The 284,070-nt window shown below is 49.0% G+C and overlaps 4 protein-coding genes and 3 long non-coding RNA genes across 24 annotated transcripts; 2 read left to right on the top strand and 5 right to left on the bottom strand.

Moving 5' to 3' along the window:
• Window positions 1-1,603: 1,603 nt before the first annotated feature.
• On the bottom strand, window positions 1,604-5,623 carry LOC140700812 (uncharacterized). 4 transcript variants are annotated; one of them, XR_012079524.1, is made up of 4 exons: window positions 4,761-5,623; window positions 4,145-4,363; window positions 2,235-2,378; window positions 1,604-1,768 (listed from the first exon to the last, which is right to left on the bottom strand). It is a non-coding gene; the product is annotated as an uncharacterized lncRNA (long non-coding RNA). The 4 variants fall into 4 exon arrangements; XR_012079523.1 differs by having other exon boundaries at window positions 4,752-5,623; XR_012079525.1 differs by lacking the exon at window positions 4,145-4,363.
• A 258-nt stretch (window positions 5,624-5,881) lies between these two features.
• On the top strand, window positions 5,882-72,604 carry CLSTN1 (calsyntenin 1). 4 transcript variants are annotated; one of them, XM_072975442.1, is made up of 19 exons: window positions 5,882-6,216; window positions 38,541-38,663; window positions 49,807-49,836; window positions 50,998-51,193; window positions 52,584-52,792; window positions 54,306-54,455; window positions 54,557-54,742; window positions 57,417-57,665; window positions 57,989-58,110; window positions 61,491-61,653; window positions 64,450-64,506; window positions 65,906-66,063; window positions 67,183-67,331; window positions 67,639-67,865; window positions 68,558-68,728; window positions 68,978-69,123; window positions 70,031-70,166; window positions 70,528-70,712; window positions 71,037-72,604. In XM_072975442.1, exons 1-19 carry the CDS (start codon window positions 6,126-6,128, stop codon window positions 71,232-71,234), a joined length of 2,946 nt encoding a protein of 981 aa, XP_072831543.1. In that variant the 5' UTR covers window positions 5,882-6,125; the 3' UTR covers window positions 71,235-72,604. The 4 variants fall into 4 exon arrangements, with proteins under 4 accessions (XP_072831543.1, XP_072831545.1, XP_072831544.1 ...); XM_072975444.1 differs by lacking the exon at window positions 64,450-64,506 and having other exon boundaries at window positions 5,883-6,216; XM_072975443.1 differs by lacking the exon at window positions 49,807-49,836 and having other exon boundaries at window positions 5,883-6,216.
• Window positions 72,605-72,685: 81 nt separating this feature from the next.
• PIK3CD (phosphatidylinositol-4,5-bisphosphate 3-kinase catalytic subunit delta) lies at window positions 72,686-119,607 on the bottom strand. 9 transcript variants are annotated; one of them, XM_072975440.1, is made up of 24 exons: window positions 119,539-119,607; window positions 98,081-98,199; window positions 85,734-85,904; window positions 83,580-83,808; window positions 83,275-83,504; window positions 82,710-82,889; window positions 82,236-82,385; window positions 81,704-81,793; window positions 80,433-80,654; window positions 79,703-79,799; window positions 79,478-79,608; window positions 78,972-79,022; window positions 78,730-78,894; window positions 78,518-78,639; window positions 78,211-78,354; window positions 77,988-78,087; window positions 77,686-77,864; window positions 77,484-77,596; window positions 77,228-77,306; window positions 76,517-76,684; window positions 75,843-75,966; window positions 75,499-75,644; window positions 75,141-75,273; window positions 72,686-74,434 (listed from the first exon to the last, which is right to left on the bottom strand). In XM_072975440.1, the coding sequence occupies exons 3-24, from the start codon at window positions 85,872-85,874 to the stop codon at window positions 74,297-74,299; spliced, it is 3,132 nt and encodes a 1,043-aa protein (XP_072831541.1). In that variant the 5' UTR covers window positions 85,875-85,904; window positions 98,081-98,199; window positions 119,539-119,607; the 3' UTR covers window positions 72,686-74,296. The 9 variants fall into 9 exon arrangements, with proteins under 9 accessions (XP_072831541.1, XP_072831540.1, XP_072831539.1 ...); XM_072975439.1 differs by having other exon boundaries at window positions 77,484-77,599; XM_072975438.1 differs by having other exon boundaries at window positions 78,730-78,897.
• LOC116282884 (uncharacterized) lies at window positions 100,088-103,419 on the top strand. 3 transcript variants are annotated; one of them, XR_012079521.1, is made up of 5 exons: window positions 100,088-100,160; window positions 100,302-100,520; window positions 102,343-102,444; window positions 102,562-102,672; window positions 102,968-103,419. It is a non-coding gene; the product is annotated as an uncharacterized lncRNA (long non-coding RNA). The 3 variants fall into 3 exon arrangements; XR_012079522.1 differs by lacking the exons at window positions 100,088-100,160; window positions 100,302-100,520 and adding an exon at window positions 100,532-100,887; XR_012079520.1 differs by lacking the exons at window positions 100,088-100,160; window positions 100,302-100,520 and adding an exon at window positions 101,448-101,980.
• Window positions 119,608-142,849: 23,242 nt separating the features above from the next.
• TMEM201 (transmembrane protein 201) lies at window positions 142,850-168,674 on the bottom strand. Its single transcript, XM_072975447.1, has 11 exons — window positions 168,405-168,674; window positions 161,777-161,897; window positions 161,004-161,198; window positions 159,632-159,808; window positions 158,130-158,482; window positions 157,267-157,470; window positions 151,549-151,781; window positions 147,924-147,995; window positions 146,975-147,274; window positions 146,018-146,155; window positions 142,850-144,881 (listed from the first exon to the last, which is right to left on the bottom strand). The coding sequence occupies exons 1-11, from the start codon at window positions 168,515-168,517 to the stop codon at window positions 144,784-144,786; spliced, it is 2,004 nt and encodes a 667-aa protein (XP_072831548.1). The 5' UTR covers window positions 168,518-168,674; the 3' UTR covers window positions 142,850-144,783.
• Window positions 168,675-171,910: 3,236 nt separating this feature from the next.
• On the bottom strand, window positions 171,911-200,110 carry SLC25A33 (solute carrier family 25 member 33). Its single transcript, XM_072975448.1, has 7 exons — window positions 199,811-200,110; window positions 188,762-188,941; window positions 180,746-180,823; window positions 178,677-178,777; window positions 176,988-177,054; window positions 173,493-173,773; window positions 171,911-172,328 (listed from the first exon to the last, which is right to left on the bottom strand). Exons 1-7 carry the CDS (start codon window positions 199,864-199,866, stop codon window positions 172,126-172,128), a joined length of 966 nt encoding a protein of 321 aa, XP_072831549.1. The 5' UTR covers window positions 199,867-200,110; the 3' UTR covers window positions 171,911-172,125.
• A 73,352-nt stretch (window positions 200,111-273,462) lies between these two features.
• On the bottom strand, window positions 273,463-278,865 carry LOC140700991 (uncharacterized). 2 transcript variants are annotated; one of them, XR_012079763.1, is made up of 3 exons: window positions 278,830-278,865; window positions 276,764-276,835; window positions 273,463-273,950 (listed from the first exon to the last, which is right to left on the bottom strand). It is a non-coding gene; the product is annotated as an uncharacterized lncRNA (long non-coding RNA). The 2 variants fall into 2 exon arrangements; XR_012079762.1 differs by lacking the exon at window positions 278,830-278,865 and having other exon boundaries at window positions 276,764-278,015.
• Window positions 278,866-284,070: the final 5,205 nt, after the last annotated feature.

Raw genomic sequence — 284,070 nt, forward strand, 5'->3', positions numbered from 1 at the left:
TCTCCCTGGAGACCTGGTCTAGTCCTTTCCATCAGCACGTGTGTGCAGACAGCGCACATCACATTTGGCTGGTGTGCCCTCAGAGGGACCACATTTGCCCATATGTTCTCTTTGTGTGTGTGTGTGTGTGTGTAGGGTGTGTGGGGTGTATCACTGGTGCTGCTGAATCAGACAGCCACCCCCTCCCCTTCACGACACGCAGAAACGAGTGGCTCGTGTGCCTCCCCCGGGTGCCCATCCAAAGAGAGGAGAGGAGAATGCAGTGTGTTATCTCTGGGAGGGAGGATAAGCAGGAAACCCCAATCCTGGTCCCTTTTGGGGGTGGACAATCCAGCTGCCTGGCTTCTGTGTGAAGGTGAAGTTTTCCTTCTCTGTAAAATTTCACCAGCCAGAAATAGCTGATGCTTCATGTGTAGCAATTCTCAGTTCCTTTCCAAATGAGAGCCATGGAAAGCTTTAGAGAGAGCCTGAATCCTACGGCCACAACCTGATTGTTTGGAGACCACGGGAATGCACCTTCCTAAGTCAGGGTTTCTGCTACTGCCGATGAGGCTTAAAGCTCCAAGCCATGGACAGAAATGAACAGCTGATGTTGTGTGTTGGTTCCTCTATTTGTCATATTCACCCAGCGAGGCGGGCACTGGCTTATCTCCATTTTACAGATGAAGATACAGAGATTGGAGAGGTGAAGCCCTCACCCAAGGCCACAAATGGAGAAGGTCACATAACTGGCCAAAAATACAAAAAGGCTCACTGCTGCGCTCTTTGTAAAAGCAGAAGACTGGAAACAGCCCATCATTAGGGGACTGACGACATAAATCCCAGTACGTTCTCTACTCACAACACTTCTGACCCCAAATGTGTGGCTTTTCCACACCAAGCAAGTCTCTAATTCTCTGTGGACATCAACTGGTGTCCTACAAATTAAATTAATTCTGATAGTAACTCCCTAGAGTTAGTGCAGACCCCACGGACTAGGGCTCAACCCCACACTGCCACCACTTCACGTGCAGATTGCAAGGAGGGGGCCCCCAGGTTGCCCACACTTCTGTCTGACTTGGCTGTGACCCCTTTTTAGTTTCAATAATTTGTCATAATGGCTCACAGAACTCAGGAAAACACCTTACCTTTCCCAGTTTATTACAATGGATATTATTAAGGACCCCATGAACAGCTAGATGAAGAGGTACCCTAGGTCAAGGAAGACCATACCCTAGGTTGAGGTCTGGAACGGTCCCAAGTGCATGAGCTTCTTTCTGTTCCTGAGCAGTTGGGGGTGCACCACCCTCTTGGCAAGGGGATCTCTTCACTGGTCCAGAAGCTCGCTGGATCCTACAGTTCAGGGATTTTTATGGAGGCTTCATTATGAAGGCATGATTGATTATTAACTCAATTTCCAGACCCTCTCTCTTCCCTGAGGTTGGAGGTGAAGTGGGGCTGAAATTTCCAAGTTTCTAACCATGGCTTGGTCTTTCTGGTGACTGACTGTCATCCTGAAATTATCTTAGAGCCCACCAAGAGTCACTTCATTAGATCAAAAGATGCTTCTATCACCCAGGAAATTTCAAAAGATTTAGGAGCTCTGTGTTAGGAACCGAGGACAAAGACCAAATATGAATTTCTTAATACACCACACAAGGGAGTACCATGCACCCATGAAAAAGAACGAAGACAATGTTTGTATACTGAGATGGAAACATCTCCAGGATATTTTATTAAGTGGAAACATCAGGATACAGAAAAGCTGGTGTGATATGCTTCTTTTTATCTAAGAAAGGGAAAAGAAATATATTTGAATATTTACTTGTATTTTTAAAAACCCCACAATGGAAAGATAAACCAAAACAAGACAAAATGATAATCTTTAAGGGCGGGAGGGGATAGGAAAGAACAGAAAGAATGGAGCCTCTTGCCTTCTAGATTTGACTTTGGGCCCATGCAAATATTTCATATAACCATACAACAAGATGAAATTAGAATTTTACAGAAGCGAAGGATGTGGGTAGATACGGGTTTAACCTGGGTCTGTCCTTCTAGAGTCCCTGCTGTAAGCAGACACTGTCTCACTCCTCATTAATTAACACTTTTAACAGCAATGGAGTGACCTAGCCTGGCCACCAGAAGGCAGAGATGGGGCCAGACTTCCCTGCTGCTTTCAGGGCTCCAGGGGATAGCCCTGGAGTGGGTTTGCTCCCAAGCACATCATTAGGAGAGCAGCCACAATGATGGCTTACCCGCCTCCAGCTCAGTTCCACGAACACAGGTCAAGCAGTATATGCTGTGTGAACACTGATCACGCATCCACCGGAGAAGGGCTTGGCTTCTGGCAAAGAGGTTCCTACACGAGTCCTTGTTTCACTCCCACAGCAGCTCTGCACCTGGGAATGAACAACCTGGTGAGGTACCCAGCTTCCATGCTTCATACAGCTGGAGGGTCTGGCGCGGTGGAACAGGTTAGTTCCAAGCTGTGGGATCCCATGCAGAGCTTCCTTCCTTCCTTTCTTTCTTTCTTCATCTGGGGCATAATTTCACGCAGCAGGTAAGGCACTACTTGGGCTCAGACGTAAAACTGAATCCCAGGTATCCTCCCTTCTAGCCATGAGCTCTTGAGCAAATTTTACTTTATCTGGAATAATAAAAGTACCTTCTGGAAAGAGTTGCTGCAGGCATCACTGATATGTCACTTATAGGTACAGAGGCTGTTTTTATTAGCAAACCTCATTTTGAAAGATGCAGCACCATGGAAATTCTGTGTCCTCTCTCCTTTGGTTTAGGCGGGCTGACTATACATTCAAAGGTTCCAGTCTTCCTTGGCTGGCTGACAAAGCCACCTCCTCATCCTCCCAGTTGCCCACTGAGGGTGGGCCTGGCTGGTGCCTCATTTCTCCCTGCTCCAGGGCTCCCGGAGCTGCAGCTCCGTCAATATAGCAGGCTAGGTTCAGGCAAGGCCTCTCTCTGTTACCCACAGCCTAAGTCTAGATCAATCCTCATCTCAGGGCCATTTAAAGGATTAGCCAATCCATCACGTGGAGACCTTTGAAAAGTCCCAATATGGCTGAGGCTATTGTCAAACCAACCGGAAACCGAGTTCACTGCATTCCCTGGCTTCCAAGATACTCAAGCTGAGCCCTGCTGCTGGACTAACTCTCTTGGGGGCGAAATCTCAGCGTGTGCAGCTTGCACTGAGCTCGGGGGCTGCCTGCCTGCCCACCTGCCGCTAGACCTGTTTAGATCTCTCTTTCTATTTCTCTAAGGGACAGCCAGGGTGAGAAGATAAAGCGATCAGGATTCCAGACTCCAAAGAGCTTTTGTTTGTGTTTCTTATGGAACTGAATACATTACATTTTCCCTCTTGGCATCAGTTTATTGACTCAAAACATAGTTCTGAGATTATACCTTTCTGATTTTATGTTTTGTAAATCTCCAAGGTTGCTGGAAACCTACAGGGTGTATTTTTTACCCTCTTGAGATATGATCTCCACAATAAAAAAATCTAACACAGCAATTCATTTAGTGTATCATGGAGTGTTTATTGAGTACCTACTGTGTGTTCAGCAGTATACCAGGAGCTCAGAAGCCTCCTGGGGAAGAGAAAAAACCACCATATGTTTAGACCTACTGTATATCAGTCTCTGTGAGGCACTTTAATTGCATCAGCCATTGAATTCACAACTCTAGGAAATAGGTATCATTAACCCATTCCACATGTGAGGAAAGATTTGGAAGGTTCTTTAACTCATCTAAGGTCATTTGGAGTAGCAGGAGCCAGAATTCCCATCCAGTGCTGTCTGACTGTACTACACGGGTCCTTCCCACTACAATAGTGTGGAGGAGAAAAGGACACACATGGATTAGTTAACCAACAGCACAAAGCAGCAGATTACCAAGCCTGGATTGTCAGGTTAAGAGCATGTGGGTTTGGGGGGGAGGGCCTGATAGTCAGGAGGACTTCCTGGAGGCGGCAGCCCAGAAGTGCACTGGTAGGACCAGAGGCTCAGGGCAGTGATAGGGGATGGTGTGCCATGTGATGCTGGCCCTGGGAAGGAATGAACTTGATCTCAGAGAGTGGTGAGACATGGGGCCTAAAGTCAGCTGGGTGGGACCCAAGGATGGAGTATGGGAAGCCCAGCAGAGCTGTCTGGACCTGATGAGGTGGCAGCAGGGAGCCACTGGGAGCCAGGTAGGGCCTGAAGCAACAGCAACGCCTGGAGAGGATGACTGCAGTGCTGGCTAGAAGGAGTGGGGGGCGTGGCCTGGAGATGGCAGGAGCCAGGCAGGTGTCTCGGAGTTTAGCCCTCTTGGACCCAGATGGATGTGCAGGGGGATCAGAGGTGGAGTCTTCAGGCTTTGGTGGAGGATGCCTCTGAGAGACAAAGGACGGGAAGGAGCATATTCCATCACAGATGGCTTTGAAACTCCCCCCAAGGTCACATCATGCCTCTGTGCACTGCTGTTCAAGGTCTTCCTGTGGCCTCTAGGATTAAGTCTGAATCCCTCAGCTTGCCACTGAAGGCACCTCACAATGGCCTCAACCTACCTTTCGGGCTCTTCACCCATTATTCTCTTAAATGAGTCCTCTGCTTTCCTAAATGAGTCCTCCTCTCTCCACAAACTGAGTGACTCACTTTCCTCCCAGCCTCTGAGACTGCCCACCTCCTTCACCCCACTCGAAGCTGGTCTCCACAAAGCCCACCAGCCAGCCAGACCCTCTCAGCCAACATAGCCCCGGCAATCATTGTGCAGTGAATCACCTCTGATACCTCTCCTAGCAGTCTTGAATAATTAACATGTTGCTGTTGTTTAACTTTTGCTGTGGGTATCTCCCTAATGCTAGCATCCCGTTCTTGAGGGCTGATCTTTTTACAGCAGTTGTCTCAACTGGGGAAGTCATTTCGCCTTAATCTTCTTCTCTGCAAAATGGAGCCAATAAAATGTCTGCTCATAGGGCACTGTGCCTGGCACTCAGGAGACCATCCATGACAATTCTGGTCCTTTCCTCTAGTGTGAGGCAGCCCCAGGGCTCCCAGAGAGCCCCAGGACAGGAGGAAAGAGGAGGACCCAAAGGCCCTGAAGGGACCCTTCTTTATCCATCCCGATTTCTGCATTTCTAAAGGACCGTTAGCATTACACTGAGCTCTAGAAAGGGCACGTGCACAATCTGCTTTTAAAAAGCCACAGACGGATTTCTTCAGCAAATGGAGAAATCCTGAGTTACAAATTCAGGACGGTTTTCTTGGAACAAGCAAGCCCCCTCCCAGGGCTGGTCCCACTGCAGCACGTGCTGCACAGCCCTTGACTGTTTACAAAGCGCGTTTCGCTGACCTCGTCTCCTTGAACACCTTTCACACCCCGCAAACTCCTTCTCATCACCTCCACTTGGCAGAAGAGGACACCGAGGTTCTGGGAGGCGACGTGACTTGCTGCAACTGGCACAGGGTGTTGGCGCTCAGCGGCCCTGGGCTGCACCCTGCAGCGGGGTCTGCACTCCTTGGGGGTGGGGTGGGAAGGGGAGAAGGGGACGGCGCGGGATCCAAGGTACCCATCGCCCCGTTCTGGAGCCTGGGAGCTCGCGTCGGAAATGAGGAGGTGATGCTCTCGGCTGCGGCAGCGGACAGGGGGTGCAGTCCCCGGGGCCTCTCCCACCCTCTCGGAGCCCCCACCCCGGCCCCTGCCCTCCCCCAGCGCGTACCCGCGGGCGCGCGTTCCCGGCTCCGCCTGCGGGTTCTGAGGCGCGCGCGCGCCCCCCATCCCCACGCCCCGCGCGCTCCCTCGACCGCGCGCGCGCGCCGCGCCGCCGTCCCTTCCCGCCCCTCCCGCTGCTCCCCTCCCCGCCCCTCCCGCCGCCACCCCGCCCCCGGCCGGGTACCCTCGCCGGACCCGAGAGAGAGCGCCGCCGCCATCTTAGTTGCTGCCGCTGCCTCCAGCGAAGCACTGCCTCCGCCGAGGGGAGGGCGCCCGCGGCCCAAGCGCGCGGCCCAGCGTCACGGCGGCGGCTCCTCCTCGGACCCCGGTGCTCGCCGCGGCGCCAGACAGCCGGCCCCGGGCCGCCAGAGCCTCGCTCGGCGCCCCGCGCGCGTCCCTGCCGCTCCCGCCTCGGGCCGGCCGCGGCGCCGGGAGCCGGAGCGATGCCGCGCCGCCCTGCGCCCTCGCTGGCCCCGGCCGCCTGGCTGCTGTTGGTCGGGCTGCTGTGCGGCGGCGGGGTCTGGGCCGCGCGAGGTAAGCGGCGGGACCGGGTCGGGGCGTGGGGAGTCGGGTTGGGGCGCGGGGACCGAGCGCCGGGAGCCGGGTCGGGACGCGGGGTTCGGGCCGGGCGCGCGACTCCGGGTCGGGGCGCAGGAGGCCGTGGACGCGCGCTGCAGGCGCCGGAGGGGAAGCCAGGCTCCGTCCCGGGCGCGGCACCAGGTCTCTGGTCGCCCCCATTGCACCCGCTCCCGGTGGTGGCTGCGCGGGTCTGGGGGGCTGTGCAGACGGGCGGAAAGATCGGTCCGCCTTCCTTAGCAGCGCCCGCGGGCTAGGGATGCAGCCCCCGGGTGAGATGCCGTGTACGTGTGTTGTGTGCTTAGATGTGCATAAGGCTGGGGGTGCACGCACAATTTTTGGTGTGTGCTTACATAAGAGCCCACTCCTCCGCATGCCTTCCCCAGATCTCGATTATCTGCTGCTGCACCGCGGACGCGGCATCTTCGCCCTTTTCCGCCTCCTTCCAGGGTCTTTTTGAACGTCTGTTTTAAAACGAGGCGAGGCTGAAACTTCTTGCTCCCCTCCCACCTTTTCACCCAAGGGTGAAATTGTGATGAGGTTTACGACCACGGTCTCACCCTGTGTTGGAAATCTTCCTCTGCTTTACCCTCGACGCCTTGGTGCAGTTTTTCTGACGGTAATTTAGATCGTGCCAAAACGAGAAACCCGTCTTTGGTTCCTTAGAGCCTAAATTCTTTTATGGTTACTTGGCAAAAATTTGTTAGTGAATCAGTTGTTTCGTTGTTGTTGTTTCAACCTTCAATCACTTAACCTTGTAAACGTTACACGCTTTCTGATATTGACTGATCTTGCCAACGAAAAGCTTACGCATTGCAGATATATGCTTCCGAGTGGATCTTGGAATCGTAAACATTTTCCTCGGCCTTAGAGCAAAGTAAACTAAGTGTAGTCTATAGAATCCTTGGACCTATTCTGATTTTTTTTTAATCAGAAAAAAATTTTTTTTGGTGGAGAGGGCTGATGGAAGGCCAGACGAAATGGTCATTATTTCAGTTTGGCAAGCTTTTAAAAAATTGTCATTTTCTCCTTCTGGGCATGACATATCAAGAGAAGTATGGTGTTCACAAGTTAAAGGGCAGGAGAGGCAAATGCTTCTTTTGTTCTGTGTTCGTTTCTTCACATCGAAGATGATAGACTTTGAATACTTCTTTCATTTATTTCATTTCTAACATTCTTTTGACTCTGTCAAATTCGGATCTTAGTCACTAAATATCTGATTGCTGTCAGTTTGATTTTTAAAAGTTAATCAAGCTGTTTGGCATGTTCTTTCTGGATGTGGGCTGGAGTAAGTAATATATCCAAGAAAAAAGGTCAAAGTTTGCTTCTCTTGGGGAAAACCCACACAGTTTAAAAATATGTGCTTGGATTGGGCATTTTGGCAACAGTTCCAGTATATTTAGTTTAGTTAGTGATAATATTTCTTGTTAAATATCCGTATTTTCTTAGGTTTGTCCATTCACCTCCATTTGCTTTTCATCACTGAATTAACAAATGGGCTAGTTAATTAGCCTATTAGCATTATTGGGGTACTTAAACAGCAGAGAGTTCAGCCATCAAGCATCTTCGTTATGGTGGACTAACAGAAATCTTAATGAAAGTCATGCCGAGGACTTAAGTCATTTGTAATTTGCTAACTTTCTCTAAGCTTTTCTTGGTGCATTTGAATTCTTGGTCTTCAAAATAAAAACACATTTTAAACATCAGTTATTCTGTTGCATTTTTTTTCCAGCTTGCAAGTTAGAAAATGTCTTGTGAATGTTACATGAAATGTTAATAAAACGATTTCACTTTGAGGTGTTACATGTAAATTTTGTATGTAAATAGGCATTTTGTGGAGATACTTTCTGTGGGCTCATTTAAAAGATGATCTTTTCAACTAATATCTGAATTTTTAATCCTGTAAGACAGTGTGACATTGTGAACTGCTGTTCATACTCTAGCTACCTCTAATAATAATGGGGTAAAGATAACGTGTAAACTGCTGGAGAGAATCTAAGGTTTTGTAATATAAATTCCACTTAAATTTTAATTAGTTATTTTATGGAGAACCCTGGATTTCACTTTAATTGTAGCCATAGTTTTAAAAAACAAACAACTATTAGGAGAAATCTCCTTGGCATGCCCTAGGCTGCTTTGCGTCTCTCCAGTCTGTCAATGATCAGAAAATAGAAAATTTAATAGGGAAAGTAGAAAGCTTATATGAATATTAAATAAAAATAAATGCACTCCTACAATGCATTCCAATGCCAAATAAATGATATTCACTGTTATTTTCCTGTTTGCACACAGACTTCTCAGTAAGGTCTCTCTGAACCCCAGAGCCCTCCCTCCGCTGCTTCACTTTTTCTTTTCTCCATAGCACTTACCCCATTCCAACACACTCTGCTATTTACTGATTTTGTTTATTGCCTGTCTCCCCTCACTAGAATATACCCCGAAATGGAAGGGTATTTGATCTGTTTTGTTCACATATGTATCCGATCACCTGTACACAGTAGGCACTCAGTATTGTATGAATGAATGTATTAACTATATTCCAGTTTAGGCAGCATAGAGTTTTTACATCCTAATTTTGACCTGACAGATAAATGTTATATACTGAAAAAGCATTACAGACATAAAGTATAAAGCAACTTAAATTCTACAACACGGATATAAGAGCTCACTAGTGTATAATTTTTCAAGGATTCATTCTGTTGATTGCAGTGTTGAGGATATGAGATCATGAACGTCTGTATCAGCCTTTGAAGGCTGTAGCTCTGTGGCTAACGCTTTGAGTTCATTTTTCAAAAATACTGTAATTCTCAGCTTTTTTTTTTTGAAAATGCTTTTATTTGTTACCTTGTTTTTCAGAAGCAACATTGAGGAAAATGTCATTTTACTATAGACTTCAATATGATACTTAACATTTTTATTGCTGAAAGTAAATATTATTTATTTCACATAAGAGACCTATAACTGCTACGGAAATAATAAAATATTAATAATTCTGAATATGTTCCAATTTAAGAGCTGTAACTCAATTAACTGGAATCCTCAGTTAACTGGAATCCAGGTTTTGGCTGCAGACTATTTTTAGAGAAAAAAGCATTAAAACCAAGCAGTTCCCCAGAAATTCTTTTTCAAAAGGAAGATTTAGGCATTCATATCGTACGCTATTTGATTTTGGAGCCAAAAAAAGCAATTCAGTTTTAGGTATGATGAATATGACAAATAAATGAAATTTTTATGAAATAATGGTAACATTTTTGTATTGAAATTAGAAAATGCTGTCAGTCCATGACACTAGTTTTAGGACTTGGTTAAGCTTACTAAACCAATTCTTAATGTTTAAAATCAGGAAACTGGGGGGTGTTAGATTTTTAAGACATGGCAAAAAAAAGGCTTGAATTATTTTTTATTATTGCTTTCGAAGGCAGGAAAACAATATTTTGGTAGAATTTTCATTTATAAGAGTTGAAACAAAGTGGATTTGGTTATCCTGAAGATCATCCAGAGTCATATTTCTCATGCATTCTGAGTAATTAAGGTTTTAGATTATTATGCTTTAAAAAATACATGTTGCTTTTTCTGTGGTCATGATTTGGTAAGAGCAGAGGTCCTTAAGAAATACATCTTTTATAAGTGAAATTCAAGATAGTGGTTTGTGATAAAATACAGATTTTAGTAGAGCTTCAGGAGTATAGATTCAAGGTTGGTGGAAATAATTTATACAGTGTCATGTTCTTCCACTGTTAAAAAAAAGAAAGCCTCAGAAATGACATTTTGACACCAGTAGAGGCTATGCAAAGGCCAGAGTTAGGAACCTTCAAACTATGACAGTCCCCCAGCCCCGCATGTGACGCTGATGCAAGGTACCCAGGAGCACCTAGGGATTGGGGCACAGCATTCCGTGTTCCTGATTTGATAGGTCCTTTCTCCCTTATGTTTTAGATACGTTTTTGTTCATTTTCGCATTTAGCTGTAGGATGATATTATTTGATTAAAAATTTCCACAAGATCTGCTGCTAAGGTTTTTTAGTTTTAAAATTCTAGGCAAAAGATTCAGTTACTTCAAAGTAATTCAATTTATAACATCTTAAAAACCTATAAAAACACATCTGAAAGTTAACTTCCTTCCATTCCAGAACCCCAGTAAGGAGGTATGTCTTAGCCGACTAGGGGAGAATTGTGTTTTTCTACTTCACCTTTGGTTAGGCATGAATATGTTTTGGACCACTCTGATTCTCTTGTGACAAGAACTTCTATAAAGTCTGCTACTTTTCAAGTCTACCTTGATCAGTATTTTTTTGAACTTACTGTTTTAGGGCCAAAGAAGACTTTCTTTTCCTACATCCACTCTTTTTTAATGTTTAAAACAGGTTTATTGAAATATAACTCACCATAAAATTCACCCTTTTAAAGTATGCAATCCAGCGATTTTAGTATATTCACAAAGTTGTGCAACCACTATCAATGTCTAATTTTAGCGCATTTCATCACCTCCCCCCCCCAAATCCCATATCCTTAGCAATCACTCCTGATTCTCCCCTTTTCCCTATCCCCTGGTGACCACTAATATACTTTATCTCTATGGACTTAACCTATTCTGGACATTTTATATATATAGTATATGGCCTTTGTGACTAGCTTCTTTCACTTAGCATGATGTTTTTTCAGAGTTCACCCATGTTGTTGTGGGTGTCAGTGCTTTTATTCCTTCTTATGGCTGAATAATATTTGCTATAGAATGAATGTTTGTGACCCTCCAAAATTTGTAAGTTGAAACCTAATCCCCAGTGTGATAGGATTTTTAGGTGGGGGCTTTTGGGAAGTGATTAGGTGATTGAGGGTGGGGCCCTCATGAATGGGATTAGTGCCCTTATAAAATACTCCAGAGAGTGCCCTTGCCACTTCAGCCACCAGCAGACACAGTGAGAAGATAGGTGGCTGTCTGTGAACCAGGAAGCAGGCACTCACCAGACACTGAATCTGCTGGCACTTTGCCCTTGGATTTCCCAGCCTCCAGGACTGTGAGAAATAAATTTCTATTGTTGGTAAGCCACCCAGTCTGTGGTATTTTGTTATAGAGCCCAGACAGACTGAGACAATATTCCATACTGTGTGGCTAGACCACATTTTGTTTATCCGTTCATCGGTTGATGGGCATTTGGGTTGGTTCTCCACTTCGTGGCTGCTATGAATAATGCTGCTGTGAACGTTAATGTGCAAGTTTTTGTGTGGACATACATTTTCAGTTCTGGGTATGTGACTGGAGTGCAATTGCTGGGTCTTAACAAATCTGTGTTCAACATTTTGAGGAATGGGCCGAACTGTTTTCCAGTCTGCATTCACTTTTGACTTCCATAATCACTCCAGGAACATTTTTCTAATCAGATACGTATCTCACAATTGTTTTAAGAATTTTCTTATGACAGTTTTAAATTGCTGATTTTTTTCCTACCCTAGGGACAAATTGACATTTCATCCAGCCAACTCCTTCCTTCCCCACTCTCCCTTATCATTTCTACCCAGGATCTTAGACTTTGAGTTGAAAGGAACTTCGAAAGTTCTGTCTTCTGCACTTCCTAAGAAATAGGCGTTTCCTCACACGTCCCTGACATTTGATCATTCAGCTGGGCATTTGTTAGCTCGCAAAAAGCAAAACGTTTCTTCAAAAACATTGTTTTCTTCAAAACATTGTTTGGGATTTCAGTCAGCTTTCCTTAGGACTAAATGTTATCCATTCTTCAAATCTTTGCAGGCATCCAGCCCTGCGGCTCTTTGTTTTTTGCTGCCTCTCACTTTAAGAAAGGCTGAGAGCATCTGTGACCCAGTGTCTATCCCTGAGGCCCTGATTTCTGCCCGTGATCTGAGGAGTCAGCTAGTACAATGCTGCAGACCCAGTGATTGGGGACATCCCCCCATCACAGAGTAAATATTTAGTGCTTAATCTTATGAAAGAGACTGTAAGAAACACTAGGATTCTTAAACTGACATTTCTTCATTCATTACATTTTTGCTATGCTAATTGGCTAAAAAGGACTTTGTTAAAGCAAATTATTTTGTCTGATCCTTTGATTTATTCTTTAATTAACTATTCATTGTTTACCCTGTCTTCAATCATAGTATAAAATGCTTAGAAATACGTCTTTAGATTGAAAGTGAATTTTAATATGGTAAAAATGGATGTGATCTTTATTTAAGTATAATGAAGACATATTTATTCCGAGCTCTTCCTAAACCTTAAAAATATTTTCTTGATACAATACTTTCATTTTAAAGACCACCAAGGGAAAAAAATTTGAATGTCATAAATTCCTTTTATGAGGTTGTCTATTAAAGTGGTTTTTAAAGAGCAAATTTTATTCCATCTGAAATGCAGAACCCAGTCACACTGAATTTTGCATATTTCAGACATAGTTAATGATGAATATTGATAGGACCAGCTGCATAATCAAAGTGTGGGGCTCCTTTGTTCAAAAATTATTAGGAATTTCAAGATGGCAGCGGAGCATTAAACCAAGCGTGGAGCCCCGCACACCCAAGAAACTGGTCCTGAGTATTGACAGACTTCACGTGGCTGGAGTGTAAACAGAATGTGGGCCTGACCCTGAGATTTTAGCCAGAGCCCTGGGTCCTCTGGGTACCCTCCCCATGAACCAGCGGCACAGCCCTCCTCAGCACACCACCCACTGGTCCCGCCCCCTCCCTGGAAGATTTTTGTTCTTTAGTGGCCTCAGGGTGGAGGCTACAGCTCTTCTATGCCCCCCCCCCGCCCCAGCACCTGGTGAAGGACAAACTGTACAGGGTTCACAGTAGGCAGTGAGAGCAAGTGGTAGAGTCTAATTGAGGAATAGGGTCACTTGATTTGAGGGAGTAAAGCCTTTGCGCCAAGGAGATTATGTTTACCTTTAAAAAACCTTGACTAATTCATGCATTTCCTGTTACTCATGGAACTAGTAACAAGGATAACAGAAGTAATTAAAATTCTTGGATGATCCCTAATCTGTTTTTTGCTGTGCATTTCAAACATGTATCAGAGTAGCTAGTAAGCAGCAAGATGCACCCACTGGCTTGAATTTAATTTTCTCCCCAGGCCACATTCACTCTGGGCCACAATTTTTAAGACCAGTGGGAGGACTGAAAGGTAGGCAGCAGCCATTCACGTATTTGTGTTTCTCCTGGTATTTCTACTAATGCTGTGTGAGTGGTAGTGTCCTTGATAATCCTGCAGCCTGAATTATAAAGCCCTAAATTGGCAGTGTTTCTGGTCTTGCTTCTGAGTTGTTTGTAAATATCCATTAATAACTGCCCATGATTGCTGTATAAAGCATTTCATTTGGCAAGAGTTTTAAAAAGCGCATGCCCGAGTGTACAAAGCGTTCTCCTGCTTAATTAAGAGAAGCAGCTAATAGGTATCTCACATTCAAAGCCTAGAATAGAAAATGAATTAAATGCTTTTTAAATGTGAAATCTGACATTTCAAAACATTTTCTAACTGGAGGAAGATGTACCATCGTGATCGTTTAATAACATAGCCTCTCTTTCCCCGTAACGGCGACTTCAATTAGTAATAACTGTAGCGTTAGTATTTGATGAAGTGTTTTAGAAAGGCCATAAATGCCAGTAATTAGTACATATTTTCTTACTCAGTTGATGATGTTTATTAACCCCACTTTCCTCTAGAATTATTCTTTCTGAATATTGAAAGGTTTGATACGTTTACCAGTACTTTAAAAAAGTAATGCGTACGGCAAGTATGTCTTCTTTGCACTTTTTTTCCTTTTCTATTAACATAGTGTATGCTTACATGGTTTTCAGTTCTGATGGACAGAGGGAAGCCGGGGCAATGAGAACGCAAACATGGCCACTTAGGGCAGGCTTTGGTTGTGTAGACCTGAAGGGAGAGGGCTAAAAAGGTTTCTCAAAATTTCTGTTTTATCTTAAAACTCAGCTCAGGAGTGCAGGAGAGCAGATAGGAATTTGGAGCAAAAGCCTTGCCTTGGAACAGAGCAGTCCTGACTGTACCTTCTTATCTTTTGGAAACCCAAGTAGAGACAAGTAAACTGAGGCGAGCTGGTGCCACAGGCAGTGATGGACCCTGGACACCAGAGAAACCCCCAACTGTGGCTAACAAAAGTTAGTCCATGTCTGGTTCCAATCAGATTGAGCTCTTTTCTCCTGAGACACTCAGGCACATTTTATTTCTCCGTGCCGATTCCCTGGGTCAGGGAACTCACTGCAGCCGAGGCTCCTTGACTCCCTCAGCTCCGCGCCGCCTGCCAGTGCCTGTCCTTCAGCTGCCTTAACCCAGCTTCGTCGTGATGTATTGTCTCCTGGGACCCATTTCTGATTCCCAGAGGACCTGAGAAGGCCATTCGTATCGCTCTGTTAGGAATTGAGATCGGGACTCAAGTTTTATTTTTCCCCTGGAAACATGGTTACAAACTGCTTATACTCCAGAAGTGATCATCACTAACCTGTTTGACCCATAATGAATGAAAATCAGGCCAATTTTGCAGTAAAACACGGCACACACACCATTATAATACTAATAATTATCTAAACCAGCGATGAGGTACTAGGTGAAGTTTTGTGGTAAGCAAGTCTCAAAGTTGCTTGAAAGATTTTGTGAGGAGCGTCAGCCATGATCAGCCATTCCTTGAGGAGCCTGAAGCAAGAGAAAGGCCGAGAAGGAGGAGCCTGATGATCTGAGTGACCTAACCTGTGACAGGAACTGGGGGTAGTTTGTTGTGATCTTGAAAAGGAAAAAAGGCAGCAGAAGAGAGGAGACAAATCCCCTGGTGCCCAGTTGCTCCAAGAGTCTGCAGTGGAGGAAGAGGCCGAGGTGCGGGAGAGGCATTGGGGGTGGGGGCGTTGAGGGAAGGTGGATGTGTGTGGCAGGCCCTCTGCAGGCTACGTGTTGACCACGCCAAGAACTGCTTGTCTGTGCAGGTCATCCCTTCAAGAGACTACTTACTGATGTGCCTCATTTAAAGGAATGACTCATGGTCCGATGGACTGAATGTTTTTCATCAAAGAAAATTTTACCTAAGAATTCCTGTTTAAAACCTTGCTTTGACTTTTCCAAGTCCCTGAATCTATATGAATTCAGTTTACTCCTTTGTAGAATTATTTTGCTAAATCAGATGTAAAAAAATATATTTTACATAACCCCTCAAAATTTTTTTTTGAGAGGAGTAGATTATTTATTTGTTTATTTATTTTTTAGAGGTGGTACTGGGGTTGAACCCAAGACCTTGTGCATGCTGAGCATGCGCTGTACCATTTGAGCTATACCCTCCCCTGCACCTCTCAAATTCTTGATTGGATTTGTGAGTGTCATTTCCTGGAAGTCATCCTTTCTTTTTTTATTTTTTAATTGAAGTATAGTCAATTTACAATTGTTAATTTCATGTGTACAGCATAATGTTTTGTCATACATATACATACATATGTTTGTGAATTCTAATGGTAATGGTAAAGGATCAGCGTGAAGGCTTCCTCTTCACACTGATTATATAGGATAAGTTGGTCTCTAAGGCAGTGTTTTTCAAAGGATGTTATGTGGATGGATGTTATTTGGTAAAAAAGGGTCTGTTAGTCACCTAAGTTTGGGAAATGCTGTTAAACAGTTTTCGCGACTGTAGGACTACTCGGAACCTTTAGTGTAGTCATGTGTGTTGAAGAATTGCCAAGGTATCATCAACTAACTTGACCATGGACTTGTCTGGGAGCATGTTGTGGCACCACTGTTCCACAGAACGTACTTTATATTGCTGCTCCAGATTCCCCATCCACACCCCCACTGTAGAAAATGGAAAATATGGTTTACTACAAAAAAGAAAAAGTTAAAATGACCTAAAATACTGCATTTATGAGATCATGAGTCTTAACACTTGTGTATTTCTAGATTTTTTTTTTCCCATGTAAAAATTTATCTACATAGGCAAAATTTTAAGGAAAATGAGTTCATTTCATACTGGGTGTTTCATAACTTTCTCAGTGTCATTCATTGAACATTTGTCCCAGGTGTGGTGGGTGTAATAGTCTACTAGAGAGATGTAACAGGATCTATTTTACTAGTCCTTAGGGATTTCCAGACTCTGGCTCAGAACCCCTGTGCTCTCCAAAATTATTGAGGACATCAAAGAACTTGCACTTAATGTGGGTTTTATCTATCAATATTTGCTCTATTGGTAATTAAACTGAGAACCTGTTAAAATATTTATTAATTTATTTAAAATAGCAATAATAACCCATTTGATGGTAGTGACATCTTTTTTAATGAAAAATAACTACATATTCCAGAACAAAAGCCGGTTTAGTTGGAAGACTGGCATTGCTTTACTTTTTTGCTAATCTCTTTCATGTGGGCTTAAGAGAAGGCACTGGGATTCTGCATCTAACCAGTTGCAATCTGTTATTTGGTTGAAGAAGATGAAGAAAATTTGGCCTCACACAGGCACATAGCTGGAAAAGGGAAGCCTTGAGACCCCCTGAAAGGATCTTGGGGACCTTCCGAGAGTCTTCAGACCACATTCTGATAACTGCTGCTTTAGGGCAGTGGTTGATACTGATGTCAAAATACAGTGGGGGATATGTCACCAGTCATTTGCTTCTAAATAACAGTTGAAGTAGCAAAGCAAAGCTTGCAAGTGATTTTTCTTAAAAAAAAAAAACAACAAAACAGAAATTAGGGTTAATGTACTTACTCCTATAATCATGTCTCTTGCTTACATTGTCACTTGCTTTCTTGAGTGTATTTTTAGAAATTTTTTTCATTCTTGAGTATACAGATGGGGGGACCCTCACTACAGACCTGGATTTCCCTGCTGTGTCTGTCCAGCACATTCTGCTGCAGTAAGGGGCCCTCGTAGGTGGGCAGTCAGTACCTCCATGTGTGGAATCAGCATCTTGTGTGCTTGTGGGCTGTTGCTTTGGTTTTCTTTTTAATTTCACGACAGGACACAGTCTTAATAAGAGGAAAGACAGAAATAGGTGAAAAGTATAAGCAGGTGTTAAGTAGATGTACGAGTAGATGTTAAACTCAGATTTATTTAGGCTTTTTCTTTTTTTAAAAATTGATGTATTGTTATTCTTTTTAATTTAGGGTGAGGTAATTAGATTTTTATTTATTTATTTGAATGGAGGTATTGGGGATTGAACCCAGGACCTTGTGCATGCTAAGCACACACTCTACCACTGAGCTCTGCCCCCCCCCCCCCCGGGCCTTTTCTTTGGTGGTGTACACTTATGCATATTGTTAGTAATTTCTGTAGAATGAGATCTGGGGAAAATTGTCTTTTTTTTTAAAAGTTCAATACTTAAAAAGGTTACTATCTTTGTTTTTCCTGACAAGATGGCCCTTTTGAGACTTCTACATGGCTGATTTCACTGTAAAAATGTTTTTTATAACTACCATGATGAAAGAAGTCTGTTTGTTTTATTTTCCTGAAAAAAAATCTTCAGGGATTTTCTCAGAACCTGGAGTACAGTTGTGCATGGATGTGTACGTTTGTCTTGGTGGAGAGTGTTTGTTTTGGTGTTTCCCTTGATTACCAGTGAGCTTGTTCTCAGCTATGTTACATTTCATAAGTCTGGTTTCCCCTTGAGGGGTCATCTAATCCTTTCTCCCCTTTTATAATAAACTCCTTTACTTTTAAAATCTGGCACTTTGTCTTCCCGCTTAAATAATCTCTTGTTACTTGTATATCATTGCATTAGAATGTTAAGTACCTTTAAACCACTCAATTTTAAAAAAGTCTCCTAGTGTATCTAAAAAAAACCATGTGAATTAATGTGGCTAGAATTCTAGAAAGGAAGGGATTTTAGAAATCATTTTGTTCAGTCAGCCCATTTTCCTGTAGAGGAAACAAGTGGAGTTGTGTTGTCAAGATGATGTTTTCACAGCTCAGAATGTGGAAAGTAGGAAACAGTGGAGAACAGTCAAGAGTATCTTTAACCCCGTTTCTTTCTGTGATAAATAGTGTTCAGAAAGCATACGTTTGGGTCGCTTTGTTATGAACCTTTCATGTGCGTGTTGAGTCAGGAAAGATGATGAAGTTGGAGTAGAATTTTAAAAATTCTGAAGAAAGGCTCCATTATATTAACAAAGTTACATCCCTTTAAATTTTGTAGCACTTTTTTATTGGTGTCTCGGAAATTTGCACACTGTGCTCAAATCAGTTTTGGAGTTGACAAGAGCTTTAGAAATGATCTGGTGCAGCTTTCGGTGGTCTCTTCTCTATCATGGGTCCTGACATCAGGTGACCAGTCCCTCCTGAAAGTCCTTTAATCAGGAACTCCTTCCATTTCGGAGGGCAGCCTTCATTGTCAGAAAGTCCTCTATCTTAGTCCTGCCTCTGATCCCCACAGAGCAAATGCTGGCGCTCTGGGAGCGTGGTGGGTGGTGAAGAACGTGGACTCTGCAGCCAGATGACCAGGATGTGAACCCGGCTCTGCTTTTCACTTGCTGTGTGTGCCCCAGCAGGCGCCTTAATCTCTCTGTGCTTCAGTTTCTTCATTTGTAAAAAGGAGGTAATAGTACCTGTCTCACCAGGTTGCTAGGATTAAACAGATTTTGAAAGTGTTTAGAACAGTAGAATATATACATCATGTGTTTGCTCTTTTATTAACTCAATTCCATATAACCCCCTCTTTTAAATTGAGGTGAAATTCACACAGTAAAATGAACATAGCATTTTAAAAATTTAATAAACTTTATTTTTTAGAACAGTTTTAGGTTCATAGCAAAGGTGAATGGAGAGTACAGGCCCCACGTGTGCACAAGCTCCCCCACTGTTGCTGTCCTGCACCACGGTGGTACGTTTATTACAACTGAGGAACCTACACTGACATGCCATTGTCACTCAGAGTCCACAGTGTAAGGTTCACTCTTAGTGTTGTGCATTGTCTGGTTCTTGACAAATGTGTGATGCCATGTATCCAGCACTGTAGTATCATACAAAATTGTTTCACAGCGCTAAAAACTTTCTGTCCCCTTCTGTCCCTCCCTCCCCTTGAACTCCTCGTGACCACTGATCCTTTTACTGTCTCTGTAGTTTTGCTTTTTCCAGGATGTCATGCAGTTGGAATCGTACAGTATGAAGCTTGTTCAGTTTGGCTTCTTGTGCTTAGTGATGTGTTTATGTTTTCTCCATGTCTTTTCATGGCTTGATAGCTCATTTCTTTTTAGCACTTCTAGTACTTTTTAGCACAAATATTCCATTATTTGGAGGCACCACAGTTTATTTATCCATTCATCCCCTGAAGGACATCTTGGTTACTTCCAGGTTTGGGACAATTACGGATAAACATCCACGTGCAGGTTTTTGTGTGGATGTAAGTTTTCTGTTTATTTGGGTAAGTACCAGGGGGCAGTTTTGCCGGGTCACACAGTAGGCGTATGTTTAACGCTGAAAGGAGCTGCCGAAGTGTTGTCCAGAGTGGCTGCAGCATTTTGCATTCCTTCCAGCAGCGAGTGACAGTTCCTATTGCTCCACATCCTCACCAGCATTTGGTGTTACCCGTGTGTTGGAATCTGGCCGTTCTAATGCGTGTGTAATGGTACCGTTGTTTCCGTCCGCGATTCCCTAGTGGTACGTGATGTCAAACATCTTCTCATTGCCGTCCTTCACCTGTATATCTTCATTGATGAGCTGCATGTTCACACCTTTTGCCCATTGAAAATACTGTATTGGTTGTTTTCTTGTTGTTGAGTTCTTTGTGTGTTTTGGATCAGAGTCCTTTATCAGATGTGTCTTCTGCAGATGTTTTGATTAGTGTTAGTGGTATATCTTTCTCTCTCTACTTTTCGTCTATATGTGTCTTTATATTAAAAGTGGGTTTCTTACAGAAAACGTAGTTGGGTGTTGTTTTTTTTGATCTGCTCTGACCGTCTCTGTCTTTTAGTTGGTATATTTAGACCTTTGATATTTAAAGCAATTATTGATACAGTTGGTTTAGTATCTGTCAGATTTGTTACTATTTTCTGTTCGGTGCCCTTGTGTTTTGTTGTTCTTTATGTCTTCCGTACTTTTTTTTCCCTTTTTGTGGTTTTAATGAGTATTTTATATGATTCCATTTTCTCTCTTTTCTTAGCTTCTCAATTATACTTTTTCTTACTTTTGTCTTAGAGTTTCCACTGTACATTTCCAATTAATCCAAGTCCACTTTCAGATAACACTGTTACTACTTCACGGGTAATGCACGTACCTTATGAAAACAAATGATCCCTGAGTCTTCCCTCCTGTCCCTTGTGTCATTGCTGTCATTGATTCACCTATATACAGACGCGTCCAAGAGCATATATGTGCAAGAGCAGACTTACTGGTTAGACCAATTAAAAGTAAGAAAAAATAAAAATAAGAGAAATATTCTATCTTCACTTACTTATGCTCCAGTGGTCTTGCTTTCTTTATGTAGACCTGAGTTTCTGACATAATTTTCCTTCTTTTAACATTTCTTACTGGCAACAAATTCCCTCAATTTTTGTTTGAGAAAGTCTTTCATTCTTCACTTTCAAAGGCTAATTTTGCAGGATACAGAATTTTTGGTGGTTTTTTTTTTTTTCCTTCTTAACACTTTAAACATTTCATTTTGTTCTCTTCTTGCTTGCATGGATTCTGAGAAGTCAGATGTAATTCTTATATTTGCTTCTTTGTAGGTAAGATATTTTACCCTTTCTGGCTTCTTTCAAGATTTTTTCTAATCTCTGATAGTTGGCAGTTTGAATATGACATGCCTAGGTGTAGTTTTGTTGTTTTTTGCATTTATCCTGGTTGGTGTTCTCTGAGCTTCTCAGATCTGTGGTTTGGTGTCTCACATTAATCTGAGGGAAATTCTTTCGTTACTGCTTCAGATGTTGCTCTGTTCCTTCCTTCTCCTTTGGATATTCCCATTTATGCATATGTTACACCTCCTAGAGTTGAACAAGTTCCCAAAGTTCTTGGGTATTCTGTTTCTGGGTCTTTTTGTTTTTTGTTTCTCAGTCTTTTTTTTTTTTTTTTGCTTTGCTTTTCAGTTTTGTCATATCCTCAAATTCAAAAAGTGTTTCCTCAGCCTTGTCCAGTCTCCTAATGAGCCCATCGAAGGCATTCTTCATTTCTGTAGCGTTCTTAATCTCTAGCATTTCTTTATTTTTTCTTAGAATTTTCATCTGTTTACATTAACCATCTGTCCTTGTATGTTGTTTATTTTTTTCCATTAAAGCACTTACCATATTAATCACAGGGTTTCCCATCCTTCCTTCCTGCCTCCCAGATAAGTCCAACTTTCCTGTCATATGTAACTCTGGTTCTGATGCTTGTTCAGTGTCTTAAAAATGTGTTTTTGGTTTTTAGTATGCCTTGTAATCTTTTGTTGAAAGGTGGACGTGGTGTCCTGGGCGGAAGGGTGCCTTTGGTGATGCAGCGGTAGGTGTGGGAGTGGCAGTGTTCTGTGGTCCTGGGATGAGGTCCTGGTCTTTCAGTGAACCTGTGCTCTTGGGCTGTGGACCTCACCAGTGCTTCTTGGGCCCCTCCCATCCTTCAGTGGGACAGGATGGCTGCAGTGGGCTGGAGTTGGTACTTTCCCCTCCCCCAGGTAGATCAGGCTCTGGTAAAACCCCAGTGGGTTAGACTCTGGTTAAAGAGTTAACCTGTTAAGAACAGAATGCTCTGGAGTATTTTCAAATGGTTCCTTCCCCTCTCCCCCTGCTGGAAACACAAGGTGGGGGGGTTTCTCCAGTATTTACGTGAGGACCTGCTAAGGTTCCTGGAGGTAAAATGCACAGAAGTGTGGGAGACCCCGATGACTGGGGCCCCCTGGGGTTTTCAGCCTCAGAGCTGGCCACACGGACCCTCCAGCAATTCGTCAGTGACTCTGGCACTGGCTCCCGGAGGCTTCTGCCCGTGGGTTTCTGCTCTCGTATGTTGTGGTTATCTGTATCACCCTGTCTGTCTCTACCATTTGGGAGGCACCAGTTTGCCCTGTGACCTCACTTCTCTGATGGATCCAAGAAGAGTGGTTGCTATTTCAGTTTGTTCAGCTTTTCACTTGTTAGCATGGAGTGGTTTCTAAGCTCCTTACATGCAAGACGGGAAACCAGAAGTTCTCAACATAGTGTTTTAAGGTGTATAGTTAACTCAGTGGCATTTAGTTATTCACAGTGTTGTACAACCACCACCTCTGGTAGTTCCACAACAGATCATCACCCCAAAAGAAAGCCTCACACCCATTAATCAGTCCCTTGCTACTCCCTCCCCCCCATCCCTGGTAACCACTAATCTGCTTCCTGTCTCTATGGATTTCATTATTCTGAAAATTTCATGTAAGTGGAGTCATACAATATGAGACCTTTTACATATGACTTCTTTCACTTAACATAGTGTTTTTGAGGTTTGTTCCCATTGTAGTGTATATTAGTACTTCCTTTTTATGGCTGAATAATATTCCATCTTATACATAGACCGCATTTTGTTTATCCATTCATCTGCTGATGGACATTTTGGGTGGTTTCCACCTGTTAGCTGTTGTGAATAGTGCTGGCATGAAAATTCATGTATGGGTGTTTTTTTGAGTACCTATTTGCGGTCTTCTGGGTATATACCTAGGAGTGAGACATATGATAATTCTGTGTTTAATTGATTGAGGAACCGCCAGACAGTGGCTGAACCATTTTGCACCCCCAACTCTCCCCTCCCCACCAACTTTCTACATTTCAAAATAAAGCATCCTTTGTTTCTTCAGCTGTTCTTCATGGACATATTTCCAAAATCTCTGCCAGCCTGCCTGGTCTCTTTCTCCGGGTGCTCCGTGGTGTAGATACCGCCTTTCAGACGGGGCAGAGGTTAATAGAGTTCCATTCACAGGAGCGGAGTTGGAGTGGTGTGTGGCCAGTACCCCTTGTCTAAACTTCTCAGACAGACCCCCACGTAGGTGTTGAACCCTAACCCGAGACTGTGAACCACTGTGGGGCTTCACGTCCACCTTCATTATGTTTCTTCTTGCTGCATGGGACCGGCCACTCCATGCTGTCAAGTAGTTTTGAATCCTGACTGCACGTGTCCACCTGTCCATTCAGCTTCATGTCATTATCCAATTCAATGTAAAGACTGAAGAGTGCCAGCCAAGAACGAGCCTTTGACAGGTTACCAGAGATTGGTCCAGGGTTCCCTGGGTTTATTTATCCAATGACCTTTGGGGATGGTCATTGTAAGTCCCCCGACCTTGATTTCCATCCAGTTTCCATCCTGCCGTCTTGTTCTCAGTCCCCAGGAAATGAGGAGAAGCCTTGTCCAATCCGTTTCCGCAGTTCAGTGCACTATTTCTAGGGTTTCAGGCGGGTCGTGGTGAGTAAAGTTTTCACCAGGGCGCTTGGCGCTCCATAAACCGCAGCTCATGTTACTTTTCCAGCTTTCCTCTGACTTTCCTAATAACCCTCTCAAAAGAGGAAACATTTAATACCTTGTGCTTGTGAATAATGTCACCAGCTCTTGGCGATTTTCTTTCCTTCTCTAGAGGCACAAAAACTTACCAAGAATTTTGTCCGTGATCGATGTCAAACTCATTGAAATACAGTTTAAAATGTCCATCATCTTCTTATTTTTGAACCAGGTTATTATATCCTTCACAGATCCCTTAACGATCAACCATGGTGTAGGTTAGCAGTTCCGTCTAAGTTTTCTCAATGTCCTGGGATTTAAAACACCCAGAATAACTTAGGGGAAGTGTATCTTCTTCACGTCTTCCCCAGTCCGGGACATTAATTATCTCATTATTGTATTGGTTCTGCTCTTCCTAATCCAGACCTGCTTCTTGAGAGACTCAGTGGCAAAGTAAGATGGAGATGTTTCATTTTGTGTTTGTCACAAAAGCCTTTACACTTATTTTACAGATGATGTGAGAACGCTATGTAAAAGCAGTTGTCTTGCTCTTGTTAGTATTGTAGGAATGTAAGCAACAAAGGAGCAAAAAGTAGGGGAGCGAGGACAGAATCTTGATTTTTTTCTTCCCCCTGATTAGCTACCAGGGACTTTACTAGACAGCTCTAGTCAACTTATGACAGTACTTCGGGTACCAGCTGCTTGGAACGTTGCATTGATATGAATGTCAGAAGGTCTTGAATACTGTGTGGCCTTTTCAAACTGTATGTGATAAAGTTTTCCATTGTACATGAAGGTCAGGAGACTAAAAAAACACACAGAACTTGGAAATTAGCACTGGACTATTATGTTACGATTCAGGACAGCGCCCTGTCCTATTTTAACTCAAGACAAACGTGATAATGATAAAGAGGAAAGAAAAGGGCAAACCTGGCCTGTATTTTCTGATAACGTTGCAGAACAGGGAACTGAAGGAAACCATGGCATGAGCTTCTTTGTACTGCTAGGTTTCTGATGGACTTGCATTATAGGAGTTAAGGGATAAATGGATGCATACAGATCAACAGCTTGAAGTGTTCTACGAGTGGTTTGGCAGGTTTGTACCTGTCATGCTGTGTATTTAATTCTGTAGGAAACTTTGTATGTCGTCAGAATAACTTCCATGCACGTAAGATACGAACTGAGGTGTGTTAAAGGGCTCTGTTCCAAAATTGTTTTCCTCCACCAGCTGGCAGGGTGCCTGCATTTCTTACCTTAGCTTCTACTTTTGTATTCAGTCATTGAAGTTCTTTTGCAAAATGCAGGTGTCCTCACCCTTCATCTGCACCCAACTCAAATGAGTGTCTCAGACCAGCTGGCCAGTCCCAGCAGGAGTGTGAGGAAATGGAAAGCTGGAGCAGGTACATTTTGCTTTGGTGTAAATGAGGAGGTCAGGAGGATCTGGAAACACACACTGATGGGTTGGGGACAGAGGCAGGTATATACCTTGGAAACCCTGGCCTGCCAAAGGAGGCTCCAGGAGCCTGGTGGCAGCTTGTATAGAAAGGCAGTAGGGTGACATGAAGATAAAGTTCACAACGTTGTGTTGCCTTTCCTGAGAAAAATGCTGTGCATCACATTTTAGAGAATGCAGTCACGCGTGAGATGGCTGCTTAAGGAGGGCTCTTGTGTAAAACAAAAGTGGTGGCCGGAGCTGGAGCCAGTTACAAGTGTCCTGGAAGAGCAAAGCCAAAGACAGGTCGCTACCAAAATAGCTCTCTGGGGTGAGGGTGGCAGTGGTTGGAGTTCGGGGGATGTGTGCAGAGGGCAAGAAAGCATTTAAGAGAACAGAAGTGAAAATTGTCCAGTTTCTCTTAAAGAGAGCTCTCCAAATGCCTCTGTTCATGAGCCGTGTGGGATACGTTTGTTCGTTGTTGGGCAGTGTGTCAGAGTCTCCCGGAGGACGTTCCGTTCCAGACCTGCCCAGCCCCAGGTCAGTCTGACTGACTCAGACTCCAGGGTGCGGCCCAGGAGGTGCAGCTGAGGGGCGAGGTCTAGAAGATTCTGCCCTGCACCCTGGTTACAGAGCCCTGCTGTGGTACGCACACTTGGGCATGTTCTTTGCCCTCTGTGGTTTGGGCTCTCCTCCTTTTAGGATATTAATTTTAGTAAGTGAAGTTTCTCCAGTTTCCCACCACTCCTGGCCACAGATCGACATCTGAATGAGGAAGACACTTTCTCCAGCTGCACACCTTCCTCCCTTCCCCGTCACAGAACTGCGTTCTGGATTATCTCACTGTTCATGCAGGAGCAGCCACCAGGGAACAGAGCTTGTGAAAAACTCTTAGGACCCCCTGAACCTAACCCGAGTGCCCACCCACATTGGTCAGAAGATCCCAAGTGCCCTGGGGATGTCAGCCTCCAGACCAGCCTCTGGGTCACCTGTTGGGCGTTGTGGGGTTCTGGCCAGGTGCCTCCTCTGTTCCTGGGGATGCTGTAGCTAAGGGCCCAGCTCTCGGCACAGGGGACCAGGATGGTGGCAGCGTATTCGTTACCAGGACCCGAGAGGAATTCTGTGACCCTGGAGCACTTCCACCTGGACCCCTCCCAGCGCAAATCCTAAGGGAGACCCCTTATTTCCCAGAAGTTTAAGGACCGTGTCCTCTGCACCTCTCCCATCACCTGGAACTTCTGGAAGAGTCGGGGATGGGGGGGGAGTTTTTTTGCCATTAGAAATTGTGTTGTCACCAGAAACGAGGCTCCCATGCTAGAGTGGCTGCCACGTCTCATGTGTGACATTCAGCAGTGGCTCTCAGTTACTGCGTGAGTTTCATAATGCTGACGACGGAACACAGGCATGTTGGTTATGTTAGACCTGCTGGTTATGTTTTAGGTTGGGACCTGGCCTGTTAGTTTGGTGGGGGTGAATCTCAGTACTGAGTAAAACAGAATTTGATTTGAAAATTTCACTTCTTATTAGTGACATGTCTTCATTTGCTCACCAGAAAAAATTGTGACTATGATATTGTTACCTTGGAGAATTAAATACAACTTACCGCGAAAATCTGAGTGCTAGAAAAATGAGATAATGGGCAGCTGAAGGGCAGGTAGCGTCTTTAAATGTTTAAAAAAGTTTGTTGGAGCCTTCTTTAAAATACCCACTTTTTTCTTTTTTTTTTTAACATTTTTTATTGATTTATAATCATTTTACAATGTTGTGTCAAATTCCAGTGTTCAGCACAATTTTTCAGTCATTCATGGACATATACACACTCACTGTCACATTTTTTTCTCTGTGAATTATCATAACATTTTGTGTATATTTCCCTGTGCTATACAGTGTAATCTTGTTTATCTATTCTACAACTTTGAAATCCCAGTCTATCCCTTCCCACCCTCCGCCCCCCAAAATACCCACTTTTTTCTGACGATAGTGAATGAAATATGCTAACCACCTTGGTGGTTTGGGATCAGTTATACTGTGCTGCAGGTGGTGCGTGTAGGTCTTCACCGACCCCTCTGTGGAGCAAACCTGGAACTTCTTTAAAGAAGGAACTCCTTATACTGTTATCTGTCCTTCCATCTACCCACCCAGTTTCCTTTTCATCTTTCTCTTAACAGTGATCTAAGAATGTTTAATTATGTAATTAACCTCCTGAATAGTGTAATAAAGATGCCCATCTATAAAACTAATTAGGGGGGCAAGATGGAAGTAACCCTCTTGAAAGTTGTTTTTTAAAATTGTTATTCTCAGTAAAAGCATAATTCTGTCTTTATTACTTGAGCTTCTCACCATCACTCAAAGCATACTCCATTATCTCAGCTTCAAATTAAGTTCCTTGTTACTTTCAGCCTCTCTGTGTCCCTAGTCTTTAAATTCTTTAAAAATGCAGCAACAATGTCTTTCCTAATTTGTATTTCTTCCCTGGTTCTTTCCTGGGGTGATGTGGGGAAGTCTCCATGAACTGTTCAGCTATTGCTGCCGAAGAGCATGAAGTTCAAGTAGAATTTGAGAACGACAAGCATAAAAGAAATGTAGCTTTATGGTTTGATTCCAGCTTACACTGAGGCTGCAGAGGCAGACGCCAGGTTTCTGAGGGTCAGCTAGTGGAGATTCCGCTGGGTAGTGAGTCTTACTGGACTGGAGTGGCAGCAGGAGGATGGAGCCCTTAAAACCTGCCATGTGTTGTGTGTGTTCTCATTTCCTCCTTGGGGTGAGGGGTTCTTGGCTTTCATTAGGTTCTCAAAAGAACCCATGATCTCAGGGGGGAGAGTATAGCGCAAGTGGTTGAGTCCGTGCTTAGCATGCATGAGGTCCAGAGTTCAGTTCCCAGTACCTCCTCTAAAAATAAGTGGATCCAATTACCCCCCCAAACAGAAACAAAACAAAGAAACAAAAAAGAGCCCGTGATCTGAAAAGGTCATGACCGTTGTTTTAGGAGGTCCTGCCTCTTCACTAACAGACCTTCAATTATTTGTCTCTCAGGTGTAGGGGTGCTATGTTTCACCCAGATTTAATATCAGAAACATTAATTTTATTTGACTCCTAAATTTTAAGAACATGTTTAAGAACATCACACCCTGATTTCTCAAAAATAGCACTGTGACTGTTGTTGTCTCATGTAGCTAAATCTTTGGGAAAATCAGTCCCACTGGTAAGAAAATTGAGCCTACACGGTGCCCAGCACGTAGCTAGTGCTATATTCAAGCCAGTAGAATTTTCAGATCAAAATGGAAGTGAATTGAAATATATTGACAAAAACATTTATAAAAATGACAGTCTCAATGAACTGTTAAAAGTCCTCAATAAGACATTAGCAAATCAAATCAATAATGTACAAAAAGAATTACACACCATGACCAAATGGGATTTATTCTATGTACACAAGGCTGTTTCAATATTTAAAAACCAGTAGTCCACCATATCAACAAGTTAAAGATAAAATCACTTGATCATGTCAGTTAATGCAGAAATAGCATTTGATGAAGTCTAACACCTATTCACGATAAAAACTCCAGCAAGTTAAGAATAGGAGGGGAACTCTCAAAACCTGATAAAGAACATTTATAAAAACCCTACTTAATAGACATACTTAATGGTGAAAAAAGATTGGGAAGTTGTGGAAACCATTAAAGAATTATTGTTTAAGAGCGATTAGTGGTTTTAAGTTTTTTCTTTCATAGTAATAGAATTCACGATGAAACATCACAGAGAGATTATTGAGTTAAAGTATTTGATGTACCAAAACTATTAGGTAAATATGAATCCTGGCTGGGTATTTGATGGTATTAAATCATTATTGTGAATTTTTAGGTGATAATGCCATTATGGTTAGTTTCAAAAAGAGTCATCTTTTAGGATGCATGTTGAAATATTGAGCAGTGAAGTTATATGATGTCTGAGAGTTGTTTCAAAATATTTGAAATTAGCAGGAGAAGTAGGAGCGTGTATATCAAACAAGATTGGCCTTGTGTTGATAACTGTGGTGGTTGAATCATGGATACATGGGGTTCATTATTCTGTTTTGTCTACTTTTGTATCATGCATAATAGAAAAAAACAAAATTACATGATATAAAATTTGTTTGGTCATACCCATTAGGTGGCTTCTATAAAAAACAAGAAAGTAACAAGTGTTGGTGAGGGTGTGAAGAAATTGGAACCCTTTGCACTGTTGGTGGGAATGTAAAGTGGTGCAGCCACTATGGAAAACAATATGGCATTCCTCAAAAAATTAAAAATAGGATTACTGTATGATCCAACCAAAAGAATTGAAAGAAGGGTCCTGAGAAAATATTTGTATACCCATGTTTGTGACAGCATTTTCACAATAGCCAAAAGATGGCAGCCACCCATGTCCATTGATGGATGAATGGATAAACAAAGTGTGGTCTATACATACAGTGGAATATTATTCAGCCCTAAAAAGGAAGGAAATTCTGATACATGCTGTAACATCAGTCACCCTTGAGGACGTTATGCTAATTGAAACAAACCAGTCATAACAGGACAAATATCTGCTTATCCAAGGTACCTAGAGTAGTCAAATTCAAAAGAGACAGGAAGTAGGCTGGTAGTTACTGGGAGCTGGAGTGAGGGGGAGTGGAGAATCACTGTTTCATGGGGACAGACAGAGCTCCAGTTTTGCAGGATGAAAAGAATTCTGGAGATGAATGTACTTAATCCTATTGAATGAAATACTTAAAAATGGTTAAGGTGGTAAAATTTATATTGTGTGTTTTACAACAATTTAAAAAAACTTGTTTGGAATTCGGAAGAATAATTAAAAGGGGGCCCCTTTAAGCTTGGAAAAGTTAGAATTATAAAAAGTGTGATCTTGCTCCCTAAGAATTCCTTTGCAGAATGTGCTTAAAATTAATATTTTAATCATAACATAAGCTCTGTGAGGGCAGTAAGCATTCCAATCACCGTTGTTTCCTCAGCACTTAGAAGACTACCTGGGGCTCAGTAAAAATGGATTGATGAATGGATGAATGATGGATGATGGATGGATGATAGATGATGGATGATGGATGGATGGATGGATGGATGATGGATAGAAAGAAGGAAAAGGAAAGAAGCCCCTTTCCCTGGATTCTCCCCAGCCCTGACGTCCCTCCTGAACTCTCAGTCCAGGATAGGAGCAGCTGTCCCATCAGCTGTGTGCTGTGGAGGCCCAGATACTAAACCAGAGTCTTGGGTCCACCGGCTACCATTTCTCGTCTTGTCCCTGCAGCCAAGGTCTTTGACGGACTTCCTGGATTCCGTCCTTGCCCCTTCCTGTCCCTTCTGCCCTGAGGCAGGAGGTCTCTCCCTGTTCCCCTCTGCATGGCCTCTGCCCTCCACACTTTGAACTTGGGAGAAGGGCATCAAGTCTTCTCCCCTTCTGCTCTTACTCTCTGGTCTCACCTCAGGACACGTCCTGTCCCTGCCACGCGGAGCCAGGGTAGCTCTTCGGTCTCGCGAGCTTGACTGATGATGAGCCCACCACGCGGCGCAGGGCCGCCCTCACCCAGACATTCCCCACAGGCCCACCTTCTCCCCACTTACCGGACAGCCCCGCTTCACCCGGAGGGCTGCACGTTCGCTGTAGGTGAAGTGTGTGTCCAGTGAAAAGTGAACAAACACGAGAAACGTTTCACTGAACCATTAGTTGTTTAAATGTTAAATTTACTTGCAATTGTGATGAGGCCTTTCAACCTGCTTACTTACAGAATTTGTCTAGAGAGCAATTGCTCGTTTGCTTACTTTAAGGATTTATTTTACACTGAAATGTGATTTTAAAGGTGAACTTCTTGTTGATGTAATACACACATTGTAAAGCTGGCTGTTTTTGAAGTCTACAAATGCTTTTACTGTGGAAAACCTTGGTTTTCCTTAAGGAGGTGGATCCAAGTCAGTGGCTCTCGGGAGCCGGGCAGGGTGTCGGCCCGGCCGAGTCTTGGCCGTGTCTGGAGACATTTTTGGTTGTCACAGCAGGGGAGGTGCTCCTGGCATCTAGTGGATGGAGGCCAGGGACGCTGTCAAACATCCTACAGTGACGGGACGGGCCCCTCAGCTAGACATTACCTGGCTCAGAATGTCAGTAGCGCCGAGGTTGAGAAACCCAGATCTAAACAACGGCTAATACATAGAGTTGTTTTTTTTTTTTTAACATTGTAACATTAAATTTATTTGGGATTGTGATGAAGAGGCCTTTAAACCTGCTTACAGGATTTGTCTAGAGATTCTTTGGAAGTGTTCAGTTTTAGAAAAAAAAACAAGAGTAATTAAGAAATGTATTTTACAAAGTCAGAGGAAACTAATGCTGCATTAGCCAAAACCGTTACCAGCTGTAACTTCGGCTGAAAAGGAGGACTATTGTTTATAAATTTCATGCAGTGTTACTTTGGTTGATTAGAAAGTTTCCTCTTTTGGTTAAAAAAAAAAACAGGTTTTTGTTGGTTTGTTTGCTTTTTGGTTTACACTTAGCAATGTTGCTCTGTGTAATACTACATCTCTCTCTTTTGCTGAATAAAGGGGATATAATTAGGCCTCTACAGGGTCTGAGGCTGTAGGGAGTTCCTTTTGCTGTAGGTTGTATTCAGGAAGATGATGATACGGAGGTTGTCATGGGAACACCTCCTGAGCCTCCTAGGCCCTGGTCTCTGCCCTCCCAGGCTCTGGTCTCTGCCCTCCCAGTTTTTTCTAAAACGTAGTTCTTGCTTACGATTCATTTAACAACAGGTGTTTGTGGAACGCCTGTGTTGGAGGCAGAGTGGGCCCTTCAGTTACGTCATTTATAATCCTCAAAGCAAGATTGTGGAAGGTGGTCTCATTCTCCACTACGATGCAGAAATAGGCACAGTGATTAAATAATCTGCCCCTTGTTACAGAGCGAGTGAGAAACAATTCATTTATTAACTAAGTTCTGTCTGATACAAAGTTCCTGCCTTTCCCACCAGACCACTCTTTGTTTATAGCTTTTAACAGCATCTTGCTGTCTGAAGAATTGAGAGAGCTCATCCGTGTAGCAGAGGGGTGCTCACCACGATACCCCAAATCGCAGGCCAGCCCCTCTCCAGTTGCACCTCCTGATGCTCTTGTCTTGCTAGTCCCAGGTTGAGCCATGTATTTTTCTACCTTTATACCTTATATGTATTTTTATTCTGTTTTAAATACTCCCGCACACCCAAGAAACCTCAGTTATCCTTTTAGGGAGATCCCTGGGAGGTCTCCTTGTGGACTTCTGGTGGTCCCTAGAGTTGATCTCAGGTATTTCCAGCCCCCTCTTCCAGCACACAGTACAGTTGCACTTCCCCACCCCATGCATTTGGGTGAGGGCATGTGACCAGTTCTGGTCCTGACTTAGGAGCAGAAGTGACTTGTGACCCTTCTGAGTGCGAGGGTCAGCTCCCACCAGGAGACCCTCCAGAGCGCTCTTTCCCTCTGGGAAGAGGCGGGGCCAGATTTGAGATCTTGGCTCCTTGGTCATCTTGGTCCCTGCTGCCTGATGAATTTCCCAGCACAGCATGAGTTGTTCACACCTCATCACCCTTTGGTTATAGCACCTTCATTTAGAATGTAGTGGTCGTTGACATGTTCATGTCCCCTAAAAGATTGTGACTTGATTCCCCAGGAGCCCAGCACCTGCGCCATGGTAGGTGTTTAAGGAAGATCCCTGGGAACAAACCCCAGCTCAGCGGTGGTGTAATGCTGAAAGGACCTTTGATGTTAAGATGCTTTGAAGGATCAGGGATGGTCTGATCTAAATATGAATTTATGACCCAGAGAGTCTGAGAGAATATTTGTCTCTTTATTTTTTTATATTGAGACTATGAATATTTTGCTTATGCTAAACTTTTCTAGAAAATAATCTGCTGGGGATTTTATACTCATATAGTTTAAGACACTTTTTCATGCCTATCATCTTTAACAAAGGGCCTGTTAACTCAGACTACGTTCCCCTCCTTTGGTAAATAAAGAGCTGGATTTTGTAATCAAAGCCTGTTAATTGGCGGCATGGACTCGGTGGCACCTCTCGCCACCTAGTGGCAACATCCCTCTATTGCAGATTCTTTTGATGGACCAAGGTTAAACATTGAATCTGCAGACAAAACAGGTAACATCGTCTAGGATTTACCTGTAAGCTCCTAAAAGTAAGTCACCTGTCATTATTTATTATGATGTCAGTATTGGCCCAGTGTGACCAAGCTAAGTAAGTATTCTGGAATGAGAAGGAGGCACATATCAAATTCTCTTGAAACAGTGGATTTCTCTTTATAACTGAATAAATCAGAAGGGAGTGGTTTGTGGTGCCCAGCTGAAGTCAAGGCCGTCGCACACAGGCTTTGGAACCACCTTGCCTGGGTCTGTGACTTGTGGGACCTGGACAAGGGGTCGTCCTCTCTTTAGGCCAGAGAGTTGGGACGTACTCGGGGGCATAAGTTTTATATTCCAAGTTTACCTTGACATTGACGATTGTATTCTTTTCATTTTGATTTTTAAACTGGTGGCAATTCCTAATGATTAAAATCTACCACAACCACGAAAACTAGCCGTGTCCTGAAACAGTAGGCGTGTACCCAGATACGGCCCACACTTACAGAAGGTCTGATCTCTAGCATTGCTATTCTGCAGTTTTGTTTAGTGCTGTGCTATTCAGAATTTGCATGGCTTTTTTATGGCTTAGAATGTAATGAAATGTATCAGGTAGACTCTGAATATGGTGACCTGCTCCTAGACTTATGGCCAGTAGTCTCATGTCTTTATTTGTGATTTTTGGAGGATGATGACAGAAACATCAATCACTTGTTTCCATAAATATTTTATAATGCCAATTGAAGGTGATGAAATATTAAAAATATCATTTATTAAATATTTAAAAGCTCAGTCTTTGGAACTGGCCACATCTCTTCATTCTACTGCCAGCTTAAGGAGCAATTTAGAAATTTTGAATTATAAAGTTAGAATAGTGGGGAAAAAAATGAAAGAGCTGGGATGATAGCTACGTAGTAATTATTCCCCTTGAACCATCAGCTGTTTTCAGCGGCAGGCCTTTCCGTTAGGGCGGGCAGAAGTCCATCGGGTTTTCTGCAGTTTGCTTTGCCGAGTATTTTTACTTCCCTAGCAGCTTAAATAAATCCATTTAGTTTAAGTCTCGGAAGTTTATGGACTCACATATGGGAGTAGTGTTCTTCAGTTTTATTTGCTGTGCTTCTAGTTTTATTAATAAAATCTTAAATATGAAAACAAATTAGAATTGAGTATGGCTATTACTAATACGCCATCAGGAGTGAATTGAACTAACGGCCTTTGTGTTTTAAAATGAGAGATTAGCGACGAACAGCGGAGGTTTTGGAGTCCTTTCTTTAAAATGGCCTGTCTTCCTGTATTAGGCCTGTAGCTCCAGGCAGTGTTCCAGCCTATCTCATAGCCTGGTTCAGCAAGATGCCTGGAGGAGAAGATGAGTTTCAGCAGTTAGGTAAAACATTTGGCCTGATTGCAAAATGAGGCTGTTTTCTGTGTTTGCTGGAAACCTCTCAGATCAAAGGCTGCAGCCAGCTGTGGGGCCCACGCAGAGCCCTGCGCCATCACCTGTCCTGGGGTGTGCTTCTGAAGGAGAAGGCGGGTGGACCAGGACCGTCCGAACTCTTTACCAAATCTCTTGTCCTGGGGGCAGCTTTGGCGAGGCGATGAGGTGTTTTCTAGAGGCACTTTTTTTGTGTGACTGTGTATATATGTTTATTTGTTTCTTGAGGTACAGTCAGTTTACAATGTTGTGTCAATTTCTGGTGTACAGCATAATGCCTCAGTCATACGTACATATACATATATTCGTTTTCATATTCTTTTTCACCACAGGTTACTATAAGATATTGAATATAGTTCCCAGTGCTATACAGTATGAACTTGTTGTTTGTTGGATTTTATGAGGAATCCTCCTGTATTTTGAAGTTAGAGACACCCTGCCAGAGTTCAGCAAGTGTTCTGTGCAATTCAAGGGGGTCTGCAGATGTAATTCTTGGTGTTTGTGGGAGAGGGCGAGCGATGAGTCTCTCTACCTTGCCATCTTGGCACCTCTCTCCCAGAGGCACTGTAAACATTTGGACTTTATCGTCTGGGTTTGGTCTCATATTGGTTCTTTCCATAATCTCACCAGAGCTCACCTTGCCAGACATCCCTCGGTATTTTGATGTCTGCGCTGCCTCTGGATTCTTGTCTGTTGTACTTGGAACATCCACCTGCCACAAACAGACAAACAAACAAACATCTTCCCAATGTCTAAAACATCAGATCATACCTTTCTTTGTTCAGTTCTCAGCACCAAAACTTTTCTTTGTGAGAATTTATAAACCAGGGCACTGACTTGACTTGCACTGTGTATGAGGTTTCTTATAACCTCACTCACTCACCAAGTAGTTCCTGAGGTGTGAGGTGCTGAGTCCTGTCCTAGGTACTGGGAATTAGCAGTGAGCAAAGGGCCACACTCTCCCGGAATCTGTTTTTGTCCCCATACATGTGCAGGAGGAGAAGGGACCACGCAACCCTTGGCATTTGCTGAGTGCCTGACGCTGATCTGAACATTTTGCACATGATTGGTTTGATCACATAGCAGCCTGTGAGGTGGGTGGTGTCACTGTCCCCAGTTTACAGATGAGGAAACCGAGGCTTAGGGAAGAGGCCAGGTAGCCTGCTCCCGGGGGGGCCCAGGCTGACTGTAGGAGGAAAGAAAAAGGAAGTGGAGGTAGGTGGGGTGGAGCAGCGGGGGCTCCAGAGGAGGGGGGGAGGAGGGAACCTTTGAACAAAGGCCTGAAGCAAGAGACCTGGTCAGGGGATTCGTGAGGTCAAAGCTATTTTAATAATAACATTACAACGTCATTTGCCTTTTCCTCATCTTCTCACGAGTGCGCAGTGGAGGGTCTTAGAGGCCACAGGACACGGAATAGCACTGCATGTGGCCTGCAGGAGGGGCAGTGAGAGCCCCGCTGGCTCTGCCAAGCTGGACCCAGGAAGGGTGTGCAGAAATGTAGCACACTGCCTCTATTCCTAGTAAACTTTGTTTTTAAAAATAGGGTTGTGTTCATTAAAATATGATTTATGTTAACGTCCAGTGGGTTTGCTTTTTTAAAAATGAGTAAGTACTAAAAGTTGTCTTGGTTTTAATTCCCAGTACAGTAAATACTGATAGGTTGATGGGCGGACCCCACAGAAACCCAAGCTGATTGGGGTCCTTGGTGTAAAGGGATCCCAAGAGCACGGGGTTTGAGCCACCCCTGCGTTAGAAGTGTCCCCCTGGCCGCTGTGTGAAGAGTCCGGGCAGGAGGACACGATGAGGTGGTTACTCGGCTTCTGTAATTGGTCTAAGCGGGCAGCAGAGAGGATGAGAAATGGTGCATCTGGATTTATTTTGTGAATGTGGATTTTTTTTTAAATCTGGTAAATACACATATAACAAAGTTTCCCATCATAACCATTTTTAAGTGTGCAAGTCAGTAGTGTTAAGTTCATTCATTCCTTCTGTTGTGCAACCAGCCCCTGGAATTCTTTTCATCTTGCAGAACTGAAACTCTACACCCATTTGTCACCTCCCCATGGGTCTGGATTTACTTTGAAAGTGAAGGCAGAGGTTTGGATGCAACATGTGTAAAATGTCTTGTAGATGCGTCATTAACCAGAGAGATGGTGGCTCCCCACCTCACCCCGCAAATGTACTTTCACACGCCTGCTTGTGTGGAATTTTACACGTGAGCGCACTGCTCCTCCCGCACGTCAGGTGGGAGTGAGTGCAGGTGAGGCCCAGGTGCTTCTGGTCCTCACCTCCTGTTACCCCATAACATGATGTGGTCACATGACAGCCAAAGAAAGTATCTCATCATGGTAGCATTGTATGAACGGTGGTTAAACATTTGAATTTAGTTTCAGATACTTCTGGGCTGACTTACACTTAGGGAGAGAATCTGGGTGGTTCATTCAAGAAATAGGCACTGACTATGTGGAAATAAGGTTTTCATCACATTCCTTTTAATCAGGTCCACTTGGTGAGTGGCTCCATGGTTAATTACATGTCCTGAGATTATGATGTGAACACTCATAAGGTGAAGGTAAAAGGAAAATGGAAGGTTTCCAGCTGTGAGATGAGCCCCAGATGTGCTTGTGGAGATGGGAACTCGGGGAGGAGGCGGGGTTGGTGACCAGAACCAGGGAACGTCTCAGCACAGACCCCCTGGGAGCCAAGCCCTGGGCAAAACAAAATGGGCAGAAATGAAAAATTGATTTTGTCAGGTAAGCAGACTGCCAGAATGCAGTCCTTAACCTTAAAAACAAAAGTAGCAGTTCGAGTGCCCAAGCAGGAAGGAAAAACACCACTTCTCCAAATTGTCCGCCCAGCCCGGTGGGTTGTGGGGTGTCCCTGGTTCACAGAAGAGGAAATTGAGATCAAGAGGTCAGTTACGTGCTGCAGGTCACCCGGCTGGTTGGCCTGATCCCACAGGGGGTTATTCTTGAGCATTGTTTTCAGTCTAGTTTTTCAGAAATTATGTATTTCATTCTCTTTTAAGACCTGATATTTGTAATTTTATATTCATAAATCTTGTTTCACATCTTTGTATGTTTTTGTTTGTAATGCAAATTTTAAATAAGGAATATTGTATTACTGTTGTCATAGAGAAGTAACATTTTAAAACTAATTCTTTAGTTTTAAAAAAATTTTTACTGAAGTTTAGTTGATTTGCAATGTTAGTTTTAGGTGTACAGCAAAGCAATTCAGTTATATGTATACTTACACATATATACACATATTTTTCAGATTCTTTTCCATTACAGCTCATTACAAGAAATTGAGTGTATTTCCCTGTGCTATTCAGTAGGTCCTTGTTTATTTTATATGTAGTATGTGGTAACGTGTGTCTGAGAAGTAACATTTTTTTAATTGAAATGTGCTTGATCTACAATGTTAGTTTCAGGTGTAGAACATAGCAATTCACTGTTTTTATAGATTATACTCCATTTAAAGCTATTACAAAATAATGGCTGTATTTCTCTGTGCTGTACAGTATATCCTTGTGGTTTATCTGCTTTATGTGTAGTAGTTTGTATCTCTTAATCCAAGAAATAACACGTTATTATTTGTAACTTTTCTGTGATAGACTGAAAAACGGAGTGTGAGTTTGTCTGTGACGCTGTCTACAGATGTCAGTCTTTTTTCTTTCGATTTCTAGAGCAGTTTATTTCTTATTTTCAGTTACTTCGTGGACTCATATAATTTGTACAGTACTTACTCTAGAATTGAAGATTTCATCCCACTTCGGTCTTGATGCCAGACTTTGTAACAAAAACGTACAAGCGCGGCCTTCCAGGCTCGTGAGAGTTTTGTCGTTTTAACAGTGCACATGTGTCTTCAGAGCAGTTGGGTTGAAGGTAATAATCCTAACTCGGCCTACGTCCTTTCTCCGTTTTTTTTTTCACACACAGTTAACAAGCACAAGCCATGGCTGGAGCCCACGTACCATGGCTTAGTGACAGAGAGCGACAGCACTGTGCTCCTGGACCCCCCGCTCATCGCCCTGGACAAGGATGCCCCTCTGCGCTTTGCAGGTAAGCACGTGTCTTTGTCCACCTTGGCGAGTTGGATGGGTGGGAAGCATTTCACGCGGCCCATTGGGCTGTCGCTGAGCCCTTCCGAGAATGTCTTGATTTGGTAGCTAAGGGTTGCTTGTGGCCTCTTGTAACCACTTTTTTTCCCTTTAGTTTTAAGAGTTGGGGTACCTGATCCCCTCCCTCCAAAAGCCTATACCTGTTGAAAAGCAAAACAGTTAATTGCATCACTGTGTCCCTTGTCTTGTTGGAACTAGAGAGAGAGAGAGCGTCCAGACCAGTGCATCTCAGACTTCAGTGTCACACAGAGCACCGGGGATCACGTTGTTTGTTGAAATGCAGGTTTGGATGGAGTGGGTCTGGGGGGACCTGGGCTTCTGCCTTTTTAACCTGTGCCCTGGTGCTGCTGGCCGTGAGCATCACGGATCGAGGTAATTACAGCCCAAGATGTCCTCGCCCTACCTAGGTTTCAGTTACCTGAGAAGACCTACTTGAAAACACTGAGCAATCTTCTATGAGTGAATTCTTTTGGCTTAGATTTTACTTTCAGTAAATTTTTATCTTGAGTTACTTTATAAGATTGTAAACTAAGTGTTTATGGTCACAGGTTTCTAGGGTTGCTTTGGATTTGCTGCTCGGCTAACATTCAGTCACACTTTGCACATCAGAACTGTTCTTACTTTTCGCTGGGGCCACGGTGACTCATAACTGGTAGAGGAATGGGCCCTTCGCCCTGTCTGTGCCTCAGAGTCAAAACTGGAGTTGTGAAGTTGATTTTTAAAGAGTAGTTTCTGCGTGACATTTCTCCAGAACAGAATTTCTCCTGTTAAAGAGCGTTCTGTTGGCCTAGGGACAAATGAGAAAGATTTCAGTTAGCTCATGGAGATCATACCGCCCATGAATTTTACTGTGGTAAATGGGGGGAGTGAATGTGAAGCCGTCTCTGCAGAGCTATGTGAAAAATGAATTTGTTCTTCATCCCATTTAAGTGCCACTTCCCATTTTCAGGAAAGTAGCCTGAGAACAAGCTTGGAGTCAGTGGAGGAGACAGACCTTTCCAATTAGTTTTACTTGTTTATTGGTTTTTAGAGAGAAATCCAATTAGATCTGGGGCAGTGGAGGAAGCTCTCTGTGCTATGAACACACACAGAGTATTTGTCCAGGAGCCAAGGTGTTGTTTTTGTTTGTCCCCACCCCTGCCATTAAGGTCATTTTTAGCTGGCTTCCTCTGTGAGCAGCCAGATTTTGAGTGTCGGCGTGCACGTCTGTGCACACACTTTGCATGCAACACCTTCGGTTATTGTATGCAGTTCCTCCTCAGGAGTGTGGCGCTTCAGGGCTGTGTGAATAACCTTCGTAAGACTGTCTAGTTTTTGTTTCTGAGTGGACCTGGACATTTCTGACATCGCGTACATTTTAAGAAGTGATTGCATTGGGGGAAGGGATAGCTCAGTGGTAGAGCACATGCTTAGCATACACGAGGTCCTGGGTTCAATCCCGCAGTACCTCCATTTAAAAAGAAAAAGAAGTGATTGCAGTCAGGAGCTCTGTACGTACTCCCTCCAGCCTCTTTTTACGGTGTGGATTGTCAGGTTGTCAGCCGCATCCAGTCCTGTTAGTAGAGCTCTGTCTGTCTGCATCACGATACACAACGCTTATAAAGTGCGTAGTGTTCCAGACGCCGTTCTAAGCGCTTTACTAAAGTACGCATTTGTGTTTAATCCTCAGTGACCCTTCGAGGTAAGGACGCTTCCTGCCATCCCCATTTTAAAGAGAGGAAGCTGAGGCACAGAGCAGGTCACTTACCTGCTCTGGATCACATAGCTCGTAGGAGGCAGAGGCCAGATTCCAACCCAGCAGGATGGCTCTTTACTGTGATGCTGTCTAAGGCACCACAGGAAGTTACTGGGGGAGGGAAGTAGGAAATGAAATGTACAGTAAGTGCTCACTTTGAAGGGAAATGTCATACTAGTTACCTGTCATGTATTTTTTCTTTCTCATTGTTTTTAATTGTATTGTGCCTTTTATCAAAACTTAATGTATTATAATGGGGTGGGGAAGGGTATAGTTCAGTGGTAGAGCATGTGCTTAGCATGCACAGTGTCCTGGGTTCAATCTCCAGTGCCCCCATTTAAAAACAAAAATAAACAAATAAACCTAATTAATTACCCCCCAAAAAACTTAATGTATTACCATAAATGAAATAATACTTACAGAGTTTTATGTTTTTAGAGATTCTCAGGTATTTTTTAGTTGATGTGTAAGAGTTATATATTGGAATTTTTAAAAAGTATATAAGGAAGCAGTTTAGAGCCAAGTATAGTAGTAACCTATTGTATTTGCCCATAGGGAACATAAAAAAACGTATTTTCCTTCTGGAGATTTTCATAGTGGGAGCACAATTGCTGTTATAGTCCTTTTTTTTTTTAATAAAATTCATCTACCATAAAATGTACTTTTCTTTTTTTTTTTTTTTTAGTTAAATTCATGTCTAGTAATTATAGGCACTGTGGTCCCCCTTCCCCCTGCCCAGGCAGCAGCAGGGGTGGTGCAGGGGCTGGGGCATATGCCCCCAGCAGGGAGGACAGCAGTCCCAAGAGTGATTTTCAGAAAATAAAAAGGACCCCAGGGGCAGGCGCTGGTGCCCCCTCCCCCCCAAAAATGTACTCTTCTGAAGTATACAGTTGGCTGATTTTTGGCATACTCATAAGATTGTTCAACCATTAGCTACTGTCTAATTCTGGAACATTTCATCTTCCCCAAAAAGAAACTCTTGCACCTGTTAACAATCACCCACTACCCCCAGCAGCAACTAGTCTACTTTGTGTCTGTGGATTTGCCTATTCTGGACATTTCATATAAATTCAACATGTGGCTTTGTGACTAGCATCCTTTACTTAGCATGATTATTTGAAGGTTCACCCATGTTGTGACACGTATCAGTCTTTCATTCCTTTTCATTGCTGAATAATATTCCATTGTGTGGATATACCACATTTCATTTATCATTCATCAGTGATGAGCCTCAGAATTGTTTCCACTCTGTGGCAATAATGAATAAAGCTGCTGTGAACATTTGTGCACAAGTCTTCGGATGGATGTCAGTGTTCAGTTCTCCTGGTTATATACCCAGGGATGGAACTGATGCTCATATGCTCTAGTCTGAAGCATGGACCTCATCCTTCTACCAAGGTGAGCAGCTGCACAGCATGGGAAAGGGAACACCTCTCTGCCTCCTCCCTCTTCTGTTGCCATGGTATCCACCCGGCCCCTACAAAGAACACTGGCCCCCACGAGGCTGTAGCAGCAGGTACATCAGGAACCCAAGTGCTGAATCTTGGCTCTGGAACTTATTGGCTGTGTGGCCTTGGATAAATTATTTAACATTTCTGTGCCTCAATTTCATCATTTGTAAAATGAGGATAATAATGCCACATACCTCATAGGGTTTAGGGAATATTAGCTTCTTTATTTGTAAATATGAGGAGCTTAAAACAGTGCCTGGTGCACACTGAGTGCTGTGTATACAGTGAGTGCTGCTGCTGTTATGAACCTTTTCAAGATATTTTTTACTCACCATTCTGTGAGAACTGTTTTTCCATCTTCCTGTAATAGCTTTCATACTGTTCCATTTTCTCACTGAGTTTCTTTGGGTAAAGCAGAGGCCAGGTCCAAAGCCTTATTTTGATCTTAGGTTGGTTTTGGTGATGACAGTGAGTTTAATTTAGCTCTATGGTTATGGTGGTGGCGGCGGCGGCAGCATCTGACGTCTACGGAGCCCTTCCAGTGTGGCAGAGGGTGTGTGCTGAGCGCCCTGCGTTGTTACTTAAGCTGATTCTTTCCAGCCATCTCATGTGGGAGGTACTCACACTCCCATCTTCCAGATGAGGAAGTGGAGGCTCAGAGCACTTCTGTCAGCAGCATGACTGCTGTGTTCTCCATCTAATCCCTGGTCCCTAGACCAGCGCCTGGGACTGGTTGATGCTCCATAAATATTTGTAGAAGGAACGAGTGCCTTTGCCCAAGATCACGCAGCTCACACACTGTATAGCTGCCTTCAAGCCAGTGGTCTGACCCCAGCGTGGTTCTTAGATTCACTGTGTCAGTTCTCACGACATTGTCTCTACAGCATAGTAAACACTGGTTCACAGTCTTCCCACGTCGCAGGACCTGTGTGTGGTAACCGCTGGAGATGACTTGTCCCAGCTCCGAAATAAATACTCGTGTAACGTGGGAAGCCTAGTCCCAGAAGTTCCTTGTAGGTTGTCCCTCATCAGACTTTCGTATGCGGTGCACAGGGTCTGGCCCAGATTGTTTTCTTGGGGTGAAACTAAGCGAATAAAGTCTTGGTATTTGTCAGGTGTTTTAGGAAGTTAAAATGACTCAATTCCTTATTCCTTATTCCACCCCTTTCCCTTAATCTGTTAATCTAACGGCCTGAGTAGAGATGAGGGTCACGGAGTGTACTGTACATTTTACGTATGTAATGGGGGAGTTACAGGTTTGAGCCACTTTGCAGGCCACGTTGTTGCTGTTTGGACAGTAACTCCTTCGTCACTGCCGGTATCAGAAACTGAGCATCCTGCATCCCTCCTGTTTTGAAGCTCTTCCCTTTAGTAGGTGGTTCTGGAAGCATTCTTTTTCCTGCCTTTCTAGACTGAGTACAGATATTTTACAAGATTAATTAAACAGTTGCGATATGGGTAGAATCTAAAAGAAATCTCAGGGTGAGAATGAGAACTTTTATCTTTGTTGGTATTTAATTAGAACCAACTCAGATCTGTGCCACTTTTCTGGGTATTCTTTGTAATTCATGTGACTCACATGCCCTGGGGATGGGGTTCACTACCACTCTTCTCCTCCCACTTTTGCTTTTTCAGCATGTGTAGTGTCGTGTTGGCAGTGATGAGCTGGATGTCAGTTAAGCCGCATGAAATTGCCATTATTATGTGCTGAAACTGTCAAAATATTTGAAAAAAATGAAGCGTCAGAAATTGCATGTGATTCAGCCTAATGTAAGGTAATAATGTTGAGTAGCAAGCAGTTTTAAGTAAGAATCTAGATGTCAGTGCAGAAACATCCTATTAACAGTAACTGACTAGAGTGAACTCATTTTGGATGCATTTGCCTCCAGAAAAGGTTTGAGATCGATAATCATTAAATATTAGGTAGCTCTGCTAGGTCTTCCAGAAAACACACACAAAAAACCCATAAACATTCTCGGTCCTCAAAGCACTGATCATCTGGGTGGGAAGGCAAAACTCACGCCGACAAAGAGTTAACCAGGGAGACCAGGATGTTTGTTAGCTCGGTGCTGAGAGGCCACGGTATAGACTGGGGGTTAAGGGAGGCAAGGAGGTGATCTAAGGCAGGTCCGGGCTCCTGCAGAGGACAGCTGGGATGTATAGGGAAGAGGGGGGTTAAGGGCCGAGGTGGAAACAGGCAGGGCTTCCAAAGAGGAGGATGAATAGTTGGCTCACGGGGTGTGTGGAGGAGCAGAGGGGTGGAAGTGAGCTCAGCGCTGCGTGGTGTCTGTAGCCACGCTGAGTAGATGGGACGTTACCCCTCACGCGGTTTTCTAATACCGTTTCCAGATGGTCCTGGGACCCCTCCACTGAAGGCAGATTCCTGGGCTCTGTTCTTAGCTCTTTGAGTCTGTACTTCCAGGAGTACAGTTTAAGAAATCTGTAAGCAGCCAGAGAGGTTTGGAAACCATTGCGGGGTCAGCATCTCAGGCACAGGCTGCAGCCTGTCTGCATTGGGGCCTTCTGGCAGCGCTCGTTAAAAACACAGATTACTGAGCTCGACTCCTGAGCTGCTGAGTCAGAATTTCTGGGAATGGGGCTTGGCAAACCACATTTTTAACAAGCTTCCCCGGCAGTTCTTGGCACACTGAAATTTGAGAGCCGTTGCGGTAGCGGGCGAGGCGCTTGGAGGGCACAGCCCCCGGGTGGTTAGGCTTGGGCTGGTGGGGCATAACCCTTGGGTGTCTGATTTTTGTTACTGTATATTCACGGTGTCTTGAAAAACTGCTTTGATTAGAGCCGCACATGAGCTTGTCCCAGAAACCAGCCTGGACCAGGGAGCAAGGAAGCAAAAGTCACCATAAATGAGAGTCAGCCTGGATGTCCAGCTGGTGAGCGTGGGTGCCAGGGCCTCGCAGGGAGGAGACTTGGATCAGCAGGGACGTTGTCCTGGACTTACTGCTCAGGCAGTGCTGTTCATTTTCCCTGAACAGCCCCCGATCTCTCTCCTGCTGGGCCCAGATTGGTGGGTCTGCGCCCGTTACCTGCTGCCCCCCTAGCCAAGTGCCTGCGCGACGCAGGCTAGGCCGACCTGACGCTCCCTCTTGGAATGTGAATGTGGAGCAGAGGGACGAGGGTGCGAAGACCAGTTGTGGTCACGTTGCTTCCGTCCAGGCCATTTGCTCTGGGACTGTTGCGGCTCTTCCTTCCTGGTCTCTCAAGCTGCCTTGGTTTCTGACCGTTTCCAAATCCCTTTCTCTGGCTTGTGGTCACTTCCATGAGTTTCCGATGGCTATTCACTGGAGGCCTTTTTGCTGAGTCAGCTTGAGCGGTTTTTTGGTTGCCACCAGAGGCCCCTCAGTGTGTGGGCAGGACGGTGTGCGAGCTGGGGGGCTGCAGGAGAGACTCGAGACACGCCCTCTTATTGGCGGAGGAGGCTGAGACCCTACTCAGATTTCGAAGAAGACTCAGAAAGAATGCAGGGCCAGATGGAAGCTGAGGTTCCTGAAAGGAACAGACGAGGGAAGTGAGGGCTGAACACAGTCAGCCGAGAACCCTGGATGCAACTGGGTATCGTGAAGTCAAATCCGTACTTTGCTGGGCTCATTTATTATGTTTTTGTGTTTTGCTTTAAAAAATTCTTTAGTAAAGTTCCTTTTGGCTATTTTAGATGACCTTAGGAATGAAGAGGGGAGAGAGAGATAAGGGAAGGTTTGATCCATTCTGAGGCCTGCATAGCTGGAGAGGTCACCTGGGGGCACTGCAGGTGTGACAGAGCAGGGCTGTAGGTGGATTTATCCGGCAGAGCAGTGGTGCAGGGTCTGAACTGAGTGGGGAGGGGCAGGACAGGGAGAAAAGAGAACATGAGAAGTGATTTTGAGAGGTTCTTCCTTGCTGAGGTAAGAGAAGGCTGAGTCTGGGAGAGCAGTCTGAGGATGTAAAGGGCAGAGATGCCCTTTCTGTGTGGTCATGTGTGCGGGGTGGTCATATGTATGTACCTGGTAGACCTGTACGTACAAAGATGAAGGAGAGGGAAGAGGAATGAATCGATGACGAGTTTAATGTTTAGAAAAATCAGCTCCTGGGAGAATGGGGCATTATGGACAGAAATTGGTCCCTGTATTGGGAGAGAAAAATCATAAACTGCGTGTCATTCAAGTGGCAGTTGGAGACTCACTATGAAAATAGGTAAGGAGTTATTGTTAATTTTGTTGTCTGTGTAATGTTACTGTAGTTATGTTAAAGCAAAGGCCTTTATCTGTTAAAGATGGCCAGGGACTGGTGTGAGGATGAAACAGTGTGATGTCTGGCTTTCAGATCCTCCAGCAAGCAAACACACAAGACGTTGTCAGGGATGAACAGGCCGAGCTCCGTTCTCCTGAGTCGTTTCCTCTCTTCTCTGTGCCTTAGCTCCCTAAGTGGCGCCATTCGCTGTAAACCAGGGGTTCACTCCCGACGCTTCCGCCCCCTCCATCCAGTTGGCTATGAAGCGCTAGCATCCTCCTAGTCTCCTGCTGACACGGCCTTAGTCCGGCCCTCATCCAGTCTCTGCTGAAATTCGGCGTAGTTTTAACTTGTTCACGCTCCCCTCGCCTGCTCCAGTCGGCTCCATCTTCCTCATTGAAATCAGGGTCCTCGTTTGAATGAGTGGACAGACCCTTGAAGTGGGCGTAGCGGCCAGGCCTGCAGACAGTGGCTCAGCAGAGACACGCAAGGCCACGCTGTGGGTACAGAAAACCCAGGTCTGCCGGCGTGCAGCTTTGTGCCACTCTTGCCCCATCACGTTGCCACCCGGAAAGATGTCAGGGGCATGTAAGTCCTGCAGGTAGAGGGACCAGCCAGCCTAGTGATGTAGTAAGCACCCGTGAGCGTGAGGCACCGAACCCTGTTGGTGCAGCCCCTCCGAGTAGCAACTTGAGTACAGTTGGTGGGGACATGGGGAAAGATATGAATGTACGTTTTTGCTGTTCTCATTATAAATGGAGCCAGTCTTTTAGAGAGCAGCCTGGAAATACATGCATTTCAAAATAATGTCTATTATTGTAGTTGGTAACCATACCTCTGAGGTGCTGTTCCTTAGCAAATTGCGGTACAGATACACGTTCAGAGCTAAAGTGCGAACTCCCATTCCTCCCTCCAGACCCTCCTTCCATGGTTTCTCCTGGCTTGACCGAAGGCAACTTCGTCCTTGCCGTTTCTCACTCATAATCCGACAGCCTTGGCCTTGCTTTGAAAGCACAACTTGAATCTGACCACCCCCCACCATCTCGTGTACCCCCTGGTTGTGGCCTCCAGCATCTCTGCCTGTATTACCCCCGTGTCCATCTTTACCCTCTTAGAGACTTATTGCAGCACAGCAGCCAGATGGATTCTTTCAGCATATAAGCCACATTTATTTATTTCTCTGCTCAAAACTCTCCAGTCATTTCCTCCTCACTTGGAGGAAACGTTGCATTTCTGTAGTAGCCCCTGTCACCTTGGTTCCTTGTCTGTGTCTGACCCCCTCTGTGGTCCTCCCCTTTGCTCAGCCACCCTAGCAGCATAGACCTTGTTCCAGAGCCGGGCCGGCCCACGTCTGCCTCAGGACCTTTGCACTTACTGTTCTCGCTGTCTGAAGCTATTCCCCAGATTAGCATGTGGTTTGCTTCCTTAGTTTCTTCTGGTTTCTTCTCTGACATTATCTTATCAATGCAGCCTTCCCCGAACACCTGAAGTATAAAACTGAAACACCCCAGTGCCTTCCTATACTCCGAGTCCTCTCTTCCCTTCCTCCCAGCCCGATAGCTCAAAGGAGAGATTGAGGGAGTCTGCGGCTGTTGGCAAGCAGTTCCGCTCCTCCTGGTGATCTCGTGGTCAGAAACAATCTCAAGGACGCTGCCTGAATGATGAGTGTCTTTAAACTCTCACTCAGCAGTGCACCATGTAGGTGGCATCACCCAGGTCAGACACTTCATCCCTGAGTCTTAAATCTCACTTTCCTGCGCAGCGGCCTTGTCAGGAAAGCACACGTGTCACCTGAGTGATGTGGGGCAGCCTCACCCTCTTTTCTTCAGAGCAGCAGAGTCTGAATCAGACTGAGACATTTTCTCTGAATTAAAACTGGGTAACTTGACTTACCTTCAGGTGTCTTGTGCTGTATTAATACACACCCCAAAGTGTAAGCATAATCTCGTGAATGTGCACATTCTGGAAGACAGCTGGGCACAGCTCATGGCGGATGTCTAGAGCAGTGGTCAGCCAGCCTTTCTATAAAGAATTTTGGAGGTCTTGCAGCCTATGGGGTCTCCTTGGCAGTGACCCAGCTTTACCATCGTTGGGGGGTGGGGGAAGCAGCCCCCAGATGAGACAGAAACAGGTCTGTGTCCCAATAAAACATGACTTAAGGACACTGAAGTTTGAATTCCATGTAATTTTCTTGTGTCGTGAAGTAATCTGCAGAAACCATTTTCAGCACGCAGGCTGTTGAAAAGCGGGCACAGGCTGGACTCAGCCCGCGGCCGCTGCGCAGCGCTGTTGGGTAGAGCCCGGGGTGGGGATGGAAAGCTTCCGGGTCCGCGTCTCCATTCAGCAGTGATCAGTCCCGTGTGGCTGTGGAGCACTTGAAATGCAGCCACTTTCACCGAGGAGCAGAGTTTTTAATATCACTCACTTTTACTATGAATTTTAGTTTCATTTTAAACAGCCCCATGTGGCTAGTGGCTTCGTATTGGGCAGCACAGATCTGAAGAGAGCCTGTGTGTGGGCCCGGGGAGCCCAGACAGAAGTGTCCACTGTTGCACTGTTCACAGACAGCAGAAACCTGGAATTCTGGTATGTTCACACACTGGAAAATAATTACAGTCATGGCGAACGTTCGTTGAGTGCTTTCTTGATGCCAGGCAGTGTTTTAAGCACTTCACAGGTTTTAACTCATCGGGTTCTCACTGTGTGTGGCAGTGAGAATGAAAGACCAGTGTAACTGCACGAGCCAACCAGGACGAAGGAGTCAGACACACACAGCTGGGAAAAAGCTGAGTGAAAAAGCAAGTCACAAAAATTGCACACCGTCTGATTCCATTTTAAAAAACCTCACAAACAAAATGAAACAACATCTCAGGGATATACAAATATGTGGTAAAACCACTGAAAAAAGGGAAGGGAATTCAGGCAGTGTGACCTTTGGGGAAGCGACGGTCTCCCCAGTGAGGCCACGCTTTGTGTGGGGAGAGGGGCTCCTGACCTCTGCTTGTTTCTGCTCTGTGGTGGTCACAGGGCAGGAGTGATACTGACTTGTGAGAACAGATGTTTCAGGAAATAAGAACTGCGATGGTTGTAGCATCACTCCACTTAGCATCGACTCTGGTTTTGGTTCCCGTTTAAGCAGAGGTTCCACTGGAAGAGGCATTTGTATTTGCTGCCTCGATTGGGTACTTTAGACAGAACATTGTTATTTATTCAGCTCAAGAACAAAGGGTTAACATAAAGCCCTTTGCTCCGACTGTTTCATTAAATCTAACGATGAGTTGAGTGCTACCAGAGTCTAACCACTGAGAACTTACTTAGCTTGAAAATGAAAATCTGAAAACTGTAAAATAACAAATAGATCTACTTATGAACTGTTGTCATCAAAGCATTCATTAAAAGAAAAATCCTAGTGACACCTGAGGGTGTCAGGAAACTTTATAGCAGAATTTTATCCCTGGGCTGGTGTAGTTCATGGTAAGTGGGATCCAAAGAGACATTTTGTTACCCAAGACTCAGTCTTGTTATAACAATTCTAGCAACTGACTACTGAGTTTATTGTTAAATTATATCAAGCTTTTCTATGTAATATATGCATCTTTTGACTTTTTTTTTCCCTTGTTTTGGCTTCATTCTTTCCTGTAATACTGACATGGGTTTATCTTTTCTCCCTTCAGAGAGTTTTGAGGTGACAGTCACCAAAGAAGGTGATAAAGGGTTCTTTCTCTCCCTCTTACGAACATTAACCCACTAACTTTGTTTATAAAATTGGGAATCAGCCCTTAAACAGAAGAAACTGTCATGCTCTTTTACCCCTATTTATTCTCCTACTTTGTTTCTATTTTTAAGTATATTGATGGGAATTGTATGTAACCAAACCCTTGGTTAGAAATATCTGGAAATCAGACATCCATTTGAACTGTATGGATTATCCTGTTCCTTTTTAAAAAATTGGATTTAAGAGATTCACCTTGTAGTCATTTTCTACTAGTTGTAACTTTGGAAAGATTCAGTTTTATTTTTTTGTGAAATATGTTTTGTGACGTTTTATACATACATCAAAATACTGATAGGTGTTCTCCCACGGGCAAGAGTGGAAACCTAGATGTTAATTTCAGCTTAAGCTTGTAAATCAGCTTGGATGTACTTAGGTTCCCCGGCAGGCGTCGGCTTCAGGTCTGACAGGAGAAAGTCCGAAACGAGGGCAAGTCTAGCAAATCCTCCCCAGAACGGAAGCTGTGTCTTCATCTTAGAGGATAGCTGTTGAAATGGATGCCTGAAAAGTTGGTATTTCTACCTTTTTCTTATCCAGTAGTTTGTTTTGATTCCCTAATTTTAGCCAGGCTCATTGCACAGGAAGACTTGTTTCTTCGATTTTTTTTTTTTTTGACAGACTTTCTGTAATTATGGTGCTGAACCTACATCTCCGCATCTTCCTCTCTCAACACTTAACTGTGCCTTTTAGCCTCCTCTCTGGTCCAAATCAAAACAGCTGCCCAGCCCTGCCAGGTCGCTGGGCAGTTTCTCCGAGTTATCAGGCCTTGGCTGTTTGCTAATGAACTGCTTTACCCTGGAGCTGTCTTAAGTACTCCTGTGAAATGCCTGTCTGTATTTTCTCTTTCTCTCTTTTGTATTCCTGCATGAATGGATGCAAAGTTAAACAAGTTGCTTGGAAAGCCAGAACATGCTTCTTTTTACTAAAGCCCCAGAACTTACCCCTTGTCCAAGCACAGCGCCCTTGCTTTGTCCACAGACCCTCCAACCCTCTGGCTGCCGATTGTTGTCGTTTATTTTCTTTGGGGGAGGAGGGGAGCGTGCCCAGGGTCGGTTTGGCAGAAATTCTAACCCCTGCTCCTTTGACTCCCTAGGTGAGATTTGTGGATTTAAAATTCATGGGCAGAATGTCCCCTTTGATGCAGTGGTAGTGGATAAATCCACTGGTGAGGGAATCATTCGCTCTAAAGAGAAACTGGACTGTGAACTTCAGAAAGATTACACGTTCTCCATCCAGGCCTACGACTGCGGGAAGGGACCGGATGGGGCCAGCGTGAAAAAGTCTCATAAGTAAGTGAACTGGACAGAGAATGTGTGTAAAGAGAGCAGGAGTGACTGTTCTGCTGTCTCCAAGACTCCCTGTTTTTGAAATGTGAGGCCCATGGTAGTTCCCAATTGTCCACAGAGGGACTGTAGTAAGCTCTTTGAGGGCAGGAATCGTGCCTGTTGACCCTTGTGTATGGTGCCTGGCACGTACTAGGTGCTGAATGAATGAATGAATACTTCGATCTCACCAGATACTCCAGTAAAGAAACGAGGGCTTTACGTTGAGAATCAGAAAAGCCCACTTTTTCCAGAGGATGATATTTTGTTGATATGTTTGTCTTTTTTTTTTTTCCTATAAATTTTAAGGTCATTTGAGCCAGTGGAGGAAAGCTGGCTTCTGCACCCCATCCTGGGTGTGTTCACACCCTTCCTGCCACTTGAGAACTACTGGTGTAACAGAGAAGACTGAACGAGATGTAGATTTAGAATTCTAGTCTTTTCTCCACCACTCACTAGCCCTTTGACACCAGGCAAATTCAATTTTGTTGAGTCTCAGTTTCTTCTTAGCCCATTGACTCAGGGAGAAGGGTAGGTGGGTGAGGTGATGGCACGCAGCCCACTGTGAGGGCAGAGGTGGGTGGAGGGTCTTGGTGGACAGTGGGGGTGCTGCGTGCCGGTGAATCATGCCTCATCCTTTTCACACGGTGTGGTATTACTGTTTTCCTTGAAAAACACCTCGTTTCCACCAGGGACCTTGTCTGATTCAGAAACGCGCCCTGATCAGTTGCACTTGAGACTGACAGTTTTCTCTGTTTGTCACCTGGTCTGATGGTATGTGTTAGTTTTCTCAGGCCCGAGTGGGGCGATGGAATGAGGTTTACCGGGGAGGGCAGGCTGCGGTCTCTGTCGGGTCAGCAGCGGGTGGCATCCCAGCAGTGGTCGCTGATGGTCTCCATCCCTTTGAGGCAGGATGAAACTTGCTTTGATGCTCATAATTTCCCATCTTCCTTCTCTCTTCCTACCCCTTCTTCCTAACTTTTCTGGATTTTGCAACAAAGTATTTTTAATTTTTTGATTGGAGAGCAAATAGACGTCTGACACAGTTTATCTTCCTTCTTTATGCGCTGTCCCACATTGTCAAGAAAATCCCAAGTCTCTCACTTCATATTATTGCCTTTTTACCAGCGGCCTTACTCGCTGGGACTTGGAAGAATCAACCCAAATTCCTATTTTAACTTTCTGTTGTCTCTGCGCTAAATGAAAAACAATGACTAGTTTAATTTTTATCTCCATCATAAGGATTTAATGAAACAAGATAGCAAAGAAAGGAAATGTAAGAATAGGGCAGAATGGTATTCTTGGGGTAAAAGAACCCACAAACAGAACACACGGCTTCTTCCCGCCCTTCTTCCAGAGCCACTGTCCACATTCAGGTGAATGACGTGAACGAGTACGCACCTGTGTTCAAGGAGAAGTCCTACAAGGCCACCGTCGTGGAGGGCAAGCAGTACGACAGCATCCTGAGGGTGGAGGCGCTGGACGCAGACTGCTCCCCGCAGTTCAGCCAGATCTGCAGCTACGAAATTGTCACTCCAGACGTGCCCTTCACCGTGGACAAAGACGGTAAGAACCCAGGAACGTGCCTTCCTCACCATGGGAGAGATGGGGGCAGGCGGTGGGTCCCCTGGACACCAGTCAGCCTCAAACCCAAACTTGGTCTGCACTTCTGTGAAACTCTGTTCAGGCTGCTCTAACAAAACACCATAAACTGGGAGGCTAAAACAGCAGGCGCTTATTTCTCAGTCTGGAGGCTGAGAAGTCCAAGATCAAGGTGCTGAATGATTCCGTGTTAATGAGGACCTGTACTTACTTGGAGATGGAGTCTTCTTGCTGTGTCCTCAAGTGGCAGGGAGAGACCTCTTGTCTCTTCCTCTTATGAGGACACTAATCCCAACATGAGGGCTCTACCCTCATGACCTCACCTGAACCTCATCACCTCCCAAAGGCCCCACCTCCTGATGCCATCACCGTGAGGGCTGGCGCTTCAGTGTGAGAATCTGGAGGTGGCAGGGACACACACGTTCAGTCCGTATCAAGACCGAACATGGTGTGTCTGTTTCACGTTCAGCTTTTTGCTCTGTCCTCCTGCAAGCCTCTTTCCTGGCTCTATTTAGTCTTGTGTTCTCTGAGAGGGCAGTCCTCCATTTCCTTCTCCCCCAAAATCTATTAAAAATCCCCCACCTAAGGTGCTTTTATTTTTTTTATCTCCCCACCTTTCAGTCAGTGTGCATCTGGATAAGATTGTCTTTTAGTCAGTCTCGTTTTCTGTTCTCCGTCAGATGTGCATCTTCAGCCTCATCTTGAAGATGAAGGTTCATACCTTACTGCCAGGCCCCCTCCATCCTTAGTAACTGAACAGAATGGACTTATTCTAGAGCTCAACTTCTTTATTAGGTTATGGCTTCTTGATGATGCCATGGTGTCTCCACTGTTAGTGCACAGTCCAGAATCTCTGATGAAATTAAGGGCACTGAAAATACTTTGCAGACGTCTGTACTGAGGTTCAGAAAGCAGGCTTCTGTTCTGCTGGGGAGGGGGAGGAAACCCCTCTCTAGAAGAGTAAATCTTTTAGCAAGAAGTATTGAATGCAGCTCGATCTTGTGTTTCATATTTGAAGTACTTGAGTTCTTTTGCCTCTTTTATATTCTTACATGTTAATGATTAAATCTCAAATATAAAACCAAATAAAACTGTAAGAATATATAGAGGTTGGATTGTGTAGACTCATCCCTCTGCTTAAACAATCCTTAGAGGTGGATTTAGGGTGTACTCAAGCTCAGGAAAGCCAGACTGAATGTTAATTACCTCAAGCGTCAGTTTTTTCTGTCTGTATTTCTAGGGTGGAAAGCAGGTGCATTTGTGTTTCAGCATGGGACGACAGAAGTCAAAACCAGCATGTGTTTGAAAGTAATCTGGAAAAAAAAACCACATATACAGGCACACCCATGTGTAACTGAAGCACTTTACACTTGAAACTCACACAATATTGTAAATCGACTATAGTTCAATTAAGCAAACAGTCGCGAAGAGAAAAACAGCATGGTTTTGGGTCCTCACTGTTGTTCTCCCTTGGAAGGTTATATAAAAAACACAGAGAAGCTGAGCTACGGGAAGGAGCACCAGTACAAGCTGACGGTCACGGCCTACGACTGCGGGAAGAAAAGAGCAACGCAAGACGTGCTGGTGAAGATCAGCATCAAGCCCACCTGCGCCCCCGGGTGGCGAGGTGAGCCCCCCACCCCGCTCCCACCCCGTCCCTGCCGTGTGTTCCCCGGGGAGGCCTGACGGGAGCTGCCCTCTCCCCCTCCCCTCCGGGGGCCCACACAGGATGGAACAACAGGGTCGAGTACGAGCCCGGCACTGGCGCCTTGGCGCTCTTCCCAAACGTCCACCTGGAGACGTGTGACGAGTCGGTGGCCTCGGTGCAGGCGACGGTGGAGCTGGAGACCAGCCACATAGGGAAGGGCTGTGACCGCGACACCTACTCGGAGAAGTCCCTTCACCGGCTGTGCGGTAAGGAGGCGAGAGGGGGACCCCCGCCCCTGGAGGTGTGTTCAAAGGTTGTGTGTATGTGTGCATTTTAAGCACCACTGATTTGAAGCAAGTATTTCTCTAACCTACGTTAAGAATCATCCAAGTAGTGATTATAAAAGTGGAGTGAGGTTTGGTTTGTTTTGTTTTATGAGGGGGAGGTAATTAGGTTTATTTATTTATGTTTAGAGGAGGGACTGGGGATTGAACCTAGGACCCTGTGTATGCTAAGCATGCGCTCTGCTACTTGAGCTATTCCCTTCCCCCGGAGTGAATTTTAAATGTAATGAGATGTGTTTTTTATTGTATTGTATTGGCCCCAAAGCGGCATTTATTTACCCATTGAATTCCAAAACAGTTAATTTAGAAGTCTGGCATTTCATAATCACCCATCTCAACTGACACGGGCGCCGTCAGGATATGCAAGGACAACAGCCAAAGGGTCACAAAAAATAAATCCATGATTTTTAAAAAATATTTTTATTGAAGTATAGTCAGTTTACAATGTTGTGTCAGTTTCTGGTGCACAGCAAATCCATGATCCTTAAGCAGTCGCAACCAAAACAAAAAAAAAGTTGCAGGTATCAAAGCTTTAGATGCATTGCATTGAAACAAGGTTTGTGCACATCATAATTTAGAGGCAAAACAAGGCACCACTGAAACTTCATGTTAAATGGTGGAGAAGTTAAACTGAAGGAGAAGAAGGAAAAAAAGAACAGAACCATAGGTAATGCGGTAGCTTTTGGCAAAGCTGGAGTAGAAAGTCGAAACTAAGGAGGCCCGCATCTGAGTTACAGTCTTGGCCGACTTCGTGTCCCACCTACAAGCTGCGGGGCGGCTGAGGGACAGGGTGGCTGCGAATCTGACCCGAGCCTGGTTCTTTGGCTTCTCGTCCGCTGTGGATATTTTTCTGGTTTATCTAAATGAGGTAAAGGTGAGGCATGCAGCCTCTCGGGGAGAGCGCTGAGGAAGAATGTTCTACTCGCCGGTGATAAAAGCACCAGTGAGCGAGGTGCCCTCCTCGCGATCGCAGGGGCCTCCTGTGTTCCCAGAGCTTCTCAGTAACAGCGTCGCGGGGAGCATTTTCCTATCCTCATCTGTCTTCTCCCTGAGGTATCGGCAGATCAGGCGACCGGTTTTCCCACGTGGTTGGACATTGTTACACGGTGAACAAGCAGGCGGGGAAGTATGTTCTCTGCCGGCTCCTCCCGCTGGGGGATATACTCAGGTGTTTCATGACTCTGGGTCCCGATAGGCATAATCATGTACTAAATATATGCAAGCTAAGATGTCTGGGATATTTTCTGTTTTAAACTATGTATATAAATGTAGTGCGGAAGACTTAATTTCTCATTATGCCATCATTTTATATGATGTCCAGTGCACATTTTCTCAGCAGAGCAGTTTAAAGGTAGAAAAATGGAAAGAATTTCTTATTTGCGTGCTTACTGTGTGCTCGGTACCTCCACGTGTGTTATTTCATTTGATCTCCTGTCAGGCCACAAAGACAGTAGTGCCGGCCTCGTTTTTACAGGGGATCTAATTGAGACCGAGGGAGGCCGGGTCTCTTGCCCGAGGTCACACTTTTGGGAAGTGGCGGAGCCGGGGTTGGGACTGAGATCGTATGATATTCGAAAGGCCAGGCTGTTCCAGCCAAGTCTTGCTGCCTCTTGAAATAGGGAAGTCCAGGACCAAGTGACTGGGAGAGGTTGCAAACTCTTCTGTGGACGAATTTAAAAGAAAATCGAGCCTGGAGATGTGTAAACAACAGTTGTGAAAATGTTTGACGTTCTTTGGCCTAGTATTCCATTTCTAGGAATTTATCCTCAAAGAATAGTCATGGAGACACACAGAGGTCCTCATCAAGGCAAGGTTTATCACAGAAAAAAATCAGGGACAACTCAACATGCTTGGGATAGGTCAGTTAAACTACAGTATGTCTGTGCAGTGAAGCCCTATTCAGACATTTTAAATTACACTGTGAAGAATGTGGATGGGAAGATATGTATGTATGTGCGTAGTCTTAGAATACGTATGTATTCATATGTATTACACATATTTTATAATATATATTTGCACATATTATACATGTTTTTATAATATGTATATATTCGTAAAGAAAGGACTGGAAGTATTTATACCCAAATATTAATAATGCATGTATTTGGTTGGAATTGCAAGTAATGTGTCTTTTTTTTTCTTTTTTGTTTCTTTTATTTTTGGGGGGTGGGGAGAGGTAATTAGATCTATTCATTTATTTATATTTAGGGGAGGCACTGGGGATTGAACCCAGGACTTCATGCAGGCTAAGCATGTGCTCTGCCATTAGAACTATACCCTCCCCCATTTTTCTTTTTTTTAAATCGAAGTATATTTGATGTACAGTTATGTAAGTTATAGGTGTACAACATAGTGATTTACAATTTTTAAAGATAATACTCTTCTTTTTTTTCCTTCTTCCCTTTTAAAAAAATACCCACGGTTGTTACTTATGAATCTTTTAAATAATAGAACCCCTTATTTTTGAGGAAAAGTAAACCGGAACTAGCAAGTTGTGCATCATAAGATAAAGGTAGTACCTCAGCACGGTTTTGAGATGCTCACACCTTTTGTTGGGCGCGTCACGCGTGTTGAGTGTGACTGTTGACTGTTACAGGTGCCGCGTCCGGCACAGCTGAGCTGCTCCCCTCCCCGAGCGGCTCCTCCAACTGGACCGTCGGCCTCCCCACCGACAACGGCCACGACAGCGACCAGGTCTTCGAGTTCAACGGCACTCAGGCCGTGAGGATCCCGGGCGGTGTGGTTTCCGTCAACCCCAAAGAGCCTTTCACGATTTCTGTGTGGATGCGGCATGGGCCGTTCGGCAGGAAGAAGGAGACGGTTCTTTGCAGTTCAGACAAAACAGGTGAACTTCCCTGCGACAGGCGTCCCCTGCGGTGGCACCTGGGGGCTGCTGCCGTGTGCTCCCTGAAACAGCTCCCGTGGGCTGTTGGTGACATATGTTGTTCCGTGATCAAGATACCACACTGGCACGTGGGCGTTTGTTCGTTTTGGGCCCCACTTCTCATTAAAATCCAAGTGTATTTATTTCTAAACCCTACCTTGGCTCACCCCAGAGAGTGCATTTATGCTGATAAATTTGTGTCTTCAAAATTTATTAAAGAAATAGCTTTTCCTTCTCCGTTGGGTCTTGAGTTGGCAGTTTGGCAGCAGAACGTCTCTTTGCAGATATGAACCGGCACCACTATTCACTCTATGTCCACGGCTGCCGGCTTGTTTTCCTCCTCCGTCAGGATCCTTCAGAAGAGAAGAAGTACAAACCTGCAGAATTCCACTGGAAGTTGAATCAGGTGAGTGAATGGCAAGCTCGCTGGTTATGAGAGAGATTAACTAGGTACTGCAGCCTTGGCTTGCACAGTACCAGCTGTTAAATGGGCAGCATATGTTGAAGATTTTATGATTTCTGTGTCTGTAGGTGTTAGATAGCAAATGAAATCACATTGAGGAGTTGGGCATAGCTCAGTGGTAGAGTGCATGCCTAGCATATACAAGGTCCTGGGTTCAGTTCCCAGTACCTCCATTTAAAAATAAATAAATAAGTAAACTTAATTACCTCTCCCACCAAAAATATGTAAGAGCATGCATGAGAAAGGAACAAAGTATGTGGCTGTGGAAAGATGGCTGTCCAGGTGGTAGCGTCATCGCTTACTGGTGTAATTTTTATCTACATAGATCATCTCTTTCTGGGAAACTTTTATCAGAAGTTCTTTCAAGAAACTAAGAAAGGGATAGTCCAGAAAAAATTTTTGCAGTGTAGGTAGACATTTTAGGTATAGTTCTGTTTTAGTAACCATAGTCTGTATTTATATATTTATAGTTTCTCTTGATTACTTGTTTAATTATGGGAAATTTCATACATATGTAAAGTAGATGCGTATAGAGCAAAACTGTACACCTCCTTCGCCTAGCTTCAGTCATTATCAACTCTGGTCAGTCTCGTTTCATTGTTGCCTCTGCTGTTAATAATCTGACATCCATCCCAGTGATCACATTTCAAATTGTCTCATAAATGTTTTGTGTTTATAATTTGCTTGTTTGAATCAGGATCTAAATAAGGTCATATATTGTGATTGGCTGATAGACCTTTTGAGTTTATTTTAATCTGTAGATTTTTCTCTTCTCTCTTGGAATTTATTTGGTGACAAAATCAGAGTTTCCAGGAGCTTAGATTTGGCTGATTGCATCCCTGTGGTGTCGTTTAACGTGCTCCTCTGTCTTCTTTATGTCCTGTAAACTGAGCTTGGGCTCTGAAGGGTTGATCAGAATGAGGTTTATATGTTTCTTTCTTTCTTACTTCCTTTTTAAAAAAAAAATTTTAATGGAAATACTGGGCATAGGAACCCAGGGCCTTGTGCATCCTGATAAGCATGTGCTCTGCCACTGACCCGTACCTGTGCCCGCCCCCTGCCCCCCGGGGTGTGTACGTTTCTGATCTGTTTCAGCTCTGGGTCTGGTGGTTTCTCTTTGTGACTTAAGCAACGGTTAGTGCTCGGTGCCACCAGTCCTCAGGGTGCTTGACGTTGGTCATTTGGGTTGTAGGAAGTGTGTTCCCAGGAACGGCTCATGGAACACTCGGCTCCTGAGTTCTTATATGTTGTTTTAATAGTTTGTCTGTGGCCTTTATACTGAAGGTCACTTAGGCTGGATGTAACATCTGACTCAGATTCAAGATTTCCAAGAAGAGAAGACACCTCCCTCCGTTGCCTCCTGACATAAAATACTGCTGTTAAAATCTGCCACCAACCTGATGTTCCTTCCTTTGTAAAACACCTGGTCTTTTTGTTTGGATGACCAAAGGATGTGTTTCTTTTTGCTTCTTCTCTTCTTCAGGCTGTTCGATTTTACGAAGATGTCTTGGTTGTTCGGGGCCTGTTTCCTCCAGTGCGTGTGTATGTTCTCACGCGTTTCGGTATTTCAGGAGGCTTTGCTGCAGCTGTTGGTGTTCCCTTCCAGGGCTTCGGTTCTCCTCTCTGGGGACTCCTTTTATCCTTGGTTAATGCCCTTTACCCGCCTTCTGTATCTGTCACTTTTGTCTAATTCGTTCCTGTGTTTTGTCACCTCATTTCCGAGTTGCTCTAGTTCTGAACTATGTAGTCTTGATTTTGTGTCATTTTTCTGATGTCTTTTGATGCATGACCGTTGTCATCCTTCTTGTAGTTAACGTCTCTCAGGTTTGGTTTCATTGTCTGAAGGGATATTACTCCCTTTGATTGAATTTTTTTTTCTTTAAAAAACCCTGCGTGGGGTCGAGTTGTCGTCTTCTCCCCTCTCGGTTTTATATGAAATGAGCTTTCCTGCACTTTGAAAATAGAGTTGATCAGCGTGACCTTCTCCCCCCAGCTTTAGAGTATGATCTCTCTCTCCCTTCTGCTGTTTTCACAAAGTGTGAGGAAGAACGTGCCCCCGCCCCGGCTCTGGCGTCCCGCTGACTCTCCTCTTGGCGTTCGCACCGTTACCACGTCACCCAGTGTTGCTGTGGGGTTGTCTGTGGTGTGGGGTTTCACTTTCCCAATCACCCTGTTTTTAAGGAAATTAGAAAATTATACTAATTCTACTACTGTCTTCTCAGAATATATGCTCATGGATTTGACCAATTATGAGTGATATTTAAATACACTGTTACTCTGCGAATCCCCTAGAAGCCAGCAGTACTTTAAGAACTGGAATGTAATATAAGTTGCTTTCTGCAGGAGCTTATGTTACAGAACTTGTTTCAAATGAAGATTTTTTTTAATTAAGATTTTTATCTATCTCAAAAGTGAATTACTGTGCAATTCCTTTATGTAGAAACACGTGATTATACATTTATATACACACATAATATGCATGTATAATAAACATATACAGTGTTAGAGGTTTGGCTTTTTACTCAAGCTTACCGGGAGCAGCTGCTTTCCTTTTGGGGGTAATCTTTGGCAGTTCCTCCATTTATTTTGATGTTTCTGGTCTGTTTAAGATCTGTTTCTCGTTTGTTCAGTGTCTGAGCGTTTAAATGTGAATTGGGCGAACTTTTTAGAAACACACTTTCAGAGCTCTCACCTCACAGCACCTGCTCCTGCCTGTCTCTGTTCCTGCACGTCTGCTCCTTCCTCTCGGGCCAGCGGTCGGGGAGCGCCGGGCCTGGCAGGGCCTCGGGGCCTGCAGCCCGACTCCCCACGTGGCGGCTCCTTCACGATGGGAAGGAGCTCGGTTCAGTCTGGGCATCTGAACTGTCTGCATTTATCTAGACCGTCACCTTTGAGCTGAGAAAGGAAACGCACGAGCTCCAGGGTGCCTTGTCCTGAGACTGGAGGCGTTTCTCATTTTGATCTAGAAAAGGAGTGCCCAGCTCAGTGGGTGGTGTCTGTCCCGCCGATGCTAGAATTTTCTGGTGCTGCGCTCTTGGCCAGAGAGATGCGGGCAGCTCCCTTCTGGACCCTGTCACATGGTGGGCGAGCGGTGCCCTCATCCCAAGTGTCCCAGAGGCGGTAGTGCCGCCGGGGCCCCTCTGCCGGGACGTGCTGGGCACGTATTTTGTGGTTGTTGCTGTTTTACGTCTTTCCCTTTCTAAGGAGACAGATTCATCATGGGTGACTCGTTCTCGCGTCCAGTTGTGTCGCTGTCACTGCTGCGTCTTCGGGCGAGAGGGAAGGTGGGCACCGCACACTTAACCCTGCCCTTGGCCTCGTAGGTCTGTGACGAGGAGTGGCATCACTACGTCCTCAACGTGGAAATCCCGAGCGTGACTCTCTACGTGGACGGCGTTTCTCATGAGCCCTTCTCTGTGACCGAAGATTATCCGCTGCATCCAGCCAAGATCGAAACTCAGCTCGTGGTTGGGGCCTGCTGGCAAGGTGACGGTCACTGGCACCCCGTTCCCCCAGGGCGCAGGGCTTCAGCAACACTCCTGCGCTGCGTCGGAGGGGACGGGCTCCTCTCAGTATCTCACGCCCGTCACTCCCCTTCCCTTGGTCCTTTTGCTCCCTTGTCTGGCTTCATCTCGGGGGCATTGCTCTGTTTACTGTGCTCACCGAGGGGGACGAAGGACTCGCGCACACCCCAGCCTTCCCAGGAGCCTGGGAGGGCGCGTGGCACAGGGGGAGTGTCCTTGAGGGACTCTTATAAATCAATCTGTTTGCTGGAATGTTCTCAAGAAACGGAGAGGCAGCAGTCAGGCACGGGTGTGGGGGTGTGCTTCGGCCCAGAGGGGCTCACCAGAGCCTTTAACCTGGTGGGGACACCTTCAGCAGGTGCTCCGCTGGTGGGGGGCTCTGTGGACGTGTCTGTGAAGACCAGGGATGGGAGGTGATGACAGCCCCCAGCGAGACGAGGCCGGTTACCGCTGCTTTCCGAGTGGCAGGCTGTGTGCCGATGACCTCACATGCATTACCTCTCTAACTGCAAGAATAAGTCTGCGGGGTAGGAGCTGAGAACCTGAGGCTCAGAGAAGTAGGGAGCTGTGTTACCCAGCTGGTAACGTGACGCTGGGATTTGAACCTTGGGCCAGACCTCTGACCCACTGAACCAGGGGTTTTACCCTTTTCTGGGCCATCGAGCCCTTTGGTGGTCCGAGAAGAAGTATTCTCAGGATACTTTGTAGTTAATCTGTAAAATACATAGAATTTCAGACACAAGCAATTAAATTGAAACACAATCATCTAAGCGCTGAACAGCTGGATTTGTAAGGTAGCAGTACCCATGCTGCTGTGTTGCCACGTGAAGATCAGGCAAGTCCAGAAACTGCGGTGAATCAGGGCAGCGAGGTGCTTTGTGACGGCGCTCGCGTCTCTGCCCAGTGCACCGAGACAGGAAATTACTCCTACTGGCAAAGTCTCAGTTTCTGCTAATACTTCTGTGGTTTGTAGCTGACACTTATAACCAAAGGGAGAGCTGAATTTCAGAAGTTCTTGAAAAGAAGCATGTAGTTTTTCCTATCCAAGTTCACAAACCCCTCGGTCAGCCCTCGAGGTTCTTACCCATCCTGCCCCCACCCCCTTCAGCCCTCGCCTTTGACTGTGGTGTCACTCAGGGTGTCACCATCACTACACATGCCTGCTAAATAGGCCTTCTTTTTCCCTCCCTGTGGAAACATTCTACCTCAAGTTAGGTTAGAAGTTTGTGAAAGAGCCTAATTTCCAAGACAGCTTTGCTTCTTTTAGGACAATTTGAATTTCGTAATTTTCCTGCAGACCCTTTCCAAAGGAGAAAGACAGTATTTCAGAGTGAACTTCCTCAGTGAATCCCCAGATTTCATTCTCGTGATAGTTCATCCATCAGGAAGCAGAGCATGAGACCAAGGAATGAAGAGTTAATTATTAGGCACATAGGAACTTTTTAGTGGTTATTCTTAAAACTTTGGTTCAAGTTTGCTTTCCAAATTAAACAATAATTTCTGAGTAGTGATTTTAAAAATAAGAATAAGAAAGCAGGCATGAGCCTGAAGGTTATTTTGTATTCTGGGAACTTTGTCCCGGGGGTTAAAATAACCCCCCTGCCTTCCTGGTCATGTCACAGCATCTCTGCTGTCACGTGGCAGTTACCTTTCACCCCCTCTCATCTCTTCTATCTCAGCCCTCAGCATCCTTAGCCAGAAAAATCTGCCTAAATTCCCAAACCAAATACAAGTTTTAAAAGTTTTAGTTAATGGGGAAGATGTCTTTTCTTCCTTTCAGTGGGTTTGAAGCCCCCTTCCTTCCAGATTCACTGTCGGGAGCCTGGGCTGCAGGCACCGCTTCACACATCAACTGAAACAGCAATTCTGACTGTGTTAGGAAGGTAGGAGCTGTGTGGGCTGCGGGGCTCACCTGCACACACCTGGCCCTACCCCCAGCGTATCCCCGTGAGGCTGCAGCACAAAAGGTGGCAGAGCCTGGGAGAGAAGCAGTGCACCTCCCACATGGTCTGGGAAGTGAAAATTCTGTGCTGGATCACTGGGCGGTCACTGGGCAGTGCCTCTCCCCTCAACACTGGGCCGGGAGCTGCAGGCGCTGTCAGGGGTTAGAGTTCCCAGGCCTGTCACGGATTAAGTCTTTCTCTGGGTGAGTTCCTTAACCTCTGACTCTCCCTTCCTGTTCAGAAAAAGTGGTTAAAATGCCTTTTTTCCTCTGTCACTTAGAGGTCAAACTCTAGACCGATGTGAACTCCTTTTGAGCTTTAAAAAAGACAGCTTTTTACATATTCACCACATGCCAGGCTTCAGATGCTTCCACGGGCCGTCCCGTTTTGTCTGCCAAAGTATCTTACCCCCTAGGAAGGTCGGGGTGGGGTCCTGTTTGCACCAGGTGCGTCTCCGCCATCGGTGTCAGCTGGCACTTCTCAGCGTCCTGCTGGCAGCAGGGGTTGAGGACATCAGTGAATTTAGAGCACAGCATTTACTCATCGTACTTTGAATCCAACCTGTGTTTCGGCAAGGAGGCTGCAGGAAGGTGGGATGAAAGTAGAAAGAAGAGTGAGGGTGGTCAGTGTAACTTCAGGAAATGGTGACCAGGTACAGACTTCATCCAGGTGGAGTGTGTCCCCAGGAGGGGCAAGAAGGGAATTTTTCTCGTTGTGTGTTGTGTTTGGTAGCTTTTCAAAACTAATTTTCAAGGTCCAGTTTGAAGAGCCTAACCTCTTGGTCCTTTTCTATTGTCTGTCTTGCTTTTCTGCAGAGTATTCAGGAGTTGAAAATGACAATGAAACTGAGCCTGTGCCTGTGGCCTCTGCAGGTTGCTGGACTTTTCCCCCTACGGTTCACTATTGTGTTTCATTTAAAGACAAGACATCAATTCACTGCACATTTCGCATGAGATGCCCAAGTTGCATTTTGGTCCCAGACCCTGTCTGAGCTGCTGCTTTGCCTTCCGCTGCCCTCCCTGCATCATGGGATTTCCCTTTTCTGCCCTTTCCGATCACAGTTGAAGTGAGAGCAAGTGACTCATTAATGCAGTGCACTAAGTGGAATTTTTGTTTTCCCTCATCAAGTTTGACCCCATTCCCTCTGCCTGAGGCGCCCCGCGGAAATCTCACAGGCCAGGTTTGGGAGGCCACCTCCTGCTTCTTGTGTGTCTGAACCACGAGACAGGAAAAGACTCGTGTCCAGATAGTCTGTCCTCATGGTGACTTTTGAATAGTGTTTCTTAGAAATCTCGATCCCTAGAGATGATTTAGCATCTGATGTCCTTATCAGGAGTGAGATGTGCTGCTGCCAGTTGGTCCCCTCTCCAGTGTAAAAACAGGGTGTAGTTCCACCTGGTTTTGGCTCTTTGTTACAGTCTGTCAAGGGCCACTTTCCGGGTTTTTCTTTTTCTTTTTTGGGAAGCAAAGAAAAGAGCAGCTTTATTGCTTTTGCTCGGCAGAGGGGAATCAATGCAGGCTAATGCCTTAGTAACTGTGAATCCCTCTTTTTAAAAAATCTAATTTGGGGGGTGGAAATAATTAGATTTTATTCTTATTTATTTATTTTTTTAATGGAGGTACTGAGGATTGAACCCAGGACCTCGTGCATGCTAAGCATGGCTCTGCCACTGAGCTACACCCTTCTACCCTGGGTTTTTCTTACAGCGTCTTCACTTCCCAATTATCCTCAGTGGTAGGAGACAGGCACAATGGGACTCAACAAAATAGCCACCTATGGGCCTCGTACTGGCGTTCCTTTTATCTTTCTAGTCCTGTTTGTGTACGTTCACACCCACGTTTGTATGTAACCCCCTGAGTATGCTCAGTTAGAAAAAGCAACCCAGCACCTGACACAGCTGATTGAGAAGGCGGTGGTGGAATAGGCTGGCACCAGTATGATGTCACTCGTGTACCATGGTGACGGGTACAGTGCAGGCCACCCTTCCCAGGGAGTGGCTGGATGTGTGGGGACACTCATGGGACCTCTTGGCTTCTGGGCTTGGGTGAGGGACCCCCAACTCCTCTTCTCCAGGCCATGTGCATGATCATAAACCATTTAATTTCTTCACTGCGCTTCCATGTCAGTTGCAAAGCTAACAGGATTTGGTAGGAACTAACCTGCATGTCCACTCATCAAGCTGCCACCACCAGTAACACCACGTTCAGAAATGAAGCAGGAGGCCCTGGGCTGCAGGCCTAACTTCTGCTCTTCTCCCCCGTGTTCCAAAGGTGGTGACCTGCACATGACCCAGTTTTTCCGAGGTAATCTGGCTGGCCTGACGATCCGTTCTGGGAAACTTGCAGATAAGAAGGTGATAGACTGTCTGTATACCTGCAAAGAGGGGCTGGACCTGCACGTCCCTGAAGACAGCAGCAGAGGCATAAAGGTAACACCGGCAGCCGCCTGCATGGCACTCACGGCTTCCTGGGCCGCGATGTTGACACAAGGATTAATCTGTGATTGTCTTTACTCACAGCACCTCTGTGCGGGCACCACACCCGCATGTGACACCACATGTGCGGGTTTTTTCCCCACACCAGTTCTCCAGCTCTCTGGACTCTAGCTCCCTTGGTGTCCTGCAGTTCAGTTCAGCTCTGACACTAACTCCCTGGAGGGGGGGCAGGGACCCCCAGCCCACCACACGCCTGCTCCTCAGGTGCCAGCTGCAGTGTCAGGGCCTCCGACACCCACACTTCCATCCAACTGGGCTAACAGTCGAGGCTCCCACAATCCCTCCCCCTTTCCAGGTTCAGTAATCCGCTAGGACTGCTCAGTAAACCCCAGAAACACTTCACTTACTGTTACTGGTTTTTGATAAAAGATACAACTCAGGAGCAACCAAGTAGAAGAGACACACGGGGCGAGGAGCGAGGGAGGGCCCATGGCGCTTCCACGCCTTGTCTAGAAGCACCTCCCTCCCAGAACCTCGATGCATCCACCAACCCAGAAGCTCCCCAGACCCATCACTTAGGGGGTTTTGTGGATGTCCCATTAGGTAGGTATATTGATTAAATCACTGACCATTGATGGGTGGCTCAGTCTCCAGCTTCTCCCCGCTCCCAGGGTTTAGGGGGTGGGGCTGAAGGGCCAACCCTCTAATCACGTGGTTGGTTCCTCTGGCAAGCAACTCCCCTCCAGACTATCCAGGGCTCCACCAGGGGTCACTCCATTAAGGTACACTCTGGGCTGGTCAAAAGGGTCTTATTATGAGTCATAAGACTCTCCTGTCACTCTGGAAATTCCTAGGGTTTTAGGAGCTCTGTGCCAGAAGCCAGAGACGAAGACCAAATGTATATTTCTTACTATATCAGAGATCTGTTTGCACCTCAGGTATTTACCATCAACTTACAGGGTCACGTCCCTGGAGTTACATGAGTTTTTCCTCTCCACGTCACCAATTCAAGTCAAGGGCAAGCTAACCCTCTTTGCCAAAGCGTTTGTTCGTAGCTTCAGCTTCTTGCAATTAGAACCTTATTCCTCTCTTCTCTGTTTGGCACCATTTCAGATCCAAGCCAACCCCAGTCAGTCGGTGTTGACCTTGGAGGGAGAGGATGTTGGGGAGTTGGATAAGGCCATGCAGCACATTTCCTACCTGAATTCACGACAGTTCCCCACCCCTGGAATCCGAAGACTCAAAATCACCAGCACGGTCAAGTATGTGCTGATTGGTAACAATAAATCTGTCTTTGCTCAGTGACCCTTGAGAAGAAAGTGTGCGTATTTGGGTTTTTAAGACAACTCAGCCTCCCTTCTGTAAGGAAAGGTGATCCATCGCTCCTTACCAGGAAGGTCGAGTGATGTTCATTAATGATGTTTGGAAATACTCCGGGACTGGCCACTGTCTTCAGTCCCCCAGGTAGCTGTGGAATCCTGCGTGTTCCACCTCCGAGCACCTTTGCCTGTGAGGCCTGGGAAGCCGCCTCTTAAAGCCCTGACGCCTCCCTCGCCTTCTTGTTGGCAGGTGTTTCAATGAGGCCGCCTGCATCTCCATCCCCCCGGTGGATGGCTACGTGATGGTCCTACAGCCGGAAGAGCCCAAGATCAGCCTGAGTGGCGTCCGCCATTTTGCTCGAGCGGCTTCTGAATTTGAAAGCTCAGAGGGTGTGTTCCTTTTCCCTGAGCTTCGGATCATCAGCACCATCACACGAGAAGTGGAGCCTGAAGGGGAGGGGGACGAGGACCCCACAGGTAACAGCCCCTCTGCCCTCCGAGATGTCTGCCTCTGCCTGGGCTCGAAGCTGGGCGCTGAAACCCCACCACTGCTGCACTCCTCCTGGCCCCTTTTCTTTTTTTTTCTCCCTTCCTTTCTGTTGGTGCTTTCTGTTTTGTTTTGATTTTTGTGTTTTTTAGGGGGCAGGAGGTAATTAGGTAGGCTGGTTGGTTTGTTCGTTTATTTAAACAGAGATTCTGTGAATAAAACCAGACCTCGTGCGTGTTGAGCATGTGCCCTACCACTGAGCTGTACCCGCCCGCCTGGCCCTTTTTCCCTGGGGTTTTAGGGACTTGGAATCTGACCCATGGGCTGGAGCTTACTGTGACCTTTGGAAACCCACCCGGAGGGTCCTTTCATCTTTGTCCGGCTTGATGCCAGGATCTGGGATGGATCTTGTGGGTTGGGAGGATGGAGACCAGGGCAGGAGACGCTGTTGGGGTGCTCCTACTGGCTGGTCAGCCAGATGGGACAGGGTTCCCTCTTCTTGGGCCTTCCCAGTGGCCAGTCATCCTAGACACATAAAGCGCCCCCAGTTCTTGAAGGTGACTGTCCCGTACCTCTGTCTGTGGTCCCTAAAAGGGCTCTGCGAGTTACAGGATGGGTGGGCCGGCCGTCAGGTGCGACCTGGGCTCTGCGGCCTCTATTTCCCTGTGGGCTGTTTTTGCAGTTCAAGAGTCACTGGTGTCTGAGGAGATCGTGCACGACCTGGACACCTGTGAGGTCACGGTGGAGGGAGAGGAACTGAACCGAGAGCAGGAGAGCCTGGAGGTGGACGCGGTCCGCCTGCAGCAGAAGGGCATCGAAGTCAGCAGCTCTGAGCTGGGTGTGGTCTTCACAGGTGAGAGGTGGAGCGGAGAGCGGGCGCTCCAAACCCTCAGCCCCGCTTCCCCGCATCACAGAACCCGGAGGGAGTCCGCGGGGAAGTGTCGACTGGGGAGAGTGGCGGCTACCCACCTTCTCCAGACGGGAGGGGCTCTGCCTTGGGTCCTGTCCTCACAAAGGGCGGAAGTTTGGGCGCGTGGTGGCACGTCCCTCCACGGCCCGCGCTCCTAACCTCAGCCGCCGGGCGTCTTCTCCCTGCCTGCAGGTGTCGGCACCATGGCCAGCTACGAGGAGGTCTTACGCCTTCTGCGGTATCGGAACTGGCACACCAGGTCTTTGCTGGACCGGAAGTTCAAGCTCATCTGCTCCGAGCTGAATGGCCGCTACGTCAGCAACGAGTTCCAGGTGGAGGTGAGTGCCGGGTCTGTGGAGAAGGGCCAGCAGCATGGTGACTGACCCTCACTCGTGGTCCCCTTGTTTGCACACGAGCTACCTGGGGAGGGTAGGCTTTTGCAGCCTAGGGTCTGTTGCCGGTTAGACCTGCACAGGTTTGGGGTGACAGGTCGTGCCTAAAGTGGGCCTGGGTACTGCACAGTGCCTGCCTTTCACCAGATGCCTCAGCCCAGGGGCCAGAGGGGCCTTTGGAGAAAGGAGGTCAAGAACAAGTGTCAGTCAGTGCCCTGGTTGAGGGACGAGATGGTTTCTTGAGACTGGACACTGCTTTTGAGAGAGCAGCGCCTAGAGAACCGAGGGTTCTTTGTAGGTGGCCGGTCCCTCTGAGAACAAATCCTTGGCCCAGGGTGAGGGCTGCTGTCCTGCCCTGAAACCTGTCATCTCAGTCCGAGCTTCTGTGGTCCAGAGAAATGGGCCCAAAGTTCTAAGCAGTCGAACGCTTCCACCATGACCCCGTGGCAGCAGAATTAAACTCACAGGGCTGGAGCCAGAGGGTAGCGGGTTTGAAAGGAAATGAATGGCTGTGACTTGTGCTGTCGTTCACGTGGCTGTGGCTTGGGGGAAAGAGGAGCCGTGGTCTGTGCCAGGGATTCTCAAACGACTTGTGGGGAGGGGCCAGTGGTGGTGGCGGGGTCTCGCCTCCGGGCTGTTGTGGACAAATTGTTTTATCAGATGTAATAGAAATTAGCTATTAGGGCAGCGGGATGTCAGATGGTTACAGCAGCCTCCTCGGTTTCCCCCTGTCCTTTTCTCCACCCACCAGTATCGGTCCAGGACCCACTTTGGTGGTGCTGGTCCCATCGGCATCTCAAGTGCGTCTCCACCATTCAGACACATTAAGGCTGCCTTTCTGTCCCCACTGCAGGTGAACGTCATCCACACGGCCAACCCCATGGAGCACGCCAGCCACATGGCCGCCCAGCCACAGTTCGTCCACCCCGAGCACCGCTCCTTCATTGATCTCTCGGGTCACAACCTGGCCAACCCTCACCCGTTCGCAGGTAGGACCATGGGGAGCAGCCCCGCAACTTCTGACCTCCAGGCAGAGTCGGGCAGCCCCAACCCCACACCCCTTCCTGTGGGAGCCCAGCTCCCACTCAGAACAGCCACCAGCCAGCCCGGTCATTGTTCTGTGTCACACGTGAGGAAGCTAAAGCGCTGACAGAGGGCAGACTCACTGATCCCCGACCACCGGACAGCGGGGCCAAACCTGGATTTGAAGCTGTGCTGTGCCTCCTCCCATCTGTCTGCCTGTTCTCTGGGGGCTGGCGGGGCGTGAGGCGTGTCGGGGAGGAGGTCGGGCGCATGTGGGCTCTGAGTTGGGTCTGGTTGCCGCAGCCGCCCCGTCTCCCGTCCCCACAGTTGTCCCCAGCACCGCCACCGTCGTGATTGTGGTGTGTGTCAGCTTCCTGGTGTTCATGATCATCCTGGGAGTGTTCCGGATCCGGGCCGCCCATCAGAGGACCATGCGGGACCAGGACACCGGGAAGGAGAACGAGATGGACTGGGACGACTCCGCCTTGACCATCACCGTAAACCCCATGGAGGTAGGTGCGGCCGGATGACGGCCGACACACAGCCAACCAGGCCGGGGCCGGACAGAGCTGGGCTCACCTCACCCTCAGTCGTGTGCTTTACGTGATCTGCACAACTGGGTAAACAGAGGCCTAGAGAGGCCTTCTTCAGGCTCACGGTCACCCTGTGGGGGTGACCAGAGCTTTGTTGTCCCCTGTCCTTGGTGAGGCTCCTCCCAGCACAGCCCAGCCCTTCTACTGGGCAGCGGCTGGGGCTCCTGGCAGGTGAATGCACGCTGGGCAGTTAGCGGGGCCGCGGGGTGGGGCCAGGTTCATGCCCAGTCACCTCTTGGTCAGACGTATGAGGACCAGCACAGCAGCGAGGAGGAGGAGGAGGAGGAAGAGGAAGAGGAGAGTGAGGACGGAGACGAGGAAGACGACATCACCAGTGCTGAGTCGGAGAGCAGCGAGGAGGAGGAAGGGGAGCACGGAGACCAGCAGACGGCAAACAGGCAGCAGCAGCTGGAGTGGGACGACTCCACCCTCAGCTACTGAGCCAGCCGCTCCCTCCGTCACCTCCCTTCCTGCTTCAGGAGACTCTGCTGTCATCTCCGTCCCCGCCCTAAGGGTCCACGATGTACAAAGTCATTCTGGCCAGTAGGTCTGCAGACCCTCCCCACCGCTCATCTCTGCCCGTGCTTGGTGTGTAGGACCGTAGGCCCCTTTGCTCTCTCCCCGCCTCCGCCTGATCGCTCGTAAGTTATGTGAGGAGCTGACACTCTCCAGAAAAGTTGCTGTGACTGGACTCGTTGACAAAGGGTTAAAATTGCTCACTCCCACCTGGTAATCCTTTTTCTTTTTCTTTTTTTTTTTAATTTTTATTTTTTCCAAACTAGTGCATGTATAAAATGGCAGAATGGGGATTAATATGTAGATGATGAACTGACTTTTTAATATTTTGTAAATAAATTGGGATTCCTTGTGTCCTTTGTGCTAGTGTAAACCAGGGCCGGGTGCAAAGTGAAGTAGGAGACGCTGAGCGTGGGAGGGACCGAGGCCCCCGTCCCTGGGTGCCTGCCCGACTCGGGCAGCCCTGGGCACTGACGGCCTTGGGTCTCAGGCCTTGGCGCGTGGACGGGGCAGCCAGGGGCACAGACGTCAGTGTGCTGCCTGGCAGGAAGGGACCAGGTCAGGGACCGCTCTTCGGAGGCTGGATATGGCCAGGTCTTTTCTTGGGGATTCTACCCGTTTCTGACTTGGCAGAGGTCCGCGGGGGAGCTGAGGTCCCTGGCCATTTGTGTAGGCTTCTCCGAGGACCAGCAGCTCCCTGTGCGGGAACCTGGACTCACACGCGGCCTTGGGGTTTGTACTGAACATTTCCTTGCTGGTGAGAGCGCATGTCGGTTATACGGCTAGGGCAGACCGTCTGACCTCTTGGTTTGGATCAGCAGGCCTGAGGGGTCCATACTCAGAACGGCTGAGGAGCAGGTTTGCTGAAACGATGCCCAGTGGCCTGAAGGCAGTGCTAGGCCCCCTCCCCAGAGCCCCGGGGCAAAGCCCGCGCCCAGCCGGTGGTGAAGGGGAGAGGTCGGGCAGCGGTCAGGAGCTCAGACCCCTCAGCACTTGGTTTTTAATTTACATGTGAAATTTCAGATTTCTAAAACTGGGGGACGATAATTTTGAACACTGTTCCGTGCTCCTAACTGCTAGTTTTGAGGACACCGCCAGCTGTCCTGTGTCGTGTGTGGCCACCCCTCCATGTACTGTCGCTGTAGCTGCTCTGTTTAGACAACGGCTAGACGCCGACGCGGAGGTGGGACGTTCTCGCGCTGTCTGTAGCCGCCGCCGTGTCACTTTCCTGATGTGTACATTGATGATTAGGTCAGAAAGTGTATACACCACAATAAAGTTCGGGTTCTAACCAACTCCAGTGGGAGAGTGGGTTGTTTTTTGTCTGGTTTTCAATTTAATCCCGCATTCCCTTGTTTCTTTCTGAGCCAAAAGCCTGACACGCAAAGGCTTTTATTTCTTTCACTGTTTTTACCTCTCATTTCAAGGTTTCAGAGTGCTGGTCTCAACCTGCAGCAATTACATTGAACTTGCCTTCCCCATCCATACAGAAACAGCAAATGAGTTAAAAAAAAAGTAGAAAATATTCACTCAAACAAGAAATTGCTGTGAATATGCAGTGTGCTGCCCACGCCAGAAAGCACAGACAAGTTTAAATAAATAACAGATAAACATACACTCGGCTTTTCCTATTTCCAGACAGGTGAGGTGGGTTTGATGAATTCAGCACTTGGTGGGGAACCAGAGTGTGGTCTGTGGGGCTGTGCGTGGGGCACGGTTGCTACGCCTGTCAGCCACCTGTAACTAATTGAGAGAGAGCATTGGCACCTGGGCTGCTGGGAGGGCGGCTGCCTCGGACTCTCCTGAACCTCGCAAGGCCTTTTGAGACAGAAGCAGTGCAGCCCTGCAGGCCCCAAGTCAGCTGCTAATACATGAAGCTCGCCCGTGGGCTTCTAAAAGCCCAGATTCTAAGCCTCATCTCTGGAGTTCACTTCAAAAGGCTGAGAGAGGCCCGAGAACCTGCATTTCTTGAGTTCCTCAGATGCACCTAAGGCTGAGTCTAAATCATTCAAGCTAAGTACCGTCAGAGGAAAAGATGCCGCCACACCCCTAGCTCTCACGCTGCTGGTACCTGGGTACTGAGAGCAGGTTTTCGGAGGTGAGCATCCAGGGAGAGGAGAGCAGGTCCTTCGCTACCTAAAACCTGCTTTAAGAGGAGGTTACACGTCATTGCACAAAGTATTCGCACCTGTTTGCACCTTGATCCACGACCAGGAAGAGCTCAGTCAAGCTCAGGTCTTTTTAATGTGTCTCAAGGACCAGCGAAGGCTATACTTCCTGGAGGCTAGGGCCGTTCTCCCAAGCCACAGAGGTTCAGTAGTTTGGCTAATTTTTTCTTACCCGCAAACAAAATCGCCTTACAGCAGAGATGAGAGAATTCCCGTACCCGAGAGTCACTTTCAAAGTGGAAAGCAAGTGTCCCTGAAGTTGGAGGGGACCCAGGCTTCCTCCAGGAGCTGCCCAGAACTCAGTCAACGGAGAGCACGGAGGCGGAGGGGGTGAGCAAGCCTGGGCGCCCTGTCTGGACTGCAGGCACCAGGTAACTGCTAGGTGCCAAGACCTGTGCAGTCCAGTGGGAGCCTGGAAAGAGAAGGCCTCCCCGTGGGAGAAGAGTCTTTGCTGGCTCCAGATCCACCAGCTGGAAGACTTGAGGTTACAAATCCTCGGCAAGATGCAGCCTCGAGGTGCCCAGCTCACAGTGTCTTCTCATCAAAGCCCAGGGCTCTGGCAGGGGCCTCCGGAGGACAGCACCCCTCCCCTGCATGAAGGATGCATTTCCATTTATGGCTGTTCAGTTCCTGAAACGTTTCAAGTCATAAATAAATAACCAGTGTAAACAAAAGGCAGCCATGTAGGTTATTTACCAAACGGTGCAGTTCAGGCTTTAGGCCCTGGAGGATGGCTGAGGACACCTGGTTCCCAGGACTGACAGTTGGTTTGTCCAGGCCCAGGGCTTGCAGGGGCCAGTGTCCGGCCAGGAGGGGCTGCTATTGCCTGTTATCTTTGGACACGTTGTGGGCCAGCCAGTTCACTTTGGTTTTCCAGCTCTCCCGGAGGGCTTCGTTAAACTTCACTCGGAAGTGCTTCAGAGCCTCCTCCTCTGTTTTTCCCAAGGCCAGAGAATCCTGAGGCAAAATCAGAGCAGTGGGCGACCACACTGAGGGGCCTGGTCCCTGCTCTGCAGGCTCCCCTCCTGCCTCCTTGTACCTCTGCCCACCCTGAGCAGGTAAGAGTTCCTCCTTAGGGAGCTGTGCGAAGGGATTCAGGAGATCTCCACCCAACAGCTCCCCTGGAAGAGCTTGCTATTCTGCTCCCAGGGAGGCCCCCGACCCATCCTCAAAACAAGAGGCCAACTTGTGCCAGGTGGTCTTGGCCCCAAAGCTCCGGGTGGACAGGCGGCCTCGCCTTCTCCATCGGAAGCTGGCAGGAGGAGGAAGGGAGGGAGCAGCTTCATCTCATGAACTGGGCACCAAAGAACACCTGGCAGGTGCTGGTAACCCTGCCGCCCTTACTCCCTGCCAGCCTCAGACTGAGAAGACATAGGAAGGAAAAATACTTCTTGACTGTAGGTGAACCCTATCTAATCCGGCCCTCCCGTACAAGTGGAAACACCACAGTCCGTGGAGGACAGCGGGGTGGATCAAGGGAGGTGCTCGCACATCCTCAGCAGAACTGGGGCTCCGGCCAGCTGCTTCCCACCAGACCCGGGGCCCAGGGCCTGTGAGTCTGGAGGGCCCACCACACTCTAGAGGGGAGGAGAGGCTCGGCCATATTGCTCGGAGGCCGGCCTGCCTGGGCTTCTGCCTGGCGGGGCCCTGTCCTGGCGCTTACCTTGAGATACTGGATGTCTTTGGAGCAGCTGAGCTCAGGCAGGCCTGCCGCCCGCATGAGGGCGAAGAGGTGGAGGAAGAGCAGCCCGTGCCGCCGCAGGATGGAGTAGGCCCTCTCACAGTAGCCCCGGAACCTGCAGCGGAGGCCGGGGGCAGGGCTCAGGGCCCTCCCAGCCACCCCTACCCCAAGCCAGCCCATCCTCGCCCCGGAAACAGCTGTGGACACAAAGCCCTCGCTCCCTCTAACTGACCCCCGACGCCCTGAGAGGACCCCTAGACCTGCCCACACTGCCCGTCCCTGCACCTAGACTGGGGCCCCCCGCAGCAGGGGGGATTTAGGGGGCCTGGGGCACCCTCACCTTTCAAATTTCTCACTATTATTCGTCTTCCCCTGCTGGATCACGTGGACAAAGTCATAGGTGAGGATGAATGGGACTCGCTCACGGTTGATTCCAAACTTGGTCTTGAAATTCCCCAGAAAGTGGCCGAAATCAATGTGGAAAAGCTAAGGGGAGGGAAGGGCAAAGACTGAAATGGAGTCAGAAAGGAGGGCACCCCGGCCCAGAGCAGCCTGGGAAAGCAGAGGAAGCCGGAAGGGCTTGGAGCGGGCTCCGCCCAGCAGTCGTGTGCAGAGCAGAGAGGCCAGCAGGCTGGCGCAGGGTGACAGGCACCCCCCTCATGGCCGCCCCCAACCTGCCCCTACCTGCCCGTTCTCCCGGACCATGATGTTGTCGCTGTGCCGATCACCGATGCCCAGCACATATGTGGCCACGCAGTAGCCAGCACAGGAGAGGGTGAACTCCTCAATGGCTCGATCCAGGGCCTCCCTGGTGGGAGGGGTTGGAAACCATGGCCACATCGTTCATGCAACTCCTATCAAGGGATGGGGTCTATGTCCCCCCCCGAATCTTATTTTATAACTTGCTTGGACCAATGGAACGTGGAAGAAGTCATGCTGGGCTCATTCCAGAGCCTGGGCCTTAAGACACCTTGCAGCTCCTGAACTTCCCTATGGCCGTGGAGGGATGCTCAGGCTAGAATGAGCGACCACATGGAGAGAGGCCCCGGTCACACAACCTTCCAGGCCCAGGCACACTACCAAATGACAGCAGCCTCACGAGTGATTCCAGTGGAAGAGCCACCCAGCTGAGCCAGCTCAAGTTGCAGATTGGTGGTTTAGGCCCCTAAATTCAGGGTGGTTGTTACATGGAAATAACTAACTGATACATGGGGGAACAGAGACCTGACCTCACACTATCTATGGGCTGGTCCTCAGAAGAAGCCACAGAAACTGTCACAGGCCTTCCTCCTTGCCTTTGACTCCCAAACTGTATCTCCTGGAAGGAAGGGTGTGTGTCCCTAGAGCCCCAAACCTACCCAGGGTTCTTGGACTTGAGCCAGTTGAGTAGAGCATCTTTGTTGAAGGCAGCTGTGGCCGCCATGTTGCTCTTGTTCAGCTGGATGTTGGCGATGGTGTCCGAGTGAAGAACGACCTCGATGAGGCCTGTGCGGTCCCCGGTGGAGAGGCAGCCATAGGGGGTCATCCTAGCAGGTGGGAGGAAAGGCAGGCAGACACAGTGGTCAAGGGCTGTCCCTTTGGCTGCTTGGCCCTGAGAAGCATAACTCAAAAAAGCCACAGGAGATGCTACTCAAGTTGCTGAAAAAGAGGAGACAGGCCTGGGGAGGAGCCCTTGACCCTCCGGGGCTTCAGGGAAGTTTCCTTGGAGAGGTTGCACCAGCACCCAAGATGCAGAGAAGAAAAGTCAGCACCTTGGCTGAGCTCACTATTTGCTGAGAGATAAAAATCCAAGTGGCCTGGATGAAGATGGGGTTGGAAGCCAGGGATGCTTAGGGCAAAGGAAACAATGGAGCAAGATGGGTACTAAGGGCCAGGGCTGGCCTCCTCCACCCTCATTCTGGGGCCCTATCACCTCCCTGGCCCCGGGTTTAAACTGGTCCCTGCTCTTCTTAGAGCAGCCAGTCTTCTCCAGCTGAGGTGGGAATGTCAGCTTTGACTGGGGTCCCCTCCCAAGGGACAGGATCCTAGGCCTGGTGCAGGCACGAGTGGATGACAGGAGGGCCTCTCACCTCAGGTCCAACCCCTCCTGCTTCCACAGAATGTCCATGAGCTGGATCATCTGCAGGGTCAGCATGTCCTGGCGGAGGTCTGTGCAGCCGGCCCCCGGGAGGAGAAACACGAGTTTCTGACAGATTCTCCAATCGCAGCCATGCCCAGGCTCCAAAGTCCCGGGACTCTGTCTTTTCCTCAGCTGGCCCTCCAGGAGTGCCCCCTCCCAGGGCCCCCCGAGGGCAGTATGGGGAGGCCAGGGCCTGGCCTGCTCACCATCCCCATTCTTGAAAATGATGCCCACGCTGCCGTCACTGCCGGCCTCCTCGTTGCTGTACATGACCCACAGGGGCTTCATCTTGGAGTCCATGAAGGTGCACTGCTCCACGCTGCTGGGGCAGGGCGCAGTCAGCGGCGGGCCCTCCGCAGGGCCTCTGGGGGGTGGGGGGAGGGGCCCTGGCTGGGGCCCGGGGCTCACCAGACTTCAGCCAGCAGGGTGCTGGGGTCAAGCGGGGACTGCAGGTGGGAGAGGGCCTCCAGGTAGGTCTCCTGGCGCATGCACACGTGCATCAGCTCCTTGGTCTGCGGCTTGGGGGTCTTCTGGGAGCTCACTTTGACAAAGTCGTTCAGGGCCTTCAGTTTGCTCAGAGCTTCCCCCTGGCCCGGAGGATGGGAAGGCAGTGTGGGCAGGCTCCGAACCTCGGTTCTACCGAGGTCGAGGCGACTTGACCAGAAAGTAGAGCCCAGCGTGGGGTGAGAGTGCAGGGCCCCGAGCCTCACCTGCTTCATCAGCACCTTCATGTGGTGGGTGCTGCCCCGGCAGTAGGCCTCCATGATGAGGCCGAAGCGCAGGGCCACAGACGGCACGTGCATCTCGGAGCTGGAGGAAGAGGAGGGGCTGAGCCTCACCTGGCAGGGCCACACAGCCCCTCCCAGCCTGGCCCGCCAGGCCAGCAGGCAAGAGGCCCCTCCTCCCCACGGCCTTCCAGGTGAGTCCAGCTACCGGAGGTGCCAGAAGAGGAAGTGGCCGATCTTGCGGTTGGCCAGGGCCCGGTCCAGCAGGAATTTGGTCAGTTCGCAGTCGAGGTAGGACTCGTACTTGAGCACCTGCACCAGCTGCAGTAGGTACTGGAAAAGCTCGTCGTCCCTGCAGACAAGGGAGGCCGGCTGGGGCCCGGAGCTTAACGGCTTGGGGAAGGGTCTGCAGCTGGGGAGGGGTCAGGGCAGGCGCAGGAGGCCCCATCCAGCACCCAGTCCTAGACGTTGGGGCAAAGCGGCCCTCTGAGGAGCAGGGAGCCCGCAGGACTCACGTCAGTTTCCGCAGGGACTTGATGGCGAAGGAGCCCACGTGGCGGTCGGGGAAGCTGAAGTCCAGCAGCTCCAGGGCACTCAGGACAGGCAGCTCAGGCCAGGAGCACAGCAGGTAGAGCATCTGGGGGGAGCCGGTGGTCAGGGCGGGGGCCGCAGGCGGTGGTCTGGCTCCAGGCCCGGCCCCCTCCCCGGCCCTGCCCCCACCGCCCACCTGGGCCACGTCCTCATGTTTGTTCCACTTGGTGACCAGCAGCAGCCGGGCCAGCGCCTCGGGGAAGTGCTCCTGGATCTCATGCCGCATCTTCCACACCAGGTCCTTTTCGTGCTCATACAGCTCCCCGGATCCCCGCCGCTCCAGGATTTCCCGCAGCTGCAGCTGCTGGAGGACGCAGGCGGGGAGGCGTGAGCGCTGCAGCCGGGCCCACACCCCACCGCCCACGGCCCCCAGCTCACCTCCTCCTCCGTGAAGCGCCCATGCTCCCCGTGCCGCCCCAGCTCCAGGATCTGCAACAGCGGCCCTGCTCTCAGTGGCGCCCCTGGGGCCCTGGGCCAGCCTGGCAGGGCCCCCAGGGCGATGTCAATGCCTCAGCGCTGCCTTTGTGGGCCAATGACTCTCAGTGGTGGAGATCGTCCCTCCCGTGCAGGGTCTTTAGCAGCATCCCTGGCCTCCACCCACAAGACGCCAGGAGCATCTCTCCCACTAGTTGTGACCCCCAAAATTGTCCTTGGCATTGTCAAGTCCCCTGGGGGGGGGCAAAGAGGCCCCTGGTTGAGAACCACTGCTCTAGGACATATGAGAACTACAGAGAGTCAAGGTGTGTGGGGGACCCAGCCTCCAGCCCCAGGCAACTCACGGGGTGCGGGGACCAAGTCCTGGGGAGCCTCAGAGGCAGGGTCAGGAAAGTTAATCTTTAGCCCTGAGGTTTCTAGGCAGGGTAGGTCCTGGACCCCTCACTGACCTTGTCCAGGGCAGGGTAGTACACAGGGTGGGGGGCCACCTCAGGGAGAAAGATGACCAGAGCGGCTGCACTCTCAGTGTTGGGATTACTCCGCACAGTTCCCGAGGGGTTCAGCAGCTCCCCTTTCTCATCTGGATACAGGGCCAGATGGAGTTACAAGGGGAATGCCACCAGGTCTGGGAGCTGCCCCCCCACCCCACACCTGCCCTTCTGGCCTGGGCCCACCTGGGACGGAGGGCCACATGTAGAGGCGGCGCTCGCCGGTCTTGAGCTGGTCCTTGTAGTCAAACAACATGAGGTTGGCCCACGCGATAGGGCAGTCCTGGGAAAGGAGTCCAGCTGCTGAAAAGCCTCTATTTGCTCACCTGCAGGATGGGCCCAGCCAGGCCCAGACTCCCTGCGAGGCAGCCAGCAGGGTCAGCTACCCCTTGGCTCCCTTCTGCTCCGGGATGCATCTCACTCTTGGCTTCTTGAGAAAGCCCCAAACAAACCACATCAGCCCCAGAGATCTGGCCTGGCCCAGCTACCAGTGAGTCAGCATGGCTTGGTGGCCAGTCACATCCTGGGCCCAGTGACTCAGTGCTCGACCACCACTCCATGCCTGGCCGGCTGCTGTCTCAGGCCCCCTTGCTCCCTGGGAGTACACTGCATTTGTCCTTTCACCCCAGGGGGCTGCCTCCAGGTTCCCGCGAGGACCAAAGTCCCAGGCCCAGATATTCTGAGACCCCTGCTCATGAGCCCAGAGACCCAGCACCATCACACAGCAGGGGTGGTGGTCAGGGTGGGAGGGGTGGGGAGTCTGGGTCCAGAGGCCCTCTAGACCCCATCCCCAGGCTGCCGGGATGCTGGGAGCAGGGCGAGCAGCGGCCCCGGAGCTGCAGGACTGGACTGGACCCAGCAGGGAGTCCACTGGCTCTCTGAGGCCTGGCCCAGCCTCCCGACCAGCCCCACCTACCGCCTTCTTGGACTTCTTCTTGGTAGAGCGCGCCTTCTTGGCCTTCTCAATCACGGCGTAAAGTGCAAAGCAGAGGCGGGCCATGCGCGGCAGGTCGCACACATTGATGTCAAACTCCAGCCGTTGCTTCCACACGGGCTCTGAGCACACGCTCACCTCTGAGCTGGACACCGTCTTGCACAGTGTCTCGTTGCCATGGAAGAGCCCGGCCTGCACCACCAGCTGGGGAAGGCACGGGCACGGGTGACAGGTGGCCGAGGCCCAGCCTCCCTCTCCCTCCCACCTAAGGCTCGAGTCTCCTCCTGAAATGTGGGTCCGAACCCCACTCCCCACATGGAAGAAAGGGGTCTGGAAGAGGGATGGCTGGCTGCCTGAGCAGGATGAGTGGCTCTGGGTGACAGGGAAGGCGCCCTGGGCTATGCTCCCCATCAGCTCGGCAGGATTCTGGGGCATGTTGCCTCCCTGCTCTGGGTGTTGGTTTCCCCATCAGGGTTTGGAAACTCCTGGGGCCCTTCTAGCTCAAGCACTCAGGGGTTCCCGCACTGCTCAGAATCATACAAAGGATTCTGTGGAAGGGGTTTAATGCCGCCCGCACATGCTGCCCTGCCTCCTCCAAATCTACCCTCATCGCCCAGTCAGAAAGCTGCCTCCATCCAACCCTCCATGATTCGTTCACGGAAACCCAGACCTGCCCTGCTTGGGAAGTTACCCCAGTGAAAAAGTGCTCCAGAAAGAGCTTTGATCTATATGGACCCTGGTTTTCTGTCCTACAAATGGGACGAGAAAACCTGCATCTCGCAGGCCATCCTAAGGACTAAGGAGGTGGGCTTGTGAACGACCCAGAAGTGGGCTTGGCCCCAGGATTGAGGTCTGGGCTGCATGCACCCCGCCGTACCCCAGTGCCCCCTTGGAGCCCCAAGGCCCCTGGCCAGTGGGAGCGGCTCCTCTTCTGTGCCTGTCACCTCCTAGACTCTGTGGTTCCCACGTCCCTGGGCTGGGCCTGGCCCCACAAACAACACCAAAGTCAATACCCAGAATTCGCTGGGCCCGGTTTCTCCGAATCGGCACCTCTGGCTGGCCAGCCTGCTCCCCTCCCCCCTTCCTGTTTTGAAGCAGCTCACAATCACCCCAGGCAGGGATGCCGGGTAATGTGGTCAGGTGGCTTTCGTGTAAACCCCCCTTCTTCCTCCACCACCCCTCCAGGTCACAGCCACCGTGTTTGTGCAGAAAACACATAATCCCTATGCCCTTCCTGGCCCAGGAGCCCCTACCTTCATCCGCTCATCTGCATTCACTTTGCTGCCCTGGATCAGCTCGATGCAGAAAGGCTGCTCCAGGGACCACAGAGACACTGAGGAAGGCTGGGCGGGGTGGAGGCAAGAAGCCAGCTGTTAGAGCAGAGGAATTCAGAGGAGGGCACGCCTCGGCCACTGACAAGGCTGGTGGCCACTTGGGTGGGGGTGGGGTGGGAGTGTTTCAGGCTCACGACAGGGCTCAGGTACCTGCGTGCAACACCATCCGTTACCAGAAAACCTGCCATGCAGGCCCCCCAGGGGCCCCAGGACCCATGGAGTCCTGCCCGCAGTGCAGCAGGCAGGTCCTAGTGAGGAGAGGAGGCCTGAGAGCCAGGCCTAGAAGCTGCCCTGGGGAGTTCAGACAGGCCCCCACCCCAGCAGTCCAGTCGCGCTGGCTGCCCAAGCTCCAAGGCCCAAGTCTTAACACAGTGTTGCCCAGTGGGCTCCAGGCTTGGGCAACAGGTGGGAGGGAGAGGTGGGGGGAGGGTAAGTGCACGGTGCCGCTCACCTTCTTCATGGGAATGGGGGGCGGCTTGGTGCGTGGTTTTTGGACTTGGGAGGCGGGGTTGCTCTGTTCGTCCCGCATAGCGAGGATGGAGGAGGAGTGCACCATGGTCAGGTGCGGGGTCAGCCCGCTGTGCAGGCAGCTGCAGATGTACTGAGATGGGGGGCAGAGTGAGCAGCCGATGGGGCGGCCCCAGCTGTTCCCTGCATGATTGGCTACCCATCTGACCACTGCCTGTGCCAGGCCTTTTGGGGGCTCTCTTGCTGGCTCTTCCTGTCCCCACATACCTCCCTGTGCTCTCGGGGAGATGCCGGCCCAGCAAGAGGACACTCTCACTGTGATCCCCTGAGATCTGGCTTGTTGGGCTCAAGAGGGGCCAAGGACTGCCTCCCCACCCCTACCCCCACCACCCAGGCCCCGGGCCAGGGCTGTGGGGAACCCATGAGCCCAAGGCCCCTCCCAGACCTCAGCCCTCACCTGGAACTGGCAGAGGGGGTAGCTGCCGTACAGGTACTCATGCCTCCCGTTCACTCGCAGTGTGTAGTCCTCGGGCTGCTCCACCAGTGGCTGCCGGAACACTGTGGCCTTCTTCCGGAGGGCGCAGGCCATCAGTGCCAGGGGCACATCCTTGGTGGACACCTGGAAGGTGAAGCTCTCCTAGGGGGAGGAGGGAGGGTCAGGCCTCCTCACTCGTGGAGAGCCCATGGGGTTCTGGGGCATGGGGGTGCAGTTGCCTAGCTGCACGTAGTAGGTACCCCCTGGCCTCCGGATGTGAGCTCCGTGAGGGTACGTGGCCGACACCAGGAAATATCTGTTGAACAAATGAGTGGACAAATGACCAAAGCCAACGGTCACTCTGCCTCTCAGATCTTGCCTGGTGGGACATTCAGCCGAGCCCCTCATGTGCACAGATATACCACAAATACCTGATGTAGTTGGGAGGAGGGTGGACCTGGAAGGCTGGTGGGTGACCGGGAGTCTGGCAGGGGAACCGTCCCCCATGGACACAGCAGCACACAGGCTGGCAGGAGCCACCGCTCACCTCACTACCCTCGAACTTGACATTGACCAGGAGGGCCCGGTTGGGGACGCGCAGGGTGCCTGGTCCCCAGCTCCGTGCTGAAGGCTCCAGCTGCAGCGGGAAGCTGTACTGCAGCCAGGCCTCCCAGCTCAGCTGCTGTCTCCGCGCAGCCGCCTCCTCGCAGAACTGGCGCATCTTGGCTCGAAAGTCATTCACCTCCGGGTCTTGCAAGGAGTCAAATTCGTGGAGGCCTGGGGGGGAAGGGGGAGCTGGGTCAGCGTGGGGGTCATGGGTCAGGGGTCGGGGGGCAGGCCCAGTGGAGGTACCTTTGCCAATGAGCAGGCTGATCTGGGAGTTGATGAGCTTCTTCACTCTGTCCCCCTCGCGGGCCACCAGGCGCAGAACGGGCAGAAAGGGCTGGATGTCGCACAGCCGCCGCTGCTCGTCCTCCAGCTCCTGCTGCTCCGCAGTCTGGTTGACGCAGGTGAACACATAGGCCTCGGGGTCACTGAGCATGTGGAAGAGCGGCTCATACTGGGCTCGGTGCCACAACACCTGGAAGGGACAGTCACCGGTCAGCCCCTCTAGCTAAGGCAGGCGGGGCCCCGGGGAGCCGGGAGGTGACTGGAGCTGCATGACCCTGACAGGGAGGCAAAGGCAAGATCCCAGGACCGCTACCCTCTCCATCCATTGAGCGTTGACCATTGGGTCACCAGGGGTGTCCATCACTGCTCCTCTGTGAAGGGGGCCAGGTACGCGCTCAAGTCCAGAGCTGAGTGGTGGGTCCTACTCTCTCCCCTGTGGACTGGCCTGAGGGATGGCCCGCTGGACAGGACCTCCTGGCACCCAGCTAATCGTTCTGGGGCTCATCAACCTTATCTTTAAATGTTGGCCACTAATTCAGAAAAGTTTAACACACTGAGGGGGCCATAAACACCTCTGTGGGCTGCGTTCAGCTCCTGTTCTGTCAGTGTGTAGCCTCGGGGTGAGGTGTCCCCAGGGATCACTGGGGCGCCATCTAACAGTCAGGCTTTAGTGCAAAGGCGCTCACTGCTGAGTCACAGAGAAGACTGTGGAAAAGGAGAGAACAGCCCTATTTTTCTTCCACGGGGGACAGATAACTGTGGTCCATCAATGCAAAGGGAGAGCACAGGGGGGTGGCCCAGAATCTAAGGACACCCGTAAGAACGAACGGGCACAGAGGGCTGGAGACACAGCGCTTAGTAGGACAAAACCCCAAGCTATAGAACAACGGTTGTAATTCAAGCCCATTCCCATAAAAATAACAATAATAAACGTGTCAATTACTTGGCAAGCTCGGGTTTGCCAAGTTACTGGAAGATGGCCACGCCCATCGGCTAGGCACCCTCTCCGGCCGCTCTGGCCCTACAATGGCAGAGCTGAGCAGCCACGACGAGACCAGCAAAGCCTACGCTATTTACTACCTGGTCCCTGGTATAAATAAAAATATGAAGAAATTGAAATCGAACTGGGGCGTGAGGTGAGGCTGCAGGGACCGATGCGTTTTACATTTCTGGGGTATTGGAATTTTAATAACATGCACATATGGCTCTGTAGGCAGAAAAACGAGATTGACTTTAAAATGATATTTATATAAAGTTAATAACACAAAAAAGATATGTTATAATGTTGTAACGTTAACTCAGAAAAAAATTCATGATCAGAATTATCACAAAAAACACAATATAGGAAAGAAAACAGGAAACAGCCAAAGTGTTAGGCAACTTTTCCTTCTACTTTCTTTTATTTTCCTAAATTTCAATGTGTCCATATTGCTTTTGAAATGAAAAAAAATTTTTTAAGTTTTAAAGAAACATCCAGGAAGGGAAGAGTTAAAAAACAAACGAACAAAACAAAACCAAGGATGGTTCATGACTCCTTTCCTTTTTTTTCTGCTCCCAAGTATAGCTTTTCAAATTCTGGGCATTGCCCTCTGGCACGACCCATAAAATCCCACAGACAAGCCCTCTGAAAAGTCACAATATTCACCGAATACCACCCAGACGTTTAATCCTTTGACTGAGTAATTGACCCTGAAAATTATTCAACAGAGCCAGAAACCACTTCCAAAGATGATGTTTACTAAGAAAACAGTTCTAAAGACAAAAGACCGGTAAGACTCCTAAGTGGCTGTGGATGGGGTGTGGTTCCAAACACGGTGGCACAGTCACGGAGAGGATGACAGGCCACCGTGGGAACCAGCACCCTGACGCTTTCACTGGGCTCTCAGGTGTGGGGGGTGGTAAACGTGCCCTGATAAAGGTGCGAGCTGAATTTGGAAAGTCAGGACTCTAACTGCAGGTTTTAAAACAATTCTTGGATATCATTTTTATCTTTTAAAATTTGTAACTGAGGATCTCAAATCCGAGAAACCAGGTGTGAGAGTGAGAGAGTCTGTCTGTCTGCCTGTCTCTTTGAATTCCAAGCTCTGAGGACTAGTGTTAAGGTCAAGATCATACCTTCTTGATGGTGCTGAGGTTGGCATTTCGGGACACAGGGAAGTTCAGATAGACCCCCGTGGGCAGCAAGAAGTCAACTGCCACGTCCTGATTCTCCTCCTTGGTCCAGAATTCCATGGGGCAGTCAACCCCAGGGGGCATCCTGCTCTTACTTCTCAGATACCAGTCGTCCTGCAAAGGAAGCGAAGGCAAAATGAGGCCCCCAGGTGTGATGGGTGAGTCCTTAAAAGGACCCTTTGGCCGTCAGGATGTCAAGACATTTGCCATCAGGAGGCTTGGGATGGAGTCCCGGCCAGGGGACTTGTGGCTCCCGCTGTCCCAGGTCACCATCTAGGCTAAGCTGCCTCTTATCACAGGTGGGCGGTCTGTCTGCATCCCTCACAGCAGTGCCCCCAGTTCAAGATGCCAACAGACCCAAGTCAAATCTTTTTTTTTCCCACCTCGGGAACACACATACGTGGGAGACCAGCCAGCAAAGATGGAAAACGGTAGGACTGCTGGGCAGACAATCCCAGACTTGAGAGGGACCAAAGGCTGAAGTTCTTTGAAACTTTTGGACCAGAAACCAAATGCTTAAAAATGGCTTTTGCCATCAAACACGTTGTTGAAATAGCTCAGTGTAACCAAACCCATTCCCTAGTAAGTAGCAAAATGTTACAGATTAGAGGTCTTTGAAGTATCTCGCCCATTCCAGGTTACCACCACCTGGATTCTGGTTGTTTATAGTTTCCATGCATGTTTTTATCCTTTTATTATACTAATATGTAGCCACAAACATGCTCTAAGTCTTCTGCAACTTGTTTTGGCCACTCAGCATCTTTAGATTTATCCACACTGATACATGTAGCCCTAGTTCATTCATTTTAACTCTTGAGTGGTACTTCACTGGGTAAATAAACCACAATTTATTTACCCCTCTCTTGTTGAGGAACCTCAAGGTTTGTGTCTACTCATTTACAAATGATGCTACAATGTATCTACTCTTGCGTGCACCTCCTTGTGTACAAGTGAGAGTCCTGATGAATGTTGTCCAAGAGAAACATAATGTGAACCACATGTGTAACGTCAAAGTTACCAGTAGACACATTTTTAAGAAAAAGACATAGATAAAATTAAGTTAGTAATATATTTTGTTGAACCAAGTATATCCAAACCATGGTTATTTCTATACATTGTCAGTATAGAAAAATTACTAGTAAGATCTTTTACAATTTTTGCTATTAACGTGTCAAAATCTGGTGAGTATTTTACACTTAACAGCACATTGCAATTTGGACACTAGGTTTTCATTTAAAATATTTCATCTGCAATGTACATTTCGTAAAATTTTACAATTTACATGTTATAAAAAAAGTAGGTTCACAGATCCAAGTTGTTCCAAATACACTGAAAAATTTTCCGGTAAACAAATCAAGTAACCACATCTTACATTTAAATGAATTAAAATTAAATACAATTTTTAAAAATTCTGTTCCTCAGTCACACTCTCCACATTTCCAGTGCTCAAGAAACACATGCTGCTGTGGCTGCCGTATTGGACAGCTCTGCTGGAGGGCACACACCAAGACTGGAGCTGCTGGATCACGAGTATAACCTATGACAGGTTTAACCACATCATTAACTTTACACGTAAAGTGGTAGTAACCAGTAACAAGGGACTTCATCTCCGAATCTTTGCCAGCACTTGGTATCGTCAAATTTACTCACTTTTATGGGAAAGAAATGCTCTCTCATTTTAATTTGCATTTCTCTGATTATCCATAAAATGTTTATCTTCTGCAAATAGTCTGCTTATAAACTTTGCCCATTTTTCTGTGGGGTTGTTTGTATTTTTCTTACGGGTTTGTAGGGTTTCTTTATAGTCTCTCGATTCAATTCCTTTGTTGACTGAATGAGTTGGAAATGTCCTCTTGTTCAAGTTGTGTTTATGTATCTTTTCGATGAGTAGGAGTTTTGAATGTTGATAGTCAAATCTTTTCCCTTTTTTTGAGGGGGGAGGTTATTAGGTTTATTTATTTATTTAAATGGAGGTCCTGGGGATTGGATTCAGGACCTCGTGTATGCAAAGTGTGCCAAGAGTATACCACTGAGCTATACCCCCTCTTAAATCTTTTCCTTTATGTTCCATAATTTTTATTTTTTAGACAAATACTTACCTACCCTAAGATCACATCCTCCTGGATTTGAATTACTTTTAAAAACAGTTGAAAGAGGGAGGGTATAGCTCAAGTGGTAGAACATATGCTTAGTATGCATAAGGTCCTGGGTTCAATCCCCAGTGCCTCCTCTAAAAATAAATAAATAAATAAACCTAATTACTCACCCCTACCAAAAACAAAAACAAAAACAAAAAAAACCTAACTAACTAACTAAATGACTCTTAAAAACATATTTTTTAAATAGTTGAAAGGAAATGTTTAGTTTGAGACAAATGTTCTTTTGGTGGCCCTGCCAGCTGGGCCTGGGCCTGGGCCTCACCCTGGGTTAGATGCAGAAGCTGCTCAGAGCAGTGGGACAGCGTGTCACCCTGTGCCACCATCTTACCACGTTGGGATCCATTTCCCCTGATTGTAAAACCACATCCTACTTTGGGTTCCTCTTTCTGAGAATGGCCCGGCTAAAGGTTTTGCTGTTTTGTTTTGTTTTGTTTTGTTTTGTTTTGTTTTGTTTTGTTTGATTCAAAAAGTGGAGGACAGTCAGGAATCCTGGAAAATCCACTTACAAAGCTTTGGCTGAGCTGGGGAAAATCAAGGGCACCTTTGGCCACTCAGTACTGAGGCTGAGATGAACGCGTGTGTGGCAGGAGCTCCCCAACACTCTAGCCAAAGGGGTGAATGGGGCTCCCCTGCCCCTCAGCACTGTGGAAATGAAGCCTTCCACTACGCTCATCCATCTGGGATGCAAGGAAACACTTTGATATTAAAAACTCACTCCTAAAAGGGGAAGATTCAGAATGGTGTGGGCAGGACAGAATCAAATGCCTGAGATGGGACAGGAGAAAGCAGGAAGGACCTCTTTGCCTCTTTGTGGGCCCAGAACCCAGGATGCAGCTGCTGACAAGCCCCAATTCTCTGTGAAGTCCAGTGTCAGGACTCTCAGGGTGTATGGGACACAGATGCCAGCTAATCCAGAGACTAGATGCTCCAAGAATCAGATTGGTACAACCACTTTGGAAAACTGTTTGGCAGTATCTACTAAAGCTGGACACATAAGCCCTATGACCCAGCAGTTAATTCCACTCCTAGGTAGACACTCACCAGAAATGCCAGCACACATGCACCAGAAGCAGCCTACAAGCTACAGCATTGCTACTCATTGAAGCCCCTAGCTGGGAACTTCCCCAATGTGCGTCAGGAGTAGAATGCGAAAATAAATTGTGGTTTCCTCTCCTGATGGAATGTTATGTAGTAATGAGAGTGAATGATCAACAAACACAACAATACAAATGAATCTCACAAACCAAGCTGAGTGAAAGAAGTCAGGCACAGAGTAGGACGTGATCATGATTTCAATTACATGGAGAACAGGGAGAGGGTGTAGCTCAGTGGTAGAGCGTGTGCCTAGCAGGCAGGAGGTCCTGAGTTCAATCCCCAGTACCTTCGTTAAAAATAAATAAACAAACTTAATTACCCCCCAGAAAAACAACCAACCAATTATATGAGAACAAGCACCCCAGAACTAATCTATGTTGAGAAGGAGAGCTAGGGGTTCCCCCGGGGAGGGACAGGGCTACAGTTAGCTCTGGGGAAAGGGGGCACAGGGGCTTTTGGGTGCTGGTAACTTTTGTTTTCTTGATCTGGGAGCCAGGGACCTTTCACAAACTCAATCCACCTTTCATCTAAGTGGCTCAGATGGGAGCCACTACTCCTGGCTACTGGAGAGGCCCAAGACCCAGGCCTAGCCAATCAGAGCCCTGAACTTCCCTTGGCAACTGGGACTGGATTGGAAGCAGGGATGGGACCTAGGCCCAGCCAGTCTTTTCTCTGGCTGTGGTGACTCCAGGATGGGCATGTGACTACCAGGTCAGTCCAGTGGGTTCTGACATCTGGACTTAGGGGCTTTCCTCTGGGGGAAACAGAAGACAGAATATATACCTAGAGATGCTGGTGACCACCCGCTGCCCTGAGGGATGGAACCCGAGAAAGGATCGGTGTGGAGGAAAGCAGAGCTCAGTGTGGAGAGTAAAGTAGTGTCCTGAGGACATCCTTGATTCCCTGGATCCAGCCGTGCCTGACGCTACGCTCTACCGCTGGACTTTTCCATTCTATCAGCCAAAAAATACCGCCTGCCTTTTTTGGGGTTATTGTTAACTTGGAGAAGTCTGAATTGGATGTTCTGTCACTTGCAGCTGCAAGTATCTATTTCCATAAATAGAGCAGCACAATCCATTTTTGGAAGCTTCTAATGTTTGGAAAGTTCTTCCCTTGGAAACTGGCCACCTCTAAGAGCCAACCCCTGTCCTTTGTGCTGCCATCTTGAGGCACAGGGAGTTGTTATCTGAAGACTCTTCTGCTGGATGGTGGCCCCAGCACCTCTGTTCTCCCTACAATGCAGACTTAGACTCTTTTGCCAAAGTTTGGTACTCCAAGAAAACAAGATGCTCCAGTTGGGGCCTGGCAAATTGACTGTAGAAGAATGTTCTGGACACTAAACTCCTATTTGTTTGGCCTAGAAGTGTATCAGGCTTCCCCCCACCCCACCCCCACCAGAAAGTTCTTTGGTGGCCACATCACCTGGCTTGTTGGCTGCCAACCCTCTAGACAGTTCTCACGGTAAGCCACGTCTCCCAGCCTGCACAGGAACACTAATTTCCTGAATCTGAATACAGGAACTCACAATCATTCTTGGTAATTTCATCTCACGGAAATAATCAGTACTCACGTATTATTGGATTTGGCATTTCGCATATATCACTCAGCCTGAGATATATTCGTTATTCAACTAGTATTTATTAAGTGCCAGGAATCGTGCAGGGTGCTGGGAACACAGTGGGGAACGAGACAGAGGCTCCCTTCCCAGGAGGAGCTTACATGCCAGTGGAGGAGACACAGCAGACCAGAAGGATGCTCCCACATTGTATCCACATGGCGAAGGGCAGAGCGTCAAGTGATGATGTGATGAGAACAGCAGGAGGGGCTATGCAGGGAGGGAGGCCAAGAGAGGCCCTGCTGAGGGGAGGACCCTGGAGCAGAGGACCAGAGGGACCCGTCGTGTGTAGAGCAGAGCGGACAGAGGGCGGACCTCTGCCATTGGGGCACATGGGAGGGTACGGGGCGGGACGAGTGCGGGGTGAGGTTTGAGCTGGTCAGCAGGGACTAGCCCTATAGAGCCTGTACAGGGGAAGCGCCTGGCTGTCACTCTAGGAGCCACACCCAGCCCTGGAAGGATTTAGGCAAGGGAGCCACAGGATATGACTTGCGTGTGAAATGATGTCGCTCGCTCTGGCCTGGAAGGGCTGGACAGCAGCAAGCATGGAGTGGGAGACGGTGGGGTGACTCGTGCCACAGATGACGGTGGCTGGATCCAGAAGGAGGAGGAGGAGATGGAGTCGGAGAGAGGAAGGGAATCCAGATATACCCAGGAGCTTGGGGCCGGGTCAGATGGGGGACAGTGAGGGAAGAAGTAAGGACGCCTGGCAGATTTGGGCCGGGAGATTGGAGGCGTGGTGGGAATTTAGCGAGATGGGAAAGTAAGGGAGAAACTGATCTGGGAGGGAATGAAACAGCGAGAGCTCCGTCTCAGACAGATTGAATCTGAGTTGCTCACTGAACATCCCAGAGAAACAGCCAAGGGGCAAAGTCCCAATATGGAGCTCAGAGGAGAGATCTTTGGGGTCACAGAGATACAACTTGGGGTTAGTGGGCTACACACAGATGTGGAGCCACGGGGACAGGTGAGATGTCCTAGAAACAGAAGGTAAGTGAGGGCCAGGACTCCCCTCGAGGCACTAAAGTGGGATGGACCAAAGAAGAACCATGATCCTTCTCGCTCTGAGTTATCCATTTCTTGGGAGAGGACTTCTCTGTCCGTCCACATTTGAATCATTGATAAAATATCAGAGAAAACTGGACAAGAAGGTGCTCAATTCCTTTTGCATCCCCGCCTCCGGCCAGCACGATCTGCAGAAGAGCCGGGCAGCAGCAGAGTAAGCCCGGCTTGGGGGCTCCGTCCCCAGCCCCCTGCGAGTTGTTCCTTGATGCTCCAGATGCTCCAGGGGCACGCTCTCTGGCTCAGAGTTGAAGAACAGTTTCTCCGCTGTGAATGTCTGAGGGGTGCGACCTTCTGAGTCCTGAGCAGCCAGCAGAGGAGTTCCTCCAAATTCTGATAAATGTATTTCTGCCCCCACCATCCTTCCTCGCCAGCAGCAGGGAATGCTTCGGGGGCCCTAAGTTATTTTGAGAGAAAAGGGCAAGCCAGGGATGTAGAATCCCAGAGCCACGAACACCTCTTCGGGACTGGGAAGGAGGTTGCAGATAGTCCCCTGGGCTGGCAGGCCAGCTGGCCGGCGGCTCGTCCCACGCTCAGGACTGCGGAAGGATCCCTTTCGTCCCTGTTGAAACTCCAGCGTCTGGGGGCTCTGAGCTGGCATCGCCCGAGCCTCTTGGACTTTTGCCTCTTTCCAGTGGCCATCACAAGGGTGGCTGACACTTGGACCAGGAGCTGCTGCCCAGCCTTCGTCAATGTAAAGACGGGCTTTTTCGTGCTATAGTCACATGTTCTGGGGAACAGCTTCCCGAGGGAACACATGAGTCACTCTCAGCAGGCTCTGTGCAGGGGATAGACAGGCAGTGGAGACAAGGAAGCTGTATCCTGCTTGTCAGAGCGATAAACATCCTCCTCCCTGAGGGGGTGCCCTGGGCAAAACATGCCATGTACCTTAGGATGGTATTAAAGCAAGAGTTGAGAGATCCCCCTGGGCCACTCCTACAAATCTGTGTGGAGAGCTGTTCATGTTCTTAACCCAAGGACAAAACATCTGTCCCGCGCCTGGATTTCATAGCCTAAAGTTACAACCCAATTAACCCAAGGGAAGAAGCCTCAGTCACATAAACTTGTAGAAGTATCCACCACGCACCCAGGCTGGGAGGATGCAGGAGCAGCAGCCACGTGACAAGGGGCAGGGCGGGCTTCCCGCCCCACACTGAACAGGGCAGAGTCTGCACTGCGCCTCTTGACCTGCGTTTATTTTCAGGACTCCTCAACCTCAGAGAGTCCTTCTAATCAAGTGTTGTTTCCCAGCCATTCTCTCACGGAGAATGAAGTGGACACTTCCTGTCGCCCAACTTAGGTGGACAGTGAGGGCAAGTGAGCAGTTTAGAAGCGGGTTAGAAGGTGCTTTAGCTGGAGAGCCCATCTCCCGGTGGAGCTCCTGGATGGTCACCCTGAAGGAGCTTTCCAGAAACCACAACCCTACTCTGGCTGCCAGAAGCACCTTCAACCCCCACATCCTCCTGGAGACCCTCGGGAAAAAGAACATGGGGCCCCCTCCTCTGCCCAGAAGGCTGCAGACCCCAAGTTCTATTAATTCATTCACTCATTCATATTCATTCATTCAGCAAATATTTATTTCTGCACCTTCTTTGTGCCCATCGGGGAATGGGAAATGCACCATCCCTGCTCTTGCAGAGTTTTTAGTCTAACAGGAAAAGACCAAAAAGAGGAAACAATTGAATAAGCGAGATGATTTCAGAGAGAATAGGAGTTGGAATGTTTGCAGGGAGAGTCTCCTTTGGATGGAGGTCAGGGAAGGGTCCTCAGGTGAGATTATATTGGAGTTGAGGCCCAAACAATGAGAAGGATCTGGCAAAGATCTATGAAATAGGCTTCCAGGCAGCTGAAATGGGAAGTGCAAAGGCCCTGAGGCAGGAGGCCAGGTAATGAGAGTCAAAGGCCCCGAGGCGAGACTGGAGAGATGACGAAGCTGACCTTGTGGGGCCCTGTAGCCTTGGTGAGGAGCCAGGCTTTGTCACCATGGCAGTGGGAAGTCACTGGAGGGTTTTAAACAGGGGACGGAGATAGCCTGATTTTATGCTTTACGAAGAAAACTGCTTTGGCTGCCGTGAAGAAAACAGAAGAAAGGGAGGCAAGAATGGAGGTGGGAAAGCAAGTTGGCCAGGGCCCCAGGTCAGAGCTGGCAGGGCAGATTAATGAGGGGAGGCATCAGGCCCTACAGGCCACAGACAGCCCCAGTTGTCAGCTCTTAACAGAGGAGTGCCTCTCTGAGGAGCAGGTGTTCCAGCAGCCTAGCCTGGAAGCCTGTATCCTTTACCTTCTCGAAAAGAATGAAGCCACGGGCCAGAAGGGAAACTGCATGGCTCAGGGCCCCCAACAGCTACAGTTTTAGGGTAGACGTGTTGTTTTTTTTCCCAAAATATAAGCCCTTTCTTTCCTTCTTTCCTCCCTCCCTTCCGTCCTCCCTCCCTTCCGTCCTCCCTCCCTCCCTCCCTCCTTGTGCAGGCAAGCGGCACATCCTAAAGACCATGTCCAGGATTAGGAAGGAAGGGCTTGTCTGGAGAGCTATCTGACAGCCCAGCTCCTGACACAGGAGAAAAATGGGTCAGAGCGGGTGAAGGATGGGATAGGATGAAATGCAAGTAACATGAGGTGGAGGGATACAGCTCGGAGCTCAGAGGCGGAGGGGGAGCTCAGTGGTAGAGGGGGTGCTTAGCCTGCAGAGGTCCTAGGTTCAATCCCCAGCACCTTCATTAAAAGAAAAGGGAAAAAAACACAAAGCAACATGAAATCTTGCAGCAGGCACCCCAATGTCTGCTTGGAAGGTCAAGCTGAGGACATGAACTGCCTTACTCCCAGGTTTCCTTGTCTACCCACTTCTGCTTCCCTCACCTCTTTTTTCTCCTCCCCCTCCCCTCCCCTCCCCCTCCCCTTCTTCTTTACTCCTTCCCATTTCATTTTTTATAGCTGATTTACATCTATCTCCCATTTTAAATATGTCTCCTTTGAGTCCATATTATTCAACAGGATAGTAGCTTCTCATCTGAATATTTAAAAAAGAAAAAAAAATCCTCAACAGGGAAAACCAAGACAGGCATCAAAGAATGAGAGGTGTAGGTGTTTGGAAATTCTGTTCTATATGGAAAAAAGAGAGAGAGATTTCTGACTTCTGTTGCTGCCATCAGGACAAATGAGCCAATGACCCTGCAAAAAATTCTATCCTGTCTCTTGTGATGCTCAGTTCCTAGCCTACCCAGGCAGCCTCAGGCCTGCACCCACACAGAGGCCCCCCGACACCACACAGCAAAACCAGGAGAAAGAGCCATAATCTCCAATCTGGTAATTTGAGGAACTTGGGAACTGTCCTAAGGAAGCAATTCAAAAGTGAAATAAAAAGAGAAAAGCTACCTGCACAAAGATATTCATTGAGGTATTGTTCGTGAAAGTTATAAATCAAAAGTAATAAAGAAATGGCTAAGTAAATTATAATATATTGGCTTAATAAGAGTGAATGTAGTCATTAGAAGGGCACCTGTGCACACCACACAGCACTGCAAACAGACCCCACGTCAAATGAAACCGATACTGCACAGACGTATACCACGGCAACGTGCTTGTGGACAAAACATTTCAGAAAGCATAGACAAAAAGAAAACAGCTATCATGTGGGTGGATATGGATGTTATAATAACAACATTCAAATGTCAATATCTATGGAAGTCACGCAAGCACATGATTTTAAAAATTAATCAAAACTAAAAATACCTGCAGCCAAAAATTAGCAGTTCCCTGACCTCCACATCCAAACATACTACCTCCAGTTTCAGCTGTTTCCTTGGGTATTTATCTCCGCATTTCTGAATATTAGGTCTATACTGATAGTTCTTGGTCTTCAACTTTTAACTTTTTTTTGCAGGTAATTAGGTGTATTTATTTATTTAGTTTTTTCGATGGAGGTACTGGGGATTGAACCCAGGACCTCGTGTATGTTAAGCATGCGCTCTGCCACTTGAGCCCTACCCTCTCCCCACTTTTAACTTCTTACCATAGAAGGTGAGTTTGTGCTTTCCTGCACATCGCACATGCACATATCCTCTCCCCCATCTTCTGAATAGCTATATGATCATTTTTTGTTAATCAAACTTCAATGCTTCCATTATTATAACTATGCAAATATTATGATTTTATTTCCTTTCTTGTTCAATTTTTGCTATTCCTATAGTTGATTGCTGCCTTGTTTTAAATTTTGTTTTCTATGTATAAATATGTAATTCTTCCCCCAGAGTTTGAGGAAGAATTAATGACTAGTACGTTGAAAAAAAAGCAAATGAAAATAGGAAGCAACTATCAAGTCCAGTGAAAACAAAAAGTTGAACAAGAAAAGAAAGATAATTGTAGTACACTATGTGGACTCCACGATGAAGAATCATGTGTGATGGCAAAATGGCTGGTATTGCCACCAAGTACTGGGTGCTACTTTGTACCCAAGCTACTTCTGTACCAAGAACTCAACATTGCAGCCCATCCCTGCTGTCACCACCATAACCATGGAAACAGCACATGCTTCATCCCTCTCTTCTCTGTCAAAATATAACACAGGTATATCTCATCAATGGATTCTAGGTCACAGGTCCTAGCTGCAGGGGAGGCTTGAAAGAGAGTACTTTTCAGTTCCCATGCTGGGGTAAGTGTTTTTTTTTGTTTTTGTTTTTTTTTCTCCCTACTCTCCAGACTCAAAAAGTAAGATAATAACTGAAATATACAAAGTTATTTGGCAGCTGAGCCAAATGAGAAACAGAAGACAATGGCACATTGTATCACTTGTTCCTTTTTCTTGGTTTACTCTCCCATTTTAGTGGAGCACATCCTCCAGTAGCTTCCTTGAAAACGGATACAATGGATGTGGGGGGGTATATAACATTTTTTGAAAATTCACATGTCTAAAAAATGTCTTTATTCTATTATTTTGCTTGAATGATGATTACAGAATTCTGGGTTGGGAATTAATCTCCCTCGGAAATTTTAAAGAGTTGCTCCATTGTCCTGTAGCTTCTGGTCTTGATTTCGTAAAGCCCAGTACCATTCTGTTCTCTGATCAGAACGTGGCCCCTTTTCCCTGTGCTGGCTTTTAGTAACTTCTGTCTCTGGAGTTTTGAAAGTTCTTGGTGATGTCCCATAGAACATCTTTTACTTTGTCATAATGGATGTTTTATCATTCATTGTGCTGAGACTCTTAGTGTGGAAACTCCTCCAATTCCAGATTTTTTTCCTGGAGTTTCTTTAATAAGAAACTCTAATCCCCCAACACAGGTCTACACAATCCATGGGTTTCATCTATATTCCAGGGAGCCCTGGGGTTCCACAGAAACACTCCAAGGCCCTCAGAAAATGGTGGGGTAGGACAGAGTGCTGAGTAGAAGGAGTTCTGGGCCAGTCTATACTTGGACCACAGTGGCACTCTTTTTATCTGCTTTATAGGTTAAAATTCTGCTTAATACTTTGATCTTTTAAAAGAGATCCACACTAACAAAGATGTTTGGAAAGTACCGATGAAGATCTAGAAGAAATGAGGTTGGGGTGGAGAGAAAGCCTCCAAAGATGACACCATGATGTACCCCCACACCCCACCCAAACCATCAGAAAGGATGGGAGCTACCCAAGCATCCATGTAAAGAGGACAGTGTTGTACACCCACAGTACATATGTACCCACACAGCCAGCAAATGGGACTGCTGGTCTACCAAACTGGGGACTTGCTACTGGCTACCCAGCTACCCCCAGACACCAAAGGGGGGTAGTTAGCCAATATTCAGCCAACGCCAATCTCTGGCCTCAGTTTCTTCATTTGCACACTGAAAGGACTATATTCATCTTCCAAGCTAATGTCCTAATGTCCTAGAAGTTACAAGGAGCGTCCCTTTACTGGTACAGTGACTGCCAACTCTCTAGAGGAACAGAATGTCCCCACCTAAGGACTCCCTGAGAAACAATATCAAGTTATGGAAATCCAATCTACTTCCTTCAGAAAAATGTTTTAATATTTCTCTCCCCAAATAGGCCAGCCCAAGTCTGCCATGAACAGTGTAAGTCAAATACCAAATGCTGCAGCTTAATAATGGTCTCCAGGACTCCTCGGAGCAAAGTCATCCCTTCCTTCCCAGGCTACAGCATCCCTTTCTTGGGAAGCTGGCTGAGGTCCAGTTCATGTACCTCTTCATCGGCAACTAGCACAAAGTTGGATCATTCCCTCCCTTTTGGCATTCTAGTCCTATAGAGAAGTTCTCTTTTGGCTAGATAGTCCGGGAGGATGGATTCCATTCAAATTCTTAACCTATCTATGAAATAGCATCTCTTCTTCCCCCCAACCCCCATACTGCCTCCTTTGCCCAACCTACCTCTCTGGAATGGTCCAAGAGAGACCAGCAGCAAAGGCCCCTCTGCCTGGCAGATTAAAGATGCTTTGGAATCAGTGAGCATCATTCCGCCCTTGCCTGACTCTGAGCTCCTTATCTGTCTGGGAAAAAAAAAAGAAAGAAAGAAAATGTTTTAAAAGAGAGTCTCAGAAACCTTCTGTGCCTTCTCTTACAGGACTTTAGCTCAAAAGCGACTGTTTCACTGAGGTTCCCTTTTTGCAAACCAGTCACATTGTGCTGGATGGGCCTTTTTCACCATCTGTGTCAATGCCACCCCCAGCTCCCTTTGGTGGTACTGAAGTAAACCACAGGAGCAATTCCAGTGCCTAAAGCAGGAATTTATATACATATAGATGACTCAGATCATTTTGAGAGTTGTTTGTTGGTTTTGTTTGGTTTTTGAAAGCAAAGTGAGTGATCTGAGCCAAGTCTGGGTTTGAGTTCCATTCAACGGCTGCAAAAAGCAGGTCCGTGAACTTGAGGTCCCCACTCAAGACCCAAATCACATCATAAAGGAAGATTCATCCCTGCATGCTGGAGACAAAAAGGAAGGGGATGTGGGGAGGGGTCCACCCACTCACTGCATCTGTGGTGCTTCTTCCCCAACTGTGGGCGGCTACGGGAAATAATCTGACCCCAGAGAGAGAAAGACACCTGAGCTCCGGAAGCCCAGGCAGCTGAGTTCCAGCAGCAAGACACGCCCCTTCCTCCAGTATCAACCCACTCCCCCAGCCCCCAGCTACCTGCACAGCAGGAGACTCTTGCCTGGACCCCCCCACCCCCACCCCACCCCCAGGCTAGGCTGCAAAGGGCTCCCTGAAGAGCAGGAAACCTAAACCACTGACTGCTCCATGAGACAAAAGCCCAGTTCTAGGAAGCCATTGGAAAAGGTGCCATTCCAAGCACACATTTCCCAAGGTCCAAGCTGGAATTCTCGCTGCTGCCAGCCCAATCCCTTGGAAGGATACCCTATGGACCCCGCTGGAAGAGCCCAGGAAGATGGGCCTGGATGGTCCCTCCACTCAGCATGCAGAGAAGGATGGCAAAGACTTCCCAAGGAACTGCCACCAGTGTCAGCGACAAGAGCTAATAAAGAAATAACTTCCACTGCTGACCAATGGAGTTAACTAACAAGAGGCCAAGAAACATCAGCTCAGTCACCGGGAAAAGAGACCGGATCACAGAGAAAGCACTTTCAAAACGTGAAAAGACAAAGGAGAAAGCATGATGGAGCCGAGGGAAAGAAGAGTTAGAGAAGCAAGGAAGGGCTTAGTCCTTAGGAATTCAGGTCAGGAAATAGGGAGTCGGGACAGAATTCACAAGAGGGCAGCCAGGGAGGAGGCTCTTCCCCGGGAAGAAGGTACGTCTTCTGTTTTGGCCCTCATGCTGACCGGGACCTCAGGAGCTGGGTCTGCCGCCCTCTAGCCCACTGGGTTCAAGGGCAAAGCTTTGGGAGGCAATGCTAGGAACGGTCAGAACGCAGGATGCTCCGTCCCGATTCCAGGGCAGGGGGAGGGGTAGGCGCGCACCGCAACTGCTCGATCCCTGACAAGTAAACAGCTTGCCCTGTATAGGCGCGCGTCCTCGTCCGGAGCCCAGCTGAGGGCCCAGCTCATCCCATCAAGGGCGGTAGCGGGACACCCGGGATTCCCGGCCCCCCAAGCATAAAAGGGATGCAGCGGGATCAGAAAAGCCCACACCAGAGAATTACAACGCGAGCGCGGCCCGCTGCCTCGGCCTCCCGAACGGGGTCTGGTCCTCCCCAGGAACGCGCCCGCCTCTCCCAACCCCCACGCTCCCGGGCCCCCAATCGCCCCAGCCAGACAAAGCCCGGCGCTGGGCGGGGCGGGGCGTGCACGGAGGGGGGCACTGGGACCCCGCAGACGCCCGCACAGGTGGGCTCCGTACCGGGTGTCGGTGCCGGGGGCGGGGCCCGGTCTCCCTGGAGACGGTTGCCCAGGGGACGCGGCGGGCGGGTCCCGGAGCGACCGGAAGGCGCGAGCCTCTGGGCTGTGGCGCGGGGCCCGCGGGGGCCTGAGGGCAGGCCCGCGGCGCGGAGCCGGTGAGCGGGGCATCCGCGGAGGGGCGCGGCCCTGGGCGGGGCCCGGACAACGGGCCGCGCGGGCGGGGCCAGGGGGTGGGGCGTCCCCGGGTCTGGGGCGGGGCCCGCCGCCGTGCGGGCACTGTAGGCAAATTCTCACAGCCCCAGCCAGGCGAAGCTCTGGAGAGCAGGCGTCCGATCCGCGCTTCGAGGACGCCGCTACAAATCCTCCCCGATCCCCGCTGTCCTGGGCTGGCTGCTTGGGTTTGCGCCGGGAGCCGGGAGCCGCGAGACTCCGCTGGACCTCCGACCGCTTGCACACGCTGGCCCTGGACCCACTTCTGCTTTGTTAACCAGAGGATAGAAAATGCCTTTTGCAAAGTGAGCGAGGGCTGGTCGTCTGCCAAACTGCTTTCCGCTCCGGGTTCCCAGGGAATCACCAGAAAGGGCAGGACACTGGACCGGTGTCACTAGTCGAGGACTGTGGCCACCCCAGTAACTGGCCATCCCGGGCTCTGTGCTCAAATCCAATGTGCGTGCTGTGTTCTGGCCGCTGGGCCTCCCTTTTCATCGGAGTTCCCCTTACATGTCAGATTTAGAAAATAAGTGGGTTAACCCGGGACTTTCACGTTACACCTATTCATCACAATGAACTATGCGTGCTGGCAGAGCGTGCGGGCAATAGAGCGGTAATCCCCCTGCACTTTGCCCATGTGCTCTAGTTGCTATCCAGGCATCACATTGTAAGGTAGGTATTGTTCTCCCTCGGGTTGTAAATAAAGCTGAAGATTAGAGGGCAAGGAACTTAAACACACATCCGCACTCAATCCCACAGCCTCTTAGCGGCAGAACTAGCTTTGGAACCACTTTGGTTTGGTAACGGGCTTACATGCTTCTTGTCCTGCAATGTCCCAGGCCTCCTCGAATGTTCTTTCGGGTCCACAGCCAAGGACTTCAACCTTTGCCACAGTGGAGCGCGAGAGGAGGGAAATGTGAGATTCAGAGTGACTGACAGTGTAACACCGGGGCGGGGGTGGGGGTGGGGACAGACGTGGGGCGGAAGAAAGTGATGTGAGGAACAGCTCTCCGTGGTCCTAACTGCTCCACCTGTCTCCATACCACCTCCATCCAGTGTTTCAGGTGAAGTGCCCAAGGCAAGGGCCCCCACCCTAGCCGGAGGAGCCTCCCTCCCCACCAGCGTCACCGAAAGCCTGCGAAGAGAGGGAGAAAAACTCGGCTAGAAGCTCCCGGGAATCTTGAAGAAGCTTGGGATGCGCGGACCAGGCGTCCGGGTCGAAGGAGGTCCCGGGACCTCGAAGACCTCTGCGTCCCCGGCCCCAGCACTCCTGTCAGGGCCAGGGATCCGGGCACCCCAGACATCTCAAGAAGAGAAAGGGGGTTCAGAATAGGAGGATCCCGTTCCCAGACGTCACACAGACATACAAAGACATACACTTTCATGCACGTTCACACACACACACACACACACACACACACACACACGAGCACAGTTAAGTAAAACAACACACGCAGTGATGCACACTAAGTCACAAGAGACCAAACACACACACAATTACTGTATGTAAAGACACACAATGACACAGACGCCGAGACCACAGATACACACTGAAGCTCACTGTCTACGCACACAGCGCAGCCGGCTGTGCACTTGGCTGACAGTCTCCGGAGAAGGCGGAGCCTGGGCCACTGGGCAGGGACCGCCCTGCACCCAACCCGGGCTCCACCCGCTGGCTTCCTCCACCCTCCCCTTCACTCCCAGGGAGGGGAGCCTGCAGCAGAAGACTGTCCCCTGGCTGCTCCGACCCGGACTCAGCCCCAGGGTAGGGGTGGAGGGACAGGACCGCCCTTGACCCACAGGACTAAGGTTTCCCCAGGATGAGAAATAAGTTCACAGCTGGACCCTGGATGGGCAGACAGAGGCTGGGAGTGGTTCTCTGACAGCCACTCTGACTGGAGAGGGGTGTTATCCCTAACAAACCTGGAAAGGATAACAACCCCACAGGGCCAGGCTACCAAAGAGATTTTCCAAGGGGCAGACAGGCTTTGGCGGTTCCCACCTCCATAGGTGTCTGCCCTTCTTCCCAGGGGCCCTTTCTATCCAGCCTGGGTCTGATTGAAAGTCAAGCTCAAAGACAGGTCCCCATCAGCAGTGTTCAAATTGGGGTATTATTTTTCTCTGCAGCCAAAAGAAAAACCCAAGTTTCTCTGAAATGGCAAAAGCCACAAAAAACATCCCACCTGTAGTCATCGATGTCCTGGAACTGCACTGACAAATTTTGGAAAGGTATATAGTGTAATAAATTGGGAGCAAATTATGTGAATTAATCCAGATACATGGAAAGTCTCTGAGAACAATGCCTGGTGTGTACACTAAACACTGAAGAAGTGCTTGCTCTCACAGACGGGAAACAGACACAAAGAGATGCAGTGGCCTGCTCAACGTCACACAACTAATTAGTGGCAGAGGGAGAAGGAAAATCAAAGTCTCCTGATTTCCACGTGCCAAGCTCAGGTATATTCAGTCCTTTCTGAAATACAAGTGAGGGGATCAATAGATTCGTTTGGTGGAGAAATAGTTTCACAGCTGTTAGAAAAAAATAAATAGGGAAATTTGATTCCCTCTCCTCTACTAGCTGTTGCCAAAAGGAGTGGCTCCTCTTTATAAGTTCCCACGCTTGAGGCAAGAAATCAGATGAGCCTTTGCTCCCGAACCCAGGAGAGCCCTTGTTACAGGCAACAGGCCTGGAGGGGGGAAGTTTATTTGCTCCATTCATCACTCCCACTTCTGTCTCTCCTTCCACTTGCAGGTAAGCTCGCTGATGCAACATCAGCTTCTCTTGGCTGCGCAGTGACATCCCAACGGCCAGCATTCCTGGGATTCTGCTTGGCTCTTCCCACTCACACTTGGCACTCAGCATTGCCAGGGGCTCAGGATATCTCAACCCCAAATTCGCCACTTTGGCATATTGATTCTTTTGAATAAAAGTAGTTGAGAAACAGCCAGTGCACAAAGGACACTCTGAACTTCTCTATCCCCTAAAAGCAGGAGATAAATCTCCCACGTGAAAGGTACCTTCCTTACACCAGAAGGTGGGAGGCATCCTGACTACCAGTGACAGGGAACTTGGAGCCAAGGAGGCTGTACAAGCAAATCTGGTACTTCCTCACTAACTTACTACCCCTAGCCCAGTCCCCTTTGTCTTGTCAATTCTTCACAAATTAATTGTCTAAAAGGTATAAAAGCTTCCTGCTCTGGTGACTTCTTTGAGTTTCATATTTTGGAGCTTCATATTGGGGGGGGGCTTCTGTATGTACATATATATTTATATTTGTTTTTCTCCTGTTAATCTTTTTATTACAGGGTGGAGGGAGGTGCCCTCAGCCAAGAACTTAGAAGGGTAGAAGGAAAATGATTTCTATTCCCTAGCATTCATAGGTGTGGTCAGATAAGAAGCTGAGTAGGGACAAGACTAGGAAGGCTCCAGTTGGGAAAAAAATAAGATGAAACTAACAAGAACCAAAATGAAACCAGTTAAATGCTGGTTTTAAGTTCTATTAGGCACAGGAGGACTCTGGAAAATAATCGTCCTCAGAAGGGGAGACAGTTTCCCTAGTTATTCACATAATCCTCCATCCTTTTGTTCCCCTGATCTTTTTCCTCTCAAGGCACAAGGATGAGGGAACCTAATTACAAGAATGTCTAGTTCCTGCTCCCCTGCCATCTTCACAGATTTCCACTAATCTCGGAGACTCTCACCCCCAGTTAACTCAAAAAATGGCTCATCTGTAGTTAAAAAAGCAAAGTTAATTAGAATCTGGAGCTTCTGTCTTTTTTTTTTTTTTTTGCCAATTCCCCAAGCTAAGACCAAAAAAGTCTGCCTTAACTGAGGCTTCCAGAGTTTGTGACCTGGGAGGTTGCAGATTTAAAAAATGATGCTCACGTCTGCAATGCAATGCCCAAAGTATTCGTGGTTGCAGGGAATCTCCAGGCGAAAGGTAGGAGCACCAGCCCTGGAGTTAGACCTGGATTTGGATGAGTCTCCTAATCTCTCCAGAGCAGTCTCCTCCTTTGTGAAAAGAAGAACCAGCACACAGCGCTGACTTGGCTCGCAGAGGTGGGATCGATTGGACAGCTTCTAGCCCCGCCTGGCGGTGGGGCACCTGGTTATACGCTGCATTTCATCACCACCATTTCCTGTGAGTCTTGGGCTTCGCGTTCCCATGTGATCCTCGTGGGAGGACACAATGTCTTAGACTTTTTTATACATTCTAGAGAAGAAGAGCTATTCCTTTGTTTGTGGAAAAGGTCAATTGTGAATTTTTATTCCAAGAAAATTAGAGTAAGGGGATAAATTGGGTGCCAGAACAACAGGGGATTGTGTGAATCACACATCAAGGCGCATGAAAGATGCCCTGGGGACTCGCGAAACCCATTTTCTGGAATCTCCTTGGGAAAGCTCTAGATGTGTCTGTGAAGCCGTTGAGAATAAGAAAATTCAACTAAGGCTAGGACATTTTTAAAAGTTGGGTCTAAACTTGAAGAAGGTAAAAAGAATGAATTGGCAATATTAGATCAAATATATTTACAGAGCTGCAGCTTAAAGATAATTTAATTAAGACGGTGGTGGGGGGCAGGGGGGGCAGGGGGCTTGCCTGAGTCACACAGTCAGATCCGTAGCGATCAGTACCCGAGAGATACCAAAACGGACAGCAGCAATGGCAGAGGGGACAGCAGCTAACGTTTTCTGGCTCATACCACATGGGAGGCACCATGCTAAATGCTTTACATCGTCCATGAAGGTTTTAAAACATAGCAGCCAGTTCTCATCGAGGTGGCATCTATGTCTCCTCCCCTTAAATCTGTGTGGACTTGGGACTTCCTTGACCAAGAGAATATAGCACAAGGGATGCTAAGTGACTTGGGAGTTTAGGTCATAAAGGGCCATACAGCTGCCAGTTGTAACCAAGCTCCAAAGCTTGCTCTTGACGTTCTGAGCATCAAAGAAGTGCCACCACCCAAAGCTGCCATGCTGCAATGAGGCCCCAGTCAGAAAGAGAAGCCATGTGTAGGCACTCAGGTTGACAGTCCCATCTGAGCCCAGCCTTTGATTCATCCCTGCCCAGGCAACTAGACATGAGTGAAGAACCCTCCAGGTGATTCCAGCCCTCCCTCCATCCGCTCACGAAAAGTAATGGGCAGGCCTTTGAGAGTCCCCCCTGCTGACCCCTGACATTACCATCCCAGAGCTCGGCCAAGCTGTCCTGTCAAGTCCTGTCTGTGTTCCTGGCCCATGGAATCCACGCACATAATAAAACAGTTGTTGTTGCTCAAATAGACTAGAAAAAGGCCTATTTAGAGATTCAGCCAAAGAAGATGAGCATAAATTAAATCAGGAAAGATGTGGGTCTGACATGAGGAAGAACTGCTTGACAGTCAGAGTAGCCAAGACAGATCTTGCTGTTGGAATCTGAGGAGCCCCTGTCCCTGCAGGGGAAGGATGGGCTGGTGAAAGGGTCCCTGTGTCCTCGTTCCTGTTTCATCGACTAGTTAGATGACCATGAACTAGAGGGTTTGACCTCACTGGCCTTGCTCGGTTCCTTCATCTGCAGTACAGAACCCAAGAGGCCAAACACTGAGGGGAGGGTATCTGGATATGAGACGATTAAAAGCTCAGGTTCTGGACCAGCCCGATGTGGTCTGACACTCCACGTGGCCTCAGCTAGGGGACCCTGTGTAAGTCACCTGACACTTCCATGCTTTAATTTCCTCATCTGTAAAATAAGTCTGCTAATCATGGAGGTGTCCTAAAGACTAGATGGATGCAAAACATAAAGCATGGGGCTGGACACGTGGTAGGAGCGCAGAAATAATTAAAAAGCGAACCATCAACAAGCAAAACAGTGGTTGCTTTAAATCTCTAAGTCTGATGTGGTTTTTATGTAGCAACAGATACCTAGAACTTTGATTACCTTATTAAGTCCTCAAAACAATCCCACAAAGTAATTATTGTCATCATCTCCTTAAGGAAACTGAGGCCCAAGACATACCTAAAGCTACACAGTAAGTGGCAGAGCAGGGATCAGGACCCACCTTTACCAACAACTAAGGCTGCTTCTAACAACGAATCACCCACCACTACAGGGCACACGGCTCAGTTTTTTTATGCATGATATGCCTATTTTATCGTGACCCAATCCTGCCCCTCAAGACAGTCTAATGAACCACCTGGAAAAGAAGAGGTCTCCGGTGACTCTGTTGGATGGTGTTACCCAGTGCCCTGGTGGGAAATGGTCAATACTACTGGGAGGGGTCGCGGTCCTGTTCTAGTCAATACCCTTCTTAATGACGGGAATGAAAGGAAATTCAAAACCTGGCTCACCAATTTGATAGAAATGCAAATGGAATTCACAAATAACCAAAGAAAGAATTTGTAAAAATTACTCTAACAGAAGTGGTTAGATCTGGTAGAACAAAGTTCAAGGCTATATATGGTTACATGTTAAGGTCCCCAGTTATAAATACAGAGTAGGGAAGGATGGAAGAGGCTGAAATAGAGCAAGGAACCCAGAGGACTCAGAGCTGACCCGCAGCTCGTTCAGAGGCAGCACTGGAGGCCCTTCCTGAATGAGCCAGCTGGGTCCTGGCTTTCATAAGGACTGTCTCCACATGAAACGGTCTCCAGGTACTTGCCCCTCCTGGTATCACACCTTTGTACAGCCCCCACCCACATTTTAGCAGGGTTGGTCTATGTGACCAAAAGAATATAGCAGAGTGATGACAGGTCTCCTTTAAGATTAGGTTATAAAAGAGCATGGGGCTTCAGTCTTGTGCCCAAGAGAGTCTTTGTCTCTCTTTCTCTCATCTTTAACTCTGGGGTAAGCCAGAGGCCATGTTGGAAAGACACTCAAGCTTCTGTATGAAAAAGCCCACATGGCAAGGAATTGAGATATCTAGCCATCAACAGGTCAGTCACGGAAGCCTGCCCACAAAAACCTTGGCAGGTGTCTCAGCCACATAGACCTGCAGCCCAGATTCTGACCCATGGAAACTGTGTGATGGTAAGTGTTTGTTGTTTTAAGCTGCCAAGTTTGGAGGTAACTTGTTACACAGCAAGAGCTAACTAATACACCACCCATGGCTGCTGTGTTCCTTGCTGCGTGGCCCAGCACCTGCTCTAGGCTTAGGATAGCAGGGGCGCCCTCAATACCTGGTACTGAATAAACAGTCAGGACCAACAACCCCTCCACTGTGATTATGAGTCAGACACATTTCTAGAGAAGAGGCAAAGGGCCAAGTGAAAGAAGCCAGCCACGAAAGACCACATCCTGTATGATTCCATGTATCTGAAATGTCCAGAACAAGCAAGTCCATAGAGAGAAAGCAGCCCCGTGGTTGCCTAGCACTGGGGGGCCTGAGGAGGGACGGGGAGGGGCTGCTAACGGGGATGAGGTTTCATTTTCAAGTGATTAAAATGTTCTAAAATCCATTGTGGTGACAGCAGCACAATTCCGTGAATATACTAAAACCCAGTAAATTGTGTACATTAAATGAATTTTTGTAGTATGTAAATTATATCTCAACAAAGCTTGTGATACCAAAAAAGGGGAAAGAGGAAACCAGGTGAGGTCACTGAGCGGGGAGTGGCATCAAGGGCAGATGACGCCCCCCAGGACGAGGGAAGGCCTCGGGGTGCTCACCAACCCCGTGCCTGGAGCAAAGAACACGGTGCTAAGGTCTCAGGGAGGCTTACCTTCGCCTCGGCGCTGTGGTGGGCTGCTCAGCGCCAGCCTACCCACTCGGCAAAAGGGGGCCTGTTAATCTTACAGGGTCTCAAGCCACGTGAAGTCCAGAATGCAGGGCCTGGACGTGGCCCTGACCTCCCGTCCCCCACGGAGCATTCCAGCCACCTGTGATCTACAGCCCGCTCTCCGGGTGGGCCCTTCACACAGAAGGCTGGCGGGGGGGGGCACAAAACCACAGGCTGCAGCCATCCCGAAGGATGAGCCAGTCCTCCGGCGAAGTCACATGATTCAGGAAGCTGGTCCCTGCTGAAAGCCCCCAAAAGCAGCAGCGAATTTAGGTCAAAGGGAAGAATTTAAATGGCTCAGAGTGCTCTTATACATCGTATCTACGAAGCAGTCAAGACTGGAAATGGAAACAGCTTCAAAGCAGACCTTGAACCCGTGGTCGGGCAAGTGTGTCTCACAGGGGCTTCAGGGGGGTCGGAACCCCTTGCCCCTCTCTGGCCTTTGAGGTCAGTTTCAGTGTCAGAATCTCACAAGGCAGAGAAGCCAGTGGTAGAACCCAAACAGCCCTTCAGTGCAGAGCCTAGGATGCACCCGGGACACCCAGGAGGCCAAGGAAAGTACCCACAGAAATGTCCTCGTTGGCACCTTTTTCTGGGGAGAAGGTCTATGATTTTTCAGCAGATTTTCAAAAAGATTTAAATCTGCAAAAAGGTGGGGAGTTTATAGCTCAGTGGTAGAGTGCCTGCTTAGCATGCACTAGGTCCTGGGTTCAATCCCCAGTACTGCCGTTAAATAGATAAATAAACCTGATTACCCCTCCCCCAAAAAAAGAAAAAAAAAGAAAATCTGAATAAAGTTTAGAAACCATTGAGTGTGGCGTTCTAGGCAGATGGAAGACAGATGTTTTTCCTTCCTTTGGCAAACCTGTATTTCTTACAAACTTCACAACTAGCTTGTATCAATTCTATACAATTAAATACATAAAGTATACATGCACACACATTTATAAAACACATAGGACACATCCTGAAAATGTGAGCATGCATAAGCTAGGAAATCACAGCCTATAACACCGGGGAGATGTAGGCCACCCCCATCTCAAGACCCCCAAATCATATCTTTTAAAATTGCAAACTCTACTTCCTCTCTTCTGTCCTGACCCCAAATTAATCACACACACACACACACATACACACGCATTCAGGATGGCAGTGGAGTTGGTCACAACGTCACAAGGGTCTCAGCTACTTGGCAGTTTCCTCCATTCTCCTGGGAGCCGCTCTGCTGCCGGCCACCCGCACCCGCACCCGGCTCAGCCTCTGGCCCCTTCCCCACCCGGCCGTGGGCTTACGTCCTTCTCTTCTGTTGTCACGAAAGCCCAGATCTGCAGGTGACCTGTAAGCCTTGGGGACCACAGAGACCTCTGAGCACCTCATTCCATCATCCATCACCAGGTCAGCCTCTCCTTGGCAGGTGCCCCTATACCTGCTCCTTCCAACCCCAGGTCTCCAGGCTGCTTCTGCCCTGGGAGCCCCCGGGATAAGTTCAGAACGACAGCCTCTTCCTCAGTTCTCAGGCCCGTCTTTGGGGCCACAGCAAGCAGCCCCCATCACTGAGGATCTACCCTGAACGGGCACATTTTAGGTGTCTTGTGTCCATTTTCGCATCTAATCATCACTGCGAGCCCCTAAGGCAGGCCTTCTGTTTCACAAAGGAGAAGAGTGAGGCTCAAGGAAGTTACGGCTGCACAGCTAGTGAGGGGAGAGGCAGACGTGAACCCAGGCTGACTCCGGAGCCCCGCTCTTACCACTGTACCACACTCTCTCTCCTGGGTCACTGCAAAGGAACTGGATTTGGGCCACCGGCCAAGAAGACACTTGAGTCCTGTTGCCCTGACTGTGTCACTCACTAGCTTGAGGACCATCAGGTGGACTTCCCACAAGAGCTTCGAGAGTTGGGCAAGGGGGCAATTAAGAGTTCAGAAGCCAGGCCCTGCTTCCTCTGGACAGAGGGAGAACGGGCACCACACTGGGCAGACTGGGGTCAGGCTGGGTGCCAGAAGTTGCATCCTCTTGGCACCTCTCTCTGTAGAGGAGCAGAGCCCAGGAAGCCAGGTCCATAAAGGACCAGCAAGAACAGAAAGGCTGCCTGGACCCCAACTAAGCACTGGAGACAGAGGAGACAGGTGAGAATGGGGCGGGGAGCCCCTCTTTACAGCCGACAGACTCCCAGAGGCCTCAGCCCTCCTCCCACCTGGGATTCAGATTTCCCTGCCCCAACTGAACGCTTCCTCCTGGAAAACAAGCGGCCACATTTGGAGACAGCGCAGACAGGAGTCAGGAACAGGCTCTGCCACTTCCTAGTCGGTAACACCTAGGTAAGTTCCTCAACCTTCCTGTGCCTCAGTTCCCCCTTCTGTAAAACAGAGATCGCAAGAGTGCCTAAAGGAATAAATCAGCGATAATAAATTTGCAAAGTGCCCATAACACTTTGTTTGGTGCTAGGTTCACCTGCTAGCACACAGTGGGTGTTACAGAAGAGTTTGTTGTTGTCAGACAAAGACATAGCAAGCTGGATTGATGAAGGTGGCAATTCCCAGCTGGCCAACAGCCAAGCTGATGAGCACAAACGTTGCTGACTGGATCAGCAGAAAAAGAATCGGGTGTGAACCGCCTCCCTTCCAGAGCCTGCCATGCTCCTCCCAGGGTGAGGGGCTGGTGTCATTTAGATGGCAGTTCTAAGTCAAACCCCGCCTCTCACCCAGGCTCTGTGATTCTTCTACTTATAAGAACCGGAGGTAATGTGTTCTCCAGTCCCTCTTCAAGACAGCCTGGCCGATGGCCTCAGTGTGCTGACCACCCGGGGTGCCCAGCCGCCAGGCCCCGGTCTCTGCAAGCGTCAGCTTTGCTTCCGCCCAAATAGCCCCACGCCAGTCGTCCACCTTCGTCATCTACACAACGTGGTAAGTGGATAAGCAGGTGAACTTTCCATGAAAAAGGAGCTGCATGCTTTAGAAACAATAAAGACAAGTCACTAAAACAAAATTTCCATTGAATTAGAATGAGCCGAGCAACCGTAAAAGACGGGAGGGTAATAAAAATTTACAAGGATTTATGCAAGGATGATAAACTCACTCAAACAAAAAGCTCTTGGCCTTCCATCAGCACATCAGTGATCCAATGTACACTGATATATTTTAAGTTAAAATAAAATGCTTAGATTTGAGGTGTTGTATTTTGATAATTATCTACCCCAACCAAAGTTTCAGTTACTCAACCAATAAATCACATAGGATAAAAGGGCTCCTAAGAGACTAGAATTTTCTTGTCACAATTGTGTCTAATCTAATCACTATTTTGCCCTAATCCGTGTTTTTCAAACCATAGTTGGAGACACTGTGCTGGGAGCAGAGGAAGCCACAGGGGAAAATGTAAACATCTTCCCAGAGCATCCATCTGACTCAAAAGTAAGGGGGAAACAGTCCTTGTAGCAAAATAAACATGGATTATCATGGACTAGGATGTAAAATCAATGTTAGTGTTAAAAATAAAACTTGAAGCTTCAAAGCAAGGTCATGGCTGGGCTGGGCTGCTGCAGGCTAGGGTCGCAATCCCATCTCCTCTGGAGGGAGGAGCGGGTGGGAAAGTCGGAGAAGCACGGTCCATGAGGGTCAAGGTGACTGCCAGCCGCCCCGCCATCTCCCAACCGCTTTCCCACAAACCTGCAGCACAAGGGCTCCTGCCTCCAGAGCTCGCGCAGCCAGGCACCCCTGCTCGCTGCTGCAGCTCACAGGACAGGGCCAACCCAGGGTCCACTGCCACAGCCAAGGTCACTGGATGGCAGACCTCATGGGCAAGCTGCTCTCACCTGCCAGGCCAGGCCAGGTGAGCTAGTCCAGGGGCTGCTCTTACTGCCCTCCAGTTGCCAAATGACAGCAGATGGCCTATATTATTCAAATACTCTTCACACCACACAATAGGGGAAAAGATTCGTGATGCGGTGATCTGGCTCCCAGACCTAGAAGCCACCGACAACAGGAGGCGTGGTTTTGCTCTTTTCATTGGGTCTGAACAGGAGAATTTTTTTTTTTTGAGAAACGTTTTTTCATGGAATTTTTTGAGAGGGCTGGGTGAAGGGAAATGATGGGAGCTCTTGATGTTTTTTTCCCCTAGAAGAAATTTCTCATGAAGCTGTTTATTTGAGACCAACACCCTGGTTTTACCAACTTCCTCCTCAGACACAGGTGGACAGCAGAGAGGAAAACGTACGCAGTAAGCATGGACAAACACCTGCGTGTCGGGCTGACGTCTCCCTCACCTGAGCCCCACTTGAGAGGAAAGTGGAGGCGCTTTACCCTAAGAGGCTGCAAAAACAGCCTCTGTGGGCAGGAACCCAAGCTGGTGCCAAAGCCCCTGGGGTCACCCTCTTGAAACACCTGCCTCAGTTTCACAAACTGCATGAAAGAGCATCTGGATGTGGACGGGAAATAGTCACTGGGATGAATTCCAGACTCAACCATTAGTAAGTTTTTACTCCCATTTCCAAGCTACAGAGGCTACAGGACCACAGGTGCAGAAGGTCCCCCTGCCCATCCCAGCCCCTTCTCAGCTTTCAGTGTAGTAAGCATCACCCAGCATCCATTCATGTATTTGACCCCAGGAGGCTCACCCCCAAATCCAGCCAGAAAGCCAGGCACATGGTCCATTTTGACAGAGAGGTGCTACCACCTCTCTCCGAGGATGGGCTACCTCTACAGCAGGAAAATCAATCCCTGTGCTTAACCCAAATCCCTTTGGCTTAAGTGTAAACCATCTCTCCTTAGAGAAACAAGGTGACTCTTGAGGGTGAATGGAGACTCATTAAATTAAAATAATGATAATAACATTAACAGCTAATATTTACTGAGTGTCAACTATGATAGGTGATGTTCACCATCTAGTTTATCTCATTTAATCTTTAAGACAGCCCAAGGAATAGATCCCATTAGCTTCACTGTACAGAGAGGAAACAGGATCAGAGAAGGTAACTTATCTACCCCAAGTCACACAGTAGGGACATGGGGAAGCTAGAGTTTGAATCTGAATCCATTCAGTTCCAGAGCTCAAGCATTTAACTATTGCATTATACTGCAGCAACCCGAATGCTTTACATCCAGCCAGCAACCAAAAAGAAAGCTACTTAACCTCATTAGCAATTTTTTAAAAAATCCACATTTAAGCTGACTACTTTTTAAGACTATTGGTAAAAATTTTTTTCCCAATATTATTCACTGGTGGCAAGAGTGTCGTGAAACTATCAAATATCACTGGATAAACTAGTCCAGTTGTTCTTGGAAAACTATTAAGCTCCAAGAGCCATAAAAATGGTCAGTGACCTTGATGCAATAATTCTTGAATATGGGAAAAGTCAGATACCTGAAAATGTCCATTACAGTATTTCAAAAGTGGGGTGTGTGTGTCTAGAAAGAACATAAATATCCCACAATGGAGGATGCCCAAGAAAATGATGGTGTCCCTGTTTTAGGACACCTCTACTGCCACTAAAAAGGATGACTGGGTTAGGAAGCAATGTGGGAAAATGCTAATGTGTTTATGTTAAGTCAAAAAAAGCAAATTACAAAAGCACATGCTTCGCTCTTCAAAAAATCAACCATATTCCCATACACTCCAGCGATTACACTTCTGGGTACATACACAAAAGAATGCCAAACAAGGGCATGAACAGTTATTTGAACATCCATGTTCATAGCAGCATTTCTTACAGCAGCCAAAAGGTGGAAGCAACGCAAGTGTCCATCGACAGATGTACAGATACGCAAAATGTGGTCCATCTGTACACTGGAATATTATTCAGCCTTAAAAGGGAAGGAGATTCTGACACCTGCTACAATGTGGATAAACCTAGAGGAGATGATGCCAGTCACAAAAGGACAAATACTGTGTGATTCCATTTATATAAGGTACTGAAAGTAATCAAATTCAGATCAGAAAGCTGAATGGTGGTCGCCAGGGGCTGGGGAGGGGGAGGGGGAGAGGGGAACGGGGAGTTAGTATTTAATGAGTAAAGAGTTTCAATTCTGCGAGATAAAGATGGATGGTCATAATGGTTCATAACAATATGAAGGTGCTAAATGCCACAGAGCAGTATGTACTGTAAAGTGGTCAAAATGGTCAATTTTGTTATGTACATCTTACCACAATTGAAACATAAAAGCTAAAGTAAAAAAGCACATGCCTATTAGTTACAATTAAACTAAAAATGCACATTAAAAAATGGAAAAGATGCCCAAACTGACAGTAGCTGTGTTGGGATAGTGAGGTAATAATACATATCTTAACGGCTCACTCTATACACCAGCTCCTTTACAGACAGGATGTGTTTCGCTGTGTGCCTGGCACTTTACACGTGAATCTAAGAAATCTTAAAGATTGGTGGTAGTATTGCCGTTCCATTGTTACAACTGGAGAATCTGAGGCTTGCAAGGGTTAAGCGATTTGCCAAAGATCACCCAGCAGATAAAAAGTGGTTGCAATGAAAACCTAGCCTGGCTGCCTCCAGAGATGGTACTTTCTCTTCCATGTGGCAGGCAACCCACCCATCACCACCGCCACACCCCACCCCGCCCCACCCCACCCACACGTAAATGCCTTTCACAATTTCCATCTCAGAGCTGTGATATTGCTTCCCTGTTGGTAAGAAAGCACTTCTCCCAGATTTCACAACCCGAAGAAAGGAAATGTCCTTCCTGCCCAACCCAGGAGGAGGAGATAGGAGAGCGGCCCTGCCCTCCCAGAGAGCCCCCACCTCCTACAAGTTTCGATGATGGGGGGCAGCTCCCCAAATCCCTTCCAGCACCACCAGCCCCACTCCGCAACGTGGCCCCTCAGGAGGAGGACATGGGCGCACAGCAGCGAAACCAAGCCTTGGGGCTGCTCAGCAGACGAAGCTCCAAAAAGTGAGGGGCTGCGTGGCCCCAGGCAGGGGAGGGAGCCCCAGCTGGGAGGGGGCCCTGAGTAGAGAAAGGGCTGTCCTTGAAGAGGAAGAGGTCAGGAAGGGCAAGAGAAGAGGAAGAGGGCCGAGGCAGTCCTCTGCAGGCAGGTCCTTCCAAATCCCAGTTTTCTTTTCTGCTATTGGACCCTGGGGAGCGAGGCGGGATGCTGCTAGCAGCGAGCAACTAAGGTGGCTTCCAGTTCACAAAGCTGCAGGGAGGGGAGCAGGAGGGGGAGAGGGAGGCTAGAGACCTCTGGGGCCTCCGAAATCCTTGCCTAATGACACCTATGGGAAGCATGGTGGGATCCCCGAAGGAGGGAGCAATGGGTTTCCTGCAAAGATAACTGTGCTCAAACCTTCCCCAGAAAGTATCAAAAGAAACACACTGCCGTCCGTCTGCAGTAGGCTGAATGGTGGCACCCAAAAGAGATGTCTGTCTTCATCCCCAGAACCTGTGAATTATTTGGAAAGTGAATAATACGGGAAAGGGGTCTTTGCAGACGTAATTAAGGATCTTGAGATGAATTCATTGTGGATTCTCCAGGTGGGCCCCAAATCCAACGACAAGTGTCCCTGTAAGAGACAGGAGAAGGCCAGGTGGAGACAGAGACAGAGATGGGAGTGGTGCTCCCCTAGCCAAGGAAGGCCTGAGCTCCCAGAAGCTGGAAGAGGCAGGAAGGGTTCTTCCGTAGGCCCCTGGAGGGAGCAAGGCCCTACTGACGCCTTGATTTTGAACTTCTGGGCTCCAGAACTGTGCGATAATAAAATTTTGTTGTTTTAAGCCACAAAATGTGTGGTCGTTTGTTACAACAGCCACCGGAAACAAACACAGCGTCCCTCCAGGACATAAAATCCAACTGGGGCAGCTTGCTCCTTCCTTTGCCCCTGCCCTCCTCGGGGCCCCCTCCACCCACTGTCACTCCCCTGGCATTTTCTCTAAGTGGAAAGCAATTTCCCCCAAAGTGAGTGAAACAGAAGCTAACCGAAGTACCACTTTACAAACAGCCACACCCATCACTCTGATCACTCTCCCTCCGGCTCAGCAAGTAGGCGGCCTTGGAAAGCACTCATTTCCAGGAGAAGCCCAGAGAACCGTCCGCTGAGAGGACGAGGTTGCCACTTCGGGGGCAGGAGTGGCAGCTTCCCACACACACCAAGCTGGTGAGGCAGGAAAGGGAACCTTTGCAGCGCCAACCTCTGGCCCTCGGTGAGGGGAGAGTGGGCCGTATTTTGGTGTGACCCATAGAAAGTCAATGTTTGTCTCAAGGAAGGAGTGAGGAGGGAGGTTCCTGGGTTTTTAAAAAATTTTTTTTCCATCTTGAAACTGACAGCATTTCTGATATGATTGTAGGGGATTTCCACCAACCAAATGAAAGAAAACTCAGTTTTCGCATTCGCTGCAAGGAGCAAGGAGGAGTTTTGCAACACTGTCATTTATGAAACACTGGCACTGGCACAAAGATGAGAGTGTGTCCCCCTCCCCCCAAACTAGGTTGGCGGGCGGGTAGTTACCACATGTGTCTGACTCCGACTCCGGACAGCAGGGCACCAGGGCACCGGCGCGCCCTGATTCTCCCAGAGCGGTTCCCTCTGGACCCGCCCCTCCAACAGCTTTGCTGGGAAACGTGTTTGTCCCCTGGAGAGCGGCTGAAAGAGCTTTTCTAAGGTCCCACGGTCAGGAAACATTTGGTGGGGCCCCAAGCCCCACCATCAGACCCACAGAAGCAGCTGGAGGGAGGGAGGGAACTGTTCTCTAAACAAAAATGGTTTTGAAAAATAAGCCAGCCAACAGGGAATTGCCTCATAAGTTGCACATTCACTTCTCCCTTTAACTGTGCAATTGAAAAACAAGCTGAAGCAGGAACTGATCCCTCACACACTCCCATTCATCGCCCCTCCTCTCTCCCTTGACACAGCGGTGCCACTGGGCACAAAAGCTAACCTGGTCTGAGGTTGGTCTCTATTTGTGGATTGTCTGTGCCTTGTAAGCCACCCCCAACCCCCGACAGAGGCTGGTACCCTCCCTGCCTGCCCGCCCTGTTCTTAGCAGCTCCTTGGCCCCCAGTGGGATCTCAGTAAATATTTGCCAAAGGTAATAAAGCAAGAGAAAAAGGGGGAGCCCAAAGCAGAATGCAAAGACATGCTTTATGCGCCCTTCCTGGGCATGGATCAAAGCTGCAGAAGTGCAGCTTATCCCACTGAAAGGGGATATCAGTGTGGCCAGGGGTCCCTCTGGGGCAGTTGCCCTAATACCAGAAACATTTATATTCGCAGAGTGGCCAGCATTGTTTCTAAACATGGGTGGAGAAGGTGAAGGGAGTGGGGCTCAGAAGGAGGTAAGCTTGACTGTCTTTAGAGGCGACAACTGCCAAGTGCATTTTAAGAGCACACACCATCCCCCTCGCCCCCTCCCAGCACACACCACCTCTCCACCCCACCCCCGAATCCCAGAGTATCTTCTAGTACTTGGAGGAACTTGTAAAAGCACCAGAAGAGAATCAATCTGAGCACAGGCTCTGCAGTGCCCTCATGAGCCAGGACAGGCAGAATCCTGAAGTCAAGGAATTAAACCACAGCAGGACATGGAAATGCTAAGGGCTTGGTATTTTCTGCTCCAGAGAGAGCAGAAGAGAGAGTTCCACTCCTGTCTCCTTGTGTTTGGTGGCAGCCTCCTAAATCTGAACAATCTCCATCCCCACACATCCCATCAATCACACCTGGTGGTTAACGGTAGTAGGTTTACAGGATGGTAAACCTTAGGCGCTGTGGCTCTGAAAGGACACCCCAAGTCCTCCATCCCCACATCAAGAGAACTGTTAAGAAAGATTCTCCTTAATTTGCAAGCAGCAGCACCTCCAGATGATTAAATGCTTTGGCATCTGAGGGAGCCAGGATTCTAGATCAGCTAATTGTAAACTGTGGGTTGGCAAGTTACTGAACTCTTCAGAGCCTTAGTTTCTTCCAGTGAAAATGGAGACGACATCATTCAGCTCCCAACATTAACTGAAAACACATGTAGAAACGAGAAGTTCTTTGGAGGGGTAAAGTCTCCTGTTGTACCATTCACTTGACAAGAACACCAAGGCACTGTGGGCACTCCAGCAGTGTGCAGCCCCCCTGGAAGTGAGCAGTGGGATCAGCCCTCGGTTTCAAAGTCCCTTTGGAGCAGTGACACCCTCGGAGACTCCTGAGAAAGGAACCTGCTCCCTGCTCCAAGGTACACCCGCCCCACATATAGGCGTCACTGTGCAGGACATTTCTGAGGGCGGCATCCATTGGGGTTTCTGCAGGGCCCCGGAGGAGGAAGCCCCACTTGATAGTCTGGTGGGGTTACAGACCCGCAGGTCCCTCCTTTCCAGGGAACACCTGAACGAAGCGAAAGCTGCTCAATCAACCGAGGGGTCCAGAGCGCTCCACCTGCAAACTGGGCAGATCCTAAGGGTGCCCCGCGAGGACCTGGCAAGTGGGCTACTAGCATGGGCAACCCCAGGGCGCCCCCCTCGTACCCGGACCCCGGAAATCCCGTCCCAGCTCGCTTCCTCTCCGGGAGGGCGCTTTTCGAGGCCTCGCATCAGTCCTTCCCTGGTCTCTGGACCTCCATCTCCCCAATAGGGCAGAGCGCAAACGGTTAAGCAGTGCCCCTCACCCTGGTCCCCACGGAAGGTCTCCCTGTTTCCCTCTCCTCGATCTCAAAGAAGGGGGTACAGAGGATGAATTCTAAATAAAAACAGGAAACGCGATGTTAAAAAAAAAAAAGCAGCAGCAACAACAGCCTCATTCAGGCTGAATTACGGGTAAGAGTATTAAAAAGAAGAAAAAAGAGTCCGGAAATGCAAAGCTGGAGGCGGTTTTGCCGCCGTAACCCGGGCTCAGCCGCAGATCCGGGGGCTGATCATCGCGGCGCGGCTGCAGTAAACACGCGGCGAGCAGCGCCGGCGGCCCCGGCCCTGCCGGGGCGGGGCGGAGAGGGACCGGCCGCAAGTCCACGAGCCCAGCAACGGCCGCTCCGGCCGTTCTCCAGCCGGGGGCCCCGCTCGCCAGGGGCTGGGGAGGGCGCGCAGAGCCAGGGCGCCGGGGAGGCGTGCGCACCCCTCTCGCCGCGGCTCGACGCGAGCGCGGGGGGCGGCACCGCCGCTGGGAGCGCACCCCGCAGCCCGCCGCGCGGCCGGGGCGCCCCCTCGTCCCGCTCGTCCGCGCCTGGAGCAGGGCGCACTCGGCTGAGCGCTGCCCGTTACCCCCGCGCCTCGACCGGTGCACGCGAGGCCGCACCGCCGCTGAGAGCGCAGTCCGTCCCCCGCCGCCGGGCCCGCGAGCTCCCGGGTCCCGTCCGCGGAGCAAGCAGTCCAGGCGCCGGGGAGCTGCGCGCCTCTCTCGGCAAGCGCTCCGGGGGCGCTCCAGTCCCGGCGCCGCCGCGCGCAGCCTCGGCCCCGGACCGGGTGGGGGCCCACCCGGGGGGCGCCCCTTGCCGGGCTCGCTAGACGCGGGCGGGCGCTTAGGGTCGGGGTGCACCTTCTGTACGCGCCGGGGGGAAACCCGCTAGCCGGTCCCGCGCCCCCCCCGCGGCTCCCCGCGGCCCCCCGAAGTTCCCGGCCCCGGTCCTCTCCCCACCTCCCAGACGCAGCCAGAGACGAGCGCTTACCGGTCCCGCGCGGCTGGCAGGGGCTGGGGCGGCTCGGCCGGCGGCCGCTGGAAGCGACGGCGCTGAGCGCGAGTGAGCCTCTAGGGAGGGAGGCGGGGCGCGGTGGGGGTGCCCCGCCTGCTGACAGCCCGCACACTCCACTTCCCACTTTGTTTCCTTTTTACTTGCAACAGGAAAAACAACAGGTCCTCCTGCCGCTTCTTCTGCCTCTCCGCCCTCCCCACCTGCCCCCCAAGTCCCGACCCCGTCTGCGGCTGAAGGGGCATCATTCCAGGTGCTTCTGGAAGCTGCACCTTGCCCTTCTTCAAAACAAGTTTACGTGTATATAAAAGAAAACAACCAAATGAAGGTCCTAAGAGTCCATAAAAGCCCCACGCCTTTCACACTGGAAGTCCCACTGGGCTCAGCCCTGGAGGGAAAGGAGTAGCCTCCCGGCTTTAAGGGGTCAAGAGCAAGAAGATGGGGGGGCCAGCACCCTCCAAGATTACAGTAGTGGCTTCACATCCTTCTGGGAGGTGATGGGGGATGAGCCAGTTAACAGCTTAGTTAAAACAATCCAAAGGACCCTCCCCAGCCCAGCCAGAGAGGTGAAGCCCCTGTTTTGTTCCCTTGGACAGATGAGGACATTGAGGCTTGGGGAGGGGTTCTTTCTATACAAGAGATTCCCTGGCCTCTCAGGACCGGCGTAGGCAGTGCTGGCTGCAGCAATGGGAGGACCAAAGACTATTCCCATGTCAGAAAAGCAGAGAGAACCTGAGCAAGATGAGTGGGTTACTACGTGGTCCCAGTTTTCTAAGATCTAGGCTGCAGGCAGTGGTCTCTCAGCTGATATCTGTAGAGGAGCCAGGAGGAACCACTGATCCCTTTGGGGGAAGAATGTTGGGTCTGTCTCCAGGAGTGTACATCCTTTCCGATGGAACATCTGAGGCCCACAGCCTCACTCCTACCCCAGGCCAGGACCACTGGTCCCAGGCAGAGGTCTCCAGCCCACTCCAGGGAGATAAGTGTCCAAAGCTAGAAGAGAAATGGACATTTCAGACAGAAAATCTGATGGCAGGTTCTGATGCTTCTGAACATCTGTCCCAGCCCTGCTCTTGTGAGGCTGCAATTTAAACACTACTCCCTGGTTTTCAGAGGTGGTTGTAAGAAACATTCAGATGAAGAGTGCTTTTGCCTCAACTGAAAGAACTCTTCATTGAATATGTATTTGCTGACAGCCATTCAACTCATGCTTTGTAATATGCAAGACGGGAGGCCTGCCGAGTGCTCAGATGCGCCTCACATATTATCTCTGATCTGTACAATAGCCTCCTAAGAGAAATCTTATCATCCCCACTTGACAGATAAGAAAACTGAGGTTCAGGAAGGTTGAATCATTTTGAAGGACCACACAGTCTGTGCCTAATTGCTTCCAGATCCTCGCTTTTTTGTCCATACCAAGCTGCTTATGCCCCAGTCTCAGAAGTTCCACTTTCCTGAAACCCCTAATGCACTTCCTTTTTGAGATGAAACCATAAGACATTGCCCCTTCTTTTGCCTGGGGTGCCAAGAAACTCAGGCTAACTGTAGCATCAAGCGCAGTCGTCATGACCCTTAAGTTCCCGATAGACTTGCCTTCTGCCTTCCTCTCTACAGTTTCCAATCTTTCTCACTTTATTTTTAACTGTTGTCATGTGTGTTTTGGAGGAAGCTACTTCAAGTTCCTTTTGAATTGTAAGTAAAATGGACCAGCCACGGTGTTGAATTAATAGCAGTCTTAGCAGAAAAGGGGCACTTTGGCTGTAAGGAAGTCAACACGTGTCACTCACGTGACCTCCTGCCTGGGAAATCCTTTAGCCTCATTTTATGGAAGGCAAAGGAGATCTCAGGTATTAAAGACAGAGCTGGTGAGTGGAGAACAACTCGGATGGGCAGGAGACCCACTGCAGGCCACTCAAAGCACTCAGAGCCCTCTACACCTTACACCTATCTCCTCCTGTGCCTGCCACCCTCTCCTGCAGAACTTCCCCCTCCAGAAGCCAGCCAGCCTCCACAGCTTCTCACAGATGCAATAAGCATCTTTGTTCTGTTCGACCTTGAGTGGTTTTACCACCACCACCCACACATGCCCACAGGCAGGGTTAACTCAGGGCAGCCAAAGCCAAGCTGAACACCGGCTGCTGGGGTAGAGACAGGAGGAGCCCACTTCCTCAGCCCTTCCACGAAGGGCTCCAGACACCTGCCTCCCTGCCCCGTCCTGGCAGGAAGCCCACTTTGCTGAGAGTCCTTTCCTTCCGAGCAGAGCCAAAATTATCCAGCTCAAACCTTTGCCCTTTTACCTTGGCCAAGAAAATTGTGGTGAAGGTCCAAAACACAGAGCATCTTCCCTGCAGCCAAACTGCCCAGCCTGGCCACTGTGGAGCTGTGTGACCTTAGATGAGTGGCTTAACCTCTCTGTGCTTCCATTTCCTCATCTGAAAAACAAGGATGCTCAAAATGGCTTTCAACTTTTAGAATTGTTGTTAGGATTAAATGAGTTAATACATATAAAATAGTACCTGACACAAAGTGAACCCCCAGAAAATGTTAGTTCTTGAGTTATTCCAGAAGAGTCTTTGTGCTTTGCAGGACTGGGTGTTTCTGTCTAAGACAATATTTTTCAACAGCAGCAGTAGCAGCTGTTGTGACATATTAACCCATTAGTGTACAGGACATCCATTTAGCATGTCAAGTTAATAAAAATGGAACCGAATAAAAAATATCAGATTAGATACTGTACACCAGAAATTAACACAACATTGTAAATCAGCTATACTTCAATTTTTAAAATACCAGATTGCATTCCAGAAGCCTCCTCCCCGAGGCTTTTTCCCGCCTGTAGGTATGTGTGAGCGTGCATTCAGTCAAGGTGGAGAATGCATTCTCACTGCAGATCCCGGTCAATACAACTGGAAAGCTGTGCCTTCTATGGATGGCATAACAGTGGTGGCAATGGAAGGGCAGCACAGATGGTTTGAGAACTCGGCCAAGATCAGACTTGATTCCTGGAAAGTCTGACTGTTGAGGACACAGGCTCCAGCGAGTGTGGAGAGGTGACCAGGAGGGGAGGATCTGTGGAAAAGAAGCCAGGGTCCAGGCTGTACCTGCTGTCTGGGGAATGACTCGGAGGTGGGTGGTTTTTGCCCCTGCACTTCATCTCAGGTCAGGGCTGGACTGACGGTTACAGAAAGACCCAGACAGCTCAAAGGTGATCCGGGTGAACCAGGACCCTATGGGGCCAGGGCTGAGCTGATGGAGACTGAGTTTCTGGACCTGACTGAATGGGAGCTCCAAACAGAAATCGAGCTGTACTTCTGTAAAACATACACACTCAACACCCAGGCCGCCTGGGTTCAAATCCCAGCTGTGCAGCCCTGGGGTAGTCACTTCGGCACCTCCTGCCTCAGTGCAGGGGAGGGTTTCATGAGTAGATGGTCCTGCCCCTGGCACAAAGTCAATGTTCCAGAAACGGCGGTTGGCTTTTAAACAAATCCTCTAATGCTCTTCCTAGTCCAGGGGGGAGAAGTGGAAAGGGGATAGCGGGGAGCAGTGGGGTTTGGGGTCACGAGGCTGGATCCAACCCCACGCTTCCATACACTGGGGGTGACCCAGGCTTTGCAACACTGACTCATTTGGCGAGTTCTGGGCCTTGGGATACAGCACTGTACAAGCCAAAGACCCGCCCTCCTGGGGCTTACACTTGAGTGGGAAGAGAAACTATGAAGAATAAAAATAGGATACAGTGTCATGAAGCAGTGAGTGCTGCAGAGAAATATTAGGTAGGTTCGGTGGGGAGACAGGGGCGCTGGCGGGGACACAGGAGGTCAGGACCTCCCAGCAGAGCTAGGATCTGAGCGTGGGGGTGGGAGGCTGCCAGTGCCTGAGGGAAGCGCATCTCAGGCAGAGGGAACATCCATTGCAAAGGTGCTGAGTGGCAGCACATCTGAGGACCAGGAAGGAGGCCAGGGAGGCTGAAGAGGGGGTAAATGGGAACAGCAAAGAGGAGGATCTGAGGAGGGGCAGCAGAGGATTTGGGATTTGGCTGAAAGAGTGATGAGAAGCAGAGGGAAGGTTCTAAGCTGAGCTGGGGAGTGGCAGGCTGTGATTTACCAGTTAAAAAGTCGACAACATACACCTATACACTTCCTTGCTTTGCCAGCCCTAAGGTCCTAGAAACAGTAACCCCCAAGAAGCATTGCACATCCAGCACCCAGATCTCGGTCTCTGATCCCAAGGACCAGGGCTCCTTGGAGAAATGGCTGATTCTTTGGTGGGAGCAGGAAATAGACAGGATGGGCCTGGAGTATCTTACACTGCCCAGAAGTAAAGAACATGACAGAAATAACAAATCGAAATGCCGCAGTGATGGGGCTGGTCCAAGGGACACGGCAGTGAACTGAACAGGCTTCCCATGGCCAAAGCAGGGACACTTTGAGCAACAAAATAAAGTACTATTGGGTTGGGAATAAATGCCTGTGAGTCTGGACTGATGTAAGTAAATGACCAGATCAATCAATAAACGAGGGGGACTGGATAAATCTCCTGCACAAAGAACCCCAGAGAGCTTGGGAAGAGACTTCACCTGCCTCGCGGGTGAGGAGCTTAACTCCTCACCCCGTCAGTGTAGGCTATGCCTAGTGACCCCTTCCACAGAGGGCACCATGGAAGGGGCGACAAAGGGACTTTACAGAGGAGGCACCTGGCAGATACCACCTCGGCCAGGTGGCCAAGGTCCACGTCATCAGTGGTAAGTCACGTTGATAGCAGACACCCTTGATAAGACATGGTGACAATGATGCTTTGTCTGTCTGGTCGTCCTCCCCAGACCCAGAAACACCGGTCTAGTCATGAGGGAAAAAAAAACCCAAAACAAAAAAACCACCATGCAAACCCAAATGCGGGATGGTCTACAAAAATACCTGACCATCCCTCCTCGGAACTGTCAAGATTATCAAAGACAAGGAAAGGCTAAGAAACTGTCACAGCCAAGAGCGGCCCAAGGCGACCTGACGACCAAATGTCATATGATGTCCTGAGTGGGATCCTGGAACAGAAACAGGACTTTAGGTAAAAACTAAGGCAAAAAACTGGACGCAGTATAAACTTTAGTTAATGATCGTGTACTTGTGACAAAGTACTGTAGAAATGTAAGATTAGCAATAGAGAAACTAGCTGCGGGGGGTGTGAGAAGTGGCTACACTATCTTTGCAACTTCTCTGTAAATCTGAAACTATTCTAAAATTAAACATTTATTTAAAGAAAAAACTATCAGAATGATGCTCGGTGGGGATGAGGCAGGGGAAGGACCAGGCTGAATCCCGTGGGTCCAGGAAAGATGTGTAGAAGGCAGGGGTATCATGCTAGAAGCCTGGCATACAAAGGTGGGAGGTGGGGCTGAGTCACCCAAGGTGGGGGTGGGGTGGGGGTAGGGGGAGGGTCCTGTGCAGAAAGCACTGAGGCAAGGCCTCTGTTCTCTGGCCCTGGAGATTTGGCCCTTGGAGTCTGATGGGGGGCAGGGGGTGGGTATTTTAAAATCTTCTGGGAACCCTGAGACCCAGCCCTGCCCCCACATCCTCCAGTCTGTCCCCTCATCCTCCAGTCTGTCCCCTCCTCTGTAAAATGATAATAAAAAGTTGTGACGTCAACTTTAGAAACCCTGTGAGACTCAAAAGATGTGTTTCAGTGAAAGTGGTCTGGAGCAGGCAAAGCGCTGTAATAGGTTCAGGGGGAGGAGGGCTGGGCGGAGCTGGCCTTGCTCCGGCCCCACATTCCGGCACCCCCGTCACCCCCTGCTCCCACAGCTTCTGTCCACCTAGAAAATAGCCCCTCTAGATAGATACTGTTCTTTAAAGCCACCAATTCTGAGGAGCTCCCCTACATGAAACCCCAAAAACCTCAATGAGAGGGCATATGGCTGGTTACTTTTCCCCTAGAAAGAAAAACAAGAATGAAAACTCATCAGTAAGAGAAAGACAGGTAGTTGCAGGCAGAGAAGAGGAGAACACAGAGACTGGAAGGGGAGAAGGCCCCGTGAGGATGGAGGCAGAGATTGGAGGGCTGTGGCCGCCAGCCGAGGACCTCCTGCTGACACCGGAAGCTGGTAGAGGCCAGGAAGGAGCCTCCCCAGGAACCTGGAGGGGGCGGCCCTGCTGACACCTTGAATTTGAACTTCCCGCCTCCTGAACTGTGAGAGAATAAATTTCTGTTATTTTAAGCCACACAGCTCACGGTCATTTGTTACAGCAGCCGCAGGAAACTGATACACACCCATTTCTTCTCTGGATCATCAGACAACCAGTGAAGTGATCATTATAAGATGTGGCCTCAGGAAAGAGGGGCTGGGCATCCCAAGCAAAGGAGAAAGGCCGAACGATGGTGGAGCGGCCAGCCCGGGCCCTTTCATGCTTTTTCCTGTCTCACCCCATAGTAGCCGCGTGTGTTGGGTGTTACTATTACCCCCATTTTACAAACGAAGAAACTGAGGTGATGCCGCGGGCAAGTGGGCACTGGTGGACCCCATCTGCCTAAGTCAGTAGTGTCACCCCTAGGTGGCAGCCTTCCTACAACCCTGAGGTCAGGCGTGGAGTCTACTGGATGAGCAACAGCAGTAAGTTGACCCACGAACCAAAAGTGGGAGGAAGAAAATGTGCCACCTCAACATTGTGAAGGGTCTGCCTCCTCCTCTTGGCCAGAACAGGCCAGAGGAAGGCATGGTCCTTCCCCTTCGTGGAGTAGTATGCAGCCATTGAAAACGGTGCTTCTGAAGATCTGTAGCATCATAGGAAGTCATCCCATCAGCAGGTGACAAGGGCTCAAGGCAGCGCTGCCTCTGCGCTGGGTCGCTGGGTCGCCACCTCATAAGTGTTGCACACGCACATGCGCATGGTAGGCGGTGACTTAGAGCAGTGAAAGCTGTGTGGGAGGAGGGTTGCAGATGTTTTTCTTTCCATGTCATTTTCTGTTCGCATTTTTGCCAAACATGTAATAAAGATGCAAAAATGTAAAACTTGATTTCCTCTCCCCGAGTCAGAGCTAATTCCTCTAACAGCTCTCTACGTCAGTACAGGTGAGCCGTCGCTCCATCCTGCTGGGCTCCGGGCACGGTGTTCTGCAGCCAGATGCTCATGTGTCTGCAAACCAGGAACGGGGTGTGAGGGGCGGGGGTGCTGTGCAGGGATGAGAACTCAGGATGAGGACTCCTTCGGGAGTACAGGTAGCATCCAGGAAGTCCATCAGCGACTAGCAGGGGCTCAGCCGACGGGAGCCCCAATTTGGGGAGGCACTCTTGGGGTGTGTGTTCAGCTCCTTTCTCTAGGAACCCTCCCCCAGTGCATCCCCCCCTCTCCTGTGGCTGTACCACAGTCTCCGGTCAGATGCGTTTGCCTTTGAGGTTCATTGGACTGGAGGTGGTCACCCGGCCCCAGGTTTGCCAAGGAGTGATCTCCCTGGGCGCATGGAATTAGAACCGGGGGAGTAGTGTTTCTTCAGGTACCTGGAGCCTGGGCACTGTCACATGTAAGCTGGAGAGCTGTGCGAACTCCTATCCAAACAAAGGACTAAAGAAATCAGAGAGGCTGCTGTGCAGAGAAGAGAGACTGAGAGAAAACCATGAAGCAGATGCCTGCAAAGGAAGAGGGAATCACAGATGAGAGAGAAGATTTGGGGCAAATTTTCAGCTCTTTGTCTCTTTCTGAGGTCCCACTGCATTCTTGCCTTTGGGTCTCTCTGAGAGCTCCCTACACCCTGATGCCCTGAGGGCATGTGGAGCAGAAGAGTCCGTGAGCTTAGCAGCTGCAATGGGGATTTCTGGGAAGAGCCACAGGCGCGAACAACCCTTAACTCTGAAGCCTCCCACTGTTTTGGGTTAACAAACTTCAGTGATTTAAAGACAGAACTGTATACAAATATAATCAAGTGAACAATAATGTCAGAAAATCTTTTTATACTCTCCTCTTAACCAAAATAGAAAAAATAAATACACGCATTAAAAAAAACATAAAATCACAACACTGTAAAATGATTATGAATCAATAAAAAATGTAAAAAATAAAATAAAATAAAATAGAGCCTCCCACTGTTAAGTGGCATGAGGTCAGGAGGGGCGTCTTCTGAGAGAAATAAGAGAAAAAGCCTTCCTTCCACCCCACGTCAGAGGATGATTTCCTTTTCTCACCCTTAGGATGAAAGAAGAAACTAGCCACCACACTGGCTGCTAGGAAACCCCAGCTCTGGGCCATGGCCCGGTCTCCCGGTCTCCCGGTCTCCCGGTCTCCCAGTCTAAGGCTGAGTATTGAACTGGACAGGATTTCGTGGAACAGGCTATCAGTAAACGACATAATCCAAGAATAAAATTGACAGGCAATCAACTAGGGTTTTATAGGGGCTGAAGCTCCAGGAGGTCCTACGACCTGGAAACTGGGGCCTGTGATCTCCTACCTTCAAGGCGATTCCCAGGCCCAAGTCCCGGGGCAGCTGCCTCCCCCTGTAGAAAAAGCCTCCCCAAGAGCCTCTCAAGGGCAGGCCTGAAAGACTAGACAAGGGATCTCCACCCAGGGGGCTGAACCTGGGGCAGCCACGTCTGCCAACAGAGGAGCCAAGGAGGGTAACCAACAAAGCAAACCCCGAGGGACAGCTCATCCCTAACGCCGAGCTGACTGTCCGCCTGGGAGGCCGCAGGGTGCGCTCTGACTGGGGCCTCCCTTGTTTGCTCTATAGATCGAGTAAGGAAGGAGGGCTTCAGTCGATCACTTAGTCTATTGATTGAGGGGCATCCCAAGGAGGGATCAAGGGGGCGTGTGTCCACTGGAGATGCAGCTGAGAGCAGAGCCCTGAGCGCAACAGTTTGGACTTGGAGCGCCTCACACTTGGCAGGGGCAGCGCCTCTGCGGTTGACTCTGGGGTGTAAAGGTTAAGCACAGGTGACTGGAGCAGGGATGTCTGGGGAAGGAGGAATACAGCTAGGGGGTGCGTGCGTGCTGGGCGGGACAGGATGGACTGCGCTGACATGGACGCTCCTGGCTTTCACACTCTAATAGTGTAATGCTGTCCCTCTGGCCCCCTTTTCCGGCAACCCTCCCTCATGTGGTCATGAGGACAGGCACTCAGCACAGAAACCTGACCACTAAGCCATAGCTCTCTGGGACAAAAGGGATGCCCTGATTCAAGAGAGGACAGGGAACCTCTTCCCAAGAAGATGGGCTTGAGCCCCGGAAATTGTTCTCTTTGGGTGAAGGATCCAGGATGCATCACCTTGGCAGGTGTGATGCAGGTGGACAAGTGGGCACAGGCAAGCAGTGCTGAGAGAGTGTCTAGGGGCTGTCTGTTCCGGCACCTCAAAGCTGGGCTGCGTCTCTGGGTTCCATGGGCACGCCCTGTCCCACTCCCACGGAGTCCCTTTCCCTGCTTGAGCTGTTTCTGGGGCTGTTCCTGATTCTTGGAAGCACTCATATGCCGGGACGGTGACCTGTGCTGGGGTACTGGCTGAGGCTACAGTTCAAGAACACAGTGGACAGCGGATATCCAAGGCAGCGGACCCAGTTAGCCCCCAGGGTTACTGGCTACCACTTCCCCCACCCTTACCCTCTTGCTGCACCATGAACTGTGACCAGCTGCTCCAGAAGCCCCCAGGCCTTCTCTCTGACTCTAGGCCTTCACTCATGCTGTTCCCTTTGTCTGGAGTGTCCTTCCTAACTCCTCCTTCTGCCCCACCCCCCACCACTTTATTTGCCAGGGTACTCAGCACAGGTGTTACCCGCCTGGCTCCCTTGCCCAGATAGAGGGGCCCCGGCCTTCACTCTAGGCAATGCCATCCTCACTGCAGACAGCCTGCTCAACTGTGACCGCCTGTGTACGCGGCTGCTCCCTGGGAGCAGAGACTCTGCCCGGATCTGGGCTGGCTCCCTGGCCCTGAGCCCTGTGTTGTCAGGCACCCAGACAGCATTGAAAGTGAGTCTGTAGGAATGCTGAATGCACTGGATGAATGAATGACACAGTCACAGCTGGACGAGTCAGGCTTTGCCCAGGAGAAGGGTCAGGGGACTGTAGCCAAGGGAAGAGGAAGGACAGGGGTCCTGGTCCCAGCCAGTGTGGGAACAGCTCTTTCATTTCCTTCCAGCAGGAGCCTGACACTCAGTGACCCTGAAACCGGATGCTTGGAGGCCTGACAGCCTCCGGGAGGCAGGGAGGCTGGACTCACTTTTCAGAGAGGCCCCTCTTCCCCTCATGTCACCAGAGATGTGGGTTCAACCTGGATCAGTCCTTCCACAAGCCCGGGAACAAACGCTGTTACCAGACTGAGGAGGAGAACAGGGGACCCCTCTGCTCCCTGCATCGGGCAGCCTCCCAGCCTCTAGCATCATTGTCTGCTTTGCCCTGGAGACCACAAAATCCAGAGCTTGGTTGCTGGTGGCAGGACACAACCCGCACCCTCCTCTCTCTGGCTTCCCCAGGTTTCCTTGCCAGGCAGCCTCTGCCTTCACTTTGCCACCCCCCATCTCACTCTGATGAAAGAGCGATGGTGCAAAATTTGTTGAGGAGAAAAACAGGAAGTGGAGCCGAGAGCAAGGCTGCAGAAGCACTCCCCGGGGTGGAGAGTGTGGCAGCCCCCTTCCACCGCAGCCTTACAGGAAAGCGGTGAGGGGGCAGCCCCAGCCTGTATGTGGGGTAGGGGGCAGTTAGGGGAGAATCCAGTAAAGACCCTTTGACCATGAGGGGCTTTATTTTTAAGCCAAACATCACACCTGCATCCTGCATTTTACATCTTCTCTCACCTTCTCACAACAACTCCTCAGGGTTAGTACCATGGTCCCATTTTACAGATGAGAAAATACACCCAGAGAAGTTAAGAGACTTGGCCCAGGCCACACAGCCTTTCCCACGGCTGGGTCATGGCTCCTTGATTCTTTCTCAGACTTTGATTTCTATTTGTGGCGTGTTTTTGTTCTGGGCCTCTGAGCGCGCAGTGGGTGAGGGGAGGGTGGGGGGGAGGGCTGTTTCTGGCTCCTGCATCTCAGCACATCTGAGCTGGTGGGAAGACAGGGAGCAGGGCCAGCAGCTGAGGGCCTATCCCTTGAGGTTCTGGCTCCTGGAATGTGGGAGCTAGAAGGATCAAGAAAAGAGGAGAGGGGAACCAGGGAGGGGAAGGCACCAAATGACAGCGAGGACAGAGGGCACCCCGCCCCAATGCATAATCAGGTATTTACGACCTCAGCTGGCCGATGGGCCAAAGGACTCGAACTTCGGGTGAGTTCAGAACCCGCTTTCCCTCCCAGGCTTGGAACTCAGGGTATCCCCAGTTCTCTGTCTGTGTGCCTAGAGCATCAACAGCTGGGGCCCCAGGGAGAAGAGGTGGGACTCCAGGTGATGGAGTGGGGAGAGTAACCCCCCTGCAGGCTGTCCTCCCTCCATCCTGTCCCCGGCCCTGACCTGGACCCCAGCTCCGCCCATCCCCCCAGGTCATTAAGCCTGCCCCATCCCCAGGACAGACCCCAGCAGGCAAACTGGTATTCTGGAACTTTCCCCAGAGTCCCCACCCCAAGCCTCTTCCAGCCCAGGCTCCTGAGGTCTGAGGCCTTGACCCACGGGGTCTCCCCTAAGCCCCAGGCCCTTCTGCCACAGGCACCTACTTCCTGGCCACCACCTCTTCACCACCGGCTACCACTGGGCGTCCCCCCAACATTCCACCTTGCGGAAGGTCCTACCCTTGCGGAAGGCCCTGATGCCACACAGTCCCTGAGGCGGAAACTGCGGTGTCATGCTGTGGCCTCCACACCCCGCCACATGCCACGGGGTGTCCTCTGCCACGGCAGGGGTGCCTTTCCCAGAAGCACCTGGGGCTGTCAGGCCTCACAGAGCCAGGCGCCTACAGGACCAGAGGGTGCCATCTGCCTCAGTGGTTTCCCTGCCGCTGTCCCCGGGGCCGCAAAGAGGGGCTCCCAGCCCACAGCATCAGAGGCGTTCCCTCCTCGCCCGGCCCCTTGGGGTAGCAGTCCCCCCTCAGCGGCACCCAGGGGCTGCCGGGAGGCCTGGCCTCTTCTCTGTGGAGGAGCCTCAGCCTCTGGGCCTGGGCACTCGGGTATAAAAGGGAACTGTAAAAAGGGGTTAGTGTGAGTGAAGTCCTGGGACAATGCCCCTGACCCCTAGTTAGAGCTCAGTATACGTTCTTGATCATCGTTCTCCGATTTAATCCTCCCAACAACCCTGTGAAGTCAGTTATGCTCCTATTTAACAGGTGGGAAAACGGAGGCAGAGAGAGGCGAAGTCACGTGCGTAAATTTAGCAGCAGTAAGTGGCCCCACAGGGATTTGAACCTAAGTCTGCAGGAAGCTGTGCTCTCAGCCACGGTGCCCGGGGCTTCCCAGTCTCCCCTGGTTTGGAGGCCAGCTTTGGATGCACACACAGCGCCCCCGACCCCCGCAGGAGGGCTGCACCCGGACCCAGAGGCTTGCCGCCGCCCGCCGCCTTCCCTGCCAGGCGCTCGCTGCCCCAGCCTCCCGGCCTCCTGTTCGGGCTCCAGGGAGCGCGGGCGCCACCTGGTGGCGATGCCGCGTAAACGCCGCCACAGTCCCGGCCGCGCATCCACGCTCTCGCTCGCTCTACCTGGGTTCCTGGAGCCCATCAGGCTGAGGTGTGTGGTGATTCCGCCAAGCTAATGAATTACAGGACATGGAACTCACCTTCCTCTCTGCCCAGCTTCCTCCAGGGATGGGGAAACGAGCGATCCCTGCTTCCCTCACCGCCCTCCCAGTCCCCCACCAGCGCCTCACCTGCCTCATTGTCCACTTCTCTCCTCTCTGCCGCATGCAGGTGTCCCTATCTCACCTTGTGTGATCGTTAAGGGGCTACAAGTTTTCCTCATTCATTTAACATGTTGTTAAAGGCCACCAAACACGATCCCGTGCTCTGGGGATTCAGGGTGACCAATGTCTCCACCCTCGAGGACATTCTAAGGGTGGAGCAGATAATACAGGAATAAACAAGAAACAAACAAGTATGTTCATAATACCTTGGAAGGCAGTGTGTGCTGGGCAGAAGAAAGCAGGGCAGGGGCCACCATCACCAGACCCCCGGGTGCTCTCCTCACCCTGCTTGGGCTCCACACCCCACAACAGGAGGTGGCGGCTCTCACCCCACACATTGCCTTTCTCACTCTCTGGGCTACTGGCCCCAGGCAAGGACCCCCTTCCAATCCCCCTCAGGCTCTGATACCTCCCACCAGGTCACCCTCCTCACCTGGCTAGGGATCTGACACCCACACCTGGCCACCCTGGGCAGCTGCGGTGTCGTGGCCGCCCCCCCCCCCCAGGGCCTTTGAGGCAGAATTCCTAAGGAAGGAGCGGAAGGAATGGAAGGAATGGAAGGGGAGGAGGGAGAGAAAGCAGCTCCTCAACTTGATATTTGGAAACATTTCAAACTCTCTAAAAAGCTGAAAGAGCAGGACAATGAGCACCATACACCCGAAAGACATGAAAAATAGCCTGGGTGACAGCTGATGGTGGGGAAGTTCCCGGAGAAAGAAAGACAGGAACGGAGCACAAGGGGGAGGGACGGCGCTGGAGGTGAGAGGGTGGGGTCAGGTGCGTGGTGCGGGCACCTCCCTAGGCTGGAGCGTTGGACAGCCCGTGGCGACAGGCAGGCGGGCAGAGGACACGAGACTGCTGTCCATAGGCTGTAGGTAGAACGTCGAAACATGTGGACTTCTGAGGGTTTTTTTCTGTTAATCAGGAAGCGAGCTCATAGGCTGAGAGAGAGAAGAGGGAAGGAGCTGCTGAGAATGGGAGACGAGAAGGGAGGTGTGGAAAGTTCCTCTAGGAACCTGTGAGGCGTGGGGCCTGGGAGCTGAAGGCTACCCATCCGGTCAGCACGGTCAGCACGGCTGTGTTTTTCTCCAGGTGCCTTGGGCTTTGGTCCCAGGGGCCTGCACCTGCTCTGTCTTCTCTTCCTGGCTCCTCTGCTGCTGCCATCCTGCCTCCCTCCCTGGGATGGAGCTCCCCAGCCTCTGGGGTCTGGGTGGAGAGGAGAGTGAACCTGGAGGCACAGGGAGGAGAGGACCCGGAGGCACAGCCAGCAACCCCCCCCCCCCCGCAACCCCCGGCAAGGCCTCTCAGCTGAAGCTGGTTTGAGCTGGTTTCTCTCACTTTGTCATCTCGAACATCTCAGTAGAACCTTCTGACTCCAGCTTCTTTCCTCCAATCCATCTGTCCTCCTGTTCCAGCCCGATCTTATTTCCGTAATAGCTCATTGCTCTCCAGGTCTTAGCTAGGCCAAGACAGAGAAAGTTCTGGAAGGTTCCAGGGTCCTGAGTGGGACTGAGCATAACCAGCACTTACTAAGCACCAGGCGCTATTCTAAGCAATCCTCACCCAGTTAGCTCACTCAGGTCTCACAGTGGTCCTCTGTGTGGCCTCTACTGTGATTTCCACAGCACAGTGAATGGGGTTGGGAGCAGAGAGGGGTCTGAGGGTGATGGACAAGCCAGGATCCAAAGCCAGACCCCCTGGGACTGACTTGGTCCAGAGGCTGAAAGGGCCTGATAAAAGAAATTTCCACATCTTGAGATGTAGGGAAGTCATTCTGGCTTATACATGCGTTAACTTGAATTTTATGTGAACTAAAATAGCCTATTTGTGGCCTACAAATATACACTGTGTATCTGCTTTAATTGTTAAAGGAGAGGGCACATCGACCAGAAGTAAAGGATGTCTATGTCAAAAATAAAGATTAAATGCCCCTCCCCCGGGACACTTCCTTTGATGGCGACTCCCTTCCCGGGCGTCAAGGCTGTACTGTATGGGCTGGTCTTTTTTTTCTTCTTTCTTTTAAACCTTGGTGAAATGTATCCTTGACTTGTTTAATGTTCTTTGTTCCGACAAGATATAAAACTGGGCTGAAAACACTGCTTCTTTGGAGCAGCACCTCAGAGTCACCTGGGAAGCGGGCTGCCAGGCTAGTCCTCGGTTTGGCTCAAATAAAACTCTTTTCTATTCTTATTACTGATCGTTTATTGATTCATTTCGTCGACAGGCTCTTCGGCTGGGTGGCGGGATCAGTACATGGTGAGCAGGGCTCCGTACAAAGGGGAAACGAGCAAAAGGAAATAAAGAATTTCCAAAAAAAAAAAAAGAATTTCCAGATGACTTTTTGAGCGGGGCATTAAGCCAGACTTCAGTGCTCTTTGATCACATGGGTTGTGGGCCCAGGAAGCGGGGTGGTGGTGAAGACAGGCAGGCAGGACCAGGGTTCGGAGCCTCTTAAGGGAGGTCCAGGGTAGGTTGTGTAGGTGTGTTCATGCGGCTGCCTTTGCTTTCCCACAAGGGACCCCCCTCCAAGCTTCCAGGGGCCCCTGGTTGAGAGTAGGAAGGCCCTCTGCGTCCCTACATGGCAGGGCCAGAAAGTTGGGGCAGGGGGTGCAGCCCTGCAACAGAGAGGGGACCTTAGGTCTTTCCTGCCTATGATGTGATCCCTCCTCCCTGTCCACGTCCCCCTCTCGGAACTCAAAAACCCAGAGGGACTCTGGTACCAGGACTGGTGGCTCCCTCCCACCCCCACCTTCTCCCCACACTAGATCATCTGGGCAGGGAGAAGGACCCCACCCTAAGGCACAGGGCTGAAGACCTGTAAAATGTGCAGGAAATGTGTTTTGCGTCTAAGACTCACGCACACACAGGACTCGCTGTAACTCAGCTTCCATCCAGCTGAGCCCAGAGCTGCTGACTTTAATGAAGCCTGACTCTTAACAGCAGAAGGTTGCTTAAGAGAGTTATGGTACCAAAGATGAAAAAGTGTGCTATTATCAGAAATCATGTGGAAGGATATTTAATGATGAGGAGGTGTGCTCAAGATGTGAGATATTAAAAAAACGCATCCTTAAAAAAACAAAACCAGCATGCTCAACACGATCCCAATATTCAACAAATATGCACGTTTTCATTCATTTATTCCTTCCACCAACATCTATTGAAAGAGGAGCCTCCTGAGTGCCAAGTGTCGCCCTGCAGGCGTGGGGGCTGGGGGTGGGGTGGGGACAGGTGCCAGGAAGCCCACCTGCTCCAGGCCTCACAGGTGAGCCACGGTCTTGGCTGCCAGAAGAAATTGCCAGGAGCTATGGGAAGATTTGAAGGCTTCCTGGAGGAAGTGGCACCGGAAGTAAAAGCTGAAAGATCAAGAGTTACCTGGGGATTAGTGAAGTCAACGTAGCATGTGTTGTTGGTAGTACTAAGTATGCACGAAATATGCCTGAAGCTCAAGACACTTTTCTGAAGCATTTATTTATTTTTCAATCTAAGTATCATTAAAATAATATTCCTGCTTATTAAAAAAATTGTCAAGAAAATTCCTGCTGCTCATTAAATTATACAAAATGTCAGTAAATACTTGTTAATTAAAATTAAAAAAATTTTTTTGGGAAGGAGCTAATTAGGATTATTTACTTATTTGTTTGTTTTTATTATTATTATTTTTTTAAATGGAGGTACTGGGGATTGAACCCAGGACCTCATGCATGCTAAGCATGTGCTCTACCGCTTGATCTATACCCTCCCCCCTTGTCAGTAAATACTTGTTGATCAAACTTAAAAAAAAAGAAGAAAGAGAAGAGTTCCCTGGGCAGAAGGGATGAGGGATACCCAGAGCTGCAGAGAGCTCCCCAGTTTGGGAACTGGACAGTTGGGGCCCAGGCAGCTCTCGGGGCTAAGCTGGGGCCCTGACCAGGCTAGACAGGGCCTTGTGAGTCACCAGAATGGGGGCTGCCCGAGGCCCAGGGTCCATCCAGCTCCTGCCCCTGACGCCCAGTCTCGCAAAAGAAACAAAAACAGGCAGGAGTAATGGGGGTGGTCTGGGAAGGCCTCTCTGAGGAGGTGACGTCTGAGCAGAAAGTCCTCCAGGCAGACCTGGAGGTGGGAGGAGCGTGAGGCATCCCGAAGAAATGTCACTGCACTGGAGCAGGGCTGCCCAACCCCGGCCCCGTGTGCAGGGGCCCCGGGGCAAGTGCTGTTTGCCGGGATCCTGTCTATATAAACAACTCTGAGGAACCCAGAATCAGTGTGTCACCGCCATCCTGGCAGCACAATCTCACTCAGTCCCCTAAAGCAATGCCACGCTGGCCAGGGGGAGCCCCAGGCCCCCTCCTGGGGTGACTGCATGAGTGAGGATCTGACCTCCTCCAGGCATCTGGGGGCTCAGGTGCCCCACCTAAATGGCAATTCTGGCCCCCGATGGTGTCAGGCACTAAGGACGGATGATGCCCTTTGAGGAAAGGGATCCGAAGTCTGGGGGATCCGAAGTGTGTGTGTCTCGGCGTGGACCTGTGTGCGAGAGGGCTGTGAGAGTGTGTCTGTGTGAGCCTCTCTGTGTGTGTTATTAGCAAGGATCCCTCAAGTTCTGTAAATAAATTTTTTAAAATAAATTTTTATTTTCGAACAATTTCAGATTTACAGGAAAGAGTTCCTGTACACTCCACACCCCCCACATCTAGGTTCCTCTACTGCTAGAATCTCACCTGGTTATGATACGATCTTTGCAATGAATGAACCGCTATTACTCTTAGCGAAGCTGTGTGAGATTTCGTTTTGACGTAGGTTAATATTTGGGAAATCCATACTAATTCCATGTATTCTAGTGATTTTTGTGGGGGGAAAATATAAGTTCACCAAAATGTGTTTAAAAGCAACTTCAGGCTGGTTACTGCTGACTCAGCATGGAAGCAGAGACCGGGGCCTGCGAACTCGGTTTCTTCCTACACTGCCTGATTGTGCCGGGGTCACTTGAGGCCACTTATACCAGCACTTCTGTAAAGTCATCAGCTAATTCAGTTGGTCATTTGGCAGGTTTGAGTGAAGGGGCCAAACAAAAATGAAATATTGAATCCAACTGCCCCCTCCTTGACTATTTATAAGGTCAAAACAGAGATCCATGTCCCTTGGGCGCCACCACAGTGAATTTGGAAGCTGTGAGTTCATGTCAAGCTGCCAGTGCCTCTGAAAAAAGAAAACCAAATTTTGAGCTCTAGACAAAATCCCAGCTCAGCAAAGCTCTCAGCAGCTGCAGGGAGGCCTCAAGGTCATAAATTGCCCTGACTGGTGATGGAGTAGACAGGACTGTAAAATCAACTTTAGAAAGCCACGGGCTTGGCCTAAACTGCATTAGTCTTCCCGCGCTGTGTCTATGGCGAGTTGCAAAGGGGATGTTGTGCATCTCCTTGCTGGGAGGTTCTTGGGGAGCGTTCCGGCAGTTTGGTGGGCAAGCGAGAGCTGGGCTACCTGGATTTGTGCTACTGTGTGTAATTTAGATGGATTACCTTGGAAATGTCCACTAGTATTAAAAAGGAAGAGTTAAAGTTGTTGAAAGAAATCTTTTCTGTAAGAGGCACTGAGTGGCCCCGACAGTGTGTCCCTGTCACATAGGCTGCCTGATTCTGGCTAAGATGCTACAGGTGGTGAGGAAAGGGATACATGAATATTAAGTTATTAATTTCCAAGCGTGATTCAGCTGAGTATGTGGGAAATAATTCAGTTAAGGAGAGGAAAACACCAAACAGAAAATGCCGCTATGCTCATAAATCTTGGACTCAGATCTTACTTGGTTCTCCAAAAACTGAACAACTTTTAGTGAAAAAAGAAAAAAGAAACCACCACTAGAAAACTGTCCCTTCAGGATCGAGAGGAACAGTGAAAGGACCCCAGTAAATTTTCACCTGCCTGCTTAGCTCTGAGCTCATGGGCCACTTAATGCGGCTTACACTCCAAATTGCTTTCTGTAACCCACAAAGCACAGGGGAGAGGCTGCACCATTTCTGCCCCAGGGGACTCTTTCTTTGACATCACATGTGCTTTTCTGGGCCACAAGGGCAGTGCTGAAACTCAGCATCCAAGTCAGTTTGAGTTCTTCCCCAAACCCCAGGGCTTCGCCGGGTGAAAAACTGTCCACTAAGCATGATGAATTGTCCTTATGTGGTTCAGGGCGCAGGACAGATATCCCAAGAGTCAGGTGCAGCTTCATCCCTGCTTCTGTCCAGGTCCAAAGCAAGTGGCTCTGCCCACCGCTGCTGCCTGCAGTCCACACGAGCCCCGAGGTTGGAGGTTCCATCGCTGGGGTGGCAGTGGGGACCTTGGGCCGCATGAGGCCATCCCACCACCCTCTGTGGCCTGTGCTCATGTCCCGTGGCCTCGGAGCCAGGCAGTGGATCTGCTGTCCCTGTAAGGTCCCTCCCTGCAGCTCAGATCCAGTCTGACCCCCTTGCCTTTGTTGGGGTCACGGCAGGTCGGCAGGGGCAGACCAGGCAAGACATTTGCAAATGCCCACCCCCATCCTCCCCTGGCGAGTGAGCCTCCCCTACCCAGACCCCCAGCCCAGCCTTAAACCCTGCAGACGCCTCACCTGAGTGTGGGTGGCAGACACCTTCCTCCACACGGATGCAAGAAGCTGAAACTCCTAAATCAGACCCATTCCCTGTGACTTCCAGGGTGAGAGTAGGGAGATTAGGATTCTCCCCCCAACACACGCCCCCTGCTGACCCTCACAGGGACCCTCAGGCGTCTTGGTTCAGCTCAGGGAGGCGGGTCAGAGCTTGTGTCTCTCAGGCCTAAAATGCCCCCAAACCCCACAGGACCCCTTCTCTCAGCAGTGGCCACCTCCTGCCTCCACCTCCCCTCATCCTGAGCGGCCTCCCCACCCTCTCCAGGGTCCTGGATCCTCTAGGCGGGAAGGGGCTTTGGGTGCCTCCTGGCCTCTGCTGCCTTGCCTGACGCTGCGCTTTGTTACTGTGACTGTTCCTGTAGTCCTGTCTCCCTCCAGCACTGTGCCCCCGAGAGGGCAGGGACTGTGCTCTCCCATCCGAAGGGGATGGGTAAGTGTGACCCTTGGGGCTTCGCGGGGACCTGGTCTCCACTTGCCTCCTGCCGTGCCCGCAGCACTGCCGCTGGGCTCAGCCCAGGTCTCCCCTCTCCTGTCTCTGCTCCTGATCTGCTCTCCAGTTCTATGAAGGACCCTCCAAGGGCAAGGCTCTCAAGTCTAGCATCTGGCACCCTCCCCCTGGCTTCAGGGAGCCCCAAGTGCGTCCCTCCTGACACCTCTACTTGGAGCTGACATACTTGCATGCTGGCTGTCTAATGGACATTTCATTCATTCATTCATTCAACAATATCTACTGAGCCTCAGCTCCAAGCCAAAATCTCCGCTCTTGTGGAAATTATGTTCTGGAGGGGGGGGGCAGCCACCGCTTGTGATTCATGGAAATAATCATAGGATATTGAGAGAGAACAATAGGGGAACCCATTCAGAGCAGGCTTCTCAAGGCAGCCTTTCAGGGGGATCTGAAGCTGTGCATTGAGGAGAGGAGGGCTCCAGGCAGGGACACAGCAGGCTGTCTCCAAAGCATCCCATACTAATGCTCACAGCTGAATTTAAAATCTATGCTCTGCCCCTGTCCCCCTCTCCTTTCCCTAGATAAGGAGGGATCCCTCCATCCAGCCAGTGTGCATGCCAAAAACCCAGGGGCCAACCTGGACACCCTTCTGCCCCCACCTCCAATCACCAAGTCCTGTGGGTTGTCCCTGGAACCCAACAGTGTCACTCTGCCTCCATCCTGGACTAGCTGCCATCTTCTCTCTCCTGAACTGTGCAGCACCCTCCCCCCACATCGGCTCCCCCACTACCGTTTCTCTGGTTTCCTTCTTGTGTTCTTCCAACCATCTCCTTGTTCTACTACCATCTTTTAAAAAGGCATGTTTCCTCCAGTCACTCTCTTAAACTTGGACTCTGGCTTCCCCTTTGTTCTTAGGATGAAATATTGAATCCTTGAAGCACACCCTTAGTGGGTGCCCCTGCTCTCCTCCTGGGCTCCTGTGGAGCTACTCACACCCTTCCTCCCTGGGTTCTTTCTTGAAAGCTGCTCCAGGGCCTTTGCATAAGCACTTACTCCCACTTACAGTGATCTCTCTCACCTACCCTTAAAGTTTCATCTCCAACCTCAAGGGACTAACTTCACAGCCCTTTCAGGTGTGTACTGACTGTGTGCTTACCTAAGCCCGCCCCTCTGCTCTAGGTAGGCTCTGGGGAGCAGGGGCATCTCTCTCTTGCTCACCATTGTAGTCCCAGTGTGAGCTGCTACAGCAAAAAGCATTTTGCAGCTGTGCAGCCACTCTGGACACCCAGACATCCTCTAATGGGGGGCTTCTGCCTTTGATTGCCCCTCAGAAGGGATGGGAGACTGTCTGGGTCCTTGGGCTCTTGTTGCACGGAGGGGTCTGGGCGCCACACAGCTAGTCGGTAAGGGGGCTGGTAAACTAGGGGTGATTTTTGAAACTTCTGCTTTTTTAATCAGCAGACCTTTTTTTCCTGACATACAACCTCAAGTGGAGCTCAGCATTTGAAAACTGAGCTTCTCTGCTAGACATGGTGCCGGGCACCCTGCTCGCCTCCCTTCATGCTTCCCCAGGTCCCTCCCTGAGCCAGGGGTGAAAACCTTCTCTTTACAAACAGGACCAGGAGAACCTGCATCTTCCTATCACCCCTCCACCACCGTGTAAGCTGTCTGCTGACCAGGTACAGGATTCTGAAGCAGAAGTCAGCTCAGGAGTCGAAAAAAACAACTGGATCATTTTCTGTGTCTTTCTAGAATGCAACCATGCAATGCATTAAAAAAGCTTTAGAATCTTGATGAATCTTTGATAGAATGATTTGACTCTCAAGAATTAGTGTAAGAAAAATACAGAAGACGTAGGTTCCTACAAAGATATCGACTGTTGCCCCAATTGTAAAAGCGGGGAGGACTAACGGGTCTTCCAGACACTCAGCAGTGAGGGAAGATGAAATCACCGGCTGCTGCTCACAGGGGAAGGCAGCCTTTGAGACGAGAAAGCACACTTGATCCAGAAATAGAACCACGATGGTGTCCGGAGAGAAATAAAGTGACAAAATGTTGTGCAGAAAGATCCCATTTTTGTAAAAGAAAAAATACCTATGAAGACACGTATGCACAGAACGAGCAGGCGCCGATGTTAGCTGTGGGATTACAGGGCGCTTTCTATTTTGCTTACTTGTATCTCTAGCTTTTCTACAATAAACATTGTCCTTTTATAAGAAAACAGCAGATGACTAATTATCAGTAAGGTAACACAGATGTATCTGAGGAAGGGAAAGAAGGCCCTCGCAGGCGCAGCACAGCTGGGGACTGGGTCTCCCCTCGGCCGGCCTCCCTCTTCGCGGTGCAGGACTGGCTGGGAGCCCTGGGCAAGGGTGCGACCCCGGAGAGAGGGGCTGTTCCCAGGCAAGCACTTGCTGGCTCTGGGAGGAAAGGGCTTCTAAGAAGTGGGCTCTCTGACCCCGCAGGCAGCTTGGCCCTGCCATCCCAGAATGTCAGCTGTGACCTGTGTGTAGTCAAAGTGACCGGCCAGCCCTGTCCCTTGCTGTCGCCTTCAGGGTAGGGTTAGAGGGCCTGCCCTGCTGGCTCCAGGGGGCCAGGCAGCCACCACCCACCCTCCCGATGGGTGCTGGGCCGGAGTGCATCCGTCACATTTACCAGGTGCCTCTGCATCGGGTTGTGGTGTAATCACCCCCACCTCTGCCCTGGGTGGCGGGCCTGTTACTTGAGTTAAATGGAAACCCACAGAAATGCAGACCCCGTGGTCACTGGGCAGCCTAAGCTCAGAACTTGCGCAGTGACTTTGGAGGCTGGCTCAGTGCGGGGCGGTGCCGGGTCTCTGAGTGCTGTCTCAGTGCCCACCCTGCACCCACTCCACCGGGGCAGTGCTGGGCCGCCTCCTCCAGCCCAGCCCCCATGTCCAGAAGTCACCCTCGCCCCTCTCAGAGCCAGGCCGCCTCACCAGGCTGGGCTGGGGGTCCGCCTGTGCACCTGTGCAGCCCAGATGCCGGGCGGCTTGCAGGGCCATTCGGAGAGGGCTCAGGAGAAAACAAGGGCTCAGTCACACGGAAGACCACACCCCTGCAGCTCAGGGTCAGGCCAGGGGTTGCTGGTTGGGACGGGCTTTTCTGAGAGAAGCTGAGCCCCCGTTCACGCTGTCTCCAGAACATCCTGCTTTCTCTGCTCAGTTCACCCTTCCCGCCCAGGCCGCTGACCTGTTCAGATCCCTTAGCCCTTCTGGGGACACAGCCACATGGCGCCCACCACCCAGAACCGCAGGCCTCTGGGTGCTACCTCGAGCTCTGTACTGGAGAAACCAGTGAGTGAAATCTCTCCTTCCTTGGCTGGAGCTCCCCACCCTCCACCCGGATCAGGGCCCTTCCCACCCCGGCCTGAGCTGTCTGAGCAAACGGAATCAAGACAAGACAGGCTGAGGTATATAGTTCAAAGGTTGGTATCTTTTTTGGTTTCCTTTTTAACTTTTGTAAAGAAAAATAAGGTTGTGTTTCTTGTTTGAAAGAAAACATAAGTAAACCCCTCCCCACCCAGCCCCCCCAACTGCCCTTCGGGGCACCGGGACCCCTGGCCCTGGGCAGGAGGGGCTGCGCTGGCCCGGGCGCAAGAGGAGGGAGCTGGGCACTCTGTCAGGACTTCCTCAGGGCCAGAGAGGGAGGGCGTTTGGGAATGGAGTCTGGCTTGGTTAGGCAAACAGTAAAATTAAAAAACTCAACACACACACCCACTATACAAATGGGGGCCAAGAGGCACCACCTCCGAGTTGGAACCATTTCTGGCAGTTGGACTCAGGGGCCTGGTACAGCCCCTGGCCCCCCAGTTCCCCATGTTCTGGGGTGGGGGACAGGGCAGGAAACAGTAGCTCCCAGGAGTACAGGGAAGTCAGAGCAATCCCTTCCCCACATGGTAAAAAAAATTACTAAAAAAGCACCCAAAGCTTGAAAAAACTAAACCTCCCTGGCAGGGAGAATTGGGGGCATTCTGCTTATCAACAGAATGCCTACCTGGCAAAAATGTGTAGAAAAATAAAATTAAACTTTATCCCTGAATGAGAGTGAAAACCCTTCCCCTGCCCTCACAACCCTCCCCCGAGGCTGCTGATTCCTCCCCAAGGGGCACAGACAGGTGCACTGACACGCACAAGTGTGCACGCACGCTGCCCCACACCGTGTCCAGGGCCCAGGGCAGCGGGGACTGGGGGTTCCGACATCCACAGACACACAGTCTCTCACTCCTCACAGCACTTTGAGGGTCCCTGTGCCAGGCTGAGGTCCCTCCTTCCTCCTCTGGGTTGGGGGCGGGCAGGATGGGACCCCAGCACAAGGGTGGGGGCAAACCTGCAGTATCGGTCAGGAGGGCAGTGGCAGGATGGGGTTGGGGAGTAGGAAGCAGGCCAGCTGAGGTGGCCTGGAGACAGATGGAGGTCACGCTGAGCCCACCGTGACATGATGGCAGAATGAAAGCGAGGGAAGTGGGGGCTCAGTGGCTGAGGGGCTGAGGAGCTGAGTTCACAGCAGGGTGGGGGCAGGGGGTCCAGTTTCATCTGAGACCCATAGACTTAGGGGTCAAGCAAGGCCCCTGTGGACAGTGCATGGGGGAGGGGCCTGGTAATGGGGTGGGGAGGGTCCTGGGTAGTGTTCTCAGGGTCACTGGGCTGCTGCTGGGGAAGGTCACCAGAGGTAATAAAATGGGGGCACACGTAGACAGAAGAGCCTTGGGGGTGCTTACACTAGTCCAGCCAAGCCCTCAAGACCCAGGAACTGAAGAGCCAGAGGGCAGGCCTAGCCTACAGCCTACAGGAAGGGCCAGGACAAGGACGGAGGTGCTGGTCCTCAAGGGGCCTGTCCTGGGGAGGTTGATTCTCCACCAGACCATCCCTCCTTCCTCCCCCGAGGAGCCCAAGGCGCCCGGTGGGACAGGGGAGTACAGTACAGAGAGGCGATCACAGGCCTCGGGCGCGGAGCCAGGGCTCAGGCCGGCTCCTGCTCCCATTACAGTAGTAGAGGCAGCCCTGCCAGGCAGGACTGGGTGGTGGGGAGGGGACCCCGGGGTCATGCAGCCCCTTGGGGTCCCTGGCCTCAGGATCAGAGTGTCAGCACCAAACACACAACTGATATCAGCCAAGGAGGTGGGCGGGGAGGGGTGTCACCCCAAGACCTCGCTCAGCCCTGCAGTCGGTTAGATGGGGAGAAGGCGTCCGGGCAACAGGACTCCATCTGGTGAGGTCAAGAGCCCTGGCGATGAGGGCGGAGGCGGCAGCCCTCGGGGAGGGCTCTGAGGCCGGCAGTGGTGGGAGCTGCACGCACCTGGGCGCACCCTCCGAGACTCTCTGGGCGCCAGGAGGCTGTGGACGGCAGTCAGCGCAGGCTCTGGTATAGGTAGGCAGAGGTGAAGAGCGCGTTGGCAGCCAAGCTCACAGCCAGGAGGCTCCGGATCAGGGAGGGGCCAAAACGACCTTCCAGAGAAAACAGAGACACAGTCAAAGGCACAGAGGTCCTGAGGAACCCAAACATCTGCCCCGCCCACCTGAAATGCAGGGGTGCGGCTCTGCAGCCCCGCCCCAGAGGCTCTCCTGGGCTGCGGCCCCACCCCCACAGGCTCTCCCCAGTTCTTTCCTGCTGCCCAGAGACCTTCCACCCAGAAAGACCCTGAGGCCAGTTGGCTAAATCCTGACTCCCTGAAGGTGCCTCCTTTCCTGACCCTGGGCCATCAGGCAGGTACCCAGCTAGGGGGGCATACACTTGTTTCTTGCCGTGGGGGTAGGCGGGCTGTGGCAAAGGCTTCACAGGCACGTGACACAGGGGCTTTAGGGCATGAGTGCCCTGCCCAGACCTCAGAGGCAGTAAGTTGCTGCCTGGGGTCCCCAGCCCCAGGTTGATGCTGCAGAGTCACATCCCAGACCCCACCTGATTTTGGGGAGAGCACCCGTTTCCAGTCAGCTTAAGACAATCATTCCAGGAAACTTCCTCATACACACACACATCTCCCACAGGGCCCGGGGTGGGGGTAGGGGGCCAGGAGCTGACCACTGGTGCTTTACACAGAACCAGGACTTGAGATCTGATCTCACACCCTGCCCCGCAGCCTGCGAGCAGGGGAGCCGGGATTTGAACCCGGGCAGCTCAGTGCCCAGTGCAGGCCTGCAGCCTCTGCACCGGGCCCAGGCGCTCCAGGCCAAGCCCATCCCAGGGAACTTTCTGCAATGGTCAAAGTGTTCTCTATCTGTTCTGTCCAGGAGGGCAGCCACAGGCCACATGCAGCAATGGAGCACTTGCAAGGTGGTTGGTGCAGCTAAGCAACTAAACTGTTACTGTTATTAAATTTTAATTGTTAAGTTTAAATAGCTGCCTGTGGCTAGAAACTACTGGAATGGCGGAGATCCAAACCCTAATACAGTCTGGGAATGCTGTCTGCTGAGCCCCAGGCAGAATCCAGAAGGTGCTGGGGGAGCAATCAAACCATCCTGTCACCCGAGGGCCCTTTGAGGGGCTGTTCTCTGTCAGGGTCCCAGACTGGAGACAAAGGTGGCTGCAGACCCTCAGCCCCGACACTGCCCTGCCCTCCACCCGTGCATTGCATTGCGGTGCAGACCTCGCCAGGTAGCGGCCTCCTCTGCGCACCCTCTGGTGGTGGTGTCCACCACACAGGAGGACGACTGGGAGGAATCGTCCTCTTTCTTGATGGAGCGGCTGCTGCAGGTGCTGCCTCTTTTTGGCACTGACTTCATGTCTGCAGGGAGAAGGGGTGTTTCAGTGGGAGCTCACAGCTCACCCCCAGGGACAGACGCGGGGCAGCTCCACCTCCAATCCCAGGACGGTCCTTGGATGGGGCCAGCCAGCCAGCCCTGCCCGTCCCAACTCGCCTGGCCCGCCCTGGGCAGTGGGCAGTGGGAGGCCAGGTCCTCATTCAGGTCCTGTCCGCGTAGCTGCCGTGAAGGGAGCTGGTTTTAGATCAGAAGCAGCAAACTCAAAGGCCACCAGGCGGTGGAAGACGATGGCCACAAGTGAGGCTTCGGAGGGGGCAGGTCGATGGGGCAGGGAGTGGAAGAGGCTGGGGCGTGGGACCTGAGCCTGCCCTTCCAACTGTCTGGCCAGGATTCCGGCCCAGGGTGGCCAGATCTTCTGACATCGTAAGAGACAAAGGAAATCCACATGTTCATGTGAAAGATTTAAAAGACTGAGGCCTAATTTTAAAAATTTAAAAATGCTTTGCAGAAAAACACCATTTGAGCAAAACAATAATATCTGCAACCAGATTCAGCCTGATGTGTTTTTGATCAATTCCCAGGAACAGAGGACCCTCAAGGTCAATTGTAAAAGAAGAAAATAAAATCAGCCAACAAAGGGCCAAGTCCTGGAGGGTTCAAGGTCACCAGAAGCCAGGCTGTGGGTGTCTGGACTTGGGGGAGTGGCCACACAGTCGGAAAGGAGCCAGAACAGGTCCTCTGTGGCCTCTTGACAGTGTTCCCACCGCTGCACACTGACCACAGGGGCCTCCCATGGCCTGCTGGGCTCTCCTGCCTCCGGGAGGGTGGTCACAGGGCCGTACCCACGGTGTGCTTCATGTCCCGCGTGGGCTGCCTCTGTAGGACCTGGGGTGGCTCGACGGGGAAGAGGCTGCCGTTGTGGGGCGAGTGTTCGTCTGAGCTGCTGGGGGTGTTGGGGGCCTCTCCGGGGGGCGACGGGAACAGCAGCAGCTTCTGCCCCTTCAGGTTGAGCCGGGCAGGGCTGATGAGGGGCCGGCGGTGGCGCCGAGAACCAGAGCTGGAGGCTACGGAGCCGGCTATGGAGGGTGCTGGGGAAGGGAGAGGGGAGGAGGGGCAGCTCCCTGACAGCATTGAGAAGTAATCTGGGGGATGAGGGGATGACAGAAACAAAGATAACAACATGGCGTGAATGTTTGCTGTGGTTACAGTGGTGGCTCTTTTGTTCCTGTTTTTCCTCTATTAACCCATGAAGAGAGACAAGGCTGGACCTAGACTGGGGGTGCACAGGGGACACCTGCTGGGCACTGAGGGCAGAGGGGTCTGCATCCCACCAGGCACCCGAGGGAGGAGGACCATGGAGCCTCAACCATGTTCTCCCTCTGCTCCGCTCCGATTTCTACTCAAAGGCCCTGGTACCTCCCTCAGCTGAAAGTGAGGCCTGGGTAGAAACAAACGGGAGACCAAAGGTCAGCTAACCTAAGCCCTGCTGATGGCGGAATCCCTCAGTCATCACTTAAGAATGACAGCATCGTACCTAATTATAGAAACTATTGTGCCCATTTCACAGGAGACTGAGACCCAGGGGTGTTAGGCACTTGCCTGGGGCTGCACAGTAGGGAGGCACAGGGCTGGGATTTGAACACAATCCCCTTTGGGGGCTCATCTAACCCCAAAGCTCATGCTTAACCCCTCTGCTGTCCTGCCCCACACAGCGCTTTGGGGACCTCGGCCCATGGACCACCCCTCCTGAAGCAGCTTCCCCATCACTCCTCTTGGTTCTGTCCTCCTCACCTGAAACTGGAACCTCCGTGGATCGGGATACCTGGGACGGTGGGCGGCTCCCACTGAACAGATACCCTGAGTCTGGAGAGGAAAGAGAAAGGTGACATGGGGCACCCGTGGAGACAGAGCCTCCTCTGCCCTCACATAGTCCACTCTGCCAGCGGTGTCGCGCTGTCACAAGAACACAGGCTCTAGACCACTGTCTGAAGTTCGTTGGGCACATCCTCACCTTGTAGATGAAGAAATTGAAACCCACAGCAGGCCACACACGAGATCAAGCCTGATGGCTGGTCCCGCACCCTTCTTTCCAATGAGGTCTGGATGCTTTTTTGAGTCCTGCCTCCTCCACCAGCCCATCACCTGACCAACTGCCTGCACTGGACCTCAGGGCACCTGAGCACTCCGCTCTTTCCTCAGTCAAGTGCACCCCAAGGGCAGGGACTCCATCTCACATGTCCTATTCCCCCAAGGGTCCCACTGAGAACTGAGTGGGCAGAGATCCACCATGTGCCCAGTGGGCACTGCTGCGCCATCGCCCAAGGGGCTCTGAGGGGCCCGTTGGCCGCAGAGCACCGCCCGACCTCTCCACCCACCAGGCCCAGGGACACAGACTCAGGTCAACCCAAGTGATCGGGCGCAGGTGGCCATGTGGCCAAGCACAGCCAGAGTCCTTTCAAGAACCTGCTCTATGGGCGCCGGGGAGGGGTCTTCCTCCTGGGCGTGACTGCAGGGACGCAGGAGTGAGGCTGCAGCAAGAGGAGCAGAGGCCAGCAGAGCGGAGGGAGATAGTGCTGGGCCTGTGACCCGGGCCACCAGGGCCGATGACCCACACAAACCTCATCCTCGGTCCACCTTGACAACGGAGACTCTGGGACCCCACCCATCACCTGACGTTCTGACACCAGCCCGCCTGCCAGGGAGCTGCCCTGCCGCCCTCGGGGCGGTGGACCTCCTGAGCCCTTGCCTCGGGCCTCCCAGGGTGACAGGGAAGCTGCCTGTCATTTGCAGTGGGTGGGAGATCTTGCCCCGAAGGTCTGAACTGGCTGTAGGGGGCCCCTTGGCTCGGCCACGCTGGTCAGTGTGCATGGACAGTCGGGGAGCGCTCGGGCCCACAGCAGTCTGCTCTCCTCCGCCCCAAATTCCACTACAGAACCACAGGAAGCAGAGAGGGACACCCTCCTAACATCAGCTCGGGGTGTGAGCACAATGGTCTGACCTTTGACCCCCTGGGAAGAGCTAAGCTTCTAGCTGTATCCCCATCCCATAATGATAACAGCAGCCATGTCCACTGAGGACCCTGTTCTGGAAGCTTCCTTGGCATGGTCTCATGTCAAGCCTTCCACAGCCCCAAGGCACAGCCACCCATTTCAGAGGAGATGTTAGGATGCAGGGACCACCCAAGGTCACGGACTCAGGGGCCCCACTCGTTGCTCCCAGCTGGCCCGGTGGCCCCTGGCACTGTGTTTCCTGCATGTACGCAGTCCTCATGCAACCCCATGGAGTGTATTACCAGGCTCCCTTACGGGTGGGGAATGGGAGGCGCCAAGAGGTCAGTCCGAGGCCCCCATTTCCCCTCCATAGACCAGCAGCCTCGGACCGGGTGGGGTTTTCTCTGGAGGGAGAGGTGGGTGGCAACCGTGACCTGGGCTTTTGGTTTTCTAACCCTGTGTTTACCTTGCGGGGAACCTTTGGAGCAGGAATGTTCCCCTCGGAGGTCAGGTTCTTGCCTGTCACCCTGTGGGGTGATTTATCTGACTCATTTCATTTTTTAAAGAACAAGGCAAAAGGGAGCCCTCCCTGGGCAGCCAGCACCCCTCGCTCCCCAAGATCGCCAACACCAGGCTCTGGCAGGGCCCGCGTCCGAGCTGTCTTGCAGGGGCTCGGGAGCTGGGTCCCGACTCCAACCCTGGAGGCCTAGAAGCCTCTCAGGCTCCGGGTGGGGAGCTCCAGAGAACACTCTTTTGGGGATGGATTTAGCGACAGAGCCTCCCAGGCTTGGGGGGCCAGGGCATTCCACGTCCTCTCCCCTCTCCTGCCCCTACTCCAGCTGCTGTTCACGAAGGGCTCATGGAGGCCCCGTCCGCCGGCCCCAGGTCTGAGCTGGGCCAGGTCTCAGCTGTGACTCGCCTGCCACGGGCAGGGGCTCAGAACTCTGCTGAACAACCATTCTCGGCAGGGCAGGTAGCAGCCACTCTCCCCCAGCAACATGGCTCACGTCTGGTTACACGGAAACATCTGGAGTCCAGGTCTCTGTACGACTTGAGGCTCTCACCCCTGAATCCCACCCTGAAGGCCTCAAACACCATCCACCGCTCAGCTCATGGGTGTGTCCCGTGAACAGTCCCTCCTGCAGCGCGGCCCACCCTCTACCCAGAAGAATGCTGGACTGCACACTGGGCAAGAAGATGGCTGGGCTCAAACTCTGGGTCCTGGCAGCTGCAGAGGCTGGGCAAGAGGCGGAGGGAAACCGAGACTCACGGAGGTGTTGGACTAGAGCAGCAGCCCCTGCTTGGGGGAGTCGCTGAGGAGCTTAAATGAGACACTGCACGTCAGCAAGCCCGGCTTAACCAGACGCTGCCCACGTTCCTAGAAGCCTGGTCCTGCTGCCCAGTCCGCCACACCCCGAGGGCGAGGCAAACCCTGTGTGCACCAGGTGGCTTCCCAAAGAGATGCTGGCCATCACAAAACACCCACAGGGCTTCACGGAAGATCTGTGACAGGGACCAGGTGCTGGTCACACCAGGACTCCAAAAATGCCACTGACCAGAACCGAATCCCTGACATCTAGACCACACAGAAGGGCCAGGGGCAAATTTCCCAGTCCCCAGGATCTAAAAACAACAGCAATGAATTAAGAAATGTGATAAAAGATAAACCCAATGGGCCTGGACATTTATCGGCTGGATGCCTCAGCGCTTTAAATATGTCATCCCCTTTAACCCTCACTGAAAGAGGAGAAAACTGACAAGATGGCTGCTGAGTGCTTCAGGCCTGCACTTCCAGCTAACCTGCTCCCCTCCCTGTGCACTCTTTTCTTAGAATAACTCATCCTTTTACCCTAGAGGTCTTTAAAGAAGGTCATGGACTGAACCTCAAGAAAACGGGCAGACCCTCCTCAATTCCCCCGTAACAACAGCAAGTTCTTATCAAGATGAAAGGAATGTAGCCCCTGTTCACATCCTGATTGTTATCACCCTCCTGCTCCCATTTTTCTATAAAACCCCAGGGCCCCAACCCCAAGACAGGCTCACAGTCTTTAAGGCACTAGCTTGCTGTGACTCTCTTTGCCTGGCAAAGCAATAAAGCTGCTCTTTTCTATCCTCCCCAAACTCTGCCTGACTTTCAATTCAGCCATCAGTGTACAGAGGCCAGTTTTCCAGCAACATCACTACCACCACGAGGCAGGTCCCACTAATACCCTTTTTTTTTTTTTTGAGGGAAAATGAGGCTCAGGATGTTTAAGTCCCTTGGCTACGGCAGCTACTGAGCAGAGACACCAGGATTTGAACCCAGTTCCGCCTATCTCTATAGCAGGAGCTCTAACTGCCCTCCTGCACCGTCTCCCACCTTGTGCTCAGCCAGAGACCCTGTGCCCAGCCGCCCCTAGCCCCCCTCTGCCCGCCCGAGTCCTTACCTGCTCGTGTCAGAGAGGGGATGGTGCCCAGCGAGAGGGCCCGGCTGAGGCGGCCCGGCAGTGAGGAGGGCGAGGCCCGTCGGGGCGTCCGGAACAGCTGCTGGTTGGCGAGTGGCAGGAAGCCGGGCGGGGTAGGGATGAACAGAGACGGTGAAGAGCCTGTGACACTCGGGCAGGGGATGGCCAGGCCGGGGCTAGTGGGGAAGAGGCCGGCAGAGTCTCCTGGGAAGTACCTGCAAGAGCCCATGGGCGTGGGAGAGAGGACCAGGGTCAGCCTGGGAGGGCTCTGCAGGCGGCCTCCACATGGCGGGTCCCCTCCCCTCTCCCACGGTGTGAGGTGGGGCCTGAGTCGGGGTCCCAGAGGAGGCGTGTGTTAGTTGAAGCGGAAAAGCAGTCCGACCACATTCACGCCATTAGGAGCGGGTGGCTGGGAGGTGCCAGCGTGACCCACCCCTCCCTGCATGCCCCCTCCCAACCCCCAGCTTCACAGCAAACTAGTTCCACTACGAGTCTCAGTATTAAAGTGACACTGTCGCCCTTACCAACCTCACGCCAACCCTTCATCTTGAAGCAAAAACACCCAGCCCTGCGCCATGTGCTCCGTCAGGCTAATGGCCTTGGGCTCCTCTGTGCCACATCCACTCAGTGCCCAGAGCCTCCTGACAGCGGCCGAGCTCGGGGAGCCCCCTGCTCCCCAGGGCCCGACTCCGGGAGTCTCACTGCTGCCCTCTGCTCTCAGACACCAGCCCCTCCTCTAAAGGCCCTGGCAGAGTGGAGGGGGAGGCAGCCAGGCCTGGGAATCCCCGGGAAGAGGCTCTTGTGGGACACCAGCCAAACTTGACCTCAGAAAGACCCGTAAACGATCGCAAGGCAGTTCAAAAGACGGAAGGTGACAGTGTCTCTTTAACTCGAGAATGGTACAGATCACACAACAGGACCTGGTGGCCCCAAGCCAGAATGTCAACCATGCTTCTGATTAAGGCAACCGATTACAGAGGGGGAGGGACAGAGGCAGTTAATACATTATTAGTCCACCGTCTGGACGGAGCTGCAGGGGGTCCAGCCTTACCTCAGTCCCAAGGGACAACTGAGCCCATGGACAATGTGCCGACGGACAGGCAGGCTGGCTCAGGCCCTGCAGCAGAGCTGGGGGCCGGCTAAGGGCCCCACTCTGTGCCCATCACAACCGCACACTCGGGCACCACTGGCCAAGCTTCACTCCACTGACTTCCCTCTTTCACCCCTGCCCCTGACTTCAGACAAGTTTATGAGGAAAGTGTGGGATCAGCCTATGTCCCCCTGGAGGATCATGTGACCTCCTTAATGCCTGTCAAAGTGCCAGGAGGCCACCTGGACTTCAGAATCAAAGAGGGGGACCCAGTATTTCAGGCACACAGGGACAGCGAGGCAGGAACTCATCAAGCAACCTTCAGAGGAGTCTGGTCAACCTGGCTGCCCCAGCCTGGACGCGCCTGCATTCCACCTGCTGACCTGTCCTGCCTAAGCCTGTCTGACCCCCACCTCCTTTCCCTCAAAATGCCCGGGGAAGGTTCTGCCTTTAAATGCAAGATATAATCTTGTATTGTCATTTTAGAATTGCGACACCATTTGGCAGGACAGCTGCTTCCTTGGGGAGTGGCCCGAGGTCAGGGGACCATCAGGCACTGAGGGGCAGTGAAGGTGCGCTGGGACCTTTGGCCAGCTTACTCCGATCAGGCAGGGAGCCCTGTCCCCAGCTGGGGCCCGCACCTCCCAGAGAACTCGTCTCCCGTGTGCAGCAGCAGCCTGGCCACGGCAGGGTGCGTGGGCCTGGCAGCAGACACGTCAAGACCTTTCAGCGGGCGGCAGGAGGACTCGGCGCTGGGGCCCCTGAGCCACCCCACTGGGCAGACCACAGGCAAGACCAGGAGTTGGCCAAAGGCCCCCCACTGCAGTAACCAGCAAGTAAGAAGAGAGGGGCCAAGTCAGGCCGCAGGTTTCAGAGGTGGCCAGCTGGGCCCAGGAGCTGGGTCTTGCTAGCTCTTTTCTGCTTTTCCCAGATCCTTCTCACACCTGGGGCTGCCCACGTTTATAACTTGAGTGTCTCAGTCACCTGGCACAGGCCACAGGTGCTTTCCCAATCTCTGATGCCACTAAAACTGGTGGCGCTGAGGGGGAGACAGCTCTTCATTCCGACCCCTCTCGCTGGGACTTAACTAGCAGATCCTTGTGAAGCGCCAAGGGTGAGCCCTCAGCCTGGAGCCGCAGAAGACAGTCCCCTTGGGCCCCACCTCCGCCAGGCTCCCGAGCACTGCCTGAATATCAGCTTCCTCTGGCAAGGCCCCCCCACTGCCTGTGCCCTCAAACCCCGTCTCAGGGGCACTCAGTCCGGAATCCCAGTCTGGCATCCGCCGGAACCAAGGGGCTCTGGAGCAGGTGGCAGGTTGTACTGCAGCCCACCTGACGCTGAGGGGACGTCTGCTTTTCCCACCTAGACCCCACCCCAGCCAGGAGCGGGAGGAGAGAAAGGACTATATTTTAAGCAGCGGTTTATTGAGACGACGAGGAAAAACACAACCCAGCAGGACACCTGAGGATGGCCTGGCTTCAAGCCGCTTGGTGCCCACGTTGCCAGCTCCCACACCTGACTCCGGGGGGCATGCTCGTCCCCCAGAGCCCCCGCCCCCTGTGCAGAAGCTTCTGAAGGATCGTGAAAGAAAAACAAAGACGTGGTGCCTGACGCCCACGGGTAAAAGCAGGGCCCCGGAGGCATTTATTGAAAATACAGCATCCAAAACACTACATCTACGGCCGGGAGTTGTGATTACAGTGATTAGAGGGTCACTAGACAGTCATCCACGTTCTACCACACAACAGAGGACAGGACACTCGGCAACAGCCATGGGCCGAGGGGACACGGGCCCCTCTGGGTGGGCTCTGGGGCAAGCATTATGGGGGAGCCCGCTAGGCCCGGGGCGGGAACCCCAAGCCCAAAGGGAGAAGGCGTCCAATGGCACCTCCTTCACTTCTCGGGGACCGTCACCCCGATCCCGGACGGTCAGGTGGTTGTCCCCAGCGGAGGGGAGAGGCCCCCAGCAGGGACGCCACGTTCCCCGTTAACAAGGCATGATCCCAGCGGCGCCTGCACTTCCTCAGCTGTTGCCAGTACCGCTGGAAGGCGCTGCAATATGCTCCGAGGAATGAGACTTCAAGGGACAGGTGGGTACTTTTAAAACACCACACAAATTCTAAAAAGGCCAGGAAGCCTTCCTTTGACGGGGTCCATCTCATGTCACGAGGGCGTCTTCCTGTCCCCGCTAGAGGGCAGGAAAGACATCTGCTCAGCAGGCTCCTGGCCAGCGAGAGAGCCGGTTCTGGTTATTATAAATAATTTAACTTAAATACACACATACACACAGATGTCCCGCTTCTACTCAACGCCAAGAAAAACAATAATTAGCATCGCGCCGTCAGTTTCCTTGAGAATAGGAGGTTCCAGATACAAAGGCACGCACAGCCAACAGACACTGGTTCCCCGCCTGGCACTGGTCCCCTCTCCCTGAGGCTGGCTGACTGGGGTGAGGGACAGACAGGGGCTCCCTCCCCGCCGACAGGCCGGCCACCCACCCCTCCTCCTCGTCAGTGCTCTTCCAGCTCTCCCTCCAACCAGAGCAAGCCGCGCCCAGCCAGACGGGCCTGGTCTGAGGCCACACAGCTACCTGGGGCGGCTCCGGACCCACCCAGGCTCTCCCACATGGATGCCGAGGGCGGCACGCCTGCCACCCCATCGCTCAGGTGAGTGGGGCTGGGTGGCCAGAGAACACGAGGATTCGTGCTGGTGGGGCTCGGGCATGACTCCCCTGCGCCCTGGGGGCTCTATGAGGGCCTGACCAGGGCACTCTCACCTGCCCCTCAGGCCCAGCTAGTCGATGGCCCTTTCCTAAGTGTGACACATGTAATCAGCTTTTGCCTTTCCCGGGCTCTGATGTGCAGAGGGGAGGGGTTGGCACACTTGGGGCCACACCTAGAGAGGGGCTTGTGGTCACAGTGATGTGTGGCAGTACACAAGGGCCCTGGAGGGGTTGCACAGCCCACTGAGGTCACCAGAGGGCAAGATGCCAGGCAGGGGACAGCCTTGGTCTACCTTCCTGCTGGAACCGTAGAAGGCAACCCCTAGGCTGAGAACCTCCTCCAGATGTGGATGGCACCTCAACTTCCAGAGCATGTCTACACCAAGGTCAGTACCCAAGGGCCCTGGAGAGGAGGCCACCTCTCATTCCACAGATAGCAAACAGGATGGGACAGCAGGGCCTGGCCAGGACCACACAGCTGTCCCTCCCGTCCTGCTGACCCAGGGAGAGCGAGGCTGTGGCAGCCCTACCGGGAAGCGGGAAGCAGGAGCCTCGGTGCTCTCCATGAGGGACTCCAGGGGCCAGGAGGAGGGTAGTGACTGGCCAGAGAGGGACAAGGTGACAATGACCTGATGTCATCATGGGTCTGTGTGTCCTTTGGGCCCCTTACCCTGTGCTAACCTCGGGGAGTCAGGACTCTTCCCAGGCATCATATTGGGGTGGGGCTGGAGGAAACTGGGGATACCCCTGGCATGGGGGGAAGGAGACAGGGCCAATGAGAGCAGTTCAGGCCCCACAGTGCCAGCCAGCTAGGGCAGCCCTGGCCCGGGAAGCCTGAACCCCAGTCCCTACAGGGAGTGACTGGAGGGCTTTCCATAAGGGTCGGGGTCCTGCCTTTCCAGGGCAGAACTGGGGGCTTCCCAGAAGATGGGCAGTGTGTGTGTGCTCGAGTTCTGTATGGCTCACAGTGATGCCCGAAAGACAGATGAATAAAGAGAAGAGTATACAGACTCCACCTCCCCCGCCCACTTGGGTGAGCTCCCACTACAGCCTGGCTGTTAAGAAGGAACTTGCTGACCACAGGAGAAGCATGGCCTTTCTACCATCCACCTTGAGAAGGGCCTTGCCCCACAAACTCATGGTAGAGGCCAGTCTGGGCCTAAGAATTGCGCTCTCTGTTCCCAGGGAAGGAGGCTGAGGGATAACAGGGTCTCAGCAAGGCCTCAGAGCAGGGAATCCAAGGGGCAGCCCTGCCTCCTTCTGGTTCCACCAGCTCTGGCAGGGCTGGCTGGGCAACGGGTAGGACCAATGGGGCAGACCAGAGAAGTGATGCTGGGACGAGGTAGGGAGCTCCGCTCTGGCCCCAAACCAGCAGCACCTGCCTGGGCCAAGCAGCCCGAGTTGTCAGGCCATACGGCATGGGCCCAGCGCTCGGCAAGGCAAGAGGAGAAGCAGACAGCAGGCTCTCAACCTTCTCCCACTGGTGTCAGAGCCAGGAGAAGGGCCGTGGCCAGCGTGGGGGTGCCCAGAGCCACCAGCAAAAAGCCACGGGTCAAAGGCAGGCAGTGTGGGGGCCGCCTGTGTTCTGGTCTCAGAGCAGTGAGGGGGTCTTTGGCCAGAGAGGTGGCAGCAGTGGTGAGCAGCTAGAGAGCACCTGGGAGCACGCTGGGTTGGGGAGTGGCTTGGTTGAGCCAGAAAGAAGAGGCGGGGAGGCCCGACTTCTTGGAGAAGGGGCTGGGCCAGGATCAGGGACCCTAGGATGGGTTGGGGTGGGAATGAGGCAGGTAAGAAAGATGCAAGACAGAGGTGCCCCGTCCGGGCTGGGGGCAAAGCCCTGGGCCTGTCCGTCCGTCTGTCCTCCCCCCGCAGTCACTGCTGCTTCTCTGACCTTCGAGGCCGGAACCTTCGTGGGCCCGTTGACTTCCTCGTGGCCACGGCTGCCGTGAAGCCCACCAGGCAGCACAGGGACGTGGTACTGAACTTGAGCGTGTCCAGCCAGCTGGGCGAGGCAGCCTGCAGGTACTGCTCGGCCAGGTGCAGCCCCAGCAGCAGGGCCCACAGGCAGGTAGAGAAGGCGTCGATTCTCCGGAGCCTGCAGGGAGAGCGGGAATGAGAGCCCATCAAGGTGGGAGAAGAGCTCTCTCGCTCCTATGATGTCCTGCCTCCTTCATCTGCACCCCTGGCCCCGCTCAGGACAGAATCCAGGGCCAAGAGAAGAGCGTAGGCCTCTTGGTGCAGCGTCCAATACTTAAACGCTGTATGACTCTGAGTCAGCATTGCTCCCGAGCCTCAGTGTCCTAGTCTGTGAACTGGGGCTAAGATACCCGCTGAGTCACTGTGGGATGACACAGACACTATTTGGTACAGGGTCTGCAACTGCACGGGGAAGCAAAGCAAGGACCCAAGGAATTCCCACCTGACCCTCCAACAACCCACGAGCTAGATTATCATCACTCCAATTCTGCAGGTGAGGAGCCTGAGGCGCGGAAGCGAGGCAACGTGGCCCCAGTGGCCCTGGCACATGGCAATAAGTGGTGGGCTGGCTCTGACACTGCTGCCCCTCTAAGGCAAGTCACTTGCCCTACTCTTGCCCACTGGATTTCCAGCTGCTGGAGAAGAAGGATGGAGTCTTGTTCCAGCTGCATCATGGAGCTCAGCCCACAACTGAGACCTAAGCTTTCCTCCCACTGAGCCCTGCCCCGAGGCCACAGTCCAAGATGCAGACCCCCGCCCCGCCCACTGCACATGTACCTGATGCGGCCGGCCAGCACCATGGCCAGCAGGCAGGTGAGCAGACCCAGTGTCACGACGCCCACCTGGTGGCTCTGCCCTAAGGCCCAGGCCTCGTGCAGCTTCTCTGCCACGTGCTCCGGCAGCAGGCCCAGCAGCTGCCTCCAGCCCTCGGCCCCAGGGGCTGTGCCATTGTCAGGTGCGGCCGAGCCATTGCCACCAGGCGGCAGCGCTGGGGGCAGGGGGCCCCCAGGGGCAAAGGGGTTGTTGGTGCCATACAGCGCAGTGGTCAGCAGGAAGGCGCAGGCCAGGAAGGCAAGGGCACGGAGCACGATGACCTGGACCGGGGCCTTCACCACAGATGAGCAGAAGCTCTGAGGGAGGGACGGAAAGACTGGTCAGTGAGATGGCCAGAGCCACCCACCCATCCTGGGGCCCACACCATGCACAGGGGTCTGGCCAGGGCCCCACAGTCCTTGCCCAAGAATCCACTCAGTTCCTGATGGCCAGACGCCCTAAATGCTGACACACTCTTGGCTTGGTTTCTGGTTTACCACTGGGTCCCATTAATCTGTCTCATTTCTGGGCCGTCATCCCACTGTGAGAATTACTGAGTGAGGTGGGGCGGGGCACTGCGCTACCACGTTTTTCACAGAAACCCTTTTCATGTTACAGTGAGCTCTTCTTTCAAATTTTTTCAATCATGAAATTCGTATCAAAAATTCCTATTGTGGTTTTAACTGGAATTGTAATAAATGCACAGATAACTCAGGCCAAAGTTAAGTTAAAACATACAGCAACAAGTCGTTCAGTCTGGGAACAGGGTGGAGGGGAGGAAACCAAGGGTCAGGGTGCCCTGCTGGGCAAGCGGGCATGTGGGCTGGTGGCGTGGCCGTGTGGTCAGGGGCCTGGCTGCATGCCAATGGGACGCACCTCTGGGGAGCGGAGGGGGTGGGTGGGAATTTCTCTGGGGAGGATGGTTTTTACTTTTAAATCCACTTACTACTATGTCAGATTTTTTAAAACCATAACATCCCTTTATCTGAATACAGTGGATAAATTAATGATGACTTCAGCCAGCCGGTCCTGGGTTCAAATCCTGGTGACACGGCACACCAGGTGTATGGCCCTCTGCAAGGTACTTAAGCTCCCTGAGTTTGGTTTCCATAGCTGTAAATGGGAGTCACAGCACTCAGCAAAGTGCCCACCACAAAGGTGCTGTGAGGAACCAACACAAGGGCTGGGAAAGTGTCCGGGTGCAGCAGGGAAACTCAGAAACCCATCAAGCAGGCAGGTAACAAATGCATCCTGATACCAAGCCATTCCGCTCAGGACACCTGCTCCACTCCGGGTCTGGGGACAGGTTGGTACACGGCCCCACGGGAAGGCTGCTGCCCCAGGGAAAAGGACCTCAGCTCTGAAGAGCTGCCCTCCGGTCACCGGGCTGAGTCCTCTGTGAAGGGGTCTCCTGCACAAACCTGGGGGCTGTGATGCCCAGAATGCCCCGGGGCCACCCCTCAGACCTGAGTGTGGGTCTGGTCAGCCTCCCGGCGCTTGAACTGGTGGCTGAGCAGCAGGGCGCGCAGCTGGCGGTTCTGGTGCTTGATGTAGTACTCGACGGCCGCCTGGCAGGGCCGGCACAGCTTGTACATCTGCTCCAGGTGGTGCCGGTACACCTCGATCTCCTCGTCGTACCTGCCCTGTGGGGAGCGGGGCAGAGGCTCAGGGGCCTGGTGCTGCCTGCCTAGCAGGTCGGACCTGAGTTCATGTTCGAGCAGGGTGACCACGGGCAAGTCGCCCCCACGCTGCACTGGCTTCCTCCACCGCCCAAAAGGACAAACGGCCCCCTGGGTGCGGTGAGGGCATCGGGAGTAAGGGCCACCCAGAGCCCGGGACGCAGCAGGGGGCCTCAAGTGACAGGAGACACTCTAGCCAAGTTCTGCTGCTCCACAGGATGCACCTGGAGGCCAGAACTTGGGACATGGCCCCGCTCCCAGACACCAGGGCTCCAAGAAGGTGGGTGAGCCACGAGAGAAGGTAGCTCTGGGCTGACACCACCTGGATGCAGACAGATGGACAACCCAGAGATGGGCGTGCCTCACCCCTTAAGCCTAGGGCTCCAGGCAACACTAGAGAGCCCTTGGCTGGGCCAGGGCTTTAGTGGGAATCAAAGGTCCGCTGGGCTTCAGGGACAGCACAGGAGACCTGAGTCCCATCTGTCCTCCCCCAAGAGATGCAGCAGCAACAAACCTCTCCCCTTACCCCCAACGTTCCCAAGGGAGCCAAGCATTTCTGTCTGCAGGGCCAGAGGGTTATCTGTTTGGTCTCCTGCTGAGACTGAAGACGCCTCGTCACACGCGCCTTCCCTTCTTTCCGCCGCTTCCCCATCTCTCCCTGCTCAGCCCAGGCTCCCCTCCATTTTCCCCCTTCCCTCCTCCCTCCCTCCCTCCCAGGCTGGGCCTTGGGAAAGTCCATGTCCCTGGGCTTCAGCTGGGACTTTCTCCTGAGGTCGTGGGATTCCCAGCCTGGGCGAGGTGGGATGAGCTAGATTACAGGGCTGCTGGGCCCAATGGGGCCAGGGAGACAAGCCCTCACATCCAGCTTCTCAGCAGCACCCATCTCCCTTCCTCTCCCACAATCCAGGAGCACCCTCCACCAACTCCAGAGCAAACCGCCTGCCGGCAGCAGGCAAGTCACACTCAGAGGGACGTGGACAGGACGGGTCCAACAGGGCCCCAAGCTGGAGCCAGAAGACCCTACTCACCTCCCCCGCCCAGGGGCAAACCCCTCTGCCGTGAGGCCAGCACGGACAGGGGCAGGGTGAGGAGGGGGTTCCCCTCCAGATGCCTCTCGGCTGCTCTAAAGCACTTCGGCCCCTCCCCGTGCCCACCTCACCTCGTCTCTTGGCGAAAAGGCGGCCAGCTGCTTGATCTTGGTGGTCTGGTGGTGGCTGCACCTCCTACACAGCAGCACCTGGCTGCTCACCCACTGTGGGGGCTGCGCGGGGCCGCGGGGGCTGGGCACGCTGCTCACCACGTGGTTCAGGTGCTCCAGGTACTGGGCAGGGATCGGCTTGTTGTAGTCTCCGTTCTGGGGGAGGAAGACCTGAGTCAGGGGGCTCCATCGCCACAAGCCTGGTCCCAGATTGCTAACACTTTCTTTACATGCAACACAGAAGCTCTTCTTCCGAAGAAACTTCACGTGGAACCCCAACAGGCGAGACACTGGGAATGCAGCCTGGAACCCCCTTATCCCCCACCCCCACCCCGTATCATTCCTCAGGACCCAACTGAGTCTGTCACAGGGGTTGGCGAACAGCTGGTGGGCTGCCACCCATGTCTGTGAACAGAGCTCTCCTGGACCACAGACACACTTAACTATAGGGGCTCGGCAGATCCGAGTGGGTGCCAGGGACCTCACGGCCTTCGAGGCCTGAACTACTCATTACCCGGCTCCGCAGAAAGCCTGCGACCCCAGGCTAGTGCAGAGCAGGGAACGGGCTTCGGAGCCAGAAAGATCTGGGACTGAACCCAAATCTGCCTTTAGTGGTGTGACTCTGAACAAGTCATCTTGGCTCCCTGAGCCTGTTTTCTCATCCTCCAAGGAGGGGTGCAGGGCCAGGGTGTGGGGCCCACAGGCCCGGGACGGGAGGGGACGTGTGGCCGCACCTCTTGGAAGCCGTTGTACTGCTCGCAGTGGGGGCAGTCCCAGCAGTTGCGGTTCCCGTAGGGCACTACTGTGTCCTGGTTGCAGAACCAGCAGTTGACCACGGTGTGCGTCGGCTTCATCCTGGGGACGAGGACGGAGTGGAATCAGTGGGGAGACCTTGCCAGCAGCGTGACGGAGACCAGGGAGGATGTGCAGGAAGCAGGCCGGGGGAGGAAAGGACGCTGTGAGGGCGAGGACCCTGACTGGACACTGTGTGTCCACCTGCTTCTCCTCAGCCCTCGAGGCAGACTCCCCCCCGACCCTGGGGGCAGCTGGAGACTCACCAGATCCCTCGGCTCCACGTGTCCACATGGGGACCCAGGTCCACCAGGCCCCACTGTTCTGGGGCTCAGGCATGGGGGCAACGAGGCTCAGGGCCAGCAGGCCACGGGGCAGACAGTGACCAGCTCCAGGATGCCTGCCCTCCCCGCAAGGCCTGCAGACCCTGGGCCTGTTCCCAGGCTGTGGAAATGGTGCTCCCCGAGGAGCTTCCAGATGGAAGGAGCCTCCTGTGCTTCACAGAAATCCCCAGGACAGCGAGGGCCAAGGAGGCCAAGGGGTGGGGACTACAGACAGCTGCTCAGTCAGGGGCTAATCCTGACTGGCAGAGGGACAGGGCAGGCCAGCTACAGGGGCCTGCACAGGCCACACATGTGGTGACAGGTGGGGTCTGCAGGATAATCCCAGCCCACACATCACAGGATCTATGCTTAAGGCCCCTCCATTCATCTCACTGGCTGTGTGTTGGGGGGTGGTGTCGAGAGGGGGAGAGGTGCACAGCAACTGCCCAGCAAACCCCTCCAATCCCAGGAATTAAAACAATGCGGGTGATGAGTGGCAGCTCTTTGAGCCCTGGGGTGCTGGCTTTGCTGCTCCTGTCCCCCTGCTCACCCTCAGAGTCCACCTTCAGCCTTCCGAGTCTGGGCCTCTGCTAGGGTGGGCAGCCATATTCCACATGGACACCCCACTGTCCAAAGGCAGCTTGAGCCCATGCTTCCGGGAGCCAGAGTCCCTGGCCCTGCCAGCTTCTAGCCATGGGCTTCTCCTCTCTCAGCGTCAGCCCGCGTCCAAGTGGGGGTAATCCCAGAACCAGGGCATCTGCATGTTACAAGGACCCAATGACACAGGACACACTAAAGGTGCTTCCCAACACAGAGCGCTGGTTGTCACTACCCTGTCCCTGGGGTGGTCAGGGGCCTGGAAGAAAGGCTGCCCCCAGGAAGCAGAACTCCTGCTCCTGACACTGCAGCTGCCTCCTGGCCTTGCCACTCCACTGACCACAGGCAGGTTCCAAGAGTTCTCCAAGCCTCAGTCTTATCACCTGTTAACTGGGAACAAGACACCTCAAGTGTGGGAAGTGCTAACAGTGCTTGGCTAAACGCCCAACATCTGGTAATTAATGTGGGGATGTGGAGGGGAACTGGAAGCCTAGAGAGAAGTGGACGGAACCAGACCCCGCACGGAAGGGTCCCAAGGTCCACAGAGGGCGCCCCCAGCAGCCCTAACCCAGCTCAGGCCAAAGCCCTCATAATGGATCACAAGGGACCACCTTGTCTCCAGCATCGAGTCAGCAGGCAAGACCCAGAAACAGCAGCACTGGGCAGTGCAGCCTTGTGGTCACCATGTGGCCTTTGGGGAAAGTCATTCTCCCTCCTGGAACCTCCAATGCACTCCTTCATTTGGCCATTGGGGATAATGATAATCCCTGCCCCAAAGAGGCCGCTGAGAAGATCAAACAAGAGAACTTAGGAAAGCGCAGAGCTGGGCAGGTGGTCAGCGGAGGCATTCTGCCAGCTTCTCTGGGCTTCGTGCAAAGACCAGTGGAAGGAGGCAGCTAGCGGTGTGGGAACCTGCTCTGCTGAGATGCCAGCACTTGGCTTTCTCTTTGTTAATTTATACCTGCTTTACAGGTTTCTTTTTAACAGTGCACAGGGGCAGGTCCCCAGGGGTGATGACGTAGGCTCCTCTGCCCCCTAGGCCCTGCTGTCCTCACGATGGGTCCGTCAGCCTCCTTTGCCCCAGAAGCCCACTGCACCCTGGCTGGATAAGAGCCAGCAAAAGAGCTGGCAGCCCACAAATAAAGAGAGACAGGAAGGGAGTAAGAGATTGGCCCCAGGGACCAATGGTGGGGAAGCAGGAGCCAAGGCTTGGGTCCAGGGGGACAGGCACGGAAGCCCCTTCCGCCCAGGAAGTCATCATTTCCACCCTGAACCTCCATCTCTGTTGCTGGGGAAATGAGCCTGGCCTTGAAAGCGAGTGACAGGAAGGGGAGGTGGGAAATTAGCCCTGGCCCCCGGGCCACCGGCTCTGGTTCCTGTCACCCTCAGCCCTTGGTAATCCCTGCCCGGGGTTGAGGGCTCCTGCCACTCTGAGTCTTGTGGGTGCTTATGGGTCACATCTGGGGGCGCACTCACGGCTGACCTTACAGCTCGAACAGTCTTCACAGCTGCCAGGCAGGTGGGCCTGGCCTCTGGGCCCACACCCACGTCTACCAGGGATCTGCTGGGTCAGTCTGTTTTGAGCCAGCAGCCCAGGTCCTGCTCTTGCTCAAGGAATGTCCCCCACCCTGCTCCCCTCCTAAACTTCTCAACCCGCTTCTCCCCCAAGCCAACAACCTCCGACCCCAGTGAGGCTCTGGGTCAACCCACAATTCGTGGTGGACAGTGTCTGAGGTGACAAGACACAATGTCCCTGTGACAGTTAGAAGGGTCCTGGCCAGGCTGCCTCAGGGAAAAGGTTGGGCCCCAGAGGCCGGGTGGCTGGGAGGGTCTGGAAGGTGCTAACCCAGCTCCTGCTACCTGCGTGCTGTGCTCTTGGCCAGAGGAGGCCCGAGGCAGCCAAGGGTAGGAGGAGTGCCTCAGGAGGAACCAGGGGCAGTTGCACACTCTGGAACCATCCCTCCACAAGCCCCAAACAATGGGGAAGAAAAAGATGAACATGTGCCCCTAACTGTTATCATCCCACTGGCCCCAAACACAAACTTTTAGTTACAACAAAGTTTGTGCCTGACACCCTGCCAGGCCCTACAGGTCTGGTGGGGGGCCGAGGGCAGGGGGTCACTTCTAGCCCACCACTCTGAGGGCTGCAGCATGAGGCCCTGGGCCCAGGACCCTGCCAAGGACTGGGCACCTGCTGTGAGCCCAGCACTGTGCCACATGGAAGGCTCAGTCCTTGTCCCAGGGGGCAGGGTGGGCAGAATGGGGTTTGTCAGAGACTGGTGAAGGCCAATGTGTAACCAGTCTCCACCAGGCTCTGAGAAACCCCCAGAGGAGAGCCAGGCCATAGCCCGTGACTCTAGGCACCGTGTGCTGGCCCAACGGGGTCTAGAAGATGGTCTCTGAGAGTCAGGCTAGTTTCCTCAGGGAGTCAGCCTCTGGCAGGACCCCAACAGGATGTCCCAGGACAGCCTCATAGGGGAGCGGTCCTTACTAGACCCTTATTGGCTCCTCACTTGCTCCTCTGTGCCCCAAGTGGGCAATACATGTCCTATTCACTTGGGAGAATCCAAGAAAGTGCCTCCTGGGCTGCGGGACAATGGCAACAACGTGCAACTCAGCGCCTCTGCGCTGGACCTCCGGCCTCAAGGTAAAGCACACTTAAGTCCACGGCAGTCCTGCCAACACTGAGACAGAGAGCCCCCGGAGCCACTCTCGGGGGACCACCCTGGTTATTCAGCACAGCCCGTGCAGGCTGGGCACACGCTAGGCTTGCAGAGAGGCAGAGATGAGCGAGGTTCTCCACTCCTGACCCGGACACAAGGACAAGAACGCAACCTCACAGGGCAGCTGGTGACAGATGCCACAAGAGAGAGCCAATAGGCGGAGCATGTGCCGTCACCCTGAAGAATGGGTCTGCTGGCCAGCAGGGCAAATGAGCAGATGGCCTTCAAACAGACGGGACTGCTGGGCAAGGGGGGGGGGCACCCGGCATGCGTGCAGGGAGCGGGGTCCCCTCAGCCAGAGTGTGCGGCACTAGGAGAGTGTGGCGAGAGGTGAGTGGGAAACAGGGACTCTGGACGAGGCTCTGCTCCTATACCCAGGAGGCTGCATCCTTTCCGTCTCTAAACACCAGAAAGCGGACAATCCAATAAACACCTGTGGGGGCCATGGGAGGTCCTGAGCAGGGATGTGCTGGCAGCAGATGGAAATGACACCAAGCAGCAGAGTCCGGGGGTGGGAGTCTGGGTGGGAGAGGCACGGGAAGCCACTAGGACTGTGTGGGTACAGGGTGAGCAAGCCCAGGAAAGCATAATTCGGGCTTCCACAGATTTCCAGTGGGTGCAGAGCAGCAGCCACATCACCCGGTGAGGACCCAGAGCGCGGGGCTGGGTTACGAGCTGAAGGGCTGGAGTGAGGCGGAGCTCTGCCACTGAATAGGTGGCACCGCAGGGCAGGCCTCCGTTTCCTCGTCTGTACAATGGGGACAACAGTAGCACCTGCCTCCCAGGTTACACAAAGTCCAGTCCAGAGGACTGCCTGGTGGGAAGCCAGGGTGGCCCTGCCTGAGGCTCGGGGGGGCTCCAGCCCTTCAGAGAAGTGACCTCTTCCCCCTGCTCCGCGGGCAGGCTTCTGTCCATGTTTCTGTGCTGAGCCGGCAACCACCCACCTGGCCAAGTCGATTTCCAAAAACAACTCTCCTCACATGCTCTCCTAAGGGTCATTCAAAACCCATACTGTGGCCAAAGCCAGCGTTCCTCACAGTCACAGTTCTTCCCCCAGAAGGGAGAAGGGCTCAGTCTGCGGGGCTGGTCTTGCTTCTAAATTGTGACAGTGTCCAATTTATGACCCCCAACAAAAGCTCCAGGGTAAAAGCTCAAGCCTCCTGGGTAAGGGCTGGTCCTTCTCAACCTACAGGACCCAAGGCAACACCAGGACCCTGGCATCATGCCACTAGAGTGAAAGGGCCTCCTGGCTTCACTCCAATCAGCTCACCCATCACGGCACCAATGCCCCAGACGCCTGTCTCCGAGAGAGGGAAAGCTGTGGCTGGCAGCCCAGGAGGGGAGATGGGACCCCCAGGGACAGCTGTAGCACAAGGCAAGAGCTGGAGGCACAGTGAGTACACCTAGTCCAAGTCCAGCTACACCAACATAAGGGGGCTACAAAGCCTGGTGACAATGCCGGGCCCAGGCTCTGATCCTTGGGCTGACATTCCCCATGGCAGGTTAACTGGGAGGCAGCAGTGTTCAGAGACAAACCGGGCTCTGGACACATCTCTGCTGTCAACATGCTCTGGGAATCTGAGCAGGTGGCCTGATACTTCTGCACCTCAGTTCCCTCCTCTATAAAATGACTGGTTTGAATCAGTTGGTCCTGCAAGCCCCTCCAGCTTCCAAAAATTGGGCAGAAGCTGGGACACGCAAAGGCGTGGGTTGTCAGGGACCCTTTGAGTCCGCCCCCTCCTCAGCCTGCCAGTCTGGCTTATCCTGCAGACACAGATGATGTCCCTCCTACCCCTTCCTCCTCCGGGAAGCCTGTGACTCAGTCACCCTCACTTCTTTCCTCCTTGGGTGAGAAGCAGGGCTAAAGAAGAACAGACAGATCCTCCAGGCTCAAATCCCAGCTCCCCCACTTGCCGTGGGCAAGTTCCTTCGCTTCTCCCACCTAAGAGCTGAGCTTCGAACATCCCTTGCTGAAGCTACAACCCCACCCCTTTATCCCTAGAATGTTCTCACCACCCCATCTTTTTTTTCCTGTGCCCTGGAAGGTGGATCAAGTAGGGAGGCAGTGGGGCTGCCCCTGAGGCCCTGCTGAAGCAAGAGGCCATTAAGCTATTATCCCTGACCATGGAGGCCCCTGAGACGCCAGCTCTGAAAATGGGGGTCAACACGATCTTTGAGCCTAGGCCAGGGCGGCGGGCAGCCACTGAACCCGCTCAGCAGCAGCGCAGCCCAGTTTAAAGACCTCGGAAGTATGTCAGGCTTTCCTACTCTTGGAGGCTGTAGTGCCCAGGGGTTAGGGATGCCGGCTCCACAGCCAGGCTGCTACAGTTCACACCCTGACTGCTCTCATTATTAACAGTTTATGTAGCTCTTTTGTCTCTCAGCCTGTCTAGGCACAGCAGGGGTTGTGACTCGGAAATGGGCTAATGTGAGATTAGAACGATGCCTGGGACAGCGCCTGTACACCAGAAAGTGCCAGCTAGGATCGTGCCACCCCAGCGTGCTCCTGAGGACCAGGGATCCGGGCTGAAGGCGAAAAGAGCGCAGTCCGACCCTCGCTCGACTCTCCCGCTGGATTTGGGGGCCCTGCAGACCCTGCGGCTCCGCCAGCACAGGTCTCTGCGGGGGAGGAAGTGCGTAACCCACGCGCTGGCTGTCCCCGCCCGCTCCACATTCCTGAGGTCCCCCAACCCACTGCTCAGCCGCTTCCCACTAGATTCCCCGCACGGTCTTCTTTCCGGGGGCGGGGGCGTGCACAGCGGGTCTCAGCGCGGGGGCACAAGGGCCAGGCCCCGCCGCCACGCCGGCCTCGCGGCGCACTGTCAGGGAGGCGCCGGGCGGTCCCGGAGCCGACGAGGGCGGGAGGGCCGCGGGCGGAGGGCGGAGGACGGGGGCGGGCCGAGGCCGCGTGGGCCGCGCGCACTCACCTCCGCGCGATCCGGTAGAGCAGCACGCCGGCGGCGGCGCACGCTGTGACTCCCAGGCCGCCGGCCAGGCCGGCCGTGGGGCAGCGGGCCAGCAGCGCGCTCACTCCCTCCATGGCTCTCCGCGCGGGCGGCGGACGGCGGACGGCGGACAGGCGGCAGGCGGCTGCGGCGGCGGCGGCAGCGGGGGGACCGAGGGCCGCAGGCGTGACGCGAAGCGGCGGCGCGCGCCTTCTCGCGCCGTGACCTTCGCCGCTTTGTAGCCGGCGCGGGCCCGCCCCCTGACTCGGCGCGCTCCCGCCGTGCAGCCAATCGGAGCGCGGGGCGAGCCCGTTGGGCGGGGCGCCGGCGGAAGTCGCGGTGCCGGCCCGAGTGCGCCCTCCCGCGGCCAGAAGTGGGAGGTGTCGCGGAGCCCTGCACCGCGCTCTCCGTTCCCGCCGCGCCTCTCCCGCAAAGTCCAACTTCGGCATCTCGGCTGGTTTTAACTAGTTTCCCCCGTTAGTTCTGTCTTCCTAACGCCTAGCCAAACCCGGCCCATGTGCGCGATGCTGTTTTCCAGCAAGTTGGAGCTTCTTAAACCACTTGACCGAAGCCACTCCAATGATCAATTGGTTTGTGGAAACATGAACGTCTCCCTCCCCACAGGGAGGAGATCGACTAGATCATAGGATCTATGCTTCCGATCGATCGTAACCCAATCAGAATGTCAGAGGTACTGGCCTAGAGGGATGAAACAAAAAAAAAGCACGTGCAAATAAATTTTGAAAATACCTAAGTTTGAATAAACTCCTATATTATGTGTATGTTCACAGGAAGTAGAGGCTGGTTAATACTGAACTGCAAATAGTTGCGGGGGAGGGGAGTGAAGATTGATTTTATGCAAGTGTTTTAGCATTACTGGTTTGAGCTAAATTACTTTTATAACTAAAAAAAAAACAAACAAAAAAAAAACACAAAACCACCAGTAAGTCAGAAGCATTCGTATTTAATTACACAATATATATCTCAATGCTCCCACTATTCATGTTTTTTGGTGTCAACATAGAGTTCTTACTGTCCTGGATAGTGATGGGTTATTTAGCAACAAATGTTACTTTGTTTCCTGTTGCTAGTTGGTCTGTCCACATCCTAGTCAGGTGCACTCACCAGGAACTGCAGAGGGAAGGGAGCAGGGCCTGAAATCCAGGCAGTGATTAGAGGTTGCAATGGAAGCCCCTTTCTTGGACGCGGGCGGCAAAGGCTTTCCTGTGCTCCGTTGCTGCTTTCACCACAAATGAGTGAACAGTAATGAAGCTTCCCCTCAAAATGTGAGGCATTGTATTTAAGCACCATTCTCTTTCCAAGGAAGACCAAGTGTTCGCGTGACATCCCACTCAAAGCAAGGGCTCTGTGATCTATGCACAAAGAATGCACCCAACAACTCTGCCCTGAGCATTGCTAGTACCAGATCCCCTCCATCAGGGTAACATCTGTGGAATCATGCTCCCTCACTGAAAGGAATAGAACGGTTTGCTGGACCTTGGCTTCGGGTCGGATCACTGCACAGGCTGGGACACCCTCTCTACCTTAACAGTTATCTACTCCACAAGCGGCACGAACCCACAATTGGTCAGTTTACTACTTACCTCCGGCAAGTCACGTATGCCTCAGAGCCTCTCTTACTTGTAAAATGTGGGTGCTGATAATCTGTGCCTCACAAGATTGTCAGAATTAATTTAAATGGGAAAATAAGTACACCTTGCACAGTGCTTGGCACACAATGGAAAGCAATGAAGGCTTTAAAAGTCTTATACATATGATTACTGAAAAATGGTGAAATCCCAGTGACTAAGCTCGAGGAGGAGAGAAATAAATCGTGAGATTTCTACATTAGCAGCTCAAACAGCGATATTTCCTACTTTAAAATCCAACAAGCCCCTTTATAAAGGAAACATCACTTTTTCATGCTTGTTTTCTTCCTACTTTTGGTACTCAGTGCTTCTTCATTTCAATGCCCTGGCGTAGGAGCAAGCAGAAGATGAAATATACCAGGTCAACATCAAACTTATTACTTCAAGAATGTGTTAAGTTAAAATTATTTCCAAATAATTCTCATACCCAACTAGTGAATATTAAGCAACCTAACTTTTAACCTTCATATTGGATAAAATCTTGAGGAAAAATTCAGGCTTTGATATGAATATTAAAATAGGAAGGTGTTAAAAAAATAGGAAAGGGTGGCTAAGTGTCACTATTAAACAGTTTAAGTGAGCTTCTGGAATAGAAATCTCTTCACTGTCACACATTTTAGGAGCACTGAAGCTTGACTAAAGTCATTTATTTTGATTTCTACTTAGTATGGACAGTTGAAGCAAATTATACTAGAGGGCTCTAAAGCACCAGCTCACCTCCTTTACGACCAAAGGTGGACAAAATTAAACTCAAGTGGACTTTAATTTGAAAGTGTCCTCCTCTCATCCCTACCAGGGTATCTTCCACTGAATCTGCACCTGATCTTAGCCAGGAGGCTGAGAAGCGATCTGCCACTGAATCTGAAACTACAATGCATCGGTTATTAAAATCAAGGATCCTTCTACATAATCAGATTGAAAAATAACCTTAATGTATACAATACATGCAAATTCCAGTGAAAGAGCTAATGGGAGACCACCCATCTCACCTGTCTTGTCTTATTACTCTTTTGTCCCTTATTAAATTTCCTTTAAAAATGGGGGGGGGCGTGGCATGAGTTTAAACTCTGGTCTTTTCTCATTTCTAGGATTTTTTTCCCCCAACTTTGAACTGGGGTATTTAAACCACACCTGGGCCTCCTGTCAGAATAAAAGGGAACCCGCCCAGGGGCAGGTGGTCACCCTTGTGCCCTGCCCCTCTTGTCCAGCAGCGGAGCCCCGGGAACAGGGTGAAGACCTGACAGGGGACATCTGCGACGCTCCATGTTCCACACTCACAGCCGCCCAGGGAGGCTGTGCCGAGACTTGCTTACAGGGTCCCCGGGCTTGCCTGGGCGGAGCCTTGGGAAATACATCCTGGAGCAAGGTAACTGGTAAACAGTTCTTTAAATCTCTTGCCTTTGGTGCAAAGTGGGCCTAGAGGATAACTTCCGGAAAACGTTTATAGTTTTACTGTCAGATTAAAGATTTAGTGTCAGAAAGTTGTACTTTTTTTTTTTTAAACTCAGCAGCCTGAAAGCTTAGATTATCAACCTGTATGAAACCTGGAAAGCCTGTCTTGGTCTGCCCACTGGCACTAAAATGTGACACTTCTTACCCATCCAGCACTGCAAGATCTTACAGTCAGATCAGAAAGCAGGTTGTACTTTGACTTTATAGTTTTTCTGTGTTTTTAGGTATATGCTTCGCTCAAGTCCTTAGCTGTAGTTTTACAGTACAGTGGACATGAAAGAGGACACAAACCAAATTTATACTTAAATTAAATAGCATGATTTAATTTACTGGCTGCTTAATCCCGAATCCTCTTAAGTTAAAAACAACAAAAAAAACCCCCAAAACCACAAAACTCAAAAGTTTTAATTAACTGTTAACGTTAATGAATTTTAACCTTCCAGAAGGCATGACTCCAAAAGGCAACATCCAACAGGTGATACAAGCCGGGTATTTTACGGCCTTTCCTGTTTTGGTCTCAAACATTCTAAACATCAATGGAAAAAAAAAAACTCTCTAGAGTTTTTCAGCTTTATTCTTCTAGAGCACAATTTTCTGGCCCGTCACTGAGCATGGTCTTCTAACAGGTATACAATTAACTCATAGGTAGACAGCACAATGGCAGTGTTTGGTATCTGCCGGATGAGCTGGGCAAAGAGTCCTCTATAAAAGGCAAAGTAACCTTCTTCCCGGAAGACCAGCCGAGCAGTCTGGACGAAAGACTTGTACTTGGTGCCCTCCTCCCGGAGCCGTGTCCTGATGACTTCTGCGGAGAGAAATCACACATTGCAGGCTACAGATGAACTGTACTTCCACGCATGTGAGGGCAACTCAAAGTGCACAGCTTTACAACTGTTCCGGTACAACTACGCGCTCTGCTGTCTCCACTCTGTTTGGACGGGACAGTCATGCAGAGACAATGAAAAGCTCTTTTCAGAACATTTTCTAATACTGGGAATTGGTCAATTAGGGACATTTATGTATACATACAAAAGTGAAAAGTAACTTCTAAGGGATAGAAAACAGCTTAGTTTGAATGGGACTTAATTTTAAGATTATTTATGATTTTTTTTTACTCCCAGTTAAACAAACCCTGCCATTTCACTGGAGGTATAATTTGTATGAAGTATGGCAGTATCTTCAACAAGACTTTCTTTACAGGTGCTCCTCAACTTTCTCCTCCTACCAGGATCCTTCTCCACTCTGTCTAGCTTAAAACCTGCCTCCTACCTTTTCAGACCCCGGCCCACCTGGCCCTCCCTCATCCCAGCACCCACAGCACAACACCTGTCACCGCCTGTCAAGCAGACATCGGGGCACGTGACCCAGGAGGCATCCTGACCTCTTTTCTGAGAGCCTGCGGGGCTGCTCTGTGCCCCACCACACGATGGGGACTCAATGACCTGTTATAACTTGACCGTGTGCATTTGTCACAGCTGACGGTGCAGCAGGCTTTTGAAAACAAACCCGGTTTTTCATGGCGCAATAAACTATTTTTTTTTTAAAGTAGTTCAGTAGAACATTAGGTCTATAGTTCCTAGCAAAATAAGCTTGCCAAAGTAGCTTTACTCAGCACTCCATTCAAAGTGGAGGCTGGGAGATCTCTATTTTTTAAAGCGAGGCTTCCATGTCATTTTTTAAAATTGAGAAATTTTAAGTAAAATCCAGATTTCTGGCTTTGCTGAAAACATCAATAGTTCCACCACGCAGAGCCCACATTCTGTCCGTCAAAGTCTGGACCACAGTTAGCTGGAGCTGAGAAAAGCAGAGCTCCCGTCGCTCACATGACCTGCGCCCTCGTGCCGCAGCCGCTGCCCTGGGACTCGGTCACCTCATTACCTGCAGCCTCTGCATTTCACCTTCAGAGGTCTAGACACACCCACACGAACTGCTGGCCGCTTTACTGTTCTGGAAGGAAAGCAAAACCTACCGTGTGGGTAAGCGACACAGGAGGCACATCCCTTAGAAAGAGCAGCAGCTGCCATGAGTCCAAAAAAATTGGTGGAATTTTTCTCAGTCCCATTTGGAGAAGAGGCTAATGGAGCTTCTTTCAGATACTTCTTTAAACTTTCATAAATAGCGAAACAGATGATAGTTTCTGAAATTCCAGCATACGAGGCAGTTAATCCCCTATAGAAGCCACGAATGCCTTCCGTCTGGTAAACGTAGCGGGCACACTGGAGTGTGTTCCTCTGCTTGGAGCCTCTCACTCTGCATAAAGGAGACCAGCGACAGGCCATTAGGACCTGCAGTGAGGAGCCGGCTGTGCACCAAGTCCCGAAGACGATGGGGTGACACAGAGAGAAATCACACTGTGGGTGCCACGTCCCCGTTCAGTGGTTGGCTGAGCCCACCTGCTGGGACACCTGACGGGCCCACAGAACAGTGTGTGCATCTGGGCCCAGAGTCACAGATAGGTGCTCATAGTCTTGGAGTGAATTTTGGAAAGAGCTACATGGAAGATGCTCAAAACAGAGGAAAATACAAGTGCAACGTCATCAGAACGATCCAAATGTCTAAACGCAGGATAGGTACGTAAACTATGGTACATACACTAGATTAAGACAGTCACGTGGAGGGGTATAGCTCAGTGGTAGAGCGCGTGCTTAGCGTGCACGAGGTCCAGGTTCAATCCCCAGGATCGCCATTTAAAATAATAATAATGATGAAAATAATAAAATAAATTCATAAATAATAAAAAAAAGATAGTTGTGAAAGCAGTGAGATATGGGGAAGCACTTAAAGTGGACAGCAGGACAAAGTTATATGTAAAGTATAATCAAATTATGATACAAATATGCTTTAAGAAAACGCTGAAGGAAAGCTCACCAACATCCTGACTGGGCGGTGAGTGTGAGAATGCACTTTCTTACCATTCTAGTCTCCAAGTGGCGTATTTTGATTCTATTATTTCTACATTTATAAAATTATAAACATGGAATGGACGATACAATAACTCAAAAGCCTTAGGCTTGGATGCTCTACCCCACGATGTGAAGTGGTCATAAACTGCCTGATACAAACGGAATCCCAGGATGGACCGTGTTTACACTGGGTGCACATCCAAGACGCCGCCTGTGGGCTGGAGACCAGGGCGCCCTCCTGCTCCGGTCTCGATGGGTGTCCCCCACTCCTGCCCTGGAGTGACCTCTGTAACACGAATGCAAGCATGCCACTCTCCTGCTTAAAATCCTCTAATGCAGGGTTTCTCAGCCTTCGCACTATTGCTATTTTGGGCCAGAGAGCTCTCTGTTGGGGGTTGTCCCAGGCGTTGTAGGGTAGCTAGCAGCGACCCTGGCCTCTGCCTACTAGGTGCCACCGAAAGGGTGAGAAATAAAAACGTCTCTAGACACTGCCAAACATTCCCTGGGGGACAAGGCCCCTGAACCACTGCTCTAGTGGCTCTCTACTGCCCTCAAAATACAAGCCAAGTCCAGACTCCCATTCCCAGCCAGGGCTTTTCAGGACATGGCCCCCCGCCGTTTCTTCAGCCTTATCATCCGGTAACTCCCTCCTGCTGCAGCACCTCCATGTGCACGACACCCCTTCTCTCAGCTGCTCAGGATGGACAATGCTGTCTCACCTCCAGACTTTCTGCAAACACGAGTCACCACCGCCACCCGCCTGGCTGTTCTTCAGATGGTGGGGTGGACGTCGCTGCCACCAGAGGCCTCGCCTCCCTACACATCCTGCCTAGACTGCATTAGGGACCCTCCAGGGTCCTGGAACACTGAGGGCTGCTTATCCCACCAGCCTATAAATTCTCTTGATTTATTTTCTGTGAAGCTGTGAGCTTCTAGAAGGCAGGGCCCGTGTCTTATCCTCTGCTGTTTCCACTGTGACTAGTGAACAGGAAGCATGCAACAAATACTCATTGTTGGGGGATATGTTCACAGAATCCACCCAAACAAAGCTGGGAAATGTCCTGAACGTGGGTCATTACCAGGCAGGTTGAGAAGAAAGCATATAAAGGCTCTCAGCTGACTCGTGCGTGTATCCACTACTAAACAGAAGTGATATTCGGACACCGAGCGCACACCTGGAATTGGGGGTGATTACCAAAGGTTTCCAGGAGAGGATGCTGGTCAGAGGCTTGCAGGACAAGTAGGCGTTCTTGAGGGACAAGAAGGGGAAAACAGATTCCTGGTGAAGGTCAACAGACTCAGAGAGATGGAAGTATGAGAGCACGTGACATTTTTGGAAAATTGCAGAAGATCTTGAACGTAAGTTATGCCAAGAAGACAGGATTTGATCCTGAGAGTAAAAAGGATTCACTCCAGGATTCTGAGCAAGCAATCTTGCTAGTTCAAAATGACTAGCCCTGATGAATTTTAGAAAGTTCTTTCAGCAAGAATGGATTAGGGGGAATATGGAATCAAAGACAGACAATTCAGAGGCTGTGGTGGTCACTGGACAGAAAAACAAGCTAAGCAGATCCCACTGCCACTGCCAGAGGGCGCTCTTGCCCATCCCCTCTCCTCATCACAGGTAGCTTAAAGTTAGACTGTACTAGCTGGAGTTCCCAGTGCCCCACACACATTTCTAAGCAACCTAGTAACAGAAGGTTCTTAGAATCCTATCACAAAACATCATATACCAATATCATTAATTTGAAACTATGGTAGTCACTAGGATGCTGTTTGATCTTGTTATCTAATGTATTAAAAAAGTATATTACTAAGGGGGAGGGTATAGCTCAGTGGTAGCGTGAATGCCTAGCATGCATGAGGTCCTGGGTTCAATCCCCAGTACTTATATTGAAATAAATAAATAAACCTATTGCCACCCCCGCCGGTCAAAAAACGAATTTAAAAAAAAAGTATATTACTATATTGCAATTTTTAAAAACACTGATAACTGTATTTCAATAATTGGTTTCCACTGCTTTGCAAAACATTATTCTAAAAAGTGCCTGTAGGCTTCACTGGAAGGAATCCACCGCATGAAAAATGTTAAGAATCCCTGGCTAGAGTTTCAGGGCAGAAATCTGGGCTATTTGAAAGCCTTGGAGATTAAAATGACCCTTTTGAGACCTGGGGCATTTGCTGTTCTGCCCTTACTGGCATCTTCCCATTTGAAAGAGAGGTCACCTGGAGGAGAGCCCACCATACTCCAACTGGAGGTGGGGTCTGCCAAGAGCAGAGACCCATTACTCTGAGAGAATGTCATGACTGTGGATCTGGTGCCACAACTGAGCAGACTTCCACCATCCCCTTGGGAGTTCTTTCTGTTGTCCCTTGTCTCCCCATTGCCCTTGGCAGTACAAACCTCAAAACAAAAGGAGTATCTACACATGCTTATACCCAGACAAAACAAGGATGCGCCTGGCTCAGGACGCTGTGCAGCCCACCCCACAGCTGGAATCAGCGGAAGAAAAAAATCCCTACGAGTTCTTATATTAAGGAAGGAACAATTAATAACTTACTTCCGTTCTAGCTGCATCCGGGTTTTAACCATCCAAATAGGATTCATTAAGGAATTTGTGACAAAAGCTGGAAGGAAAAAAAAAAAAGAACAGAAAGTGCTATCACTGAAGAGGGTCCGTGCTTATTAAAGCTGTTCCATGTGATAAACTTTAAAATCAGGCTTTCAATGGCTTAGTAATAAAAACAGACAGTAGGAAGCAGTCGCATGTCCATACTGCAGAAGGAAGCCGCAGTCCCCTAAGATGTATCACCTATTGCTATGCTGGACTTAAAACAGATCTCTCAGTTTTCTGGAGCCCTGTCTGGTCTTCCCAGCCTTGGGGTGGTGCTGTTGATATTTCTGTTAACGGGATTCCTATGGTAAACATGAAACTCTTCTAAAACCCAATTTAAAGCTTCAGGTCCAGAAATAATTTGTTTTAAAGTGTTGCCATTCTAATCCAAAAGGTGACCTTATATGTAACTTAAAATAGAAGGAACTAAATCTCCATTTACCTGACTCCACACTTAGACATTTTAATACCTGACTAATCATTTTAGGAACCTGAAGTTTTAAGACTGATCTGCTCACAGGAACCATTTTGGAAGTAAGTCTTCTCCATCTTAATAACGTTCATTATTCTGGACCAACCAAAAAAGCACTATCATGGTATTGGCTTGACACACAGGGCGTCTTATGGAATACATCACCCCTCTACAGTCTAAGTAGACTGATTAGATAACAGGACCCTAGATAGTGGTTTAAAAATCTCCCTCCATGTCCACTTTATTTACCAAGGGTTCTTCTAAGTTAATTTTGCAAAAGTTACAAAACTGATGAACAGTTTATGGCTAACTCACTGTCGGCCTCCTACGTGAAGAGCAACCTCTTCTGAACACCGCATGCCTTGCTCAGAGCTCCAGATTCTGTAAAATGCCTTTCTAGCGTGAAGCAACTTTGCTTCACATCATTTTCTATTTGGGGTCCATAAATTATCATCTATAACTACTCAGATGGATTGCTAGTACTTTTGCTTGGAGTAACAGAGACAAAACAGGTACATACAACTTACAAGCTGGCAGAGGGTGGAAATTTTCCATAAAGTGCCAATTTAATTCTCTAAAATACCTTTTTACTTAAACAGACATAAAACTTATATCTAAAAAGACAGCCTTCTCTCAGCAATCCACATGTCCATTTTTTTTAACTAAGTATTTCCTGGGGGAAAAATCCTGTTATGAATTTTCTATAGTAAGTGGGATGATTCCCTCAAAAAGGAGTAGAAGCTGTGTGACCTACCACTGACCCTCAGAGAATCCTAACACAAGCCCCGAATCCCCAGCATGGAACCCAACTGTGGGGGGTCACGGAAACAGCAGCTCAAATGTTAGAAAATCACTTCATGTAATAGAAAGACATGAAAACACATTAACATGCCTTTAAAAGCTACCTCACACTAACCAAAAGCATGCATGAGAGCCCATCAATTTTGAGGGAGAATAAAAGGCTTTAGAAGTAAAAGAAAATAGAACCCAGTTACAAGCTGCTCTTAAACACTCACATTTTATCAGCTCTAACATAAAGCTTTAGAAAACGATTTTAGATGCAACAGAAACAGAGCTAATTTCTAAGTCCTGGAAAAAGCTGTTTGCACAACACATGCTTTAGGAAAGTAAGAAACGTATCTCCACTCCCTAGGGTAACGTACCTGCAGAGCCAGCTGAGAAAATGTGCACAATATTACTATTAGGCACGAAAATGCCATTGAACTGCTCTTTGGCTTTGGAGTAGCACGCAAAGTACACAGCCCTGTTAGAACAAAGAGAGAGCGCTATGGAGACATCGTACACACATCCCTCCCCAACCTCTGAGAAATGTAGGGATATAGGAAAGAAGCTAACATGTAACCAAAAGCTTGACCTTATCTGTGCTAAAACCAAAACCTGCTGCAGGCACCTTCAGGAAGCTCCTGCATGTCCCTCCAGAAAGTATTCAATGATAATGGACGTGTCCAAAATAACTGAGGAAAAAGAGGTTTTGGTACTAGACACACAAAGTCCATTTATTTTCTTCATTCTAGATAAAATGCCAATCCTTTAAGCACCAACATATCTTGTAATTTTTAAAATCTGTAGTATTTCTGAAACATACCACACTTGTCCTGCCTTATGCCAAAATGAGGATGTCAGATGTGTAATCTGACCTTTTTTCTGATGGCTCGGGATCTCAGAGGAACAGCATACGTGTTTTCATAAACAGCTCCCTCCACTGACATGTTCTTGACCCCCAAAGGGACTCCCGGAAGTGGTGTCAGCCTTCCCCTCCCGCCTTTCTGGTCTTCCCTTCTCTGTCTGTCTGCTTTTTCCTCTTCTGACTGTCTCCTCTCTTGTTGGGGCTGGCGAGCGGGGGCTGGCTGTGATTTTCCCTGCTCCTTCACCAGCAATGTCAGCTGGCCAATGGATCAATCACAGAATGTATTTTGCATCTTAGAATCCTGACTACTTCCAATGTTATAAAACGGTCTACCGTTTTCTCTAGGGCCCAACTGTTCTACATGGCTGTGGTACAGTCATGAATCGCTATCACATTAACAGGTGCTACCAATTTAGCACTGTCCACAAGCAGGTCTGACTCCGTTTTCTTTATTTCCTACATATATGCAGTATGTCTGCCATCTCTTAGGAATGCACACCCCCCGTATAAGCTCACAGACAAGTACTTTCTATATTTAAATAGAATATACACATAAGTTACACAATCCTAAAGGAACAAAAAGGCTTAATAAGATTCTGCATTTTTACAACATTCTCAGGAAATTTGTACATAAATTGAAGAACTGATCTGCAAGAACTCTAGAAGCTTTTAGTCTTCACTTTGTATAAAATAACATTCTCATTTTTGTTATAAAGATTAATTCTCCTTAAGGTCTATTCGAGTATCACGTAGATTCAGGTAAGTGTCCTACTGCTGTCACCCAGCTCCCCCTTGCAGGAAGCAGTTTCTTACCTACTTTTTGCTACACACACACACACTCCCCCACGCACCTACTCACTTGCACACCTCACATGTCTATCCTCTGTGTCAGCGCCGTCCAACAGAACTTTCTGCAGAGACGGAAATGTTCTGTATCTATGATCTGCAGTGCAGGAGCCACTAGTGACATACGAATACTAAGTACCTGAAACATGGCTAGTGAGCCTGAGGAACTGAGTTTTTAATTTTAATTAATTTAAATAGCCCTATGTGGCCAGTGGCTATTGTTTTGGGACAGTGAAGCTTGATATATTCAAGTAAGCTTTGAAGAGAATTGTTAACAAAATGAGGATGCTCTTTTATATAAAGTCTAGAAGTCTTTAAAATTCCTTCAAATCAGTGCTGTCAAGTACAAATGAATCACCCAGGGGTCTGGTTAGAATACAAATTCTGATGCAGGTCTGGGGTGTGGTCTGAGATCTCAGTTATAACAAGCTCCTAGGTGATGCCAACGCTGCTGACACAGGCCATGCTCAGAGCAGTAAACACTTATTTAGCGAAGACTTCAGGTGATGGGAGCAGACGAATTTTCAACTTAAGAATAAAATAACTAGAATCTCTTTCTCACACACACACTAAAAGACTCACCAAGAGTTATCCCTGTTGCTAGATATCAGATGTATTTGGGCAAACCCCACACAGAAAAAGAACCCAGCCACCTAGCAGTACTGCCCCTCTGGGAAGGACCCCGCATATTACACTGCATGCTGTATGTAGTGAGTCAGCCGCAAGTTCAACACTTACCTTGATGGTGCGACTCCAACCAAATTTGGACCCAAGCCTCTAAAAAGTGACTTTGGTCCCTCCTTCTCCAAGATCGACCTGAATAGAAAGAAAAGATCTAACTTTAAAATCCTTAGGCAAGGCCTATGCAAAATGATGAGGGTCAGCCTTCACATTAGCTCCGTGAATAAATACAGAACAGAACGTTTACAAACCCCAGAGTCTCATCTGATTATATTACAATACAGAATCAGAAGAGTGAAAAATAATGCTTTCATGACTGCAGTGAAAAACCATGCTTCCAAGTCTTTCCCCTTGTTCATCCGGGAGCAAGGTTCAGGGTTTGTACCTCACACTGCAGTGCTAGTCAGGCAGTGTGAGCATCTGGCAAAGGGTCTGACACAGGAAACAGTGTCCTCGTTAGGACAAGATTTGCAGAGAAACAGGCTCAAAAATGTCTTTGGATGGCATTTCTTTTGGATTTACTCCTTATTTATAACAATCCTATCTTCTAGACCTTTACTCATTGTAGGAGAGCCCCAACCAGGGATATAAGGAGTAGAAAAACCTAGTAATTTTCACGGGATGGATGACTGCTATTTAAAGCCAAAATCTAGTATCTCGAGTTCAAAGAAAATACCGTGCCTTGCTTTTTCTTTAAAAACTTTTTTTTTAGTGTGGTAACATACACATAATTCTTTTTTTTTTTTTACCATTTTAACCATTTTTAAGTGTACAGTTCAGTGGCAGTAAGTACATTCAAACTGTTGTACAACTCTCACCATCCATCTCTAGACCCTCCTCATCTTCTCAAACTGGAATTCCACACCCATTAAATACGAACTCGCCCTCCCCTCGCAAACACCACTCTAATTTGTCTCTGTGAACTTGCCTACCCTAGGGACCTCACATGAGTGAATCATATAGCATTTGTCCTTTAGTGACAGGCTCATTTTACTTAGCACAGTGTCATTAAGGTTATTTGTTACAGCATGTGTCAGAAAGCCCTTTTTTAAGGCTAAATAACACTCAGTTATATGGATGCCCCACGTGCTGTCCACCCATTTACCTGTCAGTGGACACTTGGGCTGCTTCCACCTTTTGACTACTGTGAACACAAGTGTGAACATGAGTGTCCAAATATCTGTTCAGGTCCCTACTTTGCCACACTATCCACCACAGCAGCTGTACCACTTTACATTCCTACCAGCAATGCACAAAGGTTTAAAATTTTCCACATCCTTGCCAGCATGCTTTAAAAAAAAAAAGTTAAGTATAGTCTCTGACTAAAAATGACTATAAGAGAATTCTCAAAGGATTGCATAGAACATTCTTTTCCTACTATAACATAATGATCTTCAAATTGGTTAAATTTATTCTTTTCAATGGCTCAATCTTCATGGTATCCTAGAGAATTTATATTGTTAAATTATGGTCCTCTCCAGTTTAATCTTCTTCTCTGAGGATTTTTTTTTAACTTGGTAATTAGTACCTCCAATATGACAGCATTCCGAGCTGATCTAGCTCACAGATAATCCTATTGTCAAAAGAGTTTATATAATGTTTTACCTTTTATTATGACACTGAAGGTAAGATTAAAAGGTATCTTCCACTTTATGGAAAACATTTTCCTATAAAGCCAATAGCCAATTCTGTTTCTACCAATTTCCACTTCTTCCATAGAGAAAGCTTTTAAAACAAAGCTGGAATTTTTGGTGCACGTGAGGTTAAGCTGATATTCTGGTCTGTGGCATGTTGGACGATGTTAAAGTTTTATCTGTTTGTAGCTTGCCTTCTTTCTTCAGATCAGTGTAATGTTTCATAATCTAGATCCCCTGAATGTACAAACTAAATAAAAATTTGAATCTTAGCCTCTCTTCTACAAATTTCTGGATGTTTATAAAATATTTCAATACAAGAATATTTGTACCTTTAACAGCTTTCCTAAAAAGTAGGAGGCTAGCAATTAGACAAGAGAAAATAAATAGAAGTATCTAGATTGGAAAGGAAAGAGCAAATCTATCTACATCCACAGACTACATGGTCTTATATATACAGAAGGAAAAACTAAGGAATCCACTAAAACAATCACTATAATTAATAAACAAGTTCAATAAGGTTGCAGGATACAAGCTCAATATACAAAAACCAATTGTACTTCTCTATAGTAGCAGCAAACAGTCTGAAAATGGAAATAAAAATTCCACTTAACAATAGCAACGAAAAGCACAAAATACTTATCTCTAGAGATGAAGTAGATTAGTGGCTGCCAGAGGCTGGGGGAGGGGGAAATGGGGAATGATTACTAATGGGTATGTTTCTCTTCGGTGTGATGGAGATTTTCTAGAATTAGACAGTAGTGGTGGTCATATAACTCTGTGAATATATTCAAACCCACTGAACTGTATATTTTAAAAGGATGAATTTTATCGTATGTGAATAATACCTCAATAAAGCTATCATTAAAAAAAGTAATAAACTAGACCTCAGTTCTATCTATATAATTAAATTACTTAAAAGCAGTGGGAGACAGAAGTCTTCTTTTCTAATCATAGACCCTTTTCCTTACTGGCAGGTATCAACCCAGGCCCTTTTAAGTGATCCCAAGATGCACTCTTGTCTGAGTGGCCCAGACTAAACCCTCCAGTGACTGAGTGTCACATGAAGGCACTCTGCTCGCCACACTAGACAACGAGACAGTGCATCTCACTAAAGTACAGCATACATTTCTTCTTCTCTTTTTTTAGTGGCATCTGGGAAGGTCAAAGCAATGTGTTTCAAATAGGACCTAGCCATACAACAGAACATCATTTGGCAAGAAAAAGGAGGAACTGACACACATTACAAGGATGAACCTTCCAGAAACATTACGTTAAGTGAAAGCAGTGGACACAAAAGGCCATTATGTTGTGTGATCTCATTTATATGAAATATCCAGGAGACAAATCAATAGAGACAAAGTAGACTAGTGGTTGGCTGTCCAGGGTTGGGCGCCTGGGGATGGGGAGTGGCCGTAATCAGGTGAGGGGATCCTTGTGGTGGGGGTGAAAAAGTTCTAAAATCAAACTGTCATGGTGGTTGCACAAAACCCTGTGAATTCATGAAAACAGCTGAACTGTATGCTTTAAGTGGGCAAACTGTATGGTATATGGATTAATTTTAATAAAGCAGTTAAACAACAATCTATAGAAAGGCCACTGAAAAAGTCCTTGAAAATAGAAGAGATATTGGCAGGAACTGAGTTTTAAAATAAAATTTAGCTCTTGTGCTAAATCAATCACTTAACAACAAATGATAAAACTGGAATATAGACTGTAGATTAGTTAAACAACAGTGTATCAATATTAAATTTCTTGAATTTGAAAACCGTACTGTGGTTTTAAGAGAATAGCATTGTTTTAGGAAATAAATGCTGAAGAATTAGGGGTAAAGTGATATAGTATGTGTAACTTATTTTCCAATGGTTCAGAAAAAAAGTATGCTTGTATATACAGAGCAAACACAAATAAACAAATGTGGCAAAAATGTTAAAACTGGTGACCTGAGGTAGAGAATACAAGCACGTTATCTGTACTGTTTCTGTAACTTTGAAATTATTTCAAAACAAAATTCTTAAAAATAAAAAAGCTATATGGGGGTAAAGGGGGTGGGAAGGGACAAACTGGGAGTTTAAGATTTACAGATACTAACTACTATATATAAAATAGATAAACAACAAGGTCCTACTGTGTAGCACAGGGAACTACACTCAATACCGTGCAGTAACCTATAATGAAAAAGCATATGAAATTGAATATATGTATGTACATGTATGAAAATTATGCTGCACACCAGAAATTGACACAACATTGTAAACTGACTATACTTCAATTTTAAAAAATGCCAAAAAAAAAGCTATAGGTCATAGGTTATAAAAATACTGAACTCATGTTTTTAGCTCACAAAGCCGTTGGTGTAAAGACAATTCGTGGGTTTCTGTAAACCTAATACTCCAAATGACGTCCACAGGGTTTCAGTGCATTTGCACACTGGCCAAAAGCTAAGCCATTTGGTCCTTACTAGAGGCATGAGAATTTAGTGTTTTCAACTTTAAACACTTTACTGTTACTCCTCAAAACAAGATTGTGCTTTTAAAAAGCCAAGCTCTCCAAAACTTCTTTCAAATAATACCTTCAAGTGACCTACACTTTATAATACAGTATGTAGAAGACTTCAAATGGTCAATACAGGCAAAATTTTTTAAAGTTTATCAGAGGTCCCATTAATGCTCACTGTGCAGCCAGCACCAGGAGTCACTTAAACACCATTAAGGGAACCTCTGGCTCCAGGAAGCTCGGAGCCTCTCATCCATAATGCAGCAGCGAGCTCGTGTCCTCAAGTGACTTGGGCCTTTTAAGAACTGCAGAAAGGCTGTCTCCATAGTTACGCGTATTAACAGTAGGCAAAAAGTCAAATCTGTTACATAATTCAAACTTCTAACCTATCTGGATGTTTACAAAACTTTTCTGGAACAATCAAGTTCCTACTATAAATGGTACTCTCCAGCTTCAAAATAAAGCATGTTTGGACTGAGACTAATTTTCCCACGGTTGTATAAACTTTCATTTAGGAAAGAAATGCAAAAGGAAATCAGAGTCTTGTTTGGAGCATCTCATTCTCTTCACTAGTTTTAGATCATAACACGCGTGCCACAGACCGATCCGAGACAAAGCCCCCATCTGAACACATCCGCTTTTTAAAAGAGAGACAACTTCACTAATATATTACTTTTCAGACTAAAAAGATACTTGAAAAAAACAAAAATAAGGTACCTGAGTAGTTTAAAGAGTAGGTTCTGCTTACTAAAAAAAAAAAAAAAAAAAGACTAAGTCATAAGACTTTTTAAAGCAGATACTTGAACTTAATGGATATATTATTACTGTTTGGAAAATTTAATAGGGAGAGCCTAAATGTGTTAACATCTTTCCTTTTTTCTTTTTAAGTAACTATATTCAAAATATAAAGGTAATCAGTGCTTCAATGGGGAATATTTTTCCTCTAACAGGTTAACTTAATAGAAGACACAAGCAAACACTGGTGTGCATTTTGAAAAGTAAACTTCCTGTAAACAAACTCCATTGCCTGGTAAGTCTTTAAGCATGTAGTACTTCTTCAAAGAGTTAAGCCTAATAATAAGCAGCTTGGTTTTAAACAAATAATCATTTGATAAACCCAAAAGCTTCTAAAACTGTGAACAGACAACCTTGCTGGGCTTTGTGATACAGAGAAAAGGCCCGGATGCTTGTCCTGGGTTTACTTCCGAGACAAAGAGCCTGTTCCGTAGACCATCATCACTGCCCTTAGCCTGAGGGTGGTGAATGGAAGAATCTGAAAGCAGTCCAATAACCAGGCGAGAGGAGGGCAGCCTCACCGGGGTGGTGGTGAAGTGAAAAGCAGTCATCTTCCACGAAACCACCCTCCAAGACAATGCTTCTAATGCTGGCGCACCGTCTCCATGTAAGTACCGGGTAACAGGCTGCTTTCAGTACTTATTAACAGGAAAAGACATTCCTCCTCAAGAGCAAGTGTGCTTTCTTCTGATGAGAATTATGCAATACGACAGTCCCCCTTTTCTTTTGGCCACTGAGAAACTCAGTTATAAATCCTATGTTTAAAAAGTACAGAAAGTATTAGATTGCAGCTAACATTTATCGTTTACATGGCCGGGGAAGGAGTGTGTGTTAAGCTCTTTATATTCAGTATTTTACTGATGTGCCAAAATTCATCCATTCATCCTATCCGTACTGAATTCCTGCTGTGGGACAGGCTGCACTCTCAGGACTAGGGGATACCTCAGTGGTCAGAACAAATCAAAGTCCCTGCCTGTCCGGAACCTCCATTCTGGTGGGGGCAGGGAGAGAAAATAAACGGTATAAATACTTTATAAATCTTTTGAAAACTACACTGTATTATGGATGGAGGTAAGTGCTATGGATACAAATAAAGCGGGAAGGAAGAATGGGGCATGAAGGGAGGGCTCAGTTTTAAACAGCATGGTCACTGCAAGGCCCTCCTGCAAAGGTGACAATGGAGAGCCAGACATGCAGATAATGTCCAGGACAAAGGCCCTGCTGTGGAATGTTCCAATGTTCCCAGTCTTTTAAAGGGACAGTAAGGAGGCCAGTGTCGCTGAAGGGGTTGGGGAGGAGAAATACGAGATGAAGTCAGAGCAGTGCTGGGAGACGACAGCAGTGCTGAGCCTGGCAGGCCTCAGGGGTAGCTCTGGTGGTCCCTCGGGAGAAGGTGGCCTGGGAGGCTCCGAGAACAGGGTTCCCCGGCTGCTCCTCCAAGAACAGCCTGAGGGTGGAGAGGGGCATGAGGTCTCAAGTCACACCAGTGAGGAAAACAGGTTGCTGGTGTGTGGTGTGGGCACTGTCCATGTGTTTTAAAAGATGGAGAGGCTTTTTTTTTTCCTTTGGTTTACATTTTAGCAAACAATTGCCCTGACCGGGGTAGAATATACATTTACGGGAGATTATTGGAGACAGAGAGACAGATACTGGAGCCGCAGAACATGCATCCTAAAGCACCTGCACCAAAGAGACACACCCGTTCACCTTAGGGCTGGGCCCTGTGGCACCCACCGCTTCCGGGCACCAGTTTCCCAGTTACCGTAAATATGCAAAACCACTAGTCATGAGCTATTGGCAAGTATGTAAGAGGAAGTTTACCTTGGATGTTAGTAGAGTTGGCAAACTACTTCTCTGTTTCATTGCGTCCAAAGCACTTAAGTTCCTCAGAAGAAAGGTGTCATGAGACACTGCTAATGACAAAACTTATAAAAGGCAAACCAGGGCAGGGTGTCTTCAGTGTCATGCTCTCTGAGGAAGTGGCCTGTCCTCTCCTTACTGAGGGCAAATGTGCCTTAACCTCTGCCTTGTGTCTCCCCTCCCCTTCTCAGTGGTTAATTTTTGAAAAATGGATTCTCCTGGAGTCTTGGGTACAGCCTTCTCTTTCCCTAGATGGGTTTCTGACTCACTTGGGACCCTGCCCTTGGCAGCCTCTATGGCCCCATGAGCTCGGATGCACCCTCTTACACACGTTTGGCGTGAGTGCCTGAGAGACTTGGAAGGCAGCTTTAAAAACAAAATGTACCTAAAAATAAATTAAGTCCTTTCCAATTCATTCCACCTTATCTAAAATGTGACTAAACTCTGCCCAAAGTGAGAAGTATTGTGGTTATTGAGACAGAGTATTTCTATTTTATTACATCTTTTTCTAATGTTTCCCAACAAAACATCCACACTGATACACAGCAGTGTCTGTCTTGAACACACACTCTCCCAACGATCGGTTTTAAAGACCTGAACATCTTGTGGGGTCATATTCAACCATCATTTATGGAATATCTCTTTTAAAGTACAAGGCCCTGAGATAAAACGCAGACACTGCCGGGGCTCTTCTGAATTTGTGATTTTGCCCTAAGCATAGAGACTGATAAGCCAAATTCAACTTAAGCAGAGGAGATTATTCTTAATGCAGTAACAGTAATAAATTAAGCAGGTAGCCTAGGTATGAAACAAAAATGTTAAAGACCATTTTACTAAATATATCTCACAACTTTTTTATAAATGTAAAATTACCTCCAAATAAAAAGTAAAAACGTGTAACATTCTGTTTCCATATTACTTCCTCTTAAAATATTCACAGCCCTTCTCTTGTACAACTTTTAGATTTTTAATTTCATTCTACCACCAGGGCTTCTTGCTAGCCCTCAACAGATGTGGGGGCAAGAATAACACTTTGATGCAACAATTTAAACGTGGATTCGGGGTTTGCTTTGTTAGGTTTACTTTAACTGTCCCCAGACGCTGATCACATGCACAGCAGGAGCCCTGCAGCCAAGGAAACAAGGTCAGAGTTCAAAGGTATTGGTACAGAAACCTAATTTTCAAATTTGGACAAAGCTTGTAAAAATAGAACATCCCATCTCATGGGCTTAGTAAACATTCTGTGCTGATAGTGGGGGCAGGAGTCCAGAATGGGGACTGAACTTACTTCAGAACCTGTAAGAGCCCTGGTGTCACAGACGTTGGTCTCACCATTCCAGCGCCACTAATGGTCCCCAGATGAACCTGAGGATAATAGACTGTCCGAAGAGCTAATCTTGAAGACTGCAACCTCGTCTTAATGACTTCGAGTGGACAAGTGAAAACAGCACCGACCGTGCCCCCACATCTGTAAGAAAAGAAGTCACAACAGGATCGGAAAAGCTATACCATCCTCTCTATGGAAACAAAATGTGAAACTGAAATTTTCTCTATTTAAAAAAAAGGTACCTATGTTCATTTCATAATTAGAACATACCAGGAGGTTAAAAAAAGAATCAGTTGAAATCCCAGCACCTAAAGAGATAATCATTGTTAACACATTAGCACATCCTTTAGGGCTTTTCATTACAGGCCTTTTAATCTGACATTTTTTTTTTCTCATCTAGATATCGTGAATGTCTTTCCACGCGAACATACACACACCGACACCATCATTTGTAACGGCTGCATACTATTCTTCGGTATCAATGTATAATATTTTAACATATTTTCTGTTAGATATTCATGTCTTTTCTAATTTCACTGCCAGGTTGCAACAAATATTCTGGAAAATGCATCTTTTCACAATGAAACAAAATAGTTATCAGGTAATACTACTATTTTGAAAATCAGTTGACTACAACACAGGTTTCTATTAAAATCTGATAAATTTGGACTCCATTGAAAATCAGACTAAAGCTTACTTTTAAAGATGAAGCCCTTGTGTTTCCCTCAGTCAGAACTAATCAATTCATCCTCTGGGATTTCATAGTTGCACTGTCTCTGAGGGTCAGTGTTCCCCTAACTACACTTTATTATTTGTTCCTATCAAAATATTACCTGAATTCAAAATTTTTCTTCAAGACAACTCACCTATTTATCCCCAAATACCTACTTCCATCTTTTCTTAAACAATAATACCCCTGAAACTGCTTATCTGATGGGCTGGTTATAGATACCAAGGTCATGTACCATCCAATGGCGCCCCCACACCACCAGCCATACAGGGTGAAATCTTTGAGAAACAATAAAGGTCAGTACCTGAGTCTTAGTCATCTTTGTACCCCTGGGCTTAGGACTCACAGGCTCACAAATAAGATTTGCTAATAAGAAATGGAATTATTAAATTGGGATTTCAAGGAGACTGCCTTTTAAGGGATTGAAATGTTTGAAAACAGCACTTACTGTCCACCTCCTGTCACAGGCCGACTCTCCCATGAGACGGGGAGCCCCCTCCCTCTGTACGTTCCTGCACCTAGCTAGAGGACAGTATTGGGCCTCTATGATTGAGAAAAGGAAAGACAGGGAAGGATGGGTCCTGGGAAACAGAATATTTAAGTGAGCTTCCCTACTCCACCACATGCAGGGGTTGGAAATGTGGACACGAACCCAGCACCTAGCACACACCCTGAAGGAAGGAATGAAGTAAAATCCCCAGGCAGCATTTCAAAATCAGAAGCCTAGTTCTACAGAGCAGGTAAAAACCTGATAATTGAGAGCTAGGTAAGAGCCATCAGCGCTACTACCATTGACTGAATGGTTATTTCATGGCATGCATTCAATCCTCCAACAATCCTACGAGGTAGGAACTATTATTTAGCCTCAATTTACCATGAAGAACCTGAATGTCAGAAAAAAAGAGAATGAAGTGCACAGATTAGGGGAAGAGGGGGAGGAGAGGAAAACAGCTGTTTTGGGCTAGGTAGGTAACCCTGCTTTAAAATTATGATGATAATATAGCCTAAGCTGAACTGTTTGTCTACACAGTGTTTTTTGAACCGTGGGCCAAAGCCCATCATCCACAAAGCAACGCAGAGAACCACAATCGGGACGAGAAGGGAGCATGGCAGGAAGGACTTGATGTACCGAACAACTACCGTCTGACTCTCCTGGATTTTGCAGGGTGATACTATCCTGACCTTACAGACCGGGAACCTGGATCTCAATGAGGTTATCCACTTTCTCAAAGAAGCCACAAGTGACTAAGTGTCTAGACTGAAGCCCAAATCCACATCCTGTCTTCAAAGCTTGTGTTCTTACAACTGCACTATGGTTTTCCCTTCAGGATAATTATGCAAAAACAGGTACTATATACATGTAGTTAAGCTTATTTAGACTATTTCCGTCCACTTTCAAAACGGAAAATTGTTGATTAGACAACTAGGACTTTAAAACTCGAAAGTGTCTTTTTGTATCAAGAAAAAATTGTGAGCCCAACTGAATGTTGGTCTGTATAATGTGCTCTAAGCACTAGAATGTATCTAAAGAAAATGGGGTATGATGGGAATTATTTTAAAAAAGTAAAAAAAACCCCAAAAAACCACCTTCCAAATCTGTGTCTATTCACACAAAATAAATTGATCTTAACTATTAAAATAATAACCATGTGCTTAAAAAGCAGTATAACATTTTAAACTTTGGAAAATCTACAAGCTCTTGAGTAAGATAAAGACATATCTGAAATCAATACCATGACTCCAGGTCACTGAAAAAAACAGAGCTTTGGGTAAATTCTTTCATCAGAATGTCAACAGTTTCAATACGACACGAGTCAACAACATTTGCTTTGTCCCTAGGTTAGCAGTGCTTCTCACCGTGGCCAACTGCCATCCAAACCAATGCCACTGACCAGAGGATGGCCCGCAGGACAGTGCCTGTCTAAGGAAGCAAATGTGTCTGCGGACAGCTGGCTGATCACCTCCTGGGGGTGACAAGCCACACTCACTGCACAGCCAGTGTTCTCTGTGTCACACACCGCGTCCAGGACAGGCGTAGGGGAGGTGGTCTCCAACTTGCCAGGGGTGAGCTAAGGCATTCCAGCTCCCTCTTCTGCAGGAGGGCTGATGCCGCCTCAGAGCATCACGGGAAAACAACTGAAACCTGGGAAAGCACTGCACACTGTCAACAGTGGTATGAAATAACCACTCGGTAGTTAAGCCCTTCCTCACCTAGCAGGAAAAAAAATCTTAGATGAAAAATACCCAAAGGAGATCTTAAATCAAGCTGAGTTGCATACATATTCACTAAAATACTCTTAATCAGAAGAAAACAGATTCTGATATTAAATTAAATTGCCCACCGAACATTCTTCCTGAAATTTAAGATATTTCATAGCAGAATTTTAAAAGTTATCTTTCAGTTCAACTGCTTTTTCTTTCTTCATGAACCAACACATACAGGATAATTCATCAACCTGAGGAGATAATAGATACTATAAATCAAAATACTGACTTCTCTAGATTGGCTTTCCAAATTTTCTAAAGATATTTAATCATGCTGGGTCCAAAGCACTTAAGAGTACAACAAACTATATTTTTTATAGAAAAAAGTTCTCATCAGTTCTCAAGTCTTTGATGCCAAGACCTTCAACATCAGCCTGACTCCTCACCAAGGTCAACTGGAGGGATGAAGCCCTTCCCACTGTGACTCTGCAAAAGGTGTTAACTGAGTTTTCAGGAGTCTCAATTCGGAAAGGAGCGAGTCCTTTGCAGCCCTCCCCCATCACCGGTTTTCAGCTGTGCCCCACTGAATCCTGCCTTTCCTATCAATGATGTCACAGGCAGACCCGTGACTTCCTGGTAACTTCCAGTTTTTCAAATTCTGTCCTGTCTAAAACGTCGATCTCAAATCTGATTTAAAACTTGCTTCCACCACTGCCAGTCAGATAGGTGACTGGATGGGGCTTGGTGGAGGAGGGGACCCTTTCTTTCCTTCCGTTTGGGGTTCTCTGGGCAGAAGGACAGGGGGAGAAGTCCTATGGAAACAGTCTCGGTCTTGCTGGGGGTCCACCTGGCTGTGTACATTATGTACACTTGTGTGTACATACAAGTATATACATATGTAATTCGCCTCAGCGAACGTTATGACTTCAGCGACAATGCTATGCAGGCCTCCTTGGGGTGGTGTTCAATCTCACCAGGAGCCCTGACACTGGGAACCCCTGTACTGGGCCCACTAGCAGTCCCTCCCCAAAGCTCCTTCGGCCTTACTTGCTTGGGAACCTTGCAGACTAGGTGTCTTTCCTTCCTTTGGTCCCCGTGCTCCCTAATGCCACTAACATCCTTCCATGGCCACCAAGAGGCAACAAGATGGACACTCAGTAGGAAGTCACCCCCATGTCCTTCCTAAGCACACCACACCGGTCCCTTCTCATCCTGCAGACCCAGGCTAATGCAGCAGCCACCCACCTGCAGGGAGCCTCTGGACAGGGCAAGCTACTGCCTCTCAGCCTCACAACCTCACAACCTCACTCCATCTACAGCCCAGACCGGTAGGGGCTAATGACAGGGAAAGGGACAGTGACAGAAAAGGCCTCTCAACACTCTACGGGTCACCATGCTGACAATTAGAATCTTCCTGCTCTGCCCACACAGCCTGGTGCAGTGGTCAATGCAGACGGCAGATTCCGCCACCTCCTTCTGAGTCTTAGAGCTGGCTCCTCTCGGTTCAGCTGAGGGCCCTGGCAGCCAGTGCTCAGACAACAGGACAAGTCACGGTCAACATCGAGTTCTGAGATGACAGAGTGTCAGCATCACACAGTAAGGGAACTGATTCTGATTGGATCCTGATACTTTAAACCACTAATCTCCAAAGTGAAGGAGTGCATGCAGTGATCCACGGGCATACAGGAAGAAAACATTACAGAAAGAAATAAAATTCCACTTTATTTAGAATCCCCACCATTTAATTTCTATTTTGTGTGTATGCTTCAGAATGTGTATAAAATTAATAGAGTACTATGAATACACATGGGGATGTGCATTTTAACCACAGGGTTGTGTGATCAAAGTTTGAAGACCACTATTCTAGACCAGTCAGTGGCTCTCAACCAGAGCATCTCTGTCCTCAAGCCAGTGGCACCTGGCAATGTCTGAAGACATTTTTGGTTGTTGAAATTGGGGGAGGGGGTACTAGCACCTCATGTGTAGAGGCCAGGGATGCTGGTAAACATCCTATACTGTACAGGACAATCCTGACCTCTAAACAAAGAATGATGTGACCAAGGTTGAGAAACTCTGCTCCAGATCAATAAAACGGACAGCATATTTGAAGGCAGTATGACCAATGTGGAGGATACTGCTGGACGCCTCTCAGCATCTATTCTCCTCTTCCTCTGTCTTGACAAGATCCCAATTTTCTTAAGCCATTTAGTTTGGAATGGGATTGAACTCATGTCTAGTTTAGTCCCAACTCATTTAACGTCATGTCATGCCATCTGTTCAGAGATGGGCACAGAATTCAGCCCACGATAAGCAGCAGTAATCCCCCCAGGAGCAGCACTGGTTTAGAGCCGGGTGCCCGTCCAAGTTGGTCTAATCAGAGTTAAGCTCAAGACTTGTTCAATGGTGGAGAAACACCCGGAGGTGCTGGAAGCTGTTCTGTGTTCATGCAGCGACCAACCTTGGAATCAAGCAGATATTTCTGGAAAGCAGAGCAGTCACTGTGGGGTCCCATGGTGACGCTGTTGAGCTATGTAGATAAGACCTTCCCAAGCCTGTGCTGTCTCTGGAATTTAGGTCTATGTGCCAATAATCAAGCCAGTTGGAAGTGAATTTTTTACTACTTACAACTGAAAGCCTCCTAATGAGCCTAGTCAATAAAAAAGTTCACACCCAGGCTCTCCAAGAAAGTACTTAAAGGGTTTAACTATCATCAGTAATCTTCCAAAATGCAGATGGGACCTGTGCTTCTAGTGGGTTATGTTTCTAACAGCTATAAGGAAATCCCCTGGATATTAATTTAATTTCGCTCCTAAAATACCACTCTAGTCAGTGATGCCAAAGTTCAGAGAATTCTCTGTGGGATATTCCATTCAGCAAAGCCATCCAAGAGGTCTGACTAGGGTAGCAGAAAGGCCACGAAGAGCAGTTAAATCACACGTGTCTCAGAGCGGTCACAAGAAATAGTAACTCTCTAAAGTCTACTTAATTTTCTAAAGAAATCTGTTACTGGTATTTTCCTGCACCTTTCCCCTTTTACTACTTTTTTTCTTTTTTTGATAAAAATGTCCCTCCCCTCATTCTCTATTCTTCCTGCCAAGAAACGAAGTCTTGTGTTTATGACATAAAGATGTATTTAGTACAGCACAGGGAACCATATTCAATATCTTGTAACCTATAGTGAAGAAGAATATGAGAACAAATTTATGTTCCTATGGGACTGAACTATTGTGCTGTACACCAGAAACTGACACAACACTGTAAACTGACTATACTTCAATAAAAATATATTAAAAAAAAAGGTGTATTTAGCTGTTTATCTTTGCCCACATAGGCCTTGCTTGCTTTTTCTGTCCATGAATTAGGCTCCTGTCTTCCAGTTTATAGCAGAACAAAGCTGGACAATTATTACTATAGTGTGTGTGTGTATATATATATATATATGTATGTATGTATGTACGTATGTATGTGTATATATATATACACACATACTGATTTTTCTACTATTTTCATGTGATCAGAGACAAAAATGTTAAATTATGCACAAAACTTTTTACCTTCTAACTCTGAGTTTCAAGCAAGAAGAAGAATTTTTAAAACTAGCTGTTTTCAACAAGAACCTCTATTTTCTATACATCCACTCACTCATTTTAGACACTGAAGCCAAAACCAAGATGCTCTTTATTACAATTTGCTAACCTAACTGATAAAAAACTGGCTTCCAGACTCACAGTTTATACACAGCTACAATATGGATTCTACTAACTAACACTACTGCCAGACACCCTGTAATCCCAATCTTTGGAGCTTCTGGTAATTTCCCCTTTTTATCTGCTACCTCTGTCTTCACTACTTCTAAAAAACTAGTGCCTCTTTATACATAATTTTCTGGAATGTTTTATTTGAGTATGTAGCATAAGGCTTAGAAGATTTGGATTATGCAAATTCTGTATTCACTTGGTAAAAGCAAAATGCGTTTTTTGATGCAGCTAACCATCCTTTAGATGCTGTTTTCTGTAATTCTACCTCATTTAGAAAAAAAATTGAAATAGCACCCTGAATAAAAAAACTCTACAGGATTTTCTGAACCTGAAGAGAATCAGTATCTTTCACAAATACACAAATCCAAAATAATGTTACTTTATGCCAACACAATTTCAGCAAATCTTACTACAGAACCATGTTCCTAATTCACAAATAAAGTACCGTTTTTCTTTATCTGGGACAATTCAACAGGCCACATCAATCCATACCTCTAGGTAAGATGCACAGTATCTTTTATTCTTTTAGTTAATCATATAACGAGTATGGATGAAGTAATTCTGACACGTGGGGAACTGAAATTGGGATGCACCAGTGAAGAAAGCAGACATGGGTGCTACTCACATGAAGCTTAAATTCTAGCAGGAATCTTTCAAACACAACACACTTAAAAAAATGTTTGTCACCTATATGAAATACACTGGGCAAAATCAATTTATATCCTTTATATACTCATATAACTAAGCATTATCTAAAATATATGTGCACACTATATGTCTTATCAAAACTTCCTTAAGCATTTCAATTAAGTCTTGCATCTTCTCCACATAATTCCTAGCAAATACATTAACATGTGTCTAACACTTCAAAAATAACCATTAGCTGACACAGATTAAATTTGTAGGGACAAGCACAGGACAGGAGTATACCAGGTGACAGCTGTCCATAAAGGGGAGAAATACTGAATTGTGAATACTTACCTTTGACTGTATATTTTAAAACCTTAAAGACATACCATATTCCTATTAAAATACACTTTAAAGGCTACATACGTATATTTAATGACAGAAGAAAACATCATGCCATAAAAATAAGAGCCAAAGCCCATAATCCAGGCCACCCACCTCTAAATCTAAGGACAGCTTAGCACAGCTATTTCAGGGGCTGAGTACTCTCCTGAACCGCCACCTGCCACGCTGCTGCTTGTTCAGCAGGTGAAGGACATCACTGCCACTACATGGACAACCAGAACCCCCAAGTCATTTCATAGGGAAAGTTCAAGAGATTTTTCTCAACAGACATGAAGCCTAGACACTTTGGAGTTTCTCTTAAAGAGATGGTTTAAACAGTAGAAAAGGAATAATAGATTTTGCTATGTAGCAACAATGAAATTTGTTTAAGTTTTTTGTTTCGACAATAATATACAGATTTTGGGATAGGAGGGAAGAAAGCAGAAAACAGTAGAATCCTTAAAGTTACTAAAAATAACATCAAATGAATGAGGTCTGCTCATAAAGAAGCAACCCGCCCTAAGAGGTGGCTTATAAATGTGCTGGCAGGTGTCAAAAGCCTTAAAAACGTGTTTTCACTCAGCAATAGTACTTCTAACGGTTTATCCTAAGGAAACAATCAGACGACCACGCATGTGCACGTAAGGATGTCCAGTTTATACCAGCAAAAAATTGACAATGAGAAATCAGAAAGAAATTAGGTAATCAAAATACATTAGGTAGCCCAGTCATAAATGACTATAGTATCCTCACTGAATTCCAGTCACTGGGCTTGGAAACTATTTGCCTTCTTCACTGCAACCACTGAACAGTAAAGACTGATTCAGGGTATACTCAGAATTCACTACCATGCTGCCATCAAAACTCAGCATATTCCTAAGAAGGAAGCAACGTAAAGAATGAGACTATTTAAAAATTAACTATTACATTACACTTGGTACGTATACAAAACACGCACAGATCTTATTCAAAAGTGCTTATTTCTAGGTGTTGGCTTGTGGGTGATTTCTCCTTCAGTTCTCTTCTTTCTTAAAGAGCAACACTATATTAAAAAGATGACTTATTACAGGTTAACTTAGGGGCATTTTCACCTTTGCAAGGAACCCACGACACTGCTTTAAAAAAAAATTTAAGAAATTTAAAAGACTGTGAGTTGTTCTGGGTATAGTTTTTATTTTCCAAGATCTAAAAATTTTCAACTATTCATAGGCCTGTCATACCTGATAAAAATATGCATTCAGTATCATTAATTAGTGTAGCTTTAAACTTGTTTGATGTTGGTTTCCAATGGCTATTCAATAAACAGGAGAAATATGACAGGGCCCCCGATAAAAAGCAAGGGTTCTGATTTCTTTTCAAAGGATGCAAACTTAGTTCTCTGGAAAGATGCCAGCTTAAAACAGTGGAAGCCAGTTACTTAGAGAAAAGCAGCAGTCTTCCACCAGACAGGGTGGGACCGCTGCACGATATACCCATTCAATACTTAGCTCCTTTAACGTACATCCCTAAAAGAAATGGAAGTAATATATTCTAGTGGGAATGAGTCAAAATTCAATTGGTTACTCTGAAAGCATCCTTTTCAAAGATTTATCTCCTTTTTTGAATACCTGCAAGTAATCCTGAACTGCTGCTAATGAAGGAACTGAAATCTATTAAACACAACGGCTTCAGGCACTCTCGTAATAAACTCCACGTTTTAGTCAGTCCAGGCGAGCTGTGACGGCCACTGCAGTTTTCCTCCATCACAGGGTAAGAGGCTGGTGCTCCGGGAGGAGAATCAGCAGCCAGAGGGCACTGTGAAGGACGTGTGGGAGATTCACATAGACATGGCCATCAGTTACGCAGCAAGCCTCACCAGGGCTGCTCCAGAGCAGGTAACTCTCCCAGTTTGGAATAATTTTTTTTTAAAGACCACCTTGCTAAATACAGTAAATTTAAGTCACTGAGTATAAAATTATTTTTAAAAAATTTTTTCTTCTTGGCTTGAAAAGTAACTTTAATTACAAGGCCAGCTTGTTTTAAAATTCCCCAAAATGACAAATTAATATACTGTCTTGATTTAGGAATTCCCCTCCCCAAACCTTGTTAGTCTCAAAGTAAATATTAATGGGGAGGTGAAGCTTAAGACAGAAAAGGAATGACAGGAAGAGATGAATGAGAAATCCTTCCTATGTATGAGGAATAACCAAAATTTTTTGGACCTAGAAACAAAGTAATTGTGTGACCAACTATAATAAGAAGTACAAAGAGTTCAGGAACACTTTCATCACAGTCACTTTTGCAGATAAATTCTCAACTGTTACTTGTTTGTAATAAGGAACATATCTGGGTAGCAACTAAAGTACTGAGCTGCAACTAAAATACTCATATCAAAATAATAATCCAGAATAAATTCTACTGTGTGCAGAAGAATGTCCTACACTTAAAAATTGCTGTGGCAGGCCTCTGAGGTCCTCAAATAAGACTCCAAACGGACCCAAAGTCACCGGCTGTATTAAAAGGAAAAAAAATTACTAATACTAAAAAACACTTTAACTTCTGTTTCCTCGAAAAACAAACAAACAAACTCAAAACACCAGCTCCCTTCTTAAACCCCTATCACCCAACCTCCTTATAAACACGTTGCCTCCACTGAAAAAGATAAGGCGACGATCAAACTAATGAAGCTTTCAAAACAGGGCACATTTTAGAATTATGCTGCTTCTGACGCTGGACGCTTCGACCAGCAGGTGAGAAGCATTTCAGTGCACCTCCCTGACCTCACTTTGTCCCGATGTCCCCATGAGCCCTCCCACAGGTTGCTGATCCCACGGTTCACGAGCACTTTCCAGGCCCCACAGATGCCCAACGGCTACAGCCCTCTTGGCCGTCTAAACTCGTCCCTGCGCTACCCTGAGGAAGTCCGGGGCCAAACCGAGCACCCACAAGGCTGCCCAGGGCCTTCGGGAAAAGGCCCTGGGGATGAATCCAGGCAGAGGGACAGTAGGTGCAGCGTGGCCCGGCAGGACCGCCCCCAAGTGACAGTTGTCAGACTGGCCACTAATTGTTTGAAAGGAGGAAAAGCTGGAGACGCCTTGGGAAGGGGGATGGGCGTGGGAGCGCGGCGGGCGCCAGGTAAAATCACCCTCGGGGGTGCGGCCGGGAGGGTGGGAAAGAGCCCGCGTCCCCGGGCCTCCCCACCTCGTCGACACCGGGATTTCCTTCTCCGGGAGCCGGCGCTTCAGCCCGGGGAAGGCCGGCGACCGGCCCGGGCGCACCGAGGGCGCGGGCGGGGCCGAGGGCGAGGGGCCGGGCCGGGACACTCACCCGCCGGCGAAGAGGTGGAGCAGCGTGTTCTCCTTCTGCTGAGTGCCCGTCGCCATGGCCGCGCCGGCTCCGAGGCCCGCCGCCGCCGCCGGGTGCAGCCCGCTCCAGGCGACTCCACGGATGCGCGAGGCAGCCGCTGCGCTTGCCCCGGGGCCCTCAGGAGGCCGCCGGCGCCGCCTCCATGCGCGCGCGCCCCCACGACCGGCTACCTCGGCCCGCGCCCTCCGCCGCGTGGCCGCCGGCGCCTCACCGGCCTCTGCGGAGCGAGCCCGGCAGCCAGCGGGAGCCCGGCGCGCGGCCGTCACGTGCGGGGGCCGGGCCGTGACGTCACCCGGCGGCGCGGGCCCGGGGCGGTGCGCGGCGGGGGTGTGGGCCCGGATTCCGCGCTCCCATTGGCCGGCGGTAGGACATGGGCGGGGCGACTGCACCGCTTGGGGTGGGGGCTGGCCTGAGCTAATGCCCGTGGAGCGGGAACCGGCTGAGGCTGCCTGGTCCCTGGAGAAACTGGGCTTGGTCAACCCCAGTGGACCCTGCGCCTGGCCTTCCACCCCCTTTTTTAGTCAAGTTCACTTTGTGATAGTTACGCTGTGTAAAAATGTATATAAATTGCATACGTCATCTCACAGCTCTGTACTCATTACCCAGTCTAGGGGAAAAACAAGATCCAAACAGCCTAAACCCTCAGTGTGCCCGTGGTATCATTTTGTGTATTTTTTACTTTTCTAGAAGTAGAGTTATCCCTGCGATACATTTTTTGGCCTCTTTTCTGGCCATCTCCAGCCTAGGAACCTGAGCTCCAACCTTCTATATCCAAGCTGCTTTTCTACCTGTGTGTCCTTGGATCACCGTCAAACTCAGCCTGGCACCTGAACTCCCAAGTCACACGCGGGACTTTCCTGGCCATCCTTGCAGCGTATTCTACCTCTACCACATGACTCTGTTTAATTTCCTCATCTAGGCTTCTGCAGTTACTTTATTGCTTTATTTGTTTGAATTATCCTTTGCCCCTGGAGTGTAAGCTTCAGGAGCGCAGGGATCTTCTTTCTTTTGTTTAGGGCTTTTCCTGACAAGGTATCTGTCGCAGGTTAATGCCCAAGATACTAATGAATACATGTCCTGAACAGAACTCGTCACTTCATTCTTCCCTTCCCCCAAACCTGTCTGCCGCTTGTATTTCCTGTCCGGGAGGATGGTGACACTTCAATCTGCACAGCCACCAATGCCAGAAGCGTTCCTGTTACTTTGGACTCCTCTCTCTTTTTCTCTTTCTCTCCCCAGTCCACCTGACACTTCTATCTCCTGAAATTCTCCCAAAGCCATTTCACTCTCTGTGTTCTTTCCACTGCTGCTTCTGGTTTCAAGTCTTCATGTCTCTCACCTACTTTGTAGCAAAAATCTTCTACCTGCTCTCACATGCCACCCCTTTAATCTGTTGTCCTCCACTCTCATCCCCTTCCAAAGGCATTGGGTACAGAATATACCAACACTTTGTTTTCAATTCAATCTCCCAGATCTGCTAAAAGCAGTACCTTGCCCAGACCAAGCTGCTAGATGTCCTGTATGTAAACACAACTAGAGCTTAAGTAGAAGGGAAATTGTGTGTAAGTGCAGGAGCTAGGTATTTGATTGCTGGAACTCTTTAAAAACATCTCTTAGGAGCAGTCATCCAAAATGCAAACACAATGAATACTGTATATTAAAGCCATTACTTCCTCTAGAAAGGGGGAAAGTCATACTAGTGCTCCATTTATGGGGAAAAAGAAGGAAAGAAGCAAATAAGGCAGGCAGGAAAAAAAGAAAGGTGTTTCTTCATGTTTCCTGGATTTGCCAAAGCCCTTGATTCAGTTGCTCAGGAAGTCAGTGCTGGTTTTAGCAGAAGATGATTTGTAAGGCATGAGTAGGAAGCAGGAGACAGTAACGCAACCCTGTTAACCAGGAGGGAGCTGTTCCCATCTGGGTGGGATTCTAAGCCCAAGGAGATGCCATCTTTGGAGCAAAGCCCTCCATCCTGGCTGCTCTCTCCCAGAGGTGTCTGAAGCTGAGATCCAGGCTTCTTTTTGTTTGTTTGTTTTGTTTTTATGAGGGGGAGGTAATTAGCTTTATTTATTTCTATTTGGAGGGGGTACTGGGAATTGAACCCAGGACTTCCTACATGCTAAGCATGGGCTTGACCACTTGAGCTATACCCTCCCCTCTGGGACCCAGGCTTCTAATGCCACAGCAGCACCCAGCCTCCTGCCTTCTTTCCCCAAGGACTGTCAGTCTTGGTTGTGCTGGACACATAAACAGCTTGTTAATAGTAATGCCGTCTTCATGTTAGAGTTTTTTCAAGGTCTTTCATGTATTTTTCTTATTGGATACTCACAATGCTTGGCAGCCCTGTTGTTTTCATCCCTTTTTATGGATAAGCAGGATAGATTTGCCCGAGGTCACACAGCTAGTTAGTGGCTGATGCAACAAACTGTCATGCCTCCGTGCCTTGGAGCATGCTGTAGCTTAGGAGGCCCCCTTCCTCTGTTGGCCAGACTGCTTCTGGACCTCCTCTGAGACCAGCTCTGAAATCACCTCTGTGAAGCTGTCCCCTGGCCTGGGGAAATCAAGTGCTTCTTTCTCCTCTTCACTACTGCTCAGCCAAGGGACTGTGGCTGTGGCCACCAGGCCATGTTGCTGCGCTATATTGCAGTGAACTGAATGAAAAGCATTCATCCCCTGGTGTATGTGTTGGTGGGAGTGAAGACTGGGACATTTTCAGAGCAAAGTCTAGACATTTCTGACAAAATGCTGTAATGCATAGGTTCTTTGACCCCCACATCAAGGAAGCTATCTGACTCATTCATTCAAGATGTATTTATTGAGCACTAACTCTGTTCAAGGCAATGTTGTAGGCTCTGGGGGTACAGCAGCGGTTAAAATAGTTAAAATTTCTTAGTGAAACAGTAGCAATCAAATCCAGCAATAGATAAAAAAGGATAATACTCCATGACCAAGTGGGATCTGTCCAAGTAATGAGAAGTTGGTTTAACATTCAAAAATCAACCAATATAATTCAGCATATGAATAGAATAAAGGAGAAAAACCAGGTGATCTTGTAAATAGATGCAGAAAAGCATTTGACAAAACTGAAGAGCCATTCCTGGGAAAAGTTCTTAGCAAACTGGGGCAAGGAATTCTCCTACTGAATTAAGGGTATCACAATAAAACTACAGCTAACATCATAGTTAATGGCATAAGACTGCCTGCCTGCCCTCCTAAGATCCGCAACAAGAAAAGGCATCTGCTCTTACCATTTATTCAACATGGTACTAAAGGTTGTAGTCAGTGCAATAAGGCAAGAAAAAGAAATAAAAGGCATAAAAATTGGAAAGGAAGAAGTATAACTGTCTTTAGTCACAGTTGATGTAATGGTTTGCCAGTATCTATGTAACAATTGCTAGAACTAATTTGTGAATTTAGCAAGATCATAGGAGACAAGGGCAATACACAAGAAATACTTTTTTGTTTGTTTGTTGTGAATAATTTGAATATGAAATTTTAAACAATTCTATTCACAGTAGTGTCAGAAAACCCCAACAACAACAACAAAGAAGCCAGACATAGAGGAGTGCATGATTCTATTTGTATGAAATTCTAGAGAAGGCAAAACTGATCTACAGTGACAGAGAGCAGGTCAGTAGATACCTGGGGCTGGGGCTGGGAAGAGGACTGACTACAAAGAGGAAATACTTAAGGTGATGAAAATGTTCTGTATTCTGGTCAGGGTGTGTACATTTGTCAAAACTCATTAAAAGTTACACTTCAAGTGGGTGCATTTTTTTATATGTTAATTATATCTCAGTAAAGTTGATTAGAGAGAAAAAAGTAAGACAGACTACATATATACATATATGTACATCATATCAAGTTTAGACTTGAGGAAGGGCATGGACAGTTACACCTTCAGATCCACTTAGGTGTTGCTGAGTTCCAGACGGGGACCACTCCCAGACTTGGCAGGGTGTCAAGGTGGGGCTTCTTTGGGTTTTTGGTAACCAAACCTGAGGCTTCCCGCTGTCTTACTACCAGTTTCTTTTTGCTTTGACAGCTGGCTGTCAAACCCCTAATTGCTTGTTTATCCTCTTTCTGCAAAAGGATACTATTGAAAAAACATCTCTCACACACACACCCCCCTCACCCCCCAGGAGCTAGGATTTCATTTCTTTGCAGGGAATTTTAAGGAAAGGTTCAGTTTTGCAGAGCCTAAGGCTGGGCCAGGGCCATTTCTCTCCTCTTAGGAGATGCTGAAAGGACTGTAACCACTGGGGGCGGTTGCTGAAGGGAAACAGGGACTGTTGGTGTTACTGGGGGCAAAGGACACACGCCCAGCAGGTGGCCACTCTCCCTCCTTTCCTTTCCCTTGGCCAGACCTAGCCTGAGCTGGGTTTCCGGTTACAGTCCTAATGAGGCTTTACAAGCAAAGCCTTCTCGCTAATGAAAGGCCGTATTGTTCTGGCTCCAGCAATCATAGGCCACTGCCGGTGGGTCTCCCGCTCCTTGTCCACCAGGCTGGAACCTGTTTATTCTAAATGCTTTGTGCGCCCGTTGTCCCTGCCCCCATGTTTCCCTGACCATTTCTTAGAAGAAAAGCACCTTCTGTAAAAGGTCAGTTCTGGGAGGCCCGGACTTGTGTTTCTGATATATTTTGAATGATGCTTGGAACTTTCCTGGACTGTCTGACTGGCTGAGCAGGCACCGCTGGGGTGGACGATGCCCTTTTCCCTCTCTCCTCCCTCCCTCCCACTCTTGCCTTTGTCTCAGCTTCTGAGAGGCAGCAGAACATAAGGCCGTGCTGCCCAACTGCCAGGTTACTTAATCCCTCCGAGCCTCAGTTACCCTACCTGTTCAGCCAAGCTCATCATGGTAACTACTCCAGGGTGAAGGTTAATAATGATAATTCTGCTAACACTTAATATGTTCCAGGCACTGTTCTAAGTCCTTCCAGGACTCTTTCCGTTGGAACTACGATTGCATCCCCACCTACTACATCCCGGAGAGGTCACACAGCAGGCCTTGCTAGTGAGTGGCAGAGCTGGGATTTGAAGAAACGGAATACGCTTAGCCTCCCAGCCACACGGTCCGAGGTAGGACACACAAAGGGCTTAGAGCCCTGCCCATGGTCAGTACCTCAATACACAGTAGTTGGTACCAGGATTCTCACCAATATCTATTTGCATCCCTTGGAATGCACGATGACAGGTCAGACCAAGATGGCTCAGAGTTTTACCCAAGGGTAATGGGAAGCCACTGAAGGGTTTCAGAAGGGCAGTGGTGTGACCCAAGAAGACATCTGCAGAAGATGCTCCTGGCTGCTGCGTGCACAAAGAATTGCTTGATGGAAGATTAGAATCGGAGAGAGGTTTGGATGGTGCAGACAAGACAGAATGATAGCCTAGACCAGAATCATGGCATAGTGGGCAGAGGAAAGGACTATACATTTCTTTAGGGGGAAAACTCCAAATGATAGGATGTGTGAGGATTGGGTGAGGGGTGGGGATAGAGACCAAGGCTCCCATGGCAGACAGCTGGTTTTCTGAGCCCGGGTACCATGAAGTGGGGAGCACACACATTACAGCCTTAGACCGCTGGGGACGCAGTGGGGACGCGGCTTGCTCTGCCTTCATCGGACTTCTTAGCCATCACGCTGGCTGTTCTGGCCTAGCCTGGATGGGTTGCGATTTTAAAGAGAGAGCCCAAAGTCGACGACCTGAGTGCTTGTCCCAGATCTAGCGCTGATGACTGTGGATGTCAGACCCCAGCGCTCACCTTCACCCTGCTCCGAAACCCACCGACCTGCGTAAGCACACAGGAGAAAGGCACTGAGGACTCGTCTCGGCGAAGCTGAGTGAAGAGCTCTTTCTCCTGGAGCATCTTCAGCTCAGTTGTACCTTACAGAATTTAGGGGAATAACCACTCTCTCCAGCTTCCTGTGAGACACAGGGAAGTTGGAAGACAGGACACAAGAGCAGGGCTGGGAGTCCCAGCGGGTCCCTGCAGATGCACGGGAGGGCGCAGATGGCCTGCATGTCCCGGCACTGTCAGTGAAGCAGAACAGCTTCAGGCTCTGATGGGTCACTTCTCCCTCATCCAGAGAGGCAGAACCAGGGCACTGTTCAGAGGGCTGCAGGGGTGATGTGCCAACAAACCCTGGGGGTTTGAAGAATTCATTAGCTCCTGGAAATTATCCCACGTTCCTCCCAGGGGAGCTGGCTCCGGTTGCAGGTCTGGCAGCCCCACAGTCTAAGTAGGTCAGAGCTGGGCTGCTGCTGCCCTGGCCCCGGTCTAGGGGAGGGGGCAGGTCTGTAGAAGGGACCCAAAATCTTAGCTAACAATTGTAAAGTGCCTGAGCCTGTATGAACTCACTCACTTGTCTCAACAACCTCAGGAAGTGGAAGCTGTTACGCTTGCCCCCATTTTACAGATGAGATGACTGAGGCACAGAGGCTTTGAACCGGTGTGGTTGGGTTCCAGAGTCTGTCTTGCAATCCCCCCTCCCCAGGACTGGATTAGGGGCTCTCAGCAGAAAACACCCCCATTGTTTCTCCCTGATCTATAAGCTACTGTCCCATTGATCACTCCCACTTTGTGCTGAGGGAGGAGGAAGGCAGGCATAGGGAAGGGGGATAGGCTGGGTTTTCATTATCAGAGGGCCATGGCCATGATCATGAAAGCTAATGATAGCTGAGCACGTCACTGTGTGCTCTGCCACTTACAGGCTGTGACTTGGAGTGAGTTACTACTTGTCTCTGAACCTGACATTCTTCTTTATAAAAAGATACTTACGATACTTACTTCACCGGATTGCTCAGAATCTTCCCAACACACATCTTGCTCAGAGTTAGATGTGGACCCTTTGCTTCCTTGGGACTTGGCCCACTCCTTCCTTACAACTCTCCCACTAGACAGTGGGGTCCAGGACAGGGACAGGTCATTCCCAACACGAGCACTTGAGGGCACTAGGGGAGTACAGTTTGATTGTTGATAAGTAAGGTAGGTCATGTGACCCACGGTAATTTTACAGGTGAGGAAACCGAGGCTCGGTGAGGTTGCATCTTGCTGAGCAGGGCCTGTGACAAAGCCTGGGGGCGGGCAGTTTGTGTGGGAGGTGGTCCCAGGCTGTGCAGGGAGGGGAGGGGAGGGAGGAAGGGTTAGCAAGTGCTGATGAGCTGTTACTACTGTGGAGGTGCGGGGAGAAATCCTGCTGGGACCCCAGGGAGACTGTGTGGGATGCAGCTCAGAATGTTCCCACGGGGGGTCTTTGGTCCCATATAAATTTTGGAATTATTTTTTCTAGTTCTGTGAAAAATGTCGTATTTTGACAGGAGTTGCGCTGGTTATGCAGGTTGCTTTGGGTAGTGTGGCCATTTTGATAATGTTGATTCTTCCAGTCCAAGAGCACAAGAACTCTTGTATTATCTCTGATTTCCTTCATCAATGTTTTACAGTTTTCAGAGTATAGGGAACCTCCTTGGTTAAGTTTATTTCTAGGTATTTTGCTGTTATTGATGCAATGGAAATGTTTATGCTAGTTATAAAATTCTGGTTTTTGAAGTGAAAAAAAAAGTGAATGAAGGGCCACAAATGGCAAAATAGCCTTCTTTTTTATGGGTGAGTTGTATTCCATTGCATATATATGCTGCATCTTCTTTATCCATTCATCTATTGATGTGCACTTAGGATGCTTCCATATCTTGGCAATTATAAATAATGTTGCTGCTAATAGCGGGGTGTATGTATCTTTCTGAATTAATGTTTTTGTTTTTCTCGGATATATGCCCAGGAGTGGAACTGCTGGGCCATATGGTGGTTCTATTTTTAGGTTTTTGAGAAACCTCCATGCTGTTTTCCATAGTGGCTGCTAGTTTACATTCCCACCAATAGTGCACCAGGGTTCTCTTTTCTCCACATTCTTACCAACATTTGTTATTTGTGTTCTTTTTGATGATGGCCACTCTGACAGGTGTGAGATGATGTCTCACTGTGATTTTGATCTGCATTTCCCTGATACTGATGCTGAGCAACTTTTCCTGTTCCTGTTGGCCATCTGCATGTCCTCTTTTGGAAAAATGTCTGTTCAGTTTTTCTGCCCATACTTTAAATGGGCTGTTTGTTTGCTTGCTTTTTAATTGAAGTACAGCTGACTTAAATTGTTGTGTTAGTTTCTGGTGTACAGCGTGGATGGACTCGGAGGGCATTATCTTGAGTGAAATAAGTCAGACAGAGAAAGACAAATACTGTTAAGAGATCACTTATATGTGGAACCTAAAAAAATACAACAAACAATCTAACAGAAAAGAAACAGACTCACAGATGTAGAAAAAGAACTAGTGGTTACCAGTGGTGACAGGGAAGGGGGAGGGGCAAGATGGACGTGATGGATCAAAAGGTACAAACGATCAGGTATAAATAAAGCCACAAGAATGTGCTGTACACCATGCGGAATGTAGCCAATATTTTGTAATAACCATAAATGGACTATGACCTTTAAAAACTTGTGAATCAAGATATTGTATACCTGTAATATAATATTGTATATAAACTACACTTCAGTTTAAAAAATGTATTATAAAATAAATACATAAAAAAAAAAGAATGTCCCCGTGGGCATGGAAGCTGGGTGTCTGTCACGGTTGCTCTGGGGGACCAGCTCTTGGTTCCCTCCAACCGTGTGTGTTTCCACAGCCTGGGAATGTCCTCGTTGGGGCCTGCGGGAGAAGTGTCTGCCCATGACTTTGGACCATGACTTTGGAGTTGGCTGCAGGGACGCAGGTGGGTCCCTGACAATGTTTAATCCCATTAAGTTAAATAGTCCTGGGGGCAGTGTTGCGGGGCCTAGCTGAAGTCCCACCCCCTCAGCAATGGCTTTGCAGGGTTCCCATCCTAAGGCTCCCAGCTGAATGGGAGCTCAAATCCACCATCTCAGAGCACAGTCTACCTCCGGCAACACTTCCAGAGTCTTCTGCCACGTGACCCTCTTTCAGCTTTCATGCCTTTGTACATGCTGTGCCTTTGCCTGGGACTTGTTGCCCTGTCCCTGCTGTAGGTTTACCTCAAATGTCACCTCCGTGTGGAGCCCCTGCCCCTGCTGGTCTCTTTCCGCAAACCCTCCTCTACTGAGCATTCCTCCGCCTGCACCCCTAGGACACCCCGGGGGCACCGTGGTCCCACAGTCCCGTCAGGAAAGCATTTGTTTACATCGGCCTTTCCTGCTTTAGTGTTTAGTCCCCTGCCGGTGCCCAGCCCAGGAAGTATGTATAAAATGAGTAGATAACAGAGTTGTGAAAGGTACTGACCCGCGCCAGCCTCCCTCTCCCCCTCTCAGCTCAAGGGAGAACCGTGTGGTGGAAAAGCTGGTCAGTACCCAATTTTACACAAACCAAGAAGTAGAATAAGCACACACTCTTCAGAGAATTAGACGCAACTACCAAGAGCATCAGCTGAAAAAGTTGGACATGTTTTCTTCTAAAGAGAGGAAAGTGAGAGAGAGAAAGATGAGTGTTAATTTTCACATAAGACCTATTTTGCTCTTTATATTTTATATATACATATAAAACTTGATGTAAAAATTAAAAATTAAAAGAAAAAAAAAGGAAGATGAAAAAAAAAAAAAAAGAAAAGCTGGTCAGTAACCCTGGGTCCGTGGAAATAATAACATTTAATTCTCTAAAACCATCTGTGAATTTCAGACCAGGTCTCCCTTTGAAGTGCGGGTATTAGTATTTTTGTCTTTGTTTTAAACTGAGGTGAGATGTGGGAGGGTACAGCTCAGTGGTAGAGTGCATGCTTAGCAAGTACGAGGTCCTGGGTTCAACCCCCAGTATCTCCGTTAGAAAAAATTTGCGGTGAGTTTCAACCCCTCTGTTCAGTGTTCAGTGAGGTTTTAAATGCATGGGTGGACTTGGTGCTGCTTCCTTTCTGTCTGTTTGCCCATCCCTGGGAGACCGGCTGGTCCTGGCAGTGGTCCCGGGAACTTGCTGTACTGTGAGGGCTGGAGATGTTCCTCCCTCCAGCTTTCCCCTCTCACTCCAAGGGCTTTCCCCTGGGGGAGGACGGGGGTTCAGCTGATGCTCTAGAATAAGCCCGGGGTGGCCAGTCCTACTTAGGTAACCACAGGGACAAGCCAATCTTTCAACCGAGGGGCAGAGCTGGTACTTCAACTTCAGTTGTCAGGGACACCGTGCAGGGATTTGGCCCCCATCTGGCCCTCACAGGCAGCCCCGTGGTCACAGATCCCATTTCTATTATTCCCAGAACTTTGGAAGCAGATTCAGTCACAAGTCACAAGTCTTGAGTGAGGAGGGAACTGGGAAAGTGGATTTGGTGGGTATTTTCACTCCAGGATCAACGTCCCAAGGAGTGCTTCCGAAAAACCAGTCTCTGTACCTAATAGCCGAATTGAGAGCAGGAGGCAGAGCTTTGGGAGAATTAGAAAAGAGCAGCTTTATTGCTGTGCCCGGCAAAGGGAGGCACAGCCGGCTCCTGCCTTGAAGCCTGTGAGCCCGTCTTGGGGTTGGGGTCTTGAGGTTTTATAGAAAAACTTGATGGAACAGAAAAGGTGATAACAATCAGGGTGTTTTATAGGGTGTTACATTCTTTCCATCTTGATAACAACTTGGCTGTTGTTGTGGAGGAATTCAGGAGGGTCTGCTCATTTTCTTGAGGTTCAGTCCACAACCTTCTTGCAAGACCTCTAGGGTAAAAGGATACATTATTCTAAGAAGAGTGCACAGGGAGGAGACCGGGTGGTCATAAGATCAGTTGAGCTAGACGTTCAGGCCTGAACAACTCAGGAGCCGTCTTGTTGGTTTCCTCCTCTTTCAGGGTGGAGGGTGTGTCTGTTCTGCAGAAACAGCCCCAGCTTAACTTTGATCTTTACAGCTCAGATTGGACAACAGGAATCTTATCCATCAACAAGAGCCGAAGGAGAAAACCTGATGAATCAGTTAGACTCTGGGCCATTTTATTCATGCAGCTGGCCTAATGAATTAAAAAAAAATCAGAACAAGTGTCCTCAACCTACAGCCTATAGGCCTGTTTTTGTATGGTCTGGGAACTAAGAATGATTTTTACATTTTTAGATAGTCGAGGGAAAAAAGCACTGGAAGAATAGTGTTTTGTGACAGGTGAAAATGATAGAAATTCAAATTTCTGGGTTTTTTTTGTTTTTGTTTTTGGGGTTTTTTTGGGGGGGGGGAATTAGATTTATTTACTTACTTATTTTTAACAAAGGGGATTGAACCCAGGACCTCGTGCATGCTGAGCATGCGCTCTACCATTGCACTCTACCCTCCCCCTAGAAATTTAAATTTCTTTGTGCTGTTGGGACACAGCCATGCCCGTTCACTTACATATTGCCCTTGGCTGCTTTCCTAAAGGCAGAGCTGTGACGTTACTGATTGGCGCTTTGCAGAAAGTTCACTGAGCCTTGGGTTAGGATACTGGTGATAAAGCAGTTAGTGATGCTGGTAAAACATTCCACGCACATCTAAGGACGCGATGGCGTGAACAAGCCCTCCTGGTCTCACACAGAGGTTTAAATGCTATTGTTCCCAGGTCCAGGCTGTGCTAATGCCGAGGCCTGAAAGAGGATGTGGTGGTCATGGCCCCTGGGAACCCACGAACTTCTGGACAATGAGGGTTGTGCCAATGTGATGAGACTCAGGGCATCGGGAAGCTGCCCACTGGACAGCCACCCAGTTAGTTCTACTCAGGAACAACCTGGCCTGGGTGGGTATAAATGCGACTCCCTATTCACAAACATTAGAGAACATAGTGTCCTACACTGCGGGAGCTGCCGGAATAAAGTGCCAGGCTGAGTGGCTTAAACCGCAGAAACAGATTTTCTGATATTTCTGAAGGCTGGAAGTCCGAGATCAAGGTGCTAGCAGGTTTCATGTCCCCTCAGTCCTCTCTCCTTGGCTTGTAAATGGTCACTGTCTCCCTGTGTCCTCGCTTAGTCTTCCCTCTGATACAGGAAAAAACAGTGGCAGGGGCGAGAGGATGGCCGTGTCCTAGGTCTCTGCTGAGTCCCTGGGAGGCGCCCCGCCACATGAGGGTCCTTGGCTTCGTAAAGGAAAGAATTTAAGAGCAAGTCATAGTTGAGCAAAAGTAGATTTATTTAGAGAGATGTACACTTCATAGACAGTGCAGGCTGTGTCAGAAGGCAAGAGCAGCCAAGAGGCCCGGGGTTGGGTGTTTAGTTTAAAGTAAACTAAACACTCCACAGAGTGTAGGCTGTCTTAGGAGGTGAAGGAGCAAGAGAGGCCGCAAGGTGCACAGTGTAGCTAGTTTTTATGTGCTAACGACCGAGAGGATTATTCCACCTGCTCTGGGGGAATGGGCGGGGATTCCAAGGAACTGGGCTACCACCCTCCTCTTGACCTTACAGGGTTAGTCTCCAAACTGTCATGGCACCTGTGGGTGTGTCACGCGTCTGGGTGTGTCATGCACCATGCTAGTACATTACAATGTGTGTAATGAAGCTCTGGGTCCCCCGGAAGTCGAATCTCCCGCCATCTTGGGCCTCAAGGTCTACTGATGGGACGGACACAAGTCTTACTGGATTAAAGTCCACCCATAGGACCTCATTCAATCTTAGTCACATCTTTCAAGGCCCTATCTCCAAACACAGTCACGTCTGAGGTACCAGGAATTAGGGCTTCTGAAACCGAGTCCACCTAAAACTGAGTTTCCCTGCTGAGTTTATGATTAACCTGTCTATTCAAAAATTTATTCTATATCTTGACCTGTCCCTGTTCCCCTCAGGATTGAGGGGTATCCAAGAAAAGGGGGAATTGAAACTGAGCAGGACCCTGGGGGTCCTTCCTGGGTACAAAGCCTCCTCCGTGTCTCCTGTTTCTTGTTTGTAGAAAGAAGGGTTTAGTGTCCTAGACCTTCCCTGAGTTCCAAAGAGCAGACTCAAGCAGTTAATGATTAGAACAAGGATCCCTAGTTCCTCCTCAAGGGGTAAAGATAACAGTCTGATGCGTATCTTTGAGTTTTTCTACATAAACCTCACCTAGTGGAGGATGGTGATGACATGGACGTGATTGCATCACTAGATCCCAGACTGATTGGAACTGGAAGGCTGATGACTGAGTTGCTGGAAACATCACACTATTACCTCACCACCAGTCAGTCAAAAGAAGGTCCAAGAGCTGATGAGGGGGGAGGGTATAGCTCAGTGGTAGAGTGCATGCTTAGCATGCCCAAAGTCCTTGGTTCATCCCCAGTACCTCCATTAAAATAATAAGTAAATGAATAAAAACCTAATTACCTCCTGGCAAAATTAACCACCCCCCGCAAAAAAAAAAAAAGAAAAAAAAAAGAGCTGCTGAGGCATCTGACCCCAAAACACTGTCTTTACAGACCCTTGTCTAAAAGCCATCTGGGAGTTTGAGTCTCTTGAGCATGAGCTGCCCATTGTCTTCTTTGTTTGGCCCTGTAATAAACCCTTCTCTGCTCCAAACTCTGACATTTCAGTCTGTTTGCCCCATCGCGCATTGGGCACATGGACTTGGGTTCGACAACAATTTCAACGCAAGAATTTTCCTGGGGGGTGGGGAGACACAATTCAATCCATGACACTTAATTTTCTTGCTCTTCTTTAAATCAAAGTGTATCTGCTCTGGGGCCCATGGAAGGGAAATTCATTTTTAGGAATTACTGTTGCACAGCTTTGTCGCTTTGCCAGGCAAAGGGAGTCACAGCAGGCTCATGCCTTGCCGACTGTGAGCCCGTCTTGGGGTTGGGGTCCTGCAGTTTTATAGAAAAATGGGAACAGGAGGGTGATAACAATCGGGACGTTATATAGGGTGTTAACATTCTTTCCATCTTGATAAGAACTTGCTGTTGTTGTGGAGGAATTCAGGAGGGTCTGCTCATTTTCTTGAGGTTCAATCCATGACCTTCTTTTAAGACCTCTAGGGTAAGAGGATAAGTTATTCTGAGAAAAGAGTGCACAGGGAGGGGAGCGGGTTAGTCCTAAGATCACTTTAGCTAGAGGTGCAGGCCTGAAGCACTCAACAGCCGTCTTGTCAGTTTTCTCCTCTTTCAAACCCCCACTGGCAGTTCATTCCCTCCATCCCTGTGGAAAAAGAGAAATGGGGGGCCGGTCTCCTCCGGCTGCATCCTGCTCAACTGGGGCATTGTCCGGGAGTTCTTCCGATGGAAGGAATGAACACGATCACACCAATTCTCAGGGGGTCTTGGAAGCATCTTAGTGGCCCTTTTACAGAGAAGAGGAAAACAGCAAAGTCTAAGTCTGAAAAGTAAACAGGCTCCTAGAACTAGAAACAACAGGGAGAAGAGAAACCAAAATATCCCTCAGAAAATAGATCTTAATCTCTGGGGAATCCAGGAAAACAGATTGGAGAACCATTTGGAGACTCTCGACATGACTTCAGCAGTGTAGGCATTAGAATCACGCACTGCATGGACCTGACCTCTCATATCCTGGAGGGAGGCTGTGATGTTGGCACTTTCATCTGGAATGAAAGTACAGCGTTCAGTGTGAATTACTGCCCAGGTACCACCCACCCCAGGGAGGTGGTCAGAATATCCACAGCCATTCAGTTTTGTAACAAACAACAAGGGGGACACGGAAAGGATTTGTACCAGAGAGGACCCCACAGGGTCCTGCTGTTTCATTACTGCAGCTTCAGCCTCCTGCCTTCCCACCTGCAGAGGTGCTGAGGGTCTTCTGAGGCCACTGAGACATTGGGGCAGGACCTCCGGAACTTCTGGCCTCACCAGTCACTGCGATCTGCCCTCCATCCTCGCTGCCCTCTGCTACATGAGGCTGGGAGCCCCACTCCCACCTGGCTCCAGAGTCTGCCCCCCTCCCCCATCCTCCAGGTGGCTGTTCCACCTGGGCCCCCAAAGGCACAGGGCAGCTCTTAGTCTGCCCCTTCCCTGCCTGCCACTTCCTGATGCCCCAGCCGCAGACAATTCAACTCCTTTCGGAGACCAAAAAAACTCTGAACTTGGTCCCAGAGCAGAGGATTCTCAGTGTCCAGCCTCAGAGCCCAGTGTCAAAGTGGCGAAAGGGAAGCAGTGAAAAATAGCTGCGCTTTTGTTTGTTTTTCCCCCACGAGTAGGGAAGTGAAATGCTCATTATTCCATAGTTTGGTAGGTGATGCTGGCGCATTCAAGCTCTCTACCCTCAGCTGGGCGCTCTCCCAGCAAGGGCCTCGGCAAACCCTCCACTCTGCTAGGACCCCACCAGCCCCCTCGGCCCACAACTGGCGCCAGCTTGGCTGCAAAGAGAAAACAGATGGCGGGCTGTTGCCTTGAACTCCGCCCGTGGCTTCCTGCCAGGTACCCTCTTCTCCCGGGAGGTGGAGACGGGTCCTCCCTGCCCCAGGCCAAGTGCTCCTCCACCCCCTCCAGCTCCATCAGTGATCCTTTCTCCATTTGGGTTTTGTTTTTATATTTGTTTATTTTTTAAAAAATATTTGTATTGAAGTATAGTCCGTTTACAATGTTGTGTCAGTTTCCGGTGTGCAGCATAATGCTTCAGTCACACGTGAACATACATCTATTCGTTTTCATATTCTTTTTCACCATAAGCTACTGCAAGATACTGAATGTGGTTCCCTGTGTCATACAGTATAAACTTGTTGTTTGGTTTTGTTTTTAAATAAACCTTTTACTTTCAGAATCATTTAGATTTACAGAAAAGTATAGACAGAGTTCTCGGACTCAACCTTCCCACCCCATTATACATCATTATTAACTAAAGTCCATACTTCATTCAAATTTCCTTAGTTTTTACCTAAGATCCTTTTTCTGCTCCAGGATCCTACCCAGGGCATCACATGACATTTTGTTGTCATGTCTCCTTAGGCTGCTCTTGGCGGTGACAGTTTCTCAGACTTTTTCCTTGTCTTTGATAAGCAGTTTCTGGAAGTACTGGTCAGGCCTTTCTGTTGACTGTCCCTCATTTTAGGTTTGTGTGGTGTTTTGTTTTGTTTTTCTCCTTATGACTGGACTGGTGTTTCTGGGTTCTTGGGAGGAAGACAGAGAGACAAAGAGTCGTTCTCATCACGTCATATTGAGGATACGTGCTGTCATAGCAACATACCACCGTTGGCCTTGGCCTTGACCTTGACCACTTGGCTGAGGTGGAGTCTGCCAGGTGTCTGTTTGTCTCACCACATTCTGTGCCCGTTGGAAGGCGTCACTCGGCGCACCCATACTTAGTGGGTAGGGAGTCATGCTTCACCTCCTTAAGGGGTGGATATCTACATCAATTATTTAGAATTCTCCCATATGGGAGATTTCTCTCCCCCATTTATTTACTCATTCAATCATTTATTTGTACTAGTATGAACTCATGGATATTTTTTTTTCTTTGAGTTGTTATCAAATACATTATTTATTTTGTTGTTAGATTTTTCAACATCGGCCCCTGGGAGCTCTTTCAGTCGCTTCTGTGTCCCTTTGATGTAGCCTCCATCATTTTGTTTTTGGAGCACTTCCTTACTTTCTGTCTGGCCTTATAAGATGCTCAGGCTCCTCTCCCAGGCTAGAATCAGCCACTTCTCCAAGGAGCCCTGGTGTCTCTTGAGGAGAATGGGTTTAAAAACCCAGATCTGGGTGCTGTGTGTGCTCGCTGCTACTTGGGTGTCATTGCTTCTAGCTCTTTCAAGGGACAAAACTGGAAATGCATGTACAAATATAAGTAACCTGTGTATATACACGAATCTGTGATTTCTATGTTTATCCATCCATATTTGTATGAGCTGAACATGAATTCCTATGGACATCTCCAACTCTAAACCAGTGCCGTATGTTTCCTTCTAGCCTCCGCCATGGCTTGTCAGTAACTTCCCTCTCCGACAGTGAGAACCTGGGCTCCCACCACCCAGCATCACTTTACTTGTTTATTTAATCCCAGTATCCATGTGGGGTGGTTCAGGATTGTTAGCTTGTTCACCATGAGAAACGACTTTACCAACAAGAGGACAGCGCTACTTGCTGCTCCTTTTGTCTAAAGACTATGTCGAAAGTCTCAGGGTCACCACTCACCCCCAGAGTGTTAGAGCAGCACCTCTTCTCCCCCATCTCCTTCAGGGAGGTTATGTCACACATTTCTCGTACAGTTAGATTCTTTTGCCTTAGTCTGCCTTCCATGCTGGGATCCGCCAACCTCCTAAAGGATTTTTAAAAAATTTGCCTCCATTCAGATTCACACTGTGCTGTAAAGCACCAGGGTTGGACCGTGTCCAAGGTCATGCATCCACCATCACAGTGCATACGCAACAGTTTCACTTCCCCGCAAATCTCCTGTGCTTCACCTGTTCAGCCCTCCTTCCAACTCTGGACAACCAGAGCTCTGTTTCTGTCTCCATCTTCTGCATTTTAACTGAACTCAACTTTCTCCATGGGCTCCTGTGCACCAGCATTTAGCATCTTTGAAAACTCTTCTCTCCAATCATCTTGACCACCTCCCACCATAGCATCACATGTCTTCTCCCTTTCCTAGCCAAACTCTGTGTTTGCCCTTAGCCTGACTTCTCTCCTTGCCACTGAAACTGCTCCTGCCAAGGTCCCCAGTGGCTTCCTTGTTGCTAAACCCATGGGCCCTGCATCTTCTCTGTGGCCACCTCCTGGGGCTGGAAGCTGGGGTCCACCCTCCCCACTCTGCAATGTTTCTCCCTGGTGACTCCCTCCCTCTCAGGGTGTAAACAAGCTTCCATGTGGACACCTCCCGCCCAGACTTGTTTTGAATGTCCTCTCCTTCTGAGCTCCCCTGGACCTCCTGCTAAGATGTTCTCCCAGCTGCTCCAACACAGCAGGACCCAAACCAACCTTGCGCTCTGCTGCCCACCAAGAGACAAGAAGAAATCACCACAAAGTGGGGAGCACAAAAAATAAAAATCAACCCAGGGAAAAAAACACTAAAAAAATTAATCGACTGCCTAGCAGGCAGTCTCCTAGTGTTCTTTTTCCTACCTTTGGCTGCTGGCTCTCTGACCCTGCACCACCGTCACCATGGAGGCTGAGCTACAGTGAGTATCGGAGGTGTTTCTGGAAGCCTTTTCTATGAAAACTTAACATGCACAGACTTGACTACAAGCCACATGAATATGCTCCACCAAACCCAGCTTGCCTTTCCCTGGCGAGATCCCAAAACACGGGCTGCAGCCGTTGTCATGTCCCCCTGATATGGAAAAAGAATGTGGGGTGAGAGGTGTCCCAGGTCTCAGTTGAGTCCCTGGGGTGCGCTGCTCCAAGTGGTCCTTGACTTCTAGCAGAGTGAGCCACAGGCGAGTAAAGGTAGTTTTATTCAGAGAGATGCGCACTCCGTAGGCAGAGTGCAGGCCGTTTCAGAAGGCAAAGGGAAAGGCCACGTGGTGTAGGGGTTGGGTGCTCAGTCTAAAGTAAAAGTAGATGCACACTCCATAGACAGAGTGAGGTCCATCTCGCTCAGAAAGTAGCGTGGCCGTGAGGCGCGGTGTTACTAGTTTTTATGGGCTTGGTGACTTTATATGCTAACCAGTGAGGATTATTCCAACTATTTGGGGGAAGGGGCAGGGATTCCCAGGAATTGGCCCACCACCCACTTTTTGATCTTTTATGGTCAACCTCGGAACTGTCATGGTGTTTGTGGGAGTGCCATTCACCATGCTAATGTATTACAATCAGTGTATAATGAAGCTCAAGGTCTACTGGGAGTCAAATCTCCCACCACCTTGGGCCTCAAGGTCTACTGGGAGCTGAATCTCTGCCATCTTGGTGTTCATTGCTGTGTCATTCCTTGAATGACTGTGTCTTGCCCTCTTTCCTCCTATCTCATCCTGACAGGAGGGACCAATAGTTGGAGGGAAAGTCTGAATGGGAAGAAGCAATATTTAACTGACTGCATGTCAGTATCTCACTTCTGCAAATTTTGCGTTTGACCACGAGGGGACCACCGCTAGGGTCCCCAAGGCTTAAGCCGCATCCATCTTTATGTACAGGCTTTGAAGGGTTTATAACCAAAGCTCTGCTCATGTTTCAGACAAGATAGCGCATGTGGTTTTCTTAAGGATATTAGTACATTTTCTGGCTGGTGATTCCAAAATGAAAGCAATGTTGAGAAACTTGCTCACACGAATACTTGTGGCAGCATTACTCATAATAAGCAGATGGCATAAAAACCCAAATGTCCATCAACTGATGAATGAATAAACGAAATGTGCTCTGTCCACCCAGTGGAATCTTACTCAGCATGAAAAGGAGTGAAGTGCTGATACGGACTACAGCATGGATGAACTTTGAAAACATGCTGCGTGAAAGAAACCAGACACAAAGTCCACGAATTCTCTGATTCCATTACACGAAATGTCCAGAACAGGCCACTCTATAGAAAGAAATGAAGATTAGTGGTTGTCAGGGGCTGAGGGGCAGGAAAATCAGGGGTGATGGCTAAGGGGTAGGGGGGTTCTTTTGGGAGTGATGAACATGAACATGTTCTAACACTGATTGTGGTGGTGGTTGCACAAGTCTGTGAATGTACTAAAACCACTGAATTGTACACTTTAGATGGGTGAGTTGTATGGTTGGTGAATTACAGCTTAATAAGACTGCCACAAACCAAACCAACACAATACCCTTAGGGATTGCTTCAAGGAGAGATCCATTTAGATTAGTAACACTCATTTGTGAATCTCAGATTGACTCAGAGTTACAGGGTTACTTTCGTGACAGCCCCAACTTGGGCTTCAGACTGACTCAGGACCAGCCAAGGAGGTATATTTAAAGGTGCCTAGAATTAATTCCAGTTTGAAACTGAATTCCTTAGAAAATTGTCAAGGAGCGGAAAATGAAAATTGAGTAATCCTTATAGTCTGACTTTTCTAAATTGTTTGATCATTCGTCTTTCTTCCATGAGGCCTATTAGCTGGCGTAACCACTTACAAAAATAGCCGGGCTTCTATGTATATATTCAGTCAGGCCAAAAATTAATTCAGTCGTTTGTATTATGTAAACTAATGCTTGTGGCCATTATATTTAAAATCAGAATTATCCTATTCTTTGTTTAAATAAAAATACACAAAATATGTGGATGTGTTTGACTAATAAACGAGGTGTGTTTGTTGCAAGAATTCTAAGATAGGCTTTATTCTAATTTCCTTCTGCTTTTTAACTTTCTTTAAATGTTGGAAAATAAACTTCAGTCCAACAAAATCAACTAAGTACTTGAACAATGAAGAGGGGGTTTGGCCCAGTCAAACAACTAACGGGCTGGACGTCAGCCTGAGTCCTGACCCAGCTTCTGGTGCAAACTGGCTGGGGTTGTATGAACGGCAGCAGATGCGTGCTTCTCTGGTTTTTCACTGAAGGATTAAGTTTTAAAAGAGTTGAACTCCCAGGTCTCTTCTACAACTAAAATTCTGTGATTAAAAAAAAAAGTAAAGGTGCCTAGAACTGCTTCACACAGGAGCTGGCCACACACACCTGTGAGGTCTTTAAGGCTGTGGGTCCCAGAATTGAGCAGGAATAAAAGGGAGGAGGTCGTGCACACAGAAAACACAGCCACTAGTTTCAGGTTCGGACCCTCATGTCCCTCTGCTCTAGGACACGAACTTGGGATTGGAACCTGGGACAACCTTGCAAGTGATAGAATTTTCACCCCGACTGCAGGGCTGTGGCCCTGCCTGGGAGGGGGACCACTTTCTGAGACGAGAGCAAACGTGGGTGTGATTACAGCCACATGGCTAGGGAACAGCAGCAAAACAGACAAAGAAAGCGGTTCCAGAAGCTAATCTGGGAGGGAGTGTCACACGCACCGTGTCATATGCATCTGTTCTCAATGACAGTGACCTGTCACAAGGGGTGGCAGAGAAAGGCCAGGTGGATTTTTAGAGCAGTTACGGAGAATTCACTCTCCCTCAAGTTCCAGCTCGGCCTGCAGACCTTTCGACCTTGCTCGTCACCTCTCAGCACGTCCGTGGTGAAGTGGACACCTGTGTCTCCTGGGGCCCTGGCCACCTCTGGTGGGCGTAGAAGGGGCTGATTTATCTTCCCTTTCACCGCTATCTCTCCTGGGTATTAGGCCCTGTGGTGGGTTGAATGGTGGCACTTCCCCCACATGAAAAATATGTCCACCCTGGAACCTGCGAATGTGACCTTGGAAAAGAGGGTCTCTGCAGACGTAATGCAGAATCTCCACTGGAGATCATCCTGGACGATCGGTGTGGCCCTACATGTAATGACTGGTGTCCTCATAAAAGATGGAAGAGGAGACACACGGGGGAGAGGGCCGGATGAGACTGCCTCAAGGCAGGGAAGGCGGGAGCCAAGGGAGCTGTTGAGGGGAGGGCCCCTGGAGGGAGCAGGGTCCAGCTGACCCCTTGCTTTCAGACTTCTGGCCTCTGGAACTGCGACAAAGTATGTTTCTGTGGTTTAAAGCCACCCAGTTAGTGGGAATTTATTACGGCCCCAGGAAATTAATACAGTCCTCAGTCTCTGTACTTCATCCATCACATATTTAAAAATAAAGCCACATTTACCATGTGCTGGGGACTATGTAGGCCAAGTGTTAACCTACTAAAACCATCTCATCCTTGGAACAACCTATGCGATGGACACTTTTACTCCCATTGTGCCCACGTGGGAGGGAGACGCACTGGAGGCTGTGACCCGGCGGGGGCCAGGTAGGGACCTGCTCTGCAGTCAGCACCCCCAGGACTCCTGTCTAGGTTACCTAATACTCACATGTTGGGAACCTAACTCGTGCAGCATCTAGGGTGGAGGCGGGGTATAGCTCAAGTGGTAGAGCGCATGCCTAGCATGCACAAGGTCCTGGGTTCAGTCCCCGGTACCTCCTCTAAAAATAAGTAAGTAAACCTAATTACCTCCCCGCTAAAATAAATAAATTAATAAAAAGTGCAACACATATATTAAAAAAACAAAACCAAAAACTTGCACAGTGCCTAGCCCCGAGATCTTACATTCTGTGCACCAGCACTGCAGGGACCTGAGGCACACCAGGGGATCAAAGGGTTAAATCCAGACCTTAGTGGCCAGGCCTGGAAGTGAGTTGAGAGGCGGGTCTCCTAGTGCCCTGCCCAGAAGGTCCTCTCCCTCAGCAGCTCTTCCCATCCCTGCCAACCCCTACAGCACCCGAGTCAGTGGAGGGGTGCTCAGTCAGGTTGGGAACAGAAAGTCAGACCCGGAAGTGGCCTCATCCTTTCCCTGCGCAGGGAGACGCTGAGTCTGAGTCAGGTGGTGACATGCAGGTTCGAAGCTGGCTTGTTGCTTCATTTTTGTTGTTTTTTTAATGGCAGTACTAGGGATTGGGCCCAGGACCTTGTGCATGCTAAGCACGCGCTCTCCAGCTGAGCTATACCCTCCCCCGCCCCATGTTGCTTCATTCTGATGTGTGTAAGCAAGAGTGATGGCAAATTGTTGACAGCTTGGCAGGGCAGAGACAGGGCCTGTAAGAAGGGACAGTGGTCACAGACAGTGCACAGGGGCCGTGGGCTGAGACCCCCCCAGAGGGTAGGGACACCCCCTCGGCCCTGAACCCCACCACAACTCTGAAGGATGGATGGCTCTTAGGAGGCTGCCCAGGTGTACCCCTCATCTCTTGTCCTTTCACCCCAGAAGACAGCAGCATTGGTTAAACATTTCGTAATAAAGTAAACAAGTTCGGTCCCAGGGTACAGGGCTCAGAGGGACACCCGTTCACGTAACTTTAGCCCCGTGACCTTTCCCACGCTGGCCGCCTGGGAGCCCATCCACCTGTCAGGCCAGAACAAACATACCCATGAAAGTCACCTGAGCCACCTCCCGCTGGCTGCTCCCTCCTCCTCTTGCAGCAAATAGCAGCTTGCTGATGCCAAGGGTGACAGGCAGGGCGGCCGGTGGGTGTGGCTCCTCCGGGGCCCGGACCGGGGCAGCATGGTTATTTATAAGCTCCGGCTGCTGCCAGCACTCCTGGATCAGTCCGGTTTGTTTGAGTCTCTGATGCCAAGTTTTTTTTTTTTTTCTTTTTTCCTTTTTTCAATGAGATTCTGAATCTGAATCTGAACACAGCCAGGGAAACCCAGAATCAAATCACTGATCAGTACTTGCTCGACACCCTCTAGTCAAGGCCTCGGAGGGACAAATGTGTGGTTTGTCTGCCACTCTCCCCTGGGACAACAGTTGGGGCTGTGTGGGTGGGGGATGCCCCTGAGAGCATCTGCTTAGAATTTGTCATTGATTGTGTCTATTTTAGAGAGGGTATGTCAGAGCTTCCTTGTTATTTACAAAGTAGGCAGACGTCCCCGGAGAAAGGCCCCCAGAAGGTACAGCGTAGGACTCAGAGCTGTGCTGTGACTTCCATGGGCCCTGAGAACTTCTGCTTTCATGGATCCCTTCCTTTCTTCATTAAAAAACAAGAAACGAAGCCTATAAATTATATTTTATCATTGCATTGGTATAAAGACAAACATATTTCAGGCTGGATTGGCTGCTCTGTGTTTATCATTAATATATTCACTTTTTTCTTCTGCTTTGGGGAAGTAATTAAAACAATTCTCTGGGCTCCTCAAAGTCTCAGGGCCTGGTGCTGGGCCTCCCTCCCACTGCTTTTTTAGTTTTTGATGGTTGCCTGTCTCCAGGTTTACTGTGCTAAGCGATTTACATGCAAAGTTGTACTTCTTCTCCGCAAAAGGCCCATGGGGTAGGCCCAAACCCACAGATTTGGAAGCTGAGAAATTAGATAACTTGTCCAAGGTCATGCACAGCTGGGGCTGGACCCACAGCTCCCCACACCCAAGACTGAGCCTCGTTTTCAGCCTCCCTGCTAGATGCCCCTTCAACCACATTTGACTTTGAAAGTCTACACGCCCACAGTTCATGGTAAAAGCTGCTTACAGCTGCCTGGAGGCCTCCGTTAACCAGTAGCCGCTCACATCTGGTCCGCTGGCCACCAGGAGCAGAAAATACAGGACAGGGGAACGGCAGGGCTGCGGCTGCAGCTGGAGTCATGATCTGCCTCCCTCCGCCTTCCCTCGACTTCACTGCAACCAGCGTCCTCAGTGTTGTTCAGTGCACGAGGCAGCTGGCTCCCTCCAGCCTCGGCTCCCTCAGGCCCAGGGCCACTGCCCTGGGAAAATTAGTAAAAGGCATCCCTTCCTCAAGATCCTTGATTGTCAGGAAACTGGTGCTCTCAGCCCACAAATCCATGACGCTGTGATGTGAATGGTGCTCCTTTGATGTGTGCTGTGCGCATCCTGCCCAATCAGAGCGGGGGGCCCTGCCCAGGCCGCCAGTGCCCCAGTACCACTGCCTGCTTGCAGGGGCGCTTCAGATGACGACAGGCCAGTCCTGGGAGAAGGCTGGAGATGACAGTGTTTGCAGCAGGAAGGAGGGAAGTAGGGGAAAGGTCTCAGGCTGGCACCGAGGGGAGGATGGGCGGACGCAGTTGGAACTGAAAGCAGGAGTTGAGGCTGCCTGGTGGGACATGGTGGCCACTGAGAGGCCAGCATGCCACTCTCCTAGGGAGCTGTACTTTGGGTCAGGGACATCCCCATAGCGTGCACAAAGGTGGGCAGCAAGTGCTGCCAAAGCAAGGACGAAGGGGCAACTAAGTCTGCCTGGCAGAAAGGACGACCGAGAAAGGCTTCACGAACAAGATTTTATTCTCTTCCAAAAGTTAACTCAAAATAGATGATAGGCCTAAATGCAAAATGCAAAACTACAAAATTTCTTGAGGATGACATAGGAGAGAATCTGTGTGACCTTGCACATGGTGATGAATTTTCAGATATCATGCCAGAGGCACTGGCAGTGAAAAAAAGAATTGATAAGCTAGGCTTCATTAAAATTAAAAACTTCTGCTCTGTAAAGAGTAATGTTGAGTGAATGAGACGACAAGCCACAAACTTGGAGAAAATATTTGCAAAAGACACATCTGATAAAGCATTGTTATCAAAAATGTACGACACCACTCTTAAAACTCAATACTAAGCAAACGAACAACTCAGTTATAAAATGGCAAAAGATTTGAATAGACACCTCACTGAAGATCTACGGATGGCAAATAAGCATTTGAAAAGTTGTTCAACACCATATGTCACTAGACATAATGCAAATTAATGCAACAGTGACATATCACTACCCACCTATCAGAATGGCCAAAATCCAGAGCACTGACCAAACGCTGGCAAGGACGTGGAGCAAAAGGAACGCTCATTTTTTGCTGGTGGGAATGCAAAATGGTGCAGCTGCTTTGGAAGACAGTTTGACAGTTTCCTACGGAACTGAACATACTCTTACCATAAGATCTGGCAACTGCAGTCCTTGGTATTTACCCAAAGGAACCGAACACTTAATCCACACAAAACCCTGCACATGGATGTTTACAGCTGCTTTATTCAGAACTGCCAAAACTTGAAAGCAACCAAGATGTCCTTCAGTAGCTGAATAGATAAATGAACTGTGGGACGTTCAGACAATAGAATATTACTCAAGGTTAAAAAAAATGACCCATCAAGGAATGAAAAGACGTAGAGGGGAACTTAAATGTGTGTTACCAAGTGACAGAAGCCAATGTGAAAAGGCTATGTACTTTATGATTCCAACTACATATATGACATTCTGGAAAAGGCAAAACTATGGAGATGGTAAAAAGACCAGTGGGTGCCAGGGGTTGGGGGGCGGGAGGGGTTAGCAGTGGGGCACAGACGATTTTTGGGCAGTGAAACTGCTCTGTTTGACACTACAATAGTGGACACATTCATCGATGTCACTATACATTCATCAAAACCCATAGAATGTACACCACCAAGAATGAACCCCAATGTGAAGTATGAACTTTGATGATGTGTCAACACAGGTTCAATGATTATAACAGAAGTACTGGGATTTCCCATCACGATGGCGGAGTCGCAGGACCACAAGCTCCCCTCCTCTCACAATCACAACAAACCCACAACTGATTGCTAAGCAACCATTGGAAAAAAAAAAAAAGACTGGAACCCAGCAAAAAAGACCTTCTTCAACTGGAAACATAAAGAGGGATCCACAGTGGGACAGTAGGAGGGGAGTGCTCGTGACATAATCGGGTCCCACAACCCCTGGGTGGGCGGCCCACAAGCTGGAGAAAAATTGCATCGCAGAGGCCCTCCCACAGGGCTGAGAGAGTGGAGAAAACCGACAAGACGGCTGCTGAGTGCTTCAGGCCTGCACTTCTAGCTAACCCGCTCCCCTCCCTGTGCACTCTTTTCTTAGAATAACTTACCTTTTACCCTAAAGGTCTTGAAAGAAGGTCATGGACTGAACCTCAAGAAAATGGGCAGACCCTCCTCAACTCCCCCATAACAACAGCAAGTTCTTATCAAGATGAAGAGAATGTCGCACCCTGTGAAATGCCCTGATTGTTATCACCCTCCTGCTCCCATTTTTCTGTAAAGCCGCAGGACCCCAGCCCCAAGACGGGCTCACAGTCTTCAAGGCATGAGCCTGCTGTGACTCCCTTTGCCTGGGAAAGCAATAAAGCTTAATGTAAAAAAACAAGCAACCCAGTCAAAAAATGGGCCGAAGACCTAAACAGACATTTCTCCAAAGAAGACATCCAGATGGCCAACAGGCACACGAAAAGATGCTCAATAATGCTAATTGTCAGAGAAATGTAAACCAAAACTAAAATGAGGAATCACCTCACACCAGTCAGAAGAGCCATCATCAAAAAGTCTACAAATGGTAAATGCTGGAGAGGGTGTGGAAAAAAGGGAACCCTCCTACACTGTTGGTGGGAATATAAATCGGTGCAGCCACTGTGGGGGAAAGTATGGAGGTGCCTTAAAAAGCTAAAAATAACCTTACCATATGATCCAGCAATCCCATTCCTGGACATATATATGGAGAAAACTCTAATTTGAAAAGATACATGAACCCTAATGTTCATAGCAGCACTATTTACGGTAACCAAGACTTGCAAACAACCTAAATGTCTGCGAACAGATGACTGGATAAAGAAGTTGTGGTGTATGTATACAATGGAATACTACTTGGCCATAAAAAAAGAATGAAATAATGCCATCTGCAGCAACATGGATGAATCTAGAGATTATCATATTAAGTGAAGTAAGTCAGACAGAGAAAGACAAATATCATATGATGTCTTTTGTATCTGGAATCTTAAAAAAATACAAATTTTATTTACAAACCAGAAATAGATTCACAGACAAAGAAAACAAACTTATGGTTACTGGAGGGGATGGGGGAGGCAGGTGAGGAATAGATTAGGAGTTTGGGATGAACATATACACACTACTATACATAGGTAAACAACAAGGACCTACTGTACAGCACAGAGAATGACATTCAGTTTCTTGTAATAAGCTGTAATGGAAAAGAATCTGAAAAAAAGTATGTATTTGTATAACTGGATCGCTTTTCTGTACACTTGAAACTAACATTGTAAATTGACCACACTTCAATAAAAAATAAGAATAATTTTTAAGAAGTACCATTTCTGGTGGGGGATGTTGACATTGAGGAGTCCGAGCGTGTAAAGGGGTGGGGGTGGGGGAGTAAATAGGAAATCTCTGAGCTTTCTGCTCAGTTTTGCTGTGAACCTAAACCTGTTCTAAAAAATAAAGTCTATTAAAAGTTATTCATTCAGCCAAAAACCCCTCAGTGAGTCCCCCCTCACCCCCGCCATCAGCCTCTGAGCTGGGACTGGAGGGAAAGCTGGGGCTCACAGGAGCGGGGCCTCCATGAGAGGCTTTCTAGAGAGGCCAAGAACCGCAGCTGTCCCACGTCCAGCCCTGCCTGAGTCATCCTCACCTCCCTAGGCCTCATCAGCCTTGGAGGGGACACTGGGGAGGTGGGGGCGATGGTGACTGTAAAACAAAGGCCGGTGGTCTCCTATCTCTGGGCAGACTGCGTCTGGGCTGGGAACCTGGGTAAGTCGGTGTCCGTCTGTAAATGGGGGTAGCAGTGCCTGCACCTCCCGTGGGCGCCAATGAAGACTACCAAGGTGATACGGGTGGAAGCTCAGCGCACAGCAGGACCTCAGGCGCAGTCTGGAGGGAATTGGCGGTTCCCGGCGGTTCCCTGTGGTTCCTGCTGGCGCCTCTGCGCCCCCTGGTGGCCGCAGTGGGGCTGCTCGGGCCGTCTCCTGGGGCTGGGCCACGCTCGCATCTGCAGCTGCTTCTGCTAGGGCTTTGCCAGGGGTGGGCACTACGATGTATTCATCAAGTGTCCCCAAAGGTGGCCACCCTGAGTTTCCTCCCAGCTTTCTCCTGCTTGGGTTCTGGGGTTGCCATCTCCAGGTCAGGGTTGTTGGATACTTGCGGGATTGTGCTCCAAACACTTCCACCCATCCATAACCAACCCTACCGGGGATGGAGACCCCTGCCCTTTATCACCTGTCTCCCCCCAACCCCACGCCCCTCGGGCTCTCCCAGGACACACCCCACACAGATGTGGAAGGAGCTAACCCTTCTCCCCTGTGGAGAGTCCGCACCAGCCTGGGGCAGCCCACCCCACTAAGCTGAACTGCTAGGGCTGGATATACAGACAGGTCCTCTCTCGAGACCCTCCGTCAAGGGGAAGAAAGTCCAGGAAGGGCCCTCCCGCCTGGTTTTTGAGAGAGGCTGAGTGCCAGCACTTGGAGGGGCTTTATCCACTCTCATCTCCTCTGGCAACCCCAAATAAGGATAAAAAATTGGCAAAGTATGTGTTTCAAATTCCCAAGTTGATGGGACTACTGTTTAATTCATAAAAGGAAGAAATTAAGATAAAGTGGTAATGTACTGGTGAAATAACTGATTGATTGGACATTAGGGGAAAGTTCTAAATTCTATTAAAAAACCGTATTAAGTAACCTGTTTGTAAGGATAAAGTATTTATTAATAACATCTTTCTGGAATCTTTTTCAGTGCTCTCCTCAGACAGCTGATGATAGCTTTTCTGTAAATATGCTCTAAGCCTCAGCCCAGCTAAAGAGCCACCCTCGCGCCCTCTGAGGAGGGGGTCCAGGAGCCCCCACCCACCTGGCCATTGGACTGTAGCAAAGGCACCGATTCCAGGACATCTGAGTGTGATTGGATTCTGGAGGAAACTGGCAAAGGGAACAGGTCTGCTGACTGGAAGCTGAATGGAGGTGACGCCCCCAGTGGGGAGAATGGAGTGGGGTCCATGGGGTGGGGGCAGAGGTATGAGTGGGGACTGTTGTGTCCACGTTTGGGGTTTTAGTCTGGAGCAGGTTGTGAAGTCAGAGCATTTGAGCCTTGTTTGTCTAAATTTCAAAGGGCCAAGTTGGCCCAGAGTGACATCTGAGTCAGTCATAATATTTAATGTCACTGATGTTGCCTTGGAAGTCGGGGTGCTGCCAGCGAACAGCCATGTGATAGAGCTGCCAGGGCTGGAGGAGGGCAGACTGTTCTGCAGGGAGAAGAGGAGGGCCTCCGAGCTCAGGGAAGAGGGGCAGCTCAGAGGGAGGGGTCGAGGGCTCCCCGTGGGACTGAGCAGGGGCCTCACCTGCTCAAACGTGGACTCAGGATCTCACACCACCTCCTTCACAGGCTCAGAAACCTGGGAGAGACTTTGACAAATTTCAGGTTCTGGGCTTATGAAAGCTGTTGATTACACAGTCTTTTTCATGTTTCTCTGACAGTGTGTCGGGTGCATTTTCTGGTTTAAAAAATCGTTTTTCTGTGATAAAAGTAATAGAACCACAGAGAGCTGGGGAACCTGGAACAGGAAAACAAATACAACATCTGTAGTCAAATCACAGAACACGGTCCACCTGTGGCCCTGCTCCCTTGGTTCATTCACGGCTGCAATCTCAGGCCAATTGCAAATCCTGTTAAAATAGAAAATTGCTGAGATAATATATCTTAAGTGTTCTCATCACCAACCCCCCCAACAAAGACAGCTATGTGAAGTGATGAATGTGTTAATTAGCATGATTATGGTAATCATTTCACAATGCAAACATATATCAAATCTTTACATTGTACACCTTAATGTATACACTTTTTGGTCAATTATATTGCAATAAAGCTGGAAAAAATAGAAAAGCAGTTTTCTTCAACAAATAAATTTGCAAGGTGAATGGGGATCCTATAGGAAAAAAAAAAAAGAAATTTAAATGTCAGATCAACCAATCTGGTGAATCTTGATTCAAACAGACTGTCAAAAAAAGAAGGATTTTTGGCATTGAGGAAACTGTTGATAATACGACACTAATAATTTAACTTTTTTGAAGAATTTTGTGTGTGTGGTAGTAGTATTGTAGTGAGTTTAAAAAGAGTCTTATCTTTTATGCATCTGGAAATATTTATAGATGGAATAACATGCTCTCTGAGATTTGCTTTAAAAATAAGACTGTTGGAGGGTGTGGATGGAGGTCAAGATGAAGATGAGGATGAGGCTCGCCACATGTTGTTGAAGCAGAGAGGTGGCGACCTAGGAGTTCATTGGACTATTTCTGTATTAAAAAAAAAGTTTGTAATTCTCCATAATTAATGCCCCATAATAAAAAGATTTTAGATTAAAAAACAAAACAGTCAGACAGGGACTATGACTGATCTTCTTTGGGTGCAAAGGGACTCATTACCGGTAAGCACCCTTGCGGGCTGGGAAGCGTGGGCCAGGATATTCAGACTGGTCCAGCCTCCAGCTCCCTCCAGATGCCCCTTTCTAAGGCGCAGTTCCCAGTGTCCGCCAGGGGGCGGCAGAGACCATGTTACTGACTCAGGGTAGAGGGGCTGGACAGGGCTCTGCCTGGTCCTTCCCCACCTTTTCTCCATCTCCTCTGAGATGTGCTGAGATTTCGAACCTCTCCTTGGGGGACAGTTTGGGCACAAACCTAAGAGATGTGCACGAGGTCAAGGCGAGGACTGAGACTACAGGAATGTTGCTGAAAACTTGTAGATGAAAATTGAGCTTTCTTGCTGTTTTCTTCGGAGAATTTTATTTCTTTGGCTTCTATCCCAGAGTTTCTCCAGTCTCCCTTGTGGATTTTTTTTAAAGAATTTTTTTGGGGGATATAATTCACATATCATACAGTTCACCCATTTAAAGTGTACAGTTCAGTTGTTTTTAATATATTCACAGATACGGGAAACTATCACATACTTCAATGTTAGGTTTTTTTTTTTTTAAATCACCTCACAAGGAAACTGTGTACTCTTCAGCTATCACCCAACTATCTTCCTGTCCCCTGGCCCCAGCCCTAAGTCACCACCAATCTAGGTTCTATCTGTAGATTTCTCTATGCTGGACCTTCCCTTGTGGTTTCAATGAGGGAGGGGTTTCTTTCTCTCCTGCCCTGAAAGTGACAGCATTACGGGAGTCCCTGGTGCCTCCTGCCCTTCCCTCTGTGAACTTGGTCCAGAAACATAGAAGCTGCAGTTTGCGGTGATGCTCTTTAGACTGCTCGATGAAACTGTCTTCCCCCAGATTACAGCCTAAAGAGGTTGGTGTCCACTGATCACGTCCCCCAGTACACACATATGTACTGGAATTCGAGCTGGGTGATGAGGAGTTACAGTTCAAAAAGGCCCCAACCACCCTGCATACGTGACCAGAGAGATTGTACAATGATGCAGCTCTGGAGGAAAATGAGCTGGCATTTCCTCAAAAAGTTAAAGACAGAGTCACCCCATGACCCAGCAATTCCACTTCCAGCTTTATACTCTAGAGAATTGAAAGCATACGTCTGTGCAAAAAACTTGTACACAAACGTTCCTAGAAGCATTAGTCACAATAGCCAAAAAAGTGGAAACCAGCCAAATGTCTATCAACAAAGGAATTGATAGAATGTGGCATAGCTGTACAATGGAATACTATTCAGCCATAAAAAGGAATGAACGACTCATACACCAATGAACCTTGAAAACATGATGCTAAGCGAAAGAAGCCAGACACAAAAGGCCACATATTGTATGATTCCACTTGTAGGAAATGAGCTGAGTAAGCAAATTCATAGAGACAGAAAGTTGATTAGTGGTTGCCGGTGGAGGGGGGCGGCTGGGAGAAGTAGGGATCGAAAGCAACTGCTCATGGGGATGGGGTTTCTTTCTGTTGTGATGAAAGTGTCCTGGAGTTAGGTTGTGGTGATGGTTGTACAACATTGTGAATAGGCTAAAACCAGTGAATTCCACACTTTAGAATGGTTTCAATGGTGAGAAAAAAGAAAGAGTGAACCCAAGGGGTTGTCTTTCAGCAGAGAGGTGGGGAGAAAGTCTCAGGGCTCCTTCTGGAACTGGGGTGCAGAGATCTGGGATGGGCTCCAGGCTGCTGTTTCCCCTCACCACTCCCCTGAAATGGCTCTTGTCCGGGTCATGGGCGATGCTCTCCTGGTTTTCTCCTTCTCTGACGGCTCCTCTGCTGGTCCCTCCTCCTCTCCCAGCTGTCAGTGCTGACATGCTCTGGGACCAGCCCTTGGGTGGCTCCTCCTCTGGTCACTCCCAGGTGCCTCCCAGCCGTCATTCCTGCCCCACGTCTTCCCCTGACTCCAGACTTCCCCGTCACCTGCCTCTCTCTTACTGAGACACCCAATAGGAAGCTCAAGTCTAACGTCTGTAGAGCCACTTCCACCCTCCCCATCCCAACCCGCTCCTGACCCCGCGCCCTGCAGCTTGTCCTTCAGTTGCCTGAGCCAACGACATTGGGGTCTTCCTGGCTCTTTTTCTCACACTTGACATCGGATCTGTCAGGAGATGCTTTCAGTTCCACGTGGCAGGAGAAGATGTTCCGGATTTGACTGTTCTCATCACCTTCCCTGCTTTCTCTGTCACCCAATTACTGCAACAACCCCCAGTGGAATCTCCCTTTTGTCCTTCTAGAATCTTTTCAACACAGCACCCAGATTGATCCTTTTAATTATAAATCAGATCCCACCACTCTTCTTTTTTAAATTGACATACAGTTAGTTTACAAGGTTGTGTCAATTTCTGGTGCGCAGCATAATAGTTCCGTCATACACATACATACACATATTCCTTTGCATATTCTTTTTCATTATAGGTTACTACAAGGTACGGAATCTAGTTCCCTGTGCTATGCAGAAGAAACTAGCGGTTTATTTATTTTATATATTCTAGTTAGTATTTGCAAATCTCAAACTCCCAATTTATCCTTTCCCACCACCTTCCCCCCTGGTAATCACAAGTTTGTTTCCTATTTCTGTTTTGTAAATAAGTTCATTCATGTCTTTTTAAAAAATTCCACATATGAGTGATATCATATGATATTTTTCTTTCTCTTTCTGGCTTACTTCACTTAGAATGATGATCTCCAGGTCCATTCACGTTGCTGTGAATGGCATTATTTTATTCTGTTTTATGGTTGAGAGTATTCCATTGTATAAATATACCACAGCTTCTTTATCCAGTCATCTGTCAGTGGACATTTAGATTGTCTCCATGTCTTGGCTATTGTAAATAGTGTTGCTATGAACATTAGGCTACATGTATCTTTTCGACTTAGAGTTCCCTGCAGATATGTGCCCAGGAGTGGGATTGCTGGATCATACGGTAAGTCTATTTTAAATTTTTTTGAGGACTCTCCATACTGTTTTCCATAATGGCTGCACCAAACTGCATTCTCACCAACAGTGTAGGAGGGTTCCCTTTTCTCTACACCCTCTCCAGCATTAATTGTTTGTGAACTTTTTTTTTAAGTTTAATGCCTTTTATTACTGATTTTATGTTTAACAATTCAAGTTCAGTTCATGCTTTATAACTATTTACATAAGTTTATATATATATGTAAATATATTTATTGAAGTATACTCAGTTTACAATGTGGACTTTTTTTAAAATGCTCTTTTTGGAGGGGGAATTAATTAGGTTTGTTTGTTTGTTTGTTTACATTTAAAAATTTTTAATGGCGATATTGGGGATTGAACCCAGGACCCTGTGCATGCTAAGTATGTGCTCTACCATTGAGCTATATCCTCCCCACTCTGTGGACTTTTTAATGATGGTCTTTCTGACTAGTGTGAAGTGATACCTCATTACAGTTTTGATTTCTCTGATAATTAGTGATACTGAGCATGTTTTCCTGTGCCTCTTGGCCACTTGTATGTCTTCATTGGAGAATTGCTTGTTTATGTCTTCTGCCCATTTTTGGATTGGGTTGTTTGTTTTTTGTTATTAACTTGTGTGAGCTGTTTATATATTCTGGAAGTTAAGCCCCTGTCAGTTGTATCATGTGCAAATATTTTCTCCCATTCAGCAGGTTATCTTTTTGTTTTGCTATGGTTTCCTTTGCAGTGCAAAAGCTTATATGTTTAATTAGGCCCCGTTTGTTAATTTTTGCTTTTGTTTCTATTGCCTGGGCAGCCTGCCCCAGGAGAATGTTGCTGAGATTTATGTCAGAGAATGTTTTGCCTATTTTCTTCTAGGAGGTTTATAGTGTCTTATGTTTAAGTTTTTAAGCCATTTTGAATTTATTTTTCTACATAGTGTGAGAGAGTGTTCTAACTGCACTGATTGACGTGGGGCTGTCCGGTTTTCCCAATGCCACTTGTTGAAGAGATTGTCTTTTCTCCATTGTGTATTCTTGCCTCCTTTGTTGAAGATTACTTGACCAGAAGTCTGTGGGTTTGTTTCTGGGCGCTCTGTTTTGTTCCATCGATCCGTATGTCTGTTTTTGTACCAACACCATGCTGTTTCGGTTACTGTAGCTCTGCAGGGTTGTTTGAGGTCTGAGAGGGTTATTCTTCCAGCTTTGTTCTTTTTCTTCAGTAGTGCTTTGGCAATTTTGGTTTTTTTGTGATTCCAGATAAGTTTTAGGATTATTTGTTCTAGTTCTGTGAAATGTGTTCTGGGTAATTTGATAAGGATTGCATTAAATCTGCAGGTTGCTTTGGGTAGTATGGCCATTTAAAAATATTGATCCTTCCAATCCAAGAGCTTGGGGTACGTTTCCATTTCTTTAAGGCATCATTAATTTCCTTAATCAGTGTTCTGTTGTTCTTCACATATAAGTCTTCCACCTCCTTGGTCAGATTTACTCTTAAGTATTTTATTTTTTTGGATGCAGTTTTAAAAGGAATTGTTTCTTTACTTTCCTTTTCTGATATTTCATTGTTAGTGTAAAGAAATGCAACTGATTTCTGTATGTTAATCTTGTACCCTGCTACCTTGTTGAGTTCTTTTATCAACTCTAGTAGTTTTTTGTTTGTTTTGTTTGTTTTTGTTTTATTTATTATTGTATTACTTAATTATTGTATTTTAATGGGGGGAGGTAATTAGGTATGTTTATTTTTAGAGGAGGTACTGGGGATTGAACCCAGGACCTGGTGCATGCTAAGCATGTGCTCTACCACTTGAGCTATCCCCTTTCCCCAGCTCTAGTAGTTTTTGTGTGGAGCCTTTAGGGTTTTCTACGTATAGTATCATGTGATCCACATATAGTGACAATTTTACCTCTTCTCTTCCTTTTTGAGATCCTATCACTCTTCTGCTCAAAACCTCCTGTGGCCCCGTTTCATGCAGAGAAAAAGCTGAAGTTGTTGCAAGGCTCACAGGACCCTCTGTGGTCAAACCCCTTGTGTGGACCAAATAGGAGTCCCCTAAAGTTGGCCAAGTCCTAGTGCCTAGAACCAGTGAATATGTCACCTGATATAGTAAAAAGGCCTTGTGCAGATGTGATTAAGTTAAGGATCGTGAGACAGAGAGATATCCTGAATTACCCGGGTGGGTCACAGTGTCTTTATAAAAGGGAGGCAGAGGGAGATTTGACCCCAGAAGAGGAGAAGGAGGTAGCATCGGAGGGGCCACGAGCCAGGGGATGTGAGCGGCCTCTGGAAGCTGAAGAGGCAGAAACAGACTGTCTGGGAGCCTCCTGGAGGAAACAACCCCCCTCCCCCAACACCGTAAGACTTGTTTTGGACTTCTGACCTCCAGGACATCATGTGAGAATAAATTACTATTGTTTTAAGCCACTGAGTTTGCGGTGATTGGCTATGGCAGCATCAGAAAACTAATAGACCCTCCTTATCTCTTTGACCTCATGGCCTAGTCCCTGCTCCCCGCTCCTTCCTTTCTCTTGGTGCCTCTGACCAGCCAGGCATGTGCCAGCCTTGGGGTGTTTGCTCTGGCTGCCCTCTCTGCTGGGAACACCCTCCCCATGGCCAGCTCTTAAGTTTATCAAAAGCCACCTCCTCCATGAAGCCCACTGTGATCACTTTATTTAAAAAGGCAGCCCACCTTGTTCTTCGACCCCAAGCACTTCCAAAATCCTTCCCTTGCTCTGCTTTTCCTGCTATCATTGACACTTATAAGTATCACTCTGAACACACCTTGTCGGTTACTTAGCTCCCATGTTCTTGGAGGGGAGAATAAATGGTCCTGAGGGCCAAAGTCAGGTACCACTGATGATAAGCTTCTGAAGTTATAAGACACAGTATTTAAAGCATGGTTTGCACGTGCATGTGGAAAAGACTGGGAAGGGTTGGAGCAAAGGCATTCAAGGACTGTCTCCAGGTGGTGGTGTTCTAGGTGACCACTCCAGTCCTCAAACTTTTCTATAGTTTCAAACTTTTCTGTAAAAACTTAAAAAAATACCATTTTCATTTTTTCTATTATGAAAAAGATTAGCATTTACAAAAGTGGACAGAATGTTATGATACACCTCTATGTCCCTGTCAGCCAGCTTCTGCAATAGTCAGCTCATGGCCAGACTTGTTTTGCCTACATCCCCACTCCCTCCTGCCCACCCCCATCCTGCATTAGTTTGAAGCCAACCTCGGACATTGCGCTGCCCACACACGACAAGCCCGCGGCGGCAAAGTCCACTTTGTTGTGGTAGGGAACACACCTGGGTCTCCGTCTTATCTCGGAGGGCAGGATGGAGAAATAGGCTGTATGAGACCATATCAGGCTCCCTCCTTCCAGCCACAGCGTCCATGGAAGGATGGTTGAGATGCTGTGTCAGCAAAGAGGGGTCCGCAACTCCAGACTGGGGCCCCATTTATTTTTTTTAATTGTGGTAAAATACACATAACATAAAATTGACCATTTAAATAATCTTGAAGTGTGTACTTCAGTGGCATTAAGTACATTCACCATGTCTCACAACCACCACCAGTATTTAGTTCCAGACCTTTTTCGTCACCCCAAAAGGAAACTATGTACCCATTAAGCCATCACTTTCGGTTCCTGGTTCCCACCGCTCCCCCCCAAACCCTGGAGACCATCAGTCTGCTTTCTGTCTCTATGGACTTACCTATTCTGGACATTTCATGTAAATGGGATCATAGATAGGTCACTCTTCTTAACTTGCAGAATATACCAACAGCTCATACAACTCAGTAACAAAAAACCCATAAACAATCCTATCCAAAAATAGGCAGAAGACCTAAACAGACATTTCCCCAGTGAAGACATTCAGATGGCCAATAGGCACATGAAAAGATGCTCAATATCACTAATTATCAGAGAAATGCAAGTGAAAACTACAACGAAGTATCACCTCACACCAGTCAGAATGGCCATCGTTAAAAAGTCTGCAAATGATAAATGCTGGAGAAGGTGTGGAGAAAATGGAACCCTCCTATACTGTTGGTAGGAATATAGTTTGGTGCAGCCACCATGGAAAACAGTATGAAAACTCTTTAAAAAACTAAAAAGAGACTTAACATATGATCCAGCAATCCCACTCCTATGCATATATCCAGAAAAAACTCTAATTTGAAAAGATACATGCATCCCAATGTTCATAGTAGCACTATTTACAATAGCCAAGACGTGGAAGTAATCTAGGTGTCCACTGACAGATGACTGGATAAAGAAAATGTAGAATACTACTCAGTTATAAAAAAGGAAAGAACGAAATAATGCCATTTGCAGCAACATGGATGGATCTAGAGGTTATCATACTAAATGAAGTTAGCCAGACAGAGAAAGACAAATATCATATGGTATCACTTATATGTGGAATCTAAAAAGTGACACAAATGAACTCATTTACAAAATAGAAAAAGACTCACAGACATAGAAAACAAAACTTATGGTTACCAAAGGGGAAATGAGGGGAGGAGGGGTAAGTTAGGAGTTTGAGATTAGCAGACACAAACTACTATATACAGAATAGATAAACAACAAGGTCTTACTGCAGAGCACAGGGAGCTGTATTCAATAACTTGTAATAACTTATCATGAAAAAGAATACATATGTAAATGTATATATGTATGATTGAATCACTATGCTGTACACCAGAAACGAACACAACATTGTAAATCAACTATACTTCAATAAAGAAAAGAATATGTCATCCTTTGTGTCTGGTTTCCTTCACTGAGAGTAAGGTTCTCAAGGTTCGTCTGTGTTGTGTGTGTGTCCTTTTCATGGCCGAGTAATATTCCACAACGTGGCTGTGCCTGATTGTTTATCCAGCCCTCTGTCTATGGACACATGACTTGTTTCCATCTTTTGTGAATAGTGCTGCTATGAACATTCATGTACAAGTTTTTGTTTGATGTGTTTAATATTAAAGTCCTACTGGAAGAGCAAAACTTTAATTGCCCAAGTACAGGAGGGGAAAGTTCTATGACCTAGATCTGCAGTTTTCCTTCATTCTCATCTCAGTGAGGACCAGCGGCGTAATTCATCTCTTAGGGAAAAAGATAAATGAGTGCAGTCTTTGGACTATAATTTGCTCAGCTTGGACCAAAGGCCAGACATGCATCAGCTGTTTACCGTTGGAGGTGGCAGTTCTTGGAGAATAAGTCCCTTGTGACCAGAAGTACCAGCCCCACTGTGTCCCATGCTGATCAGTCATGAGCACTGAGGGCTTACAGGGGCCACAGAAAAGGTAAGGCCTTGGGTTCAAACCCCAGTCCTGCTACCTCCTGACCGCAGGGCTAATTTTGTCACTAAACCTGTCTGACCCTAGCACCTACTCATAATGGAAATTTCCTAGAATGATTGTCTCAGATAAAATGAGATAATGTGGCAATACTTGTCATGTGAAAGATGCTCCACTGACATTTGCAAGGGCCTTGGGGTGCAGGAAGGGCCAGCCCAGGGCTCCAGGATCACCCACTGAGACCCCTGGCTTTGCTCCCCAGGTTGAAGGTGCTTTAGGCAGAAACAGATCATAACACAAAGCCAGCTGCTCTTACAGTTTGATAAAGAGGATCCAGCGAGGGCAGAAAAGCAGGTCGAGAGTTGGGGGAAAACCCACGCTCAGACGGATCACGCAGAACCGTGAGGATCACAAACACGCTCGACCCGGCCAAGGTCGTGTCTGCAGTCGGGCCGATGAGATGCACCTGCACAAAGACAGCCCCCTTGGGAGTAAGACGGCGTCCCCTACTGGGAGGATTTTCTTTCAGGTCTCCCCACCTAGAGCTCACCAGCGACGCTGGAGGGAGTTTTGAGGAGAAAAGGCAGTAACAGTGACGAAGAGGCTGGAGGGCCTAGTTATGAGAAAAGATGAAGTGACAGCTTGGCCGTAGCACAGATTTAGGGGAGACCCAGCCTCCATCTGGCAGATGTGAAGAGTCCCAGATGGAAGGAGAAGTTGGGAGAGTCTGGAAGGACGTGGGAGGAGTAATGATGCGGTGTTATGAAAAGGAAGTGATAGGCTGAGCATCAAGACGATTTCTGGGCGAGGAGCCTGCTTAGGAGAATAATAGCCTCCCGAGGGCCGCAGACGTGCTCCGTGGCCTGCTACAGCTAACACTGCACAAGATCAAAGTCTTAGAAGCTGCTCTGTTGGGAGTGGCCGCCTCCTCCTCACCTCAGATGTTTCATCTCCAGGCCCCTTGCCTGTTCCACAAGTTTGGAAACACCACGCGGGTTTGCAGCCCAGGTCTTCCGGGCGGCGGATGGGGCGCTGGCCGTGAACACAGGCTCCGAGGAAAGATTCGCAAAGAGGAGCAGATGGATGGGCTAGCCCGAGGGTAGCTTTATCCGCCCCGGGAGCGAAGGGTGGATGAGGGGCGAGACCAAGGGGGATGCTGTTGGCACACCGGGGCAAACACCCAACACGCTTCTGGTCTCTGGTCTGAGCCAAGCAAACATTTGGCGGGCTCCTCTAGGGCCAGTTTCTTTGACTTGTATGGTTCCTGTTCTAACTGTGTCATGATGCCGCCACGTTTCCAGCAGTCAAGGCTGTTTCGTGCCTATTGCCTCCTTTACGTGCTCACTGTCACTACTTGAAGCCGACCTTAAGGGCGGCAGAAACCTTCGCACCATCCGGTCCCCTGATTTGCTGTGAGGAGACCAAAGCCCCCAGAAGCAAGCGACTGGATCCGAGGCAGCTGGCACGTCCAGGCCTCGCAGGAGGAATCCTGGGGCCGTGGGGCCGGACTCCATGCCCAGGACGCGCACCAGGGCAGTGCTTGGCTGACCTCTAGAAGGTCGCTTCTGGGAGGAGCCATGGGTGGCTGAGGGTGGACAGGGAGTGGAGAGAGACTTAACTGTACTCCCCTCGTATACATTTTAAATTCTGGGCCATGTCTTGTATTATTTATTTAAAAATAAATAATATTTTAAAAAACAAGGAGAGGACTAGCGTGCGTGGGGTAAAGGGAGCAACGTGGATGTGGAAGAGCTGACGTTGGAAAGTAGGGTGTGACCAGGGGCCACTGTAAGGAATTTGAGCTTTATCAATGCTAGCTGTGTGGCCCTGGGCAAGCTACCTAACCTTCCCGTGCCTTTATTTCTCAGGCTCTACCTCAGGGCTGTCATGAAGGGTAACGAGTGACTCTTCCTGGGAAAAGTGATTCCCTGAGAAGCAACTGTCAAGGGTAATTCTCCAAAGACGTTCGCAGCTGGGACCCGCGCTCGCCCGCCAGGGCGGCTGGGTTCGGTTGGGAACTGCAGGGCTGATGAATGACCCTGGTGGGGGCGCATGGGGCATGTATGTGCTTTTCAAATGGGGGCAGGTGGCAGGTGAGTGACTTCTCAGAGGATGAGGCTTCCGGCACGCCAGACCCTGCTCTGCTGAGCCCAGGAGAGAAGCCGGCAGCGGGTTCCCGCAGTACAGCCCGGAGCAGGGGAACCCATTCTTCCTAAGTCCGGGAGGGGCTAGGGTATTAGAATTCGAGGGCCCAGGTGTGCAGTTGCTCCTGGGAAGTTAAACCAGCAGCTCCAGGAGGTATGAAGGGTCCAGAGAGATGACTTTTGCTCCCTGACAAGTAAATGCCGGGACTGACAGGGGAGGAGACCCCTGGGAGTCAACTAGCGTCGCCTGTCATTGGGGTAAAGGCGTCTGTGGATCTTCCTCCTTTGACTCAGGGTCACTGGTTCCCAAACAGTCTCGGGTCACCCAGCTCAGCCTCACCCAATCTGTTCACACCTTAACTAGCATCCAGAGGGGTGGTCCCTTCTGGGAGACCCAGGAACAAGGGAAAATGCGCCTGGGAGGGTCCTCGGCCCACCCTGCCGGCGCCACCTCCAGATCCGCCCTCTGCTCACTGAGGCCTGATCATTGAATCAAAGGGCACGGGGCCAGCTGGCCAGGGGCAGGCAGAGCCCCGACATCATCGCCTTGGCTGGTCTGCAAATCAGAATCATCCATGAGGAAGTGAGGATCACAGCTGACCCCCTCTGACAGCCTCTGGGCTCTCACATTTAAAATCATGAATGTGGCCGCTACCAGAAGCATTAGACAGGCTTTGGGGGGCATCTAAAGGCCTGATCAGGATTCTCCCAGGCTGGGGAGAGAAGTCCGTGCTCCCCACCATCCACAGTGTGTGAAAGGCCTCCTTGTGAGGGAGTCCCATCTGTCGCCCACCCCGCCTTCTTCCCCCCTCCACCGGCAGGGGTGGGATGTGGCTCCAGAGGGAAGGGCCCCAGAGTCCAATCTCAGCCAAAGCAAAGACCAATCACTGAAATATTAGAATCTGCATCCTTAAGTTCAGGACAGAACGGAGCTGTGCTTGCCTGGATGAAGGCTGCTGCATAAACGGTAAACTGCATGTCTTTGGGAAACACTTGGGATATAAGCTCTCTTTTAAAGCAGTATTTCAAGACGTTTCGTTCATTCATTCATTCAACTGACATATATTGAAGGCTCACAGTGGCCAAGCGCTGTGCTGGTCAGCAGTGGGCCAGGCGCAGACTCAGCCCGGAAGGAGCCCTGTTTGGTGTGTGTGGGGTGGAGAGGAGACATTGGCAGATAATTAAGAACAATGTGCAGGCAAGTGGTATGACTGAACCACACACAAGGCTGTGGGGAGCCGCAGGGACGCGGCTTTCTGCTGGAGGAGAGGTGGGGCACTGAGTCAGGGAAGGCTTTTTGGAGGAGGTAATGCGTGAATTGAGTGATAAAGGATGAGTAAGCTTTTAGGGGTTGGGTGGGTGTGATGAGAGCATTCCGGGCAGAGGAGACTGGAAAAGCAGAGCCCCTAAGGCAGGAAAAATGTCGTGTGTGTGTGTGTGTGTGTATGTGTTTGTGTTTGTACTGTGTGGCTGGCATATTAAATTAGAGGCAGAGGGTACAGGGGATGAAGAGGGAGGGAGGCAGAGCTGGATCAGGAAGGCTGTATGTTCCTTTCTAAGGAGCTGTATTATATTCCATAAGGGATGGGGGCACGCAAAGGCTGGTGGGTGAAGTGAAGTCATGTTTGCTACATGTACTGTTTGGGTCTCTTTTAGTTGCAATATTACAGAAACTCAATGCCAACTAGCTTGGGCACAGAAGGATGTCATTGGCTTTCAAAAATGAAATGTCTGAGGATAGTGCTGCCTTCAGGGAGAGCTGGATCCAGATGCTCAGACAATGTTTTTTTTTAACCTTTTTTATTGAGTTATAATCATTTTACAATGTTATGTCAAATGCCAGTGAAGAGCACAGTTTTTCAGTTATACATAAACATATATATATTCACCGTCACATTTTTTCTCTGTGAGCTACCATAAGATCTTGCATATATTTCCCTGTGCTATACAGTATAATCTTGTTTATCTGTTCTACATTTTGAAATCCCAGTTCTGTCCCTTCCCACCCCCCACCCCCTTGGCAACCACAAGTTTGTATTCTATGTCTATGAGTCTGTTTTTGTTTTGTATTTATTTGTTTGTTTGTTTGTTTGTTTATTTATTTTAAGATTCCACATATGAGTGATCTCATATGGTATTTTTCTTTCTCTTTCTGGCTTACTTCACTTAGAATGACATTCTCCAGGAGCATCCATGTTGCTGTAAATGGTGTTATGTTGTCAGTTTTTATGGCTGAGTAGTATTCCATTGTATAAATATACCACATCTTCTTTATCCAGTCATCTGTTGATGGACATTTAGGCTGTTTCCATGTCTTGGTTATTGTAAATAGTGCTGCTATGAACATTGGGGTGCAGGTGTCATCCCTGAAGTAAGGTTCCTTCTGGATATATGCCCAGGAGCGGGATTCCTGGGTCATATGGTAAGTCTGTTCCTAGTCTTTTGAGGAATCTCCATACTGTTTTCCACAGTGGCTGCACCAAACTGCATTCCCACCAGCAGTGTAGGAGGGTTCCCTTTTCTCCACAGCCTCTCCCGCATTTATCATTTGTGGACTTTTGAATGATGGCCATTCTGACTGGTGTGAGGTGATACCTCATTGTAGTTTTGATTTGCATTTCTCTGGTAATTAGTGATATTGAGCATTTTTTCATATGCCTATTCATCATTTGTATTTCTTCCTTTGAGAATTGCTTGTTTAGGTCTTTGGCCCATTATTGGATTGGGTTGTTTGTTTTGTTCTTATTAAGTCGTATGAGCTGCTTATATATTCTGGAAATCAAGCTTTTATCGGTTTCATTTGCAAAATTTTTCCCCTATTTCGTAGGTTGTCGTTTTGTTTTACTTACAGTTTCCTTTGCTGTGCAGAAGCTTATAAGTTTAATTAGGTCCCATTTGTTTATTCTTGCTTTTATTTCTATTGCTTGGGTAGACTGCCCTAGGAGAACATTTTTGAGATGTATGTCAGATACAGGTGCTCAAACAACGTTGACAAGAACTTCCACCGAAACCGTTTCAGCCTTCTGCTGAAACCAAGTCCTATGACTAGTTTATAATTAAAACTAATACCTGGGTTTCTGTTCTTGATCTTCTTATTCCTCTTTGTCCTAGTCCATACCTGTTTGTTCACATGTTTGCCTAATCAAAAAAGAGTAGTGAAGGTCAGGTGCCTTGGGCCACAGCTTCCTGATAAGCATCACTGTTTGTGTGATGTTCTGAGTTATCTTCCAGGGCAAGATGACCTGTGCAGATTACGTTGACACAGACGCCGGGGTTCACAGACCATTGGACCAAAGACATGTAGACCGCAGATGATTGAAATGATTAACCCCAGCTCCTTTGTTCTCCCCCTTTAGAAATCCCTAACTCAGAGACAAAGGTGGAGTAGATCTGGGACTTGTCTCCCATTCCCTTGCTTGGCTCCCTGCAACAAAATCCTCACTTTGTTGCAAACTCCTGCAGTCAGAGCTTTCTTTGCCACTGACACATCAACCCTTTGCTCGGATTCAGGGATTCAGTGCTTTGTCTCTGCTTTCTTCTGGGTGGGTTTCATTCCCAGGCGGGCACTCCTTCCGTGGTGGCAAAGGTGGCTGCCAGCAACTCCAGTCAAACAGAGAGCACTGCGTGCTCCAGAAGCCCTGATGCTGCTCTCATTGCCTGGGGTTGAGTCACAAGCCCAGCCCTGAACCAATCACAGAGACTGATCTGCCAGGCTTGGGTCACGAGCCCGCACCTGCAGAAAGCAGGTGGGGAAGCCAGATGGGTTGAGGGGTGGCAGGGATGGCTTCCCCAAAGTAAAATGTGGGTGCTATGATCAGCAGGGGAAATGGGGTGCTGGGCAGCTAGAAACAACAGATGTCTAGTTTCATATTGTATGACTCCATTTTTATGAGATGTCCAGAATAGGTAAATCCAGAGGCAGAAAGCAGACTGGTGGCTGCCAGGGGCTGGGAGGAGGGGGAACAGGAAGTGATGGTTTAATGGGCAGGGGGCTCTCTTTTGGGGTGAGAAAAATGTTTTGAAACTAATTAGAGGTGGTGGTTGCACAACACGGTGATTGTACTAAATAGTATTGCATTGTTCACTTTACAGTGGTTAATTTGATGTCCTGTGAATCTCACCTCAATGAAAAAAACCATCAACACAGTGGGTATCTACTCCCCAGGCAACCATGGGATGCTTCCTCGTCCCACAGAGCCTGCTGGATGGCATGACTCCTTTCCTTCCCTTTTCTCCTGTTCGCTTCCTCCTTAAACCTCAGAGGGCTTGGGACCTGCAGTGGATTGTAAGCTGGAGGTATTTCTGGGCGTGGTCACTGGCAGAGCCAGAGTGGTTGGTCCAGAAACTGAGCTCATGACCTGGTGGAGTGGGCTCCGGTGAGATGCCAAGGACGTCTTGTTCACCAGCTGTACCTGTTTTCCTCCTGGCGTTGGGTAGTGGAAGGGAATTACATGACGTAGGGTGCCGGGCTGCAGCTCCAACTGGCCGTGAAGACTTGGAACGCCGGATTTCCATCATCTCTTGGCACTGAGGGTGCACAGATGACGCCACTGTGAAAGGGCTGGTCTTGGGGAAAAGCGATTCGCATTGGAATTGTAAAGGGGAGAGAGGGGTTTGGCTCACTCGCTGGGCCTTTCCAAATCCTCCATGCTGGGGTTTGGGCAGAGCCCAGAGCTGCCTTGAGGCTCTCCCAGAATGAGCTTGCATTAGCTCCTCCAGGAATGGGCGTTTGAATCCAAACACTCCTCCTCGGTTGCTCGGCACCAGCTGGCTGCAGTGGGTTGAGGACCTCTGGGCCCTGGCAGGCCCGGCCCTGGGCTCATCTGGCACAGACATGGGGAGCGGCCCCTCTGGCTGAGCTGTGCTCTCTGCTCCTGCCTTGAGCCAGAGAAGAGCTAATCTAACGGGGTCTGATCTCAGTGATGCTTCAGGGAATCTCAGGTCATGTTCTGGCCCCGCCTGCACTGCCTGCTCCCAGTCACCTGGGGTTCAGGGTACTATTTACAATGCAGATTATGGTTCCCCTTCCCCGACCAGCCAACTGGGTCAGAACCTCTGAGACAGATTTTACAAACTCCTTTCAGGGATGCTTTCACAAACTGAAGTCAGAGAGTGACTGGCAGCTGGGACTGTGTTTTGCTCCTGAAAGTGAGATTTTCTACTTGTTTTCCCTCTTGTCTGGACAGGTAGGGCAGGGATTCTGGCAGATGTTGGGTTCTGACAGGAATACTGCAGTGGGTCCTGGGGCCAGCATGGCCTGGATTTGAATCCTGACTCCACCCCTTTTCAGCCAAGGGACTCTGGACTAACCATCTCCCTTCCCTGGACCCCAGTGGTATCATCTGTACAAAGGGGACCTCAAAATCCATGTCCACCCAGACCTTCTGAAGGTGATCTTATTTGGAAATAGGGCCTTTGCATGTGTAATTAGTTAAGAAGCCCCAGATGAGATCATCCTGGATGGAGGGTGGACCCTAAATCTGATGGCTGGTGTCCTTGTAAGAAAAGGAGAGGATTCGCAGAGAGATACACAGAGTGGAAAAGGCATGTGGAGACCAGGCAGAGAGGGCAGTGATGTGGCCCCAACTAAGGAAAGCCTGAAGCCACCAGAGCAGGGGGAGGGCAGGAAGGATTCTCCCCGAGAGCCTTCCGAGGGAGCTTGGGCCTGCTGACCCTTGATTTCCAATTTCTGGACCCCTGAACTGTGAGAAACGCTTTTCTGTTGTTTTAAGCCACCTCGTTTGTGGTAATTTGTAATGGGCAGCCTATAGGAAGTGAAAACATTCCCTTAAAATGTTACCAAACACAGGTCAGGCTGCTCGCTGCTCAAGCAATACTGAGAGGCACTTGTTGGTAGAAAGGAAAGTTACTTATAATCAGGATGCCAGCAATCTGGGGAGAAGGTGGACTCATGTCCCAAAACCAACTCTGAAGAGTCTGCTCAGCCATGGAAGTTTTAAAGGGAAAAGGGGACGTCATCTTAGTTAATCACTGTACAAGATCAGACTTGTAGCCATCTCCCACTGCCTGCAGGCTTGTCGACTCCTCGTGGTCTTTCCTTAAGTGCTACCTCATTCACACAGTCTGTTCAAGAGATTACCAGAGGAGGAGCAAGGGAAGAGATCTGGTCATCTGTTACATATTCTTCATTTCTAATTCTTTGATGTATGGAAAGAACCAACAGGTTAGGCGAGATATTGTGTGATCAAAAGATTTGAATGTATGCTTGGGGCAGAGATGAGTAGAGCATAGGGGGCCTGGTTTCAAAGTTGTTTACAGTGTAGCTTTGCTAAAGTGACAAGGCAGAGGAGCATCCTACTGAGAGTGGTTTCCTGCAAAGAGCTCCTTACGAATCCCCTCCCATTTCCCATCAGATATCATTCTATTTCTATGGGATTAGGGATGAAGGTCTGTCTGCTGTGACTGCTTCATGCTGAGAAAGGACATCGAGGTTTTAGGGTGAAAGATATCGACGTGGGTTGAAGCATCTCTTTGCTGACAGTTTTAGTTGCCCGCTTACATATACCAGCAGAACAGCTACAATTATTTTGATGCCCACAAAGATACAGATTATTACGAGCAATAGTGTCAATGCCAGCCTTTTAAGGCCAGTTCTTGGCATTGCGCCGGCCACAGATTCAGTCCTGCTCAACATGGAACAGCCCGTGTCATGGCCGCAGTCTGGTCATCGTCCAGTTAGCTTTCTCCCTCTGGTGGCAGTTATAGTGTCTATAAAATGACTCAGGAAAGAGCATCAGATTGTGAGTCTGTGACTCCATTGTCCTAATCATCACGTGCTTGAGCCTACGCTTTTGTGACTCAGGGAGGCCCAGGAGAATTAAGCTTTTCTACAAACAAGAGGTGGGGGACATGGAGGGCCTTTGCATTTTGAGGGGGCAGGGTTCTGCTCAGTTCCAGAAGGAAGTCATCACCTAAAGCATTTTATACACAGTTAGCACGTAGTAGTCAATAAACATCCATGATCTTCACCATGCTGCCGTCCCCCAAGACGGAGCAGCAGGAGAACCCTGTGTCTTCTGGCGGGCAGCCAGCGGCCCTGGGGAGGACCAACACGTCAAAAGGAGCACCCTGAGTGTGCTCAGGGTGCACTGCCTCACTCCTCACCCTCCTGGCCTCCGGAGGCTGGAACCCTGGGGCAACACAGCCTGGAGGGAGCAGGGAGCAGGCAGGCAGCATGCGGAATGCTCAGAGCTGTGAATCATGGCACGCGGGCCTGCTGACACATCACACCCCCAGGGCAGGACAGCGGTGAGCTAATGTGGGTGTCGAACACTCAGGGCCCCTCCCAGCACCGCCCAGTGCTTCAGTGTTGCCCAGAGGGAGCTGTCCCCACCCCACCCCTGCCCAAGCGTGTGTGCTCTCCCCTTCCTTGCACACACAGCAGGACGAGCAAACCGTCTAAGCCAAGACGTCAGTGGAGGTTTATTATTTGGATGCTTTGGAATGGGCGAGGCAAACAGTTTCCACTTCCCTGAGGGCAGCCTCATCGTAAATCCTGGAATACGCACTGCACATCTGCCACAGCTGCATGGGAGAGTGTGACGGGATAAGCTTCGAAGGGCTTCGTTCCCAGGGCTGGAGTCCCTTTCTCTCCTGCCTCCATCTATAAAAATAATGGCTTTCAGATGGGGAAACTGAGGCCCAGAGTTGCTAAGGACCTACTATGCATCTCCAAGTCAGAGACCTTCTTGGCAACAGAGCTAAGATTGAAACTGAGAACTCATCTTGGGCAAAGTTCTTTTCTACTTTCTGAATCAGGGTCCTCGTCTTCTCGGCCATCACTGCAAATCTCCACACCCCTGCGCCCGGGTCCCGGATGTGCCCCCCAAGTCATGCATTGTGGCTCCTGAGGTCTAGAAACGACTCTTACTGTCTTGGCCTCACCTTCTGAAAGTGAGTATGCCTTCCTTCAGCAGTGCGCTCACTGAGGACTCCCTCTGTGCTCACCCCACCATCGGAGGTAAAGTTTTCCCGAGGCTCTGGATCTGGGTCCTGGGCCTCTGTGGTTGCCAGGTGGTGGTGAGCAAGAATTTTAGGAGAGTCGGTGGAGATGGCAGCTAGCATGGAGAACGGGTTCGGGCGTATCCGGGCACACGCAGCCCCTAACCTGTCCTCCGTCTCCCCAGGAGAGAGCTCCAGGCTTCCCTGTGGGCAAGCCACGTCCTTGCCGGGGCTCTGAGCGGGCATCTGGGACAACGGACAGGGCCACTTCGAGCTCCCCAAGGCGCTTGCTTATTTATTTTACCATCATGACTTGAAGCCAATATTTAAGCATTACCAAGGCAACAGCCCAACTCTCCCAGCCCTTGGCCCCCGTCCAGCCCCACGTGGTGGGGACAAGGGCAGGAGGGGAGCAAGGAAAATGAGTCAATCATCTCCCACCCCTCCAACCACCTGGGAAAACAGTGACCCAGAAACAGATCCCAGCTTCTCTTACAGGGAAGTTGTACTTTTCTGTGGTCCTGCGACTGAGCGCTTGTCACACAAGAGGAACAGAATCGAGCAAGACTTCTACCCCAGTAGTTTGCTTTGTTTTGGCTGTTACGGTTGGAGATGACAGGTTTTTCAAACGTTTTGTTGAAGCTTAATATATACGAGGAAACTATATACTCCAAGGGTATCATTTTTTTTCGCAAACTGAACTCACCCTTTCACCAGCACTCCGATCAAGAAACAGCACATGACCAGCCCCCTAAAGGCCCCCTTGCCCCCCATCCTCATCACTGAGTCCCAGGGTGACCATTATCCCAGCTGCTCACAGCCTAGCTCGGTTTTGCCTGTTTCTGTACTTTACATAAATGGAATCATCTGCTACGTTCCACCTTGGGTTGAAGCCAACAGCATTTTTAGGCACTGGGAGGGTCCAGGGGCCCTTTTCCACTGCCAGCTCCTGGGAGGAGGAGAGGGCACCTTCCCTGTCCCACGGGCCATGCAGGTGTCAGGACAGGGACTGGAGAGCACAGATAGAGTGGGGCGGGCGGCGGTCTTGATTTTATAAAAAAGCCCCAGCATCTTTTTCCTCTGCGTATCTCAGGTTTCTACCTGACGTGCAGGGATGGAGAAAGGGGGTGGGACGCAGAGCATGACAAACCCGACCAGTGGGGTCCCCAGAACCCCGGTCCCCAGAAGCCTCACTTCTGGCAGGATGCCGGGTGCACCACATCCCCTTTGCTGGTCAGTGGGCCTCTCCGCTGCAGGGCTGGCTCCGAGCACCCCCGTTTTTATGCCTGGTCGGGGCGGGGCAGGGGTTCTAGTGGCTGGTCGTCCCGGTGGAGACGGGGAGAGCCTGGGCTCCTGGCCACCTGGTCAGGCCCTCTGTATTTTCAACACTTCCAGCCCAGACTGCTGCCTTTGTGAAATACAACAACCGTGACGTACGTGGGAACATGAAATGGAAGGAACGAAAGCCTCACAAAATACAAGCGCCCATTTCTTTTTTTCAGTACTAGATTCGATGGTCATAAAGTTACATTTCACAAAATATAATAAGACACACCTAATGAGAGCCAAAGGCGTGCAGAGGTTTCTCAGGGCTCACTCTTGATCTCTACTCATGCCCTGTGGGCTTTGTGACAAGCTGTTAGCTGACCAGCAGGTCTGTGGGCCACACTTGGAGCAGCCGCACCTTAGACCACCCTCTGCCCTGCCCTGAGCTGACCTTGACCGGCCTCTGCAGTTGGCATCTGCCTGTGGCCCCCTTCCCAGCTCTGTGCAGGGCCTGTCTCCTTCCTATTTCTGTATATGTTGCTTTAGCTGAAGTAAAAGAGTCAGAAGCCTCTGCCCACCCATTTTAGGGTCCTTGTACAAGACCCTGAGCACAGAAGCGTTGCTCTTTTCAGTTTCTCATAGATCCTTAGGAATTACACCTCAATGTTTTTGGCCTCTCGTGACCTCTCTTTCTTGGATGTGGGACAGGTTCCCCCTGGAGCTGGGTTGGAATATTATACTGCTGAAAAGAGGATGGGGCCACACACTTCTCTCCTCCCTTTACCTCCACCCACTGAATCCCGGCAGCCCAGTGCCACCCTCTGAGAGGTGCTGAGTGTGGGAAGGAGGTACCTAGAGTGGGTAGGAGGTATCTCTGCCCACTCCTTGCTTAAGAGTCTCCATCCTGTGGTTCAATCCTGAGCCCACTCGTCCTGGGCTTTTTCTTGAGGGAACATTCTCAGGATCCAAGTGGGCTGGCAGCTTTATCCCTGTTGAGGTCACCACCAGGTCCGTGACCAAGCCCTCCACCCCCAGTGTCCTCTCTCTCCCTGCAGGAGATCCGTGGTCTCGGCTCCTCTTACTCAGGGAGACCCCCGAGGTTGTTCCTCCTCCCCTCACTTGCAGGAGGGACAGCTCCTCTGTGGCCATCTACTGTGCGACCAGCCTCTCCAGCGGACAGCCCACATACGCCTCTTCTGGCCCTAAGTGTCACCAGACCCATCTGACCAGAGTGTCATGGGTGTAAGTGGGATCACATGTAGGAAGGGGGACGGTGAGGAGGGCGGAGTGCGTTTCCTACGTGAGACTGGTTTTATCTTGGCTTCTTCTGGGACAGATGGGCTCAGCGAGGATCGCAAAACCCCAGCCAGAGACACACGCAGAACCAGCGGCGCTGGGATTTACGAGCTGTCACCAGCCCTGCTGTGTACAAGCCTCCCTGCTTTCTCCTTTCCTCTCCTCATCCTTCTGCTTCTTTTTTTCTCTTTAATAACCCTGGCTACATATTTTCTCTAAACCAAACCATCTGTTTACTAGCTTTCATAAGCAGTAATAAAGACAGTGGAGACCCAAGAGCCTTTTGGGTCTAGGCTCCTTCCCCAGCTGTCCCCAGGCGGCCCAAGGATGGAGTTAAGTGCCCCAGAGCGGGGCCTGGGGGTCACGGGTCCGGCAGGGTTCTTTCCTTCTGCCTGAAGTTGCCAATTCGGAGCCAAGTCTCCTTGGAGAACAGCTGCAGCTGCCTCTCCATCGCTCCCTCTTTGCAGAGATGCCACAGGACGGTGGGGTCACCTGCCCGTGGCAAGCTGCCTGCTGGATGCGGAGCTGGAGCAGAGGAGCTGGGAAGTGAGGCTGCTGAGCTATCTGGGGGTAGCGGGTGCCAAGTTCTCTCCGCGGGAATGTACTGGGCTGGGAGGATGGGTGAGCCCAGGAAAACATTTCGACAACAATGCTGAGCGCCTAGGTGACAGAGGAAAAAAAAAAAAAAAGAGGAGTCTGTTTGGGAACAGATTTCAGCCTCCACTTCCAAGGCATTAGTAATTCAAGCAGCAGTGAGTGTAATATTTACTTGGGAAACTATGAAAAGTCATGTAACAATGTTCTCCGCACAGCTTTCATCATTGGCTTGCTGGGTTCCGAGCGCAGTCAGCCACCTAATCACAGACAGGGCCGCACTCTGCCGTCTGGCAGCAAAGGGTAGCACGCTGCCGGCAGCTGGGACCGAGGCCCCTTCAGTGCCAGGCGTCCTCCATCACCAGGCCCAGTGCCAGCCCCTGGGCCCCAGGGAGCCCAGCATGTCCCATCAGGTCACTGTCGTAAGGATGGCACCACACACGGCTTGGACCGGGAAGAAGCCAGGGATGGTGGTGTTGACGATTACCTCTCTGGCCCAGCAAGCAGGCCCAAGGAAAGATGAAATCTTAGGTCAACAGACCTCTACTTTATTATGTTATGCTGTTACGTTATGTTTTTTGGTGGGGTAGAAAGACAGGAAGTGAGAGGTAGAGTGAGCAACCATCCTGGTTTGTCTAGGACCAAGAGGGCTCCAGGCTACAGGACTTTATGTTCTAAAACTGGGACGAGTTGGTCACCCTAGTGGAGGGGATGTCTACAGAGTAGGAAAAAGCGCAGGATTCAAAGTCAGCACTCATGGTTTGCCCCTTACTCATTGTTTGCCCCCAGGAAAATCAGGTAACCTCCCCAGGGTTTATCTATAAAATGAATAGATTTGACTCTTAGGGGAAGGAGCAAATTTGACAGTGTACAGACCGGGCAGGTAACCTGACAGTGAAAGGGGCAGGTGTGGGGACACAGGGGGTCTGTGGGCTGGTGGTGACCAAGGAGGTCTGGAGGAGAGGCTCCTCCCCTCACCACAGTCAGGTGAAAAGTGGGCCCTGGGCTGCCAGACCTCTGAGTTTTTTAAAGAACTTTTTGTGAAAATCCCCAAATTCTGAAACATTGGCTCACCTATTAAGGACATCCTGTAGAGGCCTCACAAACACATCTGGTTGCCAAGTTGGCCTCTGGGCAACCGGTTTGCAACCTCTTCACTGCACAAGTTCTAAGTTTCCGGTCAGCTCTACAGTTCAATGATTTTGCAAACCCCAGCCAGCCACCCCCTCAGTTAGCTGGAAATTAACCCCACGGCTTACTTTGAGGAAGACTAAGCAGATTACAAAAGATGATTCCAGAGGGTTACTTCTAAAAAGTGGATTCTACAAACTGTCCCAGGCTTGCCTTTCTCTCTGCTTATTTAGATGTTGTAGAGTCCCCATTGTTAAGATGTCTGCTATAACCTGGACGAACCTTAAAACAGTATGCTGAGTGAAAGAAGCCAGACACCAAAGATCACACGTTGTATGATTCCATTGGTATGAACTGTCCAGAACAGGCAAATCCATAGAGACAGAAAATAGATCAGCGGTTGCCAGGGGTTGGGGAAGGCATGATGGGAAGTAACAGCGAGTGTGTACAGGCCTTCCTTTTGGGCTGATGAAAGTGTTCTGGAATTTGATGGTGGTGATGGTTGCACAATGTTGTAAGTACTAGGAACCACTGAATAGTATAATTTAAAATGGAGAACTTTTTGGTATGTGAATTATGTCTCAATTAAAAATATACACTGTTAAGTTGTCAATTCTCTTCAGATTGATCTATAGATTTTATGCAATCCCAGTCAAAATTCCAGCCAGGCTTTTGGGGTCAGAAATTAACAAAATGACTCGAATTCAAATGGAAACGCACTGGGCATAGGATAGCAAAACAACTTTGAAAAGGAAAGGCAAAGGAGGAAGCCTCACACCACCTGATTTTAAGACTTGTAAAGCTACAGTAAGCAAGACGGTGTGGTACCAGCATAAAGACAAATAGATCAAGGTAAACAACAAGTTTATACTGTCCAGCACAGGGAACTATATTCAATATCTTGTAGTAACCCATAATGAAAAAGAATATGAAAAGGAATATGTGTATGTATATGTATGACTGAACTACTAGGCTGTATACCAGCAATTGACACAACACGTAAACTGACTATATATCATTAAAAAAATCAACAGTCCTCTAGAAATAAACAGTTCTATTTAAAGACACATAGATCAGTGAAACAGAAAAAAGAGCCCAGAAATAGACCCAAACAGATACAGACAATAGACTTTCAACAAAGGTTAAAAGGCAATTCGGTGAGAAAAGGACAGTCATTTCAACCAATGTTCTGGAACACCTTAATATACATATGCAAAAAAAAACTTGATCCATACATTGCATCATATAAAAATATTAAATGAAAACAGACTTAAATGTAAAACTTTAAACTATAAGACTACAGAAGAAAACACAGGAGAAAACCTTGTAACTTGGGTTAGGCAAAGATTTCTTAGATATGGCACCAAAAGCACAATCCATAAAAGAACAAATTGATAAACTGAACTTATCCAAATGTAAAAGTTCTATTTTTTTGAAAGACAGTCTTAAGAGACTAAAGCTAAGCCACAGACTGGTAGAAGATACTTACAGATCATATGTCAGATGAAGGACTTGTATTCAAAATACATAAAGAACTTTCAAAAGTTAATAAGAAAATAACCCATTTAAAAATGGGTGAAATATTTGAACAAATAAATGCTTATTTTGTTTAATAAGCTTATATTTTTCTTATTGGATGGCCAACAGCATATGAGAAAATCCTAAAATTATTACGCATTAGGGAAATGCAAATTAAAGCCATAATGAGATGCCGCTACACACCTATTAGAATAGCTAAAATGAACAAGACTGACCCTGTCAAGTGATGGTGACGATGTGGAGCCACCGGAAGTCTTACCTGTTTCTGGTGGGAATGAAAAATAGTACAGCCACCTTGGAAGAGAGTTTGGCAGTTTTTTAAAAAGTTAGACGTATACCGTATGACCATATGACCCAGCCATTCTATTCTTAAGCATATTCAAAAGAAAAGGAAACATATGTCCACACAAAGACAAATGTTCACAGCAGCATTGCTTATAACAAGTAAAAACTGGAAACGACCTGAATGTCCATCAACAGGCGAGAGGATAAATAAATGCACACAATGAAACAGTTCTCAACAACAGAAAGAAATGAGCTAGCGATACAGGAAAAAACGTAGACAACTTTCAAAATAATTATCCTGAATGAAAGAAGACACGCCCCTCCCCCAACACTTGTATCAGTTTGCTTGGGCCGCCATAACCAAGTGCCGCAGATTGTGTGGCTCGAAAAACAGGTATTTACTTCCTCGCATTTCTGGAGGCTGGAAGCCTGAGATCAAAGCATCGGCAGGTCTGGCTTCTCCCCTTGGCTTGTAGATGGATCTCTCTCTGGTGTCTTCACTTGCTCATCCCTGGGAGTGTTTGTCTTAATCACTTCTTCTGGTAGGGACCCCAGGCATATTGAGTTAGGGCTCCCTAATGATCGCATTTGAACTTAATTACCTCTTAAAGACCCCATCTCCAAATGCAGTCACATCCTGAGGTCCTGGGGGTTAGGGCTTCAACACATGAATTTGGGGAGGAAGGCACAAATCATCCCATAACAATACTGTATGATTGCATTTATGGAAAACTCTAGAAAATGCACACCAGTCTAGAGCGACAGATCGGTGGCTGCCTGAGGGTGGGGGAACAGAAGGGGAGGAAGGAAGTGGTGACAAGGGGCCTGAGGGAACTTCTCGGCGTGATGATACGTTCCTTAGCTCGATTGTGGAGATGCTTCCATGGATGTGTACATATATCCAGAGGTCATCAAATTGTACCCTTTAAACACAGGCTGCTTGACACAGAAAATACACTGTGATTACCAAAGGGGAAAAGGGTGGGGGCAGGGATAAATGAGGAGTTTGGGATTAACACACACACTACAACATACAAAATAGATCAACAAGGACCTACTGTATAGCACACAGAACTCTAGTCAGTATCTTGTAATAACTTATAATGGAAAAGAATCTGAAAAAGAATGTAGGGGGAGGGTATAGCTCAGTGATAGAGCATATGCTTAGCATGCGTGAGGTTCCTGGTTCAATTCCCAGTACCTCCACTAAACAAATATAAAAAAATAATAATAGAGGAAATTATTTTTAAAAAGAACATATATGTATATGTATAATTGAATCACTTTGCTGTACACTTGAAACCAACACATCATTGTAAATCAACTATGCTTCAATAAAAAAATAAATACGTGCTGTTTATTGCATGTCAACTAGACATTATGTCTTAATTAAGCTATTTTTAATGAAGCAGTCTCAGTGGTTTAGTTCTAAAAGGCAGTCTCTCCAAGTGTCCTGGGCCTGGTATACCTCCAGCTCCATCCTGTCCGTGGCTGTCCACGAGGACCCTGATGGTTGAGAGGGGCTCCCCCCTCGCTCACCTCCTCTCAGGCCATACTCCACATCACTTGCTTTCCTGCAGCTCACACCGGCCTTTCTGTCCCTCACACAGATCAAGTTTCTTCCTCCCCCAGGGAGGATGTGGCCCCCAGCATGCCGCATCCTCACTTCCTCCTCCTGCTCCAGGTCTCTGTGTCATCTCTGTGCTTGGTGGAATTCTAAAAATGCCTTTCCCCCTTCTATGTCCTAATCCCTGGAAACTGTGAACACGAGGAGACCTCAGATCACTCCTGTGGCTAGGTGATGCAATATGACCAAGTTGGCCTTAAGATGGGAAGTCACGAGCCCTGAAAAGCAGACAGCTTTCTCCAGCTGGTGGCAGAAGGAGAAGTCGAGGGACACAAGATGTGAGAAAAATCAGACACTGCGGTTTCTTTGAAGATGGAGGGGCCATGCAGGAAGGAATGTGGGTGACCCCAAGTTGCTGAGGGTAAGCCCTTGCTGACACCAGCCAGAAAAGGGGTGACCTCAGTCCTTGCTATAGGCTACATGCTTGCATCACCTCCAAATTCAGATGTTGAAACCCAGTTCCCAGTGTGGTGCCGTTTGGGGTGGAGTCCTAGGAATGTGATTAGGTTGGGAGGGTGGAGCCCTCATGAATGGGGTTAGTGTCCTTATAAAAAAGACCCTGGAGAGTTCCCTTGCTGCTTCAGCCACGTGAGGACACAGCGAGAAGACAGCTATCTAAGAACCAGGAAGCGGCCTCTCACCAGACACTGAATCAGCTGACAACTTGATCTTGAACTTCCCAGTTTCCAGAACCCTGAGAAATAAATGGTGCCTGGTCTGTGGTATTCTGTGACAGCAGCTCGAGCAGACTAAGACAGTCCTACAGCTGCAAGAAACTGGATTCTGTGAACAACTGGGATGAAGTTGGAAGAGGATTCTTTCTGAGAGCTTCCAGGTAAGACCCCAGCCCAGACAACACCTCGATTTTGGCCAAGTGAGACCCTGAGCATAGAACCCTGGTGAGCTTACAGGAACTGAGACTAATAAATGGGTGTTGTTTTTAAACTGCTGAGTTTGTGGTGACTTGTTATGGCAGCAAAACTAACATAGCTCCTCAGGGGGATTCCCTGACCATCCTGTCTGAAGCAGCCCCCAGCCCCCTACACCTCTAATTTTCTCACAGCCCTTCTGTTACCTGCAAAGAAATAGTTCTGCTTGGTTTTTCCGATGCATTCCTATACTAGAACGTAGCCCATGTAGGGGAAGACGCTGTCTCTTCTGCTCACCTGTGGATCCAGAGCATCCGGGCCTGACCTGAAACTAGTGCTTGATTTGTGTCTGTGGATGGACGAGTGATCCTTGAAGATGGTGCAGCCTGACCACCAAGGAAATTCCAACGCTCCTCGGCTCCCTTCTTTCTAAGATGTAATTATAATGTGCTAATTTGAATTAGAAGACCTCTCAGTAAAAGTTAAAATGACATTAAGAAATGATTATTATTAACTTCGTCTAACCAAAGCAGCCAGTTAGCCAACTTTCTCAGCTAACATTGAACTTGAACTCTCGTACTTGTTTAGAATCTTTCTGGAAGGGTCCAGTGATACTGCTATTGTTTTGCTAAATGTGACTGACCAATTCTTAGACACCTGAACATTGATAGGAGTAGAAAACATCAAGGCAGTTCCCAGAAAGATTCAACATGGAGTTTCCATGTAATACAGCCACTCCACTCTTGGGTGCCCCCCCAGGGAAAGTGAAAACGTGTGTGCGAACGAAATCATGTTCACAAATGTGCAAAGCAGCATCACTCAGCCAAAAAAGTGGAAACCACAAAATGGCTATCAACTGGTGAATGGATAAATGAAATGTGGTCTATCCATGCAATGGAAAAGTATTCATACATAAAAATGAAGCAATGACGTACGCTACTGCATGATGAACCTTGAAACATTGCATTAAGTAAAGGAGCGAGATACAAAAGACAGCATATTGTACGATTCTGTTATTTATGAGATGCTCAAAATAGGCAAACTCATAAACAGAGAATAGATTGGTGGCTGCCTATGGCTGGGAGGGATGGGAAGATTAGGGGATGATGGCTAAAGACTGCAGGATTTCTTTTTGGGGTGATAAAAATGTTTTGAAATGGATTGTAGTAATGGTGACACAACCCTGTGGATATATTAAAAACCACTTTTTTTTTTAATGGAGGTACCGGGCATTGAACCAGAACTTCATGCATGCTAAGCATGCATTCTACCACTGAGCTATACCCACTGCATTGTGCAAATTTAAAAGGGTGAACTGTATTGTATGTAAATTCTATCTCAATATAAAATGTAAATGCAACAAAAGTAAGAATAAGAACAAAGTGAATGGGGTGAGAGCTGCTGGCGTTACAAAGATGTGGACCCATCAGAGAGAGGAAGGGGGCCTGGAGCAGAACCTTCAGCGAGGACTCTCTCCCCCAGGCCCACGTCCCTCCTCGCAGGGCAGACTCCTCCTCACCGCCACCAAGACTCTGAAGCTAAGAAAGCTCCTCCTTCCCTGCTCCACTGAAAATACAAGGGTGTTTTCAAGTTTGGTCATTGGTGTCTTTGCACTTCGACACACACACACGGAACCTATCTAAAATTTGACAAGTTAAGTCCAGAGAGTTTATGCAACCTGCAGATCTTCTCTCATGGGGTGGCTGATATCGTGAAGGCATCCTCTGAGTTTCTTTCTCAGGATCCCTACTGGGCCTTCTGAGAGCCCAGCTTCAAGGACTTTCAAACCCTCTGCAGGAGACAGGCACCGGCCTCCTCCAGATGTCTGGGTGCCTTGAAATCCCTCTCGCCTGATTCTGACAGAGTCTGTGGTTAATCCCTCCAAGAAATGTCAGAGTGCTTGGAAGGAACTCAGCTCCTGAGTAACACATATGGCGGAGAGAGAAACACCTGCTGGGTCCTCAGCGACTCGGGGTGCACGCTCAGGGCGCCTTATCAAGGCTGCGCAGCCGTGTATGTTATTTACCGGAATCAACTCATCCGCCCCTGGAAGGAATCTCGGCCTGGAACCTGGAAACATCAGGCATATAAATCTGAGCCTGGAGAGATTCTTGCAGCGCTGGGGCTCCGTCCAGAGCTCACTCCCTGTAACTTCCTCTAGGCTTAAGGTTGAGGACTGCAAAGCACAGAATCCATCTTCTTTGGCCTTTCACAAACTTTTCCACTTGACCCAGAAGACGAGTCCTGGTGTCGGGCTGTTCCGAGCCCAAGCCCTCTCACAAGCATGGGGTGCTTGCTTTCACCCTTTGCTGGGACTTTCTAGAATCATACCTGATATTTCTCCCAGAGGGGCAGAGATGCTTGGTTCAACTTAGAGGCTTCTTGGTGTCTAGCCTGGTCTCTCCTTAGCCTGGAGGACAACCCTGGCTACCTGGTCGTGGCTTCATTCCCTGAGACCTGGGGCAGCCTCTGGAACCACGAGGCCTGGACCCCTTGGCTGTCTGGCTTTCCCTGATCTCAGCCCTTTGATGGTCTGTGCATCAACCCTGGGATAAACACCTCCCTCCCCACTTGGCCAAAATCTCAAGTAAGTCCTCCAAGATTGAGCCACATTAACTCCATGCTGCCCGAGGATGCAGGCCCCGAAAGGCCATGTGCAAAGCTAGAAATCTTGTGTTTTGCACAAAGGTGGGATGTCGGGTGACTGGAGCTGTCCATTGCCAACAAAAGCCCACTCTGGGCGCTTGGAAGAGACATTTTGATCCGCTCTCGCCAGAGGGCGCCACACGCCTATATTGCTCCCCAGATGTTGCCTCCAGATTTCAGAAAGGGGGTGGGCGTGCCTTCCAGATTCTCACAATCACCACTTCGCAAACTACTCACAGGCATCCCAGGTGCACATTGGGTAGCTTGATGATTTTACGAGAAAACTCAGCTGACCTGAAAAGGGGTCTTTGATCAAATAACCAAATTTTTTTGGAGGGGGAGAAGGGGATAATGAGGTTTGTTTGTTTGTTTGTTTGTTTGTTTATTTTTAGGTCTATTTATTTATAACGGAAGTACAGGGGATTGAACCCAGGACCTCCCAGGACCTCGTGCATGCTAAGCACACACTCTACCACTTGAGTATTTACCCTCCCCCTACCGACGTTGCTTTTTCACAAAGCCTTGCATTGTAGCCTTTTGCATGTCTCCGTGTGCTTGTCCTAGTGCTCATGAGATGGCATCACCAAACTGGCCTCATCACTGTAAATAGTGGTGGACGGGGAGCTGCTCAGAATGGGCGAGCCGGTGGCATCCCGCTTGCATGTTTCCCAGCTTCCTCCACCAACCCCTGATCGAGCCAAATGGATACAGGACAGAAATACATAAGTGAGGGGGGAAAAAGTCTAGATTTGCGCTGAAAACATTTGAAGCATTCCAAGGAGAATCCAAGAATTGGAGTCAAACACTGGAGGGTCAGGGACACACTAGAGCTTTCAGCAAGTTTCCAATCCCTCTAGAAAGACGAAGCACACCAAGAATTTGACGCCCACGGGGGGCTGAGGACCAGGCTGCTGCCGCTGGAAACACTCTCTGCAGAGCACAGCCCACACCCGCTGGTCCAGAGCATCCTCTTGGCCTGGCCTCTGCCGGGCTCTTGTTCACAGCTCAGAAAACCATCTCAGCCTGGGTGAGTGCGTCGCGGCCTCTGTCTCCTCCTACTTTGTACATTCAAAACTTACATTTTCTCCTTCCCCCGCATGGGTTCTCGTTCCACTTTCCTCATTTTGTCATTGCCGCTTCTCCAATCTCCCTCATCTTCGGAGCTTACCCAGCGAGCCTCTCCTCTCTTACCTCCATCAGGTCCATCGCTGCCCTGGAGCGTTAGTTTTTCCGTGACAGGGTCAGTGGGAGCGCCCTCTTCCTGTCCGGTGTGCGCCCAGCCCCACCCACAGGCAGCTTTCCCCTCTGCGCTCTGCACTTTCTGCAGTGTAGCCACCTGCTGAGCCAGTGATTCAACACCAAGTCTAGGTTAAGGTTTTCTCCTGCTAAAGAAAAAGTTATTTAGTGACACTTGCTGCAGATGGGAAGGCAGACTTTATTCCAGCGGGACCGTGGCAGTGGGTTCAGGGACCACTGTGGTAAGGTCTTACCGTCGGGGAGAGACTGGGCCTAACTCCAAATACAGGTTGGGCAGGTGGGGGTTTAGAGTCAAGGACCGGGGTGGGGTCAGTACATGGAAAATTCCTAAGAGGAAACACTGGGGGCAAGGGGGTTCTGGCTAAACCGACCTCACAAGTTTCTTGCTGAGGGCAGGTCAGGGTGGGCAGACATCCCCTGCGGGCTGGAGGGGGATGAGGAACTGATCAGATATTGAGCGCTGGGTGGGGAGGGGGGTAGTTCTTGCTGAACTGACTCAGCAGGCTTCTTGCCCAAAACTAGATTTTACAAGGAAGGGTAAAGATGGGCCTAGAAGTTTCAGAAGTCTTAAAAAGTTTGGTCAAGCAAAGAATCTTTGTCCTTTTCTAACATTTGCCCCAAGGACAGTACGTATTTTCCTCATCCCTGACGGTTCCAGGTATATAGTGCCTCGCACAGCTGCTTGAGAATGCTGTGAGGTGGGAACAATGACTTTTTTTACCTTATGGGACCAGCATTCTTCTTAGGGAACAAAAGGTCTTTGTTTAGGAAAATACCTCACTAAGGGGTGGAAGGTGAAGCCCTCAGAGTTCGCAGAAGAGACCAAAAAAACCAAACCAACCCCCACATACCTTAAACTATTCTGCACAATCAGAGAACAAGCATTTGGGGAGAGAGAGAAGGGAGAAGCTTGGAGGCAGAAGCAGTAAAGTGGGGGTGAAGGCAGAAATGGCTCATGGATATTTCAGAACACGCAGAGGCTAACATTGCCTTTTAAGTTGGCGGCATCTGTAAACTTGCTTCAAGCCTCCAAATCTTCAGCAAGAATTTTGTTGTTATTATTATTACTTGATTTTCAAAGAGAAGGCATGAGGCCATGCATCCGCCGGGGTTGATGCCGAGGCGGAGATAAACAATAGGAAGAGTCAGGGTGGGGCGGAGAGGGAAGCAGGGCAGGGCCAGGCTGCGGGGCCAGCAGTGGCCGGGAGAAACATGACAGGAAATCTTGGGGAGGCTTGGACCTGCCTAAGGGGCTGGAGGAAGACAGAGCCTGAAGCCACCATCCAGCACTCAACAAGTCTGCCTGGACGCATCTCATGGATGGGTAGGTGGGGGGTCTGCTCTGCCAACTCGCATCTCTGTTGCACCGACTGTGTGCCTGGCACGATGCTACAGAGACACAGGGGGAACTTGCTCGCAGCTCCACAGTTCCCATCACTCCCTGGAATCACGACTGCTTCCTTGCTTAGACAGCTTTGCCAGCTCCTCCTGCCTGAAGGCAGAGTCAGCGTCAGTGCACATTCCTGGACCTGGGAGATGACCCTTTTTAGCCCAGCCCCAGCTTACTTGTTCAGGCTCTCCTCCGAAGTCCCTCAGGAAGCCCCTCTGCCCTCAGGCTGCATCTGATTCCCGGATGTTCCCGGAAGGCATCAGGCCAGGCTGCAAAGCTTGTATACCCCGAATTCTATTCCTGCTGCCTTGGTGAAATCTCACCTGGACCTTTCCCGTCCATCCTGTCCATCCTTCCAAGCCAGGTGAGCGATCACTGGCCTTGTGGTCCTCCCCGACCACTCCTTCCCCTCTCCCCACCCCGGCACCATTCCCTCAGGCCCAGCAGCCTCCATCATGGTTCCCGTGGTGCCCCGTGGTGCTCTCCATGGGCAGAGATGGACCAGATCATCACGATTCGCTTTGACAGGGTCTTCGCTCCTGGACTGTAACAAGAAGAGGGACCGGTCTTACTCATCTCCGCGCCCACCAGGCACCTGGCATTCAACCAGTGTCGGCTGAATTTAACTGTCTAGGCAGTGAGGGTGAGAGATATTTTTGTCTGAGGATCCCGAGAACTTTCCCCAGAGGACAAGGAACACCAACTATGACCGTAGCCATCCCTTGGACTAAATTTCGTCCCACTCCCGGTATAAATAGCTCCCTTTCCGCATATCAGAAAACAGTGGCTCCTACTAGCTGCCCAGCTGTGTACCAGCGCTATAAATATCCCCGGCTGGACCTAGCCTGCCTTGGCACGGGGGCCAGGAGAACTTGGACAGGGTGAACACCCAGCAAGATGAGGGCAGTGGGAGTGAAGATGCAGAAATTGCCCAACCTTGCTCTTTCTGCACCTCCAGGCACAGGCTGACAAGGCTTCCCACGTGGGCTTGGAAACCCCCAAAGTATTCCTGGGAATTGGGCAGAGACAGAGAAGCATCAGCTCCTCCTGGTCTGGTGGTTTTCAACATACTGTCTGCTGCGTCTCTCACCAGCTGAGACACAGCTTGGAACTCAGTCTGAGGCAATGCTCCCAATTCCAGCGGGATTCTTGCAGGATGGGAAACGATATGGCTTTGAAAGGAGTTGCTTTTCAAGCACGTTTCAAAAGGGTCATGTAATTCGATGCTCCTTGAAGCTACTTTTTACACTGAATAAACCAAGGGCCTGAATTCCACATGGTCCTGTGCTTTAGAACCTGCGCAGATAGCCAAGGAGGGGAAAAGGAATTGGTTGTTCCGGCTCCTCCCACAAACACAAACCAACTGCAAGCATCACACACCATGTTTTGAAACCAGGGCGTGGCATGGATGGGGTTTGTGCAACAGTAAAACTCTCTTCTTTACTCTCCAGGGCCCGTTCCACATGCCTGGGGGGCTGGTTTCTCTCCAGCCTCCCCCAACCACCCCCAGTGCAATCTCTGGCAGCCCCAGTGCCCTCTGGCAGCTGTAGAATAGTAAAAAGGCTTCGGTCACTTCAAGTCTACAAAGATTCATAGAAGTTAAGTTTCTTCCCACCTAACTTCGGCTGCGTCCAGCCACAAGCCTGCAGTGGGAAGTGGTGGAGGGTCACTTCTCAACGCCCCCTCTATGTTTTGGGCCGGGGTCTCCAGAGAATTGATAGGAGACAGAGCTGTATATGTGCTCTAAGGAGCTGGCCTCTAAGCATGATGCAGGCGGAGCAGCCCAAGACCTGCAGAGGGCAAGCCGGAGGAGACCCCGGAGAGCTGAAGGCTCGGGCTTCTGTCTGAGTGAAGGTCCGGAGGCAGGAGTGGTTGGGCGTCCCAGCTTGAGGACAGTCAGGGGGAGAGAAAGCTTTCTTTCTTACTGCACCTTCTGATCTACTCAGGCCTTCAGTGGATGGGCTGAGGCCCACTCCCCGCCAAGGAGGCGACCTGCTTCAGTCGGCCAACTCTGATGCTAATCTCGTCCAGAAACACCTTCACAGACACACCCAGAAATAGTGGTTGGTCAAATCTCCAGGCACCCGTGTCTGAGACATGTAATGTTAACCCTCACACTTGATTCCTCCACGTTGTCTTCTGCTCTTCTCCCTCCCAGTTCCTGGGCCCCTCCAGGGTGAAGTGGGCGAGGGGGGCTCATGCTGTCGGTCATGGCAAATATTCTGAGCTGACTTTTCTCCTGTGAGAGGCTTTGGGGTTCCTTGGAGGCACCTCATGAGCTGGGGACTTGCTCGCCTGTGGTTCCCTTGAGGGAGATGGAGACACACCCAGCTGGGGCTTTAGTGGGATTGGCCCCTTTTTCCCAGCAGCCCTCCAGGGCCAGCTCTCTCTCATCGTCCATATCTGGTCTGGGAGGAAAACCAGGGGCTGGGACTTTGTCCCTAATTGTGCGGCCACCTCCCCTTGTAATGACTTTAGGGCTTCTTGCTGTTAAGATTTCCCGGGTATGTGACAGACACCAGTAGTCTGGTCCCCCAAGCCCCTGGGTATGTATGTCAGCTCTCTGAATGGCCTCCTCGAAGTCCCCCTTACTGGACCCCCTCCTCTCATCCATGATTGGGGCCACAGCATCCAACCACTCTCTCTAAAGAAATCATCTAATTTCCAATCTCTCCCTCTCGGCCTTACCACCTCCAACCTGTGGGTGGCCACAGCTCTTTGCAGGCCATGCAGCAGTGGTCTAGTACCTGCTTGGGACACAGTAGTTGGCACCTACTGGTTTGTTCTCTGCCTCAGGACCTTTGCCAGAGCTGAAACAGAATTGCTTTTTAACATCTTGTTCCATTGACATTAGCTGAGGATAGTAGGCCAGCAGTTAGTTTTAATAGTACAGCTTGTCTTCTTTGGTCTAATGATGCTCCAGGCATTTCCAATGGTCTTAGTGACACCCAGGGCAGAGAAGGTTGGAAGCTAGAGTAGCTTTTGTGCACTAGGCTGCTAGCAGCTTCAGAGAGTTGGTTGGTTACCTCATGGTCATAAATGGCTGCTGCAGCTCCAGGAATCATGCCCATTGTCAAGGCAGGAAGAAGGGGAAGGGGCAACACCAGTTCTATCTGTTTCATAGAAGAAAAGCAAAACCTCTACCAGAGGGGCTTCCTGAGGACATCCGTGCCTGTGTCCTTTGGTAGGACTGGGCCAGGTGCATTTGGCTCTTCCAGCCTGAGCTGAGGTGGGCGAGGGAGGAGGGGGACTGGGAATGATAACTTGTTAGTCACAGTGACAGTCAGCATTGAGCAGCCCACTGCAACCGAGATGGTGGCTGTGCTCAGGAAAATCTTTCCCACCATGATCACCATCCTCCTCCTCCTAATTACCAAATGCAGATGGGCTGTCATGAATGCTGCCGTGTGGATAAGACACACTACATTTGACAAATTAGGTTCCATTCTCAAGGGGCTCGTCCTGATGCTTGTGGAGTCCCTCCACCAGCAGGTACATCTCAAACATTACAGTTTTTTTTTATTGTTGCTCTCGATGTTGATAAGTCATGGTGGTATTTCAGCCTTGGCTCAAGAAAACTCAGATGTTACAAAGTGATCTGGATGTACTGGGACAGACTGAAGACGTGAAAATGTGAATCAAACCATTAAGGCAGAAAAGGGAGGTTCTCTGCATTTCCTGACAAAAATTTGGATATAAAGGGGAAGGCTCAGCGGTAGAGCACATGCTTAGCATGCACGAGGTCCTGGGTTCAATTCCCAGTACCTCCATTAAAATATATACATACATACACAAATAAATAAATAAGCCTAATTACCTCCCCCCTCAAAAAAAATTGGATATAGCCTTCATATCTGTTTCTTTCATGGAAATTTTAGTTTGCAATTGGTTCTATGTAGACCTTTCTAAATAGAATTGTTGTCAAGACTGTAAGTAGTTGAATTTTTGGTCTAAAATTAATTTTTCAGTTGGATTTCTCTAAGGGATCAAGTGATTGCCTAAAAGTAGGCTGGCTATGCTCTCAGGCTAGTTCAGTGCTTTTAATGTAAGTTACTACTTCAGTTCATGAAATCTCATTCCTTGGGCCTAAAATAGTTTCAGAGTTACCAGACTCAGTGATGATGGTAGAGACAGCTTGGCACCAGTAAGGATCTGGCTGATCACGTGAGGAGAGCCTTTCAAAAGCCACTCGATGACACTGTAGGTTTGGAAGGGGGTGTCCTCCCCGCTGAAACCAGGATAACCAATCAGGTGTAGGAGTCAGAGAAAATGAGGCTGGGACGCTAGCGTCATTATTTTTATGAACCTGTTTGTAGGACATGGCTTGGGTCTGGGGGCGAGTGGGCTTGCTTGATGTTGCCCTCCTGAACTGGACATGCTGATTTACTCAGGCCAGCTGAGAGCTGACCAGCTGACCAGTGTGTGCTCTACAGCCAGGCCATCCCAGAGAGGAGATGGGGGATGCTCTGAGCATGCCCAGTTCCTCCCCATCTGACCAACTGGGAAAGTGGCTCCTCCTCCCATCGGAAAGGAAGGGGCGAAAGGAGGAAGTGAGGTGGAGGGGGAGAGGCAAGGAGTGTCACTCTAAGGAATTCCCTTTGCATGGCAACCCCAGGAGCTGGGAGTAAGAGTTCATCCCCTCCCTCAATTTATAAACTTAAAACACTACAAACAAACATTGTGCTCTAATCTGAGATGGAGCAAACAGCTGGGATTCTAGACTCTTCTGTTCTTTTTATGGATCTCCCCACAGGTTCTCTCTGTGCCTCAGTTTACTTATTACAACCAGAAGGATAACAAGGGTCTTCATATTAATAGGGTTGATGTAGAGGTTGTTGTGTTTAAGCCAAGTATTGCCTTTATCTTCTCTTAGAGTTTATTCTAATACTAGTTATTAACAAATTATAGCATCCTATTAAAAAATCTGGCTGCTTAAATATATATGAAAATGGCTACATCCAAGTAGTGAAATATTATTTAGTCCCCAAAAGAAATGCGCCATCAAGACATGCAAAGGTGTGGAGGAAACGTCAATGCGTTACTAAGTGAAAGAGGCCAATTGGAAAAGGATGCATACTGTATGATTCCAACCACAGGACATTCTCAAAAGGCCAAACTGTGGAGGAAGTCAAAAGAGCAGTGGTTGCCAGGGACTGGGGGGAGGGAGGAACGAATACAGGAGCACAGAGGATTTTGGGCCGATGAAATGGCTCTGCATGACGCTCTCAGGATGGATACGTGTCATTATACATTTGTCAAAATCGACAGAGTAGATAAAACACAGAATGAACCCTAATGTGAGGTTTGGGTGACAACGACGTGTCGACGTCGGTTCGGTGCGGGTACCGCTCCCGTGCGGGGTATTCACGGTGAGGGGGCTGTGCGTGCAGCGGGGGGCAGGGGGTATACGAGAAACCTCTGTACTTTCCATTCAATTTGTTATGCATCTAAAGCTGCTGTAAAAAATAAAGTCTATTAAAATATATATATTTGAAAATGGTTAATAAAGAGACCTGGGTGTATTTATTTTTAGAAGTCCGCCCATTTCATTCCCAAAGTCTGCCAACAAATTCTTCCTCCATATTTGAGATGGACGTCGCGTCCGGCCGAGGGAGAACACCACCAATGTTTTTCCATAAAGACATCCATTCCGGCAGCTTCACCTTCCTCCACTCCCACCTCCCTCCAGGCCGCCGTGGGCTCCCTGTGCTGGCCCTGAGCGCACAGAACATTGCCAGGTCAGCAGGATACACCGTCCCTTAGACACAGGAGGATTATTTAGTCTACGAACTCTCAAAGGAAATATCCGCTTGCACGTGAAAAATCTCTGGAATTTCTCTGTTCCTCTCTGTCCAGGGTCCCTGTATCTGTGAAACCGCCTTGAAGGGCTTCCATACACAAGTGCTGCCTTGTTCTGCGCTAACTACCTCAGGCCCAGCTCCAGAACCCTTCTGTCCCCACCGGTGTCGTTCCGAGCCGCTTCTGCCCCTCTGAGACTGGCTGAGCCTAGGAGGAAGAGAAGGGGGGGTGGAGGAGGGAGGAGGCAGGGGAGGAGGACCCTCTGAAGGTCAGAAGTGAGAAGACATCCACGACTGGGGAAAATCTAGGAGCACAATCCAAAGCCTTAAACTCTCCATCCTTGACTGTCTGAACCTCACCACTTTTCACTCCGTAACTGAGGCAGGGAAGATCTGGGACCTAGATGTTAATAAAACCTCTGGGCTCGCGTCCTGACACTCAGCTCATTCTCAGTCTCTGTCTTTGATCGCTTGTGCTGAAAATCCCTCTGTTCCCCGGTTTCCGGCCCCACTCATCCCCTTTCTGAATTCTTTTTCTTCTTCTCTTGAGTGTCCCCTGCCCCCGACAGGCAACTGATGTTGATGGATCTGGAGTTTATTTAGATTAGACGCCCGGGACTCAGGGGGCACCCGAGGGCCTTACTAGACAGGCTGTGGGGTATCCGCACTGAGTGTCCACCTTCGCCTTCCCTGTCACATGAGGACAGGGGAGCACTTGTCCCTTCTTCGGCCCCTCTTCAGCCCTCACCCTCCAGCACTGTCGCTGGGGCTGCCCCGTCTCCATCCGAGCCCGGTTTCGGCAGCAAAGGCAAAAGGTCACAACTTCCCAGCTCCTTTTATAAATGTCGTTCTTTTTCTGCCTTTGGGTTGGGTGAAACCCAGCAGGTTGGGTTAAACCAAACTAGCACGGAAACGGGAAGGTGGAAAAAAATCCGAGGGAGAGAGGGTACCCTTTGGAAAACAAGAAATAGTCCAGTACCAGGTGCGAAAGTTTTAAATAGAAACGTGCTTACTCTGCACTCGTGGTGACAACAGCTGGCCCTTGGAGGTCCCGGGTCTTTTCAGAAGACAAACATTTAACTTCCAGACGGTTCTGGGACAGTGTTACCATCACATGAACTCATGACAGCAAACGCTCAGTGGCCCTTTCTGTCTGTGCATCTCAAATTCCTGGTTCTCAGTTGTATGCTGAACTGCTCACATTCCAACACACATACAACGACTCCATTTTTTGAAATGCAGTCATACATGGGAATTTTATGACATCAAACCCTTAAAAATGTGGAAACTTCGGTTTCAAAATACTTAATGGAGAAAATAATAAACCCCTTGATTCTCAGTTTCTTTGCTCTACTCATGATCCATTCCAGAAACTGTGGCTGGCACGGGGTCTAGGAGGCATAATCAAGTATTCATATATGCCCAGTCTTGGCAGTGCAGACCGATTGCTCTGATCTGGAAATATTTTCCCTCCAGACAGGAATAGAGAGGTTACTTTTGGGTCAACTCTCAATCTCACAAAAGGCTTTTCAAAAGGGATGAAAGAAAATAAGTTCTGACTTGTGGGGAGAAGCCAGCAAGCTTTCAAATGATAAAGATGCGGAGAGCCTCTGGGGCTGGCAAATCTCTGGGGTGGGGTGTGGGTGAGAAAGGCAGGGTTACAGGCCAGCGGAGAGGGATGGAGGCCCCGCTTCCTCCAGGTCTCTTACGTAGACTTTCCAGCTGGGCTGCTGGCTGCAGGCTCCGTCCCTCTCCCCGTGGCTGGGGCAGCAGCTCCCCCGATCTCTCCGGAAAGCCTTTGGAATGGCCGTCCGCCTGCATGTGGCTGCCTTGTCTGCAGCTCTCCCGGCCCCATGGCTCTGTAACAACAGGGGAGGTGACCACACATCAGATGCTTTTCCTCCTCAGGAGCTCGTCAAAAGTGGGGATGGTTGGCCCCAGTGGAGCAAACACCCATGTTCCTAAATCATAAACGGTTCTGCCTTTGCTCTGGAATGATCCCCCTTTCCTGTGTCTGTTGGGAAAGTAGAATGTACAGACTCAAGGGGGCGGCGAGGTAGAGGGAGAGAGGAAAGTGTTGGCTCATCTCCTTCAATCTCTCCGAGGAATCAGGGGAACCAGCTTCCTTCAGCTTATAGAACTTCCTTAGCACCTTAAAGCAGAGTCAGTTCCTCAGTCGCTGGACAAAACTTTTGCAAAAACATCCAGTGCCTAGACCAGTGCCTGGTGTGCAGAGGACATGCAATAAATATTTCAGAGTGGGTATGCCGAGCACTGTTACAGGGACTGGGCTGTGACAGTGGACAAGAGAGTCAAAAACATCTGCCCACGTGGAGCTGGTGCTATTTTGGCGGGGATAGCAGCTCCAGGGATAGTCATGAGTGGAAGGAGGGCACACGCGGAAGGGCCTGGGGAGGAGGGCGGTTGAGATGATCCCACTGGTTAGCAGGCATGTGGATAAAGACCTAATGGAAGGGAGGGAGGGAGCCATGTGGACGACCCAGAGAGAGTGTTCCGGGCAGAGGGAGCAGCATGTGCCAAGGCCCTGAGGTGGCTGTGTGTCTGGTGAGTTCAAGCATCAGCAGGACATCAACTGGGGGGCTGGCATGGCGGCAGCTGAGTGGACAGAGAGCCTAGGGGATGAGGTCAGAGATGTGAAGGAATGAAGTTTGTTTAGGCTCTCATCTTCAAAAACCTCCAGGGGCATATTCAAGGGAAAATGTCATTTAGATTAGAGACTGACATGACTGTGGGGTAAAACAGGCAACAGAATTGACAGCAAGTACTGGGCATTTGGGAAACAGGAACAGGTGGATGGAGGAGCATCTTGGGTCTGAGACAGGTTGTGTTCCGAATCGGACTGGAGCAAGCTCTTTAGATCCTCAGGTGGGTAGAGATGTTTTGAAATCTCCCAGGGCAGCTGGACTGATCCTTTGGATAAGACAGAGTGGAGTCTTTATCCTAAAATGACCTCTGTTCAGGTTGAAGGAAGAGAGAGCTTGTGTCTTTACATCTGAACCGTGTCTCCTCCACGTGGTTCTCTCGTGCCTACGTTTAGCAGCCGCTAGCCTCATTGTTCTGTTAGGAGATGGGAACTCTGCCTTGTCGATGCGGAAAGAGAAGAAGCTTCCCTGTTGAATCTGCCTTTGCCTCCAGCCCCTGAGCCATCTCCTACTTCGGATTCCCCCCACCCCCAGATTTCGTTAAGTAAAACTGCTCCAGTGTATAATGCCCCCGATCATTTTGGGATCCGAACCAAATCACCCTCCCTAAGCTTCCTACAACCTCATCTCACTGAGATAAAGAAATTGCTGCCAGGGGCAGACTTGGACCCCAGGCTTTACAGCTGCTGCTGTCCCGTTGTGTCAGCTAGGGCGCAGAGGAACAGGTCAATGACATTTAAGAGCCTTGCTACTTCTGAAGTCATGTGGAGCTGAACCCTGTCCCTGCCATGGTGCATCACCTGTCCTCTCTGTCCTCAGGTTTTCCCAGTCACCTCTGTGAACTTAGGGGATGTCACTCTGTACCTGAGTGTTTTGAGCCCCTTGTGAGCTTTTGTTTTTGTTTTTACCCACGTTGGGAGCTGGCTCAGGGGACACTCTGGCCCGTGGGACATAGTTACCTTTGGAGGTGGCTTCCAAAGCACTCTGAGTCACTCTCACACCACACAAGTAGAGCCATCCTGGAATAAATAATTTTTTTTCCAAAAAAAAAAAAACAACCCTGGTTTCCTGGCAGCTCTGAAATTCATAAGGGGCACGATGTTGCAATACCAGGGGGGCAGGTTGGAGAGGGAAGCTCTGTGCTGTGGGAAACTTGGACATGATCTCATCCTGCTCAGGCTGCAGCCCGGGCTCCGTCTGCTTCTACAGGGAAGTGTTGGCAGAGCAGGGAGGAGAGCCAAGCCCCAGAAAATGCTAGAGAGAGAGTGCCTAACCTGGGCAAGCTGCGAGAAGGTGGCCCCAGGGCGCCCTGACGTCCACGGTCAGATTCGAGTGGGAACGCTGTCTGCTGACCAGCAGCTCTGATTCCTTTGCTGAAACCCCAGCTGTGCTGGGAACTGACCTCATTCATGAAGTAAACACTGAATCAGATACCAGCAGGCCTAGCCCTGGGTAAGTGGAAATAATCCGGACATTTCCATAATTCTGGAGCTGCCAATTGGATTTGGCGAGAGAAACTCTCAATATGTCAATCGGAGTGAGTTCATTACCTTCTCTCGCCAACTTAATCAGAAGCCAATTTGCCTTGCTGCGGTTGAATTTATTTGTATGAAAGTGCTTTCCTTACATTTTAGTTTTTACAGCCCAAAGAATGTACTGGAAAGCAGCGTAGTCTAGCAACTGGAAGACAATACTGGGAATCCGTCGATGGGCGTCCAGTGCTGGCCGGGCCCACAGCACTTCCCTGTGCCAGCGGTCAGCGCACTTGGCCTCGGGATCCTGTTATTGGAAGACGGCCGAAGGGCAAGGCTAGGTTGTAATCTTGGGGCCCTGTGGTTGCGTGTTCCACCTCGCGGTCACACCCACCTGCCGTCGGGTGATGCTGTCCACTCGGGATTACTCAGACCTCCTGGACCCACCTGGCGTGTTCTTCGCACCAGCCTTCCCGTCTCTACCTGGCTCCTCCCTCAGGGGTAAAAGAGTTGGCTTGTCCCTCTACGGTAGTTGAGACCACTGTTTGCAAGACAGTTGCATGATGTGGGGGAGAAATAATTTCCAATAGCAATTTCTTTTTCATCCTCCTTTACTTATGTAAGCCATGCTCACTGACTTAGGGGGCCGGGCTGCCCGAGTTCCGACCCCAGCTCCATCCCTTCCAGGATGGGTGACCTTGAGCAGGTGGCTTACACTCCGTTCTGCACCTCAGTCTCATCATTTGTGAAAAACCAAGTGAAAACAGCGCCTACCCCACAGGAGTGCTGTGGGGCTGAAAGGGTTAACTCGTGGGGCGCACTTAGAAACATGCTTGGCACACACACCAGAGAGCCAAGTCTTAGCCTTTATTAGCATTCTTACTGTTATTATCAGTCTGAATGAGCAAGAACAGACAGCGGGGAATGGCCATTTTTACATAGTTTATTGGTAAATTTACAAGGTGAAAATCAACAACTACATTACAGGCCCAGCTTCAAGAAGTCAGGTGGCCAGAGGCATGACTGACTCACCGTGTCAGTTAACTCAGTTACCTAATTTCTCTCTTAGTTTCTTTATCTGTTACAGGGAAGTGTTTACTGTTCCTTAGTCTTGTCTGATTTTTGATCCCGAAGTAACTCAAAGAAACGTGTCATTTAAAGATGATTCTGTTGATGCCTGTTTTTCTCATTATGCCCGGAGCCGGATACCCTGAGTCTCCCCTCCCAGGCCCACTGGAGCTGTTTCTTCAGCCAATGCTGAGAACAGTCTGTAAATGCCAGTCTCACAAAGGCCCTCTTTCCCCTCAGATGGAGCCATCCTGCCTGTTTCCTTCCAGTGCTGCCCGAGCTGTTTATGAACCCTCTTCCAGGCACCCTGGACCCTTTGTCCATGTTGGGAGCAGAGGAGGATCTCTGTGGAAAAAAAAATTATGTATTAGATAAACTGAAGCCAATGAACTTAGTGTTGATCCTGGGCACAGTTCTGGAGCAGATAATCATATGAGTGGTTGACCAGTACTTAGAAAGAGGGATCTTTAGGGTCAATTTTGATGGTCGAAGGTCTTCCATTAGATTAGTCAATCCAGTGAGTGCTTTGCAAAAGTGTGATGACTTTTAACAATAGCTTAAAAGTTTCTCATGAAATCCAAATGGACAAAATCATGACCTAAGTCTGCTAGAGGTTGAAGGGACATTAGCTAGTCATGTGTCACATCTCCCGTTAAGGTGACACCACTTGCCCAAAGTCACACAGCTAATTGGTGTCCAGGCTGGAGTCTGGGCCTGGGCCTGTGCCCCAGATGAAGGCCCCACCCAGCAGCTGTGGTTCCTGGGTGTGGTCAGGTGGAATCCTAACAGTACATGGGACGCTGTCCTCCCAAGGCGTACCCTAGTGGCATGCCAAACAGTCCTATCCTTGGCGCTCAACTCTTTAACATTCTATCAACAACTTGGATAAAGCCAAAGATAACTGCTTATCAACTGTGCAAATAACACAAGGCTGGGTGGGAAGGCCAGTGTGTTGGAATCACAGAATCGTGATCCAAATGATCTCAACAGGAAGGAATGGTTGGTGGAATCCAACAAGATAAAATCGAACTGTAATACATGTCAGCTCCTGCATTTAACTCCAAATCCCGATTGCAAAAGTATAGGATGTGGTTGGAAATCATGTCCCACCTTACCCGTAATCAAAGACATGCAAATTAGAGCAACCATGAGCTAATCACTTTCCCCTATCAGACTGGCAATGATTAAAAGAATGAAAATTCTCCAGTTTGGTGGCTAAGGTGTGGGGAAATAGGACCCCCTGTAAACCGCTTGTGGGCGTACCAACAAAATCACCCTTTCTAGAGGGTAATCTGGAAACAGAGCGAAAACCATAAAATATACCATTTGTCCCAAAAGTTTTGCTTGTAGAAATGTATCCAAAGACAATTATGTTAAGATTTATGTACAAAGATAGTCACAAAATTACTGTTAAGAGAACATTTTGGGGGGTGGTGTTCAGTTTGGGAACAGAAATCTTGGAGGCCTCAGAAGGGTACCGCAAAGCTCTTGTCAAATACTGGACATTGTAAAGAGGAGGGGTCAGGGTCTGTGTAGCTCCTCAAAGCCAGACCAGAACGTAAAAGAGATTTATGTGGCCTAATATTATAAAGCAGATTCTAACAATTAATTCTGCCTCAAATTAGGTTGGGCTGTCTTGTAGGTTTCCAGTCACTGGCAGATGGCCCTCTGTCCAGGGTGTCGAAGTGGACAGTTATTATTCTTTAGCCATTGGGATGAAACGTTCATCTTGGTTCCTCCCAATGCAAAGGGACAATGAGTCTTTGTTGCATGAAATCAACAAAGGGCAGGCTCGCCACTCAAGGTGAAGGTGGGAGGGAGGTGATACGGAATTCTAGGAATAAAATGATAAACCCCTGGCCCCCAACATCACCCTTACTGAAAGCCTCAGGGAGATGACCACACCCCTTCACCCCTAATCTTTTAGGACTATCTGCTGTGTATCAGTTCCCCAAAGATAAAACCTCAGGGAAACTTTTAGCTTTTAGGCCTGAAGAAAAGAAATAAAAGATGAATGCTCTTTCTCACCAAATCATTTCCACTGTATTTTGGCTTCCAGGAGACAGACATATGGGGTAAGTGTTTAACTACTCTGTCTACACCTTTTCTCTTTTGTGTTAGTTTCATCTAAAACTTTCAGTTTTAGTCATGAATCACACCTGTCTCAGCCACATTTTATGCAGCACCTCCAAATGTGCACATTCCCTTCTTTTTGATGATGCTTCTTAAGTGTGCCTGCATATTTATCATTTCAGTTTATTGAGTTTATTTTCTTCAGTCTCCCCATTAACTGCGTCAGGTGGTAATTAACAAAAATATTCATAGTTAACACTTTACTGAGCTCTTGAGTGAGACATCACCCTGTACCCTATCAGGTGGTCCTCACCGGCACACACCCTGGGACTGGGCACAGCCTCCCTCCGCTCATTTGTGGCCAGAGTAATCTTTACATACGACAACACGTATCACATCACCAACCACAGGCCTAGGTGGCCTCCAGGGCCCTGTATGGGCTGCTCCCCCTGAACCCCAGTGTATCTTCTACCAGGTTCCTTCACTTTGAGCTCAAGTTACATGGGCCTGTCACTTCTTCCAAGCTGTCACACTCCTTCCAGCCAGTTTTTCTACACATAATCTTCCCTCTTGTCCCATCTCTCCTTCCTATGCATTCTTAATTAACGCTATGACCTAAATGGTGTCTCCCCTGCCAATCGTATATTGGAGTTCTAACCCCCAGGACCTCAGAATGTGACTGAGTTTGGAGATCCGGGCCTTTAACAAGGTAATCATGTTAAAATGAGGCCATTAGGGTGGGCCCTGATCCAATCTGACTGGTGTCTTTGTAAGAAGAGATTAAGCCGCCTGGAGAGACACTACGCTTGCAAGTGCACAGAGGAGAGACCATGTGAGGACACAGGGAGAAGGCGGCCGTCTGCAAGGCCAGGAGAGAGGCCTCTGGAGGAACCAAACCTTAGACTTCCAGCCTCCAGGACTGTGAGCAAACAAATGTCTGTTGTCTAAGCCTCCTGGCCTGTGGCATTTTGTTATGGCAGCCCAAGCAGACTAGTAGTTAAGAAGTCATTCCCTCAGAGAGGTTCTCCCCACCCCCTCTCCCCATCTGCAGGACTATAATGTCCCCCCGCCCCCATCACACTTACCAGTTTGTGAATAGTCACTTATCTGGAGGACTACATGGCTATTGTCTGTATCCCTTCCTCAGGATTTAGACTCTGGGGCAGCAGAGAGACATGCATTTAGGTTCTCCATAGTGTCTCCAGCAGCTAGCACAGTGCTTGCTGGTCACGTGGGGGCGTGGGTGTTCTGTATTGTTTACTGAAATGCTGAAGTATTAAATCGAGGCTCAGTTAAACTTCTTAAAGGTCACAAAGCAGCTAAGTGGCAAAGGGAGACTGAAACGTCAGCCCCTAAAGCTCTGACTCTTAACCACTACTTAACCCTCCGATCTTGAAATGCAACGGTTCACTCAACAGGTGCTTCCTGAGCACTTGTCACTTGCTGGCTTCTGTCTAGGAACTGGGGATGCAGCCATAACAAAACAGACAAAATCGCTGCCTTCCTGGGCAGAGGGATGTCACATTCATAAGGAAGTAAGTTGTGTGGTATATTAGAAGGTGATAAATGCCATGGAGCCCAATGGGAATTTGGGGCTGGGGAGTCGGATTTGTAATTTAAAGTCAGAGATTAGACAGGCCTTTTTGAGTAAGGAATGTTTGAGTCAGGCCTTGACGGAGGTGAGAGAGGGAGCCTCAGGGATATCTGAGGACAAGCCCCATACAGAGGTAAAAGCAAGTTCAGTGTCTTGGAGGCAGAAGGAAGCCTGGCAAAATGACTTATGCGGCTGGAGTAAAATGAGTAAGGGAGTCAAGTTAGGAGAGGGGCTCAGCAAGCTTCCAGGTGGTGGATGACATCTCTGTCCATGGTACAACTTTGGCTTTTCGCTTGAGGAGGACGCCTGTGGAAGATTTTGCAGAGGAGCCACATGATACGACTTTTAATAGAATTACTCAGGCTGCAGTTACATAACATAGACTGAGGAAGAGAGGGGTAAAGGTAGACTCTGGGAGCAGTTTGGAAGGCATTTATAATCACCCATTTACAATCATCCGTGAGGGACGAGGGGCTGGGTCTAAGATGCTGTCAGTGGAAGTAGGATTCTGCATATATTTTAAAGAAAAAGCCAAGGGGATTTGCTGGCAGGTTGGATGTGGGATGAAGGAGATCACAAGGTTTGGAGCCTGAGAAGCTGGAAGGACGGAGGTGCCATTCTCTGAGATGAGGAAGAGCACAGGTGAAGCACTTTTTTGGTGAAGAAGCTCAGGAATTGCATTTGGACATGATCAGTTTGAGCATCTTACTAGGTATCCAAGTTTTGATACCAAATAGTTGTATATTCAAGTACTGAGATTCAGGGGAAAGACTCTCATTAGCATTTAGATGATTTAGAGCCATGAAACTACATGAGGTCACCAAGATACTAAGTGAAAAGAGAGAAATCCAAGCAGATAGCTCTGGTGGCACTGCTACATTGAAAGGTCAGGGGAATGAGGAGGAACCAGCGATTGAGACTGAGAAGTAGAAGCCAGGGACAGACGAAGAAAACCAAGAGTGTGCAGTCCTGCAAGGCAAATGAACAAAGTGTTTCACGGAGGAGAGGTGATAAACTGTTTCAAATATTGCTGATAGAGCAGGTAAGAGGACCGCAGGGAAGAAACGGAGTGTGAAAGGAGAGGGGTCAACAAAGAGCGGAGAGAGCTGGAGACTGCGACTATAGACACTTTCAAGAAGCTCTGATATTCAGAGAAAGGGAGGGAGAGAGGAGGTGTGAGCTGGAGAAGTGGAGTCAAGGAAAGGTTTTCTTAGGAAGGAAGAATATATTTATATGCTTATGGAAAGATCTTGTGGAGAAGAAACTGAGGCACAAAAAAGTTAGGTTACCCCTAGCACTAAGTCTCCTGGTCTAAGACCCTTCGTCCCATCCCTACGCTGCTTAAGTGACAGATTTAAGCCTTATCCGGGCCTCCTGCCCCGGATCTAGGACAGTTTGAATTTTTACTTTACTTGGATCAGAAAGTCATCCGAAATGTACTACCTTAAGTCAAGAAAACCCTTACACTGAATTTTGACTCTGACTCTAACTTTGGGGCTTCCTGGAACTCGCCGGGCTGAACAGAGCTAACACGTACGGGATCCTAGCGGAACTCACGTAGAGAGCGCCTCACAGCGCCTCCCGCGCGATTTCTAAACCTCACCAACGTCAGCTGACCAGCTCTCCTCCAATCCCATCTCGGGGGAGGGGCTAGACGCCCCGTCTCCACAGCAACGCCTGCGTCAGTTCGAGCCGGGGGCTTCAGCACCGTGGGAGGCGCGCTCGGATGACGTCACGCGCCCCGCGGCGCTTGCATGACGTCATTCCTAGCTTAGCAGAGGGGGCCGCCGACCCGCAGGTATAAAAACAAGCGCGGCTTCGGACACCGCGCATGTGTCATCTCAGATTGACTCCTGAGTAGCTCTTAAACACCAAGTCGTGAGCGAGCGCAGTTGAGGTCCGCCCGCCTTCGCTGCTGTTCTTTTCGTTTTGGCCAGAGATATCGTCAGAGGTGCTTACAGTTCCATCTGGCTTTGTCAGAGCTAGCTTAAGGGCGGATATCGGAGAATCAGACAGTCCCTTCACTTCATCTTGTGTGTCTCTTACCTCTCCTGGTGCGTTTCATCCACAATCTCACAGACGAGTCTGAAAATGCTAGTTGGATTCCCAAATTGCTGTTGCCAGCAAGCTTCCTCTGGCTGGCCATTTGTTTCTCAGCCAATGCTTGTAAGGTCAGCAAGCAGACTTTTTAGCACTAGTTGTAAAGAAAGGGTAACCAGACTCCCACCGAGGGCCTGAGAAGTTCTCTGAGTCAAGTATTTGAACTTTTAAGGACTTGGCAACTTCTGTTGACAGCTTGTAGTTCTTTCTACCTTCTTTCAGACTTTTACCCAGGATACATACAGTCGACCTGGCTAAGTAAATGACCTCCAGGTAAATGAAATGTCACTGTTCTGAAACGTAGAGAGCACCCACTGGTGCTGAGTCCTGGGAATACAGTGATGATAACGACAGTCCCTGCCATTCAATGACAGCTCATTTACATTGATTCATTCAAGAAACATTAATTGAACAACAGCTGTGTGCTAGGCATGGTTTAGATTACTATTCATTGAAAGAATGAAGTAAGACCTAGGACAGCATGTGGCTAGGAGTCAGACTTGATTTTGAACCTTGGCCTTGGCTCCTTACTTGCTGAGTGATCTTGAGTGAGTTATGACCCCCTCTGCAGCTGCATTTCATGATTTGTAAAAATGCACATAATCCTACCTCCTAAAGGTGACAGATGTGACAGTTAAACCTTGTGCTGAGGTTTGGGGGGCCTTTTCTCTCCACTTCCTTACATTCCTTCCCTTCTTGGTGCGTCTTTCTCAGGTCTTACACAGCGGATAGCACCACTAGTGGGAAAACAGCGCCCTGAGCAGCACACAGCCCTCAGAGGTCACCCACAGATTCTCCTCAAATTGTTTTAAAAACAGCTTTCATCCAGACGCTGTTTTTTGTGGGTCTGTATGCTGAGGCCAAGTTATACTTAAGCAGAACTGTCCTATCTCATCCCCAGACAAGTTCCTCTAAAACCACCCAAATCCAGAAGGAAAAAAAAAATCCGTTTCTTGAAGTGCATGGTGACTTGAAGCCAGGTGTTGGAGGGTGGCCTATGAGGTTGGGTCAGATCCTGGGTCACTGTCTGAGGGGGAACGAGGCACTGACAGGGTTGGGGAGCGGGTGTCTGGCTCCCTTGTCAACACAGGGCCTATGGTTTCCAACCCTGTCTGCATCCCCGTCCCATCAAACGACAGTGGGAGAGAAAACAGACGTGCACATAGGCGGACACACACAAGCACGCAGACTTGCACAGCCTTCAGAGGAAGTGGAGGACCAGATGTTCTGGGTTTCCTGTTCGATGCTTCCACAGCTGGTCGAGTCTGTGGTTGTGGTTTGTCTGTCTCGGGCTCATGTGAGAGACAAAAGCTGGGCTGACGGGAAACCTCCCCTCCTGGCCCCCCTTCCTCAGCGCTAACTGATCAGTCACACGGAAACCTGGCAGGTCAGACATTTCCTGAAACACCCAGAGTCTGGATTCTCCCAGGAGGAAGCTGAATCCCCGGGCCCTAAGAAGAAGCCCCTGGGCGGATAGGCGGCCCTCACGAATCCTGGGGACGATAGAAACCTCTCCAAATATACTACTAATATAGACCTCCATCCCTGCTGAAGAGAATGAAGATGAGGCCGGGTTGCTCCAGTCACTAAGCCAGTGCTGGCATAGAGCAGTCACTCAAAAACACTCAGCGCAGGAAGGAATGAACGAGGCACAGGGAACTTCTTTTTCGGCGGCTGTATCTAAAAGCCCCGGCTGGCCATCGCTTCTCATAAGCGGCTCTGGATTCAAACAGATAAGGGTTTGAAGCAGCTCTGTGCTACCGATTGGCTGCAAGTAATTTAATCTCTCTAGGTCCACTGTCCTCATCGACAACATTATCTATTTCACGAAGTTGTGAGGCCTGATGAGACACATGGATTTGCTTGAGGTGGAGTCTGGCCCATCGTAACTGCTCAATAGATGCTTGTTCCCTTTTCTACTTGCAACACTGCTGTTTATTTAAGGAGATGCACTAAAAAAAACCCCCAAAGAGATAAAACAACAAGCAAAATATTGACCCCAGGACAACTGCCTGGTGGGGCCATAGAGTGGGAGTTCTGGTATTTGTGTCGGTGCCCATTGTGGGGAGGATGCTGGGAGAAGGGGCGGGGCCGTCTCAGGGTCTCCAGGCTCTGGAGGCAGCATCAATGTCTTCTTCTGGACGTGGAGTAAGGTGGTGGAGGGGAGAGCAGGCAGAGTTCCCCTTCACCCCTTCGCTCAGAGTGATATTAATAGTGATGTCTCCCATTCAATCTGCATTTGGACGTGGGCAATGGGGGACCCCTGCCCTGAGCCCCAGCCTCCAACAGTCTCCACTCCAGCCCTCCTTCAGCCGCATCCCTCTCTTTGAAATGAGGCATCCACAGCTAAGTGTAGCCATGGGGGTCATCGCCTCTGAAGTCTGACGGACCAGGTTCACATGTTGGTTCTGACACAAGCGCTGCAGTCTTGGGCAAGTTACTTCACCTCTCAGTGCCTCTGTTGCCTCATCTATAAAATGGGTCAAATAATAACCACATCATAGAATAGTTGTGATGTTTAAATGTGTGAATATACGTAAAGCACTTTGAACAGCTGCTGGCTCCATGGATCAGTGTTAACCACTAGATGCGCAATTGTATTTGATTCTTAACTGCAAATAGGTCCTGTTAGTAGTTCTGTTTCACAGATGAGAAGACTGAAGCTCAGAGAGAGATGTAACTTTTGCAAGTTCACCCAGGTAGTAAATAGTCAGGCTGAGACTTTACTCCAGGTCTTTCTGACTCTTTCTCGTGCATGAGGTTTTAACCACCTCCCCAAGTTGCATATTTTTCTTCTCCTTGGAGTCCTCCTCCCACCCCCATCCCCACCCCATGATGCTCAGCCTCTCCCTGCCGTCCTGGACCTCACCCTCTGCAGCCTCCAGCTGCATTTTCGCTTTCAGGTCAAGGTCTTGACTCTTCACTGTTTCCCTGTGGAAACTTACCTTGCAGAGTGACTTCTTACATGCAAATGTTCCTTCCTGGGGATCACCTGAGTTTATTCACGAGAAGATTTCAAGTGTTTCTAGGACTGTTCATATTTTAACCCAAAGAAATGACTCTTTGGAGAGAATTCCACAAAGAGCAGCCTGGCAGGGGAGACATTCTGTTGTTGTTTTAGCTGGAGAGGTGGTCCTTTGCTGCCCCCTCAAATCCCACTGCCCCGGTGGTGGGCTTTGTCTGATGGAAGAGGCAACACAAGGTGATGCAAAGGGTCTCAGACTTCATGAGCATAATTATTGCCTGAGGAGCTTTGAACATGCAGACTCCTGGGCCCCATCTCAGTCTGGAAACTACATTTTGAGAAATGCTGGTATTGCAGCAAGAGGCTCAGACCTCGGTTCAAGTTCTCTAATTAGCTGAGAGACCTCAGGAGGACATTAACTCCTTCTGAGCTTCATTATCCTCATCTTTAAAATAGGTATTAAGCCAATCCCACCCACCTCATAGGGGATCACTAGTGAAAATGCCTCATTCCCTGTTCAGCAAGAGACTGAGAGAGGACCGTTACCATACTAATGTTTAACCAAGTGCTATAGAGAAATTCAAAGGAAAGCATAGACCCAGACCCAGGCTTCAGAAGTTCCTGAAATCTTTAATGAGATAGGGAACCATGGGCCCCTGAATGTAAGCACTCCTTTGGGTGAAGGCTGCTGGCTGGAAGGGGCGGAAGCATTGCTTTCCACCTCTTGGGCACAGGTCACTCCCACTGAACAACATGGCAAAGTATACCAGAGTCTGCCAGGAGCATGAATCAGTCAGGGCTTGACAGGTAGTGCTGCAGTAACAAACCAACCCTGGGTCTCAGTGGTTGAACACAGCAAAAGGTTATTTCTTGGTCAAGCTGGACATCTCAGTGGGTCAGCAGGCAGTTCTGTTCCACAGACTTGCTCAGGGACCCAAGCAGGCAGAAGCTCCACCACCTGGAACCACACCATCTGGCACACACGGCTTCCATAGTCAGAGCGGCCGGGAAAGAGTGACTAGAGATCAGGGCCTGGGCTTTTTTACTGCCCCAGCCTGGCAGTGCCTTGCATCCTTTCTGCTCAGTTTCACTGGCCAAAACTAGTCACGTGGCATGGCTGGGAAAGACCGGGAGCAAATGGCATATTTGGGGAGCATTATTGTCCTTGCAACAGGATGCTTCCTGCATAGTGTAGAGGGCTCTGAAAACTCTTGGTCCAGATTTCTAGCTAGGGCACAAAGACCAATATCTCTCAGAGAGAAAAGAGAGGAAGAGTTCTCTGATGAGTTGCTCCCGCATCCTACGTGCTGAGAAGCTCGGCTTTCCTGTCTGGTAGAGCAGACTTTTATTTGTTAGTTAATGTGGTTGGCTTTTTTTTCCCCCCCCCTCTCTTCTTCCTTTTTCTCATTCTTGCCTACCCTCAAAACATGGGAAGAGAAGCAGTCTGCTTCAAACAGCCAGCAGTCTGGCCCAGCTCCCTCATCTGGAGAGGGGCCATCTCTCAGCAGGCCAAGAAATACCCCGGAGCTCCCAGGGTCCTGTGGGCGCTGGGTGGGAGGCTCACAGAGCCAAGAGGCTCTGTGCCCAGCCGCCAGCTACACCATCGGCCTGAGCGCTCTGCGCAGAGCACAGCCGAAAGCAACCCAAAGCTCTTCGGAGCTGGAGAACGCTGGAATGGAACCCAGCAATTTGGGGCAGGAGTGATTCTGGAGCATGCAGCTTGGGAATTTGCC

The sequence above is a fragment of the Vicugna pacos genome, chromosome 13 (genome assembly GCF_048564905.1).
Source record: "Vicugna pacos chromosome 13, VicPac4, whole genome shotgun sequence".
Classification (NCBI taxonomy): Eukaryota; Metazoa; Chordata; class Mammalia; order Artiodactyla; family Camelidae; genus Vicugna; species Vicugna pacos.

What these genes read in the sequence shown, in the direction of transcription:
- PIK3CD (XM_072975433.1), bottom strand. Translation starts at nt 85,874, where the DNA reads ATGCCCCCTGGGGTTGACTGCCCCATGGAATTCTGGACCAAGGAGGAG. An exon ending in TCAAGTTCGAGGGTAGTGAG is followed by an intron (nt 82,890 to 83,274) that starts GTGAGCGGTGGC and finishes TCCTCCCCCTAG; the next exon opens with GAGAGCTTCACCTTCCAGGT. An exon ending in CCCCCATTCCCATGAAGAAG is followed by an intron (nt 81,794 to 82,235) that starts GTGAGCGGCACC and finishes CACCCCGCCCAG; the next exon opens with CCTTCCTCAGTGTCTCTGTG.
- SLC25A33 (XM_072975448.1), bottom strand. Translation starts at nt 199,866, where the DNA reads ATGGCGACGGGCACTCAGCAGAAGGAGAACACGCTGCTCCACCTCTTC. An exon ending in GGGCTCTTACAGGTTCTGAA is followed by an intron (nt 180,824 to 188,761) that starts GTAAGTTCAGTC and finishes CTTTCTATTCAG; the next exon opens with GTCGATCTTGGAGAAGGAGG. An exon ending in TTTCTCAGCTGGCTCTGCAG is followed by an intron (nt 177,055 to 178,676) that starts GTACGTTACCCT and finishes TTTTCCTTCCAG; the next exon opens with CTTTTGTCACAAATTCCTTA.
- CLSTN1 (XM_072975442.1), top strand. Translation starts at nt 6,126, where the DNA reads ATGCCGCGCCGCCCTGCGCCCTCGCTGGCCCCGGCCGCCTGGCTGCTG. An exon ending in ACAGCAGCAGAGGCATAAAG is followed by an intron (nt 66,064 to 67,182) that starts GTAACACCGGCA and finishes GCACCATTTCAG; the next exon opens with ATCCAAGCCAACCCCAGTCA. An exon ending in GCAACGAGTTCCAGGTGGAG is followed by an intron (nt 69,124 to 70,030) that starts GTGAGTGCCGGG and finishes TCCCCACTGCAG; the next exon opens with GTGAACGTCATCCACACGGC.
- TMEM201 (XM_072975447.1), bottom strand. Translation starts at nt 168,517, where the DNA reads ATGGAGGGAGTGAGCGCGCTGCTGGCCCGCTGCCCCACGGCCGGCCTG. An exon ending in CTCTACCGGATCGCGCGGAG is followed by an intron (nt 161,898 to 168,404) that starts GTGAGTGCGCGC and finishes CCTCGTCCCCAG; the next exon opens with GATGAAGCCGACGCACACCG. An exon ending in CTGACCAGACCCACACTCAG is followed by an intron (nt 158,483 to 159,631) that starts GTCTGAGGGGTG and finishes TCCCTCCCTCAG; the next exon opens with AGCTTCTGCTCATCTGTGGT.